General features: G+C 39.1%; 2 protein-coding genes across 4 annotated transcripts; both read right to left on the bottom strand.

Moving 5' to 3' along the window:
- Positions 1 to 1,318: 1,318 nt before the first annotated feature.
- LOC112960530 (mitogen-activated protein kinase kinase kinase 15-like) lies at positions 1,319 to 52,704 on the bottom strand. Its single transcript, XM_026054876.1, is given in 17 exon segments — positions 1,319 to 1,429; positions 2,155 to 2,250; positions 3,919 to 3,968; positions 5,330 to 5,437; positions 5,855 to 6,005; positions 6,619 to 6,742; positions 6,745 to 6,774; positions 7,765 to 7,877; positions 8,857 to 9,027; positions 22,056 to 22,162; positions 23,477 to 23,645; positions 26,210 to 26,403; positions 30,021 to 30,092; positions 35,061 to 35,084; positions 38,503 to 38,642; positions 51,571 to 51,814; positions 52,693 to 52,704. Coding segments are annotated over 17 exon segments (1,875 nt in total). The 3' UTR covers positions 1,319 to 1,359.
- Positions 52,705 to 66,708: 14,004 nt separating this feature from the next.
- LOC112960531 (SH3 domain-containing kinase-binding protein 1-like) lies at positions 66,709 to 222,226 on the bottom strand. Of its 3 annotated transcripts, XM_026054877.1 has the most exons (17): positions 222,107 to 222,226; positions 183,747 to 183,853; positions 173,871 to 173,994; positions 157,491 to 157,687; positions 131,562 to 131,637; positions 121,839 to 121,933; positions 101,447 to 101,548; positions 96,658 to 96,709; positions 92,812 to 92,892; positions 89,825 to 89,987; positions 85,174 to 85,259; positions 74,525 to 74,634; positions 73,093 to 73,218; positions 70,448 to 70,719; positions 69,898 to 69,983; positions 69,310 to 69,373; positions 66,709 to 67,366 (listed from the first exon to the last, which is right to left on the bottom strand). In XM_026054877.1, exons 1-17 carry the CDS (start codon positions 222,213 to 222,215, stop codon positions 67,348 to 67,350), a joined length of 1,869 nt encoding a protein of 622 aa, XP_025910662.1. In that variant the 5' UTR covers positions 222,216 to 222,226; the 3' UTR covers positions 66,709 to 67,347. The 3 variants fall into 3 exon arrangements, with proteins under 3 accessions (XP_025910662.1, XP_025910663.1, XP_025910664.1); XM_026054878.1 differs by lacking the exon at positions 69,898 to 69,983; XM_026054879.1 differs by lacking the exon at positions 66,709 to 67,366 and having other exon boundaries at positions 69,322 to 69,373; positions 69,874 to 69,983.
- Between the last annotated feature and the right edge of the window lie 3,107 nt (positions 222,227 to 225,333).

The following is a 225,333-nucleotide window of genomic DNA, read 5'->3' as shown; positions in this document are numbered from 1 at the left end:
CATACATTCCAGTTGCTCTCGCACATAAAGAGCAACTCCACCACCTCGCTTTCCTGGCCTGTCTTTCCTAAAAAGCACGTAGCCATCCATGACAGCACTCCAGTCATGAGAGCTATCCCACCATGTCTCTGTAATGGCAATGAGATCATGGCCCTGCGACCGCACACACATCTCTAGTTCTTCCTGTTTGTTCCCCATGCTGCATGCATTGGTGTACAGGCATTTCAGAGAGGCGATCGAGCATGCAGGTTTCCCAGGAGGGATGCAAGAGGATCCTCCATAGCCACATCCCATGCGCACTTCCCTGGCTGCATTCACCTGCTGGAGGYATCCCGACTTGAGCTGTCTTTTGCCAACTACCCTGTCACTATAACTCTCCCCTTCCCCCATCCTTCCTAGTTTAAAGCCCTCCTTACCAGGTTGGCCAACCTGTTGGCAAAGATCCGCGTGCCCCGCCTCGTGAGGTGGATCCCATCTCTCCCCATCAGTTGTCGATCTTCAAACAGGGTCCTATGGTCGTAGAAACCAAAACCCTGTTGCCAACACCAGTGGCGCAGCCAGTCGTTAACCTGGAAAGTCCRTCTCCTCCTCCTCTCATCCATCCCCCTCACTGGCAGGATTGAGGAGAAGATGACCTGGGCTCCCAGACCCTTGACCACCATCCCCASARCTCTRAMRYCCTGCTTGATGGTCTCCAGTTTGCCCTTGGTGTCATTGGCGCCCACATGGAAGAGCAGCAGTGGGTAATAGTCTGAAGCATGGACTAGCCTTGGCAGTCTTTGCACGACATCTCTCACACGAGCCCCCGGCAGGCCACAAACCTCTCCAGACATGAGGTCTAGTCGGCAGATAGATGCCTCCGTCCCCTGCAGCAGGGAGTCCCCCACAACAATCACCCGCCACTTCTTCCGGGCGTTCCGGCAGGGCACAGGGTCTGTTGTCCCAGGTACTTCCCTTGCAGCCATGCCCATGTCCTCCTCATCCTGGAGGGCACTAAACCTGTTCTTCAGCTGCAAGTCTTCGGGAGGAGTAGGAGCCTTTCTCCTCCCACGAGCAGTGACCAGTTTCCAGCCTTCTTCTATGATGTTATGATGTACCGTTTCACATGGCACAGAGCCCTCTGGCAACTCCACTGCTGTGGGGGGTTAGGACTCCTGGAGCTGTATGGTCTCTGAGAATACCTTGTCTATCTCTTGCTCATCCTCTCGGATGCTGCGCAGCCTACTAACTTCCTCCTGTAACTCCTTTACCTGACRACACAGCTCGTCAACAGCAGCACACCTCCTGCAGGAGAGCTGGCTGCCAGCCCAGCCTCTCAGGAAGAGATTAAACAGATTTCTCACACAGTGGGCTTTGGTTTCAAACTAACACACTGACTAGCATGTTTAGACACAGGTTTCTTTTATTATTTACTTTCTCCATGCTTATCCTGTTTCATATGACAAAAAACATCAAAAACACATTGAAAAGCCTATGTAATATATGGATAATAAATATTGCAAGAAAAATAAATATACAGTCTATCCCTAAATATTAAGTATATTAACAAATCAATCCTACTTTAACTTTGGAAGTTTTATATGCTAAATACCAATCCCCAAGAAGAATCTGGTCTATAAAGGTTTAGGCCTGAAATTCAGTTAGCATGCCTACTGTTTAGAGACAACACGTTCATCTACAGAGAATATTCAAATACACAATGCTAACCATAACGGGTATCTGTGAAATAATATAAGCTACAATTTGCAGTACATCTAGTTGTTCTTACCCAAGTCCAACTGAAGAGGTACATGAGGGAATCTAAACCAATATAGTACCTTACATACCATGGCCAAGAGACAGAAAAAGAAGATAATAGTTATAAGTTAGAATAAGCTACTTTAACCTAAGCCCTTTTTTCAGATCTAATGACTTGTAAGGTAAACTGATCAGAACCAAAGAACAATTCAAGTGTAATGGGACATTGCTCTCATTGCCTCAGAAACCACTGACTGAATTTAGCTCACTGCTTCTAAATCAAGAAAACAAATGAAGAAAATAAGAGAACAAATACTTTATTTTTCAACCAAAATAGCCAGCTTTTAATCTTTACTAAACCAGTTGTATTTGGGGCAGAGATCTCACATGTAATACCCACACATAAACTGAACTTACCTACTACACTGGTTTTCTGTAGAAAAGTAGATTTGAAAGTCATCAGAGTTGTCATGGACATAAAGAAAACAACATCGCTCATCCAACTTGGATATGCTGTAAAAGTTACATTGAGAAAAGTTTATTTTGGATGCAACTATGAGAAGAAATGGAGCAGGAAGGAGTTTAGGTTTGTTTTTTTTGAATTATGAACACTGAGAGACCAAGACTAAAAATATTTCAAAATACTGCATACTAATGCAATTTGAAAAGTATGACAATTTTAAGTTGTCACACAGAACAAACATGCAACTCCATTAAGTATAAAAAAATTTGCCTCTTTGAGCTTTGTAATTCCCAGCACTGATTAAGAATCAAAGCAAATGAATTACTAATTTCCCTTTAATTAAAAGTTATCTTTCTAAGATGCGATTAATTTCTGTGCAATGTGTTGACTGAAGGTAATTAATTTGTGTTTTAGAAACATTTTGCTGAGTTACGCTCAGCAGCTCCACAGATTTCAACAACAACTTCACATACATTCATATTACACTGGATTAGCAGAATAAAATATCACATTCAATTCATTTAAATGAAAAACTGCTCTTAGAAACAAATAATGAAGGTATGGGACAATCTATGTCCAAATGCACAACTGAAGACCTTCAGAGCAATTACTACTCATTTTATTCAGAGAAGTATTTTTTCCTCTTAGTTTATTTGCTTAAATAAATTATACAAGTTCAGAGAAGACAAACTCGGGACCTAAAACTTAGATGCCTATGGTCAAAACCGTAACCCAAAAATCCTCTGCTTTGACAGCTACAGACCTCATTAGGTACCTAAATTGCTGCTGTGCTTGTATCACAGGTTTCTCAAGCACTTAAGCTTGTTATACACACAGGTGGCCCCCACCAACAGCCATTTAACATCCCTAGGGAGGCCTGATCCACCAGCAAAGTGATTTGCAAACTCAGGGAGACAGCAAAGGCCCAGCTGTGTTCCCTGCGCTTATGGCTCCTCTAGTCTGCAGCGTCTGTCCCTTGCTTTTCTGGCAGCAAGGTGGCCCACATTAGGATGTGAAAGTAAGCTCCTAAACGCAGTCTTGTATTTTGCAGTTGTTTATACCAAATGTGATTCTTTTCTATTAATTCAGTTCCACAGAACACTCCTGTTCTTTCCGTGTAATATTCTGATCTTCCCTTGTACTAATATTTGGGGATCTAGTTTTTTTATCATTAGTGTTTTCATTAATCTAGGTGTAACAAAAAGCAACTACTTTAACTGTTTAAAAGCTAACCCTTGAGACGCTTTGCTAGCCATCTCCTTCCAGCTCAAGGATTCTTTTCTCAGCACAAAATATGTCCATGCCTCATTTAACGGTTCTCTAGTGAACCAGGTTTTAGCTAGAAGATTTTTAAAGAGAGAAGGCAATCAGAGAAAAGAGATTTCAATTTCTTTCTCTGAATTCTAGCTGTCAGTACAATGGACAATGAAGTAGGAGCTCATTAACTGAGAAGCTCAGTAGATATGAAAAAATGCAGATACACAATTGAAAACAGGGAAATCTAGAAGAGACTACATACACACATTTTAGATGAGTATTTCCATTAAAAATATACAGCTCTGATCACGCATGGAAAACTCCTGTGACGTGTTTCAAGCAAAGTTGAACAGAAGCAGCTTTTACAACAGGCCATGTAAAGCAGAGGTTTACAGTAGAATCCAGATTTCCCACTTAAGGCAATCATAAAACCAAGCTTAACTGTTTTCAGACATACCAACCTTATTCCCCTAATGGAGGAGGCTGTAAAATTCCATTCGTGAATCTGCTTCTGTAAAGAACAAAGATCTGTATCAATCAAGATCTATATCAAAGATGTATATCCTGAATTACTATTGAAAAGAAAAATCAAAGCATAATAAACAAAATAAAATTTTTCCAAGTCAAGTGTTATCTTTTTTCAGCCACTTTTTTTTTTTTTTTTGTAATTCAAATAAGCTTGATGTGTAGGTGGGAAAAGGACATACATTGCTGATTTGCTCACTTGAGGAAAAATGAATTTAACCAGAGAAAGGTGGAAGAAAAGACTGCGTTTCCTCATGTAAAATTCAATTTGAAGAATAAAGCTTGAAGTACAATTTACTAAACATTGTTTTGACTCCATATATCAACTTCTTATATTAAACATGGAGCAGACTCTATACTCCAATCTTCTCTAAGCTGCTCAGGCTCGAAGGGAATAGAAACTTCCTACTGCTTCCCAAGAGGCATTTAGCCAACAGCTTTGGCCCAGGGAGGCACACTGGAGGAAGGACAGTCTGTGCCTAGGAACGTAGCCCTTCATAAATCTCCAGCTGCCAGCTGGGTCTCATTTAGCACTGCTAGATCTGCCCAAATAATTTGTTCCATAAAGCAAAATTGTGTCAGACAGACACATTCACTAGAAGTAGTACAGTGTACCGGAAAAGAAGTTTACAGGTCCTGGTAATTATGTGGTCTTCTCTTGTTTTGACTAACATGCCTCTTTTCCACAATTCACCTCTCTACGCTTTTAGTCTATCCTCCACCTATGTCTTTCTGACATTAGGGAGGGTTGGCCAAATACATTCTGGATTTCAACTCTTCCRATATGAAACTGAAATTATTTCTCACTTTTAAACGATTACACAGTCCATAACTGTGCAGACTCCTTTCCTAATCTCCTATACTTTATCCAACAATCCAAGACACCAAAAATCTTATCTCTTGGCATTTCTTTGTCACGGACTTATACATTTTTTTCTAGTTTCTACTTTTATAATTGTAGAAACTTTTACAACTCCTTTAATGTTAAACACAATATTGGTCTCTACTTTCTATATAGCTCTGAGCTGCATCTTAATAAAACACACACAATTCTAATGAGAAATATTAGGAGAAGGGCAAGCAGCCCAGGCACTTCTAAGAAACATGGTCAAGTGAAATAAGCTTGGAATTAGAGGTTAAGAATACCTGAGTTCTAATCTTAGACTCCCCTTTTATTTTCTCTGAAAAAACTATTTTCCATATGCACGTAAAAAAAGATATGGAGGCTTGTGCTTCACAGAAATGTAACAAACTTTAAAGTGCTCCAAAATCTACATGTGAAAAAGGCACTTTGAGCACAATGAATCAAGCACAGAAGATATGAAATGCATCTGCCAGTAGTTCTACCATTTCAGTGGGAGATACATGCCACAAAGACAGAGATCTCTCATCTGCTTCATTGTTGATTGATACATATGCAGGCTGGTAGACTTTAGTAGGCTCTATCACTAAAACCTGAGAAGAGAACATTTTTCATTAGTAAAACAACAGCTTTTCAACAAGAGCATCTTAAGAAAAAAACAATACTCTGATATAGAYAATAAGTAACCTCAGTGTAAGGACCAAATAATTTTGGGGGAGGGCTGTGATTGAAAGTCAGGACAAGGCAGGAAGAGGCTGTGTTCCTATATGCAAGACTGTATCATCATGATTTGTTACAGTAGACTTACAAGTATTTTTTAGGATGCTTTTAGGATGGTGGGTTAAATGTTAAAAAAAAAACAAAAAAACCCCCACACGATTAACAGAATACAGGGTTTTGAGACAAGAGGCAGCTAAGCACATAATTGCTATGTTTAGAGYCCTCCAATTCTTGTTATATCCTATCCAGAAACATAAGACATACAGAACTTGTTTAGCATAACATCTTACTGAAAATCTCAGTCCATTAGTTGTTTCTTTCGTTGCCTCAAAAATTATATCTAGCCAGAATGTCAATCTTTCTTGTCTAGGAGAATGTTCTATGGTGAGTTTCTTGAAATGCTGAATTAACATCACATTCTGAACTAATGATTTCAAGTACCTAGAACGTATTGAATCAGTGAGTTAACAGAGAGAAAACAGAATTTGACCAGATACTAAAAGCACTTTACTGACTTACACATCCAAAGTAACTGCAAATATAATCCAAAGCAAAATTAAATGCATTTTAAAAGCTAATATAAATGAAAATGCTTGTGCTGATTTTTACAGATTTCTAGAAAGAACAGCAAGTTTAGTGAAAACTGTAGGTCATATGTTCACATGGATGTTCATGAACAGCATCTTATTGGAAAAGAGTATAGTTACATGAGTAGTTACACAGTGATTAAAAAAAGATATCAGCCACGAAATAGGGGGGATGGGCAGCAGCTATCTAGACTCTGAAAAGAATTCTGTTTCACAAGGAATCATCACTAATTTCCAAATTCTTTCCAATAAGACATGTGCTTCAATGAGATCTAAAACCAGCAATGAAGGGTAACTTAATTTCCTACCAGCACCTCTTCCTCTTTTCTTCCCAACATATAAGAACAAAGTCAGAGAATTATAAAAATCTGAGATTTAAAGATGCAGTTAAGTCACCAAGTGTCTACAGGTTCGTTTTGTGCATTTCCCAGAGCTGGATACTTAAGGTACAGCCTTGTTCCACATACCATACTGGAGGCTTCAGCTTAAAAAGCTTCTCTGCTGCTTGTACTGCTTTACCAACATCATTAGCCAGCATGCTCACACTGAAGAACTGCCCCACATCCCAGTAATTGTTCATTTTCTCTAGGCTTTTCTTCCCAGTAAACTGTTTAACCGTACACCTGTAAAATGTGAAAATATATATATATATWTTTTTTTCTATCAGTAAAACCATATTCATATTCAAACCAAATTCATACCAAGACTAATAAGACTTGATTCGGCATTAGTGCTTAAAAAAAGAAAAAAAAAAAAATTGTTGCAAGTAACATCCCCAATACATTTCAGACAGCCAGAACTCCTACCACACATGCTCTTGTGCTATCTGCCTGGGCTATCTGCCCCCTGATTTTCAGTGTAAGCTGTGTATCTCTGTGTCCTCAAGATCTGCATCTGCTGCAAGAGATCAGTGGTTAGAGGCTTAGGCAAATCCACACCAGAGTAAGGACACTGGAGTGGTTTAAAGCCGCCTTTGCGTTCTTCATCTTTGAGGTTCAAGTGTGTGTTTCAGACAGGATTGATTCCAAATATAATTATTAACTATTATTTTTCTAAGAAGAACTGAATATCTGTTTCTATCATATGATTTATTTATAGATCTATGTGTAGAGTGGTGGATTTTAGTTAGCACTATATCAAAGACATCTGAATCTAGGTAGACTACTAACCATTCTAGTAGAGCCTTCCATGTGCTGGGGGATCTTTCAGTTCAGGGACAACAGAAACCCCACGGACTCTTTCCCAGCTTCACTGAGGAACGCTGGGCCATGCTGTGTCACCTCCTGCCTTTGTCCCCTGTTGGCTATGCAATGGGATAATGTCAGGGGTGCTGGAGAGGCAGTTTATAGATGGTGCTGGATGCAGTCCTTCCTTGTTCCCTCCCCATTCCTGGGGCCCTTTAGGTGGGCCTACTTGCTAGAGAGCTACCCCAAGGCAAGAATGAACAAATATTCCTTCAAGATCCCTTTGTTTYAGACTGCTATCCAGGATCCACCATTAAAAAGCCCGGACTGCCTTTCTATCCCTACAGCCCATCTCTATAAACATTGTCCTTTTTTTTTCCACTGGGAAAGGGGGCAGGAACTTGTCTGTGGCGCTGTGTGGATACTCACCTATTTTTCTCAGTTCTATTGAGCTTTCAAACTGTTGCCCTGCAACAAGTAGCAGAACTGCAAGGTTAATTCCAGAGTACAGAGTTGACTGGAGTTCAAATCCTTTGCGATACCTGCAGAGAGCAGTCAAGAGCTAACGTGTCACTGTATAATAGAACTAAATACTACAAAGTTTTAGTAGGTGTTTTAAGCTATCAGTTTACTGCAAGGACTATATGGCTAGTTGGTACCAATGGCACTCTTAGCAAAGGCCATTTGAAATAAAGTGTTTTTTTTCCTCTAATGGTGAGGAAGAAAAACTTTTGCTTACGATTTTATGTCCTACCAGCTTGTGCAGTTTTGTGAAAATCAAGTTGGAAACAGTTATTGCAAAACTAACTCTTAAATGCAATAGAATGTAATTTTATTATATTATGGTATGAGAAAAGCCATAAAAACACTAGTCTTCAGGTTGAGTTTTATAAAAAGGCTCCAAATCCTTTGTTTTAAAACTTCATATTCATCAAAAGTAACTGAGACACACTTCACAGAAGCTGAACACATAGCACAAGCTGGTACAGAATCAGAGATCCATCTGAATCCTGAAAGTTCACTACTACCCATCCATGTTGTATTGTTAAGGTGATCTGGGGAAAAATTGAGACAGACAGGGGTATTTTCACAGTTGCCATGCAAACCCAAAACGCTAACTTACATCATTTTAATCAGCAGTAGTTTTTACGATTATACGAACACACATATGTGAACAGGATGTTAGGTGAGTACCTCCTCCAATAAACTACCTGTGTAACATTCTATATTCAAAATAAAGTCTATAGAAAGAAGCAAGAGAAACTTAAAAATAAATAAGCGCTCTCAAAAAAAACACCACGCATACAACACCACACAGTAAATCACTGCCAATCCTTCCCTCAAAAACACATGTCCAAAGACCTGGTTCTCAGTAAACCAATTGCTCAAACAGGACTGTGTTAAGAAGAGAACAAGTAGAACATTTGATCTTTTTTAATTGTCACAGCCCTACTTTTCATAAACAGAAGTACAAGTCTGAAAATTTTTTTAAATAGAGATTTTTTGTTTTTTTGCTGTTACCATTCAATGGCATGATCTTGACTACTGGTATCTTTACAGTCAGAATCAAGAAACACATCCTTGTAGATCCTCCCACATAAGCAAAACATATCTGGAGCAGGGTGATCACACGTCTGCAGGACTTGAAGCACAACTTGCAGTGCCTTCTCCCTGTCACCCGCATTGTTTCTTCTGAAATCAAATAAATACAGAAAATAAAATAAATTAGTTCAGATCTGAAAAAGTGACTGCAAGATGGTAGATTAACATTATCCCCTATCTATCCTAGAATTCATCCATCATTACTATATACAGATTTTGTTTTATTTATACTGAGGCACGATTGTCAGTTGGTTGATATAAAAAACAAACGTATTCAACTATCGGGGGACTCTACTTCTAGCTCATCTAAAAAGAAAATTCTTCTATGAAAAAAATCTGCCATCTCACATGATTCCTTCATGCACATGCAGACAGACTGTGTGTGTACTGTGAAGGGAAACAGATGCTTGCTTAGTGATTATTCCTGAAAATACTTAGAGAAAGCTGGCTGCTTTCAGCAGTCAAGCTGACAACTCATTTAGCTATGCCCAGGATTTGTAATCTTGAACCCAGAGGATACAGGGCCAATACTGAGCAATACTGTCTGAGTGCGGGAGAAGCCATGTCATTTCTACTTCAGCCAAAAGAATGATGGAGCTCAACATGGGGCATTTGAACTACAATGGTGGGGAGGGGGGGAAAAACACACCACTAAGCTATATTCCTTTCTGAATTAAAATTCTTCAGACTGCAGAAAAGGTTTAGAAAACAAACAGTGGTCATAAGCTTATTTCGATGAATATTTATCAATTTTAGTAAGAAAAAAAGATATTTAACCAATAGTTTAAGTGTTGAATTATCAAACACAACATCAGAATTTTTTACTCATATGACCTTGTTGTTTTTAGAGGGTTTAGAATTCACTATTTGCAAAAAAAAAAAAAAAAAAAAATCACTTAGGACAAACAAAAATGTTTATTTGCAAGAGTAATACAAACACAGCTTTAGAGATTAATAGCCTCTTCAAGACGTTTTAATCACTAGAGAGATTTAAAGTATTTACCAACTCCTTTTCAGTACTGTTTTAGTTTGCTGATCCCAACCTAGGTATCCAGGAACAGGTTTACAAGTACTACAATTACTTCGTCAGCAATACCAGTAGCAGATAGCGGTTTCTGGTAAATTAAGCATTTGCATGTCCTAAAGGATTAACATTTGCTGTAAAATGGTTCAGTTCATTACGTAATGAGTTGTTGGACTATGACCAGTAACATCTCATTTGTAGCAAAAAYTCATGCTTCTGTGCATGTTAGGTGACAGAGAACATTACATGAGTAAACAGATTTATAACTAGTTATGTACTGCTTGTGATGGCACAAGCACAGTGTAAATTTTTGCAGCAAATACTTGAATATTTTTGAAAAAGCATTTTTTCTTCAGATTGACTGAATTCAGGTTGTTCTGAAATTCAGACCAGTCATCTCTAATGGGCGTGCAAAGAGAAAGTCAGCATCTTCTTTCTGCTTTACAGGAAATAAAATGAAGAAGAAGCATGCAGATAAATGCATTTTACTGCTCAACATTCTCTAACCTCTATTCTCTAATGAGGAAATACTTCTTCACTGTGAGGGTGACAGAGCACTGGAACAGGTTGCCCCGAGAGGTGGTGGAGTCTCCTTCTCTGGAGATATTCAAAACCCGCCTGGACACGATCCTGTGCAATGTGCTCTAGGTGACCCTGCTTGAGCAGGGGGGTTGGACTAGATGATCTCCAGAGGTCCCTTCCAACCTCAGCGATTCTGTGATTCTGTGTAACCAAACCTGTTTGAAACTAACCAGATTCTCTCAACAATATTACCCAAGTTTCACTGTTGTTCATATGAAAAAAAAGAAAGTCAGGTAAGCATAGCTTAGAACAAAATTAGTCCTGAAAAACAAGTTCAGCAGTCCCCGGTAAGCATATGCCTACCATGACATCACAGAATTTGGCATGCATTCAAGGTTTGCTGAAAAAAGAAAGAAATGCATGAAAAATAAAAATAAAAAAAATAAAAATCACTAGCTGCTTCCAAGACAAGACAAACTTTGACTCAACTCTGCCTTGTGTGAGAACAAGTTAAATATTAATGATAACATTAAGATGTGCTATTTATTGGTTGAAAGAGCACAACTTTAAAGAAAAAGACTACGCTACATAAAGCGAGACTCTGGTTAGAACAGGCCACTGCACAGATCAACACTTTTGGACATCAAAGGATGAACTTGTACCCACCTGAAGCCAATACTAGGAGAATTTCAAAGGACCAAACCCTAAAAAAACCCAGTATACTAAAGACTCAAAATAAAACTAAAAGATTCTATCTCTTATCAGGGAATGCTGTTATTTATTCAGTCCTTATAGAAGGAACAGACCATTATTAAAGTATACTGTTCTGTGCTAAATTTTGTTTATTTTAAATAAGTATACATTAAGCTAACATAAGACATTATCAAATATAAAAATCTGTTTAGATATCTTTTATTAAACTATATTTCTTGCACCAGCATAATTAGATGCACATTGGGCAATACAAACTCAGCATATCATTTATTATAACCCACAAACTTAGGACCAGTTATTGCCTTTTAAAGTAATCCCCAAAAGCAGGTTGACCAAGAAAATATAGAACAGAAGCATCAAAACTTAATTTAGGCTACAATCAACTTCTGTAGGTCAATATGGACATACACTGTTTGATAATATAAAGCATCTATTATGCTGCACCAAGACAAATATTTATCCCTATTTCATCCCTGACACTTCAGGATCTGTATGCCTGACAGCTTACTATTTGTTTCAGGGTCTGTGGTGCTATCAATACAATAAAAGAAATTACATTAAGCTTTTGAGGCAACAACACTGACTTTTATCTTTCTGGCCCAATATCAAATACCTTAGCTTCCCCCACTGCAACTCCCAACAGCAGAGTGAATCACACACAAGGAAGGGACCTCTGGAGGTTGTCTAGTCTAATCTGCTGCTCAGAGGGAGACCATACTCAGCACTAGATCAGGGCAGCCTTGGCTTTGTCTAGCCAAATCTTGAAAACCTCCAAGAAGAGAGGTGCCACTACCTCTCTGAGGTTGTGAGACAAAGCTGAAGTACTGTATGTTATGATGTACCGGCAAGAGAACGAAAGCTGAAAGTGTTCTCTTACTGCTGCAGGTCAGCGCACCAGGTGAGACCAACTCTGCTAAGCAAATCCCCCGAATATGAATTTTTATAAGCTAGAGCAGAATGACACTATGCTACTGCAGTAAGGGCCACACAGTGCATTTTACTGCTCCTTTGTTACAGGCTCGTTTGCTCTAAAACACGTACATTGCTCATGCTAGCACATGCACTAATCACTTTGGGGACTAAATAGACCGCATTAAAAACAGGAATAATTTATTGGCACACTTCAACATATTAATCTGTCAGCCCCTCTATGGCTGGATAAGATGCATCCTACCTTAAACATGCCTGTATGCACATGAAGTAAAAATAAGACTTGCTGTTCATGGTTTGCTTGGGTTTTTTGGGGGTGGGGAGATGGGGAATTGTCAAAACCATTTATGATATGTCAATTTGTGGCAGAGGGGAAGCCTGAGTTAAATGCAAAATCTCACTTCATAGACCTAAATGAAATGATTTCCCATAAGCTTGTTCAGTTGCTAGGGGATCTACAAAAAATTTCAGCATCCAAAACAATTCTGCTGCAACATACAGCTTATAATACGTTGTGTGAAACCAAGAGGGGTTTTTTGCATGTGAATATTGTGTTTATGTTAGCTTTAAAATGGGCATTATCTCCAACCTACATCACCCCCAAAATTCATATAAATTGTAAAAACAACAATATGTCAAATGTCATCCCATGATCTGAAATTATGAAAACATCCCAGTGCTAAACAAAACACTGAAAACCCCACAAACAAAATGCTAGGATTAACAGGAAATGGATAGCAGGTAAAATTAAAAACATCACGATGTCATTACATAAATATCCAACACACTAGTCTTCAGTAATGTATACAAACTGGGGCTGTACCTCAAAAAGAAACTAAACTTATAGGGCTAAAAACAACATGAAGAAGGGAGAGAACAATCAGTGGAATGGCTTCCATATGAAGACAGCTTCGATAGACTTTTCAAACAGAAATGACTAAGTACAGATATGAGAAAGGACTCTAAAATGATCTTCCATTTTTTCCAAAGAAGGCTTCTGCAAGACACCTTCATAGCCTCTTGTCAATTCTTCTAAATCAGTCATGCTGTCTTTTTGCCAGTTTAGTATTGCCAGATAGGTTGCAGTCTCCAGAAACTGCTCACCAATTCGCTTGCCAGTCAGCTAATTTGACCACTGCAATGTTGCCATGTGATTTATCTGTCTGCTTATTCTGCCATGCTTTCTTAATCCCAGAAGCTTTCCTCTCGCTTCCCTGTCTACATAAGCCTCCCATTTACCTGTCTCCCCATCATGCCCCATTATCTGTTCCTCCTTTATTTCTCTGAATCCCTCTGTTGGGTCGCAAACCTGATGAAAATAGTTTAATACATAATAAAACTAAATTTTTAGACTTGTGTGAACAGTGTTCAGAAAAATGAATGAACACAATTAAGGTACGATAAAATTATGCCTACAGTTACAGGGTGACTTCAGTTTTGTATCACGTGTTCTATTTTGCTCTCCATCCCATCCCACTGTTCGTCGTGTTTTGTCTTAACCCAGGGTTGGAGTCCGACATTCTGATTCGTAATGAGATGTATTCAGTTCAAAAAAAAAAAAAAAAACCCACTTTCCTCTGAAGCTATGGGATAAGTTGTAAAATGAATCAATATCACTTCTTTCAGAAAGCAGGACAAATTTGAAAGCCTCCTAATACTAATTTAGAAAAGGGTTTTCTCCCTTCCTCCCCCTTCCCTCCTCTCCCTTTCAAAAACAAGCTCCTGTTCTACAACTTCGCAACTTCAGTAACAAAAAACTTTTGCTTGGATTTAGAAGCCCCAAGGTACGCTGTGCTGCTGAGATCCGTTTCCTTATTTCCACAGGGGAACAAATGCACCACAAAGTGGCAAGTCCTCAAGGTGCACAGGAAGGCGTTCAGTGCTCTCTCCCCATATTGCATGCATGGCATCCTCCTCAGCTATCGATAACTAAGGGATCGGAGACATTAAGTCTCAGATTATGAATTTGTAACTGTTAATGGCCCCAGAGATGCTCCTTCCTCAAGGCAGTTCCTCCCCCACTTCCCTAAGTCCCTGCCCTCCTCCCCCTGCCAAGTCCAAGAATAACTTGTTGGGTTTTGTTTCAGTTTGTTCAAGTTTTCTGAGTTTGCAGCAATGGGGAGAGGCTACAAAACCAACAATCAATCATAATTTGCAGAAAACAATCTCTTCACAAATCTATGCTCCTTTCCCCTTCACAAATTTACTTGATAAATACAAAATTTACTACTGCTGTCTCAGGAAGTCCCTGAGCCACAAGCTGCTGGAAACGGTGGGAGTATTTAGGGAGATGTATCACTATACATTTTCCTGTCTCCATACTTTTTCCTAGGTATCTGCTATAGACCACTGTCAGAAACAAGCATCCATGCTAGACAGAACTTTACTCTGAGCCAAATAGTCATCCTTACACTGTTTTTCTCCCCTAGGTCTCAAAAATTACTCAGACATCATATTCATGGCACTCACTCTCACCTGGAATGACACTGCCTTACAGCAACACGCAAAATCCTTTTTTTTTTTTTTTTTCTTGCTTTTTGGTTTCATGGCTTCACACTTCTTTCCTCTCCCTCAAATCCATTGTCTTCCCTGGATCCTTCTCTCTATACCAGTCATTATGCCACTTCTGCTTTAAATATCCCTATAACAAAAACTCTTTATGTTTCACAGGCTGGTTTTACCGCCTTTAAAATGCTGGCACGATTAGGGAACCAGAACCACACTCAGTGAGCCAATTCTTTGTCCGATGAGGTTAACATCTGAGCATTGCACAGATTTTACTGGGACAAGAATTAGGGCGCTCTGCAAACAACAGCTGACATAATCCTCCCCCCCCCCCTTCCCCTCACCTTCTSTTCACCTCTTCCCCTGTTGCTAGCTGCCTAGCTGGAAAAAAGAGTATATACTGTAAGAAGGTCTTACATGAGTGAAGAGTAATTTGTTCAAGGGAATCCTCCTTTGGTTTCCTCTATATTTCATTTTGACTCACTGATTTGATCTTTTGTTACTATTTTTAAGAATTCTATAAGCGAACAGATATTTCTGGAAGAGGAAAGTACAGGGGAATAAACCAAACAATAACAAACAATTCTGAAAACCTGGTATAGTCAAAGAGAGCAATCTCTTTTTTTCTGCCACTGTATTTATATGAATCTTGTTTACCTCATGATTTCAGCCTTAACAGCTATCAACAGTTTACTGAGCATTACCATTAAAAACATGATCATATTGTCACATTGCAGAGTAATGTGAACATGAGACAACTTAATCTGTAAGTATAAATATACCCAGTATTGTATATGAAGATCAAATATTTTCTGAATGGGTACATTCATTATCTTATGCAATACCTTTACTTACAGCAATGATAAATATTTAGCTGATATTAAAATATTTATTTTGAACTCTCTTGAATAAAAATACGATGGAGAGTTAGTTATGTCTTAATGATGCCATATCAGACTAGTAGTTTATAAAAACTGATGAGCTAGACTGCTATCCACTATACTTAAATCTACAGCAAAAAAAAAAATTCAGACAAATTTGTAATTATTTAGAATTGCAATAACTAATTGGAATTAGAATTGGAATTAGAGTTATTACATAGGCACGTAAAACAAGAAACTAACCCTGTTGCAAGTTAACTGAGTCGCACACATCACTGAGGACACAATTTGGCATATTAATATTCACTGTAGTGAGGTGAGGGAACGAGAGCCCAAACCGGACTTTGAGACTGGAACTAAATTTGCTAGTCTCTAGTCAGATATGACAATGAAAAAAAAAAAAAGCAACATTTTTTTCCTCATATACACTTCAGATGTTACATGCAAACCACTGCTATAAAACGAGGAACCCCATGATGCGATTTTTATCGGATCATTTTTGAGAACAGAATTACATTTTAAATAACCCAGTGTTTTTCAATGGGAATAACTTCCTATGGCTACTGTTATTCATGATGACTAGTAATTTACTACTTGCACCCTGCTACTCCCTTCACTTACTAATTGCCTTTTTTTTTTTTTATTACAGTATGTTGCTTGTTAAAACACAGCATGCCGAATTAAATAACAGCAACTGCAGCTGCCCTCAGCTTTAATATAAATGAAGATGGAACTGCCTTGGAAAGAAACTGAAGTCTTTATAGTTCAGCTATCATCTACTCTGTTTTGTACAAAATTTGGCATAACCCTTGGCCTCTTTGCAAGCTGCCAGAAGTTGAAACTGAGGATTTTCTGGAAACTCCAGGCTTAGTAAAGAAGGCCAATTGAAAAATACTAATTAGAACACAAGTGTACTGCAACTCCGTAAAATCTTTGCTGTGCCACCCTAAGTTACCGAAGTAGATCCTAAGCAAACAGCCAGTGGACAACCACACTTACCATTTGAATTGACAGTAAAAAAACAAACAAACAAACAAACAAACCCTATGCTTTGCTAATATTCACACATACACAGCAACAAGAATTAAAACAGTAAAGACCAAGCTAGCATCCTCTTTCATTATTCTCTTAACCTGATTACAGGTAAGTAAAATTCATGGAAATGGACTGAAACACTTTTCTGTCCCATTGATTTTGATTGTGATTTGTCCTGTTCGTGTCACTTGCTCAATGCTTTTCAATAATTTGAGGCAATACTAAAAAATACTAACCCCGGAACAGGAAAGGGTTCATTTTACTCTAAAGTCATTAAATAAAAGAAAGTAGTCTATGAGCATTTTTCTTAATGTGATATCACAGAGTGGGCACAGAAGTCACAAATGCAGTGACACGCAATTTATGGCACAACACACAAGAGCACTCTTTAAAACTGCACAAAACTCAAAATTAAAAAAAAAAAATCAGAAATTAAGGTTGTTATTACAACTTAAATTCAGGTCTTGTGTGTACTTGCTGATGACATATGATGGCTGCATGATCAAGTACTAAAAAAAAAAAAAAAAAAACAAAAAACCTCCTGCCTCATCTCACACAAGAAATGGTCTCACCATGGGGTTCTGTCATGGACTTGCACCAGCCAAGGGTGGTGAGACACTCACTTGAGGAGTTGGGGTGCCGGTAATGCATAGGGGCTGGGAGCTGCAGGAGGAAGGATGACTGCACACCTGAGGCCACTGGGGGCCATCCTCCATGACTGTCTTCTGTTTCTGACTGAACAAATCCCTTCAGCCAAAGACTCGCCACAAAATGCGTGTCCTCATTTACAGGAACTCTATCTTGAAAACATGAAGACTAGTTAATAAAGGTGCATTCACATTTATTGCTGAAGACAACGGGATTTTTAAACACATTTTAGAATGCTCTATACTTGAAAAGAAAAATCACATTGTAGACACCTTAAACAGAACCTTTAATTAGGGGACTTCCTGTATCTGTGTGGTAGTCCCACATCTGTAAATGGAGGTCAACACAACTGTCCTTTTTCTCTGTGATATGGCAAATTACTCAGGTAGCGCAATGATTAATGTCCAAGGACCCATAAGAAGCTCGTGATACAGTATATGTGGGATGGGGGATTGGGAGGACTGCATGTACAATTAATATGGCACAGGTACACCTTTAACAAACAGAACACCACAAAATACTGAGAAACAGACCAGCTGACCTCCAGTCGATCCTGTGCACCACACCGGGCAAAGCTCTCGTGGGAAAAATCATCAGACAGCCTTCAATTACACACAGAGGACCAGAGAGGAAATAAACAGAGAACGGGAAATAAAATGGAAACCTTAATTCTGAAATTTCTTAGTTTTCAAGTAGGGGACCTGCAATCATAAGAGTATCCTTTCAAGGCAGTTCTCATACCCCATCTATTCCTTACAAAGTGCTTGCCTCCCAGGCCAGGCATGCTGCCCATGACCAAAGCAAACAGCCACCTACATCTGAAACACCTGAAGTCAGCCCTCAGTTACACAGTGCCTTCCTTCATACCAGAGGCATCACAAATTCTGAAAACATTCACACTGCACCTTTGGGCTGAACTTAAACTGAAAGACTCACCCCACCCTCTGCATAAATTACGACACAGCCAGACACAATTTCAACTGGGAGGCAACAAAAAACATTGTTTTAAACCAATCCACATCTGCATAAGAGAGGGCATGCTCTGCTCTGTGTGGGGTCAAATTAATTAGCTTAAAACACTGATAGAGGAATAGCCTTTTGCTCCCAATAAGAAACCAGGAAAGCGACCTATGTAGATAGTCAAGGTTTGGAAAAAAGCACAAGCCTGTCACTGCAAACAGACCCACTATTAGCCTTTATATTATTACACATTAGAAATGACAAACCTAAGATGGACTCAGTGCTCTGCTCCAAAGCGGAAACCAGGCAGAAAGATTTTGATCTACAACAGGGATTAGGTCATGCTTAAGAACTTGCTATGTGAATCACAGTTATCAGAAATTGGCATGAAAATCTCTGCCTTCCCTACACACGTAACACCAAGTGCTTTAGTGTATGTCTGTACAGTACTCTGCAGATAGACCCAGGCTTGCTTTGCTCATGATCCAAGCCAGGTCAGGCAGAAGCTGCGCAGCTAGGCTGGAAGGGCACAGAGCCTGAAATACTACACACTTGCCTCTTTTCTTAGCCCAGCCTGTTAACTTGGACTGAGACCTGGCTGCAGTCATGGTTCAGACTGAGCTTGCATCTGCCTGGACACTGCCAGTCTGATGCACCAGCAGAGACCGAAGGCCCTCAGGAACAACCCCCTACCACATCTCTAGCTCTGCGGAGCACTAGCTTATCGCTGACTTGAAAAGGCTAAGTGAAATTAATTGCTAACAAAACTCAATTACTGCAGTTCAAGAGGAAATAAAGGAAATAAATGATTGACTTCTGTTGATTATGATCATAATTCTGACACGCTTTTTTAATGAAGTTAAACAAAAATTAACTTCAACAGAGTCTGATATTCTCACAGCTACTAATTCTGTTGTTACTTATTATGTATTTTGTTCCTGGTAGACTCGATCACTTGTACTGAATAACATTTACCCCATTCTCTATGCTAAAATTAATAGAATATTACGTGTTTTGTATTTTTCAAACTAAATTCTGAAAAAAAAGAGAAAAAAAATCAATAAAAGAGGGTATTTTTAAAATGGAAAAAAGTGGTTCAAAAATCCCATAGAAGTAAGATGCTAAAAACACCACTTTAAGGACCATTATTTACCTAAGTGAACTTGTTCTGAAAATTTTAGTGTCCCAAACTTTGGACTTTTGCAAAACGCAAAAATATTTGAAGTAGCTAAGTGAAACTTTTCTCTTTTTCTATTTTTTTCAAGTAGAACAGAAATCTTTGAACAGTAGAAGCTAATTTCTGCATTCTTGCTAACGGAAAACTGGTCATTCATTCCTGGAAAACTTTTCCATAACAGCGTTTTAATTGTTCCCAGAAGAACACAAGGAGAATCATCCTGGTTCAGGCTAGTGATTCATTTAATGAAATCTGTTGATGGGGAAAGCAGGTGCAGCAGCAATCCGTTTTGTGTTGTCTTATAAGGGCCCTATCGGCACAGTCAAAACAATTCAGAAAGTTTAACAGCATGAGGGTCACGTGCTGCTCAAAATACAAAGAATTCCAAGACAAACAGAATAAGGGAGTGCGCCAGTTTTACTATGCACATGTAGATGGCAAAGTTTTAAAATAATATAGCCTGATCAAATCAGGATATTCTCCCAGGGAAAGGGACAAGGCACGACCCTAGCATTATTATTCTTGGCAGATTTCAACTTCTTGAATCAGGTCCCTGAAATAATAAAAAGTTGGACAATTTTCTTTCCAAAAATAGGGCCAAATCCTTTCTATTAAAAGCACTTCTCAAGTCACCAGTATGGTATCATAAGGAGACTTGAATTTCAGCACATCAGAAGTTTTATAAGATCAAGCCTGCAATTCTTAAGGGTTGGAGGAAAAAGTGCAGTCCTGAACAATACAGTAATAACTATACAGCCAGGAAGTAAACTACAACACTGTTTAAAATTTAGAACATCAAAAGAAGTGTCAAAACACTAGCTTCTATTTTAAAGTACTATCTTGTGTTGTACGTAAATATTTACTGCCAAAGGGGATTCCCCCCCCTTTTTTTCCCATTAGCTGCTTAAAAAAAAAAAAAACCACACCTCTTTTATTTGGTCTCATAAATACCAGAGCTAAATGCAAAGCATAYAAATGGATTCTCTCTCTCTTTAAATATTCAGATCAGAATTTTCTGAAAGAAAATACTGCAGTTAAACAAGTTTCAGACTCAGGAAATGGTTAATCAGCTAAGATTTAACGGTCTGTGATATCAGGAGCTAAGAATCAAGACATGCAGTGTTCACTTCCAATCTTTAAAAAAAAGAAATTTCAATTAAAGCTGAATTATGTGTAAGTATATTCATATATCTGATATCAAGAACTAAATATTAATCATTCTCATTCTCCCTATTAAAAAGGCTTTGTCATCATCCAAATTTGGGTTAAGGTTCCAAACATAGGTCTAGTTATCTTTCTGCATGAGATATTCAGGCATAATCTGATATCTGATGATTTTATTCTGACAGAGGTACTTCTCCTTGTAATGAATTCACATCTCAGAACTTTTTCTTTTCTTTGTATTTTTTTCTTCTTTTAAATAAAAAAGGCATTTTAAAAGCCATTTTCCAGTCTTCAAGAATCATCTCTATAGCTAGTTTCCATAAAAGCATGGACACTAGAATTACACATAATCTCAGGTACATCTATGGCTGTATACTCTATATTACTCACTACTTTATTCTTCAAAAGATCATTTCAAACTGCTTGACATGGCATCACTCAGATGATCACTCAGCCTATCAACACAACCACCATCCCCTTTTAAAAAAGAAATCACTTTCTACAAACTGTCCTATTGGCACATACTGCATTCTTTCTTCTTATGTGTACAAACTTGCCCTTGAACGAAATGCAACCTTGCATGAAAATGARTTTTCTTGTAGGGATCACATAATGTAAACTGCTCAGTGATAGCTGTTCTTTGACACAGAACTGAAGGAGTAGTATATGATATTTTTCTGAGCAATGATTTTGTATTTACTTCTAAGAAGTCTGATGAAACTGTCAAATAGCATCAGACTTATTACTCCTTTCTATAAAATCCCACTAGAGGGAAAAAAAAAGTTTTTAATGGGGATTCCTCATCAGCAACTACTTTTCTAGACCTATTAGTAAGTTCCTAATCCCTCTGATGTATGCTTTACTGATGCTGCCCAGTGCTAATTTTTTATATGAACTCCAGGTCACAACTTTCAATAGCATGTGGATTGCATCTAAGCAGTTACTTTTATCTTTACATCTGATTTCATTTGTATAAGATCTGTTTTCCATAATGAAATCTTAATATAATTCTTTAGAAATGAAGCAACTATTATATTTAGGCATTACAGAAATCTGTAGCTATCTAGAAGAGTTCAATAATATATTTCTACTTTGCTAATCTAGGAAAGATGATTCAGGAAAGAGCTTGTGGGTTCAAATTGCCTTTCAGCCTTCCAAGGAAGCTGTATTAAGAATTACAATTCATGGATCAAGTACTACTTGTTATTCATTAGTTTAATAACTTACTCATAACTCTATTATGCTAAACTACTCAAGATGCTCAGCATAATCAATGACTCAGAAAAAATCTCAGTCTGATTAAGAACCCATTGATATCAATGGAGTCTTTCAGAATTACTCTGGTGGCCTTTGGAACAAATCATTCATCAGGTTGTTGACAAAACGATGGTTGTTGGAAAACAATGTTTTCTTCTAACGTTAGAAGTTGGTCATGGTGTACAGGAAGCAGCGTGTGCAGAAAGGGAAAAGAATTTGATATTATCTGCACTATAAATTTATACATAAGACCAAACCAAATAGCAATAAAATGAAAACAGCCTCAAGCAATTATCCTTACCGATTCAACGCAAAAGCATAATGAAATTTAATGTTGTGCTCATCAGCCAGATCACAGGTTGGAAGCATTTCTAGTGTTTCTACCAGCTTCACCATAGCATCATAGTCCTGGTAGGAATTAAAAAAAAAGAAACTGAAGACATCTTCTAGCAGAGAAAAGCATCACTAAACTAAACATATTATGAATGCTAGACAGTATCTCAGCTGATTGCTTCTAGAAGGGGCAATGACACAGCCATGAACTCCAGTGAAAGGGATTAAAGAAGACTTTGTCTATCCATGTCAGTACTTGCCTCTTCCTCACCTCATTGCCACTGCCCAAACTATTGAATCCCTCTGGCCAGTTGCAGCAGCAATCACACACCTGACACCATTAAGGAGAGGTGGTTAGTTCAGCTTTTTCAGTCCTAATCAAGGACTGCTGATGAAGAAAGCTTCATCAGGTCACCACAGACTAGAGCCCAGCTCATTCTGCAGTACATCAGCTGTTTGTGAATCCATTTTGGTTTTTCAGGGGTTACCCACATATATGTTGCTGAAAAGGTCGATTCACTGAGATGAAGGATGGCCTCACATTACCTAATTTGTTTGTTCAGACTATGTTTGGAAATGATTACATTTCTCAAGGGAGAAGAGCTTTCAAAAGCACACAAATGTAACCAGCTGGGGCAAAGCTCACCAGAGGTGATCAAAATGAAATTGGATAAACCTGCTGCAGGATAACCTGCAACCCTGAATGGAAAGYTGGGTGATGACACAGGTCATCCACTGCTCTCATGACCCATTTATACTTGCCAAATAAACAACTCAGAGGCTGATGGAAAAAATTTCCATAGAATGGCTGGAAGTATATTTTAAAATGGATGCCACCAACACAGATTAACAGTTCAGAAACACAGTACGTAGGCTGTGCTTTAGCAAAAGTAGAACTTACTTAAAAAATAAATTCAAGGGAAAAACAAGGTGCAGTTGTCTTATTTTAAAAATAAAATTAATGCTTCTTCTTATGGTAGTTCTCAACTTGGGCTCCTGTGGCAAATACTGTGGTCACAACAAATGCCTCTTCTTAGCTTTCAAATATATTGGGGGGTGGGAGGGAAGGGGGAAGGAAAAGCAAAAGCAAAAATCTTGTTTCCATAATTTTTCTGTGTTTCTTTTTATTTTTTAAGGAGGTTAAAAATGACAGAAAACTAAGGAGGAGACCTCAGGAAGTCACCTCATCTAAGTCTCTGGTTCATGGGCAAAATAAATAAGCTTTTAAAGCCTTTTAAATGGCCCAGTACGCAAGTCAAAAAGTTAAACACAATGAAACAATACAGTGTCAGTTTTGAGTCACTGTTTAACAAACAATGAAGTATAGAAGAACAAATGAGAGCCAAAATCCCATGGTAAAATACTCTTTTTTACTCCTTAGGAATATACCTGAATATCTCGATAAGAAAGAAGCAGGTTTATGACAATGTCGGAAGTCAGCACTTCAGTATTGTCCATATGAAGCTTAATTCTGGCCAGCTCCTTAGCCAGTGCGTCTCCTTGATAATTCTCTCTAGCTTTTCTAATATCATTTAGCAGTGTTTCTTTATAATAGACACTAAAGAAATAAAAGATAGATGTATGGGAAGAAGACTGTTAGATTTTTTTTAAATGGTCATATTTCTAATAAAAATAATTTCTAAAAAAAAGTATGATTTACTTATCAGAATGACATGTACATTAAATCTTTCCTTTAAGTCCACTTTTTGTCATTACCTCATTATATGTATTCCACCTTGCCCTGCCCCAGGCTATGGGGCTATGTATCAATACATGTATGACCAGGATTGTGAGATAATTTAATTAACTCAGTAAAACTGGAGCATTTTTTTGGTTATTGACCATGACAGATGTGGTACTTTGTATCTTTATCCTAAAGAAGGAAGCACTTGGGATAATAAACTGGCACACTGAGGAAAGACTAGTGTGACATAAAAAGGAGGTATTCAATTTTACAAACTAAAGGGGTTAAGTGACTTTGAAATAAAGCACCTAAAGCAGAAACAAGCCACCAAAAGCTGCCTTCTTGTAGTTTGTTCGATGAACACAATACATAATGAGGCAGGATCTATGTAAAATCCCACAGAAAGTTTCTTGCACCTTAGTTGCACTAACATCAGTACATAGTACAACACCAGAGCTTTTGAGGAATACAGAAAAACCTCTTTATTATCAGTAATGATAATAAACCATCTGGACAGGTTACTTAGAGCTAACATTATCTGGAGTCTATGGTTTAGAAATTAACKGATGGCGTCTGACAGGTAGTCAAGTACATACAATGACGTTTTTGTTTACAAACTGAGTATTGCAAGTGTTCAACATCGCTTAGCACTAAGCCCTAAACATAGCAAAGAGAACTAAGTGCTCTAATGAATATTCACAGCACATATAACATGTAAGGTATTTTTATAATATGAGGCAGCAAGGTCTCAATAAGCACCACTGGAAAGCTTTTAATATTTGTTTTATTGTCAGTGGAAGTTAGGCCTAATTCAGCATGTACTATCAATCTCATGTTTTTACTCAGCATTTCCTTTTACAGATTTATGATAATTAGTCCTTCTTGTGTTCACCAAACCAAAAGGAGATAGAGGACAATATTTTTCAAAAGTAACCAAGTGACTTGGAAATGCAAAGTCTCACTTTCAAGAATGATTTAACACTTAACCATCCCAAAACTGTTCAAACTTTTGGAGGGAATGCAGTGACATTTAGCTACATCTTCCCTTTTCACAGAGATCTGCCACAACAGTGTCCAACTCTGCAGTTATTCAAAAGCCTTTGTCAGGCACTTGAGCCAGAGTTTACAGGAATCAAACACACCAAAAAACTGTATTCAGTACTTCATAATTACTCCTATCTACCAACTGAACACAGTAATGGGAGACAGAAAGGAGACTTTACTGCAAGACTTCACAACACAATTATCAAACCAAAGTCACCCACAATCCTGATCTTAAATGTATTGTCAGAGAGAAAGCGTAAAGGTAGCTTCAGATAGCTGGTGCCCAGAGCAACATTTTTTGATGATGATACCAAAATTAACTACTACCAGAAGTGATCGTGCTACTCGTTTCATGAGCCTGTCTGCACTGCCTAGCACAGCTCTCCCATATGCTCTGCAACTTTACTGCATCTCTGCCCCCCCTGCTTGTCCCACTCTTCAAAGTGGGCTGGTGTTGCCTGCTGCCTACACGCACTCTCCTCCCTAGCATTGCTTTGGAGGAAGAGCAGGAGGCAGCTTGCCCCTCCTCAGGCCAGCAATTGCCCTGTCACTCCCAACAAGGTGTCAGAAAACAGCAGACCTGCTGCAGATGGAGGCGTAAGGGGTAAGGTGTGCATGGGCAGAAGCATCTGTGGATCCTAACAATGGGACAAGGTGAGAAAAGGGATTTTCTAGGGAACCAAGTCCTTCACTTGGGCGGGATGGCAATGGGGGAAGAGAAAGAAGTCTGAGGGTCCTCAGTGCTACCTCATGCTCCAGACATTGGGGAAAAGAGAACCCAGAAGCTCAGCCTCTCATCCCCTTTCCCAGAAAAATCAGACTAGCTGTAGAGTACAGGGGTAGCAAAGCAAGAAAGAGGGACTTCCATCTCCAGCCCTAATCCTCAAAACTTTAACAATCCCTTGTAGAAGTGGCTGAACAGCATCACATTTATTAGGTGATATCAGAATGCTAATATTAAAAAAAAATTACCGCAGAAGAGTTGCATTTGATTGTTCATTGCTGCTGTATGTATATACTTACTTGGTGATAAAAAGGAGAAAAAAAAAAAAAGCAAGGTCATTAGCTTTGAGCTCTATGAAGAGGCTGTGATCTCATCTTCTATTATAACTTCCTGCACTGTAATTTATACTTAAGAACTTTATCTTACCCATGGACCAACTCTGCTTACTGATATTTCAGAAAGTAACCATAAATCACCTCTAGTATAACTTGGTTAATTAATTGCAACAGCTGCAGGACAGTGATACAGTAAGCAGTAAAGTTAGCAACTCCTTTTAACACCATATTAAGTGCAGGGAAAAATCAATGTTACTAGAGCTTCTGAATCTTTTTCTATAACATTAAGAAGAGAGTATAAATGGTTCTGGATATGTACATGTTGCAAAATTTACCATGACGTAACATGAACGTCTTTGAGAAGGCTGATAAACCTATCCACCAGTGGGACACAAAGTGGCCCCAGGATATTGTCCCAGCTGGGTTGCATATACTCAGAAGCTCTTCGCTGGGCATCACTTTCACAGCAAAAGTAGTCAGCACAAGGTGTGACAATGTATGGAATAAAATAATAATTCCCACTGGAATCCTAAAAGAAAAACAGACATACTTTAGAAAACAAATGAAAATGGAAATCTGCTTGTGCACATACAGAATCTTTTATTGTCAGAAAAAAACAGCTAGATCAGTGCTGGTGCACCACTAGGTTTTAGTGCACTGTTTAATACAAGATTGCCAAGCATTAAATTTAAGTTTTCTTCCGTATGGGAGAATTACACATATTAACAAGGGTGATGAATAAGGGTCTAGATCTGTTAAGAAACAAAACAAGAAAACTGTTTGATTTTTTTGTCATGCACAGACCCTAACTACAAGTCTGACAATACAAGCTAACCTTCTGCTCCCATGTTCTTGCAGTCAGTGAAGATGTACTTGCATCCTCTAGGCTTAGTCTGTGCTAGGAAAGATATGATGCAGAGCACACCGCAAAGTGTCTGAGAAATACAGAAACACAGGCACTGAAAGGACTTCGTGGAGATGTTTAATCCAGAAGAATCCATACAACATCTGCTGCATGCTGCCATCAAACACCAAACCAAAGAAAATACTAAACATCTCAAAATAGATCTAAAACTTCTAACAGAAAATTCCAAAAGTGAAAACCAAAAACCCTTAATAGGCCATAGAAAGAGTGTAAATGTGATCAACGTGATAAAAGGGGAGAGGAGAGGAAATGGGAAACACCTTCCAGACCCTGAATAGTACAAGCTCAGATTCTTTAAAAAAAACAGACACCTGAGAGGTTTTCCACTATTACTAGAAGCACCAATATTGTTTTGACCTATGACAATTCTCTGCTGTTTAAAAGAAAATAAAAGTAAAATCCGGCCAAACTATGCATTGATAGTAACTAGGAAGGAGCCCTGAAGCATGGGCTCAGCATGATACAACTAACACAATCAACTACCACCAATATCCTTCCCCCGTCACCTTGGAGATACCAAGGCAAACACCTACAGCCACATCACACCCCTTATTTTTCATGATACCATCTAAGCCTGCAGTAAAGTAACAGTCATTTAAAATCCCCATGAACAATGGGAGAATGTCAAGATGACTGAAAGAATAGTATATTTTTAATATGTATTAATAAACTAGACAAGAGAAAGAAACTGGTCATGGGAAATAATAATTTAGGGCATGCAGTTACTACAGATATAGACAGAGAAGAAACCTGTACCAGGGACATCCTGCTATAGATCTGAGTCTGTTACAGTTTAGAATTATAAGTGATTTCTAACAGATAAAGACCAAGCCACATTCCTTCTTCATGAACCATACAGTCCAGTATCTCTGTTCTAACAAAATCACGATCTGTTGCAATGCTATCTTTACTTCCTAATAAAAAAATAGGAAACCTTGCAACCCAAACAACCAGAATGTTAGAATTATTTAGTCTGAGGTTTACTTAAACGAACACTAAGTTCAGGGCAATGCAAAAAACACTTGCATATAAATTCTATTCTTAAACCTGAAACGACGCATTAGCTCTTCCTGCAAAGGGAAAAAACAAATCCAATTTGGTAGTATGATGTGTCTTGTGATGCAAACAGAGCTGCAGTGATCTACTGAAAAAGCAAAGCAGTTTTCAGAGTATTTTTCAAGTATTCAGGTATTTTTAAGTGGCATACATGAAATGCTGTATTAATCATATTCAACTAATGTCTCATCTTTTTGACCTAGATTTCTTGCCTCTTTTTGATAGTGGAATCTGTGCAATTAAAAACACATTTTCATCCGTAACACAGATACATTTCTGTACGCAGAAGTCAGGAACCCTGCATGTATTTCAGCACATCACCTTGTCTGAAGAGCAACCAGCAAAGCCATAACTTCAAAAATTATTTTGCTGTGTTTGGGATGAGCAGTCACGCACCCAGTTAAACTAGTTAGTAATGCAAGCCTTCAGTGCCGTACATAAAGAGAAAGACAATCTGCCTCCTGGCAGAGATACCATTGAGTATAGTACCAAAGAAACCAAATGTTGTATCCCACTGTTCCCTGATAGACAATGATCTCCAGTTTTCTAACTTCTTCTGTCCAATATTTATACACAATAAATTATAAAGCCCCTTCATATGTAGTGTGTGGGCTGAGATTTCTAGAAGAGTCTTCCCTCTTCTCACTGTGTAGAAAAACAATTCTGCTGATCAACTTTGCTTACACTGTCAAGGGCTAGCGATGGCTGAAAATATCAATCTTATTTCTTTGGCAGATCACCTGTTCTGGATGCTGATGCTTCATCTCTGACAGCAAAAATCAGTAATTGTGAAAATTACTGTCCTGTCACAAACCAACTATTGCTTCATTAGATAGTGAATAAACGGCACGTGTATGTATTAAGGAACATATATAACAATGTGAGCTCCAAATATGTATAATCTATAAATCATGAATTATTTAACTGCGATGGAATTATAACTTTAACTTATGTAGACTGTATGTTGAGTTGGTTTTTTTCAGGATTATTAGCTCAGCTTAAAAAAAAAACAACCTTTGTCTTATTTTGAAAAAAGTCTCAAGTTTAAAAGTTTAGTTTAAAAATATGCAAAAACAAGCAGACTGAAAAAAACCCTCTCAATAGCTCATCTTCCAGCAAACAATAAATGCACAACGTGCTAGCAATAAAACATTTGCGTTTGATCACAGCACTTTAATTGACCAGAAAAAGGGCCAAAATCTTAGGAACAGAAAAAAGAAAATAACTGCAAGTAAGTTAAAAATGGGATTTTTAAAATGCCCAAAATGGCATTCCTCAGAGGAAAGCGGTTGAAGGAGTTACGCCTGAAAGAGCTGGGCCTGCATAGGCCATTGCTAGGGTCTAGGGAAGATGGGGCAAATGTAGAGTGCTTTTTGTCTTAAAATATTCCTCTGTAAACATTTTGCTAACACTGTTAAAAGCAAACATTTGACTTTAATAAAGTACATAGCCTTTTCAACTGTACTGCTACAGCTATTCTTTCAAACTGTTCCTTTGATATGGAAATACTATACTTGAATTAAAGGCTTTTTTTTGAATAAATAATGTTGAATAAAATCTCTGCATCTTCTGAGAGGGAATCAGGCCCGCATAGCTAATAGCACAATTATTTCACTCTAGCTACGTAGTTAATTTTGCCACTTAGTCAAGCATTAAAAGTGTTAGGATAAACTTAAAAGTGCTCACCCTACCTTACAAAGTAATTAGAAAAAAAGCACATAGATAACAGGAACTGAACTGTGCTGACTCACAGGAGTCAAAGATTTTTGCGTATTCAGAGAGTTTAATACATCACTGTCTCAAGAATCAAGAGAGTTTCTTCCACAGCAGTTTTCTGTGACATCACGTTCCCATCCATCTTGTGACACAAGTTACTCTAACACACTAAAAGCTTTTGAAAATACTTTCTCTTCAAATCTTGAATATACGCAGTAAATATTTTAATGTAAATGCTGTGAGAGAGATTTTTATAAACTAAACACCCAAACTCTCAGGATGCTGAGAGTCAGCTTGCCAGTAACGAGTACTCCCAGATTACAACTACTTTGAAAGAAAGAACCTGCCAAGAGCTATTTTTAAAGCATCCTTATATAAAAATGCCTAGAAACATAGTAATAAGATGGCACATTTATTCAACAGAAAGCAGATTTAAAAGTGATACATACTTTGCCTATCAGATTACCACTGTGGTATTCAGGAGGTACTTGAACCCGAAGAAAAGCTTTGTGGTTGGCAACCTACTCCAAATTGAAATAAAACAAAGAAAAAAAGGAAAACGCCACCACAAAACATGGAAGTATAAGAATCAAAAAGACAGACATGACATACGAATAGAGAAATTATTAAAGAAATAAACAATAGAAAATAAAAATAGATATTTATAGCAAGTCCATATTTACAAGACCAAGAAAATTTAGTGCAAAACTTTGCCACCAAGAAGATAAGGTTTCTATCTATATGGTCTATTTGTCTGCACATCTCCTTATGTCATCATTAACATGTTCTCAGCAGTCTTACTTTCATCAACCTGACAGATTTATTGCCAAATATTTAACTATATCCAATCACTATACATACACTCTAGGAGACAGTGACATTTCCAGGAAAACTAACTTTCCTAAATACATTTTTTAAAACCCTGAGTTTTTGTTATGTCAATAGTAACAGTAGAATATTTAATGCACAGAAACATTAAAAATAGTATTTACTGGGTTACTTGTTCCTTGTACTCTTCTTCCCAGAGAAGGAATAATCACTGTCTGTATTTTAGACGTTCCTGTTCCTAAGAATCTCTTTCATTTTGTGCCCTTTTGCAAATTCTTTTAATATTTCTGGTGCCTCAGAGGCTTTTCTAGAAATATATCATAAAACCTTCTATATATTGTAAAAATGATCAGAAAATAAAATACATAAAGGTACTCTACAGTCCTCTTTCTTCAGATTACTAGGTTCCTATAATGTAATCATACTTCAGTCTTGGCTCCCACTCAATCCACTGGGACTAGTAAATTGTAGAATTTTCAATGTAATGTAAGTCCAAGTGCCAAAATCTTTAAATTTAGTTTTCTTAAATGTTTATTACCTTCAAACAGTGGATACAGTCTAATTTACACCGCTAATGAAACTCTGAAGAGACTTTCTGCCAATCACATTAAAAAGTGATTTTTCAAAATAAAAATTCCTTGCGGCAAGGATAAATTACAATCCTGTTCCCTTTAAATCAAGGGGAATTTTTGCTAATGACTCCTCCATGGCCCAGACATTATTTTCTGCTTATTATAAGAGCTGCTAGAGGGTTTGAGGAAAAATCCATTTAAATTTCTAGAAATACTTCAGCAGGCCCACAGACCTAAGTATAGTATAATAAGCCTTCTGATTTCATAGCCATCTTACTTTTCTTTAAATATTTTCCCCGAAAGCAATTAATAGACTTATCCAAATTTCCTCAGACATACCATCGACGAAAGGAAAATCAACTATTAACTCTTTCTCTTCACATTCTGTATCTGCCCTAATAATTTTCCAGAGTGGAAAGTTCTAGCTTACAGTGCCATGCTCAGATGAACCAAATGGGTCAAAGTATGTATTTCAAACTAGGGGCAACCAATGCTAGAACTATTTCTAGAAGGGCTTTTCATTTTGCCTCCGGATCGCAGCAGTTTTTAAAAAGCCCTTTGTGTACTCTTTCCTTCACTCCATCTTAGATTTGCTTATGCTCCATTCCTTAAAGTTCTGTAGAGGGAAATAAAATTTCCCTATTGAAAAAAAAATCAGGGCTAGCAACAAAATATTGCATCAAAATAAAACAACTTCTCCATGGGTTTTGTTTATTTGTTTGGTTTGGGGAAAGTTGTGGGGGTTTACTGTTTTTGTTTGTTTGTTTATAATTAAAGCAACACTGCTTTTTGAAATCCTTGGAATTTCATTTCTCCTATAAACCAATAGCAATTTGAGGTCCAAAACACATTCTCCCTAGATAAATGCATTTTCCTGTACTCTCCAGCCCAACAATACCCAGTCTGCTCTCATTGATTTCTTCATAATGACACAGAAAACAGACTGTTCTGTAAGGCTGGATATTTGTGATTTATTTTATAGGTGATTTTTCTGACAGAAACTAGGGAGCTGTGCATACACCCTGAGTAAGATTAGCAGAAGACTGTCCTCAAAGCTCACAGGAGTTGCACAAGAAAGAAACCTAGCTGCAGGGACACAGAGATTACTGAACTTTAACTTCATACCAGGGCAAATCTGTCTTGGGAACTCAGCTCTCACATTAAATAATTCTTTCTTCATGTATCTCAGTGTGTAATAAATTATCAATACAGAATTTTAATTGCTTTTTGGGGGAGTCAGGTAGAACTGAATCACATTCCCCACCTTATCTCTGAAAATTTCACTCCTAATGGTGGAAGCTACATTCCCAATTCTCCTGCTCTTACACTCTTTTCAGACAGTAAGCTATTAAAACTCTCACAGACTCACTCCACCTCAGCAAGCTGCTCTCTAATTTTCACCATTAGATCAGCTGTACTCTTGGGCAAAACCCAAATGAACTGCTAACCATTTTTCTATGCATTGCTCTCAGCTTTATGTTCACCTTCCTCGCTCTCGCCTCTTCCCTGACTCCCTGATGCTGAATTAGAGTAACTGGTTAAGCTTTTCTTTAAAAGGAAAACATCGATTTCTTTCAAGGCTTATAATACAGGAAAGAAACAATCACCATAAAGGAAACAGTAACCACTTGTCTTCTCTGCATCTTTAACATGGCTCCACTCCTGTTCTATGCTATGATCTTTTTCGTGCCTTTGTACATGATTTGCAGGATATAAATAGTGAAGGTGAGGGCAAGGAATCTGCAGAGAAGGCTCATAGCTACAGTATCCTGTGTAGGAAGTTTCACTTGTGCTGCTGGAAAAATGGTGCTATATGTGCCTTACAGCAATCTCTGTTGTTCTTCTTCCCTTATACACAGTGCAGATATGTGGACACAAGAAGTCAAAAGATGTGGAGAGGAGTTCTCTTCATGCAAAACCAGCAATGGCAACCGTGTGGCTACCTCTGGGTTGGAGGAAGGCTTAGCAGGTTAAGTATCTATCCTCTTTCCAATAGGTCTACAAACCTAGTGAAGAGTGTATTTAAGTTCTCTCTGCTACTCCATAGCTATAGCAGAGGCATACCCACACAAAGATCAGTTCAACCAGGAAAAGTGAAAGGAAAACACGAAACCCTAGAACAGCAGTATTAACTCTTGTATCTAATATTCAGCATTTAAACTGAAGTGGTTATGCAACTATGCACGTGATCGGACATAGTGAATGCGCACTGATTCTGTAACTGTGTAACTAGTGCAGCAACCCTAATTATCAAGAAGCTTCAAACAAAACATCGCTGATGTGGTTGTGAAATATTTAAGCAAGCAATGAGGCAGTGGCAGTATATTGCAACAGTGACAAACCGCATGCCTCTCAGACTTCATTGGATCTGGAAGGTGGGGAAAGCAATCATCTAGTCATAGTCAATTCCAACTTAGGTAATCAAAGTTTTAACCTATTAATTATCTTGCTAGTATGTTGTCAGTAATTTCTGATTAAAAAACTGGTAACAGAATGAATTATGGGAACACATTAAAATATAAGTTGCTATCTAATAAAAGAGAACATGAAAATTTCAAACAACAAGAAAGGGTCAAAAATCCATGCTTGATATTTAAAGCCAGTTGTTTTTTCCTCACTGCATTTTACTCAATATTGTTTTCTTAATTTAAGCACTTGAAGAAAGTGGGGTAGACAATACAATCTTTTTAAAGGAGGGGTCAGGACCCCAGTTTCAGGATCCCTCCCTCCTCCTTTCACTAGCCACATGGAGAGGGTAAGAGTTTCCAAGTCTGATACCATACCCTGCTGTAGGAAGCATGTCACCAGGTCTCTTTTTTTCTCTTCCATGTCAAGGTGAAAGCAGTCATCCCTCCCTCTGTAGGACAGAGAAACGTCCAAAAGAAAAGGCTGCAGGCTGCTAATCTGACCACACTACACTAAACTGGTCACGGTCCACTTTGCATTTATTCCATCTCTGGAAAACGTCTCAGTCAAAATTCTCCTTCTCACTCTGGAGGAAAAAAATCCCCCGTATTTGTGCACTTGTGACATTTTCATTGTGTTCCTGTGAATGCCTGTGGACAGTAGCATTCACAAGCAAATCTACAATCATTTTCAGGTCCCTGTTCACAGAGCTGCAGAATAGTAAACACCCTGCACACCAAAGGTGAAACTAGTTCAGGGATCACCAAGACAAACAGGAGAATGACCTGGACTTACTCACGTGCTCAAACTGATCTATCTTTAGCCTACGTACAGTGCTGTTGCCAAGGGTAAACAGCAACTCAAAATAAACTGCTGTTAACTAATGCATTGTCTCTTCTCATCCTCTTTTAAATTGCCACTTTAGCAAAATCTAAAAACATTTTGGCTTGCTCTGTATTCTTCAGAAGAGAATAAAAGTTTAAGGTGCGCATGGGGAAGCAAAAGGGAATAAATCAAAGTTTAAGATTTTTGCAAATTCAATATTCCTCAGTATAACAACATGCAGTGTTCAATGAAAATAACCATTGATGTGGTCTGAAATAAAAAATACACAACTGTATAAGATATTGTGCTATATTGCAATAAACATAAAATAACCAGTATATTTTATCTTCCTTCAGGTTTACCTGTTTGGTTTTACTGGCATTAAGAGTAAGAATAATTTTATTTTGGGAAACAAGCTTTTGCATTCCTAAGTAAAATCTCAGTCTGTGAGCAAGAGGCTGGGTACACAGGGGCCAAAAGGGTTTGATATGCATGAGTCCTATTAAGGTCTCAAACACATATATACATTTACACAAGTGGATGAAAGTAGGAGAGGGAGAAAGAGACCTTGAATTTCTGAGTTTACATTTTGATCTATGAACCTACATATATAACATATCTATTGGCACTTTTCTAGAACTTAAAAAGGAACGTCTAAAGAAAAGTACTTTGTTAGCTTGTTCTACTTTTGAAAGGAAGTCAGAAAGATTCCAACTAGTTTGAATTGTATACGGGGCAAACAGACTTCTTTCGATCATATAGACCATATACCATGTCTTGGCAGCTTTGTTATTAGAGTTGCTTCACAGGTAGAATCCTCATTTTGTGTTTTCAAATGAATGTGGATTTAATACTTACTGTGTTTTTCTGGGATACCATATCCTGAAAAAAAGAGAATAAAAATATTTGTCATTTGTACTGAGAATTATTATTTACAATAAAAACAACTGGTATACATATACATATGCACATATGTGTTTTCACAGAGTAATCCATATTTCCTGCTACAGTAAATTACAAGTAAAGGGACTGAAAAATGACAAGAAAAGTCTCAGTAGTTCAGGTTAGAAAAAAAATGATGATTCCAACAAGAGACCTATTTAAAGAAGTGCTCAAAAGAAGAAGAAAGCTGGTACTTACCAGTAACTGGAGTTTCTTAAGCAGGCAATCCTCATACCCAATCATACTATGGGCATTTGCGAGACAGAAGCATTCAAGTCTAGAGACTTTCTTTGAAAGTGTATCCTTAAGATACCGAGGCCCTTCCCTACCTTGATGAGCATAGACCAAGACACTCCTTCAACATCCTAATTCTTCTCACCTTGAAATCCAAAAAGAGATAGTATCAACTATGAAGGAGATGAGAAATTAATGGAGATGTAAACCAGATCTCAAAGATCTCCAGCTACTGGTAAGTAGCMACCTTCTCCTCCTTCCTCTAGTGTTGGCCTACATGTCCCATGAACATTGCTTGGTGAAGCTAAGCAGAACTCCAGATAAGCCATTCTACATACGTTAGATCAGATGAGTTTCTAAGCAAGGTCATTGATGTGATTACGTGCTCCAACAAGCAGAGATGACTCTGCTTGAGCAACTTCCTATCTAAAACAGCCTGAAATCCACTTGGACAACCACTGCACAGAAATGACAGTGCACATGCACTTTTTTCTCAACAACAGGGACCAAAGAGGTTTCGTTCTGCAAATATGACCATCTGAAGTCCAGACTATATATCCTTTTATGTTCTTTGAACTAGGAGGTTTTGGAAAGAACAATGGTGAAAATGAAGACACAGCTCTTGGGAGAATTTCAGGATGGGCCCTATGAAATGAGTCACATAAAGTCAAGTTGCCTGAATTTCACGTATCTTCCCAGTAGGGGTAACAGCGCCAGAAATACCACCTTTAGAACAATTAGACTAGCTACTGAAAAGAGGCATACACAGCAAGTTAGATCCAACTAAAATAAGGAATTCCTAAGGGGAAAGAGGTAAAAAACCTGACCACTCATAAATCTGAGAATAAAGAATGGCCAACAGTTCGTCAAAAATACATAAAATACATATTAAGGTACCAATACCTTAATAAAATTATTGATTAATTAAAACTCTTAAAGCCTGATCAAATGCTTCAGAACAAGAGCTCAGACACATCTGAACTATCACATATCTGAAAATAAATTATGACCATCTAGCTAAACAAGTACCTCTAGCAAGGCTTTGTCTACTGTTGATGAAGACCTTTCTCACTGGGGAGAAATGAACTCTTCTGACTGAAAACTATCCAGTAGCCATGAAATGTGTCAAGAGATCAAGGAAACTTCTTCACTGAAAGACCCCAAGAACGATCCCTATCTACCTTTTGAAGTATTCCTTAGAAGAAAGGTGTATTAGTATATTTGGATGTAGCTGGGGCTCAATTACAGAAGAGGTATCAAGGACATCAGGGTTGGACGGAACCATGCCSCTGTGCATGGCCCCTTAAGCTACACTACCCTCTGATCCAGCGGATCTCTTCAACTTAGTTCCAGCAACTTGAATCAAGCCTTCTGATCCTGAAGAAAGATGTGTAATGGGCTTTTGTCGGCCCAAAAGGTAAACAAACAATGGAGAGACAAGGAAAAGGTCCAGTGGGGCCTCARTGCCACTGACAGAGTTCCCAGCAGAGAGATATCAAGGCAGATAATGGCTTTTCTAGGCCTAAGTGATCCAATCATGCTCCAGTGTTCCCAGGAGCCATGTTCCCCGCACCTTGACCTCTCCACTCTTGCAAAAAACACCCCAGATCTGACACCGCAAAGACTTGCAAGCTCTGGCAATGAACAATCTGCAGATCTGGCCCATGGATGCACCCTGGAGGCCATTCAGCACTCCAGTTTTGGAGCATGTGCTCGAGTATGTGCTTGGCACAAGGTGTAGAAATAAAAGCCATTCACTGAGCTCCTCACTGGGTGGAGGCACTTGGATGACTAACCTGTGCTTCCCAAACTTTAGTATGTGCTGGGGAGAACCAAGCTATTCAGAACATCTGAGAGAGAACACAAAAGAAAGGTAAAAATGTGTTAACAAAAAATGAAAAGGAAAGATCTCTTTGCAGTCAGGTATATTACCACTGCAGAATGAGAAGTTGTATGCCTGCCCACCCAGATTAGCTAGAGGAAAGGAGGGCATGCAAGTATGCCTTGGTGCAATGAGTAATATCTTATAGCAAAGGATGGAAGAAGCTCCATCTCTGAGTTCTTGTGACTCCAGGACACCCAGAATGTGAATGGATGTGTGGACAACCCCCTGAAGAAAGAAAGTATGAGCTACTAGACACATGAGAGGAGACTCAATGACATTGAAAGCGGGAGGAAAGAGGAAGAAAAGCTGTGACAGAACAGAGCTTTTCTGGAAAAAGACAAGGAGACTCATATAAAACTAACACTAAACAATATTCTCATGGCATCAAGAGAGGTTAGAGAATTCTGAAAAGAATTTTTGGACATCTGTGGCATGAAAAATACAGACAGAGTACAGGGCAATAACTCAAAATAAGAAAAAAAAAAGAAGTATGAACAAAGCCGCTCTCATTGAAGGTAGCGAGAAGACAGATGATATTAAAAGAAGCAATAGGTGATGACCTAGAGAAGAAAGAAGTCTAAACATGATCTAAAACAAAGAGAACTTGTACTGAGAAAGGCAGAAACATCCACAATATATGACCTGCACCCAGAACAGCAATTTCAGGACTTAAGTGTAATAGCAAGTACTATCCTACTATAAAAATGAATAGGCCTATAAAGAGACTTGATGAGGATCTTTCTTATCTTCACCAAACAGTAATAAAAAGGAGATCCCTGCAGTCTTTGCTACTCATCATACTCATGATACTAACCTGATCTGAGAGAAGTGCTCCAATAGCAAGAATAGGCTGCAATACATTCCTTGTTCAAGTGAAGTGTCATTATCAAACAAGACTTAATATCTATCTACATGTACCCAAATTAAAAGAGGGAGAGGAAGAAAAACAGACTTTTTGAAAGCCATGAAAATCAGAGCTGCCGTCATACCTCTAAGCTGAACCATGTGAAGCAAAATCAGTACTGTATTATGGATCTGATCTTACAAACAAGCTTTTATGCTATTCTGATCACACTATTTTTGTTAGTAACAAAATAATTCTAAGAAAAATAGCTCCTGCGTTATGTAGCTAACAGGAAATCACATTTAATGGAAGTTTTAGAAAAACACAAATGTCTGCAGGATCAGGTATTCAAAGGTATTTCTGAAATGAAGCAGATTTTCAAGTGAGAATCTTACTTTGAGAGATTGAGCAGTATCAGCATCAGTGTCATAGTAAAGTATAACATTGTTTGCCATTTCAAAGCTTTCACGCACACCAAGGTGGTAGAATAGCGATGGTTGTTTGGAAATATCACTCATATCCACAAATGCAACATCTGAAATGAGAGAGGGAGGGGAGAATAAAAATAATCTTAAAACCACTTTTATTTTCTTACACAGAATATAAGATAAATCCTAAAATTACACATAAATTTGGACAGACAAAATTAATATATTCAAATGAGCACCATTTTCTCTTGGTGCAAGTGAATTTTACCATGCATACTAAAGAACAAGAGTATACTCAGAAAATTATCACAGTGTTAAAATAACTGTGAGGCAGTTTACAAACTATGCTTGAGGTTATGAAATCACTGCATCAGCAATACCTCAGGTGAAGAAGCCATCTACATTTGCTCTCTGAGCTAGACCTGACAGTCTGAAAGCCTAGTAAAATGGAAAGCTCCAGACCTTCATGTGGAACTTCTAAGAACAAAAAGGCAGCAGCAATACACACACAGAATCACACAGAATGGTTGAGGTTGGAAGGAACCTCAAGAGATCATCTAGTCCAACCCCCTTGCTCAAGCAGGGTCACCTACAGCATGTTTCCAAGGATTGTGTCCAGACGGCTTTTGAGGATCTCCAAAGGAGACTCCACAACCTCTCTGGGTAACCCACTCCAGTGCTCAGTCACCCTCACAGTAAAGACGTTTTTCCTTATGTTCAGATGGACCTTCCTGTGTTTCAGTTTGTGCCTGTTGCCTCTTGTCCTGTTGCTGGACACCACTGAAAAGAGTCTGGACCCATCTTTACACCCTCTCTTCAGATACTTAAACACATTGATAAGATCCCCCCCCTCAGTCTTCTCTTCTCCAGGCTGAAGAGTCCCAGCTCTCTCAGCCATTCCTCATATCACAGATGCTCCAGTCCCTTCATCACCTTAGCAGCCCTCCACTGGACTCTCTCCAGTAGCTCCATGTCTCTCTTGTACTAGGGAGCCTGAACTGGACACAACAGTCCAGATGTGGCCTCACCAGGGCTGAGGAGAGGGGGAGGATCACCTCCCTTGACCTGCTGTCAATGCTCTTCCTAATGCAGTCCAGGATATGATTGGTCTTCTTGGCCATAACAGCACATTGCTGGCTCATGGAAATAATAGAAAGCTACCAGACCAAGCTTATCTGAAGAGCCTGAGGCTTGGAGAACAGGAAATTCTAAAGAGTAGAAAAAGAAATGAGCTGTGAAAATTGAGTCTTAAAAGCCACAGGGATTATGGTGTTCAAGGTGGTGGTAGCGGGAAACGGGGGGATTCAATTACAACTAGCCTGAGCAAGACTTCCACTGATCTTGGGTAGTATTGCAATCACAAATAGATGTATAAAATATTGGCGGAAGCTGACCTATACAGAGAGCTAAAGAGAAATAACCAATGCTATGCAGAACAGCTATGAAATACAGGTGAAATAGCCCAAATTCATCATTTGGTTCCGATGTAAGCCTAAAGGCCAGTACAGAAAGAAGAGGTAACTGGAGAAGGGACATTTATGTTGATTTTTTTCCTTGATCCTTGTATCTTCCATGTTATCTAAGAAAAATTTATTTTAAAGCTTTTTAAAYGTCTGTAGCTTTGTGACTGTCTGCTTTCACCATTACAGGAGAGATGGATGAATTTAAATCCAACGTATTCATAGCACTAGACTTTTGGCAGTTAAGCCACAAGGGAATCTGAGGTTCAACCAGATTCCAGAGACTCTGGGCAGCTGAGCAGTAAATCCCACATCTCTGAAAGGGGAACAGGCAGTGTCTGTACCTATGGAGAATGACAGAGAAGGTGGAGTTACTGACGTGCAAGAAACCAAGAAGCAGGCCTGATGTATAAGATCCAAACATAGCAGCTGGTTTACCTGGCCTTCAYCAGCTGCACATCACAAGAATCAATACCCCATACGCAGTACACGAGTTCTTGGTAAAGTCTGTGATGAATATACATTCCTGTACAATTCCATCTGGACATTTTAAAGGCTGTGCTAACACACCACACTGGGGTCACCCAGCTCCTCCAGTCATTAACAGACTCCCTATTAAAACACATGGGACATTTTTTTTTGAGTCCAAAGACAATGACCTGCCTGAAGACCAAAGCATCACCATTCAAGAGCTGAAAAGGGGGAAAAAAAAATAATTGTGGCAATATGACAAAGCACCCTTATCCCTGAGGAACCTCAAATCCTGMAACACTTACCGATCCCCCTTTCAGTCCCTGTTTAGCCAGCTCTCCACAGTATGGGCAAAATTGTTGCCCAATTGCACACTGTAGAGTCACAGAAACTGAGCAGGCCTGAAGCAGTATATCCTCGCTCCACATGTCAATGGTATCCTGGGGTGCATYAGGMAGAGTGTTGCCAGCAGGTCGAGGGAGGTGATTCTCCCCCTCTCCTCAGCCCTGGTGAGGCCGCATCTGGAGTACTGCGTCCAGTTCTGGGCTCCCCAGKACAAGAGGGATGTGGCACTACTGGAGCAAGTCCAGCRAAGGGCYACAAAGATGATTAGGGGACTGGAGCATCTCTCTTATGAGGAAAGGCTGAGAGAGCTGGGCCTGTKTAGCCTGGAGAAGAGAAGGCTGAGAGGAGATCTTATTAATGTGTACAAGTATCTGAAGGGAGGGTGTCGAGAGGATGGGRCCAGACTCTTTTCASYGGTGCCCAGTGACAGGACRCGAGGCAACGGSCACAAACTGAAACACAGRMARTTCCATCTGAATATGAGAAAAGGCTTCTTCACTGTGGGGGTGACAGMGCACTGGAACAGGTTGCCCMGAGAGGTGGTGGAGTCTCCTTCTCTGGAGATATTCAAAACCCTCCTCGATGCAATCCTGTGCAATGTGCTCTAGGTGACCCTGCCTGAGCAGGGGGGTTGGACTAGGTGATCTCCAGAGGTCCCTTCCAACCTCAGYAATTCTGTGATTCTGTGATTCTGTATATCAAAATCTGGATTACGCAACCCTCTTCCCCCAAAATATTACAAAATCATTTTGGAAAATACAAGTGATCTATAAAACAAAGCACAGGTAAACTAACAGGCAGACCTAGAATCAAATTACATCTAGGAAGGAAAAAAAGTCTAAGAACTTGAACTGCATTTTAGCACTTGTATAAACTGCTTTGTGGGAGCAGAATGCTGTGAAATCAAAATCACCTTCCTGGTGAGAGAATTTAGACAATACGTGCATGTTGCACACAGATAATGCATTTTACAATGCCATGTGAGCGTGACAGAGTTCATTGAAACAAGGCTATACACAGCTCACTGCCACACAAATAGCAGTCTACAACTGAAATTTGTTTTCTATTGACTGCTGCCTGGTAACAATGTAGGCAGCATCAGGAGCACATTAAATGGACATAAGAACAGAAGCAAACATCTGCATTAAAAGGGAAATTATTCATCACTTACATATTCATTCACACTGATAAAGGGAGATTCACGAGAACAAGCTTTTCTTGTTTATCTACACTTCATTAACACAGGTGTGAATAAGGTAAAATAAAATAAAGCCAACTGAAGATTAGCAGAGGAGATGGAGATGGTATCACAAAAACATACATGTGAGTGTAAAGAAACCCCAGGAGTACAGTGGAATTGCTCCAGTCTGACAGCAGACTGAAGCAGCGCATCAGAAGCGCTGGTGGATGTGGACTAGACCAGTGATGAGACACTGCATTACCAGGGGACCTCTCCAAGCCCTCCTCCAGCAGGAACAACGGGATGCCTGGAGCAGTGAGGAAAGAGATCTAACCACAAACCAGCTTTATGAATGTAGAAATGAAACGCAGTTCAAGTACAGTGGGCCCAGGAGAGGAATGTAAATTTGAGTGGAGATGTCCAGCAATAAATGCTTATTAAGGAAGAAAATTGCTAAGTCGTGGCCAGTGCACTGCAGTGCTGATGGTATGGAATTAAGTGCCACTCATCACTGAGTTTAAACACGCTCCCCAGTACTACTGCTTTCAGGGTTACATCTCTCTTTCTGGGGTATGCAGCTTTGTGAACTGCTCACTGAACAATGCTGATATGCAATACCACAAATACTTCTGCCTCAGTTGTTCTGCATTTTCCTTATGATTTATGCTAATATCTTTCATCTCCAGTTCTTTAAACACGGGCATGGGGCTCTGTCTTCAATCAGATATTTAGTATGGTTGCCAAGAGGTAAGAATCCTCTCATTTATAAAGTTCCTGAGATCAATAAAAGAAATACACTAGTACCTGCTTGGTTTTATTAATAGAAACAAAAGTTAATCACACTTGATTAAAACACTAAAACACACTTGACAAAAATCCCATCCTCCATGTCAGAAAAGCCTGTTCAACAGAATATACTTCCAGCCTTCCCTTTCCAAATTTATGTTCAACCTCCTCCATCGTAGACATGCATGAAGCAAGAGTTCTTATAAGCTAATGCCAACTTTGATCAAATCTTCTAACGAATGAGGAACTTTATGCAATAATACAATATTTCACATAGGTCTAAAAGATCGATTGACATGGCTCCCTATACAGGTTCTGTCCTATATTAAGATGGACAGAGAGAGCAGAGGATGGTACAACCTTTCTGCAAGGAGGCTTCTGTAAAAGCAGAAGAATTCCAAATATAGTACAAAGATCTTTATGACATATCCACAAGGGGGATGGGGATAGAGAATTTGTTTAAAATTGCACAGAACCAATTGTGGATGCTTCTAGGACAGAACTTTTACAGTATCTTTGCTTTGTTTCTGCAGCGGAAAGCCACATTCAAAGAACACACTCATATGAATGTGCCCTTCCTTATTTCTTCTCAAAATAATCAACTCTTGTTCTCTCATAGTTGTGTATGAAACTATTTTCATCCTGAAAACAGCTCTCTTTTGCTAAAAAAATAATTTTTACTTTATTTACTTTACTAATTTTTTCACTTTATTTTTAAGGAGCTGCTTGGAATTCATTTGTTTAAGCTTTTGTTTTCATTGTGAAACTATTATGCTGTGTGTATAATGTATACTGCATTATGGTAATTCATCAGTGTTATTAATATAATCCTGATTAGGTCTCTGTGTTGTTACAGCAGATGACACATAAATATTTTTTATACTTCATTTTACATAATTTAACACTAGTGTGTCTTGAGACCAGACAGGGCAGAGATAAATAATTATGACAACTGAAGTGAAGATTAGAGATCATTACCTGTGGTAAAACAGAAAAACATGAAACTAATAAATAACTCAATAGGAAAAACATTATTATGCAGGTTAAAACCAGGGGATTTAATGCTCTATTTGGAATGCACTTGAAGGCATCAAATAATTTAATGACCTAAGCAACCCACAAGTCTTCAGGCGACTTTTATATGATTTATGATATTGTTAGCAACATCAAAAAGAAAGCTTTGGCATCACATTTCTGGATTTTTTTTGAAAAGTAGTAAACCAGAGAAAATGCAGAATCAGCCTGAAAACATGCTGGAAGTTAAATGGAGCCTAGGATAGCTAACATAAGAAAAAGTCAGAACAAGTCTGTATTGCTTTTAACATCAAATCTTAGACTCATCACCATGCAGCCTTATCTGTATGGATAGCAAGAATCTTAATTCATTATTATGGAGTCATTATTTTTCATCATTTGGACTTTTAATATAATTGATAACAAACCCTAAACATGGTGACAGAAGCATTGTTGGAGGAAAACAGTGCAGAACTTTGCCCCTTGTTACTAACTAGCATCCTAGGAACGGTTGTGAACCATCAGATTATTATTGCTATTTTTGCTTCAGATTATTGGCTATTTGGATCTATGTCCTTCATAGCTAGGGAAAAAACAAACATGTTATGCATTAAATCCATGGGAGGAAACTATCAAAGGTATTCTTCAGAAGAACAAGAATGCCCCTGAAGAAATAATCATCATACTATCTTCAAGAATCCATAACTCATTGATGAACATTCCTCAATTTTTTTTGCTGCATGACTGCACATTTCTTTAAAAGAAAGAATAGTGAAGTTTTTTTTTTTATAGGGAAACAATTTTAGTAATACTTGACATGTATTTGAAACCTACGAACCTTTTGCAGCCTGCATTTACACTAGAACAAAAGGCTCAACAGACCTCAAACCTCCCACCTTTAGTAAACCCCAGTTCTCAGAAACGGGGAGAGCAAATAGGTCTAGTCAATAAAACACAGTAGTAACTACCAAAAGAACTGTTAATGTAGTGTTTTTCAGTATGCTGTTAAACTTCCTAGATCCTAAACTCAAGCCAACATTGGAATAAACCACTGTCAACACCCATGATGATGTTATGGCTCTCTCAATGCATCGAGTTTTATTAAAATCTCACTTAAGAAAATCATGTTATTCTGTAACAATCTGCTTGCCTTTTTTTTTTTAAAGAGTTTGTTCCCCTCACAATCACATAGAAAATATGAAAACATAACCAGAAGATGCATTAGAGGCTAAATGTCTCATGAGTCATAAACATGCAACATTTTTCTAAATTTAAAAAATTCCTGGTTAAAAACAGGAGTGTTTCAAGTTCAACCTCTAAAATTTTCTGATATTATAGCATTAACTTTGCTAACTTCACTGGTTTGCTCTAGGACCAAAATTCATCACAAAAATAAAAACAAACTAGGCAGTAATGACTTATCTTGTAAAATAGATCTGTATATATTATAATCATATTGAAGAGCATTCTTAAAACCACTTTATATGATTATTTCAGACTAGACTTAACATTTTATAGATTAAAATCAAGTGCCACCTTTTTGTATAAATACTAAAATTAAAATTAATTGAAATAGTTTAGAAACTGCTTACAAAGCACCTTAAGAAGGCAAGCTGCGGTCAAGTTTTGCACAAGAATTCAGTTGAGACTGGAGCCTGACTACAAGATCCAGCCTACTTACTACTTCAGAAAGGGAAAGAGAAGTGTGTGCATTGGAGGTTTGAACCATTTTCCTACAGCAACAGCACCTCCTTTGGAAACAGTGTTTAGTCCAGAGGCTAAAGGAATTGTGAACCTGAAGGGCAGGAAAGGGAATTAGGAATGAACCCTCACACTACTTTGTGAAAAAAGAAGATTTGTTTCTATTGACATATAGTAAGCTCTGACAAAAAGCAGTGATATTTTTGCTTTTATTAATGACACCAATCAAAAATTGACAAAAGACGACAGACTTTAATATTGGTCAAATACTTACAATTAACTTTTCTGAAGATGATTATCTTGGGAAGACAAGAGAGAAAATTATATTCTGATTTAGATAATATTCACACCCACTCTGATTATAAAATGAAACAAAATCTAAACTTAAATACATCTCATTTTTGCCAGCTCTAATGGATTTGTTAAGAGCTTTAGGAATTCTGAAAACCTGTACCTCAAATGGCAAAAATAATGAAACTTGTTCTTAAGTCCTTAATCTACTTGCTCAGGAAAACAAAGCAGTGAGCTCCCACCTTGCAAACTGCAGTGAGGCACCTTTTGCTCCTGGAGTGTCTCTATAGCCACAGCAACCTCCCAGGAAAGGCAGCAACCCTGCGTGAAAGACAGGCTAGCTGGAATCATACTGTGGGGCATGTTTGGCCCATCGGCTGCCAGCTAGGTCCCACTGACTGCAGCAGAGCCTGGAGCTATGCTGTTTTTAGCAGGCTTGCGCCAGGGAGCAGGAAGAGGCAACAACTGCACAAGCTGCTCTTGGCTCAGCCTCAGGCACCCATATGTTGCTGTTCAAAGGCAACCTGAGGCTAAAGCCCTACCCTGTTCACAGAGTCCACCTGTGAGTAGCCACCAGCATTGAGGTCCTCCTAAAAAAACCCTTCAGCTACCTTGTCTGCCTAATTTCAGCCACCTAACACCACTGCAGTGTGAAAGGAGGCAGCAGCAGGTCCATGCAACACATGCTTAGTTAATCCACTGCAAGGGCAGCTCCTCCATGCGCAGCAAGCAGCTGGACGCCCCAAGCACCAACAGAGCACAGGTCTGCAGACAGTGCATACAGCCTGCGAGTTTCAACTTGAACCCGTCTCTGAAGTGTTATGTAGGGGGGCCCAAAAAGTCTGGAGTTCCCATCCCACTTCTGCACCAACTCCTTCTGCAAGCCCTACAATCAGAAGAGCTTTACCTCAAACTTCTACATCTGCAAAACAAGAACATTAGTTACCAATTAACTAGGGAGTACATCAACATTTGTTAACATCCAACCATAATTTGATAAAAAAGCAACATATGATTACACTGATAAAATCAGGACATGACAGCAGAGCATAAATGAGCTACTGGGTTTCTATCATCATTTGTCAATTTTATGGGAGAACAGAAGTTAAAGCAATTTAATTAACCCACATAAAGCTGTCCTTTAAAAATATACACTTTTGAGCTCAGCTCTTACCAAAACAATTCTTAAATCTATGAAGAATATCCTACGCACAGGACAACAACACTGCAAAGTGTGCAGTCAGTGCAATGGAGATGAGTGGCCAGGAACCAGGCTCACAGATGAGCAGCTTCATGTGCCCATCCTGGTTGACTCAAGCCTGTCAGCTCCTGGAGCGTTGCAAGGAGCTCCCTCTGATATTGCCCAGAATCAACCTGAAATGCAACAATGGAGAACCAGAGATCCVCCTGCCAGCTTCTCATGGTCAAATGGTATGTGCACACCACTTCTTCTTTTTTTTTTTTTTTCAAAATAACTTAGCAACTATATTGAAAAAAATGTGCTTGTATAAGCTTAGGATTCTTTTAAAAAAAAAAATCCCCTCCCCCACCCCCCAAATCCTAAAGCCAGGTTAAGGTTAAATACTACATGCAGAGTGAATCAAAACAAAAAAAAAATCTACACAATCTGTATTATACCTGGGGACAAGACTCCTTCTCCACAGATTTAACACCTAGAACACCTGTTCCTACCTGCAAAACCAAGTGACACAGGATTGACAATATGGTCCTGACTGCAGGTAGCCTTCTCAGATTTAAGTTCTAAGTTCAGGAGGAGAGAAAGACAAGCAGAGAAGATGGAATGTCATAGGCTAAACTTGCTTGTCTTTTTTTTCTTTTTTTATAAACCTCCCAGCAAATTTTCATGCAGAGGGAAGAACAGGAAAAAGAAGTGTACTCCTAACTTTGTCCATTTATACACAAGTCACGCTATAATAAAGTCTAGATTTTTGCTAAACATGAATGTGAAGACATAGATCCAATCTTTGAAAAAGGTCTTTAAGAAAAAACATTCTCTCAGCTTTGTGATATTTACTAGTAAATACTCAATTTCGAGTCAGAGTTACCAACCACACAAAATGATGTTATGAAATTAACAGTACACAAAAGTCAATTATACAAACTAAACAGAAAAACACTAGTCTTTAACTATCAAGATATTATGTATTATTCCAATTGTAACAACTCCAAAACATTCAAGCAGAGTATTTGAGATGACTGCATACTTTTAAAATGGTTATCCAAGGGAATAGCAGCGTTCTAACTCAATGCATTGTTAAAACTAAATTGACAAAACTTTCTGATGCATATTAAATAGATGTTCCTGGACCGATCACATTCTGTACACCAAGTTAGACAGCATCCTACGCAACAATTTTGACAGAATTTATTCACTGCCACATTTGATCCCAACTATTTGTGACAAAATAAAACCCAGAACAGGAGTATACAGAAGTCCATCTTCCCCCAAAAGCAGGGAGGGGAGGATAAGTTCCTTCCTATCCCAGATCCTTCCTTCTAAGTAACACCAGTAAGTTTCATGTTATACTCAGTAGAAGTACTGACAGCAATTGCTTAGTTCCAGCTCTTTGCATAGAATTGCTGTTGTTCCATAAACTGCAAGCAGCGGGAACAACACAAAACTATTCAAACTTCAGCTAGGACAGCTTATTTTCTGTTTGCCAGTGAAGCACAGACTGAGCAGAGTTTACTGGTAGTACCTCGAAACATTGATATATTCCATCTTGCAGGACTTCCTGAAAACGATGTAAAAGTTGAATCAGATCTTCCCTCTAATTTACAGTAGTTGAGAAAGAGGTTTTGGTTTGTCTATAACACAAACCCCTTTTCTCATCATAAATTCAACAGCCACATGCTTTGCATTCAATACACTCCAAAAATAGTCACCGTAATGAATTTCACTCACTGCCCTATTACAAAATACAAAAATCTTGAAAATGGACACAGTAAACACTTTCAATTATTTGTAGGAGTGTTTTGTAGGTGCTCATATGTACCTTGCCACATACACAAGCAAGGATAAAAATGCATGCTACTTCAAAATAAGGACTTACTTAGCCATAGTAAAGTAAATAAATAGTGACAGCACTTATCCGTATTTCATGATTCTCATTTATGATAAACTTTAATTTTGGGAATCCATTTTAGAATTTTCTCTCCTAGCATTTCCTTCACATCCGTTTTGGATTACTGTAAGGTGATTCTTCTCACAAGGTTATACAGTAAGCTAAGCTAGTTTGTTTCAATTTAATACACATTAATATTTTCAAAACAAGACAAAGGTTTGCTAAGTTTCTTACCAAGTATGTGCCACAGAATGGCATAAAACTGTCCAAACGCCCAAGACTGGCACAAAAACGAGTCACCACAGATAGACAGTACATGCACACCTACATATGCTCACCTTAGAGCAATGAAAGAAGTGCAAGCTTCCCTCTCATAACATCTGGTGCTAATCATGCAAACAACTTCATTCAAAGCTTTGTTAAATGCTGAGAACTCATACTAGTTTTGGGTTGTCAGTATTTCCTTCTGTCTTACTAATCACAAGTAAAAAGAGATGTTAGTTTCAAAAGGAGAAATAATAAAGCAATGTCTCTCCATTTGGGAATTAAGGCATACTTCTTTCTTTTGTTTGTAATATCTTCATCATTGTCTGAATAGAATTCTGACCTTGCATTTGGCTCTGGGCAATACACCAAAGAAAAGTGAATGAATTCCATATAATCTTTTCATGGTTATTTACTTGGATGTTTCTAAGCTTATTCAACTGACACTGAAGGAGCTATTTCATAGCATACATGCAAGTTGGGTTAAAGCGATGCCAATCAGGTTACACATGGAAAAAATATATTAAAAACAAAAACAAGGTTGATACAAAGCCATTTTTCACAGGTGACAGCAAAATAATGTACTCCACTGTTGAGGGAACGTACGCAAATCTCTGAATGCAAACAAGCATTTTTGTAAGACTTCATGTTGGAAGCGGACCCCAACTAATATCATTAAAGCAAAATACATCTCCTGAATGTAGTGCATGTGTCACAGCACTTGTGACACACCATAAAATCACAACACATACAGTTGATGGGTTGTATCAGGCTTGTTATTACTGTTTAAATCTCACCTCATGCATCTGATTTGAAAGGATTACAGTATTAGTACATTGTCTTGTCATAAGAGTATTTAGGGTTATAACTAAATGGCACAATGCAGAGCTTTCTTGGAGACACCCATGGTTGCTCTAGCTGTGCAGTACCACTCAGCCATAACACGTCAGATCCTGACAGCTCTGCTGTTGTATTAGAGTGGCACAACATCCAACCTAGTTAGCCTTAGCCTCTCGCTGACACTGCTGTCACCTTCCAGTTCTGAAGATGGTTTGTTTGCTTCTTTTCACAGTTCTTTATCACATGGTATATATATCCTCTCAGTTTTAAATAAAGCACACTTTCAAACCATTGAAGCAGTTGGAGGAGAAAAGAAAGGAAAGAAAAAATATTAAGTATTCCTCAGAAAAACAGCAAAACCTGCCTGCTGAGTTAAGTGTCAGGCTGCCCGTAGTTTGATTTTCTTCATGGCATAACTCTAAAACATTTTAAAAATCCTCCATCAGCTCCTAGGCTTGCTCTTCTTGTGTAAAAATAGGTTTTATTTTGTGTAAAAACCTTCACACCAATGGCTGGTATCTGTGGCTCTCAGTCTAAAAATCATGGCACTTTTTCTTCCCAAAGATTCAGTCAATGTATGCAAACATGCTATTCATCCATGTGGCTTCTCTGCTAGCTAGTTATCATCAYCTGCTTCTGCCAAACATAAATTTGTTCACAGCTTGTTTCTAGCAAAGACTGAGCAAAGAGACTTTTGGTTAACATGCCATAATTTGTTGTAAGTTTGCTCTTGCAAGTGCTGCAGAGCTTGCAAGTTCCCCTTTAACAAAACATCTTATAAAATCTAGTGATTTCTGAAGATCAGGGTCTGCATTACCTGTCAGTCTGCAACAGCTTACTTAAAGCATAACATACTCTTACATTCATTGTAAGATTTCAAATGGTGAAAAGTCAGTAATGGGTACACTCAGCAAGAAAAAAGGCATCATACCCTCATTATGGAATATAGATGTTTTTGCAGTGCTCTTTTCAGTGGTGTATTAAAAAATGGTCTACTAGAAGTCTGCCTGCAGACAGCTGGAGACTGGCCAGAGTGGGCAATACCAGCAAACCTCCCTCCTCAGCGCACGCTTCTCCGCTCACTTGTTTAGACCTAATCCTGGGTTTCTCTGTGCCTGGCCATGTGCAAGCCAACCCTTTTCCGGAAACTACAGTCTCAACTGCACTCTCCCTTGTGTTTCCAGGTCTGGACTGAGAGTGGGGAACACACCCCAGCTGAACAAGCCAGCTCAGAGACTTCTGGCTGGGCTTGTGGTACAAATCGCTCTAGTCTCCCGACCAGACTGGGAGCTGGAAAGGGTTTTTTGGAAAAGATGGCACTAGCAAGGATTTGGGGCTTGGTCTGCCCTGTAGCATCCCCTACCCCCGTCCTATGGAGGCCACACTCTGTGGTGACTGCAAGGGCCAGAACCGGTTTATTTCACACCTCCTCTTTCCCCGAGGCCCTCCTGAAGCCCCGACCCCAGGTGCCCACTCCACCACGTTCCCCTCACGGCTGTTCTGCTGCTGGCCCCTCTCCCTCCCAAGTCCCCCCACACACATTGCTCCCCGGCCTCTCCAGCACCACCTCCGCCCTCGCCCAGCGCGGCCCGCTCACCCGCGTCGTAGAAGGCGTCCAGCACCGCCGTCTCGCCGAAGCCCAGCTCCCCGAAGTTGACCGTGCCGAGCTGCGCCCCCTCGGCCTCGCAGGCCCGCTGCAGGCACTGCCGCGCGCCGGCGCCCCCCTTGGGCGCGTCGTTGAGCACGTAGACGGCCCGCAGGCAGCGCGGCGCCCCCGCGGCGCCCTCCGCCGCCTCCGCCTCGGCCGCGCCGGGGGCCGCGGGCTCCAGCTCGGCGCCGCGCTGCCGCCCGCGGGGCTCTCCATAGGGCTGAGGCGCCGGCGGCTGCCAGCAGGTGCTCAGGCGGCGCCGCGCCGCATCGCCGGCAGCCGGGCAAACTCCGGCGGCGCCCGGTGAGGCGGCGGCGGCGGCGGCAGCGGCTCCCGCTCAGCGCGGCCCTTCCGCCCCGCGCTTCCCCCGCGCCGCGGCGCTTGGGCGCCGGGCGAGGTGCGGCGAGGGGAAGGCGGGCTCCGCGCCGCCCTCCCCTCTCCTCCCCTCCCCGGACGGGACGGGACGCGGCGGCGAAGGGGCGTCGCTGAGCGCGGTCCCGCCGCCCGGAGAGGCGCAAGCGGCCCGTTCTCCTCCGCCACCGAAACGTTGCTGAGGCGGGAGGCGACACCGTCGGGGCGACCGCGTCTCCTTTAATGCCCTCCCCCGCCCCTCGCGGAGCGCCAGCACCTCCGGGCACCGCCCCCGACGGCATTTTTTTATTATTATTATTGTTATTGTTATTGTTGTTATTATTATTTAAGCAGCGGCACTCTGCACCCCGTTCGGGTTTCCCTGCTGGGCTGCAAGAGTTTGTTGAAGGCAGGCGGGCTGCAGCAACGTCGTCGGCTTGACGGGATGAGCCCGCGCGGCAGGTTTTATCCCCCCGCTGCGCGCTGCCGTTAGGAGCCGGCCCGTGACCCCGCGGCTGCCGTTAGGAGCCGATCCATGACCCTCACGCGGCTGCCTTCTCCCTCCGCTTTAGGGTCTCGGGGCTGCGCAAACAAGGGCACCGCTCATAACCTAGGGGCTTCTCTGCTAGTCTCGTCTTAGATTCGCCTTTTTTATTCATTAAAAAGCAAAGACAGCCAGCTTTCCCTTTTCTTTTTCTTCCCTAAATGGGCTATATCAACCTTTTGGGGCATATCATACCTTGTTCCCATTAATCTTTTCTTTCTATTATTATTTAAAAGACTTTGGCGATGCATGCACTGTATCAGCAGTCTGAATAATAGCTAATTTTTCAATTCCCTTTGTTTTCTTGAAAATCTCCCCCAAAATTATGTAAAAATGAGCTCCTAGAAACTGTGGTAACTCTCGACTTTCTTATAAGAACTAAAATTAATTTTGAACGTCCCATTTACTTACACGCTCTTSCTACTAAATAACCTGATGACAGCAGCCTCAGCTGTTGGCAATGCTGTTGCATGAGTTGCTGGTCTATGCCGCAAGAGACAGTGAAAGAAAAAGCTGTATGTGCATAATTTTGTATGTGGGCTTTGTATCTCAGCTGTCAAAAGGACACTAATACATGCCAGTGAGGTCATAGCCTGCCAATGATCAAAGGATCAAAGTGAAATAAAACTTCAGTTCTCAAATGAATTTTTATTTAAAGTAGCAAGCTTGACTGGGAAGCTTTTTTATGTGTTTTTTCATCCACTGCCACAGAAGAAGTTTTAAACAAATGGCATCTTCACCTTCTACAGCAGCATGGCTTCTTAGGGCTGYGCTATAGTAATATTTTTACCATGTGCTGTCATAAAATAAGAGTAACCAAAGACTTGCAGCACAGTATTTCCTTCTTTAGGTGTCTGGCACCATAGTTTCATAACAAGAATACAACAGCAAGTCTTTTTGAGGGACACCCCAATGTGAGGACAGTATAGCACTGTACATTTATGTTTGCTTAGTGGCACGTAAGGAATATAAAATCCTTTTCTAATTTTGGAGCATTTGTGGCAAATAAACTTTTAGATTTCAACCACAGGTTGGGGGGAGGAGGGTTTGACAGCAACACTAGTAACTGAGACTTTGAAAGAAGGATATACTTTGGCAACTGGAGATCCCACTCATCCCTGACCGTTTTTCTCTTTACACAACAGTAAGCCTCTTTATATGACAATTCTAACTCTATGAGCCTTGACTACGTAACTTATCAATCAGCTGATGTAATAAGGGAAAATCCTAAATCTGTGTTTAGAAGATATTCTGTGAGCATATGGTAGCTGTTGACCAATAAAAAACACGAGCATGCAAATTTATAATCCTCCCAGAAATAAATCCTAGTTTATATTTTTTATAAGAGAGTTTGGCTGAAGAGCTGCTATTAAAACTTGAAGTGAAAAATACAGTAGTGGAAGTTAAGGGATTATTTACACACAAAATCATTTATCTTACTAAATACACAAAGAATGTTCTTAGGCTTTCAGCATCTAACATGTAAACACAAATTGCAATTTAATGGGTTCAGAACAACGGAGGCATGGTGTGGTGCTTTCTGTCATGTTGAAAATTGCTGAAGTGTTAATTTAGAACAAATATGTACGCTGGAATTGCCTAGAGAGACACCACCAAGACATTATAAATAAGCCCTTTCTGCATCCTAGAGATTATCAAAATCTTGTTTGTTGTGGATATATGTCATATGTCTTTGGGTTCACTTTACAGTCTTTAGCATTTGGTCCCATTTTAAATTGTTTGCTTAGAGGTCTGTTCTCTTGGTCTTGAAATAGAGAGGAAGTCTCTCTTTGTARATATTTTGTGTGCTTGATAAAACAAGTCTTTTTTCTCCCTTTTCTTAGTTGTATTCACTCTTCTTCCAAACAGTGTCCGGGGTATTCTTTGGGCTTTTTCCTATCAACTGTCACGTTTGGAAGATCCATTCTCAGTAGTCTAAATCTGGTACAATTTGTTGAGTTCATGGGTTTCTTTTAAAGCTACAAACAAGAAGTATTTTTAAAGGAAGAAGAATCTCTTTGTATAGTGTGACTCCAGTCTTCAGACACTATAGTTCAATTCTGTAATGCCTTACATTTCCACTGAGCAATGGTATCCTCAGATCTTGCAAGTCACCTCAGCATGGACAAATGGGAGATTCAGAATTTAGGATATTATTTGAAGTGTTTCTGTGCAATTGAAAATGTTAAGTTTAGAAGAAAAGAGGTAAAAGTCTTGCAATACTGGTCTTTTTTTGGAAGCTTAGTCCAACAATAAGGTTATTAAAAAGAGCCATTCTGCCCCTAGAGTTGCCTGTTCCAAGGTGAATGCCAGACCTAAACATTCAGCTGTCATACACCTTTCCAAGACCTTTTGTCTTTGCCCAGAACCCAGCCTCACAAAACCTAGCATAATGCAAGGACTCAGCATTTGCTCACATGCTGTGGCATCGTGCCCAGCGATTCTTTGGATGTTCATTAACATAAGGGGGACCGTGAAGAGCAAGGACTCCAGGTGTAGCATGACCACAAGTAACAAAGATTTTATTACTCACTTTTAGGTTGCAATCTCTCAGCCTAATTTGCTATAGCCAGGCACTGTATATTACGCTACGCGTGCTTTGGGTTCACAACTATGTTGCTCTCTTACAAATTCCCTCCCTTGATGCCCCGTCAGTCACAGAAGAACCGCAGTGCAGGCGTTCCCATCTTACCGGGTGGGGGTCCTGGGCTCAGGCCAGGTGGCTGGAGCAGGGTCCACGCATGCACAAGGTGGCAGTTTAAACCACTCACAAGCCAAATTGTGTTTCATCCAATCATGTTCCATTGTTCCCTTGCGATTTGCTTGTTTTTACTTCTTATCTTTCTATTCCCACATAGCTCTACCAGAGTTAGGAGTTTCTGCAGTGTCATTTCACCCCTTATCACTGTATTCCCACACAGCTCCGCAGTGCGGTACCCCAGGCCGTAGGCACCCCAGCTGGTTGCCGACTGGTGGGACGCACCCACGCCGCCTGCTGCAGTAGGGGCTGTGCTCTCCATGAGGTCCACCCTTGCCTGCAGGCCTGTGGCACATATAGTAATAATATAAGGATGATGCCATAATTTTCTGAAGGAGGTCAAATTTTGTGAAGCATCTATCAAATCCACTTAGTACAGAATATTAATTACCATTTAGAAACCAGAAGCAATACATTGGCTGCAGTTCACAAAGAATGCAAATACTCTAAAGGAAATAGGTATGTCCTTGAAGCCACCTTTTCTTTTTTTTTCTTTTCTTTTTTTTTACCTTAACTTCAACTTAAATTGGACAATAAAGCATTTTTCCTGCTGTGCAAGTTCTGAAACAGCAATTGATTCTGTAGACTTAACTAGGCTAATGAGGAGCCATTCCTTCCTTTCTTCTTTTTCCAGAGCTACAAACTCAAAACAGTGATGGTAAAGTTATATAAAAGTTTGAACCCACAGGAAGATCTGTCACCTTTTTCTCTGATGCATATATGGCTACAGCATGGCTTAGCTTCTTTCTTTTTCTCTAATTCCACAGATGAAAAGAAAACACATACTAGACTGGCAGATTTAATGTCAGGCTGCAATTTTATTGCATCACAAATTTCCATGTATAAACAGGGCTCCTCCCATTTTAACCAGGGTCAGGAAAAAACAAGATCCCTTCACTGAGGTAAATATTAAGTAATCTGGAAGACGCCCAAGTCCATAGGGAATTTGCAGCTCTCAGTTCATCTTCCACAGTGCAAACCCATCTGCCTGCGTGGTGGCAGTAATTCCTAAAAATTGAGCATCAGCACAGCAGCCCGGGTACCAATTACATGGGACATGGAGGTGCCCAGGAGCACACTGCTCCCTGGCCTGCCTCCAGGCCTGTCCATGGGCACATGGCACCAACCACCCTCACATGAGGGCAGATCCTGAGCCATGACCACCTCTCCCTCCTCTTGTGTCATCCTAGCCAGAGCCCACAGCTGGGATGCAGCAGCAGTGTCCTGTACTTCCTCCCTGAAGGAGCACTGTCAGGGTGACGGCTGCCTCACGTGAACGTGCTTCTGGGAAGCCTGGGCACTGTATCCTAGATGTGAGAATTTTCTCTTTAGTGCGCAGGTCAGACACTGGGGAAAATATTTTGATGTCTGAATTCTTTCCTGGCAAGCTACTGTACCAGCTTGCCATGAGATAATGCAGCTTGCCCTGTTTAAACTATTCCTAGCAAACACCTTGTTAATGGACTTTTTGGTAATACTGTTGCTAATGTGTCACTCCATGTATTTTCATGGTGAGCAGGTATCCAAGTAACTGTACAGATACTGCTTTTAAGTGGATGAGGAGGAAAATAGTTAATTTCTTTATTAAACAGGAAAATCAGATTTTACAAAAGAGAGCATGGATTCAGGTAAAAGCTGTTTTCTTTTATAGGGTCACTATGTAGAAGCTTTCTCAGAGTTTAAATAAAATGCTGTGAATTTTCTCTAAGAAGTCTAGCAAAATGCTTGGTTTTGTACAGATTAAAAATACTAAATCTGTGCAATAGAAGCTAAACAACATGGATGAGCCTTGAAGAAAAGATTCATGAAGAGGAGGCCTAAAAATGCTACAGGCTTTAAAACTTGACTCAAAGGAACATCTGGTTTGCAAGGGGAAACTTGGGTGCCTCAAAGTGCTTTGTAAGACCTGAAGTTAAAACACCTCACAGCCACCAAATCAATGTTGGAACTGGGTTCAGAGATCTCAGAGATTCCTTGAATATAACCTCCTTGGTTTTCTTTCACAGGAGAGCATGAGGCCTCACATGCTCACTCAGCCAAGTGATAGAGAACGAAAGCAAGGAAAGTGACTGCTGGTTAGAGGCCATAACCCCAGGGTGGCTTCTATTCAGATCTGCTCTTTTCCACAGGGAAGTGTATTACCACAGAATCTGCCTATGGCTGCCCCTTGCAAATGAAGGACAGCGTGACATCTTGCGTGAAAAAGAAAGTTAGTCAAAGGGTAACCCTTCTATTCCTTTCCTCTCAACCTCTCTTACAGAATGATAATTTTATATATGCACAGTGTGTACACACAAGTACTTTGATGAAAATGTAACCAATTTCAAAGTTTGCTTTGATTCAAAATAGGTTTATAACAAATAAATCTGATCTCCTTTAGTTTTCAGCACATCAGGCACTCTAATCAAGTTTTTGCATATGGATTTTGCCTAGTTATAGGGCAACTCTTTGGGCGCTTGAATGATTAAGGAGTGCAGGCTAGCAATGAAGACTTGACACCTTTTAAATGAAGGTCTTCTCACTGGCCTCCACAGAGCCAAAATTTTCACCTAGAGATGGCTGCTTGCATTTGAAATTAAAATAATAAAAATCCAGGACCAAAAGAGATAAAGCCTTTCATGAATCTCCATCAATACAGACAGCTCACACTTTCTAGTGTAGTTAATATTATTTACACTCTCTTTATCAGATAGCTAGATCAGCTCCATTAGGCAAGACTCAGACATGGACATTTATAAAGTCTGGTTAAAAACTTTGTTCTGATCTAAGTACCTGTGGCTCACCAGCCTTCTCCACCCAGTTCAAAAACTGAGGAGAAAACAGAAAACTTGGAGTCAAAAGTTGACTCAGGTTCTCCAAAAAAGTTCTCTTTGATTGATTAGTAAAACTGTAAAACAATTCGTCTCTGATCTTCAACACATTTCAGACAACTTTTTCTTTATACTTCAGGTGGGAGAAAAACAAACCAGTCCACCAGAAAGAAAGCCCTCCCTTCAGTTTTAGACCCTGAAATTACTGAACTCCCACTATTATGACTAAGATTAAAGAAAACCTCAAGAAAAACTGGGGAAAGAGAACACTTTCAACTTAGTATGGAGGATGGAGTCCTCACCTGACTGTCTATTTCATTCTTATTTTTAATATTCAAGTCATAGATATTCATACTTTAACAATATTAGCCCTAGATTTCAGTCACAAAGCATCTTGACATGATTAATACTTTCTCCTTTGCAATCATAACCTAACGGATTGCTCCTCATATTAGGTCTCTCTCTAACTGAGCAGTTCCTAGGGATGAGAAACATATATTTCCTTGAGGAATAAGAAGCAGCTTCAACAGGTCTGGTTTAAAATGTTTGCACCAGAAGAAGATTAAATATTCTTACTGGGCCTGGTTAATTTTCCTGTCTTCAGCTTGATCAAAGTATCTTTGACATCTTTACGTGTTATGGCTCAATGCTTTTGTTGCAGTTGTTGCTATATGTATTGCTTTAACACAAGATTCTCAGTTTTAGCTTCTCTTAACTTACTTCTCACTGAAGAAATATTCATGATAACTGACACCTAAGCATTCACTTTTACTCCAAAGAGGCTTATTCTGTCTACTGCTCAACGAAAGCCTAGCAAAATTGTGACTATGGCAGAGAGCACAACATGTTTATGCATGCATGTTGTATGTGCAGTAGAGAGGGTAGAATACTTATTTTTAATCACATTTAAGCTATTTTAATACTGCTCTCAGTGCCAGATACATGAGGATACATGGGGTTTAGAAAAGCTTAGCACAAGCAAAACTTTTAATGCTGCTTAAAAACATTTTAAATTATCTGTAATCACAATGGTTTTGGTGTTAATAGTTGGGGCTGTGAAAAGTAAAGGAATCCTGAAGGGCAACAATTGTTTCGAAGTGACAAATGAAAAACTGATCTATTTTATGTTGATGCTCACTTTTATAATAGGTACTTATGAATACTTGATATATTTAGACACGTAAATAAATTTAGTACAGCCTCAGTCCAAATCCTTAGATTGCACTTTCCTCTTGTTAAGGCAGCCAAGAGATTGCAACATTTATTAAACATTAGCTTGATATTTGAAGAAAGAAGTCTACCGATGTCCAAATAGGGACTTTGCATCTATTAGTCATTCACATCCATGAATTAGCAGTGTGAAAATTCATGGGAGGAGCAGGCAATAACTGGTAAGAGCAGAGCTAAGGCGCCTTAGGGAGAGAGAAAGCAACATTAGCCTCTCTCAAAAGCTCTGGCAACTGTTTGCTTTGCTTACATGATGCCTTCAGTTTTTGAGCATGAGTTTATTAGGGTTGGTTTTGTTTTTAACTATTTGAGTTTGGCTACGTACAGTTCTCCCTACTTTTAATGCTGGAACCTGAATATATGTCCTATTTACTGGGCACCAGTCTACAGCTGGTCCTGAAGCTTTCTTGGTTACATCGAGACAAAATGTGATGCTAAACACTTTGCCTTCTCTGCTTTGTCAACCTGTATTACATTTATTCTTTGCTAGAGCAATGTCACATGCTCGAGGCTATTAAAGCCACTGCCAAATAACATGTCAGTCTTGTACAGTTAGAAAAAATTATGGCCAGATACACTGTCACTCATACACAGTTCCTTTTCAGACATCCATCTACCAATATTATAGGAATCACTCCAGAAAAGTTTTATAATGCTGTGAGAGTGAGAACTCCAGCCCATCATTGTGTCAAACCCCATTTCTGTAAAAGTACCGAAGAACTACTTTCCTTACGTTGCAGTGAAAAGGATCACAACACCAAGTTAAATAATAACTCGCTTCCTGTTCTAATCCGAGACACCTATGAAGCACAGAACATTCCTGACCTTTTCACATGGACAAAATAGTACTTTACATGTTTTGCTAATAGCTTTCAAATAAAAACATCTCCCTCTTTTTTGATGTGGGACATCCAAATAATGGCTGATACTTTGAAGAAAAGGATATTTAACTGAAAAAAGGAGTGAGATTTCCATAAGCAGTGGTAGAAGGTAATCCTTTTTCTTGCGTGACATCCCTACTTTTTCTTGAAGTTTAAATCCAGTTGGAAAACTGGGAATGATTTTAATATTGCTCTGTACCACCTTGTGTTTTTCTTAGCTATTCACACAGAGCAAAAAAGAAGTAAAAGACAAGTTTATTACTTTGGGACAAACATGTATGTAGGACAAATCTAAGATACCATTTCTTGGCCCCTCCACATGAAAAGATCAACAAGCCACAGATTTCCAAATGGCGTACGCACACCACCAGCAGCTCAACCACCTCAACTCTTGTTTTCTGTTTAATGGAGCCACAGCAACATCCCAATCCTGCCTGCAAAGAGACACCTGCCAGAGCCTGCAGAAAGCAATTAGCTTACCTCGGCTGCAGCATCAGCACCTTTGTACAGTTAGTTAATCCAAATCAGAGGTGACCTGATGCATCCTCCGGTGGCCAGCCCCCTGGCTCCTCTCCTGTGCTTCACAGGGTACACAGGAAACCCAGCCTGTGCTAGGACATACATACCCAGGGCAGGAAGGAGCCGGATTCAAGAGGAGGTTTGCAGTCTGAGATTGCTGCCACTGATAATTATGTGGGAGAAGGCTGAGGAAGCACGAGACCCGAGTGAGGGGAGCTGGAAAGAGAGTAGTGTGTGTGTGKGGGGGGGAATACGGATTTACCTCAGACTGGCACCCAGCTGAACACAGAGGCACCACTCCAGCTCGTGCACTGGTGGCAGGTACCTGCTGCACTGGTGACATTAGAGAACTCCGACTCAACACTTTAATTGACTGTATCAATCTTGTTGAGTTTAATGTATCTAGATTAGTCCATGTCCCTCATAACACTGAAGCTCCGAGCCATTGCAGTGATGTGACATCTTCCTTGTGCTAGAGCTCTCCGAGAACACGTTACTGAGCTGCGTTTCTGAGATAAACAGGTGCTTCAGGTCAGAGCATGAGAAATTTTCCATTCCCCTGAGACCAGTGACACATGCCAAGCATGAGTGCATAATCACAGTACAAACACCCTGTGCCTCTGGCGAGAGACCTGCCATCCAGTTAGGAACTGGCTTTCCCCAGCCAAAACCATTTTTGCTGGAGTCTCTGAGTTTATGTCATATTTCTTGTGCCTTGTGCTTTTTTTTTTTTTCTTGTGCCTTGTGCTTTTTTTTTTTTTTTTTTTGCAAAATGGCTGCATCTGTATCTCCAGCAGGGCTCAGTAAATTTGGCTGTTTGAATCAGCAGTAGCCAAATATTTACCAGCACCAACTTCCACGCAGGTGCACACACTTGCCTACTATGCTTTCCTAGCTGTTGTTCTGCTCTCTGGCAGGAGAAAGAGCATGGTGCATGGATTGTCTGAACTGTGCCATCTCCTATGCTTTGATTGTATTTGTGCCCTTCATGAAGAAAACTGTCCCCTGGAGGGGTACCACCAAGTGATGGATCATCCTGCAGCAGAGGTAGCTGCCCCGCTTAATTTTTGCTTCCTCTAAGAAGAGCCTGGAAGTGCTCTCACAAAATCTCACACTCTTTGTTCCCATGCTGCGATGTGAGGAGGTGAGGAACAGTCTGCTGGGGCCTTTTGCRTGAGCCGTTCCACTGTTTACCAGTGGGGATGATTCATGCGGAGAAGAGCTCCCTTTTAGGAGGCTGTGACTGAAAGTGCAGAGTTTGGGCATGTTGAAGTGAAATGGTTTTATCAAAATTTTGAAAGCAGATGTTTCTTTAATGTTCTGATATTGGTGAAACTTGGTCATTATCTAATGGCTTTGTTGTCGTTTGAAAGAAACAGCCCATTACAATTTTTAAGATTGTACTGACAGAAGCCAATTATGTTTCCCTCTGCTTAGCAACTACATGCTCCAGTTGCCTTTTTTCCATGAAAAAGGAAGAGAAGAGAGTTCAAAACACACTTACCATAAATCATATCTGAGGGGCTGACAGAGATTAGTCAAGCATTGCCTCCTTATCTTAACCTTTGCAGTGCATTAGAACAATTWCTCTCATGGTGAAAGATTTGGTCCTGGAGATCGGGCTAGAATTAACTAATTGACTTGCTAAAATACACTAAGATAGCACTTTAAGGTAACAATTTCGACAAAATAAACTTACATCTTATAAATAAATGATTCATCTTACAGTAGTGTATAACACATTTAAAAATACTATTACATTTGTAATACTTAAAAAAAAAAATGCACAAGAGCATTAAGCCATTTCGTTAGTTTAGCTATTTGCACTCCAAAAACCACGTTGGCTGATAACTGGCTTGGAGGGAAGGGAGGTTGGGAGCTCTGGTCTGCCCGGCTGGGCTCAGCTGGCCGGCGTCAGGCTGGGGGGGTGCTGAGGCCTGGCCGTCACCCAGGCAGCAGGCACATGGCGCTACAGRTGCCTGTCAAAATTAAAAAAGAAAAAGCCTTCTGCTTCTTTAGCTGCTCTATTCCCAGCTGGGAAGTGCCAGTAGCCCCTCACCTTCAGGGCTCACTATCTAAGGAAGTTGGTTATTTTCCAAAAGCAGAGAACTGTGAGAGTGGAGGGGGAAAGAGCTGGAGGGCAGAAAGAGGGAAGCTGCTGCAGGAAGCCTGGGAATGACTAGGCAGAGGCAAATATAATTAGCTGCTAATTCCTAGGCCAGTTCAAGAGGCAGCTGAATGGCCAAAGGTGCCAAGCAAAACACAGTTTCTGGCTGAAGGGTGTTAATAACCATGGGTAACCTGTTGTTTTGTATAGTGATTTCTGCTCCACCCCTTCTTGCTCTTKTTAACATAAGGATTACTCTGAATGAACACCCTCACCTTTGCCGTCAAACACCAGCGTCTACAGGAACCACAGTTGCCAGCAGCACTACTACCCTACATGACCAAAATGTCTCCTCAGCACTCAAGTTGCAGAGTGGTTGGTTGTTTCTACTTTTAAACTGTATCCCTGTCTGCCTTTTGAACCACAGCCCGCATGTGTGAAAGGCGGCTTTACCATAGCCAGCTCCTGCAATTCCCTCCTCAATGTGCTTCTGTCCCTCTCAGCCTCAGGCTTCTCTCTCCACAAGAGCTGCAGACACCTCACACCTCTGCGCATGGCGGCACAGATGCTGTCCAGCCGTTTACCACAGGCAGGAGAGCTGCGCCTTGCTCCTACCTCCCTACGTTCCCTCCTGGCTCCTGTGCTGGACTATTTGTAGGCCTGCCGTGCTGCTGCACCTCCGGCAGCAGCCCCCGGCTCCCAGTACGGGCCGGCAGGGCCACTTCCACCAAGGGCATCGGAGCACACCACCAAGGCTAAAAGCGAGAATGTTGCCAGCCCCGTTACAACTGCCACGTGACGCAGCCAAGGACTTTCCAGGAATACTAGACATTTTCACACCACACAAGCCCTGCCGATGTGTTCCTGTGCCCGAGTGGGCTCTGCGCGCCGGGGCGCCGCACAGGAGGCTGCTAAGACCACAGCCTTCAGGCAGCCTGGTGCCCAGGGGGCTCAGGGGGACAGAGGGGACTGTCTCACATGTGGGCTCAACTCCACGAGGAGACAAACAAAACAACTCAAATTTCTGCACTGAGTTCTGCCTCTGAGGGTTTCTTATGGATCTCTCTCACCTCTTAGGCGTGTGCAAATTTTAATCCCGCTGTCACAGAGTATGCCACACCTTACATGAAGATTTCAAACATAAAGCAGCTCATGAGATTTACTGGGCACTTAGGTATCATATGCCTAGAAATGAGAATATACTGCATATAGCTGTATTCAATCCGTTGACCTGTTAGCATAACAACACATTCCTCTAACCCTTTTGCTCATTTATGAATGGAGCATAAATAAAAAAAATGCAAACTAAAGATAAAACTTGACTAACAGAACTTAATTCACATTTTGAATAGTTATCATCTTATTTCCATTTAAAACTTATTTTTGAAGTGATAAGTGCTATGACCCCACATTAAGGAAGACTAGATCCTTTCACTGCTCAAGATTATTAAGTAACAACCTGAGGGYTTTTTGATTACTTCTCACCAGCAGCAAAAAAACAAAATGAATGTAACAGATTTAACTAGATTTAATGGTCAGAATTTACTCAAGCTTTGCTAAGCGGAAGAGTATTAGCTTAGAATAAATTCACCATTTGAGGTATACAGATTTTCTTTCACTGGGTAATATAAAACCTTATTATTGTAAGCAAAATATACAAAATATTACGGAATGAAATTATATATGAATTAAATTATAACATACAGATGCAGCTATAAGTCCTATAAAAAGTGCATAAGACTTTTCTTAATTATCCAAACTAAAAATTTTTCAAATGATCCAAATTAGGAATTTGAATAATATTATCATCCAAAGGCATGAGGAGCCTGATGTTTCATACCCAATTTCTACAGGAAAACTTAAGTCATAATATTACATAAATCCATTACAAGACCAGCTTGTGCATATTAATGAAAAGTCATTTTACACAACTCTTCAAACAACAATATTTAATCATTTTCATGTCAAAATCACTGTTGCTCACCACCATTTTTTTCTTTAAGTATAAAACCAAACATTTTAAAAAGCAGCAGTTTATATCCACAAGTTTAATGAATAACTGATCTTCTTTAAAAAGGGAAAACCATGTGCTATGTAAAATACTTTCTATTATTATAATGAAATGCAGCAAGAAGAAAAACTTGTATTTCCAAGAAATCTCTTCTCTCAGAATAATTAACTTTCAAAACAAAGCATTTTCACAAAATCTCATTTAATCTTCTTTTACAAAGCATGATATGTTGCACTTCTAAATACGGATTTATAAAATGACAAGTTATCATCTCAACAGGAGGAAAAAATAGATGTAATCTGCTATCAGGAAACTCTATGCCAAATTCACACTTTTATTTGCAAAAATGGAACATTTCCGAGATGCCCATTATATTTCTGAGGTACAACTCAGGAATAAATACTTTATTTACCACAGATGAAGTAATTTATTTTCTTCCAAGGGTGCTGTTAGGAAGCCAGAGCTGTTTATTTCTGGAAACTTGTAAATAGATCACTAAAAACTCAAACAGAATTCTTATTGATTATCTCCTATTTCCTCCTGCTCTCCTAACTCTGCCAGCAGCCTCACGAAAGACATGGAAGTAATCTAGAAATCTTTATTGCTGGAAAACTATGATGGGACTATCATTCTTGGTATAAAAAATATTTTAATGCAGTTATTTAGAAACCTTAAATAAAAGCATTTCAGTGACAAAATATTTTATTAGTGCTTCTGTTTGAGTAAACTGAGCAATGTTTTGGGACTTAAAATTCTTAAGTTTCACTACAGAATCTTTCAGTGTCAGATACCTTTGTTACAATAGAAGCACATGCCAAGGTAGAGGAAATTATCCCAACAGTAAGGTCCTGCATTGCCAGTTGAGACCCATAAAGCAGTATGCGAGTACAGTGTAGTAGGTATTTTATATATCTATCCACATCAAGAAGATTATGGGAACTCTGCCAACCATTTGCGAATGTGACCAGTCAACTGAAAACTAAGACTCATCCAATTCCTGGCAGGCGGGATGCTTAGCTGTGACACAGGATCTTCGGGATGGAGGCAATTCTAACACTTCATGTGATGATAAACAGATCCTTTGTGTGTGTGATTTTTTTTTTTAATCACTCTGAAGTATCACCAGTATCACTCACTCATTCCACAAATTGTGCAAAAATATCCACATTTAAATGCTTTGTATAAACTCCACAGACATTCCTGACAAGGTTAGAGTTACTCTGCTGCCAGTAAAGAACTTATGAAACCACTAACAGACAAAAGGGAGAAGTTATTTTGAAAGGATGAAAGCAAACAGATAAACTTCAAGAGAACAGATAAAGTAAGCAGCAAGTTCAATGAAATTAGGAAAAGTCCTGCTGCAAAAGCAGGACTATAAAATGTGTCATTCTCTTTCTCAATGGCAGACAGCTTACAACAGAATGTAGCAAATGATACCACATAAACAGCAAATGAAACAGTGTCACACAATAAAGAGAACATTGTGCATGAAATAATACAACTTTTTATTCATGTTTTATATTTACTTTTATTTATTTTTGCTTTAATAATGCATATTCTGTTCACTCTGTGCAAAATTGGGGATGGAGGCGGGCATTTAATTTTTCTAAAGAAAATCAAGCGGAGATGAACATTCAAATTGGAGAGGCCTATTAAAAACAGGAAAGCTAAAAAGCCACAGCTGATAAGGACAAAGCTGCTCTCAACTGCGCCATTTGTTATGCCACCTGAACACAAATCTGGCTATACTGCCTGAGCAGCTGTACATTAAAAGAGTGACCTCTACCGGTATAAGTGACAGGAGTCATTATGATAGCTACATTACTGAAATCTGGTTTGCAACCAGCTCCAGTCAGTGCGTGGCAAAGAAAGGCACAAATCATTGCAAAGACCAGATATTTTGTTTGTTTGTTTTCCTCTTGTAAATACATTATCGTACACAACTTATTCGTAGGGGATTTGGGGACATAAAATTGCATATTTAACAGAACTTAAAACCATAACAAAAAGTAGGCTGTTCTATCTTGAAGCAAAAATAATCCCTCCAGCCCCAACGTTAACATTCATTCCTGGCTATACGCAGTACAAACATTTTAAAATCTGTGACAAAAGACAATTAAAAACCAAAAATCAAAATCATAAAGCTTGTAAACAGATAATCTGAAATACACTTTATTTATGGAAAAATATCATCAAAATAGTACCACTATGGACTAAACTGCCTGAGTTTTCATTTCACCTACGATCTTGAAGTAGAGAGCCTTTAGCACAGTAAGAACAATCTCAGTCACAACTAGTGCCACACAGCACTGCTTCATGTGGAAATTTTTTCCTCGTTGGTATTTTTGTTGTGCTATCAAAACTCTTGTGCTAATCCTTCAAATAAAGGGATGTTGAGGCAATTCTTAAATCATTTGGCACAAAGTTATTTTGGCTGGGGCATAAATTTGAGTCTCAGTCATGATGAATAATGCAACATTCCATCTATCAAGTATTCACTTTGATTGAAGAGCTTTCTTTATGTCATTAACTTCCATCTGAAAAGAAAAAGATTATTTTTGATGCAATTAGATGTTTTAACTAACTGAGGCACAGTTGGTACCGCTTGAAAAGCAAATCTTATCCACAGGCGTCAAGCATAGGTTTTATACTACTCTTACTTCCACAGACTTCACAAATTGAAGGGACCTTCTCAGCTGCATAAGATGACCAGTCATGGCTTTCTCCCTTCAAAGCTAGACAAGTATCAATATTGGGATGTGCCTTAAGACCTTTCAAACTCTTTAAATTACAACTTTTACAACATACACAGCTTGTTGCCAGGAATTAGAGGCAGAATGAGCACTGTGTCCCTGCACCGGCTGCTGCAGTTACACGTGGTACAACTAAACAAAGCCACTGAAAATGAACATCAGTAGTTGAGGAGCAAAACCTAGTGACCCTCTTGCTATAGGGATGGCTCTTGCTATAGGGATGGTACCTTTACACCATTCAAGCCAGCATCTGGGCATCCTAAGGGCCCTGATGGATGTACAGTGGTGTGGTAAAAGCAGCTGGATGCAGTTATCATCATCTCCAACTGTACACTTGGCCCCTCTGATGGAGGCTGGAAACCCTGAGGCAGCGATATTAGATACAATCACAAACACCCTCAATGTTTAACTGCACCATTTCTAGCCAGTTTTCTTAAATACAGGAACCAAGAGCTGCACTGAGCTGAGTTTATGGCTATCAGCACTGTTAAACTAATGCAACTTCTGGCTGTTTAATTCTCATATTCATTTAAAGCTGATTATGCCATCTTAGCTAGCAGCTGAAACTTAGTGGTATAAGCAAGACCTGAACCAGAGTAACAGCATTCAGCTATAACATCATAGCCTTAAAACTATCAGTGCAGTTCTCAGTATAAAGATTTAAAACCATCCTTGGAGGTAGAATCCAGAGCTCTGAATAGTTTGGCCTGTTAGACTAAAGCAAAAACTGCTATTTAAAATGTTGATCCATTTTATCTAAATATGTTTCAATTTTAGCTGAACATGAATTGTGTGTTACTAGAAGCCATACTCCTGTGCAGATGCATACACAAAGTCCTTTCTGCAGGACTGCAGCGTGCACACTCAACAGCCAAGCAAACATTTATTGAAGGTCCCCAGTTCTGCCAAAGCACTTTACTCAGCAAGAACAGCCCAGAGAAATTACAATTCAATTTTCCATCCCTAGTACAAAAAAAGCACATTTGACCTGTACCATAAGACTATAAAACATAATCAATACTAAAAAACTTAAGAAGTACATCACTTTTCAAAATCCTGAAAAGCAGTTTCAAAGTAATTCCATACTGAAGCAGCACTGTTAAGGACCSCACTAGAGGCCCGGTTCCACTAATCTCACACAGAGAGGGCGGTATGCTCCCTGGCCAAATACTAATTCAATATGACAACTTCTAAAGCTAAGGTACTATACAACATTATGGTAGCAGTAACTGGGCTCTTAATTAGAATTCCAGCTTTTATATTGTTCCTAATGCTTCATTAAAGACAACCTGAGTACAGTCTATAAAACAGACATCATAAATCTTATTATCTGAAATCATATTCCAAGTATGTTAAGACTAACTTAACACAAAGTAAAGAACTAGGAGAGAGCAAATCATTTAAAAAGGCAAGATTTCACTTGTGACAAAATTAGACAATTAAACTGAGACTAAAAATATACTTTGAAACCTATATTGTGTTCACTTTTTTTGAATCTGCCTATTTGTGTTGACACATTTTTATACAATTAACAGGCTTTTCAGTAAGAACTCAGTGCTGCAATATATGACAGACTGGCAATGCTACAAAGGGTGTTGTACTTTGGGTGTTTTGTACTCACTTCTAGAAATGTTAAGTTTTTGATTCACAGGAATCTAAGTATCTTATCAGAGTTGTATGTCCTACAGCTGAGGCTAAATATTTCCGTAACATTATAATTTAAGTACCTGCAATCGTAGACGGATCTTCTTTTCTTCATCCAATTCAGACAGCAACTGTTTAATTTCTTTTCTGTCAAAAGAATGCAAAAAAGTTTGGAATGCAAATGTTTAAACTAGTAAACAATGAAAGATCATCTCTTGGGGACATGTTTTCCACACCTGACTAGCTATCTTTTTTCCCCGAACTAGTCATCAAAGTAAGTATGCTCTGGAATACTATAGAATATACAGAGAAGTAATACTATCTATAAAGGAACAAAACCCCCCCAACACTGCTAACAAATAATCGGTTTCCTCCTAAGAACCCTGCATCCACAGGCTCTGTTCTTGGCTAGCAGTATCAACGTTATATCAGTACCCAGGTACCTTTTCCCATATAAAAYGTAAATGGTGGGTTTGGTGGGTTATAGGAACTGGTAGCACACATCCTSTCCACACTATCATGTATTTAAGCCATTTTACAGCTGCATATCCCTACAACTTCGTTTATTAGACTTAATGACTCGTAAGTATGAATTTGCTGTCATCTCTTTTGCAAGGAAGAGGAGCACAGTTATCAGGAGCGGACACCTTCTCACGTTCCCACTGACTGACCGGACCCTCGAGACAGCGCCCAGCAGGTGGAAGCAGACCGTGCCAGAAGTGCCGCAGGACGTCGGCCGCGGCCACCAACACAGGACCTGAGGAAGAGTCAGTCGAGGAGACGAAGCCGCAGTGCTTTCTGGATACTTCCAGCTTGAACCAGGCCCTCCCACGTTGTCTTCCCCCAAACTCTGTTTATCTCCCCCTACACCCCTGTTCCACTACAATCTCTGCATCTTGCTTTCCCCTTTCTTTTTCCTGCCTGGGCTACACACAATAGACAGTGTAAGTGAAGGTTTAATTTCCAAGACATTAAATATTCTCAGAAATAGCAAAAGACCTCTTACAGATTAATAATGCCAGACTTTTTTCCAGAGGTTTTCACCTCTGAATGTGTTCTTTTTGTCAGAACAGTAGAAGAAAATCATTCACAAACACAAATGCAAAATCCTTGCAGCATTAACATATATGAAGATTCAAGAAGAAAGAGACCTGGGATACACTCTGACACTGCAAATTTAACAAATACATCCCACCTGAAGTTGTGATTTATAGCACTTACTTTTGCTGGTCTTTCATTGTTTCAACAATGGTTCTTAGCTCCTTAATTTGTGTTCTCAGCTCCTCCAGGACGGTCTGACCTTGGCTCAAGGGCTCAGTCTTTGGCTTTCCTTCAGTACCAAACAGGGATGGGGAATTTGACCTGTGGCCTGTTGTTCCCATAGCAATTGAATGAAATCCAGGTGATGGTGAAGGGGAGAGTGATGCTTGTACATTACTGCCACTAGCCAAACCTCCTGGTTTTGGAGGCAAGGAAGTTTTATTTTCAGATACCTAAAACAAACAGAATCACTTTTAATATGTGGAGAAAACTTTATGAAAAGCAGATCTCTAACAAACACTAAGCATTTTACTGCTCTGTAGTAATGTTGAAAGTACAAAATGAAATATCAACAGTAYTGGCCAAAGCACGATAGATGCAACAGTCAGTCAAATTATCTTTGTACATACGTATCAGAGGGGGTCCAATTTGGACCCATAAGATCAGACAGTTTCAGTAGGAGTTTCCACAATTGTTAAAACCAACCAGTGAAATGAACAACTGTGAAATGAACTCTGAATAACAGATACTTGGTGTTTCTCTCAGAAGTTTGTGAGAATATGCCAACGCCCATGAATGTGTCTTTCAGAGCACAAAATTGTAGTGCCCAGATTTCGAGCTGCATTTTTTGCAAATTACATGTATGACCTCCAACTAACCATTGAAGGGTTCTTCTACAACACCCAACACTGTTTTAAAAGTAAGAAATGTGTTACACTTTCCCCTTAGTATTACAAGAAGAGGTAAACATTCCTTAAGTCCGCTTGTTGGTATGACATATAAAGACAAATAAACTCCATGACTTCAGAGTGATAATATATTAATAAGAAATGTAAGAATTACATAACTTCACTGTACTGTCTGATGTTAACTGAAGCATGTGAGAATCCTTGCAACTATCAAAGGCAGTATTAACCTAGTCACTCCGAAAATCTGTGGCTTAGCTCAGAAGGACCCCATGCTTCTTGAATTGCAATCCAATGCCCTCTACATTAGACAAGGTATAGAAGATCTGAAGTCCACCTACCACATATGGCTAGTCGCTTTATTGCATACACAGAAGAGTGTACAAGTACAGTTATCACAGCAGCAAGTAAGGTGAGTCTTAATTATTTGTCATACTGTTATTTGGTAATGCTAAAATGTGCATTTTATGGTATTGACCTGCAGTATCTGAAAATCTGATTTGGCCCAGGGTAAGACAAAAACACCAGACAACATTCCAACTTCTCTTGGGGAAAGAGATACTGAAATTGAACAGCAAACAGGGCAAGATATTGAGGCAAAAAAAGGTATGGAAACTGAAGGAGATATATCGTAAGAGAAGACTTGGGGACTGTGGCAGTAGCATTAGCTAGACAAAGAAACTGAGAGAAAGTTAGTAGTCAGATGAAAATCAGGGGAAATTGTGTTGGGAAGACTGGGACCCACTGAGTTCTGCAGAAAAGTCTTCCCCACCGCATGAATGGGACCGAGTACAGAACCCGTCCCAGACAAGCACTGCATAAACAAGGGTTCTGTGGAAAAACAGTGTGAGCATAAAACCAAAAATGGCMTTAAATCACTCCAGTGGCTTCAATGCTTGACTTTGTGACATTAATAATTTAATTCTTTTAAAATTTTGTATGTGTGTGCATACATGAGTAACGTGTACCTATCATCGGACCTTTCACAGATAATAATCCTTACATCRTTATTTAATCTTTACAGAACGTAAGTTTCTTTTGGACTGAACAGAGATGTTAGGCCAATTTCAAACCTGAAGCAAGTAAATAAAGCACAACTAGAGTCAACCACACTGAATACCTTATTTCAGAGCTTAAATGGCCATTTGCAGCTACTTTCTGACAGCAGTATACTCATTTTACAGGCATATCTACACACAGTTGTCATGCCAGCACATCATTTACAACTGTTGGCCCAAGAGTATTGGTTAATTCAAGTGCTCCCAGAAGAGGGAGCTATATAGCAAAACATTATCTTTGTAACTTGATCACAGACATGCATGCCTTCATCTTTCAAAAAATTGTTATACTATTAGCATGTAATGCCTGTATTACGAAAAGTATCAACATGTACTAAAAAGAGCTCCAACCTCTAGAGCCTGATCTACAAACTTTCTGTAATATTTGATTGTTTTACAGTTTTATTAATTTACAATAAGAATGGCACAAGCCTGTAAGATGGACAGAGTTGTACTGGTATAAAAGGTGCTTATACTTGCAAATTTAAATTCACATATACTTAGAATGGGTCAAAGAGACGCATTTTGTCTACTCGCAGACTCTCCTAATGTATACTCAATTTACAGCTGCAAAAAAGGGTTGCTGCTTCTGAAACTTGCTTCCCTACCTTCTCTGATTCTGTAAAACGTACTTACACTAGAAGGATTTTTTCCACAGTATAGTAACAGAGATATTTTAACTGTGCCATTCACTTTAATTTTGCATTTCAAACATGGAACAATCTTAATATTTTTTAAACTTCTTTAAAGGGCTAGTTACCAAGGTGACTATTGGATTAAATTTAAAAAATAAGTATTTGAATAATATTTTAAAAATTAATGCATGCAATAAGGTTAAGCAGACACATTCCAATCAACTTACTTGTGATATTGTAACCGTTCTTGATTTCCTTGACACTTCAATAGTTTTCTGTGTAATGGAAACATGTTCCTCCTTCTCATCTTCAGGACTTGGTGAGTCAAAGAAATCTGGGCTTGAAAGGGAGGACTACGTAGACAAAACACAAATACAAACACCCCAAGAGGGGGAAGAAATGCAGATATTTTCATTGAATAAGAATTTAACATAGGTAGCAGAAAAGCATTTATGTGATAACATTTTTTTCTAAGCTACCATTTTCAAGGGTAACAAAGCTTACAGTCAGGACACTACCCCACTTTGGTTTTTTAAGTCATGTTTTCAAGGCTAGAATGCTTTCAAAGCAGTCACAGAACAGGAAATACTTAGAGCCGGATTCAACGTAAAGTTACACTTTTGCATTGATTATATTGTAACACGAAAGCACATTCCTGTCCACAAGAAGAGCTCTACCTATTTGGCTAGGACACTGTGCACTGCACTGCGGGGATGTCAGGCCCACCACCCGGGCGGTTCTGTGCACAGCTCCTTCAGAGGGCTCACGCTGCCACCTGTGCCTGCTGCCAGCACTGCAGGGCTGCCTTACACACTGCCACTTTGTAAGGCGGCAAATGAGGGGCAAGTTCTTTCCACCCTTTGTCTCTTTCCCCATAGATTTTACAGGGGAAGAGAAACCTTTCAGCTTGTCTTTTAGGTTACTGTATTTATGTACATAGCCAATTCTGAAAGCTTTTCACAACAATGCTTTTAGCCTCCCTCCACTCTGTTTTTCTCAGCAATAAGAATATGGGTAACCTTGAGTAGTTGCTCTCATTCCGATACGCCAGAATGCAAAAAGCATGAAAGCAAACCCCAAAACCAAAAGAAAAAGGCACTGAAAAACTGAGCATTGGTTTCCAAAGAACGGATTATGAGGCCAGCTTGTCTTAAGATGCACATTAGAGAGTGAAATTTAAATCACTCTTACATTTACAATAGTGAGCTTAATGAGAAGAAATGCATGATGGCCCATGAGAGGTGCTGAAGGCTGACAGTGGTCTATTTGTCCTAAAAAGTCTGTTACGTGTCCTAGAGAAAACAAGAGATTTCCTTTGGGAACTGCTTTCAAAATCCTTGATACTTAGCACAAACTGGTCTATTCCAAAGATTTTTATGAAGGATTTTTCTGGCCTTGGTCATGGTTGGCAAGAAATACCTGGCAGCACCCAAACRAGGGGTACAACTCCTATAAGGAAAGGACTGTTTTAAACATTAGTATTCAAAACACTGGCAGACTTTTGACACTGATTTTCCTAAGCTGCATTTCCCTGCCYCCCTGTACATGTGAAGAAATGGCTGTGAAAACGTAGGTGAAAGTACCAAGGAACACAGACAGTAGAAGAAAAAAAAAATCAGAAAATAAAATCTTTCTAAAAGAAAAGGAAAATTAACTTACAGATGTGAGAGACTGGGAGGGTGGTCTCCTGCCAGTAGCTTTTGGTCTGGTTGTAGTTGGATGATTAAGCTTCTCAGCAATTGGTATTACAGAGTCAAAACCTTCCAAGTCTTAAAAATATAAAATAGAATTGATTTGATTTTCTGATGGATGTTCTCAAAGGGAAAAAATCAGAACTTTTTTAAATTTCAARGAAATCAAATCCCATTTTCTCCATTGTGTCACAGTATTTTACACGTTCAGACACCATCCTGTCACTAACAAAAAATTGGAAGCCAAAGACAGCTGTAATCCAGTCACCCTTGCCAAGCACACTTACCCTTCCATCTCAAGCACAATAAAGCAGAGGGGAATGCTCGAGCAGCCTTTGGTTTTGTTTACACCCAGTACAGTGAAAGCTAAATGACAACATGGGTCCTGTGGCATGAAATCGAAAACACAGTTTCAAAAGTTCCTTCTCGCTATTAGAGAGAGTAGTAAAATTTTCTTCTGAACATTTGGAGACTGAAGACAGCGTACACATTGCCTCAAGAGCTGTCACATCAGCGCTACATCTGCCACAGCCCACCCCATTGCTTATGGGATCACAGAAAGAGAATGACTGGGCTGGGAGGGACCATGAAACTGTAGATGAGAGGAGTATCTTCGATAGCCCAGAGCTTAAGACAAGTAAAACACCAAGAGACTCCTGAAACTGAAGGAGAGCCCAGGAAAGCCAGGTCTACCGGAATAAAGTCTTGACTGTCTTTATGGCTAATGGAATACACTGGGGGAGTGTTGGTTTACTGAATCCAGCCACGTGGTAGCATGTTTACGTGAAAGACTGATGTGATGGGTGAAGGAATAATGCAGCTTGTGAATACATGGCTGAATCAAATGGCTTAACACCATTCATCTATTTTTACGGGTTGTATCAATCAATTTCAGCTACCTCCATTTCAAAATACTCCACTGCATATGTTAAGCAGAAATTATACAGAAAACGTACAAGAGACACTAAAGACTTGATAAATCCAAAGTTCTATAAAACTGCTTTCAGATATGAATCAAATGCTGAAAGTCTATTCATTATTCAGAAGCTATTTTTTATTGCACAACACGTAGGAAAAACCAGCCGTTAATAGTTATATATACTGGGCACCTAATTTTCAGAACTGTTAAAAAACAATGAATCTCTGAAGATTTGTTGCCTTATTACAACCCCCATACAACATTACAGAATGGAAAAACAAGCCTATTACTGGGTCAATAAACTATGCACACTGAAGGACACTCCAGCTGATTCCAAGTACTCATGATTTGGCTGCTAGGAGTTAAAAGGGATCAGACATTCTTTATTTAGCAATATTCTTTCATCTCCAGGAAAAAAAAAGAGAGACTTCTTTCAATAACCCTAAAATAGTCTAGGGTTATTCACCTCCAAACACCACTCTATCTTTGGAGCAACTCTTCCTATATATAACCAGTGACCCCACAGTCCTCTACCAGGTATTTCTCTCTTTGCTTTTTTATTGACTGTTGCAGCCTGCATCCTAAGGTAAAGTCTGTCACTGAGGATTTGACAATTCAAAACTTCAAATATATCCACAGATCAGGTGAGGCTACAGTGCTTTTAAAGTAAGAATGAACTAACATCAATGGATTATACAAAACCTCTCTAGAGTCCTACAGAACTTCAGGATTTGGGGAGAAGAGATACGGAAGGAAAAATTTATCTTCTGGAAAAAATTTAGCCCACATGGGAGATCTGCTTTCCAGTAATACCCAGTTTGAAGTTGAGGCATGAGATAGCTAAATGACTTGCTTAAGATCACACAGCAAATCAATGCACATATTTTAATAAATTATCTTTGTTTTCATCACTCTGTGTTACAGTACTTTGTTAAGTTGCACAGCAAGAAAATATTGCCATCAAAAAATATACACTCRGTTGTATAAACACGTGAAACTTGTGTACATCGGTAAAAATGCTAGCTGAAGCAATCCTTCCCTCTGTCCCCAGCCACTCTTTCCAACCTAATTGGGTTTTATTTTTGAATTAGTTTAAATCCAGCTTATTTTCACTAATTTTCACTATTTGTTTTCTCCGAATTAATTTAAATCCAACTTATTTTCCACCACTGTGTGCCCGGCCACACCAACACTTGCACTGAAAGAAGGAAGTCTCAGAGAACTGATATAAGCAACTAAAAGTGAGGCAAAGAGGAGACTACCTCTTTAGGGGACAGTAAACTGGCTGAAGTTGTCTTCAAGCCTAAGAATGGTCCCGTACATGCCTGCTCTCTCTCGCTTTTGCCACTGCCATGGTAAGCTCCACTGCTCCTTCCTCTGTTCTTGCAAAAGACAAGTAACTGCACTAAAATGGAGAACAACCAATGAAAAGAATAGCGCAGTCATTAATTCTGGGTGCTCCTTAGGCTTAAATAAACTAATTGTTACCTAGAGTTCTATGTTTGATCAGAATAATAAAATATTTGTGTTACAATTKTAAAAATGTATTGATCAACAGCAAAAGAGGGTATGAATTTGTGTCCATGAGACCCATGAGCATTTGCAAATAAAATCTGCTTCACACATTTTATGAATACCTTGAAACATGAACATTTCTGCACAAAGCTTCCTTATCAAGAAATAACAGGAAGAAATTTAGCAATAGTCCCATTTTTCCACTTCTGAATGCATTTCTGATAGCCAAAAAAATAAACTAAGGCAAGCTATACCTGCATTGAATTTAAAAAAGAGCAGAGCAAAGGTTGGAAAAGTTCCACAGGTGAAACCTGCTGCCAAACTAGTGAAATCACAGCCACTCAGCTGATACTGTACATGAAATTCTATTTCAGTGTAAGGGATGAAACTTGGTACTGTAAAATGCTAAAATAGAAAATCCATTTCCAGTACTTCCATATGCTCTTTATTCCCCTCTTTTTGTTCTCTTTATTTAGATGTGTGTTTCTCTCCCAATGCTCTCTGCATTCCAGATTATCACCACCTTCCACAGTCATGACCTATGAAGTATTCATTCAAGAAAATTCCCATCTAGTAAACTGGTAAAGAAAAATGAGGAACACAATCATACAAGAGACATCTGCCTTACTATCATCTATGCTGTAGATTCAGTAATGAATTCACTTACACTGATTATTTTACTGACTATTTTTTGCTAATGGAAAGTAAGGCTATATGGGTGTGACCATATTATATTCACTGAGGTCATTAAATGCAGACATTTGACTTTGATGTGTACTTCTAGCTATCAGAAATTGGGAGCTTAAATCTAGGTACTAGGCAAAATGTACAGCCTTCCTGGGCTGGACCCCAGGAGAGGCCATTAAAAATAAAGTCCCATCTACCGTGTTCAGAGWCATATTAATTGCCAGTCAGGCAGCATGAGCATCCAGTGGACCAGCTTTCTCTACTGTTAATAAAAATCAGTAAAGGACATTCTATTGMACATAGAGAAGTCACCCTCCAAATAACAGTGACATCTCCTAATTAAAAATCAGGTGATATTTATTCTACAAATATACAGATGCATTCATCATTATTACTGTCTTGTTGATCAAGCTGGTAATTCTTGAGCTAATTCATGAGATGGGGAGAAAGACATCAGCGCAATTCTAATATACGAGTAAATATATGGCTTACTGAGCAAATATATTTAATGAAAACGAAAAATGTTAGCTGTGCAAGAATTATTCCCTGGTATCTTTCCATGACAGTTAAGAATAGGATATTATTCTCCATTGCTATGTTCATTTGGAGACATGAGTATTTAAAACAGGAYGATGGTGTTTTTAGAAAATATCCAGATTTAGAAAAATAAACAATTATCTGGGGAAAAAGTTCTGAGTTCTGAGCTCATAAGAGTTATACCTACTTGTAAAACAACCTTCAATCCCTCCAAAAAAACACCCCAAACCAAAAAGTTAAATAGTTCTGCTTCTTCCTCCTCCCTTCGCTTGCCTTTACTTTTTTGGCAAAAAACATGGCTAGGCTTTAATTTTATCTTAAAGTTAGGGTTTTTAGTCTTTGGACAAAGTCATTTATACATGATGAAGATGGAAAGCTTTTTGCATTAGCAGAGAGATTTCACCTTGAGTAAACTGAAATGGAAAGTGATTGATAATACCAGAACCAATATATTCAGAATGTTAATGGCCAGATTTCATAGAACAGAAATACAGCAGAGCTGGAATAAATGAGGCAAAGGCGGCACTCAATTCATTTGAAGAAAATAATGTCATAAAAGCCACAAAGGTAGATTTCATTTCATCATCATACTCAATACATTTAAAAGATTGACAATAGGCTAGTGAAATGGCATACTGTCTTTACATTCTGCCTGAAAGCTTTGCATACAACAGGTGAGACCGAGATACTGCAAATGAAATCATCTGCACTAATTAATGTCCATCCAATACACAGCACTAATTAAGAAACACTAACTCAATCAAGAATCTGCGTGCTGTTGGGAACTTTCAGAAGACCACAATTATTTTAAGCACTTTCAGTGTCCAGACTGTGCCACCTTCCCCACGCTGAGGAGCCCTTTACCCTTCAAGGAATACAGCTATACTCTTAGCAGAATCTCATCCATTATTAACTGCAGACTCTATTTTAAGATTTGGGTTTTAGCAGGAGAGTTTTTAGAGTTTAACTGCAATGTACCTGGAAGGGCTGCCCACCTGCTTCCTTGCTTTGGCAGAAGGAAGCTTGCCCATCTGGCTGTCTGCGGCAGCTATTGCACCTTTCCTAATGTATACAATTATCTTTCCACATTTTAACCCTGAGTTTTGTCAGCTGAAGAGCTGAATGTAGAAAGTTGCCATAACCAGCTTTGCTAACCACTTGCTAGTGTCCTCATAAGGATTTTATTTTTAATGATTCAGAAGATGCCAAGGAAGAACTGAAAGGTCAAGAAAACTGAGCTATAAGAAATGGATATGCTGTTTTTAGGCACCTCAATTTGACACACATGGAGAACAGTTTAAATTTCTGTTTTTCTGCCTTTTTCAGGACCCCCCAGGGCAAGAAACCCAATTAGACCCCTTAACGGACCATTACCATATCCATGATTACAATATGTACAATTCACATCTATGTTTATGGGCAATTTTAATTCATTGACAGAAATATTACAACTTGACACAATCGTGTAATTCTACTCCTTTGCTTTGCTATATTAAAATGAATGTGAACAGTAGCATAGAAGGAAATAACAGTTTTAGGCAGATTTCTGTCTTCATTATATAATTCACACTTTGTCCTCAACCCCTTATATTCACCGGTATTTTGCCTTCTCCAAGTTTTACTTTGTGTCTTCAGGCAAAATAATTATAATGTCTTACAGTATAATGGCTTGTGATTTAAACACAAAAATGCTCCATTCTACAACTTTTTACCGGAAAGAGTCTCAGACTTTTTCCCTAGCGTGGGCCAAATCTTATTAGATCACTTTTTCTTCCATTCAGAGCCACAATGATCACCTCTGCTAACAAATATGAGCAAGTAGCTCTGGAACAACTATAGATACAGCTCAAGGAAACACAATATACAGATTATTTTGTTTTTTTGTTAGATTTTTTTAAAGTAGTAGTAATTTTTAATTACTCTTCCAGGCACTTAGCACCAGGGTTGGGGGGGGAGAGAAAGAAGATGAGTATGGCTAACAGCATGGGTCCAGCCAGTACTCCGTGAGCCATCAAGAAGGGCTCTGAAGATTAAAGTCTGAGGAAACTCTGAAAAATGTGCTCACATTAACTAGTTTTCAGGGAATCTCTTAAAAAAATTCTTGCCAACACTATGTTTCAGCAGGAATCAACAAATGCGTATGTGCCTTTTGTTAGCACTGTTGAAGATTATTAACTGCTTTCATAACTAATATGCAAAATGTGTAAAGAGCCAGGAAAAATAATGGAAAGCTGTGTCCACTTGGCTCTGCATGGGAAGTGCCTGTGCAGCTCAGTCTTGTTGCAAAGCACAAAGAGACTGTTTCTTGTGTGCATTAACTGAGCATTTCCACAGAACATAAATTATTTTTATTTGTTCCTGGCTTATTCTTTAAATTACTTAGCTTAAATCCATATGATTTTAAATGCTCTTTCAAAGCAATCCTATTTTGGATATGGGGACTGCAGTATTCCACAGTGTGTGTATAGTTAAAGAATTAGGATTAATCTTCACTTACATTGCAGAAAGAACTCAATACCCCTAATTAATTGGAATAATTCAGTAATTTTCTGGAAGCATTAGTGTTTGATCCAAGAAGCTATTAAATGCACTAGGGTTTTTTTTTGTCATATCACTAACTCTCAGAAATATTTTTTGTGTGTGAAATTAAAAACAAATACGTAATCTAAAAGTCAAGTTATGTGAATTTAAACTGTTTACACCAATATGCTTCTCCATATGGACTACTTTTCTGCGGGTAGAACAGGACTTAGAGTGTAGCTTATGTTGCTTTGGAAGCATTTTAAACAAGCCCCAAAAGCCATTGTCATTCCAGAACAGGAGTCTGTACGTGAGACTTTAAAACAGATAAAACTATTGTGATTTAACCACAGCAATACGGGAGGCAAATGCTGGGTGACATGGCAGTGCAAGTCTGAGAACCAATGAGTGCTTTGCAAATTTCTATGGTTTTTTTCTACTTCAGACTAGAAAACTAGCCTAGAATGTTGCTGAATATCTTCTGCTTTGTAACATGTACAGACATCACAACAAAATATACATATTAAACTTTGTGATGGCATCATCTGACTGTAAGAACACATTAATGAACACAGCATTGACAAACAGCACATACAGATTGTATACTTCACATACATCACTAAAATTTTTTATGGTAAAATAATAGAAACTATAATGCTTATATTCCATGTCAGTGCTATAGTGCAAGATTGTCTGTTACAGTACACTAAGCTGCAACTTTTAACTTAAAAAGTCTGTAATAGCCAGTACACATTAGGTTGTCTATAAAATATTTAGGTACTCATTGTCAACGAAAGTAAAGACAGGACAGAAAAGAAACAGAGAAAGAAGCCTTACCCTCATGAAATGAAGAAGAGTTACCCATGGCAAAGAGATGTAAATAGGAAAAGCTGGATGAAATATGCGTGGAAAGTAAAGTAAAGGCATCACTAAAAATAGGGAAAAAGAAAACAAAAGAAGTGAGGAGGAAAAGGGAATGGTTCATCTTAGTAATATATTCTGAAGGCTAGTTTGCCAGCATTTTTTGTAAGGCTTGTGGAAGGAAGCAAAAGCAAGAACAACAGTGGTAATAGCTGCCACTAGAACTACAATCAGCAGTCATGTTGCTGAACAGGACTTGCCCTTGTCAATACAAATTGCAAAATTGTCATCAGTGCTGTATTATCATCAAGAGTTTTAAATGTCAAGTCACAACTCAGCATAACATGCTAGTGAAATCAAGCCATGCACTAACATTTACATAAAAATAACTTTTTATATATGAAACTGAAAGAGTGTTACGCACAGTGTTACCCATCACCTCTGCCTTGCTCAAGCAATTGCGACTTTCTTGGTTGGTAAAGTTAAGTAAAATTTTTTATAGATGTTTTTAAAGGTGTGGGGGTTTGCGGTTAAAGACACCATTGACACCAAAATTTTTTGGTGTCCACTGATGCCAGAACTTTCTGAAGTGGAAAATTTCATGGAGGATTAATAGAAAAATACCTTTTCCAAAACAAGCAGTGTTTAACACACTGATCTGGAATGAGGGACCTAAACTGCACACAAGTTTTGAACCTGGATCCCTCAATTCCCTGCTGCAAATTGTTTCGCATTTGTTGACTGAATTGGTGATTTTTTTGTTGTTGTTTACTTGTGGTTTGTTTTTTGGGGGCGAATGTACATGTAAGGACCTTGTTCTCTGCCTTCTTCCTAAAGGTTTTTTCTTCCAAGAAAGGAACCAATATAGAAAGCCTTAAAAAAGGCATTGCAAAATGGAAAGCTACTTGCCACCCAGCTTTAATATGCTTTGCTTTTATAACCAATGCATTCTCTCCAGTGTTTTTGCACATACTGAAAGACTGAGATTTATAACTGGCTATAGGACAGCAAGCGCTGAGAAAGAGACAGCCATTATCCAGTTTGCTGTCACTAGTGCAAAAAAGCCAGGAGAGTGCTGTAGCACCCATCCCGTGATTTGCTATCAGGGCTTAGCAAAAGCATGAAACTGGGTTAGGCAACTTGCAGCTGACTGCTGCTTCTTCCCCTTTCCTCTACAGGAGCTCTAAGCATCCTGGAGTCACATTAGGGTAATGAAGGAATAAAGAGTGACCCAGTAACCTGACTGGTCATATACCGGAGCTATTACAGAAGCCATTTAACTTCCATACTCTCCAAAGGCTCCTAAGCCCTGGTGTATCTGTCACATAACTCCACAGTAATTAGCTCAACTGTGAATTTGGATTACTGAAAAGAAAACAAACGGCTAGATTTAATCATATCAATTTTGAATGGAAGGATGAACCTTCCAGTCAAAGCTGAGGAAGCTGAGGCTGTCCTCGCCACAGAGTATGTGATGCTGGGGCAACATGCGTAACACATACACAGTTAAATATTATATGGACTCACACTGCCCAATCCATCAGTGGTCTGAATACACTGGACTCCACTCAGTCATCCATCCTTTTTACAAATAACTCATTTACCCACCAGATTTCACCAATCCACTATTCTCTTCATTAATAAATCAGAAATCTAACACACTTATCATAAATCTTTCCAATAACACTACCCCATAAATTGTCCTCAACTGCAAACCTCTCTGCATAGTAAAAGACATTAATCCACTGTGAATTGTTTTGGCTCATGAAGCTCTAATTTATCACTCTACCCTCCTCTTGAAGGGCTGTTTATTTATCTAACAATATTTTACAGGAGCCATCACAAGCCTTCTAAAAATTCTTATCAGTTATGAAATTTAGGTCAACTTTCACTCCAAAATCTTTTTCTTTTCTTTTTTTTTTTCTTTTAACAAGTTGTCTAACAGGGTAGAATAACATGATTTGCCCTTGTAAATGCCATCCTGGTTTGACCCTATCATGTTATACTCATCTAAGTATTCACACTATTCTATCCTTGGACTCAATTTACTGTCTGTGTTAGTGGTAACATTAGGTCATCAGCTAAACCCTTTGCAACATGCTGTAAATGTGGTTTGGTTTATGGACTCTTGCTGGCTTTCTATTCTCCATTAAAGAACTGAGTTCTGGAAAAGAATAAAAACTAGTCTACATCACATATCCTACCTATCCTTCCAGAGGCTTTGTAAAACAAAAACAAAAACAAAACAAACAAAAACAAATACAAAACAAAACAAAAAAAACCTTCTATGCTTTTATCCTGATAGCAATCCCAAACAAATTAGCACTGGGATTAAAAAAGTTTTCTTTCATCACACTGTTATATGCCATTTGCATTGATAGCTTTCTCTTTTAAGTAAACAAAGGCTTGCAAGCTTTGAAGCAAATTTATAAAAATGGGCAATAAACATTAAATGGTAGAATTTGACTATATTTCCATACCATTCTCTAAGATTAATTTCTACAACAAAAACATTCATGGAATTTATTTCCAGCTTCTAGTTTTTCATGTTTACCCCAAATAAAAATCTAGAAAAAACATATTACTTGGTTCTCCAGAACAATGTTATCATCACAAACCACCGCAACAGCAGAAGACTAAAAAAAAGCAGCCATAGGGATGCCAAAAAGCTCATAACCCCATGTGAAATCAACACAGTGCTTTAATTTTTACGTTTTCATTAAAAATCGATCGATAAATGAAAGACCGGGCATTTCAAGTGTGAAGACAAGGCAGGTCTGGCTGCTGAAAGCCCAGTATTTTACGGAAGCGGCTGACCAGGAGAGCGGCGGCGGCAGGCGGCCGGCACCGAAATAGCCGTTGGGGCGGGGCGCAGCTGTTGCGGCCGGGGCAGACGGGCAGCAGCAGGTGTCGGGGCGGGGCGCGCCGGAGATGGCTGCCGCGGACCAGCGCCTCCCGGCACAGCGTCACTCACCCWCCCCAGAAACACCTCCCGCCCACGGCAAACGCCAAAGGGCCGGAGGGCGAGAGCGGAGAGGAAAATCACCCACCTTTGCTCCTCTCAAGGTGGTGTCCTGATTAAGCTGTTCGTGTTTCAGGAACACGAATTACTGTTTTAAAAAGAAATGTATAGTTTTTCCCTCAATGCTCTAAGTCAAATGGATTTTTCTTTAGTTTAGTCTCTATGCCTTTGTATTAGGAAATGCACGGGTTATTTTTTAACTGCACCAAACGTAGAAGCTTTTTACAGCATTAAAAATATGGCAGCATTAATATTACATCTGTTAAACACGTATGACTTACTATCATTGGCCTTCTGACTTGTCTCTGACTTTGAAACAAAAATAACAAAAAGCCCTTCCAGTCAAAATATCTCACCATTTCATATTGGTTTGTTTTTTTAAACAGAAAAAAGCAACAAAACAGGTCAAGCAGAAATGTTCCTTTAATTCTACAGTTAAAATTTGATATAAATTCATTCACATTCGTTGCCAAATCCTCAATCTGCCTTTTGGATCATAACGGAGACATTTATGCTATAAATTTCTTAGGCAAACTAAAAAAGCACTATAACTTACCAATGTCGTTGCTTCTTTCAGAGGAGTCTTTCTCTAGAGTGCCAGGCACTGCACTGCCCACTAATTCCACTTTCGGACTATCACTCCTGCATTTGGAAAAATGAGAGCAGACATTTTATTGGAGTTTGGGGGGGGGGGTTACAGCAAATTGATAGCTAACGTGCAGTTAATGAAGAGAGAGGGAAATATTCTTCCTTTGTAGCCCTGGAGTTACAGCACCCTGTCAGGGAGAGCAATCTCCGGTAGGCAGGCATGCTCTGCAGATTAACCTTATCTCATTTCTCTTTAACACCTGTCAAWAAAGCCTATTTTAGACCCTGAAGCGTCCTGAGCAATTCTTCAGATGTTCACAGCATTTCAATGCAAAGGAAATCTAAGGGCACAGGGACATCCTTCAACATCTTATGTGTACTTGTTTCTAATTAATTGGCTTGCATAAACTATAGTGATGGGTGACCTAGAATGCTGTAGACAGGGAGAGAAACTTCAGGCTAGGGTAATGTGTTTCAGCACTTCCTAGTGTTTACTCATAAATGCAGCTCCTTCACCAATAAAAGATTCTTTCTTGTTTTTGCACATTGCTTACGAGATCAGACTATGAAATCTGTTTCCACAGGTCCAAAGAAACAAGATCATCTAGTCTGTCTGAAAAAAGGCTTTGGAATACCCGAGTGTCAAAAAAGCTGTGATACTTTATAGAGAGGAACTATTTTTTTAATCTAACAGGAATTCATACATAAGCAACATTATTTTTCATTCTTCATAGAACTTTGGATCCCACAGCTATTTAAGTCTACAGAAATCATCTAGCTATTGAAACTTTTTTTTTTTTTTAATAAGAGGGCCAGTAGTACATAAGTAGCTCTGCATTGCACAGGTCACACAAACAAATCTCTGGGACATTTACTGTGATATTTCAAGACAGCAACAGTTCAATTAATGCAATAAATTGTATTTATCATCATGAAACATTACCAGGTTGCTTAGCAAAATCACAGTTTTTTCCACAATAACTATCTCCAGCATAGTGCTGCAAGAATTATGATGTACACAAAACAATGGACTTCGGGTAAAAATACAGCTCATCCCTGAAACAACCCAGGTAGATGATGTATTCCTAAAAACAGCAATAATTAGCCATTGACAAGAAAACATTACGTGTGCTTCCAAGCCTTGTTGATTTTTCATTTTTCTCTGCTTTTGACACCATACTCTGGTGAGGAAGCACCTGAACTTAGGACAGCAGTTTACGAGCCAAACACAAAGTCACTGCAAATCCTGTTTCAGACTTTAAGATGGCTGTGATAGATTAAAAAAAAAATTGGAAAATTTTTTATAAAACTAGAGGTGCCATGGTAGCCATGGTAGGGTGACACATTCTAAGAGCCCCAAAAGATGGACAGCCAGTTCATGACCTAAAAAACAAACTAGTTTTGCACAATTATCAATATGGCAGACAGTTTGCACCAAGAAAGAAACAGAAGAATTTTAACATATTTCTGGAACAACAGATTGATGTGTAAGAAATGAYGGTATTCCAAGTGATCTACCCGATCGATTAATTTCCCTATGTCTTTGTCTTTTACTTTTTTTTAGTTGCTTATATATTTGTAAATATTTAAGAAGCAACATAGTTTCTTGCCTGACATGGCCAATGAGCATCTGACTGCATGCTCTGTTTTGCACTTTCATATTTCCTAGCAAATTGAGAGCATCACATGAGTCAGCAGTGCAGTATCCTGCAGATGTGCGGATACTGTTTTGGAGGAAATTCTTAGGTTGGTGTGATTTAGGGCTGAAAGTCACAACATTTACAGTTTGAATACAAAAGAACCAAGACATCTGACATCACCAAAAAAAAAAAAAACGAAAAAAACCAACCCTCTGGTGTCAAAAGAATCAACAGGCTTATGCCAATCTACACCTCTACTGCTACAAAAGGCGTAGAGCCAGCCCTCCTTGGTCATATCATCTCCTTCCCTTCCCCGCGTTGCCACCACAGCCCATGCAGATAGGCTGTGAGATGATCATCCTGAAAGAAAACCCACACCAACAGAAATCCCCTTGCAAACTGATTAATTGCCACCTAGACCAACTCCCTGACCCATATGGCTGAAGGGCCGCAGGAATGCTGGTGCTAACAAAAGGGAGGCCATGGGAACAAGCTGCCAGGAAAGGGAGCCTGCCTGCTTCAACGGCAGCATAGCCTCACATTGGTCTAGACTGACTGTGAAAATGCACTTTCAGTAGGTCTTTATGACTTGCTTACCCCAGAGAATTGCCTCATTGGTAAACTGTATAACCACTTGTATGTCTGAATAAGCTGTGAAACCCCTGGAGCAAATTCACAGTTATTCTCTATCCTGCACGGTTTTCGCCTCTCCCATTGCCCTTCAAGTTCTAACCTGCCTCCAAGGAAGCAGTATTATATTTGGAAAAACAATCATTACCACAAAAAGACAGTGAGATGCATGAGATATAAAGCACTTAGAAGAGAAATTCTTCTGCTAACCAGCAGCAATGGAAATCTCATGGGAGTCGCTTTATAAATCTACAGCAATTTTTCCCCCTAGAATCAGCAAAAAATTCTGCTGGTTCTATTTTTATTCTAATTGCCTTAGGTCTCACAGATTCTGGAAATGGACACCCCAAAGTCTTAAAATATCTATCTTATTAAATTGAACTGGCTTTAAAAAAAATGTACAAAACACCTTATAGAAATGACCACTTTCACATGAAGTTGCACGGTTCTTAATTATTCAAATAATTCCAAGTCTATTCCAAGGATTATATAATTATGTGAACTTTCTGCCCTTTTCCTATAAGACACCCTCACAGGTTAGAGCTTACCAGGACAGAACAGCTATATGAGATAAATCCATTAATTTGAATTAGCTGATAAAGTAATTCAGAGTGAAACTGCTAGCACTTGTGACCTTCAGAAGAGCATCATCATCACCTTAAAAGTCAGCTTTCCTTCTAAGTTTTAATCTAATCACTGTCACAAGTAAAGCTCTTTCAAATATAATGGTATTAGGCACAAAGAATGAAGTGTTTTTTCTATGCTAGCCACAGCAGAATTTGGATAATTAACAAAACAGTTACTATTTAGATATGCTTTTTCACACAGTTAACATGAAAATTGAAACATCTGAGAAAAAATAAAACAAGGTTTATTTAATTACAAATTTCTGTAGTTAGAAAAAAGGAAAGCAGAAGAGAAATAAAACAGCTAACCACAGCTATAGTTCAAACAATATTTACAATAGCAATCCGGGCAAAGCATAGAACAAAGGAATAGCTACACCATTACATGACTCGCCAGCAAACCGAACACTAGGATATGTACTGGTCTTGCCAAGAAAATATCACTTGGCTAAATCTAAAGGCCATAGCAAATACTTGCTTTCTCAAGCATGTCCAAGTGATCAGCAGGTGTGGGCTATACTTTTGAAAAATTGGACAAGCATATTCAAAGCCAAGGTGTCCAAAAGAAGCTGTGGCCCTAGCCCATGGACAGAGGGGCAAGCTCTCAGGGTTGCACAGTCAAAGCACTTCAGTAAAATGAAACTGGCAGCACACGGCAAGCACCAGTTCTTTATGTGCCTCAGACCATGCTGAGAGTGTCTGTTTAACAAATCATATGTGGAAGAATGAGGGGAATCAATATCTAGGATTTCTATTTTATCCCACTCTATCCTATACTCCATTCTGGTACTTAATCCACCATTATTAATATAGTACATCTGAACTCCATTAGTTCAATGGCAGCTAACAGTTCTAATAGTTCAATAGTAACATTATTTCTGTATGTCTTCTTTCTACTATTTCTGCAAGATATGCTGCTCCCTATTCTAGGAATCTACCTTTATTTTTTTTGCCTATTTCCCTCCATCGCATATGAGAGTCTACAGTGCCCAGCCCAGAAGCTGATCACTATAATGTAGCCATCTAGACTTGATTAGGACTTTAGGTGAGGCATTTAATTTCTACAACCTTTTCCCAGCTCTAGTAGAGAGTAAATGGATCTAACAGTTGTGTTGGAAAGTAAGTTCCTCAGTGCTTGTCAAAGGCTGTCATCACCTCTGATATACAGCATCATACAAACTGCAGAATAACAACAGAACAACACTAGAGCATAAGTCACTTGATAAGCAGTGTTCTGCAGCAGCACCAGCTTAAAGGACATGCTGTGAAGAAGCATATATTTTGCTAAAAATTAATCTATAACAATCAAAGAAAACAGACTGAAACCAAGCTGACAGTATTTGAAATGGCTATTGTCTAACACTGCTCCTCAGTACAAGAAACCAAGCTCTTGCACTGAATTAGTGCCCCAGTTAAGCTGGAATAATTTGAGGTAAGTCAACAGTGGCACAACATACCGATGTAGCTATTTCACAAACATTCTGCAACGGAAACTATGACATTTTAGTGGGAATGAACTAGCAATGAATGGTCCAAAACCACTAGTCTTGAAAAGATAGTTATGATACAGCCGGATTACTAGAAGGGTGAGTTTTTTTTCCTCTAGGTTCTTTAAATATGTTTTACCAGGAAACAAACAGTGACATTAGCTGCAAAATCTAAATTCTATAAATATGTTTTCTTCCATTAATCCAGAAAGCACTGGACAGAGGAAAAACAATACCTTGTGTGAGTCACAGGCACAACTGGTCTTTCTGGTCGTCTCGGGGGCAAGGTACCAGGTCTATTCACAGAGTTTGCTTTGGGTGGCCGAGGTTTCTTCGGAGGTATAGCAGGAACTGAAGGCTTCTGCAAGTCTAACTGTTTTTGCTCTCTCTCTGATCTTTCTTTAAATCAATTAGTTCCAGAAAAAAAGAACACAGATATTATTAATTGAAATTCATTTGCACAAGTCTACAATTAAACAAGAATTCCTCAACTGTAGATATACTGGACAAAAAGAATAAGCTTATGCTCTTCCCACTTTTGTCTTAAATCATTCTTTATGTAAACCAAAATGTTTACCACAAATCAGATGTCTGCACCATCTGAATATTATGCATATAATTCCTCATGGCTGAAGTGTGTGCGCAGTGTCTGAATGTGAATGGCATTTTTGATGCTAGCAACTCACTGGTTTCTGAGCATATGTAAAAAATAAAAAGAATGGCAAGAAATTACATACCATATGGAATAATATCCCATGAGCACAACTTATATCAAATTATATTATGAGACAATACTGAGTTAAAAGGGCACAAACACAAAGATAATAACGGTGGATATTATTACCGGTCTATCGAACAATCAAAGCAATATCATTTTTGAAAAAAATTTTGAGCGTTTCAGGTAAAATACAGTTAAATGAAAATGCGAGCATTAAAATTCAGCAATGCCAGGCCAAAATCTGAACATGCAGTTAGAGCAACAAAATCCATCACAGATATGCTCAAGTGCAGGTGCAGGATGTAAACCCCTCTGAAAAACCAGACCTTTTATTTAGGTGTTTAAGCACAGATATATGCTTAATTTTTCAGCTTCCCAATGAAAAAATTGGATCATTTGGAGAACAGATTATGTCAAGCACAAAACACATGAATAACTCATGTACATAATATGCTCTAAATTCGCAGCATAGAACAAACAAGCACAGAAGAAACTAAGCACATCTGCCACACCATAGAAAACTAGATTCTTCTTAAGGAAAGCACAAAACTCAGTGGGACCTGAGTTTCACTTTCCTTATCTTGCTCTGTCAACACTCCATTTCTTTTGACAATACTGTCCACGATATGTTGTGAATATTACATCTTTGTATATACATAACAGGTGTTTGGAATATTAAAGGGTATTACTTTATGGGTTCTGGGTTTCTGTCTGAGAGAATCATAGGTCACGGAATTAATCAACAGAAATTTCTTTTCCCTGAAAATACTAGCAGAAAAACTTAAATGAAATGGCGGCATAATGCATTTCAATGTTTACCTTTCTCAGTAAAGAAACAGCAATCAAACATCTAGGGACCAATTTATTACTGTGTTTTTAAGTGATCCAAACACTCTAAATGGTTTGAGTTACACTGGCTAGGAACACACCAGTGGGCTACTAGGTAGTCTAGTAAAGACGGTGAAAACTCACACTTCCATTTTCTGTTTAAATAAAGAACATAAGCTGAATGCTATGAGAAGTTATAGCATATGAACATCTCAGGCACAGAATAAATCAGTATAGGAATCAAAGTTGACAGCAGTACACAATACACATTAGAGTTGTAATAGTCCAGTAAGTGATTATTGTTCACTGCCTAATAGTTTTTATTCAGTACACTTTTACTTGACCTAATCACTTGGTCCTCTGTAACGTACCTTGAAGTTATTCCAAAGTATTGTATAATTTTCACACCCTTATTCCTATGACTATTTATACTGCGTCAGTGTCCAAGAATCTCAACTATGTATTAAGGACTGGCTAAGCTTTGTCCTGTACCAACCCACAGTATAAAGAAAGTTCCTGTGCCCACCCATACTGCCATACCACACTGAACAGTTCCTCTCATCCCCTGGTATTCTACAAATGTAGACGTGATTCCTGTGCCTGTTTTTCAAAATCTAAAAAAGTTACAGATATTTATAGCCTGGCACAATAATATATTTAAACTTCTACCATTTCAACAGTTGGCTTTCCAAATTCAAAAACAGAAAGCACAGGTTTTTATTGCGAAGACAGCCACATCATGTACTGCACATTACCAAAACGAAATATATGTAGATAAAGTGCTAAAACAACACCTGCCAGATTGCTAAGACATTTATCTGGAAACAGATCGATCTTGGTGCAGAACCTGAATGTTCTGGCACTAAATTATACCTGTGTATTATACACTTACTCACGTGCATACATGTGCCTTTTATCAGGCTGCAAATTCAAGCACTTAAAAGGTAAGAAATCCTATAATTAAGCTTGTCTATACAATYGAATAGTCCACTTAGGTGTATGTAACTTGACACCATCTTCAATTAGACAATCAATACAACGGTTTTCCCAGTGCTATTCARCACACTACTGAAGGGTTCATTTTCTCAGCAGTGCTCTCGATGGTACCATGCCTCATTTTCTGCACAGTGTTCAAACCTGGCTTCGAAGACAGAATCTTTTTATTTCTTCACAGGCTTGCCTGAGAGCATTTGTCACTATTATAATGGAGTGATTCATAAGCATTAATGACTATATCTTCACAAAACCCCTCTACGATGCAGGAGAAATGTCAACCCTCTTTTAACTAGAGAATCAAGGCATATAGATGTTAAGATAAAAATATGCACTAAACTGGGGTACCTTACTTCATTGAGGACCTGCATTTTACTGAGCACTGAGCTTTTGATAGCATTTTATGTATTGAGAGCATATCTCCCCTTGAGGCTGCCAGGACAAGTAACACCTCTGGACTGTTACAATACCCACTACAATTGAATTCTCTGAATTTAGCCTCAAAGCAACCGTGGGATCCTTTCCAAAATGCATATAATCAGAGATCTATTAGAGTGGAAAATAAACATCCAAATAATACCCTTAATGAAATCTACCTACTGAGGAACTAGGAAACGAGGATGCCTCTCAATTCCATTCACCCCTTCTTTCTGCAAAAATCAAGCAGGAAAGCACATTTCATACCTTTTTCTTCTGTTCGATTAGGAAGGCATTCTGGCCTTTCAGGAGGTACCTTTTTGATTTCATGCTTTCGATCGGTGGTGCCTGTCAAAGAACAGAAAATTTGGAGTTCTGACAAGCCAACAAGCCCTGATACAAGGCTATACGAGATTTAATTTTGCAATTTCTTACACTTTTTAGATTTTCCTACTTTGAAAATTTCTTGCTAAAATTGAATCTAAATCTATTTTCAAATATAACTGCTTACATCATAAAGGACAAAAAAGAAATTGCATGTTTATGGTTTCACCATCAAGTTCACGCTTTGCAAAGAGGGAACCTGAAAAAAACATGCCCATTCATCATTTTCAACATTCTCTGAAAAATTTCAATAATTACAGATTTTCACATGAGGACAGAAATTTAAATTTTGTAATCCTTTAACTCTGTAGACGTACTAAACTGGARAGCAATTCAATAGTGAGGAAAATCATTTGTAACAGATCAATTAGTGTGGCATTTCTGCCAAGAAAATATTTGAGAAAGATGAATATACAGCTTTTATTTCCCATTAAATTAAAAAAAAAAAAAACAACAGTCTTTTTACTTCTAATACTAGCTGTTCACTTCCACACATTAAAAGGATGAGAATATTAGTAACGACAGCATTCGGAGTGACTACAGGCATTTTAAATGAAAGCTTTTGGCCTAGAGGTGTTCAGGTAAGCATCTGCTTACCTTGGAAGGTTACCAYAGTCTTGGAAGTACTAGGGACCCTAACATAGCAGCTTCTGTTACTCTGAGGAGTATAAGAGAAGTAGTAGCAGCAACAACTGGAAGATTTTGCACAAATTCCCTGGCACATGCAAGATGCAATCTTCTAGCCCACATTTTTTAAGAAGCACTATTCTTGATTTTGGCTTCACTGCATTGGCTAGCTACTAGGTGCTAATACCATTTCAACTTAGCAGTGTTGAAAACTTCTTTAGGTAATACTATTAGTATTTCAATAAAAATTACAGTAGATGACATCCAAGAAAAACAGAGGAGGTAGGGCAGGGAGTACGAGGTAATTTTTTGCTTCAGTCTATTCTATTGTATGCAGTTCTCAAATACATTTACATTTTCTGAATGTGCAGTTACAACTCTCTTCTGCAGCTGGTTCCTAGAAATCAGTAATCATTAGTGCAAATTGCTCATCAGTGGTGATTATCAGCTATTGTTTCTATATATAACTGTGCTATTGAATAGGCAACATTTGTATAACCTATCATGCCAATAAATACTTCTGAATTGCCATAAAAATATTTTACTTCTGAAAGAAAAAACTGCTGCTAGTATCCAGTTAAAGCCATTCTAAACATATGGGTTGKGTCAAGCACATCTTGACAATCTTGCACATATTAGTGTGTTCAAGGAGAAATGGCACCTATACCTAGGTAGCCACCCATATATAATTACCGTATGATTAATGGACATCATCAACACACCGATGGACATTCCTGCGCCATGTCTACGGCAACAGACCTACAAACACTTACGAGCTCCCAGGCTCAGGTGTACTCCCTACCTGAGCCCTGACCCCACATTAATGCAGGTACCAGGCACGTACCATGCTGCCCCTGGCGTAGCTGCCCGGAGAGGGCCACTGGAGCATGCTGGCTGTAAGGAAGCTCAGGTAAGCTTCAGGCAAGTTCCCAAGGGCATTCAACAGGGTACTGCCACCCTTCAGTGGGTGCTCACCCTAGAGATCGAGTTAAATGTCTGTTTCTTTTCAATGACTATGTAAGGAACTTCCACTTTTAAAATTTTCTAAGGTTTTCAACTTAATTTTTAAAGTAGCCTAACACAGACAGCCCTGATGGTCTGCTTACAGCTTAAACTAGAAGCATAAACTTCCAGCTTCACTATAATACAAACTAGCCCCCTCCTTTACATGGGTAGCAGTTGTACTATAGACAAAGACCAATTGTACTTTTCTGCTTTGATTTTATACCCTGCATCAGAACATACTGATATTTAATTATTTAGCCTGCAACTGACAGTTCTCAGTTTATTCATCCTGCTACGACAGGCTAAATATGCAGAAACATTACTGGAAATTGTTACCTACCATTAACAGCAAAGCCTGACAGGTGCAGATGTGGTAAAACACAGTGTCATCCTGGTAAAGTGATAATTTGGTACAGTAGAGGATGGCAGGATGGTAATAAGAACAGAATGATTTTCACCTCTAAATGCATTTCAGAAGAAACTCTTGTGCATACTCAACAAGGACTAGTCAAAGACGGACTATGAAAACAAAGAACAGTAGCCTTGGCTTTGCCACAGGCTCAGGTGGCCTTAACCAAACTGCATCCCTTATACATCTGTTTTTCCTTCTGCAAATGGGCACATTACCCTGCTATGGTGACACAGTAAACGTGTTGGATGCAAACAGGAAGAAACAAGTTAAAAGTATTATTTTCCCATTTTACATTAGAGAAATATGAGAGGAGTATAAATTGAGAGAAATGTAACCTTTTATAGAAGTTTTCCAAAATGTATAGGAGGCTATAATTTTAGTTGTCACTAAGACATCTTTAATATGCAAGCACCACTAGATGGCAAAGTTATACTGCTCTCTTCAGACAATCATCCCGTTAGATCAAGGGTCTTAAAATTAAATCTTCTTTATGTTTTCAGGAGTCTCAAGAAGAAACGGAGAATAAACCATGGATGTCAATAAGCAAACAACATATTTATAGTCATGATTCCATAGTCAAAGAACTGCTTGGTAGAATTAAACTATCTGAATTACAAACTATTGATTCACAGTAAATTGTACTGGTGTAACTACTACTTCTATTAGTAGGTCAAGACTGCAATGGAGGGAAATTTACTTTTTAAAGCACTGAAAGTTGGAACAGACCACAGTGAAAAGAAAAATAAAAATCTGACTAGATTGGCTATGTTAGTTTTCTTCTTTCTAACATGTCCCAACAGTGGGGGAAGTGGGAAAGCTGCTGTAGAATTTACTAATCTAAATTACCCATGCACTTTTGAAAATTTTTATTGAAAGGTCTCATTTGAACTACAAATAGAAATACAAATAGCTTTGCCTCTCAGTATTTAGACACAACTCAGTTTAACATATTGCAAAAATAGCCTTGATAACACTCATCCATTTGGAGAACATGGTCAGCCCCTTAATATATTTGCAAAACAATTGTCTACATAACCAGAGTCAAGATAACTCCTTTAAGCTTTATACTTATGATTACAAAGTGTACTGAAAAGCACAAATTCTTAATTATAGCATAGAACCTGGAGACAGACCGCTGGGCTCCAGCATTCATGCAGATCTGTAAGGTCTGAGCTATAACTCAGATGGGGCCACTGAATTACAGCCAAGTTGCCTAACATGATGGGAAAAAAGCTCTTTATCTCTAGAATAGATCAGATCTATAGGCATAAAGTGGATGTGGTTCCCTACAACAGATATTAGATTCCAGCATTTAGGGCCTAATACTACAGACATGAACACAATCAACTTAAGTCAAGAAATACAGTCTCTGGAACTGGAGAGCTTACTTTAAAAAATTAAACTCTAGAATATCATGCTTGCTCCAAATTAGCAGGTTTAAGAGGGCAAAATATATTGTTTAAAATGGTGCAGATGGTTGGTTTGCCTGTAATAGATTCAAAAAGCAGATCACAGTCTTTCAGGGTTATTTCATCTTTTCACATTTTGATTCTGATTTACTAGTTGGTTATACATTTCCTGCATATCAGTTTTGATGTAGATGAGCTCTATATACATTTGAATACACATATTTAGACTGAGATGTGTTCACTGACACATGCTGTACAAAATCAGCTACACCTTACCTGATCCTTGCTTGATGACAGGAGCTGATGGAGGTGGTGGTTTCTTAGGTCTCTAAAATTTAATAACAGAAGAAAACAGATTGCTTAAAAATTCCCATAAATCTTATTCACACAAAGGTTGAGTGTAATCAGACCTTGCTTAACATTAAGAATTACACGACTTGAGACCACAGATCTGTCCTATATTTCACCACAATTAACTTCATTAAAATAAAGTTTAAGAGAGAAAATAGAATTGACATATACCATGACATTTTTCTGCTTTTATAATTTAAATTTCCTGCTTGGAGGAAAAAAAAAAGTCCTGTTTATGTGGCTTAAGATTAGTGAAACACATGATCTTTGGTATAGTGAAGAAACCTATTTAATTAAAATTTAATCTTGTAAATATTCCAACCCATTTTGAAAAAAAACAGGTAGATGTGGTAGGAGCTGAAGTGTGTTCTTCTGACTCATAAATAGGGCATGAATGCAGAACACATGAAATGCTGCAAAGGTTACATTTTATTCACTTGCTATGATACCAATTATCAAAGTTTTAGATGTTTTGCTGAAATGAAATAAATTATTCCAATCAATCTGTATAATTTATTTTTACCTTCTCTGTTATCACCATTTGCCTATAGATCTGTAACAGTATGGATGATAAATATGATCACCAAATTAGTTGCAGAACCATTTCTCTTCACCTGCAGGTTAAATGCGGAGTGGCTTTCCTTCTGTGCTGTCATGTGTGTACACATGCACACCACACAGACATTTACTGTATATATCTTGGAATGAATACAAAAGCAAATGGAGCACTATGCCAGACCAAATGACATTACTTTAATACCTGCCCTTAAAAAAAACCACCAATGTTATTGAGAAAAAAACTAATTAAAAATTAGTAATTGTTTTCTTTGTATAATAAAAAAGTAAAGGATAGTTTTGCACAGACTGAGTAAGCTTAACGTGTAAATCTCTGAAGATGCCATCCTCCAAGCCTCAGGTTTCTCCTAGCCCCTTGTCCTAGCCAGATGTGAATGGACCATCTCCTGTGATCAACCTGAGAAAGTTCTGGCTAAGGATACAGGAAATTAAAATGATCTTCTCTGTCCTGGCTGCAATGGGCCAAGGTTGAGAACAGCGAGTCCCTCATACTCTCAGAGACACTTCTGCAGGAATTTATGCAACATGGTTGAAGGTTCAATTGAAGACAGATGCAGGAAAAAAGGTGGAAAAGGGGAAAGGAGACATGGACAATGAATGTCTTGTGGAGGCAGCTGAGTGTAGGCTGATAATGACTGAGGAGTGAAGCAGCTGGTGCTGAGGATGCAACAGCACAATGTACAAATTCTGGGCTTTATTCTGGACTAGTTTGACTGACCAGCCACCAGCAGTTGGAATAATGAGGTGCACTCCTTCATCACTGCTTGTAGTTTAGTTCTCAACTGAAAGGAGTCTAGTTCATGTCCTCCAAGACCTGACTGTGAGGCAAAGCAAAGCACAGTAACTGGAGATGGACAAGTGAGAGATGCACTACAAACCTCGCTCCTGATTGTAACCAAAATGGTAATGTGGACACACCACAGAGAAACAATCCTAGGGTTTGTTAGACAAATTGGCTTTAACTGGAAGCTGGTGAGGGCAATACAGTATTTTGAAAAGGCAGAGAAACATCAGAAAAGGAGCTAGCGTGAAGGAGCATTAAGACTGCAGAGGGAAACATGCAGAACCAAGGAGGAATTGCGAGGGTCTGCGGCTGGATGAGATAACCAAGAGAGTGATGAAGCCAGATGGGATGTGAAGCCAACAGACAGGAAACTGGGACTGGTTGGACAGGAAGAAAATAGAACTACAGAGCAGGGACAAGGAGCACATGGGGAGAGAAAAACTGGCTGGATGAAGAGACTGGGTGTAGAGAGAATGTCTATCCGGATAGTCATTTAGATCAGGTAGTGAGCTCAGGGGAAAATACTGCCACTGAGACACCTGAGAGGTGGAGACTGGGACAGGACAGTGCATAGAAGAGACCTGAGACAGGTAGCCATGTGTGGAAAAGAAACAGTACTGGAAAACAGCAGTCTGAACAAGGAGATGGGAAAAGGCCCTGAGCTTTTGCTCAACAAGCAGAAGAACCACTGCAACAAATACTCTTTCAGACCATGGGACAGAATCCAAGGTTTCTGGATCATATCAGAAAATACCTGACAAAACCACTGGAAAAGTATCCATTTCTTTCCCTTTTAGCACCGATTCATGCAAAGAAAATCTATGGTTCTACAAGTTACTTTCTAATGTGGCCAGATCTGTGCCATTCCTAACTTAAAAAATTTTGATTCTCTATGTTTACAGCAAACCTACCTGGGTTTGTTCCTGACTCCATCTCTATCCTCTCTTCCAGATCTAAAGACAGGTAATTTTGTGCTTTTTTCTATCAAGAAATCTAACCAATTTCCTTTCCTCTTTGGGCCTGTGGCTATCATAAGCAACTGTGATTATTATTTCTTATTGGTTCCTCAATGAACCTAATGAGAATGATTATTATTAGTCATTAATACTGTCATTTTTTATTCACAGATTCAAATGAGAAACTGGCATTTCTAGTATTAAAAATCTGAAATACATGCTACATTAATGTAAATACTTCAAAGTGACTGAAATTCAGATACAAAACTAAACCACAATTCTCTGACTGCTTTACAATGTGGAATCAGAGAAAACCAGGATGGTTTTTCAGAATGCATCTTCTTATCCAGTTCAACAACACACAAAAAAAATCCAGTAAAAGAGAACATCTGAGTTTTTCTTATATCACTCGGCCACTGAAACAATTCAGAAGGCTGAAAGTTTTTGAAAAGACATTTTAAGAAGATAGCGTACACAGTTTGCAGAATATGAAAGAAGAGAAGATTTTGATGTGATAGTGTAAGTTGAGATAGCACATGAAGTCTACATGGTTTTTTTTCCTTTATTCCTCTTTTCATATCAGCTTATTAATGAAATGGACTATTTAATAAAAGATTTTTCAGTTTAGCTTGATTCCACATAGGCGATTATATTCAGTCACAGAGCACTTGTTTGCAGAGAGATGACATAATGGTGAAAACAGGTACAACAAGCTTTACTGCAAAATTCATTCATTTATACTCTTTTACTTGCTGTAGATGGAACATACAAGAATACAAAGAAATTCAGAATACTTCTGAATTTTCCTAAATGAAGCAAATCTCTATTACTAAAAAGCAAGGATGGTCTGGTCATTTTACCACAGGATTTTTGGGGCTATTCACAGGTCTCTTACAGACTGTTTGCAACAAGTAGTTAAGTTATGAAAGTTTTTTGCCTTTCGCCCCAAAAAGCTTGAGTGTTGAAAGGCAGGACACTAATTCTCTCTGTAGGCTTTAAAATGCTCACAGATTTTCAGAAACAGTGAACATGTATAGATTCAGCTGAGGACATGCTTTCTGTATGTAATAAGAAGGAAAATGATAGGCTGAAGCAAAGACAATAGAAAAAAATTACTTCTAATTCTTCAGAATATTACTTTATCACATAGAAGCCTGTGTTTGGGCTAAGAGAAGTTATATTCATCATACTCTGAAGGGTATTAAAAAAACCAAAAAACTTAAAGACATAACATTTATTAGTTCAGAAAGACTGAATAAATTTTACCACTGAAACACTGGATAAGAGTAAGATTTTTTTTCTTCTGTAATATTATTTGAAGACTCATAATGTCTTAAGGTTTATGATTTCTGCCTCTTCTGAAAATCACCTTCTTTTATTACTAGGCCTAAAGCCAGAATATCCACTGTGATATGGAATTGCATTTTAATCTCCAGCAGTTTTTGCTGCTCTTCTACCTTCATTTTCAATAATTATCATGTTAACTTTTGTAAGTTGTTTCATAATTCCTTTGTTAAGCTTTCCAAGTTATTTAATTTTTGCCTCTGGCATCCAGTTTTATTGCCAAAGATTGAGGCAGAGCGTAAGTCTCTATTTTATCACAGAAGGCTTACATAGTCACTGTGAAATACTCATCAAAAGCCTGATTACAAGCTCATAATACCGCACTGATGACTGAAAATGGATTCCTGAAAATAGAACGGACTTTTTAGGGGAAGTAATCCATTACTCTCTTCCAGGAAGCTGCAGTATTTCTAAATGTTGTTTGGGAAATAACTCTGCCTTCAACTTTCAAATCAGTATAAGCTGAAAAGCTTTTTTCATAGATTTTGTACTTTCTTTTTAAAAATATTTCTGAGAGGGTAAAGAAACATGTCTTTGAAATTCCAAATGTTTATCACTCTCCTTCAAATCTCACAGTTAAAATTTCACCCTTTTCATTTTGGAAGAGTGCTTGCAACTACGACAGCTGGCAAGACAGGATGACATCCGTCTACAGCGGGTGGTACACTAATATTTCGCACTCTACCACAAAAATAATGGAGACAAGTTAACAATTCTGATCACCTTTGTGCCACCTGCTCCAGCAAATGCCACTGTGATCTCCAGTTTCTGTGTCTCTCAAACTTGGAACAGGGGCCGGAGGGCTTTAAGAATGATGTAGTGGAGGCTGACAGACTGGATAGGCCACGTGAAACCCTCCAAAGAAACTGCCTAGTATGACTTTGAGTGCCACACTGTTCACAGAWGCTTTGTAACCCAGAAATTTGTTGCTCTCAACATTTTTTTGTTATTAAGTTAGAAGTAAAACTTTGTCTAAATCACGTATTCCAAACAGAATTTCAACTCCAGTTTCAGTCTGTATTTTAAAGCAAAGCTGAAGGAATACATTACTTACCTCTTTTTCAAAATCGGAGGGAAGAAGCTTGACAAAGTTATCTGGAAACACTCCCCGTCTGCCATTGAGCTCTCCTTCCCACCAGCCTACATCAATGCAGTCCTACAAAACAGTAAAATAAAAGGAAAAATGTAACTGTATGCTGAACAGATTTAGGTGTTGAAGTGCTCTTCCGCATAATGTCCTGCTTTTTTGCTAGAACATGACAATTTACTGGAGTGCCAGGTTAACAGGGTAACCTACCAGATAAAAACTTCAGCAATCACCCTGCATTACATTATCATAGGGAACAACTAGGAAAGAACAATAAAGCTAAACACTATTTCACCATTTGATCTATTAAACCAGTAAGCATTTCGAGCACATATGATATTACTTCTCTCTGATTTCATTTTAGAGAAATTCAGTAACTTAATTAAACCTCATATATCCCAAGAGGTACTAAAGCTCCTTTATTTCCCATACTCTCAAGAAAACCTTGGCACATTAGAATTATGTACGAAATTATTAAATTTCATCACAGTCCAATTGAGAAGGCATTATACACCTGATCACTATCGAGCATCTTCTTCTGAAGCATTTTTTGAACAGCTCATTGCAGTGTGCATAACAAACCAATGTACAGCTAAGTTGCTCACAATAAGAATAAGTGAACTACTATACCAGTGATTCTAAGTGATGAAAAAATAGTACAGCTGTCTTGGTAATGAACAATAATAGTAACACAAACCACACCAATTTTAGAGATGGTTAAAATTGTTCCTCGAGTCTTGGATGGTAAGCTCCATGTTCATTTGCTTTTACCTTTGCTAAAGAGAATGCTTCCAGCTGAAATTTTCTGCATTTTTCTCCTTTGAAAGCTGTAGCTGAACCAATTCAGTCATTTTCCAAAACACAATTACAGGAAAGTCATCCATCTTCTGCTGAATCTTAAAACCATTTCAGTCAGTTTTAGTAGAGGCTCAGCACCAGGCTGGCCAACCTTTCTATCCTCTTGAGCAGTAAACCTAAATCTTGATGTGGCTCAGAGCCATGTAGTAAATACTGTACACCTGAAACACAGGAGAAAGGGAAGCTCCAGGAGGAGGGTCAACCATGGGTTGGACACAACAAGAACTCACTGGGGATCACCACAATCTACGGGGAGACAAGGCTAAACGGGGCTGGATTTGCAGCTGAGGTCCTACACCATCTGGCAACATCAGGCTTGAGCAATCACTGCAGGCTCACTTCCTTCCACGGCCACAGATCTGGGTTGGCCAAACCATCTGTGCACTAACTGGTTATATCTAACAGTTCTGGTAGCACTGGAACTGCTCAGTGGTTCAGCAGGTCGATGTTCCTATGCTAACATTTCTAATATAACCCTGAGAAAATTCTCCCAGATTTGATAAGTATTTTTGTTTTTCAAAAATCACATTTCACAGCCTTTCAGAAGAGACTGGTTTGAATTTAGCAGCTACGTTCTCTGAATAATCAGAGGTATGGATGTCATGATCATTGTTCTGGGTCAGCCTGTGATGAGGCTTTTCCATCATTACTTCAGAAATGGAGAGGTTCTTTCCCTGCAAAGTCTTTATCCGGGCTGTGGAAGAAAGTGTGCTAGTGTACAAAGCAGATGCCTTATAAAACAATTACTCATCTCTTGTTGCTCTTCAGTAAAGTGAGAGAGAGAGAGAGAGAGAGAGAGAAGGCTGTGCATCTGGAACACTAGCATATAGGGGCAAAAGCAGGAACAGAGGGGTAGGGATAGAAGAAAAACAGGCAAGGACAGGCAGGTAGTTTAGGAAAAAGGGGGAGACCACAACATGCAATAAATAGTTATATGGGTTTTCACAGAGTAGGAAGCCAAAAACTAGACCAAAGCAAAAGGAATGGGCCAAGTTCTATGAGCCTCATGTATGCTATCAGGCAACATCCCTCCAGGAACACCACTGGATCAAGGAGTCCAGAATCTTCACATTCTCGTTGTGTAAGAAAATAGCTTTAAAATCACCAAGCAAAAGTTAATGTCTTAACACTGTTTGTCTATGCAATTTGGTCATAAAGCCATACTTGTTAACTACATGCAAAAATTAAAAAAGGCTAAAAATGTCACATTCACATCACTCACTGTTGTAGCCTGATATGTAAAGGGGAATGGAATACTAAATACTCATTAAAAAGACAGATTTTAACTTTTTTCCCCCCCCAAGATAAGTATCCAAAATGAGCAAATACTTTTAACTACAACCACCCTGATCTTCATTTCATCATATGCCTAAGAAAAATCATAGTATTCCCTCACAACACAGGAAAGTTTCAAAGATAAATACTTACAAAGTCTGCACACACTACAAAAGTGCAGAGGGAAATAAACTAAAAGGAAATGAACAATTCTGTATCTAGAGCAAGTAAACAGTAGTTTAAATAGGGGAGAGGAGCCAGTGAAAAAAATCAGAATGTGAATGCACAATAAAATACTGCATGATAATACATGCATGCAAGATGGCCTTATCTTCATTATATTTCCATGGAATTATTTGTTTCAGCTGTTACAGAAATGCCAGGAGAGTGCAAGATAACTTAATGAGGTATATTTAATACCATGAGGAGTTTGAAAAATATTGTTCACAATGATTGGGCTAGTTGGTATTTATCTGTAAGTTATAATGAATAAACTTTTGATTATATTTGGGAGAAAATAGAACAGCATTAAAGTAATCCATTGCTTTTATGGGATGATTTTCTTATCCAAATTAATTGTTTTTCTGTTCTAGGCTTTTTATTTAGCATATTCAGTTCACCTCATCTCCCGAGATAGTGTATGTCCTAACACAACTAAATAGCACGATTTCGTGCATAATGTCTGTTTTAGGTATGCATTTTTTCTTCCTTCATATCTCAGTATTAGCCACTGATTTAATGTGCTCCTGATCTACACATGCAGAYGCTGAACAATCCTTTCGTTCTCTTTTTGCTCCTTTTCTCTCCTGCTTAATCTGTTGTTTCCCTGCCTTCTTCCCTCTTTTTAGCAGGGTGGCCTTCACCAAGGACAGTTTCCTTTTCTAGACCTTCCTGTGAGTTTTTTAGGAGATACTTGTCAGTTCTGTTTGACCATCAAGCCTTTGTTAGTGAACAGGGCTGATCCTTGACCAGCTGACATTTTTAAAATACCCTCTGAGTGAATTACAGCACTCCGTGAAGGACTGAGATTATCAGCCAGTCATGCATAGCACAGGCAGGCACTGTGCAGGATTTTACTCTTACCTCCGCCAAAACCTCTCATTCCTGACGGGAAGGAGCCCTCCCACTTGGCACTATCTCCTTGTGCAAAGTCGAGTATTCAGTGCACTGAATTTTTCTGTCACACAGGGTGTTTTATAGTGCCCTCCAGCCTCTATTCTGCTAACCTGGAAGTGCCAAAACATTTAAGACCCAATTTAGATTTAGAAAGATATTAATAATAACCCAGGCCTCCAGAGATTAAAGGGTGATGGTATAGCTTAGTGCTACCTAATAATGGTACTGATGGTGCAGCTTAGTGCTGCCTAATAATCCTCGGGACTAAACAACATACTCCAGCATATACATTCTTTTTAGGTTGGATGTTTTGCTGTGCTCTTCGGAATCAGAAATCATGCTCTTATTTTTTCATTTTATTAATACAGACAAATTTTGTACTCAGTGCTTCCCCCCCCCTCCCCCTCCCAGGCTGGTTCATTTTCATGAAGACACTATTTCTGTTACATGTTCCTTAATCCAGAACCGTACGTTTGCTTTTTCCTCCTCTGCAAATTGTCATTCTGGCTTATTCAGCCAATTGCCACAYGGGATTTTTATACATTAAGTAAACCTTCAGACAGTTTCTCTTTAATTTTCTCATTTACTTTATTTGCCAGAGGAGTCCTCTGTGTCACCGAGCAAGAGGATAGAAGGAGATCTCAAAAATTAAAAGCTACAGGCGAGACCTGGGGAATGACCTCAGTGGTGGTCGCCTCCTGCTAGCCACAGCTGCTGGTTTGCTGTGCCTCCGCGGGCTCTGCAAGCCCACAGCTGATGCCGCCAGCAGGAACGTCTTCACCACAAGGCAGAACACCTCCCAAGGATCCGTGCGTTAGTGCTGCGCAAACTGCCTCGCGTACTAAGAAACGACCTAGCTATGAAGCGCAATCAAGGCAATACGATTAGGACTGTGTGGCTGCCTGGGAACGCTGAGTACAAGCTACTCCAATACTTCTAAATCCCCAGCAGCCACACATGATCCTTATCATATTGCCTTTATTTTTAAAATATAGCTTCATGTGTTCAAGGTTGGCAAAATGGCTACAGTTTCAAAATTCACAGAAGGACAATCAAGCTTTTACAATCTAGTACCAATATTCCAATTTCATTAACAAAGCAAGTGGACTTGTGCTTTATCTCCTTGTTATCCTACCAGACTCATAACAATTATATAGACAGCCAAAAATGAGATGGTGCAATCTCTCTGTAAAGCCAACAGTTCTATTAAAAAATTTATTCCAATTGTTAAAAATACATTTCAGTTTAATCTAAAAAAAGAGCTGCAAAACTGAGAACTGAGAAACAAGAAAAAAAACTTGAAATTGTGTTTGATAAATAGTAGAGTACACACACAAGTTAGGTGATAGCTGGGACAACATTTAGCTACTGCGAAAATCAGCTCTTACAAAAGCTTGACTCAGAGGCTGTACTCATGTACAAAACACTGACAGAGAAATCAAATACCTCCCACAAATCAACTGTAGGATAAAACTGACTGGTCTGTTTTCATTGTCAAGGCTGAGGAGGATGTAGGACATGGAGAAAACAAAAATCTAGAGGGAAATTTTAGCATTTTATCACTGAAACACAGATCTTGGTTTTATCTTCCTTACAAGTGAAGTATTTTTGTTCCAAAGTCTTTTAATCTGACAGATTTAACAGAAGTTATTTTTTAGAGAATTAAATAAAGTGAGGGAATGGAGGCAAAATGAAAGAAGGATGAAAAGCTGGTCTACGGCAGAATCAAAATTCATTCTAATTCCAAATTCAGTGGATCAGAAGTAAATGATATTAAGCTAAATATGTTGGATTTATTAGCAAAATTTATTTTGTGATAAATATTAAAGTAAAAAATTGGACAAAACATAGCGATGAGAATGAGAGAAATATTGAGGAATTTTTGAACTCTGTAAGAAATAAATATTACACAAAATACAAGGTAATAAAATGTCAACATGAACAGAAATTCTTAATGAAGTCAGAAAAAACTTGTAAGAGAAAAGGATAAGCATGGGAGAAACAGCAACCACTAGAACAACAGCGTTCAACTAGCATTTCTCCGCACGCTGCCAACAATTTTAAGGGTATATGCAGACAATCTAAAAAAAAATCAGTCCTTTTCTTGACATGAAGAATAAGAGGAGAAAATATCCTTCATATAATTAGAAGTGAGACATGCAAGCTGTGAAGGAAATTGTAAGAAGGAATCATCTGGAGAAAACAAGCATTTTTCCAGAAGGGCATATTAAAAGAAAAAAAAAAAAAACAAACCACCAAGAAAATGACAAGAACACAGCTCCACTCTGAAACTAAAGTCTGTAGTGACTAAAAGAGTAACGGAAAAAAACCAACAACTGAGATATGTATGACTAGAGAGATCAGACAAAAGCAGTGCAAAGGTCTGCTAATACACAGGCAAAGAAAACTTCCATTTTGGAGCACCAGCTTTTTGATACCACTAGTGAATATAATGAAAAACATAAGTAGGGCTAACAGAATAAGATTGCAGCTTAGTATCACTTAGAAAATCCTATGACCCTGTAGCAACTCTCATAAAACCTATAAACCACCAGAGTCATGCTTTTGCCTTTCCTGCGCRAAAGCAGCATGACACTGCTTGGTATCTTACACGTAAAGCATCCTGCATTAACAATTTTCTTTAGCAGCAAAACCAGTGCTATTACCTTAGAACAAACACTGTGTTGTTCAATCCCTCAATGTTCTCATTTAAGCCGTAAAAAAAAACRGGAGCTGGTGGAGATAGAACACAAAACCCCAGCATAAGGCTCCTTAATACTGTAAGTCTTACAAATACTCCACTTATTACAGAGAAGCAGCTGTATCCAGACACATGCTACCGACAAGATGCTAGCTCTAATCCTCTTCCCAGTCTGGGCGCACTGTTGATAACAAGACAGGAATACAAACTTTCCTTCAGCCAATTACCATCACCATTTTTCTTTGGTGTTAAAAAAAGATGACAACAGAGCTTGAGAAGACAGAGCTGTCGGTTCCCTGCTAACTTCATCTTAAATCTACTAGTTGATGCCACATTCAAGACTATGACATTAAAAGAGGTAGATTCCTACCCACCAGGTTACAAGTCTTCCCCATGCAGAATTGTTTTTCAGATACTAGCTTGACAATGACAGATTGACTATGTAATTCAAACATGACTGAAATCTCCCTCTTTGAAGTGGTCACAGCTTCGCAGTCTCCAAGTGGCCAGCAGTTTCATAAGTTCCAAAAACAAATTTTATTTTAAATAAAGCTACAGCTCTTAATATCAGGCTTAGATATGACAAATGCATTTATTTCTAGCCCACGCAGCTACTTTACTTGTACTCTAGGCCCTGATCCAATTGAAAAGATCACAAAGGCAATCAACATTTTCTCTGAAAATGGAAAGCAGCAATTCTGGCTGTGATCACCTTAGTATAAACTCATACCATGGGATTTTTTCATTATTTTGCTAGAAGTCAACAAAGTGTACAAGCTTACCATAACTTAAGTATCAGATATATGTTTTCTTCCAGGTACTATGCTTTATTCCACTTTTTTTTTTTTTTTTTTAACTTAAAAGCCATTTCAAGAAATATTTRTTGTTCTTAATCACTTCAACAAAAAAACAGTAGTTACTTGGCTGTCTGTGCAGCTATATTTTTAAGTCTTCTCTTGCCCTGTGTCCAGAATCCCCCTGGACTTGTGTTTAGATCATTGCTGAAGCTGGCAGCAAATGCTTGGAGATGGTAAATTATTGTTCTTTCCAACATCATCAGCTGCCTGATGCTCACTGGGAACGTATCAAAAGCTGACCCATCTCTGCAGCTTTACAAGATACATGGAAATCTAAGAGTGTCGGGGCAGGGCTGGAAGGGGCTGCCTAAATAACCTGTTCAGCCAGCAAGTCCGTGGAGCACAGCACAGCTGCAGACAGCAGCGCTGAGGTTCCCTCTGGGAGCGTATTGAAGGGTGCAAGAGATGCAGAAACAGTTTTATTGTCAGACAGGTAGAAGTTGCTTCAGCCACATTTTCCATTTATTTTAGAGATGTTTCCTGCCTCTTCCCCCATAGCAACCTCACCTTCAAGGGGGCACCGACTCCCTCGTCCCTCACTGCCTTTGGACCTAACCGAACATCGCAAGGAGAGCCAGAGCCCCAAGTTCATCCAGCCCCTTCCCAGCTTATTTTCTGAGCTGCCCCTAGCAAAAGGGGCAATGCAAAAATGCAAATGAAGGATCTTTTCCTTGCCCAGGGTTCCCAAACAAAGTAACAGTCTGTATTTATTTTATCTCCTATGCATGCCTATTGTTGCAGCTGCATAGACCCATGAAGAAATAAATCTTTAAAAGGCTGATCTTTTCATCTGTAAATAGGACTTTTAGTTTTTCTGAAGGAGCAGATCCTTGTGCAGGCTGGCCCTCTGAATGTATGTACTAGTACTTTGCCATACTACTAAAATATGAAGCTAAGATTCAGACATCCATCACTAAATGATCAATATTTAGCTTTTCTGATTAAAACAGGAATATAGAAACTCGTGATTTCATCATTACAGCTAGGATAGAAAGCAATGCCAAAAACAAGAACAGGAGGTCCTCAGAAAATATAGCTGGAAAGCATGTATTGTGGGATGTGTACTCTTTGAATGCTCATGCAAGTGGATGTACTTATATATAGAGTCATCATTTATGGAAATCTTTTCAAAATGGGGCCTATGAGAGTTACCTTTTCTAACTTAAGATTATATATTACTAGCTTAAAATATCCAATTAGCTAGCTAAAATTACACAGTAAAAATCACAGACTGTCCAGAATATTGAGTGAGAGACAACACAACAATGCAAGCTTTGGATAAGTGAAATTTTTGCATGGTAGCATAACATAGCTTCACAGAAATCTCCACTAGAATACATAGCTCCTTGCAGAAGGGTTCTCATTAAAAAACAAAACAAAACAAAACAAAACAAAACAAAAAAACAAAAACAAACAAACAAAAAAAAACAAAACCCCCCCCAGCAGTTGGCAGTTGTATGCGTCAAATGTCTGTTTTTCTTCTGCCTTTCTCAAGTTGGTTCTCATCAGGAAGAATGTTGAGCTTGTAAAAATCACATTATTCAGAAAAGCCATGAATATCTCTTATACTTCCAGTACTGAGAGCTTTCATGTGTCAGCTCTGCTCTGCTGGCAGCTGCATATTACATTATTACTACCGACATTGTAAACGTCTCCCTTGCATTCCTTCCCACCATTGAGAGGCAACCTCACAATTTAAGAAAAATAAAACACCTCTGAGTTTAAGGTGACCAAATGTGTCTACGGAACTTTGCAGACATTATCCGCAAACATACAGAATACACAAAGACTTCTTAATTTGAGAATTGAAGGCCTTGTAGGAAGTCAAACCTAGAAGAGAAGGGCTCTGCTGTTCCCTCCCGCCACGCAGAGCGCTGGTGGCACAGCGCTGCTGCACGCCTCTGTGTTCAGCTGGGGCCTACAGGGCCCAACTCTCACCAAAGCTGGAGAAGGGCCACAGAACGGGCTCCGCAATTTTTCAAGCTGGTGTGTGACACTATGGGGCAAAACAATGATGGGCAGGGAAATTTCTACCTTTTTTTCCCCTGTTAATAAATAACTGCCTGGATTTTAACAGACGTGGAAAATTTTTGGTGAAAACGGGTATCAAAAATCAGCATTATTTTGATAACTTTGAAATGAACTAAAGAAAATCAACCTCACACAGCATCAGATCTTCATTAATAAAACTTTGTGGGAGACAACAAAATTATGTTAAAGCTGGGTGAAAAAAGTAGTTTAATAATACTTAAGAATTAAAAAAAAAAWTTTTTTACTACATTTCATTGAACAATGATGATGCAGAATGGAAGATATATTGCTCTCAAAATCCAATTTTATTTTGAAAAATCAGAGAATATTTGATTTTAGAGTCTTCATAATGCTTGCACAGCTTGGTAAAATATATGTGAATGAAGGAAAGCATCCTTCCAGAGTCTTATATTCCACCCACCTTATGCTACCTAAGACTGTATTTGAAGTAATGAAGCTTTGTTACTTACTAAGCTTAGTTACCAAGAATGAGAYCTTATAGTATAGTACAACAGTGTTAAACATTTTTGAAGAAAATGGCTATGATTGAAAGCTAGTAAAATCCAATACTCCTAAACAGATACATTCTTTTAAAAATGGGCAGTGTTCAGAATGAATGAATGAACAAATACCTAATTCAAGATCATTTAGATAAAAGATACAGTCCAATGGACAATACATTAGTCTTCTGAGGCTGTGCTGCAGAGCAGCCCTTTCCCTTTTACATAAACTTTCTTGCAAATACTCACAATTATGAAACACTGGAAGAAACATATGAGGAGAAATCTCCCTCTCTGGCCCTCTTTGGCCCATAACCCAGAGTGATTTATTCTTGTAAGTCCCAAAAGACCCAAACCCTGCATGGATCGTCCCTGTCACCTCCCATGCCTAAGCAGTAGGGCACCTGGTATGTGATAACTACAGTTACATCTTTTAAAACTCAAGGATTCAAACAGGCAAATTTTTCTGTATCCATAAACTCTATGGCTCTGCTAAGACTTCACCATGTCAACATTAAATGGAAAGAAACAGGAGAGATTGWCAGAAATTAGACACCATTGCAGGTGCGGTTACATTACTCTTTCCAGAGACTGGTTTTCACTGAAAGGCCCAGCAAGATATCTCTCTAGAGGACATGTTCTGGCCAAACTCAGGTTTTTGGGCCCCACACAAGAGTACCAGGCTGAGAATAACCCCCTGCAGTACTCAGGAGCTTAGCAGAGGATTTAACAGACCAGACCTATTGGACTGTTTCAGGCTAGCTCTAACCTTCCGACTTTGAACTCTGTAAGTAGCTAATTTCAGCTAAAGTAGCTGAAATGCCTTGATGAAATATTTGTACAAACAGAAAAAATTATACTGTTCATTGACCAAAACAATTTCTCCCAGGATTCACTTCACTTGCAATGTTCAGTCAGCAAAATATCACAGGGAAATAAATGTGGTCCAGGTCATAAAACCCTAGCACTCAAGCACTCAAAATAAAAGTAAATTAGCCAAAACAAATATGAAAGGTAGTGCTAGTAACAGCTATAATTTATCCCTGTGATGAGCCAATAATCTCCCTTTAAATGAGAGCCAATATACACAGACCACCACAACTTAAGGACTACTTAATTCCAGTATTACTTCTATCACAGAAGTCTTTGCACCAGGGCTCTAATGACAATTACTAATTACTTGGCACTATATGTGCATTTTTGCTTCCCCTTTAAAATGGCTCTCCCTACCCTGCAAAGATTGGACTTATAGTAATACTATCAAACCAGCAGGTGAACCCATCAGCCAGGATAAAAGAAAGGATGAAGCTAAGCAGTGAATCTAAGGCCTGCACTGTGAGCAATAATCACAGGTTTCCAGATTCCTCAGCATTTCTGTGATATCTCTTATAAGCACAGGGTAGAAAACCTTCTCTCTCCTTTAATCTTAAAATATGTCACCTTTTTAGATTAGCCTGGCTGTATTAAAAATACTTACAAATAAACCAAATAATTCTTTTCAAACGATGCAAATCTTCAAACCTTACATGCATGGGGGATGCTGCCACTTTACCCTCATAGCTTGGCCTGAGCTTCCATTTGTCAAAATTCAAATTTGGGACTTCCCAGGAACAATATAATCCCTTCCTTTGAAGGCACTGCTGTAGCACTGGAATCAATGATAAGGAGAATAGGAAAGAAGTACTTCATCTCACTGCATATTTTAATAAATAACTTCTATGAATATACTAACGAGAGAAACATTTAAGTGCTGGATGCTCCCGTCCCCTGTAATAATCTCAGCCTTCATTGTTTATTTAAGCATTCAGCTCAGAGAATTTATGTTTCAGTAAAGTTTCTAAGATACCAGTGAAATTTAAGCTGCACCTGGTACCTTATTTTCAGCCTTTATCCACACACAGACCCACTTAATGCTCCATTTTTAATCATGCTGGCCAAGAAATGCTGCAAGATATGAATAAGCGTTAAAAAATTATTTATAAACATTTAAAAGTCTTGGACAAGGACAAGAAGTTTCAGGCAAGAAGAAAAACACCAGGAAAATGACAGAACAATTACTCACAGCCTGTTTTCCCTGTAACTTTCTCAGTATATCCAATCATTTTAGAAAATGAACATACTCATYTGATCATCAACATCCCCACAAGCTTTATGTAACTGTTTTATGTAACTCATACAAGGAAACACTCGTGCTTCATCTCTGCAATGACAGAAGCTGTGCCCCAAACACCTGCCAGGCGCAAGCAGCACGTCGAGGGCCCGATTTCCAGGCCCAACTCCAACTACCATCGCACCCAGCACTGCGGCTTCAAATCTGGCAAAAACCCAGACCGCCTTATTCCCATTAGGTCAAAACCTTCAGGGAAAAGTTCCTGCTACTGCAAAAGCAACCTCTGGGCAAGCTGCTGGCTCAGGCGGCAACGGCGCTCCTCCCATGGCCCCTTCCCAGTCACACGCTCCGCGGTGGCCTGTGAGCAGGGCTGCCGCATCCGAGACCACGGCGAGCGGCTAAAGGGAAGGAGCAGAAGCAGCCCTTTCAGCAGCCACCTACCAGCAGTCATGGAAAACCGCACCCTTGGCCCGCAGGCTGAGCAAAGTCATTTCGTGTAGGAAATCAGCAGCTTCAGTGAAAGCAGGCTTCTCAAGCAGCTCAGCAGCCTGGAAGCGTGAAAAATTGGTGCCCGGCATAGCATAGGGGGACAGGCAACACAGAGGATGCACTAGGAATAGCTTGTTTTGCTCTCAAAAATACTTAATGTCAGAGCAACCCTTCTCCTGCCGCAGTGTGGCCTCTAGGACCCGCCCCCTACATCAGAAGTTTTAATTCAAAATATTATTCTGACCTATGCAGAATTACAGGGTTTGACCAAAGATGTGCTGAATAATTTGATGGCTATCTCAGGAGAGGAAAAAAAAAAGAAAAAAAGGGCATGCCTTTTAAGCTATTGTTTTTCTTTGATAGAAATACCTATTTATTTATTTCCAAAGGCAAGCAGTAAGTGCCTTTATTGCTCACAAAGAGAACATAATTCTTTGAAGACAGAGCATCTTAGAAGCTTTCATGAAGCCAGATGTTATTTGATGTCTACTTAGGTTATTCCTTTCTGTGTCTATATGCAAGACTGCAGCAAAAGTCACAAATGCTGAAACTATCCTGTACCAAAATCCCAAGTGAAGGCACCTGTGTGACCAAATATTTAGTGCCAAGAAAAATCTCCAGTGTTGCTAACAGACTACTTTGAAAGCCATTTTTATTAATTTTGTTCAGTCAGGTAATGTATTTTCCCCTGCGTAATCTGTTTTGGTTTTTTTTAATTGCTGTATTAGTAAAATCATTTTTAAAAATGAGATAAAAACTTGTATCTGTCAATAAAGGAAAAATAAAATTACCTGAGTGACTATCCTGAAACAGGACTAACTTTTTCCCTCTTTTCGAAAGAGATGCCCTTAAGCTACCATATTTTTTCTGCTTTGAAAATTCTGTCTTCTTGGACAATTAGCTTTATTTCAATGACTTCAAATATTATCACTCTGATGTTTCTACCCATAAAGTGGAAAATACCAGAAATTCCATCTTAATATGGGAGAATGAGTGTTATTATCCATCTATTTGCTCATGACAAAAGAAAAACTAAAAGCCTTCCAATTTCTACATGCATTTCACTGGTATGACAAAGATTGTCAAATATATGCACTCTGCTTGCAACTAAAAGTGTGGAGAAAAATTCAGCAATGCAAGAACAACCATGCAACCAAACCTAGAAAACAGACAGGTTTCTACCCTAGTGAGGCCGCAATCCAGCAAAATGTTTAACGTAGTATCAGCAGTCGCTCTCCTCTATTGAAGTGTCCTATTGCTGTTCCTTCCCCTGCTCACAGCCTCAATAATTGGCAGGATTCTGGTAAATAGCACTTACTAATTTCATCCCTTTAGGAGCCTCCTGCATCCGTTGGAGCAGCTGTTTTCCTTCACAACCCTACCCAGCCTAGTTATCCTTGGCAACCTTGCAGCTAAAGAAAGTGCTCTGGACAATTACCTACTGCACCAGGATGAGCGTTTAAAGATGCCGTAAGAGAGAAAACTGGGGGAATTGTTTTGGCAAAAGTGCCGCATTTCAATAATTGTCTATAAATACAGCAAGGGTGACACTAAATGCCTAAAGACTACATGAAAATTTGGAAAATATTAAGCTCTTTGCATAAGAATAGATTCCATACTCTAACATGGACAAATGCACAGAGTAGCTGCTGTATAGTGACAACCTGACATTATGACAGAGATTAGTAAGACTGAATATCATTTCATGTTTCCTTACACCCTCCTACTGGCCTGTACTTATTTGATTTGTTCTACCACTTAATTGTATGCACTTTGGGGCAGGGACTCACTTAAAGTACAGCATCTTATAGCATGAAACTCACAAATCTTACAGTAAAGCAAATTAGAAACAACTCCAAATGCAAATATTATCTTTGCAAAAACTGATTGCCATTATGCTTATTTTTAGAACCTAGGTTTATGCCTCTTCTTTCCCCAACACAAAATTAAGCACTACCAATTGGACTGTCATTAAATACTGAGACCAGGAAATTTGTCATGTCAGTCTCACTAGTGATGGGCATTACCCTACTGGGTCTTTCATGATACTGATAAACCAAGTTTCACAGTACTATTTGCATAGAGTCATTAGGATTATGGGAGGCTGGGCAGGTCTGGGCAGGTCTGTCGCTCTCTCTTTCACCTCATTAATCCTTCAGACAGTTTTGGTGAATCCGTAAGGGAGGCTGGACCCCTCTCTGTGAAACTCGCCTCCTCCTGCAAGCTCCTTTGCAAAATCAGAAAGGACCCCCCTCTATGTTCATCCATCACTTCAGTGCAGCACACTCCCTGAATCATGCCCCTCCTAGGGACCACAGATCTCACATACTCAGCTTTTAACCTGCGGCCACAGTCTGCTCTGGGAGAAGAAAGGCTCTGAAATCCAGGTGGTGGAAGCTGAGGGACAACCACGTCGGGTATGTACAGCAAGGCACATTATTATTATTCCAGATGAAATACTGACACCTTTGGATACCTTTCCATCATGGTCAGCTTTTCAAATTTTAGAAGTAGTTTATTTTATTTATCCAGACCTCTTTCATTCCTGGGAACAAAGTACCTTTATGTCTTCCATATTTCAAGATAATGATGGAGAATACCTGACCATGTGGTCTTTAGTGCCTAGACATCAGGTAGATTGATGCAGTGGAATGAAATGCTTCACACCCTTGCAAGTGAAATTGCTTTCAAATGGGTGCACAGCTGCCAGTGTATTCTTGATGCATTAATTTTGATATTTAGTTATTACTATTGATTTTTCACACAGGTCCTTTTCTATATGCCAGTGAAGTCTTCAGAATCTTATGCATTTTGTCAGAATTTACTAGACTATGAGGAAATCTGTAGCGTATGCATAAAAAAAAAAGCCGTTTATTAACTCTGGAAAGTAGCCTACAGTATTTATGTCTAAAAGAGCTGGAATGAAAAATACTAAAAGACTTTCAAGACGACAGTTGAAAATGTCACATGTATCTTCTGTCGATTAAAAGTGATTCTATTTATTACAAATATGATCCCCAAAAATCAATATTTGAGTAGGATAAAACATCAGTTTGCTATTCTTGTCCAGTAGCACAGCACAATTACTACCAATGTTCTTAGACTTGCCCAAATGCGGTCAAGAATGTTTTGAAGACTCTATAAAAATTACTAAAAGAATAGTAAAATTTCAAGCTGTAAAGAAGAACTTTCAGTGTGAATCTCAATGGATGTGTGAATCTCTTGCCATTCATATCTTTTCAGCTAATGAAATTATTTTATCACCTACTTTCAAAACAATCACCTTAAACTGTAAAATGACTATGTTTTGCTTTTTGTTCTCTTTCTTCAAAAAGCATATTTTTCTTTAACTCCTGCTGAGAAGTAAATATAACAAGTCTACTGTTTTATTGCCTTCAGGATGAAGGCACTAAAAATTCCCTTTAGAATTTTGAACAATATGTTCTGATCTCTTATATTTAAATATCTTGCGTGAAGGAATTGAAGAAATACCATTTGCTCCCCTTAATTTCCAGCAATTAATAAATAAAAACTTTTCTATGCATCTACTCAGGGATTCACTTCAGAGGGGAAAAGGAGGAGAGAAAAACCTTTTCCAGATATTTTTGGAATACATGTATGTGAAGTCATTAATTTTTCCTTTTGGTGTAGACTTCCAGGTGAAATTTCACCTATGAGAAAACAACTGTTACTACTATATGCTTCTGATCAGGTATTTTGTGCCTGATTTAGGCCTACACAATTCACTGAGAAATGACTCAACGTGTTGTTTAATCAGCTATTATTTCTGGCTATCAGTCTTGCATAATGGCATTCTTCCCCTTACATCTCCCAAAATACCCAACCTTTTCACCAGTTAATGATCAGCCTCTTCTGACTCACTGAAGTCTTTAAATGAAACTTAACATGACACAATGTTAAGTTCACAAATGAAACTTAACAGCACATTCGTCAGCCCTTTATTGACTGGGGAAGTCATTTGGGAGTCAACAAATCTGTTCACAGCATTCTTGGGCTATTTCATAAAACCTTTCAGACATTCAAATTCCCTTATCACAGAGGCCTATAGGGAAGATCTAATCAACTTTTGATTCAAGATCCCGACATCCATCAAAACAGAGTTAGGATTTGAAATAAGACTATGCAAAGGCCTACTGAAAGTCTAGAGAAAAGAATTATTAATATTTTCTTTATATTATATAGCTATTTGGTGATCTTGACAAAAGGACTTTGTCTGTATTGGGATTATAGGGAATAACTAATTTAAATGAAAAAGAAGAGAGAAATCTGATATAATCTTACCCCTTCCATCTACAGGGGCACCATTAAAATAGTGATTTTGAACTCACCATTGACTGATACCATTTATCTTTCTACAAAATAAAGTTTTAGCGTTTTTAAATGAACATCAGACTAGGAACTTCCTTATACATGTATTCTCACATGTGCATGTGCACACACAGAGGCTCTCTTAGTGATTTACCATTTAGCTCATTTAAGATCTCCTCCTCTTACATAGTAAAATCAAGTGTATTTTCATGAGATTTCTCTCCAATTCTTTTGTCACTCACTCCTTCCTTACTACTTTAGCCACTTCTGCACATTCTCACCAACATTCTCCTTCTCAGTTAAATGCAAATTCAGTAACCAAGCCAAAATTGTGAGCCCTCAACATTCCCACAGATTTGACGGTGCGAAAATAGATTGGCCTAACGAGTTACTCTTCATACTAAGAATACTTCTCAGCTATTACTGATCTCAATAAAATGCATTATTTTATGATAATGCCTCTATGGTTTTAGGAAGTACTCCACTCACCTGTTAATTCTTTCATTAAAAGTAATGATCTTCTCTCCTTGCCTCTAGGTAATTGGGAAGAGTCAGTTTTGTCTCATGTACTCTAGCACAGAAGGCCAAGCCTGCAAATCACTTTCTTACAAACAGACTAATAGCAACTGTAATCTGATGGCAAAGCAAAACCACGGTACTAGTTTCTGAAGGACTCCATACATTTCTATTTAATTCCACTTAGCATGGGTCACTAACTCTGGTTAGGAAGAGGACTCTCTAAGCACCGTGATTTGAATTCTGGCTAAAAGACAGCTCTCTAGCAAAAGCCATTACTGGGCAGAACAGCGAGGCTGACTTTGCTGTTGCTGATTAAAAATAAATGGTGACAGACACCTTCTTTGGAAGATCTGGAGTAAAATGAAATTACTATATTCTATAGTAAAAGCATGGAGAAGACCCCCTAGTTTGCAGAACTCTATGGCAAAGAACCTGACTCCACATCACTTGAATTCTATCTTTTAAACTATATATCAAAAACAAATGGAAAAAAAAAMCCCACAAACTTGTCTGCAAAGAGGTCTGCAAACCACAAAAAGATCTGCTAAGTGACTGCTTGCTAAGCACTGTTTCTTCAGTATCTCAGATTAGTTCAGACAAAGCATACAAAAGCATCTATGGAGAAGTGCTAAGCCCTTTGGCATTGAGATTCCCCACTCTCTAGAGGCATGGTTTTATCTAATTGTTCATGGACATGTGATAAGCCACAGGAAAAAGAAAACAATTAAATAAAATGTCTGCAGTGGCTTGATACCATGAGATTAGAGAATAGGAGAATAGCGGGATATACTAGAAAATGTATCGATAAACTGCTCACTGCAGGTTGGGAAAATTGATCAGTTAAGTCAAAGCATCAGTTTAGCTGCTATAAAAGACAAATGTATTTCCACTGTGAGGACAGGGGAAGCAGGGAGAGGAAAATGGGGAAATGAAAGCAAATGAAATCTCATACTGAAACTTCAACAGAACAGCTGTCTCTTTATCTATATATAGTAGAGAACACAGCTCCACTTGGAGACCAGCCATCTCAGAAAGTTAAATCAACCTGGTCAATAAAGTGTGAAGAGGACAGGAACAACTTTTTAAAAGCCTTTTCCATGATCAGAGACACTATTAAATAATTACATAAGAACATTTTAAATCAGGCAAACAATTTTCAAGACAAGCTAAACAAAAAGGTCATTAAGGACAAGTGCTAAATTAATGGAAAGGCCACAAAAAGTATAAAGAAAATGGAATAATGAAGTACCAGACACTAGAAACAGCAGTAATTTACACACAGCAATGATTCATTTTAATTACCTTTAATCTATGTGAAACAAGAGAAATGACATGTTCTGTAACTGAAAATAGCAATTCAATTTGCACTAAGATGAATTCTAGTATGCGAGGTTCACCTCTAGCATAGCAATTCTAGTAGCTACATCACTAACGAAGAAAATGTCAGTAGAGTAGTGGAACAGAAGCAGGGCAGCTTGGCTGCTCTGTGGATTTTCCTAATTCTAAGAGATACTAGAGTGAAAAAACAGAGATGTGAAAAAGAATGGTAGATGAAAAAAATGCAATCATATACTCCCATGCTTTAGACATGTATGAGTTTTTCAGCATAAATGTCTGTGCCAAGGTGGAAGTCTGCAGTGTGGTAGAACACCCTCTCCCTGTATTTGTATGCTTTTACCTGGGATGCGGGCTACAAGGTGCCCACCCTTTCTATCCAAATTAAGGTCACTGCAATGAGCCTTGTAAGAAATATGTTTACACTGCCAGGCTTCAGGAGTCATTAAAGCATCTTTTATATACACAATTTATCTTTTCAATTCACAGTTTCTTTTCCTGCCAAAGGCATCATTATTTTTCCTCGATTACATGTTATGCATTCTTTAGGACAAAGACAACATCCTCTCAGTTTGCAAACAGCTTAATATATAGCAAACATTGCCACAGAAGTATTACCCAGGGTCTCTGTTCTTTTTACCCAAGTGCCAAATTGCTAAGTAATTTCACATGACACTTATCAATTATAGAGTTTGTGCTTTTATCTTCATATAAGCACAAACCCCACTATTATGCACACTGTTAGAATTCATCTTCACCACACAAAATCCACAGCCTTTCCTAGTTTGTACCTTTTTTCCAAATACTTATTTCCAGGAGTCAAACAAATTTCAACAAACTCTGAAGTCTTTAAATAAGACCAAGAAATTAAGTGAACCTAAAATAAAATTAGTCCTTTGATAAGTTCAGTCTTAAATATTCTAAAATAAAAGACCAAGATTAATAGCATATTAATTTTGCGGAGTTTAAATTAAAACTGTCAGGAAAATATAGAAGTTCATTTTCCTGTGGAATACTAAAGAGATGTTATTATCTCAAAAGCTTAATTTTGTTCTCACTCTTGTGTCATTGTGATTTTACAAAACCTTATTGTTTTCTGTGCCAGTGGCTAGGAATCTGTGAAATACTTCATGTCATATATTTTAAAAGAGATGGACATAAAAGACAATACTGTCTTGCATTATTGTCCAAACTGCATTGTGTTTGTAAACTAGGATGTGAAAAATTATAGAACAGCATACTAAATAAAAACTCTGAATGCAAATAGATAAATACAACCAAAAGCAATAACAAAATTTAGATAAAGGGAAAATCTGATGGATTTACCAGCGATTTTTTTATAACATTATTAAAAGCTACCACAAACTTGCTTAGTTTCACCTACTACCCTAGTTCCAAAATCGCTTGAATATTTTAAAGCTTTTTACTTATTTGAGATCTCAGGCGAGCCTATATGCATTTATAGAAGATGTCTGGCTCCATTTCTCCAAAAATCCATTTCTCAAAAGTTGCTTGAAGTGAGGATTTAGGATTAACCATGGAAATGAGTCTGACATTTCCTTAACTGGTCCAATAAGCAAGGCTGTCAGAAATGTCTCCATCTCTACAAAATTAAACTGTTTTATAGAATTATACAGCAAATAAAAAAGGAAAGGGGAATGACACCAAACTGTTTCAGCTCTAAGTGATCCTAATTTCAACAGCAAATAGTTAGTTTCCATATACCTTACATTTATTGTCCTAAAGATATTATAAATTAGTGTCTAACTCATTAAAATAATTAAAGCCCATTATCCCCATTCACAATTCCCACAAGAAAGATAATTCACACACTTCACATAGAGATCTGCAAAGTTGCTGCTCTCTTAAGTCTTCCAGTTTCTTCTTGAGGCTGTTACCTTTGTTAAAGGGATCAATTCACAATTTTTGTAGATCTGTCAGTAGATTCAAATTAAAATTGATCGTATAAGCACTTGTAAACTCATGAGTTTACACACATGCTGTTCTTTGCTTAACCTTATCCAGGTGAGGCTCTAAAACACAAGAGGAAGGAAGACATAGGTCTCTGAAATCTATAAATGCTTCATTGCCAAAATACCATTGTTTTAAGACGGACACTGTCAAAGCACAAATAGGGATTTGATTGTTTACACAGCAATTGAATGATACCTAATTTAAAAACTGCATCCCTGCTTATGGGGGAAAATGTTGGCTTATAGGAGGAAAATGTTGCTTTTACCTTACTGATAAGTGTGACGACATCGCCTTCTCGGATTGTGAGTTCATCATCGTTCTGCGCTTCGTACGGAAATATCACTTTGCAATACTCCTTGGCTGAAAAGAAGAAAATACAACCTGATAAAATATAACTTTAAAACAACTGCTTATCCAAAGGTGAAAATCTTTATAAATGTTTCACAAGTGTCTCTACATGCTATATTTTCTTGCCATCTTTCTCTTTGTATTATAGACCTTCATAAACTGCATGAAATATTAAAAAAGCTGCACACTGATGAGAATTCCTCCATGTGTCATTGAGGAAGACAGCTCTGTAAACTCCCAGAACAGTTATCTCAAACAGAATTGGTCCAGCCAGCAACATGCCACCAAGCCACTTCTCTTAGAGTAAACCTGTGTTTATCACTGGCATCAATACTTCCACCGGTATAGCCTTCCGCCAGATCACATAAATTGGAAGCATAAAGGACCTAGTAGGTTGATATAGCTTATCTATTGCCTGGTGCCACAAGATAACAGATATTTCTGAATCTATTAAGATGGTAAAATAATAAAYAGTACATTAATAAAAGTAAATAACTAAACCTTCTGGACATTCAGCATAAAAAAGTTTTGAATATTAGTCTAAAGTTGCTTCTTCCCTTCTCCCTTCACTGTCTATAAATAAGACATCATCTCAATTTTCAGCTGGAAATTACAGGAGCCAAACACTCCTACTCAGAAATCATAAAAAGCAGTTGTCATAAAAAGTTAGTTACATGTTGCTGTGCAACAGACAAGTATGCCACTGTGCCTTACAAACAAAAGGGGAATACATATTCCAGCTGTTAAATAATGTGATATTCAAAGACAGTAGTTTTATCAAGACCAAAAAAATGCTCATGGAAATTACTAGAAATATCCCTTTGTAGAAGGGATGGTGCTTAGCTCACTTAACTGTTAAGGTTTTAACTTTGATGACCTCTACCTGTGATTCAGTCATCTGTCATACTCAGTGCAGAAACAGGTACTTGCGAGGCACAGAAGTCTAAATTAATTCAAAACAACAGGGCCTATCTCTTTATACATGCTCTAAAGAGAATTTGCATTATCTCACTCAGATGCATCTGGAGCTCCACCTGGGTGTCAGTTCAGCTGCTCAGAGGCCAAGGGCCATTCCAGACACTGGTGGGTATTTGAGACACCTATGTGGTTGGCAGGTCTGATGCACAGCCTATGGGAGAGCCAGAGCCTTTGGAACTGGCAGCCAAAATACCCCGCAGTACCTCAAATGGCACCAGATGCAGCCTACTGCCTCCGGCCCCGAGGGTGGGACTGGGATCTGGATTCAGATTCAGTTACATAAAATTAGAAACCTATGATCTAAGCGCTTGTGCTCACACTATAGTTAGTGGAGATCAAGTCCCTACAGTCAGTGGAGCCACTCTTCACTGTCGAAGCAGCTGCCTACATGTGATCAGCTGAATCACACTCTAAGCTCCATGGACAGTACAGACAGACCTCCACTGAATCTAATGGGAGCCCAGACACCAAGCTCACGTGCATATACCTAACCCTAATGCTCTGACTCAGAGCCTGCAACCCCACTGCTAACATTCAATGATATGAACATCACCTTAAAAAAGCAGCTAATACACATACATGTGAAGAGATGCTCTTTGGGAGCACAGTCAGCATGAGAAACAAATTAGTATTAATGGGGAAGAGGAAAGCTCTTCTCTGGTTCACACACTGCTGCTCAGAAGGGGAATGTATTTTATATGGCTTCAGTTCAAGGAAACAAGAATTTCTTTGTCTCCACAGATTTCTTGTCATCAAACACAAAAATTGATCCATTATCACTAGCAGGTAGTTTTTTTTCCCTTTGATGTCTTTGAGGAAAGCAGAGTCAGATGATGATAGTCAACATGATCTCTGACAAAATAAGAGCAATGAAAAAAAGATCCTTTTTGGTGGTTCTAAGAGCAGGGAACAGTGTCCAATAAACATTTGTTAACATTACCAAATGACCAGCTGTGAGAGAGCCACCATGCCTCAGTTCAGATTTCAGCTCAGATTTATTGCTATTTTATTGCAGTCTGTAGGAAGTGTCTTAGATATCTCTGCATGGACACAGCTAGGATGTTTCACCTGCTATCTTGCCTTCAGGATAGTATAACAACATTTGCTGTACAAGCTGACATAGACTGACCTAAGTTAGGTAGACGCAGAGCAGCATACAAGAGAGACCGATGAGATTCAGAATATTTTTACCGTTCAGTGAGTTAGCTACTTTAAACAATCTTTTTGTTGTTGTTGTTTCTATTCAGAGAGTACCCTCATCCTGAAGAACAGCTTTCCTAAATAACAGATTTGGTGAATTAATGCAAAGATGAGGTAGATTTAAGAAGAATTTAGTTCTTTAAGAACTAAGGAAGTTGAGAGCTGCGTGCTCATTGAAGCTCCCGGTTACTGGCGACAGCCTTAGCACCTCTTTTCCATAATGCAGAACAGAAAATGATAGGCTGGGTTCTCAGAGACAAACGTTACCTGGCCAAAGGTGAATCCTTCCTGAACAGCTGTTCTGCACTGTTCTTTCGTTGACTAATAGCATAATCTGTATATTAGGTGGGAAGCCAAGCACAGCAATTCACAGCTAATCAGTGGGAAAAAGCAGTCACTACACTACTACATACACACTCAAGGTGTGAATGAATCCCACGCATTTGAGATTAAAGAATGCTTTGAACAGCAGGTGTCCACAGGGCTCATGTCTCATCTCCTAATTATCCTGGGCAATCCTCTCTCAGCTCTCCCTTGCCATTTGAAGATTGCAACTGACTTTCTCAGATGTTGAAACCACAGATCCCACAGCCTTCTGCCCACTCTCTTTTTCATGGTCTTCATCCTGAAGGATGGTGCAAATTTACAGCCAGGAAAGTAAGTGCTCTCTTTCTCTTTCTTCTTCTTCTTTTTTTTTTTTAACATTTCCTTTAAAAGCATGTGTCAGTATGCATCCCACAGTAAGTGGCTGTCAAAAGCAGCAAGACTTTAACCCAAGAACTTGTAGTCCTTAGTGCATAGCAAATGGCCATGCATCTTTGCCTTGTGGTTTTGATGCCAAGAACTCTTTCTTCCTTGCTTTGTGCAGCCTCTCCACCAAGCTCTTCTCTTTGTTTTTTGAAATATCCAGACAGCAGAGAAACAAGGAAGCAAACCAGAGAAAACTGTCTTGACAAAAGCCAGCTCTTAAGCTCAGGCAAATGCTGATGCAGTTCAGGAGTCAGGCGATGCTGCTGCGAGAGGCTGCAGGAGCGAGCTGCGGGAGGCTCGGGGCTCCCCCATGCTCTGAAGACACAGCTATGGAAAAGGTCCCTGTTTTAGGTGCAGCAGGACGCTGGACTCCTCCAGTGTGATTCACACTGACATACACTAAATCAATATGCTCCTCTGAGTAAGGAGAAGCCTGTGGCTCACATATTGCAATAGAGCAAGGTCTCAACAACCTGAACGTATCTGGGACAATGTAAGGGGCTGGACAAAATCAACTTTCAAATTTTTGGGAAGGCAATGGTAGTGCAATATGATTTAAGGAAGCAAAACCAAAGCCAACAGGACTCAAAATAATGCAAATCTTTAAAATCAGACTAATAAAAGCAGAGAAGAGTCTAATAGGCTATGACGTTTAAGTACTAAAATTTTCCTTACTCAGCAGAGCACAGTATAGCAAGATAATATAGAAGTACTTAATTTCAGCAATTATATTCAGATAGGAAGGAAAAAGAGAAAAAAAGGCAAGACTGATTCAGAAACACAGCACAGTAGAGACCACATTGAAACTTGCTGGATTTTTGTTCAAGTGAGAAAAATAATAAACCAAAGGTCAGAATAATATACTCTATTACAAGCATGGTAAATAGATTTAAGCCAAATTAAACCTTCACGCTAAGATACAAATATTAACTATTCCCAACCATAGATGACAAATCCCATCTTTACCATTTTTTAAATTAGATATCCAAGGTTAGGTTCATAAATCACAGATGGCTCTTCCAGAAGCCTCTCTAGTTTTCTCTGACCTGAAGACACATTTTAAAAATATACCTCCCTTCAAACCCCCAAGAGGAGACATCGTGGAAACGTAAGGCCAAGGGAGGGGAAAAGATGATACTCATGAAATTTTCAGTCCACATTTATTAATTCAAAAGCAATTTACTCTTTCAGACCACAGATGATCTCTCCCTGCAAACGCACAGCTCCTCCCAAGCAAAGGCAGACAACTGGCCGTACACCAGGGCATTCGTCAGGGAACCGAATGAGCAGATAAGCCTCACTGCAGATCTTACAGCTCAAACAGGTTGGATCTCATGCAAGCCTTTCTTTGCAAGTTGTGGCCTGACATATTCTAAACTGAGGGGGTTCGGGCTAGGTATGGTCACATTTGAAAATATGTGCCCTTGGCTACATCCTGTGACTTCTGAACTGTACTGTTTTCACTAGGCTAGGTACAACGATGAAGCAGGTATAAGCACTGTCTCTGCCCATTTGTCTTCTAGCCCTGCCCTTTGGGAGGAAGGCGGAAGGGAGCCAGGGCCTCTCTGACGGATGCCCAGGGAGGCCTGGGCTGACCAGGCTGCAACACGACTCTCCTTCCCCAGGCCAAGCATCAGCAAAGAACAAAATAGTGATGACTAGCTGCCTGTCATAGCCCACCCTTCAGTGAGGGAAAAGTGTCTCAGGACCATCCTAAATAGCGGAAAGGGGCTATCCTCTATAAAGAACTGCATGAACTGCACATTGAAAGAAGATACATATGTAGAGACAGTTAAAATACTTCTTGCAATGCTCAAAGTTCAAAATGTGGCCTTTTTGATATAGCTTTAAGCCAAAAAAATCAGTGCCTTAAAGAGGAAAACAACAGCAAGAGATAGATAGCCTTGCAACCTAAAATACTACAGAACACAGCTACTTCATTACTTAGGCTGCTGTAAATACTGCATTTCACCTATAGAATTCAGTGGCTTAATATGTGTTTACGATTTCAGTGGAAAGTATTGCTCTCAATGTATAAAATTTCTGTATGACTTGGGGCCCTGCAATATTGTATCAGGTAAATTCATTTGTTGGTATTTTGGGAGACTGGTTAAATATTATACTGTCCAAACTAGAACTGAGCAAACTCCATTTACTATACCAGTAGGTCCTGTTCATTTTAAAAGGACACCCCTTCTATTTGTTCTCCTGCCAGACTCTTAAAATTAGCTATGACATTCAAGACAGCAGTCCACAGACATACACACCTTCAGGCTTAAATTTTGCGGGGGACAGTGACTAGAATTTGCTTTTCCTCTTAGGCCAAGATAACACAGGTTCTTCCTCTCACATCTGCTGCTGCTTCCTTGTGTTAAGCAACTTGTGTTCCACTCCACGGCAAGACTTCCTCAGGCTCAGATAATACAATCACTGTGCTAGATTCACCCTTCTAACTTTATTTATATATATATATATATATTTATATTATATTTATATATTTTTTTAAGTAGAACAGTGACCCCATATACTTGATTTTTGAAGCTTAATTATTTCTCCCTTGATGAAGCCTAAATCATACACTAACCAATATGTACACAAACAGTAATGATAAGTAAGAAAACAAACAGCATAGAATTAGTACCCCTTGAGCTTAAGCTTCCTCTTTTTAATTATTACTCATATAAAATGTTTCCAAAATGGAACAAAATCTACCAAGTCTAAGCAGTGAAAGATTGCATCATTGTTACCAAAAAGATAAAACTGAGAAAAAAATAACCCAAAACCCACACTCAGCAGAATTTGGTTTTATTATTAACTGTTAGACTCAAGATGCATAAAAGGTTTGCGCAAATATAATACCTTCACAGAACATCACCAGGCTCAGACTATCAAAACCCCACTTCATCAAATAAAGAATTAGAAATAGAACTAATTAGGGCCTCATTAATCCAAATTCGGCTAATCTTTATACCTTCCACTACCATGCAAAAAGATTAGTTGCTTGCTAGGATTTTGGTATTCCTGTTGTGTAATAGGTTAATACAAATTGCAGATATTCAGCAAATAGAGTAATTGAAATTAACTATCATGGTCACTGCACTTTGGGGCTTATTGCTTTTGCTTTTCTGTTGTCTGCTTATTTATACTCCATTTTTGCAATCTCAGTAATCTGCAATAGTTCTCTCAGTCATGGTGGATGTTTTTGCTTTGCTGAATTTCAGAATCCAACACAGCTACTTAAAAAATGACACACATTTTCTAGAATACCCTTTTTACTGCAAGCCATGTAAACTAAAAATATGCTACCGCAGAGCAAAACCAGTTCTTAGACTGTGCATATCATCACCCCAGAGATATAGGTATAGAAATACACGCATGCATGTGCCAGCCCAGAAACATAAGACTGATGGAAACTCAACAGCAGCATAATTCCCCTAGAAGTCTACCACTCCCCCACCACAGCAGGGAAGCTACAGGAAAAAAGCAGGCTCATAAATCAAGATGTGGGAAGAGTCAGCAACCAGCACTCCTTGCTGAAGCCCCCCATGCAGAGAGGGAAGAGGCCGCGGCTGCCCATTCCTGGCTTGGCAGGCTCTTGCATGGCACCATGGCTTTTATCCAGCTGCGAAGAGGGGACACCGGCATCAAGCATGGAAAGAACCAGGTGGGAGATGAAGAACTGTTCCTCCGCTGCCAGTGCGCTCTCCCTTGCTCCTGGCACACACCTCTGGCCCAAGGGAATCCAAATCACCTGCCCAAGAGCCCCCTCCCCATTTTGAGCTCAATCTGTGAGTTTTTTTCTTCCTGCTGCTCCTTTAGAGAATGGCGCAGGGTTCATTTTGCTCAGCAGCTGGAGACCCCAAGAACAACTGGACCCCACCACCTCAGGGACACAGTTCGAGCTAAAGTGACAGCAGCTGAGGTCTGAGGTGGAATGATGCTTTAATGCTAAATGCCACAATTTGGACATTCATCAGTTTCATGAGACTGGAAACTTCCTAGATTCAGACTTTTTCAGGCTTGTTTGTGGTAGGTTTTTAGGAGATAACAAAAATGAAACTTTGAAGAAATTTCTTCTGCCTTAGACTAGTTTGGAAGCCCTTAAGGGCTCATGAGAGCTGCTCAGCTATTGCTATTTTTACTTACACAAAGTGGTTTGAAAGGAAAAAAAATACGTGCGAGACTCATGTAAGAGAACAAAGAGCAAATATTCAGAATGAACCGCAGACCCATTAGGGTTATATAATTACTTTACACAAGATGTTAAATAGCGATTTATTCAGTTACGCTGTCTAAGGATTGTGGAAAATTCTGTTACATTGTTGCACTGCTACATTTTAGAGGAGATAAAAATGATACAACTTTAGAAAATACCCATTTTCCAATGGAGCATTTTAAAAGTTTTCCTATAATGACAAATATTAGATCATACTTTTACGGACAGACTATCAGACAGTAACTGTATTGTTACAAAATTATTCCTCTCACTCACAGTGGATACCAAAAACGAAGGCACACTGAAGTACATTTCATTTTCACTGAGAGGTTTTTAAATTTAAATGCAGGACAACTTCAACTGATTGAAAAGTACCTCCTGTTGATGCCATTTAAGGCTAAGACAACTACATGTATTTACATTATATCAGACCTTGCTATATTTGTGGTTCTCTTTCCAAAGCAAGAACAGAGGTGCCAAAAATCCTGCTGAGGCCCCAGAAATAAAATGTTCTAAGTAACAAAGTTTAGGGAAAATTCAGAGACTCTGAAGAGGTGCATGTGGAGATATTGTACAAATCAGTAGCCCACCCTTCTCCTCAGATCTGGCAACTGGGATGTTGAATCATGTTTGCACACACAGGTGGGGAAAATGGAAGGCAACAGAAGAGGGTTTTGCTGATCCAAAGGCATGTCCCAGGGAAATAACTAAAAGAGGTGAAAGCAGAAGCAACCAGAACCCAAAGGTGTCAGTGGAGAAGGCACAGTTCTCCTGTCACTGTTCAGAAAATTTTCACATTTTTTTATATGTGGAACAAACACGAACGCCCTGTATCTTGGGATGTGGTGCAGTGAGCAGCTTTGGCAGCCAGAAGTACAAGCTGATGTGGAAAGAGGCAGCTGTTTCCCACCGCGGCTTTACTGCCCCGAGGGCTAGTGCTGCGGGTGGGAGAGCCCATGGGATCACCCCTTCTGATGCCACYGGCACTTAGGTCAGCTTAACCTGCTTAAGCTGCAGGCGGGCAAAGATTACGCCAAAACACACCAAGTCAGGAGCCTGGCTCCACGTTACCAGTGTACACATTTTTCAGTATTTCAAGTTCTCACTTGCTCAGGGCAATAGAGCGCTTCCCATCAACAGCCTTGCGTCACAAGGGGAGCAAGATAAGAGGATGCGGCAAGTCAATTACTGCGGTGCAGCTAATGGACAGGAACTCGTGAAGCTGTTTTAAGCTGCTTTTGCCACTCTGAGCTGAAAACATGCAGTAAACTGTCTTCACCAGACACTCTCCTCAGACAGCTCCTTTTCTCCTACGCCAGATCATTCCCTTCCTCTGTCTGTCTGCATTTCAGTCCTGGGGAAAACGTTATGCGGACTGTTAACTCTCTGAAAGGATAAACACATCAAGGGAGGAGAAGAATTGTGCAAGTTTATAAAAAGAGGCATCAACACACAGGAAAACATGATTTACAGATAAGGACAAAATCTCATAAGTTTTCGTACAGGCTCCTACAGGGAAACAGAAACTTGGTTTCCTGACCATTTTAAAGCTACATAAATGGTTGAGTAACTAAGCTGAACTGAACATATCTTGAAAGAAACAACTGTGGAGTGGCAAAGTGATGGATGAGACTCCTTTTTTGTGAGCAAAGTTATGCAACAGAATAAATCGGAGATTTATTTCTATCAGCTTTATATAAAGATGTTGAGCAATTTTTACCTGTGAAATCAAAACATCCTTAAACATGGATAAGACAAGAATTTAATTCAGAAACTCAAAATTTTATATTGTCATCAATTTCTTTGCTAAGATACAGCTATGTTATCTTCCCTCCTATTGCTTTCTACCAAAATCCAAAACCATTCAGTTGTAATAAATAGAAATAAAAACAAAGGATAGGGAATATATACATAAGTTATTTGGCAAGCTAGTTACATAGATCTCCACAGAACAGAATTGAGACCTTCCTAAGAGATTTAATTATTGCTTTTTGTTCTTCTAAGCATGAAGGTAAACAAAAAAAATCCTGAAGTTCTTGGCCACTATTTAATTTTTAGTTCCTACACAAACTATACCGCCCACACAAATTGTTTCTGCTAAGTAAAGAGAGAAAAAAGAGGAAAAAAGGCACTCAAAACCAGGGATATTTTTCTATGATGCACCTACAAGCTACAGCATGAAGTTGTATCTTACTCAACTGATTAATTCTAAAGTACCCTAAAGGCTGAAAGCTGATGATGTAATGTAATTTGACTTTCGGTGGCAGAACACTCAAGGTAGGATTATCAGAGCAAAAAAAAAGTCTGAGGATCCTGTGAAACAAAGCATTCTGTCTACATCTGCCTACTCAAAGTTTATCCTAAATATATCTAACTGCCTCCTGCTTTTCAGATATACAGAACACTCTTTTAGTCAAAACCAAAGAAAAAATGCTCAGCTTGCTTTAAGACGCTTAATAGCACAAAGTGCAAAGAAAAAGAAACAGTGAAACCTACTTTTTGTTCTGCTGTCCACTTCTATTTTTGTTGGCTCCTGAGTTGCTGTGGCTGGAGGTAATTTCTTCCCAACACTCTGAAAAAAATAATTATTCTCCTTTAAAATTTGTATGTTCAGTTAAAAGTTGGATAACATAAAAAATTGTAATGGAAATATAAAATATAGGAGTAGAAAAAGGACAGTAAAAAAACAGAAGCAACTTAAACTATACTCAGCTTTATTTGTGGGGGGGTTGGTGTTTTTTTTTAATGATAAAGGATTCAAAATAATGTGATCCTCAATTTCTCTTTTTTTAAAAATGTTACTAAAACAGTTTTAAACATTTATCCCTTAGCACGTTTTCAGGAAAGACTCACAAAAGTTTCATTGTGGATTGAGTATGTGATGAAACTTCTTATAAAAAGGTACTATTTGGTGCCAAAAGTAAACCTGAAAGAAGAGGGGGAAAAGTTCCTTGATTTCTTTCCATACCAGCAGTATTCATTTTAGTCTCTCTAGACAGAGTGTGATTTTTATGAGACAGCATCTCTTTAAGTCAGTTTCCCATTTCTGTTCATTCTGAGCAAAAATAAATAATTTAAAGAGAAGTATTACAAATAAACCATCATCAGCCTCAGATAGCTAAGCTGAAAGAACAGTAAATGAATATTCATCTGCCCACAATAAAATAAATAAATAAAACAAAACAAAATAAAATAGAATATATGATAGTCATCTTTATGTACCTTCAGTAATAACTACAGGCATGCTAGCCCCTCTCTCCCTCACTTTTCTCCCTACCAAGAAAGCTGTCTCTCAAGAATCACAACCACTTGCAGCTGAGGACACAAGTAATTATTACTTGATTATACATATACAAGTACTTAAGAGCTGTAGCTATAGATCAACATCCTTTTCTGGTTAAACTATGTATAAACACCACAAAAAGTTGGTTCATACTCCAGTGACCTTTTAAGTAAAAGCTAAGAGGCAAGAAAGCTAAGATTAGTGCTGAAGGCAATAAGGACCTCTTGGAGACTATGAGGAAAACACTGGTCAATATGACAAGCGATACCAGTACAGGAGTTTAAGGAGCTGAAAAATTTGAGGGTCTGCGAAGAATACAAAGAGCCCCACATTAGCCATTCTGTACACTAACTGTGCCTGAATGCATCTAGGGAAAGGAGTAATAAATAAATAAATAATAATAAAAAAAAATCACATGCTGGAATTTGAGGCTGGCAACAGGAGGCACATCCGGAACAGAGGTAGTTTTGCAAGTTGTGCATAAGGCAACCATCAAATTTGTGCTGATGAGTACAACAAACTAAAAACTGCAAAACCCAAATGTGTCCTGCTGCAACTGAACTCCTAGAGCGCAGCAGAAACAACTGAACCTCTGCTGAGCTTGTAAATCCACTTAAAACGCTGAGCTTGTGAACTGCTGGGGAAGAGAGATCAAGAGCAAAACTCTACACAGAAACCTCCCATCTTTTTTTTTTTTTTTTTTTTTTTTTTGAGATGGGAGTGAGAGGAGACAAGAAGCATTATCTGAACCGGCAATTATGGAGATAACAGGACAACAGGAGATGACAGACTCCTGCAAATCAGGAGACGACAAGACTGAAGAGAAGAGCATGATGTGGCTGTACTGAAGCCAGCTTAAAGTCAAGAAGGATGAGGATGATACGCTGACTCTGAGATCTAGCTGGAAAGCAGTGAAAACTGCACTGGAAGAGATGTATGAGGAATCTGAAGGAGCTGGACAGTCACACAGATAAATGAGTCTAGGATGAAAGCAAGGATGGAAAGGCGACTTTTGGTTCAGCAGCAACGAGCACAGTTCAGGATGGCTGCACGTCTCAGTATATGCTTGTTCACACCATTATTCAAAGCTTGGTTCCATAAAATGGTTTGGAAAATGATGAGAGCACATATTCTAAACTTCATTGGAATTAACTCAGAAAGAAATTCATACTAAAGGAACACCCAAATGTTTCCATTTGATGAAATGTTTGCTAATGATGAAATTGTTATTCTAGAACAATTAATGAAAGGAAGAGGAAAGGAAAGCATCTGGTAACTGTTTTATCACAGGTGAATCATTGTTCTTATGTCATAAAACTAAAACCCAGGTAAAACTGCAACAAACTAAAATTTAACAAGCAAAAATCACAGTAAAAGAATCATGGACAAAGAGAAAGAAACTACTGCATTCTAGTGGGAAGGGCATGCTGCAACGTGAAAGAAAACTTGGGACTTCTTAATTTAGAGATGTAGATGTGAGTGCAATGCTTGAAAACATTCATTCACCTGCCTGTTCAGACAAAATGCCTATGCAGGTGATAAGTCGGAACGAAGAACCAACTGACTCCTTTGGACCAAAAAAGAGACTACCATGCAAACAACACCGTTCTTCTGTCAGGAGCTAGGAGACAGGCAGGAAAGCAGTCTTTGCATGAGTTGCGGTTTGCTCAGGAGAGGAGGTAAAAAGGGAGTGCACTGGCTGAAGACATGACTTCTTTGGCACAAGGGACAGACAGAAACAGCCTGAGCAAAGAAGAGAGGAACTGGATTCCCGATGGGTCTAATGACAGAAGAGCAACACTGAACTGTGGAACATGTGGAGAAAAGATTCTGAAAGATCACAGTGACCTATAAGTTCTGGACCCAAAAATCATTCAAGAAAAGCAAAGTTGTCCCAGAATTCAGGAAAGGGAGAGGAAGGAATGTTTATACCCATTAGGAGGACATGAAAGTCACAGCTTATTTTCAGGAGGGTTGTGCAGTCTCTTCTCCAGTGAGGAGGGAGACCTGGGTTCAGTGTTAGGTGCTTCAGAAGGGAGGAGGGCAGCAGAGGGAGGAGAAGACAAGTGGAATTAGTATACTTTAATCACAAGGGGATTGCACCCAAGGATTCACAGGGGTGACAGAAGCACTACTGACAAGGAAAAAAAAAGCAAAAATAGATAAACCATGCAAATCTGGCTTTGGGTGGACTCTCCTTGTCAAGATTTTAGTCTTCCAGTGAACTAGGAGATTTTTTTTCTAAAATATGTTCTATACTAATCCATACATTTGTGTGGAAAACATTTGTTTCCACTTCCCTTTTGAAAACATCTTCATGAAACGTAATCTACTACTGATCTGTTCATTAAGAAACAAATAAGATAAACCTTTCTTCACCCTAAGGCACACTGAATCCTCTGTGTTCTGACGAAGTCTGACAGTTTGGCTTTAACGGAATAAAACCTCAAATATACCAAAGACCTGTGTCCTGCGAGTCCCAAGTCAAATACTATTTTCACAGCTACCAACTTATCTAACAAGAAAAAGGACACAGGAGACAGACATCCCATATGAGCCAGAAGTTTTGCTTCTGGCTCTCCAACTGCTCTGCATCACTCATATTCCCATACAGTTCAAATATACACCAAATTTACCAGTGCATAGGAAAACCAAGCAAACCCAACTTTAATTCTTGCTGATCCTACACACATCTCTATGATAGAGACTTTTCTTTTTGGGGACTAGTTCACTATAGGGCATTTTGGTTCCTTCTCCAGTTGAATGCCTTCTCCAGCATAATTTATCAAAATCTCCTTCACTTCTAAATAAGAGAGTTGGGTATGCAGGTGAACATGGGAGCAAGGAACACTTCAAGAAGGTTGAGCTGAAGATCTTAATATAGTATATTAATAATATTAAAATATATGAATATAATGTTAATAAAATATTTATTGTATAAATATGCTTAAATATTAATCTTTTCTCCTCCATTTTTCCTTTACATTAGAAGGTGGTCAATTCTATTTCAATTCTGTTTCAGAAAAACGTCCTCTAAGTCCTTCTAGACACATTGATCTATGCTGCAAAATAATGATACACAATGTCAGCTTTCACATTGTTTAGTCCTTTCCCCAGATTCATTCCTACCTACCAGGCTGGTAGAGGAAGGATTTCTGAGTATAAGGCAAACATTAATTAACATTCCCAAGAAGCAAGCAGCTCTTATCCCTTTGGGATATAGATAGAAGATAAAATTTAGAACTTGAAGAACTTTGGGGGAGTTTAGGCACCCAAAAATCTAAGAGCAGACTCCTCAATAACACCAACATCGTCTGCCACCTCCCAGCCTGAACTCTCTTCCTATTTATCTAATTCCCTTTAAAAGCTATCACTTTATCAATAATGTTTGCAATAAAAAGTCAAAAGCAACATGAACCAGAAGGCCCATATTGAACCTCTCCTAGCAGTGTCCTAGTCACCAGGTTGCAGAGTCAGGCTAACTTCTCCGTTTTATCTTTGGCCCTGTATATCTTGAATTCTTGGCTACAGAGTGGTCCAGCACCAACAAGAAGTATAGCTTATTCCACTCAGCCCTGGTATCTCTAGCCTAGTGGTTCAGACACACTCCTGAAGGGTACAGTTTCAGTTCCCTCCACCCCCACCTGAGTGCGTGGTGACTGTAACTCTCATGGGAGCACTCAGCACCGTTCTACCTACATTACTCTACAGGTATCAAGCTAAGGGACTTGTTCATCTCCTGTCACACAGGAGACGTGGTGGAAAGAGAGTCCAGATTTCCCGACTGCAAGCCCCAGGTGACTCCCAACACACACCAGGACACATCAACGAAACAAAAAGAATCTTGATCTCACTGTTGGTGCAAGACAAGTATCATTAGATTGTATAGCTGTCAGACACAAATCCCCCTAATCGCCTGACAAGTAAATCTAAAGATGAAAGGAGAAAGAGCGCCTTCTTGCAGCAAAACCAGCTGATCAAAGTATGAATAATGACCATGATTTGGCATACAGATATTCAGAGGAATGAGAAGGATTCAGCAGCAACCTGCCAGTCTTAATGACTGGTTTTAYGAAGCCAATGAAAAGACAGTCTAGCATTAAATAACAAGTTCTGTTAACAGAAGAGGTCTTGATGGCACTTTGGTACACTGGAAATCCCTATCTCTGCAGACCAGCTTCCTGTGATACTGAATTAACAGTGATTACAAAAACAGTAGAGGTGGCACACAGAGTCTCTTGGATGAGGTCATAGTATAATCAAAACAGTCTCATTTCCCTTCAATTATGTATTTTGGCTCAACTGCAATCCCTGTGACAACACAGAATTAACACAAGAGAAGCAGAGCATGTAATGGGCAATCTACAAATGAGTTCTTCTCACTTGAGGGCACTACTGACCTCCCCTACAACAATTCAACCTTGATCAGAGGAGAAAAAGTACACCTGTGCTCAAGTTTGCTTCTTCAGGATATTGTTTAATTATATTTAAGGGTTTGTTGTTGTGGTTGAACACTGACTTGCCTGTTTACTTTTGTCATTCGGTTCCTGCATCTCTAGAACATCTGATTTGGAAATTCAAATTAAATTGTCACTTGTGAACTAACTAGGTCAAGAAAGAAGATTGTTATACTTCTTTGCACTAAAGGAACAAATTTTTCCTTTCACTTTCCTTTAATAAATATAAGCTTCTCCAAGCATCAGTTTGTTTACTCAGGAATAAGGAAAAAAGGATTTACTCAGCATCAGGATTTACTTTGGAAAGTGTATTGAAGTATTTATTCTAGATGAAATATTTTGTAATTGCTATTTGAGAATATAACTCCATAAAGATATTCTTAAGGAAGACACCAGACATCGAAGGATTCATAAAAAAAGGCTGTGTGAGCTGGAAACGCTAACCTTTTTATTCTTCTAGGCATATCATTATTTGTCAACTTGAACAGTGAAAATATAATTAAATGCACTGATGACATAGAGGAAGAGAAGATAGTGATGCATCTTGAGAACTTTTAGAATTTCAAAATACCTTCGTGACTAGGTAAGGGGAAAAAAATACAGCGTTTCTTTGACCACGACACTTCCTTTCAACATTCAACTACTATTTTTGAACTTTGTTTACATGCACAGAATTTCTTTTAAATACAGCTTTAAGTACAATCCAAGGCTACTATTGGTAAGAGAACACAAAAGCTTTATTCTTTAATACATTTCTGATACTCAATTTTTGTAACCGAGAGCATTTTTTCATAAAGAAGCAGAAATCGTCGCTAGCTTCTTCCAGCTACAGATGAACAGAAGCATAAACAAGCCTCTCCCTGGCTATGTCTAATGCTGATATTTTGAAGGGGGAGCCAAATTAATTTACTTTTGCTAACATGCTTCAAGTACTTAAGGGACATTATCAAGTCTTTTATCTATGCTACCTGGACTACCTTAAGTTCAAAAAAATTGAAAGAACCTATTTACAAAAACCCCAAAGGCTTTCAGATGTCAAAATGTTCTTACTCTGACAGAGACGTGTGAAATAAGAAAAATGTCCAGGATCTCAGTTTTTCCCACGATACCAACACTGTGCTCCACATGAAGTACCTTCTGTGACAGTCTGACCAAGTGTTACTCTCCTGGGGTTTCCTAAAAGGACAGAGTTAACAGTTTTCCCAGAGGGTCACCACACAGCACTTCAAAGAGGGGGATGGGAATTTTAAGAACATTGTAGAGAGTAAATAAAAATTCTTTAAAGAAAGTGGGATTAAGCACCTGCCTGCATGTTTGACTGCCCATTCACCTAAATAGCTTCTTCTGTACCTCTGTCCAGGCTACTGCTCAGCTCTGCTTTGGTAGAAATACCATTGTAGATGCTCCTGACCTGTGATTATTATTCTTTTTTAAATACCAACTAGATAGGCATAATCCACCCAATGTACGCACGGCTAGCACAGAGATCCCTAGTTGCCCAACCTGCACGCATTTCTATTGACATCGTGTATGAGGAAATTCCAGTCATGACGCAGGGTAATTTCCTTAAAATTAGCTTAGGTGAATGAATGGGACAGGAAGCAAGTGCTCATCAAGTCCTCAATTACAACCAGACTGTCACAAGCACAGGCAAGCAAAATCCTTTTTACTCTCCTCTTCCTAGTTTACTCTGACTACGAACGGCGAGACAGGATGCAACGTAGCTCATAATACCCGTGAGCAAGAGGGAGAGAACAACCCAGGAGAAGGCAGTCTAGCCCCAGGGACCACCCCGGGCTGCCGATTCCTCCCTCCGCCCTGGCGTTAGCACGTCTGCAGGGCAAGCAGGGAACTGGTCCAAGGTAAAACTAATGCAGAGTGGGGAAAAAAGAACAAGAGTTTTAATGCTGACCTGCTTCACTAAACAGTTGCACAAACACCGGGGTCAGAACAGAGGCGGGAAAATTTATGGTCGGAGGGGTAAGGTGCAACTTTTAGTTGCCAGGCTCATTTATGCCAGCTTAAGCTCATCGTGAAAGCATGGTGAGCATCTCAGGGTGCATTTTAATACAGCCGTGGGGCCAGCAAACTACATGTTGCCCATGGTCAGGACAATCTAAAGAAAGGATGCAATGGTGCTGACCTTTATATCATTCAGAAGGTGAAGTGTAAATGACACTCAGGTACACAGCTATACATACCAGATGATACTTTCATAAAGAATGGGCGCCCTGACCACAGGATACAACATGGCATACATCTGAAGAAGTTTATTAGCAGGAGGCTTGGCAAATATTTCACAGAATGCAGAAAGCAAACCGAGCAAAATATTTTTAAATTTTATATTATAGTTTCTTCCAGTCAAGCTATATTACCTTCTACTGGACAATCTAAAAATAGTTTATTTTCACATTCTGCACATACTCCAGCAGACTTAACTACATTTTTTCCAAATCAGGTCCATACTACATCAGTTCAGGAGATGGACAAAAACACGGCTCTACTTACCTATCTCAAGTGTATCTGTGTTATGAAATAAAAAAAAGAAAAAGATTTATTTCCAAAAAGGTTTTACTTGTGAAAGGTTTTACCCTTCTACAGCAAGGTTGTAAAACCCTGTATTTAGGTACTGTGACAGGCATATGAACCACTGGCTCCTTAGTTCTTCTTTGCCTGGAGAAAGTCAATACACCTCTAAATAAAAGATGTCCCTCCAAATAAAATCCAGGCCTTACCGAAGCAAAAAGCAAAGCCTTCATCCCATCAAATCTCCTTGGAAACTTATGTAATTTCAGCGGGCAGCATGCCTCTTGCCACAATTAATAGTTTTGGACAAAGCAGACAAGTTAGCTGAAGTCAATAGTCAACAGCGAGGAGGTAGAGGCCCCATAACTGTGCATGAATGTCAACCCCTTCTGGGGACTGCCTACTTCCAGCACTATTTTAGAGGAAAGCAACATTCAAGAAGTCAGTCAGTATATATATATTTATCCTGCTCTATTATTAAAGGTTTTTGGAATTAGGATACAGATGCAAAAAACTAAAGGTATCTGGGGGAAAAAAGTGTCCTCTGGTGTTCACAGAGAAATGAATACATTTTTCTCAAATACGGAGTTCATTTCTTGAATGCAAAAGAAAGAAATGCACACAAAAATAGCAGCTTAGTCTACCTCCTACTACAACACTCTAATTTTCATTTCAGAGAGTGGTAAACAGGTTGTGATTATATTACACTGCATTCAATTCACTTGGTGCCCTAGAAAGAGAGTACTGAACGTCAGAGCCTCTTAAAATTGCCATGTGTGTGATACGCTGACATCATGACACCGCAGTTCAAGCAGATAAGCAAGCAGGAAAGCAAGCAAACCAAAGAAACAGCACAGAGGTCCCCAAATAAGGGATATTTTAGAACAAAGCATGATTTTTCTTTGTTTTCTGATTCATCTCAGACGCTCATTCTTCTGGTATACTTCTTTTTTTCACCTGAAAAGAGAAAAGCAAAACTGCCTCTTCTCACCAGTTAAACTGCTTAAACCGAATCAAGCCGAAGAACCAATGCTCTGAACACTTAAGGAATAGTCACATTTGCTTTGATTGAAAACAATATTATTTTTCAAAATAACTTTAACTCCTGAAATATTTAAGGAGAAGAGTTACTGGTGTTTTACTTAATTATGTCAAAAAGTATTTGGAAATCAAGTACAAAGAAGACTTAAAATCTCTTATCAGGATAGACAAGGAATGATTTATGTGGTCCTGAATGTTCATGGCAAAATAAAGACAAAATGACAAGTCTGTACTCCTTTGACGTATCACTGTAAAGGATTATATTCAGCAGAAAGGAAAGGGAGAAAAAAGGGCCAGGATGACTGAATTGATCTATGTCCATGTTCCTTAATGGTTCTGAGTTTACTTCTTCATATTTTATTTGACAACAGTAATTAAATGCCTATTTTTTTCAGTAAAGAGTCATTAAAAAAAAAAAAAGAGAGAATGACAGAGAAACAAAGATCAGAGCAAGCAGTTCTCTGGTAGATATTCTGGGGAGGTTTTTGTTTTGTTTTGTTTTAAGGAGAAAGCCCTACATGCTGTAATTAAATTGATCTTGTATTACTGTGTTAATCTTGTATTAAATTGTATCTACTTAATATGTTATTCACAGTTATATCTTATTTTAATGATCATTTAATATGATTTCTAACAGGCATTCAAAAGCTAGGAAGTCTCAAAAGTCAGGGTTTCACACAGATCTCTGCTCCTGTTGCGTTATAAATACATGTGATCCGGTTATTCTGAGATGTTAAGTTATTGTACGTTGTTTATTCACAACTAGTTATCCACAGTGGGGCTCATCTCACTTAAACATCATCTACGAAACAGATGTGTACACACAGGCCAGGTACAGCAGGCTTCCCTTTTATCCCTGGAGGTAAACGGCCCTATAGGATGCAAGTCACCTGGATTTCTTCTTAGGACATGATCCTCTTAGCCCAAATAGCACCTATTTCTTTATATACTGCAAAGGGAGCCTTAAGGACTATCAACACAGTAGACCTCTAAATTCTGTCAACAGAATCCCATGATAAACACTATTTTTAAATACATTAAGCATGTAGTCCATACATATTAACAACCAGGACAGCACACAGCTCTTATCTGATCAATAAACACTGGTGCTACAGCAATACAATGCTGTCCACAGGGAAGCCCAACAAGACCTTTTCTACTTTGCGTGCCCAATTTACACTACATTTCATTAAAACAATTTTCATAAAAACAAATAAAGTTGTTGGTCCTCCTGGCTCCTGAAAATGATTGAAATTGTGACTTGAATGTACACCAAAAACTAAGACTGAGAGGTAGATAAAAAGAGTCTACTCTTTGTCCTTTTTAAGATTGTTTAACTTGGATAAGTAACTGATTAAAAGACAGGAAACAAAAGGCAGAATTTTGTTACTAGGTTTTTGAATTGAGAAGTCCCTCAGGGATCTGGAATGAGGCTTTTGTTTTCCGCATATTCACAGATGAACCAGAAAAGACAAAGAACAGAAATATAATTCAGGTAAGCATAAAGTCAGACATTTGGAGGAACCTCCCCTAACTTTAGACAGAAATGATGGGCTTTGAACAAATAGCTGTTAACACTTTGGAAAAGAACAAAGAACATCAGAAAGTGCTATCAAAGCACTGTATTAATCCATCCGTAAGTCCAAAACCTAGAACACTGCGTGCAACTCATCTCCTTTCCCCACCTCACACATAACCTACCCAGTTTCTACAGGAACTGGAAAAGAGAGAAAGTCACTGAGGATGATCAAACATATGGGACAGATTCCTCATCCTGGAAAAAAGGTGGAAGTGCAGATTTAGCAGAGGTCTGTAAAAAACAGGAGGGGCATTGAGAAGGTGGTTAGGGAGGACTCGCTAATTATCTCCGCCAGTAATAAAAATTAAGGGTTATCAATGAAATTAGCAGGCGTCACATTCAAAATAAACAAAGGGAGGCACTCCTTCACGCAAACCTGTGATTAAGCCGAGTGAAATGCTCTTTCACAGGAACTTACAGATGGAAAAATTTTATGGGCAATCAACAAGTGACTACCTGAACTGCCGAGAAAAAAAATCCATTAGGGTTATTAAACACCAAGCAACCACTTAGCTCATAAAGTCCCCACGTTAAAAATCACCAGAGGTTGTTAGCACTCACTGCAGAAGTTTCTCTGCATGTTTACCCTGTCCCCATACTCTTCCCTAGGTGTCCAGTACTGAGCATGGTTGGAGGCAGAATACCAGCCCAGGCACACTGCTGATCCGAGCTACAGATGTCTCCGGATCTTCTCATTTCCTGGAAGACTTGTCTTTGAACATATGAAATGGAAATATTAAATATAGTACCCTTAAGAAGGTAAATCTAAATAAAGCAAGGTGACATAAAAGCAAAGTGACAGCACAGAGGAAACTACAAAGGATTACTCCAACTCCTCTCTCTCCCCAAAAGTTATCAAATAAACTTTAAGTTTTTCAGTTAAAGACAAAATGAAACAAATATAAATGGAGAAAATAATTAGAAAATTTTTCAAAATTATAAAGCAACAAACTCTTCCAGGTTAGCTTACTAATTTTTCAGTCTCCTCTGATTTGTGGACCACTAAGAAAATTTGCACTGGAGAAACTTCAGAGCTAAGGACCGCTTTATGGCATTATCTAAATTTGCTTTCCCTGGCCACCTTTGGTGGTTCCCTCAGAAGTAGTCCAAAAGCCCACTATAAATCTAAAAGATTTTTAAAAAGCAAATACTGTATTAAAAATTAGCTACTGTAATGAAAAAGACAAATCCACATGACAGTAATATACAATCATGTTTCCTTTTTAGACATCTTGAATTTCTTCTAACCTGAAGGGTGGACTATGTATAAAACAACATTGTAAATGAAGTGCTCATAACAAGCCACCAATCCTCTGAACTAATGAGACTTTGTCGAGTACTCTGAAAAAGAATCTCTTTAACTGCCTCCGAGTTTCTCTGAGAAAGTGCTGTAGATTTGAGATATCAAACTTGGACCAATATTGTGCATATGAAGACTTTAGTTTAATTCCTCCACAGAGTTAAACCAGTAATGAATAACTAACTCTATTCGGTGTTTCAGTGTGTGAATACACTCTGCTCTACCAGTGATGATACTCATGCTTATGCTGAGGTGTAACCGTTTATATCCTCCACATTCATGTAACTTATACTTTTGCATTAAAAGAAGAGTCTCAAACCTTCATAGTGTGGAAGCCATATAATAACAGAGATTGTTTCACAGACTCCTAATCTCCCATTTGCAATTACAAAACATCCCTTCAGCGACTTCAGAACTGCTTAAACGGAAAATTACTTTAGTTCTTGTTTCCAGCTGTTGAGCTGCATCAGAAATGACCTGAGCCAGCACCAAATGTCCCATCCAGCTCTCCATGCACTAAAACAACCAGGTGTTCAGCAGACCACCAGCAGTCTACAAACCACAGATGAGAAGTATCTTCATTAGCATTGTGCAAGTCTCCAGAGAAACGTGTGTTATTTCAACTATGTTCAAAAAAAATAAGTAGTTAAAATATGTGATGCAAAATTTCTGCTTTAACTTCTTAGACAGAAATGTGGGCAGGAACAAAAGCTTGAATGAACAACGAACAATGAAATGTGATTTTCATTAAAACTCTGGGTAGCTTGGAGAGCAGGACAGGACACATCTTGCTGTTACATCATTATTCTCTACAGTATACCTCTTCTACCAGCAGATGACTTCAGAGTCTAAAGCTGTTATAATTTGCTATTTTGACAATTTCTTAATATTTCAAATTATTGGGAGAGGGGGTCAGGAGTGAGAAAGGTTTTTTTCTACTGACATACTTGATGTGTTGAACAGGAGAAAAACCTATACATCTTACCTCCTACACTTTCTAATATTCATATTTCTGTAAAATTTGGAATCCTGACATTTGATGCCATTAGGTTGTCAGTTATAAACTGCTAATGAACTAAGAATCTGTCTTCCCAAATGTTAATGGTTTATTGTATCCAAGTGAGAATGTGGTCATAAGAGTTTGGATTAGGCAGATTTTGCTGAAACAAATGGAGCAAGACATATTAGAATCCCTGATGAGTAAAAATGCTTAGCAAATGGAAAAAGAAAAAAAAAAAAAGCAAACAAGGAATGAAACACACATTATGCTCCCAATTGCCTCATCTCAAAGCATGGAAAGCATGCATATTGAAATGAGATATAGGAACAAGTTTGCTTTTATTGCTAGGCTGCAGATTTGCTATGGTAGAGGATGTTTCTTTAAAGAAAGTAAATATTTTTGCAGCACACAAATCTCCTCTCTTCCCTGCTTTATTTATTTTTCATTTTCCCCTTTTACTGACTGTGGTTCACACAGATGAAAAGGACCATGTCCTTCTGTACCCCTTGCCAAGATTTTTACTATTTGCAGGTTGCAATTCACAATTAATTTGTCTCCTCTGGGAAGAATCCTTTAGTGAGTCTGCACTTAGTGAATGCAATTCGTTTCTGCTCTCCCAGGAGAACCATGCCTGTCTAGATTGTAGTTGATAACTAGGAAGATCCAGTTTGTACCATCTGGCATAGAAAATGCTTTTACATAACCTGCTCTTTTCCAAAATTTATGAACCTTACAACTGCTACAGGGATCTACACTTACTTTTGCAATGGTAAAGACAGCTGTTCAGCTGCTTTTACATGTCTCAAAATCTGGAAGAGCAAAAACCAGGGAACGTTTCTTCTTCTTCTTAAATACAGCAAGTTTTTCATGGCCTACTTATATCTGCTAAAAGATGCTTTTTAGTACAAAGATAATATCTTCCTAGCTATATTACTTGCACTTCAGAAATCTTCACATAGCCTTAAAGGGGAAGGCAGTCCTTCCAAGAGAGATTTCTCTTCTGGAGACTGTCCCCGTGCCCGAGCTCACTGTGGAGTCAGTGATGAAAATGAACTTTTTGAAAGAGCTGATGAAAGCTGCTTTCCAGCCAAATCATATGCTCCAGGGTCTGAGAATGACCCCAAAGACTTAACCAGCAGGTAAACTTGAAATCTGGCTTAGGAGTTCGTCTAGCAAAGACACAGAGACAAACACATTTCCTAGGAACACAGGCACCCTGCTAGCAGTAATCCTATGCAGGAGGAAGCTACGATGAAGGGGAAGAAAATGAGACAGGCCTGGAAGTAGAAGAAAAAGTAGTTTTTCAAATTGGGGGTAGGCTTAGAAGAGTCCAGAAGAAACTGCAGAGGATTCATCTCAAGGTAGGGCAGTTCCTGTTGAGAGCATACAGATGAGCAGGCGAATTTGTACTGCAGAGCCACTTCTACTATTTACAACAAAAAAAACCAATCAAACAAACAAAACCCCCAACAACTATACATTTATATGTACTCATACCCAACAAAGGAACAAGCGTATCAACAACTGTTTGTAGGAATGCAAAACCTTACTGCTTTTAACAGCTTTTGTAGTCCAAAACTTTGCAGCGGTTAGCTCTGGGAAGCCACCACAGTGGTGAAGCCAGATAAGCTAGGTTTACTGGTAAATTACTAAACACCCCCAAAATAGTAATAGATTAGATTATTGACACCGATTATACCATATCACATATATTGTAACAAGGAAAGATTAGACAACATTATTGTTATGCACATAAAGAGACTAAGCACAAATYAGAGGCAGACTGTACTGGGTATCTGGAGGCTTTAACGCTTTAGCTATAAGATCCAAATAAAAGAGTGACGGAAAGGGAAGTAAGGAATTGCCACTGAAACTAATACTTCATTGCAACAGAATAAAAATAGCATTGCTTTGTATATGCATCATAGTTTTCAAATACAAGCTGCAAATAGAATTACAAAATAAATTAAGTTGCTGTAAGTATTTGGTTACTCCCATTTGAAATATGACGAAAGTGAGGTTCAAAAAATATTTTTCCGAGTTCACACAGGAATGAAGCAGGAATAAATTCAGGTTTCCTCTTTACAAAATGCCACATTGTTAACCAATACTATGTCTGGTAGGCATTCACTATGCTTATCTCTTTTTTTTATTGCGTTCCTTACTTTTTATGCTTATGGAAGAGTTACAGTTAGTGAAAAAAGGAAGATAGAAACCTCAAAAAATCTTCCTTTTTAAAGCAGCAACAACAATACTTTGTTCTTTTGTGAAGGTTATAATGCTGACAACAAACTCCCAAGCAGCTGTTCAATTATATTTTTCAAGTTAAATGATTAAACAAACAAAAAAATCCCCACAAGTCTATACTGCCATGCAGATAGTCCTGGACTTAATGGCGACAGCAAGCATTTCTCCCTTTTTTGGCATTACAGTTCCTCTTTTCTCCTCAAAATATCTTTTATTTCCATTTTTAGGGGTTTTTTTCCACCTTGCGTCACTGAAATCAGGACAGAAGTTACTGGGGCTAAACAGGGAGCTATTTTTATTTCAAACTCTCACAGAGAAAATTACAGTGCAACAATTGACAAAGCAGAATGTATTAGCATCGGCATACTTTCAGCTCTTTCAGCTGACGGGAATTCAATCTATTTTCCTTTGAAAGAAACATAGAAACTGGAAACACAAATGGAAAATGACTAATATCATGGGTTTTCAGCTTTGCTCTTCAGCAAGTGCTTTAGGTACGGAGACTGCTGCAGAAGACACTGCCGGCTGCACACGCGGAGCTCTGCAGCTAGCTGGGTGGCCAGTGCACATCAAATAGCCCAGCACCCAGCACAAACCAGGCTACGGCAGCCTGCGCTTGGCCACAAGCCACTGCTGGACCAGGACCTCCTCCCCAGGAGGAGAGTCCTCTTTCTCCCCCTTGATTTTTATTGGCAGGTTTTTATGAAGCACTTGGTCAACTAACTTTAATAATGCAAGCTTGTATTCATAGCATTTAAGAACTGTTTTTATAAATGTAAAATACAATTGGCTTAATATACAAAGTCTAGCAACAGGGAGTTAAAAAAGGCATTTTAGAAATTGGCCTACAGACTTCTTATCCCACAGCATGTCTGGCTATTCTATGATCCTTTCGCACTCTTTTGCTCCTCCTTCCTTTTCTTTTTTTAAGGCAGAAAAAAGACACATGGCACAATACAAGAGAAACGACATCTCGAAAACAAAAACTTGTAGCTTCATTTCATATTTTGCACGCAGTTTACTGACTTCAGCTTTTAAAAGCAGATGTTTAGAGAAATTTACTTTTTACTACCAATAGTCCCCAAAGTATCTGCAAATAATTAAACAGTTTACTTGGCATCTCTCCATTCAGCTTTCTATAAAAATTCGTAAGAATCAGTTTACTCCTGTTTTCCTTGCTGTTTTCTGAAGGAAAGGACAATTGCCATCTAGATTTTATTATCCAAGTGAGTAAGATTTTCTACAAAGCTATTCATATCGGTTTTCCTTATTCATACAAAAAACTCCAGATGTCACCTCACACAGAACAGGAATTAGTAAAGCTCTTTTTTTTTTTTTTTTCCTGACAAAAGAAGAACTGTAGTTCTATTAGATCATTTTGGAAAAAAAAAAAAACAACCAAAAAACAGGGGGTGACTTGTTTGGTAAGCAAAAATTTGAAAGAGCAACACATCCTAGAGACTGTGTAACTATTCCTGCTTAACTGCAAAGTTACATTATTCTTTATAGTAAGAGAATTGAAACAAAATCATATAGAAATTAAACACATCTGTGCAAGTTTAATGGCCAAACAGTCCGAAGGGAAAAAGAAACTTAAGCTAAACAGTTCCAGGATAGAATGTGTCTTCACACAAAGTAATCTCCTATTTTAGTATGTTCCTCTATAGCAGAAATGGACTTCAGCATCCCAGGGCTCTTTTTCTTTTCTTTTTATGTACACAGCATTGACAAACTGTAGAGCAGAACCCTGCAATCAAACCCTGCGCTCCGCAGAATATCTATTATAACACAATTTTACACAGTCACAAGGAAAAAAAAATATAATTTTAAAAGAAATACCTCCTCTCCCATTGTGAAGCCAATATGCCTTGCAGCAGCTGAGAAGGTCCAAGAGTGGCAGGGGAGCCCTGCCCCTTCCTTGCCGGAGCTCAGCTCAGCGAGGCCGCGAGCCCAGCCCTAACACTGAGTCACGCTTTGGGCCAGCCCAGGCAAACAAAGGGGCCGGTTGTTTATTTTGCAGGAAGCCTGGAGCTCTGCCGAGCCCTGCTCAGGGCAGGTTCGCCGCTTCCCCTCTGTCGCCGAGCAGACCGGGTCCCCCCGGCTTCGGGAAAATGACAGCTAGGAAAGGCAGGCTAAGGCTAAGCAAGGAGGGGCAGCCTTCTATAAAGGGCCTGGGCCAAAAGTCGCGCAAAGAACACCGCCGGAAAATGAGCTTTGGGCAAACGGTGAGCGCGCTGGTCTTGTCAGTCAAAAAAAAAGTTGAAATTTCATGTCATTTAGGCTTCTGTTTGGCCTTTTGTTTTTTAAAGGAAGATGATTAAGAAACTGGTAAAACTGAAACATCATTATGATGATGATGTGTTCCATGAAAATTTCATAAATTCCTAACACTTCCTCTTCACAAACAGCCATTTAAATTTAAAAAGACTCAAAAAAGGCAGCGGGGTAGCAGGTGGTAACATACCATGGGCTTCTCTGATAATTTGGGGAAATTAAATATTTATATTTAAGCAAACCGCAACATATTATACACTCTAACTTCTATTTGACCTTAAATAGTATTCAGTAAGCTTTAAAAAAAAGTATTGAAGCATTTACACCCAAACATGTCCGCCATGTACATACATACGCACACGCAACACATTCCTTCTACACACATAATCCATTTTCTAAGGAGACATTCTCACAGGGGTGGCAACACAATTTTGAGACAAGAAGAAAGACATTTAACTCATACATTAAAAAGATAAAAGCAAAAATGGTTCTCTAGTTTTGAGAAACCAATAGTAAGGAAAGACATGATAAACTTTACTGTAGAAGGTTTTAAAAGGGAGGGCAATTAATTGTTCAATCTGCTTCCTACAAAGAAAAGAACAAGAAAAAGCCTAATTTGCTGAGCTGGGACATTAGACTATCCTTTCTGTTATGGTAGTGAAAGACTAGAAGATAGGGAGGGTACACAGTCTTCTTTACTGAATGCTTTTTAAAAACAAGCCAATAGACATCTCTTGGGGATTGCTTATACCTACTTGGTCCTAAACTGATTGAATGGCTTGGATTAGAGGATCTCCGAGATCCCCTTGGGCCCTGTATCAAAAGCAAATCAAAGCTGATCTGAGTAGGACTATCAAAGCAAGTATGAACTTCCAGAAAAAATATCAGGATATTTTAAAGACAGGAAATGAGCCAGCTGATGGATCACAGTGAAGGTACCATCTCCTGCAGCACACTCCCTGGGCTTGCAGCCTGCTGCAGAACAGGCTCAGGAATGATTCAGAGGTAAAGCCTGAAGGCCGACGCAAACCTACTTCCTGCAGATTTGTAGTTTCCAATCACAAATTATTTTAAATATACTCATCTTTTTCTGTCTATAAATTCTACTCAAGGTAACTTGCACGTCTTACACAATTTGGTTTACATTCACAAATCTCTTTAATACCTCAGCAAGTATGAAAGTTATTTACGTAATTTGAAAACTCAGACTGGTTATTTATTTTTTTGCATAGTGGTATTTGCACTTCTAACTTTCAAAGACCATTTGTGCAAAGAATATTAAGTATTTTCTCATTAAAATTTTTATAAGCTTTTCAAAGTTTAAAAAGGTTAACAACTAAGCAATTCAAAATCATAGTCTGACAAAATCAATGTGGAGCAAGAAAAAAAAATCATTTTAGCTAGAAACACTAAGATATTGTTTATAAAATTGTTCATTCCAAAGGCCCTGATTACACTAATTTAAACTTGTTTATACTAGTTTGTCAGTTAGATTTTATCTAGGTAGATTTTATTGTTATTATTATACACATTATTTTGTATTAATTTGTGAGCCAGTTCTCTTGAAGCTCATTAGACAGCAAAAAAAGTCATCTTGCATGTCAAGTACTATTTCTTTCTAAAGTATTTTCTCTACTGCAGTTGAAACATGTAAGAAATCTTTTTCTGGAAACTCAGTTTATGTTCCATCAAATGTCCCTGGAACTCAGAAATGAGCTCCATTTTAACCTATTAAAGCATGGTGTTTTGTGTTATTAAACCTACACATCCTGTTTTTCATACTGAAGCATACTAACATTTCGTAATCAAAACCATTACTGAAAACTAGGGAGAATTCCCTCCCAGCACTCCTCCGAGAGACCTTGTCCTGGCAGAAGCCCAGGGCTCTCCCCCAGGACAACAGATCAGATTCTCCACGTTACTTTTAGGAGTAACTTCTAGTACTAGGAGTACTTCTTACACTACTCTGTTTCTATTTTCACATGGTTTTGAAGTAGTTCAGGAACATAAGTGGGAAATGGTCTTCAAGCATATGTGTTTTGTGTTTCTTTCACATAGACAAAACTTTTCTGTGTAACAGCCAATGATGTACATGCAAAGTGTTGTGGCACAGACAACAACTATCTTACATTTATTCAGAGTCCAATAGCTGCTTTATTAAAAACAAAAGCCTAAAAAAGTCATAAGCAGCATAAAATAGTGTGGTTAACTTTTTTTCCACCAAAAAAAATTGCTGTTGCAGACTGCTGCAAAAGCTAAACCAAGTCACCAATACCTAGACAAGTCTGCTCAGGCAGCTTGAACATATTACAACCCAAAGGGATAAAATGTGAGAACAGAGATACCTAATGGGAAAGCATGGAAAAGCAGGAAGTATCCAGGAGATCAGGAGACACTATTTACTCAAGTATCGCAGTTCAGTGACTCAGTAGGGACTCATAGCCAGTTGGAATTATCAAATTTGTTCCCCTCTATTAAACTTAATTTTCCATTTCCTGCTCTACCTTCTTTGTACCAAGCCTTGTTCTGATTAAGCCTCCCCAAAAGAGACATGCTGCTTTTCAACTGTCCCTCATTTTAAGAGCTTGCCGTATTTCACCTGCCCTGCGTAAACCGGGTTACTTCTTATTGTTGTGAATTATTTACTCCAGAAAGGGCAACGATGTTTTAAAGAATTTATTTACAACACCCACAGCGCTCTGCGAGCATCTGTCACCATTTGCAGATGTGTGCTACTTTTGCGTAAAGGAAGAAAACCTGTTTTTTGCTCACCGAACCCTAGAAATGAAAAGTGACATCAGCAGGGGACCAGCCACCCCCCAGAAGGCAGCTTTGCCCTCTTGACAACTACAGCAGGGGACCAGGGACCGTCTTCCCCAGGAGCTCGACTCACATGGAGGCACTAGAAGAAATGGCTATAGGGCAGTGATGCCCAACTGCAGCACATGTCAATGTCAAAGCCCAACACAAACGGTGCTTGCACGCTCGCACGCTCCCTCCTGTTCCTAATGTGCAGTCTGGCATGCTGCCGATGCTCACCACGACGGCTGCCATCGCTCGTGGCTGTCACTGAAGAGATGACCATCAGAAGCCTCTGCGTTCATGTACAAAGTGCTACACACATTATCTATTCGCACACACACTATTTATTCATGCTGCACGCTCTCTGTCCCAGCAGGCCTTTTTAACAGTGCTTATACTCAATGCCAGGTGTTTTTTGCTCACATTCATTTTTTAATTCTCTTTGTATTTTGAGCACCAGCTTCAGCATTTTTTGTGGTAGGGGAGCAAGCACCTACAATGATATCTGAAGGGAAAAATAAGTCGGACAGCACTGTACAAGAGGGAGGCAAGTGCAGACTGCCTTGCGCTGCCTGTGCGGCTAGCTCTGGCCACGCACCGTTGGCGGACAGTGTTGGCAGAGCTCAGATGCAACACCAGCCACTTCAGAGATGCCCAGGAAGACCTCAAAATTGCATCTCTCAACGATTTTTTTTTTTGAACGACAGTTGAAAATTAAAGGAAAAAATATTTCCTGCAAGCAACAAGGCAGGAATTAACAGATCAGGCAAGGCAAAGATGTGAACGGTAACAAAATACAGTCATCGCAGGTTTGGTGTCCCTAGCTCACAGGCTCAAAATACATGGGCCTTATAAGTGCTCAGTCTCCGCATTTACAAATTTCTATCTTACTGCAGAGGGCAGGCAGATTTAATAACTGACATGAGCTTCTAGCCCTTATAACTGTTGTGTCTACTTCCATTATTTCTTCTCCACTTTCCTCTCTCAAATATGTTTAATATATAAATAAAATATAATTAAAATTTATTTCAGCCTGAATTTAGTATCTTGCAGTGGGAAGAATCCCTAAACACCAGTTAGCTAGATCTTACAAGTTTGTGGATCTAGAGCCATGACAGCCTTCCCCTGTATATTAAATCATTATGGTGGCTGCAATATTCCCCAAATTGACAGCTGAAAATAATTTGTTAAGCTCTGGCAAGCACTAATGGGACCTCAGTAAAGTCCGTTAATGAAATCTAGCTCTTTCTGTGAATTCACCAACACTAGCTAGTCATGAAAAAGTCTTAAGAAACCTCTTGCCTGAAGAAAAATAGAAATATAATATTCTCAAATAGAAAACGTGAAAAATATTCTCCATAGTCTCTTCTGAAGAAAGCAGTTTTCAAAGAAAGATATAAAAGGACTTTTTATTTTATATTCAGCTATAATGGCATTTAGCATTCTTAGCTGAAACATCAACTCACTAATCAATCCCATACAGGTAAATCAGACTAAGGAATGTATTGGTCAAAATTAATTATCTTATACATTCAGAGGTTTATTTTTAGGTATGGGAAAGGAAAAAGTGCTGGTTTGTTGGAACAATGGAAGTATATATAGATAATATTGGAAGGAAGCCAAACCTCAGAACAGAAGTTTCAGATAAGCTACTACAAAATGAAAGAAGAAATAAGCATAAACACCTGTTTAAGTATCTTGAAGTGGCACAAGAAGAAGGTGGAAACGTGAAACAGGCGTTTCTTTTTGACCACAAAATCTGTGCTATTCCAACAGGGTTTCACTAAATATTCTAAGGAGATGCAATATGAATACATGCATACCTATCAGCAAACTAGGGCTTCAGCTACACGTAGTATAGTCAGTTAGCTTGCTTACACCTATCATAAATGGGAATTTAACTCTGACAGAGCCAAGCCTTAGGAATTTGATTCTTGGTTCACCAGGAAACAAATACAGCTAGTGGCTGACTGATCAACACAAACAGCCAAAGAAAACCAGAAGCACTGCAAAGCAAAAGTATTCAACTCCTTTATTTTAAAACACAAAAGGACAGTTCTGATGGCACTGTTCTTATTAAGCGACCACAACCACATCATTAATTTCCCTAGGATAATCTTCCTTTGTGATTCTTAAAACAAAGAACAGCAAAGCAATGGATTCTGCCCACCAATGAAGCCAATGGGGTTTCACGCAATTCTTCGGTTTTGCTTTTAGTTAGGGAGTTTATTGATCATCTTCAAAGAGAAGAATCACAGTATTTGGCATAGTTATTAGTAGACTATCACCCAGAGCACAGCAAACAGAGCGGTGATTTACAGGAGGGCCTACGGGAATCTATTCCTGCCCAGCTGCCAGCAATCCTCTCTGCCCTCCAACTCCTGCCGATCCTTGTGTGAAAGCCTTCTTAACTCACCGTGATGCTCAGGTCATTTAACCTTGCAAAATACCTTTGCATGAAACATGCTGTAAAATTATGATTCATAAAATAGAAAACACATTAAACCACAAAGTAGTAATGCCAACAAAATGAGACCAAGCTGATTCTTCTGTAAACAGGACTGACATTTTCCATGGGAATTATCTTGTGATAAATAATCCCACATTATACAATCTTGATGATAATTTATTCATACCTAGAACATTCAGTAGTTGTTAGGAAATTTGTAAAATCAAAAAGATAACTGTATCATTACAGAAGTATATAAAATGTTTCATCTATAACAGAATCAAGAAGAGCCAACAGAAAAGAGTTTTAGGGTCTCCAAACTTCAGAAAGAAAATAAAATGTGAAGAAATTGCGTGAAACATCATTTTGGCATCTTCAAAAAATTGTGAGTTACTGAAAAACTAAGGCTACTTCTTGTAAAAGAACAGGATACTTACGAGGGCAAAGATCCCTTTAAAAACTAAATTGACAGAGAAAAATTGTACTGATTTGGCACTCTGCATCATAAGGTTACAACATTTTTGATCCAGTAAGCAGAGCCCTCAAGCCAAGTATGACCTTTCTTGGAACTACAAATAAAACAGAATTCTCTATCAGCCAGCACTAAATGGCAAAGAGCACTGCAGTGATGAGGGAGGAATTTCTTCCAGCCAGGAGGAATGTATTTGGGGAGGCTGATGTTTTGTAATCATAACCTAATGTTGTGTCAGTGAATCATGTATCTGTGCTATGAGTAGCCAAAGACTGCATTGAAGAAGCCTTTGAGTGTCAGTGTTAAAAGATTAACCATCCTGACTCGCTCAGGAAATTAAGCAGTGACAGCACAGACATTGGTTTAACTTATCTACATGCTTGAAACACAAATAATACATTCTGCTTGCAAAGATGAAGCTGTTATGTTCCGTTACACATGCCAACTTTAAGAGAAATCTGAAGACGTAGGAAAGAAGGTCTGTGGGTAGGTTGTGAACTCTGGAAATCCTGAATTCAGTTTTTGGCTGAGAAACAAACCTACCAACTTATGCTGCACAAATATCATCTGCCCTTTGGGGAAAAAGGAAGGTAACATTTCTCATTATTATAAAGTGGAGTGAGATTTCCCTTCACTGAATGAAGGCCACTTAATAAGCTCTTTGTGACCACTCCACTTTAAAACAAGGGACTTCAGAGTTCAAGGGATAGGTAATTTATTTTAATCAGTTCCCATTTACAATCTCTACCATACAGATGGCTACACTTACAGTAAACTGCAGACAAAAGAAATCCTTCATGTGGCATTACAAGAGCCTTATCGTTTGTAAATTCTGATCTACCTATATGAGACCGAAGAGAACTGAATTTTGTGCAACACTGGAATTCTGGTCAATGCCCTATAAATGAATGCTTATGTTACACAGCAATCATAAATACTGCTAGCATGTAACTATAAGGACGTTTATCTTAGGTGATCCTCTTCATGTACAGCATATAAAATATATTCCCCTTACCTAGCTAGTAGCAGGAAATTAGTAATTAAAAATTTATCTCTTGTTTTGCAGGATTTTGTATGGTCTGACTCAAGAAAAAGGTTTAAGTAAAGCCATGCACAAACTTAAATCTTACTGCTATCAGTCCTGTACAGACATTTCCCTTACCTGGGACTTGTTTGAAAAAGATCCCAGGCAGCCATCAAATTATAAAAACAAACACCACCAAAAAAGTTAAAAAAAACCCAACCTTTCATTAACCAATTTCATGTGCTGGTACTCACAAAACCCTCATAAAGCCCAGTCTCACCTTAGCCACCTTAACCACTGGTAGACCATCAGGGTCACAAATAAACCACGCTGCAGAAAGATGCTGCAACAGCTCCCCACAGAGCTGCCTTCATTGCCTCCCTACCACATTCCCTGAGTCTGATTTGAGAGCAGTTCATCAGCAAGCACTGCCAGAGCCAGCTGTTGCTCTCTTGGCTCCCAGATGGGCTGCTTTGATGAGGTGCCATTTGAACACAGCTCAGCTGCTTCTGCTTCTATACATTACCCAAGCACTGCGCATGAGTTAGTAATCAGGCCACCCAGAAAGAGAAGGTGAGCAGAGCACTATGCAGGCTTTAAAGAAGCCAGCAATAGTCCAGGTGTAAAATAATCTAGGTTTTTCCTTTACTCAGATTATCCCAGCTCTCCACTACCCTATTTATACAGAATCCAAATTGCAGTCACCTGTAAAATATTAACCATTTCTCCTGCAGTGTAACTAGGTTAAGAAGTTTCCACCATATCTCAGCAGCATCTCCCTTTCTGCTGTACCATTATAACTTGTGGTAGGGCAGGAGGCTGTGCTACAAATCAGGTCAGTGAAATGATCTAGCTTAAAACCCAAAAGTTTTGAGGGCCTCTCCCAGAAGATCTAACCACAGAAGCGCCTGGTTCTAAAGACAACTGCACAGCACAACTCAAAATGTGAGAAGCTGCAGCACCAGGGAACAACCACAGCTGCCCAGGAACTTCTTAAAATCACCTTGGAGCCAAATGTATCATGTGACTGTGTCTGCAGCAGGATCCTGGGCTGTGCAGTCTGCCAGCACAGTTCCCCACATCTCAGAATATCAGTAACCCTATAGATATCTCATTCTTTGCTTAAGGAAAGGAGAAGGATTTGACAAGGTTCTTCTTTGGTTGTTAACTGCATTAGGAAACACTGCATTTTTTTGGTTCATTTCCCTAATGAACATACCCTAGAATGATCAATTTATTTTTTTTTAAAAAGTTCCCCTCCTCCAGTTCATTAGAAATATCACATTTTGCTTTCTAGTCTCTTTATTTCTAATTTATGTAAAGATTGTTTTGGAGGCTGGAAGACAAAGAGTGCTCTCTAAAAAGATGATTTATTTGAATCTGTCAGAAAACAAAATTTTTTTTCCCTGAGTGTTAATCTCAGAACTTTCTTTTTAGGTCACATAGAATAAAATTACATAAAATATGCTTTCCCTTTTACAGAGCCCTTTAAACAAAGCTGGGTAATTTTTCAAAGCATCTTTTTAAATCAACAAACCTGCTACTGAATTGAGGTGTTTAGGTATTTTCTGAAGCTTCCTTTTCAGCAGGCTGACGGCGCAGTGACTGTAATCCCCTCTTAGTTTACATAACTATTATTTTTTACAGTAATGTGAGTAACTGCAAAACTGAAAAAGCCTCTCAAGCCTTTTTCTCCAAACTAATATTTACTTAGAAAAAAGCCCAACCAATAGATGGAGGTATGAACATAGGAAGAAATCTTTAAGCAAAGTCACAGTTCTTGCAGGCAGCTAACCTCACTGGAATTCACTTTCTGGTGTGTGGCAAAAGAAAAAACAAAGTCTTGTCCACAGAAAGAGTAGGAAACAATGACCATAAATCTCCAAGTTCTTGCCAATGATCAAATTTAGAACTTTAGGGAGAAAATTTATTTAAACCAACACCAAGAGAGAATTAAGAAATGATACATACCTTATCTACTGGGAGAAAATCATTGTCAACTTCTATTGACCTTGGTCGTAGCTTTATAGGTTTGTCCTTGAAGATATCTCCAAAGCCAACACCCTTGATCTTTTTGGGTTGGATTGTTGTGCCTCCATTGGCTCCTTCAGATTTTGTGCTGCAAGAGTCACCTCCGTCACTCTCAGAGCCTGTAGCATCTTTTAGGCCTGTGAAATGGAGGGACGAAAGAAAGAATCTTAAATTAAACCCAATAATCTCAGACCAGATTGTGAAGGGAAGATGATCCCTCCCACCATCCCGTAAAGGAAAACAAAACCATGAAAAACAGGTAAAGAAGATGCTCTCTGTGCCATGCACTCATTCTAGAGTTTTTAAGATCACTTTATTTTATCACATTGGTGTACTAGCCAGAACTTACACCAATCCACAAAACATGCACACTCCAGCATCAAAACTTTATTCATGAACGCAGCCATTACTTAAGTACCAAGAAAATCCTCTATCCCTAGAAAAAGATTATTCAGAAGAGAATCCAAGAAATGAAAGAGTTAAGTTCAGTTCTAGGGCAGCTAATGTATAATGCCACTTAAAGCTAACAAGCAGTCAGACCAGGCATACTGTACCTTAAATCTGTATGACTCACATCAAGCCAATTATGCAATTAGTATCTAAAGCTACATTACCTAACTGAGAAATATAAAGCTGAAAGCTGTTTAAACAAATTTGCAATCAAATAAGCTGCATAATATGTTCCCTGCTGAAAATTAAATCTCTCTGCAGCACAGACAGCCTCATAAGAAAAGCACCCATGCACACCATCCTCTAGGAATATAATAAATCAAAACTGACATTCTGATTTGCATTACTTCTTTCAGTGAATAGGAAAATTTATCTACACTTATCTGAAAATTTCTGCTCTTTGAATAATAGAGGCCACAAATCCAATATGGTGATGTTTTAGCCACTTTACAGAATGGTGCAGAATCAGGCCCGATACTCGCTGGCAGCAAAAGTCCCACTGAAGTTTCCTCCAATTGAGACAGCCTCCAGAATCATTCAAATCTTCCTTCTTACATTACAGATTGAGCTAACTTTGATTCCAGGAAAAAAACACAGCAATTGCTGCTACTACAGAGCATGGTTAAATCCACCTAATGACAACGAACCCAGATTCTCACATTCTACTCAGAAGCATTCATGGTGCCACAGACGTGGATCTTATGAGTCAAAGGAAAGAAAAAGATCTAGTTTTCTTATTTTCTTAATCTTTCTTATATGGAGATCCACATATCAACTGCAATGGATTTTCATAGTACAGAAGAAAGAATCATCCTTAAAATCAGGGCACCCAAAATCAAGTAAATATTATATATGACTGTTTCCTTCTTCCCTTGGATACTCCAGCATGTAACCTCTTTCTGCCAAAAGGAAAGAAATAGCACTAAGTGTGGATAAAAATGATGCAGTCTAGTAGATCCCCATAAAAGGTCTGCAAGTTGTGGAGCATGTGGGAAGCTTTATAACAACTTTATAATGCCTCAGTTTCTACAATTCTCTGCCACTTATAAGCAGCAGGAATAGGATAAAACAGTACCCTAAGCTGAGAGCATCTGAATACCGTTTCCAGCCTAAAATAGAACAGACTCACAAAACTGAACAGGGCAATATCTAAAGAAATAATATTTCACTGAAGTTGATGAAAACACCTATAAATAAAATTTTTAGTATTAACAATATATCCTTTCCTTTCCCCTCCCCAACTCAAATGATGGTTTTGGTTTTAACAAACCAAAAATCCACAGGATGAGAAACTTCTTAAGGAGAGCAGAAAAAGGAAGAAGAGATTCAAGGTAGAGTTCCACATACGTTTTCTTGATGTTCAGTCCATGATGGCTCATTAAAAGCAAAGGCAGAAAACAATGATTTTCTGGGATTTGGGACACAGTTTTTGATTTTGTTGGGTTTTTTGGTCTGTTTTTTAAAGTGGGATCATTTCAGTGATCAGGCATACAACACAGCCCTGCAAATGGTTGCAACAGCCCATCTGAGAAACTGCAACATAAGGGTAGGAACCTATGAAGGTGAATTATCTGGTAAAGAAATATATATGTCATGACAGTGCTCAAGAGGGCAGAATATGCAAGAAGTCCTATTGATAAAGATTTGTCTACGGTCTGATAAATTCCGATTAGATATTCTCCATCCAACAACTTTCTGTGATTTAGGTGAACGCTAACTTGTTTAAGGAGAGACCTCCTGTCTTACTGGCAATTCACTATGAAGAAACATGATCATCCAGTAAAATGTAGAATCTTCATCAAGGGCTCCTTTAAGCTTTTCTAGTTAACCACAGAAATGGTCCATGTCCTGAGGCCTATAGACACAGCTTCACAATCAAGAAAGCCAGGGGCTCACCTGTTAAAATCACTTTTAACATCAAAGAGATGCAAGAAAAGGAATTCAGGAACTGTGTGTCAGGCCAGGACTTTTAACAAGAATGTTAACCAGAAAAATCATCATACACTGCTCTGTCCTGAGATTCTCTGTACCCAAAACAGGAAAGGAGTAGGGATGCAGAATAAGAGAAAGCTCCCAATTAGAAGCAGACAAAAAGTTCTGCAAAATGCTTCGGCTCTCCGGCCTCCTGAGTGGCTGCTATATCTGCCTCTTGAATAGGAATAACATTTCTCACCCTGTGAGTGTTCAATTTAGGTGGCACTGCACAATTTAATTGTTCCATAAACTGTGCAAGATTGGAATAAAAAATAATTGAAAAGAATTCTAAAAAAAAGTACTATGACTCTTTTTTTTCCTAAATAGGCTGGGACCTTTATCTTTTTGCTTGGGCCTTTTTACCTTCCCCAAAAGAGCCTGGGGGAAAAAACTTAAAGCTGGTTTCACTGGTTTATTGCAGTAGTTAGAATGGTGGTCTTCATGCCAGCAGGAAAGCAAATTGTGTGCACTTCTTCCCTTCCAGAGCTCATGGAGGCAATAATCAGTGACTTCAAGCATTCACTGTCACCCTGCTCTGCACTGTGGCGGGAAGGAACATATCCGTAGCGGAGCCATTCCATGACACAGAGGCATTCGCAGATATGGGGCTAGGTCAATTAAACCTGGGAGGTAGAAATCTCTTCAGCCAGTAAGGCAACGTTACTGCCTTTCTCTCATTCCTATACCTTGCTATGTCTTGGGGAGCAACAGAAAAGATGTGAGTTCTACCAGCCGGACTGTTCTAGCTTCGCCAAATGTCAATTACTAGGCCCTGGCTAGGAGAGAGGCTAGAGAAACTTTATTTACTACTTCTGTCTTCAAAGAGAACTTACAATCAATAGTATTTGAGTATAAAGCCTCCACAACTCTATACAAATCACAGTGACTGTCCTCTCTTTGCTAAACAAAAGATCCTCTTCAAGCCAGGATAAGAAAATTATACTCTGGCAAAGGTTCCCCCTTTCATCCTTGCCAGAATCTCCTAGAATTACTCTGTAATGGAGGGTAGAAGCAGTGCTGAGATGTCCCTCAACAAGTAACTGAATTTCATCTGATAGGAGGCATCATCTCTCTTAGCCACCCTCTGAAATGAATAGGAAAGCTATCCTTAAAATAATTATTAAAATAGGTTTTCTCCATCACTAATCGTGGGAGAAGACGACATAAATCTAGAGCTGGATCTTTCCCAATGGCTGCAAATAAAATATGGAAGTAATTATGGGAATTATGCAACAGGTCTTGCATGGACTTCCAGATCTTTGAAGCCTGCATGAAAGAGAGTTCAGAAACCTCAAAGGACTCCAGTAAGAACTAGGCTTTTGTTTCTGGGTCATCACTTGTTTTTCATTATGGAGTCTTCATCTTTTATTAGCATTCTTCTATGATGAAACATCACACCTTGTATCAGAAGCCTTACCTCAGGCTTACAGCAGATTGCCCTTGCATCACACATCTGTGCTTGATGACAATCCAAGAGCCATTTCATTCTCAATGCTGCTGCACAACTTTGTCTCAGTATACAGTCCTGATGAGAAGTTTATCCTACAAAGTGGCAATGGTGGAGACTAAATGGGGTGCTATTCTACATTTTGACTAAAACCAAGTAATATAGCTTTCCTTATCGTATCCCAAGTTCCGTGTGAGACATGTAAGCCTCTCTGATTTTATTATCTATGTTCTCTCTAATAGGTTGCCCCCCTTCTTCCAATTCAGAGAGATGAGCAAACCTGAGCTCAGAGAGTGATCCAAGAGCACTGTCTTCTAAAAGGGTGAAGTTATTTGCTTTTCCTCCACAATTCAGGCCCCATCCAAGTCCCTTAAAAAATATCTGGAACCCAAGAATGACTCTTCACTCTACGATCCTATCCCATCTGACTTCTCTCCCCTCAAGAGATGGGCAAAAGAAGCTACTTAAACCAGTTCTTTTATAATCCTACCTGCCTCTTCTCCTCTATGAGAGGAGCAATCCTGCCAAGTGCAGCTGCAGTTGGCCTGGCTACACGTGCCTCCCTAGCTGTGCCTACATAGGGAAGGGATGGCTGAGGTAATCCCTCCTCCCAAAATGGAAAATGTCCATCTCCCCACTGACTCAAACACCCTCCTTTTATTCTTCAGCTTTTCAAGGCCTTTTTCACCACTACTGCAAACAGCTTAGTAGGAGAACAGAGCTGGGTGGGCAGTCTCCCTGAAAGAGAAATGCAGCCCATGGATATGGCAGGGAACTAAGCAAGAACCTGAGCAACCTGGACTGACAGACTATGAATTTTAAATAAGGAATTTTCTGCAAGAAGAGCTAGAGTTAGCAGGGAGGTCTGGCTGCTGAACAGGCATGAAGAACTGGAGATTGTTTCAGCTGGCACAGTGATCTGCTCCTGATGACCAATACACCCACGCAGACTGAAATAGCTGTAGTGAGGCAATGAACCGAAGCACGAAGAAGGTAAGGTTAGCAGCTCAGCAATCTACTGTCTTCAGAAACATCTTTCTCTTTTCTTCTAAGGTTAGTTGCTAAATACCTCAAACATATCTAGGACAGCATAACAGCCATATTAGGCAGGCCTCTCTGTTTATTCAAGTTTTCTAGAAGCTCTGAAAAGTAAAATGCATTTGGATAGCTAACTAGCCAAGAATATAACATCAACTCAGTGTTTACTAACATGTCTACTATCATGCAAGTCCTAAGAGTGTGAAACCTTTCCAGACCTTTATAATTTCTCAGAGAGAAGTATTTTTGGGGTCTCACTTCACAAGCAAAGTAATTTTAATATTTTGCCTAAATTTATTGTTGCCAAATCATCTGTAGCACCATAAGGCAGAATCAAATCTGAGTGTTAGGTGGCTCTTACAGTAAGCTGCTTAAAGCCAGAGCAATGACAGCATCAGTAGCAAGAAGTTAAAATTTCCAGGAGTCAATTGTTCCTAACTTTTGCCTGTGACAAGATATGGAACTACTGAAATAAAGCTCCCTAAAAACATTCAAAGCTCCAAGATTCGCTGTTGCTTCATGCTCGTTATAAACACAAGATAATTTAGGATTCATGAAGATTAAATTCTCACAACCAAGTCTGGGGGAATTTTGCACTTTTCTTCCTCTGTGGATATATAGGCTATATTAGTTTTCTTAAGACATTTCAAACACACCACACTCCTGCTATGGCTATTACTGGTCTTTTGAGAGCAACATTCTGAAATGCACCAAAACAGATTAGCTCAAACAGGGATTAAAAAGAGACCACAACATCATATTTAATTCATCAATATACAACATCCCCAGAGCTGTGCTGGCATCAGACCAGGATTCTAAAACAGAAAGATATTTAGGGATGATAAAGGGCTGTGTAAATTAAAGCAAAAATAAACAGCTGTGATAAAATTAACTTCATTCAAAGCAGGAAAAGAGGTTAAATAGGCTAAATAGGTTAAAACATGGCAGTAAAAAAAAAGGAACACATTGTAAGTTTTACAGAGCTTTCTATTTTAAGGTATTATTTACCATCTTAATTTTTGTTGTTTATTCAGGATTGTTTCTCTCTAAAGAGGCTTTATGGCACTGGGCAAAAGAGAGACCCTGCTGATGCTGTGTGAGCCAGCACTGGCCCGGACACACTCTCAGCATCAATGAGGCTGGCTCTGCTAAGCGATGGAAAGGTCAGCTATTCAGCGGCACACACCTGGGACAGTGCAAAGTATTGCCTGATTTGGCCTGGCAGCCAGAGAGAAATGCTGTCAACTGTGTTTAACAGAATAAAGCACTGTGTAAATGGAGCTTATTGGGATTTTTGCTTTTTATGGAAGGGAAGGGGAAATGTGGTCTTTCCTTCTATTTCAAGAAGGATGGTGTGGAGCACCTGAGTGACCAATATGAATGACAGAGAAGGTGAAGCTGCGCATGGTAACTGCCGGAGAAGTTGGGAGAGGAAGTGCCTGCCTTCCTTTTCCTTGCAAAGCGGCAGAGAAACAACACAGCCTAGCAGGGGTGATCTCGAGCTTGCTCTCTGTAAAAATCCTGTGCTTTGTTGATGCCATCCCCAACAATATTCTGTAGTGTCATTAAAAAGAAAAGAAAAGGCAGTTTGATTTTAAATATTAGTTTAGAACAAAGCTGTGTTGAACTTTCAGAAATTCAAGGTTAATAAATTCATACATTCAAAAAACAAATTCTTAACCAAGAATTATATACACAAATTGCTAATGTAGACTATCTCAATATTAGTCAGTATTTATTATTCTCGGTTATATTCCTTGAAGAAATGTAACCTTGTAATCTAAACACTTTGTCATTTCCTTTTAGCACATTAGTTTTCCTTAGCACAGTGGTTTTTGCCATATAACAAACAGCCCCAAGATTTTTATGCTTTCACAAGAAATCATGCAGGGAAGAGGGCAGCAGTGGCCTGCCCCACAAAGCAGCATGCATTAAGGGCAGTGCAGTGCAAGCATCCTCTGCAGCATGAGCATGGAGCCATCAATATGGAAGCTGGTGGCTTCACCTCAGCCCCAGCCATTTCTCCAAGCACTGTAAGAGCGAACAAAAACAATCATTCATTCAGAAGTTCTGCAACCATGCTATGCCTCATCGTCGTCTTGATTTCTGAGTTATTTTTTCATCTCCCTTCTTCCGACCAAGTACAGGAATACGTTGCATATTGCATGGGAAAGACCCTATAAGCAACCACAAGCAAAAGGATTCTTTCCCTGCCAGTCACAGAAAAATGGTCTTTTGTGTGATTAATGGAAACCCACTTGCTAGTGGGAGCCCAAATCTTTGAAACGATTTCATGTGTTTCTCCCCAATCAACACAATTCTTCCCCACCCCATCCCTTGCCATCTGTACGTTTGTCTTCTAGACAACAGTATGCTTATTCTTAATGAGAAAATTTTCCCTCACCCATTTTTTAGCATCGTTCTTTCTCAGATATCATTTCTCATTGTAGCAGCTGTGTATTTATTATATGTTCTTCTCAGTAAGCAAGTTAGAAGTTGAAGAGAAATAGAAAATCTTAACTGTCCTCTCTTCAGAATTGTTAAGATTGACATTTGGGTTTCTTGTTAACTTTGCTCACATTCAGACACCGTTAACTGGAGTTAATAATGTCATAAATATATTAATCATATTGATTTCTTTGAACTCTGACCAGCCATTGTTGCTCAAGGATTAAGAAAAAAAACCACGTGCTGGAGCAATAGAAAACACAAAATTAAAATTACTCACGAATACTTCTGTTTCAACGATCCTGTCTCATCTTCTTCCATTATATCTAATATCTATTACTGACAGCATTGTGGATCCAGATATAAAGAAAGAGAGGCAAATATTTGTCATTTGCAGGCATTGTATATGCCCCATTCTTCAGCTGTAGCATTTTCAAAGAGAAAAAAGCAAAGGAAGAAAGAGAAACTAAAACAGTAAAAAAAAAAAAAAAAAAAATCCAAGAAGCATTTTCTGTGGAGGAACAGGAAGGTTGTAGGATGGCAGAAAAGAGGGCAGTGATCAACAAAATTACATGTGAGTAATTTTTTGTTGTTGTGTGTCCCTCTTCACCCAGCATATGCAGCAGCAGGAATTTACTGACAGCAGGTTAATGAGCAGAAGGCCAAAGGAGTTAGAATTACTGCTGAGTGGAGTCCAGCATATCTAATGACCAAAAAAGCCATGTCAGCATATGAAGACAATGTTGGGTGTTTATGCAGGAGAAATCTTGCATATTCCAGTGAAAGGTATCTCTAGAAGCAGCTGCATCCTAATTCAACAACATTTAGCAATTCTGGGCCTTGGTTACATGAGAAAATTCCTTTCAAACACAGCCATTGTGAAATTGCTTTCAAAATAAAATTATCATTTTAACACTCCACATATGTTTGAAAAGTAAAACTTCTGAGCTTGCTTCAAAAGTTGAGCAACACTTCATGTAATGTGATACAGGTGAAAAAAGCGCACCTTTGGGGCATAATTAATCTAAAGCTATGAACTGACCTTTGAGCTTAACTTATGAAGAAATCAGAAACTTGAAATTAGGATAGCTCTGGGTTGCTTTAAACAGACATCCCTAAGTGAAAACAATTCTGCAGATTGTCTCCAAATGATTTTCACTGGAGACATAAGCACATGGATATTTGCCTAAAAATAAGGACCATAAATAGGATATGAAATGGAACAAGTTGGCCAGACGTTCAGTAGGCCTGCTTGGAAAGAAAATTAGCCTGCAAGAAGTGAGCTACCAATAGATGCAACAGGAAGAATGAAATCTCCTTTCTGTGTGTTAGTTTAGGAGATAGCATCTCGGAAAGCAGTAAGAATGCTGGTTCTCATTTGTTTAACCTGCCCCCCAAGATGATCTTGTTTTGTGTATCACCCATTCCTTTCTCAGCATTTCAGTTCCCAGTTCAAACCCAATAAGCAACAAACAGGCCAGAAATGTAGCTGGACATCTGGCCTTCCTATATGCAGTTTTACAGAGAAGCGAAGATGCATTTGTAGCATCAAAAAACACGCAGGTCTCAACCAAATGCCATGGGAGGTAGTATTAAACAAGACAAGACATCTTTGGCCAACTTTGAAAACAAAGGTTAGATGGGCGTTTACCCAGAGCGATGTGAGACAGAATCCAATGTGGGTTAAGTTGTCTTCTTGCAGCTGGTCTATTAGGAATACTGTTGCACCAGTAGATAGCCCTGCAACCATGCACTCAGTGAAATCAGTCTTGATGACAGTTACTTGGTGCGACATGGCATAACCACAGGCCAGTATTGATCATCAAGGAAAACTAAATGCAGAACTCCAGCACCACTGGAAAGGTGACTGAATTCTTCCTGACTTCTCTTAGGCTCACCCTCTATAACTGGAGAGAAGAGGAAAGGCTGCTTGACTCTCAATGGAGAATGGGCAGAGTATGGAGAGCAGGTCTCCCAAAAGCTTTGAAAGGTAACGTTAGGGCAACACTGCTCAGAAAGATTAAGGCTGTTAAATCAAAGGCTTCAAAGGCAGACCTTGCATCTGATTTGAAGCTAGATCTTGAAGGCAGAAGTCAAACACCCGAGAGATTTATTTTGTAAATCCTTATTATCCACATCAGATAGGTAGATGCATCCTTAAAAACAGAGGTGATCCAAGGAGATGATGGTCTAAAAACTCTGCAAGAAGCATGCACTTTAAGTGCATTCACTTGAAGTGGTGCATAAGCAGTCCTGAAGGCTATAAGGTGAGAAGCAGGGGGGAAAATGTGAAGACGACTAGCCACATGGTCTAACCCAGCCAGACCAAGAGCTTGGCTGGAAGCTGGAGAGAGAACAGCTGCAGAAAGGAGAGGCATCCCTGTGGGCAGGGAGACCATGGAGCGGTGGCTGAGAAGTAGGGGAGAGAAACACTCAGAGCTGCATGGATCCACAAAGAAGAAACTTCAGCTTTTGTAAAAATACAAACAAACCAGTAAACCCCACAAAACAAAGCAACTCCTTCACCCAAACCTGGGTAAGTGCAAGTTAGCATAATATAAGACTACCACTTCAACACCTCATCCTGTGCTGTGAACATTCAGGACCCAAAAGTCCTCAGAGGCTGGAGAGCAAACCCCCCCCCCACGTAGAAGGGAGGCAGAAGGGCAGCACAGCTTGGACATCCCAAGAAGAAAGCTGGCTGGGAGGAAAGTAGATGCCAAGATTAGCATAGCATCCTGCTCACTGCAGGGCAGGGCTGAACTTAGCCATCTGAAGTTAGAATGCAACTCAGTAGGATCTCTTTCTGCTAGATTTCTGGACGAAGAAGCAGGTGGAAAGACAGATTTCTGTCTATCTTGCTTCCTCTGTCTTGCATCTGATATCACCATCCTCTCTTCTTCTGCATTAACATGGTAGAAGAARCATATGAAAAGCAGCATATGTTCCACGTTTCCAGAATGCAGAAGGCAAAAACCTTAATGTGAAATGAAAGTAGCTTTGTATCTTTTACCTACTTCCCTTGCAGAAAAGCATATGAACCAAAATTCTGTGAGTAATTGCTGTCAAAGACAAAACGCCAAAAGAAGAACATGCAGCAAATAAAAAACCAAACACACACTTTGTTCTTTAAGAAAAGCAAAGCATATTTTACAGATTTAGCAATCACAAAATAGAAATTTTATTTTTAAGCAGAACAACTCTAATTCAAAGCACTGTGGTTATCAACAGTCTTCATGTTTCAGGTGGCAGAAATGATGGGACCAAATGGTCTTGATTTCCATACCTGAGCCCTAAGCGTCTGATGTAATTCACAGTTTATTGTGGCTCACAAACATACATTATATGGACATATAACATATACATGCACAGAAGGAATGAGTGCATTCTCATTGCATCAAGGATAGACAGTTCATCAGCAGCAAACTGACTTTAGCTTACAGACAGATATATGCATGTAGGGTAGCCATAAGTGAGTAGCAGTGGCACACTTTTACAAGTGTAGATAAGTCAAACAAGCACTGAGGACTAAAACTATCTTTAACATGGCTTGTTGATTTTGAAACACACTCACTGTTATAGCGTCTGTAGCTGTCAATCTTTGCTGGTGCCACTCTGTACAGAAATGTCCCTTGAAAGGCAGATTTTCCTGACAGCAGGCAAGAGAAGGAAAGAGGAGAAAAAAAGAAGGGGCAGGGTGGAGAAGAAATCGAACGACGGTAAAAAGAAGGGAGAAGAAGAGGTTTTAATCTGTACTTTCAGTGACTAATTTTTTTTAAGCCTTATTAGTAAACAACGAGAATATTAACCAAAGTATCTGATTGTACATGAAGTTAAAATATTCTTACTGCATGTATGTCAGATAAAAGAATCTCATGATTTTGCTAAAGCTGTTCTTTATTATGTCCAACAGAATGCATTGCTTCTTAGGTTTTGTCTCTTTAATTTAATTAAATGCCTCTTACATTCAGTCTCCTCATAAAGCTCAGGAAAAACCTGAAAAAATTAGTACTGCAGTGATGTACTCACACTGGCTCACACTCCCAAGATTGATGTAGTGCACCCAAACCAACACAGCTGACATCCAAAAATAGCACTGAAATGCTCAAATTTCTTCAAAATACCAGAATCCTGTGAGTATCTGAAATACTTCATCTTTCCAAGAGGACTTACAAGAAATATTTTGGAAATGGGACCTGGTCTTTAACAATGTTTAGCTGAAGGGACAGGATATCAAATTTTGAATAAACCATTTTTTCAGCCAATAGCTTAAATCAGGTGTTTTGACTCAGCACACATTAACAAAAAAACTCAAAATACTAAAACTTAAAAAAAATCCAAATAAAACCCACTTCCTATCTTAGATATTTTAGATAACATTTTCACCATCAAAAATACGGATTTCTTGCTTTTAAAAAAAATGTAAAATTCAAGTGAAGGCAAGGGACATGACCAGTTGATTTTTTTGTTTGTTTGTTTAACCTGAGCAGCATAGGCAAGACCAAGAATATACAAATGTCAGCTTGTTGCCAACCTCACCTAGACACACTATGGTAAAAATGACTGTCTCCAGTAGAATTTTACAGGAAAATAGCTAGCACATATGAATTGTCTCAACACAGCACCACATCCATTTTGGTACCAAAAATGTAGATTAGGTTTTCCTGAATATCATTCTGTTGGACTTTCAGAAAACAAAAAGTGATGCTCATTTATATATTATAAAAAGCAGTTTGTTTGTTTTATTCTTGCTTTTTAATTAACCCCCCCCCCAAATTACCCTTGCCTTGCTTTTACATAATGAGGAAGCAAAAAAATGGTCACAAATCCATTTTTCCACCTTGCTTTTACAAGTCACCTTTAAAAGAACACTATTAAAACATTCAAGCAGCAGTTAAGAAATTAAGAAAGGTATGTTAAGCTTCATGCCAGTGAAGAGAGCCAGAAAGGTGGGAATGCATATCTAAAGTTTAAAGAAAGAAAATACAGTAGGTTGCCTGACTAAATCATCAGTCTATCATCAGTGCTAACTCTAGGAACCATGACTTCTTATTGGCCATCACTAAAAGGTTCTAAATATATATTAAATGAGGCCTAGCAATTTCTGAACGGACATACACAAGAGACAGCAAGATATAAGAGGTCACCTTTAAATGTGACATTGCCACAAACATATCAAAATGCCTTTGAAATCTTCTTCCTAATACTAAGTTCTGATTCTTTCAGATACATTTCACTTGATTACATGTCAAGTTCTTTGCTTCTTGAAAGGCTGTAATGACAAGATGTGGTATTCAAAATACTTTTAAGATTAATGCACCGTATCTGAAAAATCTAGAAAATAATTAAGCTTATAATTCACGTCTCCATTTAACATAGTAATAAAATCATAATGTATACTTCTTGTTCATGCTGTGCAACATTCCTTCAAAGGAAAACAATGCTTTAATTCAAGGGAATGCTTTAAAGAACAAGGAACTGTCAGTCACTGTAAGGGTACCTGAACCTGTCCCTGTGTCTTTGAAGACAGAAAATTTGGCAGTTGCCCTACAGCTGGAACAAGCAATTTTTTAAAAAATGTTTTGATACTGTAACAATCTCACTTTCCAATCTGCTGAGCACTCACCATCTGAGGGGAAGCATCGGTTCCAAACCCTTTCAATTAAGGGGCAAATAAGTCCCACTATCAGTAATCAGCAATATTTGGGCACTTCCAAAAAGACAAGGCATTTTCAAAAAAGTGGCTTTGTTGAGAAGAAACTTTCCAAGGTTACTTTATCACAGAGTAAGAAAAGAAATGAGGATAATTCCTTCAAGCCATTTGCTCTGATCTGCCATAAAATTACTGTTGTCCTAGATAAAAATATGGACATAACAAAATAATAAGAACAGACAGAACATTTCTCTGCATTGGACCTACATACCTAAATTCCCATCAACTGTATTTTATATTCCACACAGATGATGGAAGCTCCTGTGTAGGTCATAATAGGAGGACAGAGAAATACACATTTTTATTAACCTTATTCCTAAAAAGCAAAGTTAGACCATTTTTATCTTCCATATTTCAAAAATTATATTTGTTCGTCCAAAAAAGACTCTCTCTAGAGAGGCTCAGTAAAATGTAACTAAAACCAAATGTAGGTAATACTCTTGTGTTTGTACAGTGCACTTTCTCCAAAGCTCCCATGCTGCTTTCCTAAATCTTGCAGTAAACCTGCCAAGTATTGCCCTATCCACTTTGTAGGCTGGGTTAAAAAGTGGAAGGTTGCTGCTCAAGATTTCAGTGCCGTACCCCAATCTGCTACAGGTCCCTCCAGCAGCTGTGCAGAGCCTCGATGCCCACACAACGTTCTGCCTCAGTGCACAGGTCCAGCCACTCAGAGCTGATTGTTCACTCAGGAAATAACTTAATAATCTAGAATTCACATTCAAGATTTGTCTTACAAGTCCGGTGATACAGACTGTACACATATTCAAACACTGTTTCCAGAGAAATATAAAGGAGCTATTACAGATTCAAGGTACTGTCACATCTTGTCATCCACAGAGGAAGGAGTTGATTTAGAGGCATCAATGTACACCCTTATGAGATGTTACCTAGAGCATTTCAATAGATAGATTGGAATAACGCGCACATCTTCCAGGATTTGCTGGTTTGTTTTCTATTTTGCTGTATTTTAAGAATAAACATGGTTACATGAAATTTATCATGGCCAGTCACTTTTTTTAATGCAGGATATACAAGCTTACCGAAATTTCTGCAATCTTATTATGGAGATTTTCAGATACAGATAATCAGGGTACCTGAATATAGCTCATAAATACCTCATAAATCACCATGCGTTAGAGAGCAGTATCTGCAACAACTCCAGAAAACCATCTAGAAAGAACTTAGTTGATTCATAATTCTGCTAGGGGAATGCGGCTCTTAATCTGATGATGTTGGTTTAAAAAGAAAAAACAAAACCACTAAAACCCTGCAAGAATCTCAGTACTCACTGAGACTCTTTCTCTTGCTTAGGATGTTTACAGTATTATTCTGTTTTACAAGTATTTTGCTAAACTAGCTCCTGAATAACACATGATCTTAGCTAGCCACAAAGCTCCTCCACAGAGTTAAATGATGCACAATAAAAGGTGAAAACCCATCTCTCAGCTATAGTTATCTTCAATTTAGTTAAAGAGGTAAAACCAAGATTTACATTGACAGTATCTTCTCAATACAAGCCTTACAAGTTACAGTTTTCATCGACAGTCAGAACCAGCAGGCAAAACTGATTGTTTGAACTAATGGATAAGCATATGCCATTAGGGATGTTGGTGAAACAATCTAATGTTCTGTGGCTGCTTTCACACTGTCAAGGGCATGTTTTTATTAAAAGGCATTTCTAGGATGTGCATTATAAACTAGATTTTACCAAATTACCTGGGGAAGGAATATCCTTTCGTTTGGACAGATGAAATCGAGGACTCCATCCTGAACATTAGCACTTACCTTTATCATTTATAGAGTACTAAGCACTATAAAATGCATGGCTGAAACTGCATCTACACAATTAGCTCTTCCAAGACTCACTGCATTTATAATGAAAGAAATACTTGATAGCATATACAGGTTACAGAGAGCAGTTTGCCATCTCACTGAAGTGTGCAACTTCACTTAATGCCCTTTTGCCCTTTCCATCACACTAAAATTGTTAACTCCTTTAAAAATATTTTCATTCCAGCTTAAAGCAACGTTACCCATAAATATCATTAGCAGCACTGACCACATGACTATGTGACCAGTGCCGCTACACATGAATGCTACTCCATTATAAAAACAGTAAGAAAAAATTTAATCATCACAAAAGTCAGGCTTTTTAGAACCTTATTTCTGTGGGATGGAATAAAGCTGATAAATTTGCCTTAAATGGAAAAATGAAATAAAGGAACTATAATGACTTTCTACATCTCACTGATACGATGAACTATAAATTAGGCTTTGGTAAGTTTACATTGAAATAAGCTAACAAAAATCTTGGAAGCCCTTTCACTTTTGCCCATTGCAGAGATCTCAGAAGAATACTACATACCAATGAACATTTTCACTGCTGAAAACAGTATACCAACCGTAAAGAAAGAACTTGGCAGGTAAATGGAGAATTATCCTGAAATATGTAAATAAAGGGGTTTTTCTTCTTTTAATGAAAGATTCTTGACCACTGACTTAGAAGATAACATCAAGAATATTTGTTTGAAAAACAGAAAAACAGCATGACCAATAAGTGTCTATTTCTTATACAAGCATATTTTCAGTTCAGGTTATTCTTCAAGGGAAGTTATAAATAAGACAACCCATTACTATGCTTAACTATTGCAAACTTAGTTATCAAACATGCTTTTCACCTGCAGCAGTACTGGCCCACTGTAAGTGGGAGAACAAAGTCCATGTCCCAGTTCTGGCCTTTTTCCCTTTGGCTGCAGGGGCAGTGGGTGACGGAGGTGATTGATAGTAACATGCTCAGCACCTGGAGGGAAAAAGTGCCGCATGTCCCACACCAATAATTATGAATCTTAAATCTACTGGAGTCATTAAAGAAGGCATGGCACTTTAATCCCTTGTTTAAATAAGCAGAGACACTTTGTAGACCTTTGGTTATTTTGCTCAGCTTCCACCTCTAAAGACAAAAAAAAAAAAAAAAAAAAAAATCATTTTGAAATACAAAGCCAATAATCATCATTGTCTTCTGTGTTCTTGGTCTGCCACAGCTGGGCAGGTTTTAACACAAAGTATTACAACTCAGACAGCACTGCCAATATTCACTTAGCACCATCATCTGACCTTTCACAGCATGAACTAAGAACAAGGCATTTGAAAACACTTCCAAGCAAGAGATAAGAACAGAATACCCTACCAGTACGTTAGGGGGTGCACACAGAGACGTACGTACAGAACGTTAGTAACGGTTTTTCCTTACTTGGCTTTATTTGCTCTTCCAGTGCTAGTCCAACATCATCAGAATCCGACAGTTCCTTTATGAAGTTGGAAGGAAACATGCCAGTCTTTCCGTTAAGTATGCCTTCCCACCAGCCCTCCTCCACCTGCACCGACACAGAAACAGAACAAAACAGGCATTCTAACATATGCATCGCTTTATGGCATTACATTAAATACAAGCTTTTCAACAAAAATGAAAGTTGTGATTTTGAGCCGTTATGACCATCTTCTTTGTGTGTGATTTACACATTATAAAAGCTTAAATTTCCTAAGTAGTCAGTGGAGAAGGAGAAATGCCTGCAAAGGGCTATCCAGAGAACTTAAACTAGATATCTGAAATTAAGTCATGTGAATATTCCTGCTTTCCCCATCCTAATCAGAAATACGTTATTTTAGAAATTATGAATTTTGCCACTTCATTAATATGTAAAAGTAAGAAATCTACAGAGAATAGAAAGACCAGTACTAAAGCATATTCTCCAGCAGAGTTACAAGGAGCTACTGAAATAAATAATGAAATGGTCAGAAGGAGGAGAGACATTTCCCAGCCCAATCCCAGGAGAAAATATCACCTCAAAATGACTAATTGCCCCCTGTATAACCCACTCAGGATGGAATGGCAGTGTCATACTATGAAATGACAGCCCTTAAAAACCAGATGCCTTGAGGTTATAATGGGACAGCAAGAAATTACCTATTCTCTGCATCAGCTAAGCACATCCTCGACGAATAAATATATATCGTCTATCAGACACTGTCCGTTCACCAAAAAATGACAGCAGTCTGTGAAATATGAATCTTCAACACTGTTTGACCCATCTTTCCTGTTCCTCCCCCAAGCAAGTTACTTTACAAATTGAGTGTTCACATTTACTGTTAAAAAACAACCACCCCCACATTTTAAATGGTACTAGTTAGTTACTATAGAAAAAAGTCTGTTTTGTATCACCTGTCTGTTAAAATCTCAAGCTCTTACAAAACAAATCTGCTATTTAACATGTTCTCATTATATATATTACAAGCAAATATTTCCTCGAAGTACAGAGGAAGGGCTAGATTTTTTTTCACCTTAGCTACATGCCACGACGTACAATTCTACTAATAAGCAAATTGATATTACTTCAGGAGTGTTTTGTGTTTTCTCTGCAACTTCCCTTTTTAGTACATTCCTTGTCTTTTGTTTTTTTGGTGGTTTTTTTTTGCTTTAATTTGAAGCAGTTCATACAAGCACAGCTACTTTCATTTAATCTCAGTACCTGTTCATGAGAAAAAAACTTACTTATTTATTTATTTTTAATGCATCAGTGGTATCAGGGAGGTCAAGCACAACTTTGGGAATAATGGCTATAATCGTGCTGCTACTACCGAGAGTAGAATACATACAAATCACTCAATGGCTTCAAGTGAAAGTTTTCACATTATAATCTTAAAGGCTCTAAAAGGTAATATTTGTTTTTGTTCTCTCCAGAAACTATAAGCCATATGGAAAATTGAAACTGTATGATCCACCACAGCTAGTGGACTCTACAAATTATAATTCTAAACATCTATATATTTAGATATGGTTATGTAGAAAATACACCAAACAGCGAAAGCTCATTGAACTATAAAATATTTCAATTTTTCTAATGCACTGTTCCCAGATGGCACTATTGATTAGAGCTAACCATTATACCATAACTGCATTAGCCGATTGACCAGAAGATTAATCACAATGGAATTACACAGTCAAGGTCCCCACTTTGCAAGATGCTGAAATTACTTAGCGAAAATACAGTGACCCATACCACTCAGTTCCATCTTTCCCTCAAGTAATTTTCTCCTGCATACTTCTAGCATAACACTTCAAAATTTTCTTATAAGTTAACGTTAGCAGTCTTAATGTGGCGTGTTTTTGTGTGAATCTCCACATATGTATATAGAAATACACATACGCAAAGGTTTACAGATAACTAAATCTAAATTGGACATGAATATACTGGAGCATTTATTAGCTTATTGTAAGTTTTATAGCTGATACAAAGATGAATTATCTGAAAATACCATGCCATATTCCATAAATTTACCAATTAAAGAAAAATTTGAAGCCAAAAATAAATTATTCCCAAAAGAAAATGCAGAATGATGTTAGCAAGACAGCATAGGTCCAGGTCTGGACTTCCCAAGGATTTATTACAAAGTCTTCATCAAAAGCATCAAAAACCGTAGTATTTTTAAACATTGTAGCTACGTGCTTTTACCAACCTCAAAACACCTCAGCTAGAGATTAGTCCATAAAACAAAAAAGACACTAAAATGCCCCAAGGATTTAGTTATTCCAAATTGAAGCAATTCATTGCCATACCGTTTGAAATGTCACAATAAGTCTTAGCCAATAAACCCTTACAAATGAGAATGCATTATTCATGCGGGTGGTCTATCTGGAGGGACGAGCACTCAATAAAATTTGACACTGTACTAATATAAAAAAGTGCGTTTGGGGATTTATACATATAGGTCCTAATTCATGCGCAGCATTCACGTGCTAAACCAAACGAACCACAAAGAGGAGGACTTCTTTCAGCACTCAGTGTCCCTCCACCGGAAGAAACACTCTGTTATTGCTAGTATCACGCACACCAGACCTAAGTTCAGTCTGAATATGAAGCTTTTGTTTTTAAGTCAGAAAAAAAGTCTTTTCAGTCTGCCAAATGCAAGTGGCTACAACTAGAGGTATTTTTAAGATGTGTTTTCAATGTGTTGTATCTGTTCGCTGCTTTTTGGAAAGGCATGACCTGTCCTCATCTCGCCAAACCTTTAGACTGCCAGTACTGCTGTCACACCACATTTTAAGAGCAGCAGAATACATGAGGCTGACCGGGGATACTTCATCAGCCCACTTCATATTTTTATGGAGGTAACACATTCAGCCAACTGCAACTCAGTCAGTGTCAAATGTGTGGCAGGGACACATCCGACAGCAGCCGGCCAGCCATACTCAGTCCCGTGACTGCGTGCGATTGAATGAGATAGGAACTACAATGTAACCAGAGAAATGGTGCACCACTTCTACAGAAACACGTTCCATGAAGAAGCCTTGCCTTTGGGATTTAAAGGGGAAATTAATCTGCATAATTAAGCAACATTCAAATGTTCTTTTAACATCACTGTTTTTTTGGGGTTTTTTACATTTTCAGTGGAAGAAAGTATACTTGTACTACGTTTTTAATTGGATTACTCATTCAGTAGAGCTTTGCTTGATGTAAATGAGGGCTTTTTCTAAACTATAGACCAGATAGAGAAGAAGAGCATTCAAAACATACTGTTGACTTTGTTAGAAGGTGAGTGTTTAATCAAATTACGAGATCCTACTACACAATAACAACCCAGACTGGAAAGACAATAAGAGAGTCTAATAGTTACTTTTAGTTATAAATAATAATACAAATAATAAAGAAATGCTCAAAGTAGATACCATGCAAGCAGACAGATAGGGAAAAAACACAGAGCGCTAGACTAATGAGCCACTCGGGCAACAAGCAGTACTCAAAGGGGCGCACAGGTGCTAGGACATTTAGCTTCTTAGCTAATCGAGAAAGATGTCTTGAAATCAACCTATTTCCATGTTTAAAGTATAGAAAAAGAAAATAATATGATGACAGCAATTCAACCCTTCAGGCAAATGTAATAGCTCTATTTCAGACTGTGAATGCAGTTTGGTCTGCAACTGTACTGCAGTCAATGAAAGCAAAACCACTGCAGGTCAGTAGCACTACAATACTAAGCTATTCCAAAAGTGAGAAACTGTTACTTTCCATGCTCTTTAGGATTTCTCTTCATGACCAATGCAGTCTCAAACAAGCAGCTCTGCTTTACAGCACATCCCCCTTTAAAGAAAGACGTTTCAGAAGTTTCAGTTCAGCCTGACAGCACAATATGTCTGTTTTTGTTGCATGCCTAGAAGCATCTTCCCTTCAGGGGAACTGTAACTCCTGTAACTCCAAGATGGGACATGTTGAAAGAGCGGGACATGTTGCGGCCAACTGTCAGCATTTTCTTAGCAGGGTATCTGAGACTGGAACAACTACTCGCTTACACCTTTCTCTAAAATCAATAGTCTAAAGTTGTTAAATGATTAAAATATTCAGCTCTTTGGAATCGCTGCCTGAAACGTATTTCTGATAAACTTCTGCATCTGCCTGTTCCACAAGCTTTTCTACAACCTTGGATTTTGTCCGTTAGGTTTTAGCACTGCCAACAGACTGCTTCTGGCTCAGCCAGGGCCAGCGAGGAGTGAGGTGCCAAATCAGGAAGGTTTCAGGCAGAGAGAGGCTCCCTGGATCAGAAGAGAGTCTCTGTGACTCTACATTTTATAAATATTCTTCTAAAATAGGATTCTTCTAACAGAATTTTCTCTTTATTTTAGAAATAAAACACAATCCCAGGAGTAACAGCGATGTCAGACGGAGGCAACAGGAAGAAGCAAAGCCCAAGGTCAGACTGAAGGGCTGAAACATGGACAGCAAAATTTCCTTTGCTGAGAGAGAACTAGAGCACAAGATAAAAGCTAACAAAAACCTCCCTTATTTTATAAGTCCTGAAGGACCAAAAGGTGAACTAAACAAAACAAACCAAATTCACTGCCAATGGAAGAGAACTGTTGGTAACAGATGTTTCCTGAATATGGTACCTAGAGTGCCACTTCCTGGCTTATTTTGGGACTGCATTTGCGGGAGTCGCCCATGAGATGCCTGCCAGTCCCTGGGGTTCTGCTACAACACGCCTAAAAGCTGTTTGATGCTGTTTGATAACTCAGGTGCAGAAGGGAAGCAAGAAAAGCTGCACAAGCACCTTGAACTATGTGCTTGCTCCAGCTTCTCCATTCCTGATTTTAGCATGTCAAAAAAAAATTTTTTTTTTCCTTAAACACCATCATCTATGTCAGAAACTGAGGGACAGAGAAAGCAGTCACACAGAACTGGAATGACCCTAAAATTTGCACCTTTAGGTCCATGGGAGAGCTGTCTACCACATGAACTAACCGAATAAGCAGTAGTCATAGCAGTCTTGTGAACTACTTTTTAGAAGGGGGTAGGAAAACACCTTGCCACAAGATTTCACAGAAAAGTAACCAAGAGACTTGGAGCCTCAGCATTAATTCCCAGCTGTTTGCTTGCAGTATTACACAGTTCTGTACTTATGGCACAGACTGCTCCTTGCCACTATTAAAAATCCTCCTTTCAACACCATAGCCATCAAAGTGAATTATTATAGGGAGAGTCCAGCTCAGTCCCCAGTGTTTAATCTTGTTCTTGAAAATGGGTTGAACCACCTCATCTCATTTCCTCAGAAAAACCATCAACCTTGCCCAAAACAAGCACTAGACTTGTAAAAATTCAGTTTGCATTTTCATAATGGCAAATGAGTTTATTACAGGATTTTACAATGTAATATACGGCGATGTTAACTAAAAGCGGGAGAAAAAATTCTGCAATGTTACAGTACGTCTCAGCCAAGACTTACTGGTGAGTGTCCCTTCATGTACCACGCATTGCCAGACAGCTCACTTCTCAGCAGGATGAGGCCGCAAGGTATATTGAGGTACAAGGGCAGAATAGCCCCAATGCAAGCCAGTTCAGTACCACTGAATGACGACGTGCCAAGTGATCTCATTCTGAAGCTGCAGGTTAATTGCCTGGCATTCCACGAATGCACAGGGGTGAAATGTAATTGGAATTCAGATATTTGCATTTAATAAGACAATTAGTTACAGTTGTATTTTGGGACAACTGTAATTAAGAGTTATAGCTAATGAGCTAGGAAAATTAATGACAACCAAAAAGCTATCAATCACACACTAAACATGAACATAAACAAGGATGAGAATGCTTCTCTTGTTATTTTCAAATATATTCTTAATTTAGGTTCGTTAATTAATTTCTCATGGGTATCAGTCTCTGTGCAGTTATGGAAACCTCTAGCTTCACAATAAGCATTTTTATCTATTATTATAAATGTTTGATCTTATTATAATTAATTTCCACTTTATTTAGAAGAAAGAGGAAGGGACTGTGAATCTTAATCATCTACCGTCTTCAAGGATATCTATCTGGTGACATTATAAACCCCAAAAGCAAAGTTCACACAGTTTGTTCAGCAGTTCAAATACTCTCAAAGAATTAGAATTTTACAATTCAAAAGTAATTGTTTCATTTACACAAAACACAAACCTAGCATCTCGGGCTCTCACTTGCTGTTGTCTCAGCCCACTGTTCAGCCCCAAAACACTTCTACCATAACAGCAATTTCCAATAGTGTCTACCCACCACTACCATAAAAAACCTCCTCGAAAAATATCTTGTCCGGCCTATTGGCACCACGAGCAAGAATCAGGGGCAGCTTAGACACTGCTGCCCCTCAGGTGTTTGTTAGCACCCTGAAGCAGAGCTGGGAGAAGGGAAGATGCCCTCAGCGACTGCACTAATACCCACCTGGGGATTAGTGTATAATCCTCACTGGGGGTCCTGGGAGACTCACTTGGGCGCCAAAAGCAGAAGCTGAGGGGAAAAGTTGTGTCGCCTTCTGCCAATCCTCTTCTGGAAGCAGCAACTTTCAAGGGGAGAAGGGGGTCAGGCCCCACAGCTAGATCTTAAGACTTTGGCTAAAGAATCTCAGTTCTAAAAATTGCACAAGTTAACCACTAAAACACCTCTCATCCCATTTGTAACAACCCATTCTTTTAAAGATTAAGCCGAAATAGCCCAGCAAAACCAAAACCAGCTTTTATTTGCAACAGGGAAAATCTAATGGGTTGTCAACCATAAGTGCAATTTTAAACACTTTTTAAGCTAAATAACTGCATAAAGACTACACAGACACTATTTTCATCTAAAGAATATTTGTTTTTGTTAACCTTAAGTCAGTTAGGAATCCATTTATTTTATACTACAACAAACAACTAAATCAAAATCCACAGAGATTTGAAAAGATTAATCTAAATCAACTTAAAACTAATTGATTCAACTGATGCAACTTTCTTAGAAAAATACAATAAAATACTACCTCTGGGAATTTGAGACCTTTTACTCATGAATAAAAAGGTCTGGCAGGAGAAAGGAGCGACTCAAAATGGAAAGTGAATGACCATTAACTCAGCCATAAGAAATTCCAATTACCCACTGAGCCACTGTAAATAATGCCAAAGATGCTATCGCTCAGTTTTTCATCTTGAATAATGATAAACCAAATTGATTGGGGATTATTTTTTGATGACTATGTCAGCAAATTTTCATGAATATTGTACAAAAATTGCATGTGTATACATTATTTACAATAACACAGCATGACTGGGCCCTTCCTAAAAATCTTCAGATATTTTCACAACTGAGAAAGCTATATTCTTTTTAAAAAATAAGGCATTCATATCAAACATGTATCTTTTGAATTAGGGACAGTGGTATAATGCCAGAAACACTGCGAACCATATTCCGATGCAATGACTCTTTAAGCAGTTTCCCTTACAAGCAGAAGGGCAAATACTGAAATAAGTAAACTGCTTGGTGCAGCTTTCTACACTAAATAAAGTTCCTGTTTCAAGAGAAATTCTGCCCTACTTTTTCTAGGAATTAACACCAACACGACAAGGGCAGAAGAGGAAGTAATAATAGCAACTATTCAACATCAACTGCTCCATATCAACCGTGATGAAAACAAAGTTCACATAATAACACTTCCTGAGGTATGGAGAATTACTCCTTTATTTCCCTTGTTCCACCAATTGATCTAGTTCCACCCGGAAGAGTTGGATAATGTCCTGGACTGCATGATTGCACCAGATGATGTCTAAGGCAAACAGTGTTTCAGTAACTGTTCAGACAGGGTATCGATCCCCTTAGGACAAAATGGGCACAGCCTCGCCTAGGCCAAGGACTCTGCATCTGCCTCTACTTATGGTCAACAGCTCAAGCTAGCCGTGAACAGTACTCTTCCATGCTACAGTTAAACTAATGCCAGGATCACAGGTCCTAATCCTGTCAAACAAAAAAGCAGACAATAAACTTTCTTAAAGCTGAGAATCAGCAAGTTTGCAAAACTTTCTCCAATTGTAGCAATTCAAGGCACAATCATGAGTTTAAGACTACAAGTCTGTAGCTAGCAATCCAAGCAGGTTTCCAAATTATTTAAAAGTTCTACTTGCAAAAAACATGCCCTTTACTGGAAGCATAAACATGCAAGTACGGGGATGTTTCACTTTCATAATGCTACATCTTTCAATTTTGATGCAAACATTTTCAGCTCATCTGAATTTAAATAAATCTGTTATTTATAATTAAGGTTAAAACCTGTAAGATGACACGATGCATTTCATGAGAGAACTCTAGACGTCTCAACTAAATTATTTAATCATACAATTCATTAGGTAGAGATAATCCTGTGGTTGGGCCTACTAGGAAGGGGGGTTTATGCCACCACTTTGCTCTTCAGAAACACAGAATTAAAAGTCTTAAGTAGAGCAACTGATGGAAGACATACTTGTGGTCATGTGAGGTCAAATATGCTTCAGAGTGCACAATAAACAGCTCAAGTGCTACCACAAAACTTATTATAATATTGGGTTTACACTGTCTAAAATATGCTCTTAAATATCTCATAATCTTGACATCTACATTGCAACTCTGCTCACAGACAGAATAAGGTTAGTGAAGTGACATATCATGTCTGGTTCCAGGAAGCACAACGTACAGAGCTGGTGTGCGCAGCTAGGTTAAAGGAAAAACAGTGATCACTAAGCTTCTTGAATTTCGATGTGATAATTTAATCTCTCATAAGAAAAATACTGAATGTCAAGTAGATTGCAGTATAACTTATATTCTTTTAGAATGATTTTTTAAGTGTCAGATACAGAAAAAAGAAAACAAATCATTTACTCTTGACAGGAAAGTAAATGTTGACTTATTAGCTGCTGAGTCACAAGAAAAAAATCCTATGAATAAATGATAAAAGCTGAAACCTACCTCTTATTTGATTCTTCATAGGACTAAGATCTTTTTAAATACCTTTTTAAAGCTAAGCTAAATAAAGACTAAATGATTTTGAATGCATTCTACTTAAAGGCTTCATGTTAGCATTTCAAATTTTGGTCCTCATGTTATTTAGCTCAACAGTATGACCTCTAAAAACTCTGATGGAACAATCATTGAAGGTATAAGGAATGAACAGCATTCATTGCTCCTGCAACCAGGTTCACCCACACAGAACAAGTTTCATTATCTTTGTCTGAATTACCACAGCTTGTTCCCAGTCTAAGACATCTGCATCCAGTTTCTAGGTCCACTGCCACCCAGAATCTTCAGTCTGTAATATATATTTTTTAATCTGATTATATAAAAATGAAATTGTCAAAATTCGAATACAAAGATGACAAAAGGTGAATGTCATGGTTGAATTCTCGAGGCTCCAAGTAAATTTCTCAGATCTGTTTTACTTGGTAAAGGCAATTCATCTCTGTGGCTGGCTTACTACAATTGGGCAGAGTTTCTCCTGCTATCATCATCATCTTCAAAGATATAAACTCAACAGCACTGTAGCACAAAGTCTGAGCTTTTTCCCTGCACAGAATTCAGAAACAACATCTGATGAAGTAAAAGCTGCAGAATCACTATTGGGGGAAAAAAAAACCCTAAAAACACTCACAAAAAACAAAAGCAAACCACCTCCCCTCACCTCCAAAACTAGCCTGACAAAGATGCATAAGGATACTGGAAAAGAAAAATGTCTGGTCTAAATTATGTCTTAAAATACATTATATCTAAGAGCTTAGCATGCACAAGACATGCCAGAATCATGTGCGTGTATATTCCATTAAGAATCTACTTACCTCTCCCACAACTTCAATGATGTCACCAACTTTTAATTCCAGTTCATCTTCATTCTGAGGCATATAACTGAAAGCCACCTGACATCTTCTTCGCCTGTTTCTCTCTCCTGGTGAATATGAAGGAGACAGGGAGAATGCGAAATTAAAGTAATGCTCCATGCCAAACACAAGCCATAGGATAGGATTAAAGATGAAGTATAATTCTTTGAGCACTATTAAAACAATCTGAACACCCGCAACGCTTACCACACATGCCTAGAGCTAATTAACAAGAAAAGAGTGGAGCAGAGCATTATGGGGCTTATTATTTATTTCAACTACTTTTCTAATTTGATGCAATAAATACCACATAGCACTTGGGTGAAAATAAATTGTATGTTTTTTTTTCTTTCTGTGATATTACTCAACATCCAAAATTTAACAAATAGATATTGCCTCCAAGCCACAGGATGGAAGAACTTTATCCAAGAGGATTGTTCCAGGCATTATTTGCCACAATTTCTCTTCTAGGTAATGGTCTATGCAAATGGTGCAGGCAAATCCAGAAATGGGAGGAAAAAATTCCAAAAACTTGCGTGTTTTTTGCGCATATGGAAACAAGCTCTCAGTTGATCATTCTGTCCTATATCTTTATTCTTCATAATTCTTTCACACATCTATATGCCCCTCACTAACCTTATACATAATATATATACAAAAAATATATATGTGTGTGTGTGTGTGTATACACACACACACGTTTATAAACTGTGTATTCATACACTAGTATAAGACTAAAGAAAACAGAAGGAAAAACCCTTCCAAACGCTAGGAGCGTCCTTGCGTTAGCGTGCTTAAGGCATGCTAATCTTGATAATCAACCAGGCCTCGAGAATGATGTCAGCTGTCTTTGATTCTCCAGCTTGGACACCCAGGCTCCCATGAAAAGCTGGTGTAAGGATGCAGCTTTGAACACACAACTGGACAGAGGCTTGAATTCATAGCTCCGAGTAACAGTAAGACCCTTTACTTGACCCTTCTGCCGTCACATTTTTCAGCGAGACAGACAAATGAAAAGATCCACTTTCAGAACTTTGCTTGCCAAATCCGCGACACACGTATGATTTATAGTTGTATGATTTGCAGCAGAGTGGAGGAGAGAACTTCCCAAAATTAAGTTGCTGAAGCAAGCGGCTCAGCCTCTGTTAGCTGAAGGACAACTCATCAGAGTGAAAGAATGATAACCATGCTGAGATACGGAGGAGGAGGAGGAGGTAGACAGAGAAACCACTCAGAACTCAGAATTCATGGATTCACCTCTTCTCTAGAAGCTTTGCAATGCAGAAACCATACTATGTCATATTATTTTTACATATGGATGCGCACATGCACACATATACACACACTCTACACAAATAAAAAACAGTGTACAAGAAAGTACATTTAACTGTTAAGCTCCTCCAATGCCTGTCAAAATCAGCTGTACAAACACTGTCTAAGAATGGCCTTAAACTGACATTAAATTACAAAAATGGATCTCATGGTCAGTTTGTTATTTCCCCTGCAACAACATTCCTTGATAATACTACCCTAGGATGAACAGGTAATAAAAAGTCATAGAACAGTTTGGTTTTTAAAGAAAATCTGTTAACTAAAAGTAGAGGGGAAGGTATTGAATTTGGCTTACTAGTGCATTATGACAACATTTTTCACCACCACTCTAATACCACATGAATGACAGCTCTTTCAATGTTAAAATTGATGCCTTAATGCTATGTAACAAAACTTGCTCAAATTGGCTTTTTTCCCCACCTACAGATGACTATTCATTCTTCACCATTTAAACTAAACTGAACCTAAACTGGCAATTTTACACAACTGCATCCAAAATAACTTAAATATAAAATAAATATCTTCTGTATCAAGTGCTTCTTCAGTTGTGCAAAAGAAAGAGGATGGTTATTTTTCCTAAAGATAACATTCCCGCTGTATGATTTCTAACATCAAGTAGTGACTGTTGACTGAGGTGACAAATGTCCATTGCCACAGTACTTCATAATCCATATTGTGTGACTCTATTTTTGAGATTGCTGGGGGAGTAAGAAATAAAAACAACTCTGGACGTTAATGTTAAAACTATGAATCATTTCTCCTCCCTGTATGGGTTTTATGACTGCCACAGAAAATCTAGAGAAAGGCTGCATTTATCGCTGTTGCTGAAACAACAGCATTAGATGCTCGAAGGCAGCAAGGCTGGCAGAGCGACTCATTTAGAGCCTGCACAGCTTCACGAAAGCCGCAGCTCCCGGGGCTGGAGTGCTGGCCCCGCGCACTGGCACACATCCTTTTTCTCACCTCATGCTGCCCCCAAACACTGAAGCGGAGAGAAGGGCAGGCTAGCCCTGCAGCACACCTGTGCTTGGTGGGTACATGCGACAACGTGGATGAGATACACCATGCAGGAAGAGAATTGGGGCTCTCCTTCCCCCAGCTTCTGATGTGCCTTGTGTCACACTCAAAAGACCCTAACAGAGTCCACTGCCATCCAAGGCATGCTTACTATAAAGAACAGCAGCATAATGCCAGTAAGCAGTTCAATCACTCTTTCTACAAAATAACAAAAGCAGGGTCAAATCAGGAAAGCGCTTGAGTATATACAAAAAATGTTGTCCATCCATGTGTTTCTCCTTCCCATTCCCTTTTGCCACATGATTAAAAAACACAAAGTTTTTGCAGCACTCTGTAAAGGAACCAACTAAGCATATATTCCACACACTAAGAAACAAAAACCTTAAAAACAGCAACCAAAACAAAAAAACCTCTCAGATTTGAGGCTGGGTTTCATTTAGATTCACTACCAAAATGATACATTCAGAATCCAAGGAAAAACAAAGACACTTAAGTGGAAGAGCTATACAGCAAGTGAAATCCAGCAGAAAGAATAACAGAGGCAAGTGTTCCCCCTTGCTTTACTGCTCAGACCTACTAGGGCCTTAGGCAAGCTCTGTAAACGCTTTCGGTCTCAGCTCGTGATTTATTACAGACTGGGAGAATAACATTTTTTTCCTTTCCTTCTCCTCTTAGCTGTTCTGCAGTTAAATATACATTAGTAAAGCTACAAGCTCCCAAAACCTGAAAGAACTCTGGAGATCACAAATTTACAGTCCCATTGGCTTGGGCATTAATATTCACAGCAGCCGTATGATACTTCTAAGAGTCAGCACAATACCCAAGAAGAAAGACCTACCCACCGTGCTTGATCTGTACTACCATTAAGCCTTCCTCAAAACCTATCACACAGACTCGTAAAATTAGCTCTTGGTCATCTCACTGCTCACCCTCTCTTCCCAAATCTTTCCCTAAAGAAATACCGAAACAGAGACTAGCAAGTCAGAAAGGCAAAAAGTCTAAGTACCAACCAGTTCCTCCCTGTGGTCTATATCCAGCAGCAAATCCCTTTGGCTTTAAGGAGAAGGTGCTGCTGGGCCCCAGGTGCTGTGTGAAGAGCTATACACAGCAGAAGGGGTATCTACTTTTTGTGTGCTAAAGCAACAGGTAACACAGTGGTCTGAGATTTCTGCAAAAACAGCCTATCTGAAAAGAGGTCAGAGTCAACAAGCAAAACCTATACAAAACCTATTAGCAAAGAAAAACTTATTTTTTGCAAAAAGAATATTCCCACGCCAGCACCGCAGACTTTTTGTCTGTTTCTTAACTGGCAGAAAGTCTCCAGAGGTAACCAACCGCCTTCGGAATCACACACACCAACTGGGACAACTCACAAGCAGTCTGGAGAGAAACACGGAAGTCTTGGTCTTCTCTTGGCCTTGCTCTCTTTCACTAACATCGCCGCTTACTGCAGAGTACTAGCACAGTCTGTGCGTTAACTGTTAGTCATCCGAGACCCACAAATGATGCACTATGACATTAAAATGTAATGAATTTGATCCATTGGTGTAAAGCTAATTTTAAAGCATTTGGGCAGCAATTTTGCAATGAAGACAGCAGATACTTTCCAAACTAATCCAATTTTTTCTAACTTATAAATTAAATAAATTAACAAAGAAAACATTTGGTAGGAGATTTTTCACATTTTTATTGACACTTGAGCATAAACAACTGCGTTACTTGCAAGTGAAAAGTTACTGAGGGGTGAGAAGGGAGTTAATAAATTCAGTACTTTAAAATTGGGAAGGGTGCATTCCAAAGTCCTTGCTGGGCTTTGAAATGCTTAAAAAGACAAAGAAAAAAAAAGATCAGTGAACTTGTACTCACTGATGGGTAACAATCTGTAGCAAATAACCTGCTGCAGGCAACACCATACTGCGCTGTTCCTGCTGGTTGCAGTTTTAGACTTTTTAATTTCCCAACATCAAAAGGGTTTTGAAGACAAAACACCTATGAGCTGCAGGTTGGGAACCAGCCATGCTACATTTTACTCAGAATAAGCTGTCATGCAGAGATAATGTCACTCACCCTCGTGAAAAACACTGGCTCCCATTTGACGTAGTTTTAATAAACCTTGGGGAAAAAAAAAATCACACGCCTAGTTTGTGCACTCTGTTCTTAAAATAAGTCACACCACTGCAAAAGAATTTGCTGCACACGTACAGGAGGGTTAAAAAAGTGGTAGCTGCAGAGTCTGCTGCACCTGAAGCAATGGCACCAAGGGTTCGACACTGGCGCTGCAAAGCATGCCAGACGTCACTCCTTATAAGGGCGGTGTCAAAACCACTGAACCCTTACAAAATTTCTGCAGACCTAGCAAGGGAGGCAAGAAAATGGCCTTGCCTGCGTTGCAAATGTGCAAGGCTGTGGACGCACCTGAAGAGCAATGGCAGACACCTGCCTTGGCTGCAGCTGTTGACTGCTGATGCCAGCATAGCCCACGTGGGGCTACGTCCCCCTGCCCTGCTGCTGAGCCCCTTCTCTGAGCGCTCAGCGACCACTGGCAGCTGGAGCAGGGCTTGGTAGCTGTGTAAGCAAGAGGCTTTGCTCACCCCACACCTCTTCATCTGTATCCTGAGATTCACCTGTCTCGGTGTAGGTGTCCCTGAGCAGGATGTCTAAATCTGAGCCTATCACTCAGGAGCAGATTAAAATGGAGAGAAACTAAACTCCTCCAGAGGGCATTTAGCTTCCTGATAAAAAGACAACTAAAATAAGCAGATGAATGACTCTCTGGAGGTGCCTTTTTCTACTGGTGTGGCTAGATCCGACTTTGACATCTCACTTTAAAATGTCTCGAGTTAGATGAGATGGCAAAAAGGAATGAGCCTGTACTTAGACTTGAAAAAGATCTTCCAAGGAACAAATCTAATTTGTTTTAAAGTAGTGTTTGATCAGTTTTTAAAAACTACATGGCTGCCTGTGACAGCAGACTAGCACCAGACTCAAAGGGTTTCCTCCACCAGCTTTATACATGCAACAGGCAGAATGACTTACAGACACTTGGACAACACACTGGCATCAACAATGAATACAAAAAGATGATGGGGCTATGGCATTGTCCCCAACGCCCACCTTGGTAAGGGTCACCAAAGCTGAGCCAATGCTACACAAGAGGTCAAACTGGTACTTGCCTATTGCTATCATACACGCGGAAGAGCTACACAGTGACAATTTGGGATTTCATGAAATGCACAACAGCAGTTGAGTAAATAATTAAACTACTTAAAAATAACCTGGAGTTTTCAAATCCAAACTGCTTTTTTAAGCATAACACTTATATAATGAAACCGATGTTGATATAAACACGTATCAACAGGTTATGCAATAGTTTCTGTAGGGCTTAATTTTCATCGATCGCCAACGTCTTTGTATCCTGTTCTGCTAGTGTTGGTGAAAACCGTGTGGTTACTTTAACTAACTCAAGGTAATAACAGTAGGCTTTCTGAAATATATGGTCTTGTTTCCATCATCTGTACATACAAATCTGTATTTTTTTTTAAGCATAGGAGTACAACAATCTGTTTCATAACACAGGACAACTATTCAATAAAGAACAGAAAAATTAGATTCAGTAAAGAACCTTCAGAGAACAGAACCACGGAGCAAGTGTCTACACCTCCCCTTGCTGACAACGCACACCTAAATGTTTTACAATCTCTTCAAAACTAGGCCGCACAGTTTTGCAATTGGATCCATTTTAAAAAGGCCCGTATAGATACCTTTACAGTTCAGACAAAAACTCAACCCAATTGTTCTTGCTTTTCTTTTTTTCCGCAGGAGCGTTGCTATGGAGATTGCATGCACCAGGTCTGGGACCAGGAGAGGCTGGAGTCAAGATCTGCAGTGTGAGGAGCCTCAAGATTTTTCCCCTGCACCTAAACAATTTCAAACATGCTGAGCACAGAGCAGCTCCCTGCAGACAACGGCTGTCCCTCCCTCCTGGGTTTGCTGGGCAGGCTTGGGGGAACCACTGAGGAAAACCAAGATCCTGCGTTGTCCTTAAAGTAACTGAACTCAGTAAAATTGCTTGACAAAGCAGCCCCTTCCTGGCAGGTCTATTATGAGGAAAATGACAAGTTGGGGGAAAAGTTTCTGGTTTTCTACTTCAGTTTTCCCTGTGAGCAGCATAAGCTGCCCATCAACCCCAGTTGCACTTCCCATCTCCTGCTTTCAGAGCTAAATCCGTAGCTCAGGGGAACTGGTTCAGTCTACTGTGTCTTCTGGTGAGACAAGCTGGGCTGCGATATGACTCAACTCGAAACAAGTTCTAAAGTTAATGTTGCGCAAAAAGACAAAAGGCTACTACTGTACTATTAAGGGAAGGCTGTTTGTTAGTTTATTTTGATGGTACTGATGGAGTTTTGGTTATAGTTACAGTTTGGTGTAGTATAGTTTGGTTTGGTTATAGTTGTTTTGGGCTGCCAGCCTCAACAGTTACAGCACCATCTATTTTTCGTTAGAAATCACTGAACTGCATATATTAAAATGCAAATTTTAAGAAAAAAATTGAGCTACTACCCTACCTCTGGGTAAAATTCTTTTTAAAAACACTACCCTCAGTAGGTGCTTTTGTGAAATAGAGTTACCTAATTAAAAGCAAATAGTTAGCTAGCATAAACACATTAACTTTTTTTTTTTTTTTTAAGTATAAAAAAGACAGTGTTAAGAGACTCCAGATAAAAACCCAGCCGCACTCAATGCCAATATGGATATTGTCATTATGTTCCACAACACAAGGACTTCATCCCATCTTATACTCACCCACTATTAGAAATACAACTATCATGTAAAAAGGCCCCAGAACTGTCAGGTCCCAGTTTCAATTTCTTTTCTTTTTTTTTTTCCTGGAGGAATTTGGCAGTGTTTTTGTGACCTGGGATATGCCAGGTCAATTCCAATTCTCTTATCACCCACACGCTGTCGGGTGAATGCTTTTGGATGGACACCAAAAAATCCCAGCTGAGGTCTGCTCCCTATCTAGCTGAAAACAGAAGCAAGCTGTAACTATTTTAATGCAAAAAAAAAAAAAGAGAGAGAGAGAAAAATTATTTTAAATTTGTGAAATTATTACACTAGATTACGATAAACTGCAGGGAAGGGAGGGAAGTCTTATGTGCTTCTAGTACTCCTAGCAATCATGTTACGTAAAACTGCTGTGTTTTTCTACAAGCAGATGAACTGGAAAGTGCTTTGCTTTGATGTGTGCAGCTGAATCATGGAGATTGCAAGACTCCACTAAACATGATTAAGCCACGATGCAATATGCCATCATTGTTAGTAACAGATTATGGTGAGTGTGCTAATGTTCTACTATTACTGCAGAGTCTGCTTGCTCTTGCTAGACTCCACAGCAAGACTTCCAGGTTGCAGCCATCTGGTTGCTGCTGTGAATTTTATGACCAAGATCGGTCTAAGAGGAACCTGGAAGCCCAGCAGACACATTTTTGTCACCACCACATTCTAAAACATTTCCACAGTCAGAAAAATGGTTAATTTTAGACCATTCAATAAATTCAGTCTTTTGTTAGAAATGTGCAACAATATGACTCAGGTCTTGATTATCATGTGCAAATGTTTCACATTACAGAAATAAATACTGGAAGCAACTTACAGCAACAACGGAGTACTAGTGGTCAAATGCTTTTAGGAAAAAAAAGAAAAAAAGCATTAATTAGCTGCGAAGTGGAGCAGCACTTCTGTATGCCACAGTAGGAGCCAGGCTTGTGCACTCAACAGACTGAACTGAAACATTAGTGAAGGAAATATCATTATTAAAGCCTAACCTGAAGCAGAAGCAAACGTTACAAAATTAACTGTAAACAAACTCAAAGGACACACGCACCCTTCAACCATAAAAAATTCTAAACAACAACAACAACAACAACAACAAAGTTGAGTCTGAAGTTTAAAAAATGTATATAAAAGGTACAGAAACTTCTCCGCTATTACTAGCAAATTGGAAAAAGCAAGTCCAAATTCCCACAGGAACAATTGGCCTCGCCATACAGCCTGCGTATTTTATGCTCTATCTTCTAGAGAGCAAGTGTAAAATACTGTATTACCACACATTAACTTAACCACACGCAGAACTGAAAATGTGCATGTTCATTAAAACTACTACTTCTGGAGCTTTATCTTTTTGGGCTTCAAGCTGTAAATGGCCATTTTGGATCGGTATTAAGGGTAAAACATTCCCTCGCAAGGCAAAAATTGGAACTCAGTGACAAGGTTTCAAATAGGCCTTTTAAATTGTAATTTAAAAGGAGCTACTCAGGCCTGAGGAAGACTGGACAAGTTTGCGCAGCTTCTCACTTGCTTCCAAAACAAACTATCTGCTACAGTTGGAAGAGATTCAAAAATATTCCTTGAAAGCAAGTGGTGCCTTTAAACACCTCTTTTTCAAACACCGCATTCTCTTGCCCATTCTCAATAATAAAAGCTTGTCGCTCTCATTTAGTGTCTGTCATAAGCAACGTATTACAAGAAACAGCAGATATTGCTGTCCTTGTTTAATTGCTGGGCAAATCAAGGCTCCTACTCAACAGGGTGACTTTGTGACTTAGTTCACGTCCCATGCACTCGGTCTCACTGCCTGGCACTGTGATTCCCATCATGTCTTACACAGTTAGTGCCCATCATACAGGGGGGCTATTACACCGACACAGGTTCTTGCACTTTTCTCATACTCAGACTGCCGCAGAAAAATCACAAAAAGAGATTTTTGTATTGGCTACTCTACAATTCATACAAACTGACTGTATAAGGAGTTTCAAGAAAAATTGGAGGCAGTAGAGATCAGCAGCAATAAATTAGCTTTTCCAAAGAGCAACAAGAGGTACACAAATTTGAAAGAGTATTGTTTCCTGGATGGGAGAGAAAGTTTCAAAATGCAAGAGTAGAGACCCAACAAGACTTGCAATTGGCCCATAGAAGCCCTCTTCTCTTTCTATTCTCCTTGCATAGATCTTATGCTGTCATGGGATAATCCCAGCATCTTATCTCATCAGGCAGGTTTTGAGATCCAGCTGGCTATTTTGCTCTTTACTGCCTCTTTGTATTGCTTCCTGGAGAAAATGTTTGACTAACCGAAAAATAAATGCAAATTGCTATTGCGTCTTGTCCACTTCTTTTATGTTCCATCACACCATTCACACCACTTGAAATGCCTGTGAATGGCAGCACTTTGCAAAATACAGTGAATGAGAGCAAACAGCTAATTGTGGTACCATTTTGCACATTCAGCTTAATTTGTGTTCTCCTCTCTTTCATAATAAACTGATTTAAATCAAATCACATGGTTGCCTACATAGTAAACTGCAGAAATACTTTCTTTTTTTTTTACTATTCTATGTTTGTTGCCTTGAAGACTGACTTCTGCCCAACTTGCCTAAAAATAATCCAGAACAACTTTAAAAAGTAAGCCTTTTTTTTTTTTAAAGATGTCAACAGCTGTACCGCTTCATTTTTAGCTATCAGAGTATCAGTGTTTTGTGACAGGTTCTCAGATTCTGTAATGACATTACGATGTAGGTCTTGCTCCGACCTTTGCTACACCCATTTCAAGTAAGCCTCTTATCAAGGATTAAAAACCCATCATAAGGATTTTATTTTCACTCCACTAGTAACAACATGAATCAAACAAATGCCTCGAGAAATGAAGGAAAGATGCAAAGATTACAATGACTAATTTTCTGGGTGCTGCACTCACAAGAGCTATTACAAAATGAACACATGCAATAAAACAACAACACTTAAAAAACAAACATCTCTCTCATATTTGCCACTTAGAACGTCACTCAGATTTTTAACCTAAAATATCATTTTCCTCTAGAATATGATTTATTACACACACAATTTATATTACATGAACATTTACAATTACATATACAATTTAAATATTCCTTTTGAAGGCATTAAGAGCAACAAAGTTAAACTGAAAAAATCAACACATCCACAGACAAAGCAGACATATCACTTTCCTATCCAGCAGTATTCCTAAAATCTAGGAAATTACATCACATTTGCTTTGGATCATAATTTGAGACAAATCCTAAATTCTAGGATGCTTATGGGTGAAACTAGACCCTACCCTTGTAAACTGGGAGAATCATTTGCCCAGTCCAATGTAATGGGTCTGCTTCTGCAACTCTTCTATGGAGACAGGTCATCACTTGATTGGCAACTGGCGGGCCACACTCATGCATATGCCTTCAGAGGCAAGTAAGCCGTGACATTTTCAAGCCCTTGCAGAGGAGAGAGCTGTGCCGGTGCTGCTCACCAAGCTGGTGACAGGCACCAGCTCAGCATGCCATCACACAAGTGCCCAGCCTCCAGCTCTGCTAAAGGAAAAGCATGCCAGGAGGAACCCCCAATTGCACTGCTTGTGTTAAGATTAGTTATTATTTCTTACCTACCGTTGTGAAAATGTTATAACCTAAAATAACCTGCCTTTCTAAAAGGGCATGTTATGATATCCTGTGTTATTTGAGGGCTGCCCAAGTGCCTGGGAATGTTCAAGAGAGCAATAAATAAACGCAGTAAGTCAAAACAAAGCAATTACTCTTGCTGTTGCTGGCCCACCGAAGTCCCAGCTACCATTAGCTATACGCTAGCTGAGCTCAAGCAAGGTTTCGCATGAAGGTATCTCAGCATAACGAAAGTGAAAACTGACTTTCACTGCTCCACAGTATCTTCTAAAAGGAACAGTCTCACAGTAGCCACACCAGATAGCTCATTCCACAAACCCAGGACAAGTATTTCTAGATCAGCCAGATCAGGTGGGTATCACCATTCTCCAATGTAGATCAACAGAAATGGGAAAAAGAAAAGAACCAAAGGGCTATGTGTTTTGGGAAGTCACCACCCAGCACATATAATGCAGGAGCAGAACAAGTCGCTCCAGGCAACGCCAAAGATAACGGGGAGAAAAGTGTTTCCCAGTATCCATTTCTAGCCTGCTCGGCAGCATCATTAGCTTTTTAGTAGTGAGAAACTCCAAATGTCACAGGAATTTTCCCATATAATTTTGGTTGTTCTCATCATTCAAACAAGCCTCTGTGTTATTTATAAGCATTCATTTTCAGCAAACTAAACTGCCAAACGAACTATTACAAGCAATGGCTCACGATAAGAAGGCAACTAGTAATTCAGTTCATTAATGCAGTGTCATTTTCAAAAGTTGCCACACAAATATCATGGTTTTTCAGTCATGTTCTTCTGACCTTTTTCACAAGATTCTAACACATTCAAACAAGCTCTACTTTATCAAGAGGGTGTCTAATCAAAAGAGGCCAAAGCATTCAATCCCTTCCTTACTGCCTTGTACCTTTAGTTCTCACAGAAAGCAGACCTTGTACCTCAAAATCCTCTGCTACCGAGCACATCCAGAGCTTTATATCCCTCTCTGAGTGTAAGGGGTTTGCTTGATTGCTATCATTAATACTACCACAACGACACACACGTACATGTACAAATCGAGTTGCCAGTGCAATACATTTTCTTCAGGGCTGAAGGAAGAAAAGCTAGGCAAGCCACAGAACAAGATGCCACTTCTAAAAGTTACTTTAAATGTTGAACCTCATATTGCTGTTAGCATACTGTATCCCAGCTACTTCATGTCAAACTCCCGTAAGATTTTCTTTCAGGCTTCCAGGCACACTCAACTTAATGACTTTCAGAGGTTATTTTTGGTACATCACCTCTTACAAGAAAAGGTTCTTCTGGACAGTTTAGCCCCTTTGTTACACCTCTATAGCTCCATTAACTTTCAGTTACATTTTCAAGTGACTCTGAAATGAGTTCCTGCATGTCTATAGAGAGCTCCCAGGTAGAAACTGAAAAGCCATTTTGAGAAGTCCTACTATGTCTCAATCTCTATTGTCTACTCTAGTGCCAGTTCATCTGTTAACTACTTTTTGCCTCACTTTAGAGCATTTATCCGGACACAAAAACATTCCTAAAGGTCTGGAAGACTCTCCAAGTAAGACTTGCATCAAACAAAATTAACTATCAACAGAATAATTTCTATRTCACTCTGCACTACTGCAGTGCCAATAAAGCAAGTGATGTAAAAGCTCAAAAAGAAAACTTTCTCATTAATCTATTTGATTGCACCATTTACCCGTCAGGCAATCTCAGGCATCTGGCATGTACTTCAGTGCACAGTCCAGACAGACACAAGCCAGGCATATTGCCATTTCTTTTAAAGTATGAGTTTTATTACAGAAAACTTACTGTGTACTGAGGCAAACATTTAAATTAGACCACGTCCATTGACTTATGTTCTGGGTCCTAGTATGTAGTCAGCATGCCTGTGCTTTTATTTCATTTCATACAACTTTCACACACATTTGCATATCACTTCACTGCCAAAGAACATCTAGCATTGGGCAGGGTCGTTAGGAGAATAACTAGGATGATAAAAATGCTTGCTGCCAAAACACAAATGTATTTTTACATAGAAAACACCACCAGCACTTAAATAGTAGCTATGATTATCTTCCAGCAGCTTGTTAGCCACTGCTTGGTCGTCTTTGCTGTATTTATCACAAATGAGTATCCCCTGGGCCCATTACTGAGATTCCCATTTATCTACTCCTAGAGGCCTAATTTGGCCATAATGACCAACATACTTAAAGGTTAATAACATGGGGAAGATTTGCAAGCATATGTAGAGATTTAGGTACATAAAAGTTTAAGTTGACTGTAAAAGGATCCTTTTTCTAAAGTCTCTCAAGCACTTCGGAAAATCTCTTCCATAGTTGTTAACTTTTTTAACACAGCACAGGTTGTTATTGCAAGATAAATAACCAAGGTAGACAGACACAAACCACATGACAATACATTATAATCCCGAGCTGCATGAAAAAGAAAGAGAAAAGAAGAATTACTCGGCATTAAGAGATGAAAAGGGTCTCCAGTTACTTTCATTTTAAGAAGCAAAAAGGGAAAGTCACTCTGAAAGTTAAGGCAGATTCAGTCAGTAGAGCAGGGAACAGAAGCTATTCCAGCATATATGGAAAATGGAGAGCAAGGAGCACTTTACAACTTCAAGAAAAGACACCAGTTCACATGATACAGCAGTTGGCAACTACACATGTAACCGAAATGCTGTTGCTCACAACTATGCAATACCCTACTCCTCCAGCTTTTTCTGACTGTTTCCCTATTATTCTGTTTTCTTGCATGACCAATAAAAATTGAAATCCTGCAGGGATGCAYCTGTGCCTTTACAATTACAAAATCTAAAAAAAATTTAAAAAGCAAGGACATGTGGATGTGTTTTGCAGATACTCTCTATGTTTAAGGGCAGAAAAATATGCTCCTCCAAATGTCAATACAATAAAACATTTGTTTATAACTTCCTCCCCATAACAAATGCCAACCACTGTTAAAGCATAAGAACAAAAATACACACAGCTTTTAGACATATACTGCTGGCACTCTGAACAGGCCACAAGATTTACAATTACTAAATAATTCGCCACCAATAAACTCACTGTTCTGTATGCCTTAATGTTATTCACTATAGAGGTCAAGACAACAGGATAACATGATCATGAGTTTAACCTTATATTCCAACTCTGTATGGTGACAGGCACGAACAGTCAGTCCACAACCCTCTTCCACCTGTTTGGAAGAACGTGTACATTTTCCATCAGTTTGGAAGAATGGATACAAAAATGTTTCTTGTTCAAACAGCTCATTTAAGTACTATCTACACATAAGCAGCTGAAAATCTTGCTGTCATCTCAGCCCACTGATCATTTGTGACTCCACCTTTGCTTTCATATCTATTATGCAAAAGGCAAATGCTTTAATTGCTTCATCAGTCACTAGAACCATCACTATGGGTCCATCTGGTATTTTCATTTGCTTAGAGAGTCCCAAATACATACTACAGTGCCATCACACACCTCTTCAAATATCGAATCTCTGCTTCTAGCAGTTGGTGTTATCCAAGAAAGTATTTTTAGGTAATGTAGAAAGGGACACACAAAAACACATGACGACAAAAGCAATGGAAACAATACACGTTCACAGGGAAGAAAGCTGTTAACACCTCCCTCAGTACTCTTAGAGTCCAACATTTTTGAAAGCTCTTGTATCATGTGCTTTACTTGACCATTTTATCGTCAAATACCCACTAAAATCTGGAGTCACGGAACAGCTTTTTCAGTTAATCTCTGAGGCTGCCTGGAGAAGGAGAGCAGAAGGACTAAGCAGCTTCCATCGGCAGCCCATGCCTGATGGATGGACGATAACTTTAACTCACACCTGGCAGGCTGGCCTCGACTGCAGCCCTCTGTGTCGTGCCTCGTGGCGACGTGTAATCCCATAGCACAGCTGCAGCCACTGAGAACTTCCAATTCCAGACTAATACTCATTTTTGTCCTCAGGGCTAAAATTATTTTGTATGTTATGGACAGCAGTAGCATGCTTGCTTACAGAGCTACTATAAGCCATACCATATGCTGATACAGTCATCTATTAATATTAAATTGCCTACTAACATTGGTCTATATATCTTCACAAAAAGCTGCACTCAAGAACTAATAAGAACCCTGTCTGAATTATAAAGTGTGTGCTGCTTGCATTATTGAAAACCAGAGAGTAAGGAAATTCAGTAATAAAGAAAGTTTTATTTAAGCTTAGAAGAAACCTCTATCAATACCCAAGATGAAAAAATAAAAAAAGCAAATCTAGGACTCCATATCTCACATGGAATTTTAAATCAAGCACCACACAATAGATATGAAATATCTGTCTGCAGCAAGGAAAGATTAATATAAATATAGGTAAAGCTTTGCGTAATTCACTCTCTTTTGCCTTTGAAGATAGATGCTGAGGCATGCAAAACATCTGATAATTTATTTGCTCCTGAGGCAATGCATATTATCTTATTTACAGAAATATTCTTGTAAATAACTTAGGGCTTAAATCAGTCTTTTTTGATTAAATTACATTTCCTTGTCGGCTCTTAGGTCATCTGTCTTCTTGGTTTTTTTATTTTGCACTGTTCACAGATGCTCAAAATCTGAAAACCCACCAAGAGAGCTGAAGCTTGCACTGAAACTCCAACTGAAACAACCTTTGTAAAGACAAAGAATCACAGAGTATTTATACATGGGAAAGAGTGGGCTGAGGTGGGATCTGACTCAGTAGCAATAGGCAAAAGCAAACACAGAGCTCTCCATTTCCTTTTCAACAGGTCAAGCTTAACCTGCAGCTGGGATGACAACAAAGATGACCACCGTTCGGCTGTTGCCATGGGAATAATGAACGGTCTTCCAAATCAATTTGAAGTGGATACCTATGCATGTAAAAGACCTCTGAAATCCAAGCAGTTTAGTGAACAAGGCCAAATTTGCATGTGGAAACAGAGTAAGACAGAACCAAAGCGGCTGTTGAAAAAGAGACCATCTTGCCAGTACAGCACTTAATGGCAACACGTTTGCTTACAGACAGATCCAGAGTAACTGTGCAAACATCGTCCCTTCTACAGCACATAGAATTGGTAGCCTGCGGAACTGTCAGTCTTTCACTTTTCCCTTCAGTTACCACACAGATCCACATGAATGATGAAATATTCACCAAAGTAACTAGGCCTTTTTCTTAAGCGTATTCATAAAAAGATTCCCTCTCTGAATCAGAATAATTACTTTGTATCTTATTCCATTTCCAACATTTTAAATGCAGTGTGTTCTTAATGCAACAACCTACACGGACTACGCTCTCATGTTTGTTTTGGGCTGCAGAAGTTTTATTGTAACAAGTCTCTGTGTAAAATATTTCTTGGCATCTTCAGCACAGGCCTACTGAGCGGTTTGTGTAAGCAGTCCCTGGTGAGCTTCACATACTAGGGCAAGGACCTCACCTACTGAACAGCGTCTGCAGAGAAACAGCCCTCATCTAACCGCAGCTGAAGATGCACACTGTTCTGAATTAACTCTGCAAGGTTTCGTAGTTAAAAGACAAGTGTCCTTTGAATCTTTACTCACACCAATGATCAAAAAGTTCTGCAAAAAGAACTACATTTGATGTATAGCACAACAGAAAATCCGTCTTCGCATATGTTTCGCCATGCACAGCTGACTTGCCTGTAATCAAAGACTGAGTCACAGGGAACGAAACCAGATTACAGGCCAAATACAGAACTGGTTTTCCTCATTAAAGCAAAAGCAAGGAACTTAGAAGTTTGCTCATACAGGAAACGTCATTCATTGATGTAAGAGCTTTTCTAGATTTTGAGATCCAATTAGCTATAGAATACAAGAAAAGAAATAAAATATTTAACCTATCAGAATACTGTCTCAGCTATCTGCATTATATTTTTTCTGTGAATTCAGAATTTTTAAGACATCTGTTATCTCATGCTGGCAAAGAAAAGAACCTCGAGAACAAAGCAAGCAAATGAATCGTTTCTCATCTGGCCTCTCTCCCCCTGACTGCTGCTCTGCCGATTTCAAGTGATACAGGAACCGTTTACTTATAAAGGGCACCATTGATATCTTCTAATTTTGCACACACATTAACTGTGTTCTACTCACGCCACCTGCTCCATTTTGTGCGCCTATTTTTATTTCTTCTTGGTTCCCTTGTACATATTCAGGTTTCTCATTATTTTAAACTGTAGTCTACATATATACATCCTTTGTTTTAAATGACTACTGTAAAAAGAAAGTGAGAAATAAAGGAGCGCGTGTAGACATAACTCCCTGCGAGCAACATCACCCAAAGAAAGTTTTCAAGACAGGCAATTGAAATGAAATTGCTCCAGAGCTGTCCAGTGCAGCAGCTATGTGGAACTGAAACAAAAATGAAAATCCTCCGAACGCTTCTCTGTTTGCAGGGGCCAGTTAAAGGACACCATGCATGACGGGGACCAAGTTACCACACAGCAGTTGCCTGAACTATCTATGCTAGACGTACTGCTCTAATAGGAGAGCGCCAGCAAGGGGAAGGCACCTTTCAGCAATTCCTGACACTGCAGCATAATAGCTCTTCTTTGGCCTTTTCACTCTTTCTGCATCTGCTAATGGACTCTACAGCCAACATGTACTGATGTTTGCTTTTTTTGCAGCACTCTCCTGTTGACACTGTGTTCCCCTCAGCCTTTCCTTACACCCTCCTCTCTTCTTTCTGTTGTTACCTTTTTCTTCCATGTATCCCAGCACTTCCTAGAGCTCTCCTCTCCAAAAAAGTCTTTGTAAATAGAGAGTGGCACGTTTACATTTTAAGAAATTGGCTTGAGAAACGCTGCGGCTCCATTTCTACAAGGCCTTACAACTTGTGCCTTGAATAGGCAAGACTGCCAGCTCCTGTCTGTACCACATCTTGTTATTTGTCCAGCAATCAGAAAAGTAGAAAAGTGGGGGTCCCATTTGACTAGGGCCTCTAGTTGTTAATGGAAAACAGCTAGGTTTTTTTTCTTAAAAAAAAAAAAATCCTGTGAGGGTAATCAAACACTGGCACAGGTTGCTGAGAGAGACTGTGGAGTCTCCATCCTTGGAGATACTCAAAAACTATCCAAACATAGTTCTGAGTAACCTGCTCTAGTTGACCCTGCTTTGAGCAGGGGCAGTGGATTAGATGATCTCTAGAGGTCCCTCCCAGCCTCAGCTATTTTGTGATTCTATTTTAAGGCCATGCTTTTTTTGAAAAAACAAAAAAACCCGCAACCCCCATGATTCTGATTGATTCTCAGTTAATAATCTTCTCTACAGCTAGATTGCTAAAATCCAACCAAGCTATATTGAGGCACTCTCCTTCCTGTGAGTCAGCCTCTGACAGACAAAGATGCTGACAGCAAACTATATTATTGCAACTGAGTGTGAAGTATCAGCAAATCCAGCAGAAACTTGATTTAATGTATTTGTTAACTTTCCTTGTTTACAGACTTCATGGTAGTATAGTCCATCCTCCCGCTCACCATGTCGAACCAAACTCACTTCGGATCTTACTTGTGGTAAATGCCACTTGTGGTCAGACAGCAAATACTAGAATTACAAAATACGAGAATCAGCATTTCTCTAGGGAGCTGGAGACAGCTCCTCCTTAGCACTCCTCATCCTTTCTTGCTTGCTATCTCTTAAGACTTTCATTTAAGGTAAGTGAACCACAAGAGACAATGGAGAGTCTTCATTATCATTCCCCTGCCACCAGCTACTATTTATTTATTTTTATTCTTAACGTAAAAGAGAAATCAAGAAGATTAACTTCGGCATTTTTGCTCATCTTTGTATTTTGACAAAGGTGGCATAAGAAGAGGAGTGAAAGAGGAACCACTTCATGTGCTTAGAAGTATGTGAAACTTTTGTGTGTGTCAGCATACTACTAAACCATTTATTTCCTGTCTGAAGAAAAGGGCAGCAAGGAGCCTCCAAAAGCTCCTCCCTAAGCAGCAGAACTAATGAAGCTCAGCGAACCATGGATGTGCATCCAGCGCCTTCTAACCACCATGGCCTCCTGTAAAACCATCTCCCCTCCCCTTGCCCCAGCATCCACTCCTATTCTGTACCTGCATGGCTGGGAAAGCGACAGCACATGCTGGGACTGCTACAGAGCAACCCATGTGCTGACTGGCCACCCAGCACACCTATGCTAATTGGCGTGCTAGCTGTTGCCTCTGAAAATGGAATTTTCATTCAATTAGGAGCATTAATTTGTGTCTTGTTCCTCAATTCAGCTTTCAATTTTGAACAACTGTCATGTTCCTATAAACGCCCTGAAGACCTCTACCTTCTTCTGTTAAATCTAGCTGATAGTGGCCAATGGGTTAAAATAAATAAATAAAATAAGAAATTAAAAAAAAAAAAATCACGGGAAGGAGGGAAAATGAACAGAGGTGTACAATGTTCTCAAATAAGATTATGAAACTGGACCAAAAAACTCACAGTAGCAAAGGCTTCTAGATGTAGTCACAGGGCTACACTCTCTGATACATGACTAGAATACAGCCTTCTTCTCACATATGTAAATCAATATTGAGCCTAGTTCACTTGTACTAAACTGGGAAAGGGTGAGGAAAGGGTCTGAACACCTGACAGCCATTAGTTGCAGATTAATCCCCTGGAATAGCAAAGTGGGGGCAATTTTCCCCATCTTTCTGAACTTTAGCTGCCCGCTGGAAGCCGCGGTTTTGCCCTTTCATCCATGTGGATAGCTTGCACGGGGATGTAGACTTCTTACCTCCTTCTTGTGGGCCTGCAGGGCAAATAGCAATCTTCTCAGAATATAGAGATGTTAGCAGAACCAATTTTACACTTTAAATAAATTTGATTCAGAAAATGACACCAGAGCCTTGACATTGTGAAATGAGTTTTATAATAGGTTTCTTAGAGGATGTGAAAAAAAATAAAAATAAAAGTTCTTCCTGGACAACTACCAACTCATGAAGATGGCATACATGAAGTATCTCTTTTGGACAAATTTGTCGTCTGCTCTCCAAAGACCCATTTAAATTTCAATTTTAAGAGCAGCTCTATCTACCACACTACATTTTGTGTTTTAAGAACTAGACAAGAAAAGAAAGGAAGAGAGTAAAATCCTCATAACTTTGTATTGTGAGCAAAACAGTTATCTGCTTTCCTGAATTTATTCAGAAAAAATATTCTTCAGAGCAGTAGTAGTTTCTCTACATGGGGCCCAGTATTTATACTGAAAAGTTTAGGTGAAAATCTAACCTAATCCCTAACAGCTCATATAAAGAGATGGCTATTAGAGAGCTGCAGAAGGGACTTCAAAGGAAAGAAGTGTCCACTCTCACATTAGATATCCTGAGGCCTCAAAGATGCTGTAGCATGCATTATGTTTCCAAATAAACTTCAAATGCTCACTTGAGGGCAGTGCCACTCTTGCATGTGATCAATGAATTCCACTACGCAAATGGTGGGGAAGCCCCAGAGCACAGAGCCACATGTTTCACACAAACTTATGTGCCCGTTYCTAATCACTCTGCCTCGCTCCAGGCATGGTCAGTTCATGCCTATAGCCCCAGTTTTATGGTGCAGTACCTCTTACAACCTAACTTCAGAACATAAGATATATCGAGCTGTTTGTTGTTTTTTTATGTCTTTAGATGAAAAATTGTCAGCCTTTTAATTTCCGTAAATCTATTTTCTATGTTTGTCACAGTAACTTGCCATGTAAAATTCAGAACAGTAGGTGAATAAGAGATTAAAACATTGTCTCCTATTCAAGGGATCTGTTGCCAACATTCTTTCTAATGATTTTAACCTACCCTGTACTTTCAGGTTTTTTGCTGGTTTTCAGTGGGCTTTGAATTAGACACTAGAAGATTACTATACAGAAATCAGACAATCTTACTACACTGAACCAAATGCCAACTTCTGAGCAGCACAGATAGCCACCAATTGTGGGGAGCCCTCTGTACATAACTCCCCACCAAAAGCCCTGTTGCTTGTCATGTGTCTTTCCCTCATCCAGTAGATAACCCAGATTTCCCTCCTCTTTGCTACTTCTGGGCATGTCATATTTGTGCGACTCTTCACACATGCTTCCTAATACCTTTTGGCTCTGCCTGTAGTGCCACAACCATTTCTGTTTCTGCCAATTTGTTGTGATTGGCGATGACTTCATGTGCCTCAGATCACTTTTGCTCTGCATGAAGTCTGTTGTCAAATTAATTCATACCAAAATCCAGCTGCACAGCTATCTTAACGTTATCCAAGGCTGCATCTGCAGCCAAGATCCCCTATTGAACCCACCATCAAATCCTTCCTTAATACTTCTCTTTTTCCTAGTGCAGCGTTTACACACACTACTTCTATCCCAGCCTTAGCTGACTGGCACCGGGCTGCTTCACAAGCTTTCACCAGGACCCTGTCTAAAACTCCTTAACAACATGCTAGAGTGCTCCATGGGGAAGTAAACAACTTCATTTAGTTGACTGGACCTCTCTTTTTCTGTTTTTTTTTTTTTTGTCTGTTTTCCTGAAACTGGATCTTCCCCAGGGCAATGTTGGGCAAGGCAATGTCCTGAAACAAAGCTACCTGTGCACACCAAAGACTTTCACTTGCCCAGCTTTCTGCCCTGACAGGTGCAAAATATTTTTATTGTTTCAAAAACAAAGGTTTTGCGAGCACTGCTCTACAAAACTTCCAGACCAGCCTTGTGATTCCAGGCAAGGCAGGCAAGACTGGTTGCAATATCTAGTTTCATACCTTGCCTTCTTGGTAGCACTTTTGAAGACATGTTGGTTAATGGACCATACACCCAGCACTTCTTATCTGCTCACCCTCTCCTTCCGAATTGTACACAGTCTTCCAGGACAACTATGGTCTCAGCTGTTACGATGATGCATTAACATGCATATGAATATTTTTGCTATATATAATAGATCCAGTATTTTGTGGTTTATTCTATAAACAAACATAGAATTCTTTAAATAATAAAAGCTTAAAATAAGAATGCTTATCTACTTCTGTTACAATTATCATAAGGTAAAGAAATGAGAAAAAAAATCACGCTTTTCTATTTTTTTGCCTTTTGGCTTACTTTGTGCATTTTAAAGCACTTTGTCTGTCTTGCTGTTTTCTCAGCACTATCAGTTTCCTTTTGTGTGTGTGTTTTTTTTTTTTAATACAATGGCATAGAAGAATATTAATTTGCAAAATTATGAAAATGTAACTGGACAACTACTCAGACTGACAGGGCAGTTCAGGTACACGTGAAAAGAAACTACTTCCCCTTAAAATTAAAAAAACAACAACAACTGTCTAGATTTAAGTTTGTAATATCCCTATAATTTTTCTAGTTTTGCTGGGATAAACACTATCTTTTCCTAAAAATAGTTGTCAAGTTCCTCTCATCTTTTCCAGTACACTTGCTACATGAATTAGAAGTCACTTCCTCAAAGTCAAAAGCGGTGAATAAATAGTCATCTGGCTCAAGTCAGCTGTATCTGTAAAGAAATCCTTTCCCCAAAAGTTTCTGTTGTTACAGCAAAAAGAGAGAGGGAGGGAACATACAGTGTTATGACACTAGGTTTTTTGGGACCCTAACCAAGTCCTACACTTACCCCGCACAATGGGAAAGTGAAGAGCAACAGATGGTTCAAATTAACAAGACAGCATCTGTTTTCTTTAGCATTTGTTGTTTTAACTGAATGACCACCAATACCTCTGAAAAAGTTTGACAAACCACCATTCACACACAGCACTTCTAGAATGATTTTCATTTACAACCAAATAAAAGTGAGCCAGCACTACTGCTCTGCTTGTTCCAGCCCCTGCAACACCTCTTTCCATCATGTCAAAACAAGTGTTTGTGCAGCAGCGTGGAGAGCTAGGTAGTGACCTGACCCCCTATGAAAAACAACCTCTATTTTTCTTGCTAGTTTAAAGTCAACCCTGACCATTTTCCTAACTCTGTTCACAGTGCAGCCAGATACATGGCTGTACCAGTACAAAGGAAGAGGCAGAACACAGTAAAGACAGTGTTTTGGTGGCAGTGACGACTTAACATGTTCCTAAAACTATGGCCTCAGGCTAACCTCTGGATGTATATTTGTGTACTTTTATTTTCCCCACTCTGCTTGCTCAATCACTGCCAGGCATTTGAGTGAACATTAATATTTTCATTTTTCTTCGGTCACTGGTGCTTTTTTATTTAAATCATTTCCTGGACATATCTTGATCTGCTATGAAATACCAGAAGTAACTATGGCCTATGTAATTTAGGCTAACAATATGCTGACTCAATAGCCTAGTAAAGAAATGCTAGACCTGAAAAAATATCAAGTCTGACTACTGTAAGCTGACATTTCAGTTTACAGCTTATACCAGACTACTGATCAGGACATCCATAATCTCTCAAAAGTCCAACAAAAGTCTACACAAGGTACATGTGACACTGAATAAAGTAGGGAAATTCCCAAACACAGTGTATAAAGTTACTTAAAATAAATGAAAAAGCTGGTATTAATAACTGAAGCTTGCACGTGGGTATTTTAATCGGTTATTTCACCACAGATAAAGTGCACGATGAATGCATGACAGAAGATTACAGCCAACAGGAAAATGCATGACCCAACATAAAAAAAACTGCTTAAATGCATATGATGGCTTAGATAGTGACTACTGGACAGCTGGGACTCGGCTCTGTCCTGTTTGATCACTAAGCACAGCATTATCCTTGTCATCTACTATATCGCACTACTCACAAAAACTGAGCAATGACTACAGTGCCGAGCTGAGCACTGTAGCTGGGCAAAGCTGAGGAAATCTAGTCCCCGGAGGAAACAGTATCAGAATCAGGCTCTGGAGCAGCCAAGTATTGCTGGGGGCAAGTTGCTGGGGTGTTCTGGGCTGTCAGGAGCGGCTCGGGCTCCTCGTAGTGCTACTGCTCTCTGGAACGACTGTGGAGGACAGTGGCAAATTGGTGACAATGCAGCTGACAATGCTAGCACGGATGTTATGGTACAACAGCTACAATCACGGGGCACTTCACCGCAGCTGTGCAGCCCGTGCAGAAGACCATGCTAACAGCACTGTGCTGCTGCTGACTTCAAAACTCATTCTGAAGTGCTTCAGGTATCTGCAGTGAGTTACCTCTCACCATGAGGACCTCTGCCTTGCCTCTATCCCAGTTTCTAAATAAAGTAGTCACGGAAGTTGGGAAATAATGGTTCTTGCTGTGTGACTGAATAATAATCTTTCATAATGCAATCACGTGCTTGGAGTCAAAAAGCAACTATCAGCCACTTGTCAGCACCTCCGTGTTTCACCCCTTTGTCAAACGCAGCCACCCTAACCAAGGAGCTTGGAAACTAACCATCATCAGCAACATGCTTCAAGTAGGAGAATAATATTAAAAATTAACACAACAAGCAACGAACAGGCACACACAAGCATACATATTTAAAACTGAAAAGAAAATGCAGAAAGATATAGAACGGAAACTACTGCACATTACAGGTGGATTATAACTGTGACAAAGTATTAGAAAGCAGTGAGATAACAAAAAAAAAAAACTATGCTAAAAAGTATAATACATAACAATACACCACTAACAGCAGCACAACTTGCCATGCTGTAAGGATCTTGACAATGGGGCACAGCCTGTAAGGGAGGAAATCCTGAAATAAGATAAAACATGAATGAAATACTGAATGATAAAAATTTAGGAAACTTTCATGCCAATGGAAACAAGGAATATACTTTTGTACTCATAATACCTTGTTACTCAAGTAACTGCACCTACATAATACGGCAATCTGAAAACTGAAAGCCTACATACCTAATAATGCCATCCTACTCAGAATAATCCAGGCCACACATTATCAACACTGCCTGCTACCTTTGTGTGTTTTTCAAATCTAGCTATAGTAGAGCAAACTTCCCTAACTTCAGTGGCTTTTAACCAGAGAACCAAAGTATTTTACACTGCTTATGAAAAATAATTATAATGAATGCGGTGACAAGTTCATTCCAGGCACGTCACTTAATCAGGAAAAGTTTTTAAAGCCTATATCTATTCCTGGAAATAAAACATTTCAGAGAGTCTATGACAGGTTATAAAACAGCACAAATGTGTCTTAAGGACAAGTATATTGGACAATGCTTTCAAATACTTTCATCATTTGCAGTTAACAGCTACATTTTGTTTAAAGCACTCTAGACATTATGCACATGGGAAAGGGAGTAGGGGAAGAGAAACGGCAAATGCAAAGCAGTTCAGAGCTAAATTCCCTCCCCTACCCCCAACCAAAGCCCCAAGTGGCACTCAGTTCCCAGAGGCCCAGGAGCACACTTCTAAGTACAGGTCTCTATTCAGCGCTCTTAAGTCACCAAGAGAGCGACAGCCTTTTCAAACAGCACCTATGGTGCCTTTCTACTGTGTACATTCCCTTCACTGTCTCCAGAAGTTTTTTCCAGTTTGGGTTTATAAATATCACTCCATCAGAAGGGGAAGTTATTGAATACTGGCTGTAGTTTCTTTCTGGTCCAAGCAGGCAGAAGTCTAAAAGCTCCCTGCACCAAAGAGATCAAGACAAGCTGAATACTGAAGGTGCCAACAGCAGCAAAACTCTTTCAACACAGAGAGCACACGTACAGAGGGTACAAACGGAAAAACACAGTCATAGAAACAAGTACAAAGGCATATGTTTATAGTAATTTTTCATACAAATTCAAAAATCATCTTGACAGAGGGGTGCTTCCTAGGTTAAAAGCACATTCTCAGACCACTCATTTATACAAATTACCTATGTCTTCAAGTCATATCTACGAGTCACGCCACGCTGCAATTTAAAGGAGACCCAAGGGAGCTGTTGACAGGCATTGCTTTCCACCTACATCTCCAGAAATCATTCCAAGGTTTTATGGTTGCCATAGGGGCCAGCAGCTTCAAACTTCCCTGCTGTGCTGATTAGAGCCGTAACTCACTGTAATATGACTGGCTCTTAACACTACCTACAGGCTATGGGGAAGAGGATGCTAACAGCTGCACGACCCTCATTCCAGCACAGCGAGAAAGACTACCACTGGCTCCCTGTCCCCATACAAGTGATACAGGCACCACCCCAGCTACGTTCTGAGCAAGCAAAGGTAAGCAGCACTGAGCTAGGGACCTGACTGTCAGTCTGAGGGGATGCTTGGATGGGCATATTTAACCTAGCACTTACACATTCATCAATTTTAACTCCAGGAAAGACACGCGTTCTTCATCCAGCTTACAGCACATCAGCAACGTTTCAGAGCTCATAAAAAGATACTAGCTGGCACAGTGGAAGTATCCTCTCTTGACCCCAATTTTCATTCCAGATAGCGTCATGTTTTATAGTCAGTGGGAGCATTCCCTGCATTGCTCTCTTTCTCCGTCATCTCTACCACGGAATAAATAGGAAGCCTGACCCTTTTCTATCCCAACTGCCAGATATGAGGCTGAGATGCTCTTAGTCACTGGGAAATTTACAGCGACTCCCAATGATTCATTCCAAGCTTCAGTTTCCTGTGAGCCATGCTGCTTGTCTTCTGCCATTTCTTAATCACAGAAAGCTGGCAGAGAGGGCAGGGAAGAAAGGTTGGTCTGTAAATTTTCAAATCAAGGTAGCCATGCTGTTCTTGTAAAATCCCTCTATATTTGGGTGAAAGACTAAGGTAGAAAGGCACAGACTGCCAGAGTCAGGAGGCAGAAGGTAATGGACTGAACCCAGAGACAGCTGGGCCTTGTGAGGTGCCAAGTAACTTACCCTAGAGCAGACATAAGGAGAGAACTGCTGGCAGCAGGGAGACACTTCTCTAAGCAAGTTTGTGACAAAATAAACACAGTCTCTTTTGTGATGGGGAAACTTAGTTTTAAGACAAGAGGAAGCTTCAGACATCTCTGATTTTGCAGTTTACTCCAATAAGAACAGCTCTAGTATGCGAGCATGTGTACACACTCCTAAAGAGTTTCTGGTCCATCCTCAAGAGGTTCCAACTTTTGCCATCCCCTTCAAAAAGTCTAACACAGTTTACAATGACCAGCAAAAAGGAAAAAGTCCAGATGTCTGACTCTTAGAGCAAAAAGTAGCCATGTCAAGGAAGCAAAAGTGTTAAAAGTACAGGTCAGTCAAATGATGTATTTCAAAGACTGAGCCTAGAGTCTCCCTCTTTCTCTACTATATCTGCAAACTAGACTCCAACAAGCATTCACTACTACTATGTAGGTTCTTACAGCAGGTTACGCAGACCTATAGTTTGCATACCTTATGTGTCTCCATATACCAGAAGTCCTCAACCAGTACCTACCAAAGACACTCCAGAAAAAACATTACTTTTATCTTCTCTACCTTAGTGAATAGACTGTGGGTCTTGCACACACAAAAAGTGTCTATTCCTTTCCAAGGAAAAAGTCCCTATATTGAGTAAACTATGAATTTTACCCGGGCTGACCAAGACAAGTTTTTCACATCCATAAATTTTAGGTTTCTTCTGGGTGTCACTGCTGTAGGGAAGGCTGGGCAAGCAAAGCCTGTCCTGCGGGTTACCTGCAAGAAAACTTCAAATGCAGAAGTCTTGGAAAACTAAAACACACCTAAAGTCATCAGTGCTCCAAAAAGGAGAGCATGAAGCTCAAAGTAAAACAAATTTGGTCACCATGCCAAATGGCAATGGCAATTAAACCTCAAAAGATTCACCAAGAACTCAACTTAGACAATTCATTCACCTACCAAAGATAGCTGTTCTGGTATTAATATTAATGTAGAATGAATGGAGTTAAATGAAGGAGAAGCTAGTCAGTAGTATTGCCATACCCATGAAACATTCAGTAGTTTTGGTTTTGATCTATTTAATTGGCCACTGTGTATGAAATGGTTTTAATAAAAATTGAAGTATTCTTAAAAGAAGGTTGCTGGTGATCAACTACACCAAATCCCCCGTCATACAGAGTGGTTAATCACTGTCCTGCCTGACCTCATTCAAGAGCTATCAATGAGCTACATCCACTTATACTATTAAGCTGCTTGTATTAAATGTACTTGCTAATGTACASATTGTTTAAAAAAAAAGGAAAAAAACAAAAAAAAAACAAAAAACAAAACAAAACAGGCTTCAGTGGAAGAGATACTGCATATTGAAATATACGAAATCAATCATTGGACACTGCAAGGGGAAGAATTTTGCCCCAGTTGTGGGGAGAGGTTATTAAGCTCTCAATCGCTAATAGCACATGAGATGACATTTCTCAGCAAGAGGAACAATATGTATTTTAAGTAAGAAGAACGACCATATTCTCTTCTGGATATGAAATAAATAAACTAGCTTCAGGGATAGATATTAATCTCTTCTAAAATCTTTTTGATTTTTTTTGGCTTATATTAAAGGAGATTTCAAGATAACTGCTAAAAGCAAATCATTTTGCACCTGAATTTGAAACCAGGATAACATATTCGCTCTTGACTAGTACCTTTTGGACAATTATCATATTTTGTGATAAAAGTGGATTATCAAATTCTAATACAACTGTTAGAAGATATATCTGATTTCATTTCATATATGAGATGTAAAACATCCACAAAGCTTTTAGAAAGGCAAAAAATCCTCTAACTGATCAAACAAAAATCATAACTGTTTGCTAAAAAGAAACTCTGTTGACTATTCTTTCCAGAGCAGCATTTTTCAGCTATTTGCATAAATTACTTGTTAAAAAAAAAAAAAAAAAAAAACACCTTTAAGAGAAGTCTGTGGACCCTCTGTTTCTGTTTTTCAGTCTGTGGAGACGACTTCTTACTCTTTAGTATAAAGGCCCAAACCAGTTTGCCTGGCTACAAAGGTACTTGCCATACACATTTCTTAAAAGCATACAGTCACCGAGGCCTGTGATCTGATATTTCTGTCCAAGTGTGAAAGTTTGAGAGGAAGTTAGTATTTTGGATAGAAGAGGTTTAACCTTAAGAGAGGTTTAATACCCTACTCCATGATAGATATTTCATGCAATCCTCTACAAGTCACCTTGTCTCTCTGGCTCAGACTCACCTCATTAAATTTCAGACATCTTAAATTAATAGTCGTCACTTCCTCTGCTGTCAACCAAGAAAAACGTCTCCAGAGTGGCAATGCAGATCTTTGACTGTAAGCACCTATGATCAACAGCTACAAAAACCTGGTAAATCCATGTGATATATTGCAAGAGGAGGCATTTTTTCCAGGATAAGTAACTCCCCACTGATTGTTTAAAAGTTCATTAAAGATTGTATCATGCATCAAATCTAGCAGTGTGTGTACTAAAACATATTTTACACATACCCCAGCAATCGCTTTTCCAGTATTCTTTCGCAGCCACTGAAATGAAGTCTTCCCTGTTGCTTATGCTCCTGTACCTAGCAAAGCCTGATTCTTACTGTCCTAAGATCTACTCAGCCAGCTCATTGCCTTCTCAACTTCTACTCATGTATTTATTGCAGAACCTCTCCGAGAAATCCTACTATTAGGCTCTCTTCCACTATCGATTTGTTTATCTTCCTTCTGGTGTGCCATACTCCAAGCTATATACTACTACTCTTCCCCAGCTACCTGTATCTCACTCCTACAATCCAGCTCATTCCCCAGAGTTCATTTTCCTCACTTCTCTCTGTCTCTTTGAAGAGAAAACTGCTGAACAGCTTCAAGATTTTTCTCATGCCCACAGTCCATAGTCCTCTCTGAGCTCTCCTCTTGTCACAGACACAGATTTAGGGGCGGCACTCACCCTATGCAACTTCAGTGCTTCCATACAAGCAAGCTATGCTGCGTTCTCTTCATGGCCAAAGGATGAGGACCATCACTTTTAGCCTATGACTCATTTCACTCAGTTTAGGTGAAGGATAAGATTGGAGCCTGTTATCCTCTACTGGCCATACACTGGGAGCCTAATGTGAGTAGCTGGGTGTATTGGGCATAAACGGCAGAGTTTTGGTAGCACAGGGCTGCTGTTTGAGAGGAGGTTGTGAACTGCCCTGTGCTGGTAACAGCCACTTCCAGCCAGATCTGAAACAGACGAAAGCAGCCCAATGTGCACCAAAACTTCAGCCACTCAGAAGAGCACGTGGCACCTCTGCTCAGACATACTTGGGGAAAGACGTGAGGAGACACAAAAAACAGACAAAGGAGGTACATCTCTGAGGAGACTGTGGCCATGCGGGAACCCATGCTGGGGCAGGGACACCCCTGAAGGGACTGTGGCCATGGGGCACCCATGCCAGAGCAGCAGCGAAGAGTGTGAGGCAGAGAGCAGCAAAGGCCGTTGTGCGCCTATCCCAACCTCCTGTGCCGCCTGCCACCTTGCCAAAGGGAGGGAGTGTAACACACGTGCAGCGAAATCAGGGGGAGTGGAGACTCAGAAGGAGGGAGTAGTGTTACTGGGTGGAAGTCAAGCCTGGGGAAGGGAGGAGGAAAGGCGTTTCCCTGTTTRTTTAATGGTTTATATCTTCCTTGTCTCTGAATACCCGAATCAGTAATTAAAAGTTTATGTTAATTGGCAATAAATTAAATTAAGTGAAATTCCCTGAGTCAAGACTGTTCTGCTGACAACACTCAGACAGGCATCTGCACTGTTTCTGTTTATCAGAGGAATCCCAGCCCTTCAATAGCTGCTTTCTTCTGCTTGTTCTTTCACCTGTCCCTGTAGCCCTACCCCATGACTTCACCTGTTCCCTCTCGCTCTCTTCCTTAGAAAGTCATTTATCTCTGGCTCTCCCACTAGTACAAATATGCCTTGTGGATCTATTTTAAAAAACAACAAACTTAACTCGTTGCCTCATTTGCCTCCATAACCACCTCCCTCCCTCCAAGCTGTTCACAATCCCTGTCTGCAGTCCCTCTCCTGCAACTTTGTCCCCAAAACCTCTGCAGATTCTGCATTAAAAGGTCATCTTCTGCCTCTTCTCAGCCCACAGTACCAGCACAGAGCAGTGCCTGTTAAATTTTAAACCGAACACCATCATGATTTTCTCCGTGACGCCCTCCCAGTTTCCAAAACCAGATGCACTTTTAAATCTCTCATTAAAAAAAAACCAAAAACCAGTGTCCTCTACGTGTAAGAAACTTGAAAATAGACTCTTGGCAGTCAAGCCAAATAATGCATTTCTCCTTGTATTCTCCCCTCCTCCTCCTTTTTTAAGTCATCTGTTACCTTGTTTCTCATATATTTATCTATATCTATCTGTATGCATTTGGTAAGCACTTTGGTGCACTGACTGTATTTTTGTTTGGTGTTTTTACAGCACTTGCAACTATGACCCATACATGGGATTCCCAGAGCTCTAGAGCTAAATTCTTACACAAATAGCACTAACGGTCCTCCCACCCAAAAGACTAGCACCCTAAGCATACAAGAAACGTCCAGAGGATAGTGCTATCTTGGAATGAGAATTCAAGGCAAGAGGAATTTCTACAGCCCTGTTCCTGCACAGAGCCTTCCGGTGCTCTCTAGGGTCCCACATTGGTGCTTGGGTCTAACAATGCCACACTGCAAAACCTATGGCAGGGCTCAGCATCTGTGCATTCGGCAGAGGACTACGAAGGAGTAACTGAAAAGAAGAAAGGGTAGCCACTTAGGATAAAAAGAGGATGGGGTCAGGGCTTGGGGAAAAATGGGACAGATCCTGCATCATACATAAGACATTAGAAAACTTTATTTATTTATTTATTTACAGTGAGGGTTGTCAAGCACTCAAGCAGGTTGACAAGAGAGGTTGTGGAGTCTCTGTCTTTGGAGATATTCAAAACCTGACTGGACACGACCCTGAGCAACCTGCTCTAGGTGACGCTGCTTGAGCTGGGTGTTGGACTAGACTGTCTCTAGAGCTGCCTTCCAGCCTCAGCCATTCTGTGGGGCACAGCATGTTAAATAACAGGAAAAGAAATGGTTTCACTGGAATAAGATGCTGGAATACAGATTGATAATTGAGACTATGACTGAAAACCAGGATGGCAAACGATCACGACAGAAAAATTCAGATTTTAAATAGGTAAAGGCACTATTTAAACACTTGGCAACAAAACCAGCTTGAAAAGGAGCAAACATCCTTTTTCACTGTTGCCAAGAGGACAGTGTTGAGATCTCCGTTCCAGACAAATCAAACAAAAGAATCCAGCAAGTCAATGGTCAACAGACTAATCTAAAAAATCAGAACAATGATAACACCTATCTCCATATCGCTGTTCTACAGAATAAACCTATTTTAGGCAGATTTTACAGTATAGTTACAGATACAAAAAAAGAAAAAGAAAAAAAGAAAACCACACGCACACAACCCACTAAACTCATTTTATAGCACAAGACAGGCAGTGCAACCATTTTCCCTTACTATAAAATAAGTATATCAAATCCAGAAGCATAGCCTTATGATAAAAGGAGGGTTGTTCACACATCAGACAAGTATCCCTCCTTTGAAAGCATCTTACTTATCAGCTTTGAAATTAGCTATATTCCACGCACATTAAGCATGCCCACCTCGCACTTTTACTATGGAGAATTACTTACACCAGAAGTAAAGAAGCAGGAAAGCAAAACGCTAGAGAACCATCGTTTTTACATGCATGATCTACAGATTGTGTTTTATGAAACAATACAAACTAAACACCTGGAGACTCATTGTACCCCTGAAGGTAATACTGTTCTGGATCATCACAAGGGAACTTTACCAAATAGAGATCTTGCACCTAGTAGAGAATGGAGCCCTTCTCGCCTGTCTCCAGAACAAACCCAAAGCCATCCCTAACCTGCTGCAGATCACACATGCACATGCACGCACTCTTTCTAGCTACCACCCACAGGTCCAGCACACATTGGTGGCTTTTCCTCCGTCTCTGAATTGAAAATAGTGCCTTTCTGTGCAGTGTCACTTACCTGAGGGTAAAGATTACACAAGTATTTATTTTCAAGAAACAGTACTTTTAAAGGAAACTTGTATTATCTGAGACTGCTTATGCATATGCAGATATGATATTTCAACTCGAAGAATAAATATTTTGCTGAATATGAGTTGCCTGTGTGATAAATTTCTTATGCCTCATTTGGGTTTGTCATATGTTGTATGTGCATTTTAACCTTAATAGGCTGAGAAGTATGTTCTTATGCGTATTTGTGTAAACTGTATACTGATTATACACCAATTAGCTGAACTTAAAAACCAAAAGGATTTTTTTTTTCATGCTTGTTATGATTTCTCTGAAGTTGGCAGCATTTGCAAGGGAACACTAAAGCCTGTCTGTGGAGAAGGCCTGAATGTATAAACAGCAGGAAGACAATCCAACCAAAAGACAGATTAATGCCTTCTAGCTTCCTGTGTCTAAAAGGAAAAACAAAGCCGACCACCCTGGAGGGTCAGACACTTCATCAGACACATGACTGGCACATGACAAAGGCAGTCGTTTGCCCTAAGTTTAGTACTGCACCATTTTATGAAAGAAATCTTGAGGTTTGCCTTTGTGTTGAAAAAGGCAACCAGAATCCTAGATTATAGGCAACACTTAAAAACGTCCAAATCTCCATCAGCTTGTTTTTCTAATAAATGGAGTGTCTTTTTGTATCCAAATAATTTAAAAACATACAACTATTGAACCAGATGATGAAGTATTTTACTTGCAAAATGCTTTTCCCATTTCTCTAACTTACAAAAATAGATTTAAATCTCAGTTTTGCATACAACAGACTCTTGTTATTTTATCCACAACGAAAACCTATTATACTGTCAATCTACATTTACAAAATTCCATCTTTTAGGAAAGAACGCAAATTTTCTTTATTATTTAAATGTAGGGTGGACAGTAAAATAAATAATTCTCAGGAGAACTCGAAAAAGCATTTCCTTGCTTTCAATGTTTGGCTCTGATTAAGAGCATGTAAAAAGTGATGAGCTGTTCCAGATTCTCTGGCTTGAATAGCCTCAGTGCAGACTGCATTTACAGTTTATATAAAATGAATATATCTGGCAAGGAAATATATTTTTTTCCTTAAATATTTTCACTTATATAACAATTGTTGTTAGCTTACTTACAACATGTAGCTTATTAACTCCAGTCCTGCAATTTAGCCTACGCAAGTGGGCTCCTGTTCCCCGATACACAAGCTAGCATAATGAAGACATACAGAATACTTAAAAACTCTCAGAAAATAAGCCACAGCTATTAAACAGTTAAGTTCAATACATACAAGTTTCCATCATGTATCTTTATACCTGGATAAAGATTGTATGTTTAATTTAATCTGTTTTTCCAGACAGATCTGGAATAGTTACACAAGTTTGGATCTGTTTTTAGATTTCGAAAGTTAACTTGGAAAAGATGGAATTTCACCATGTTGGAAAAGCACTTAAAAAAAACCCCAAAACGATACCTTTCAATGTTTTCCTGTTCCAAGACCAGACTACAATTTTCTTACTATGTTAAATAATAATAGCAACAACAATTTGACTTTTTAACCCATCTTAAAATGCTCTCAGGGAAAATAAAGGTTTTCCCAACCTGCTACTAATGGGGTTCAACAAGGCCAATTCTAATGAGAACCCCTTTTTTGTTTTGTTTTGTTTGGGGTTTTTTTTGAAAACAGTTTGCACAAAATTAAGAACAATAGTTCTATATGCCAAGTACAAATTCTGGAGTAGGGATAAGATGTACTAAACGGCCCATATTTGGTCAGGAAAAATTTTCTTGACATATGAACTGTAGGAGGTAACAAAAGAATGATTTCTCTCAAGTTCTGGCACAGCCCATACAAGACAACCATGGCCGACATTCATATAGTTTCAGAGATTTCATTCAGCGCCTTGGCCGCTTTGCTTAGACAGCGGTTGACAATGCTATACCTGAAGCACCTGTCAAATTTAGCCTGGAGCTGCTGCTGCCCTGGAAATGTCAAGGAAAGCACAAGGAAGACAATGTTTTACTAACCTCATCTCTACACTGAAGGAAATAGTTCTTTCTTGAGCTTCTCAGAGGTGTAGTATGAACTCACTGGAACACTATATTAAAATGTTCCAATTTCTAGATGTTAATTGCCATCGCTACCACATATGATTACAACAGATCTCAACATCTTTGAGGCAGGTTTAACTCAGGTTTTGACCTGGCAGCCTGAGTCAGAAATACCTGAAATTTTTGGAAGTTATGAATAATTTTGGATATGCGACTGCAGAAAATTAGAAAAAAAATCTGCACATCTGAAAAATAAATATGCATTAAGATACCTGAACTTGCAAACTAATATGTGCTAATTTGGCCAGAGTTCAAGTAATTTAACCAAAGTTACACAGCAATTCTGTGGCAGACCTAGAAAACAGCCCATTTTTTCTTCTGTGCAGCTCTAACTTCTAGATCATGTTTGCAAAGCTGTAAAAGAGAAGAAATTCCTCAAAATATTAACTCTCACAAATATGTCAAGGCCAAGCATAACACAATTTTCTGAATTTGGTTCACTACAGCAATCACTTCTATTATGTGCTTCTCTTGGGTTACTAGTATATGTAATGGTCAGCAAGAAACATTAAAGGATCAGAGATACTCTTGTTTTACTGTCCTCAGTGAAAAGCAGACAAAACCCTACCCCCTTCTGTTTTTCCTGGTCTCTATGGCAGAAAACTGAGTGATTCATGGATGATAACCTGCCACTAATACTACTGAAATCAACAGTCACCCTCAGTAAGTGCACAGGGGAAATACTAATAGTGGTAGGCTACTACTGTGGCACTGAGCCGACCTTAAATTGTTCCTAGATTACATCTGTAACCCCCAGAAGTAGTGCCCACAACTTATTTGATGAAACAAGCCTTTACAAGATGTATTTCAATTTTACACTGGTTTTATAACAAGATCCCTTAATTGTAACACATTGTTCAGAAATAATTAGGATGAAGAAACAAGATATAAAGTTGGATCCACAATATCCTTTTTATTCAGAAATTTATTCCTTTCCTCTTAGCTATTGAGATGTTTCTTACAAATAATTTAGCTATTTTCCTTGAATACCACTGTTGGACACTCACTGATATTCCTCAAGAAAAAAGAGGTATCAAATATAACTCTTCAAAAGCCAAAAGCCCAAGAGCCTAAGATTCTTCTACTCAAAATTTAAATGCCTGCAGGCTGCTGCCACTCGTATTATGCCAACTAAGGTAGAGTAGCACACTATGCAACGTATACCATAGTAGTAAAAAAGTACTTGATGTCATCTTGGTAGAAGAAACAAGGTATCAGCACAGAATACTGACTCCCAGGTCACTATATCTGCTCTGAAGTTCCAAACAGTAACATTACACTGCCCAAGCAAATAAACCACTTTGTTTTTAAAAAAAAGGCTTTACTAACACTGACTACTGTTTTCATTGCTGAACAGCACCTGAAGACCTTTAGAATGTAGCCCTCTCAACTTCATTTCCTAACATGAAGGAAAACAGTACTGTCTTTCCGGTCAGATCGCATTCGCCAATCACTAAACAGCTAAAACAAGTTTTAACAACAAATTCCAGCACAAGGACATTTGAGGAAAAGAATCCCTGTGGCATTTAGGGCTCACTCTTCAGCACAAAACTGCAATTCTCTCTCCACAAGGTGATTTGCCCTCTCCCTTCCCATGTAGCTATTAGCAGACTCTTCATTCCTGAGCACAACAGTAGTTACGGGCTTCACCATCCTCACTTAAACAAAGCCACTCTGGCACTGTGCTCAAACTGACCCCAGAGAAAAAGAGGGGAAGGTTCCCAGCACCACAGTTCTGGTGGCCTTGCTACACTCTGTGCATCCCCGGCTACTGCTGCAGAGCAGAGCAAGGCAGGCAGGGTGCAACTGCTTGCTCTGCAGCGACGGACATAGCCATGAAGCAGCAGCCAAACTGAAAGATTTACCAAGCCTGACACTGCAGAGGTAGCCATGAGAAGTGCAATCCCCACCAATGAAATCCAATGCAGCAACATACTAATATGAGATCTGCTATCTCCAAGCCTGATCCCTCGCTCAAGCTACAAATCTTCATGTCGGTCTTTGCTTGCTCTTTCAATAAATATGGAGGTTCATCTTCTCAAGCTACAGAGAGAAAAAGACAATTTCCTTTTTCTTCTCAATTCTTCAAAGCCTCTGAGATATGGGGAAGAAAGAGGAGGAGAGAGCCTCTGCTGCAAGTATCATTTCTGGAGTGTTATTCCCTTGTGAATGAACCAAATCTCTGCATCTGCCACAGCTATTAGCCTTCTCCGCATAGCAGCTGAAGCAATATGGAACACACTCAGTCCCTAGATAATTTCACAACTACTCATACGGTTCTGTGTAGCAGCCATGAAAAAGAATCATTCTTGGTAATTTAATTCTGCTGTTGCTTGAAAAACCTATGACCCAAAGCAGAAATGTTGGACACGTCTCCAGATTCAGGATGACACCGCAGGCTCAAAAGACAAGGCTGTCTGGGATTTATTTCCAATTTTTGTTTTAGAGAATTCCTAGCAAGAGAGATGGAGATTACACCCTCTGCATTTTAAAGGAAGTCTTACATTTTTCAGAAATTATTAAATCTTCCTAACCTGCAATTGCAAACCTTAGGTTTAAGGCCGCTAGTCAAACTGCCAGCTCAAATGCAACATTCACCCATAATATTTAAGAGGAAATTTCCATATGCATAGACTTAACAGTATAGAAGATGCACCAAAATGGAAATTACATTACAGTATTGATTAATGACAGCAGATTATTCTGTAAAAAGACAGCAAGCAAGAAATTGTCCTTTGAATTCTCCAGGAAAAATAAAGCTAATCTCTCACACACAGAGTCATATAAACATACCCTAAAGACAAATCTGGCTCATTATCTGTTACAGGGAGATCTTTTTGTTTTGTCTGATATTTCTGAGAGTGAGATTGGAAGGTAGGAAAGGAGTCAGAAGATTTGGAGGCTTCCATTTTAGCAACTCAAAGCCATATATAGGAATCTGCCTTGGGAGTCAAGCCAGACACAAAGAGTACACAGTCCAATCTGAAATATGATACAGCGCTACACATTTCCGAAGAAACTAATACTAGAAGCATTATGTTTTCCACCTTTTTTTGTTGTTGTTCATTGCCAGTAAACAGCTTCTGTCTGGGATAAAACATGAATACATGAATGTGGAATGAATGTGTACTGACATCACTGCACAGAAAGCTCCATATACGCAAAGCTGTCAGTTCTTTACTTTGATAAGCTTTAGTAATCTGCATATATATCTCTCCTTAATTAAATGTATCTAGCAAGGATCGCTTTAACAAGAAAGAGATGCTTGTGCAAATTAAAGTGGAGATATTAGACATAATACAGGCATCTGTATGCTGGTCTAAGAAGAGAGCAAGATTTTTTTTATATTCCTGCTATGTCTTTACAGTTAAATAAATTCTAGCTTTATTTCCAGAAACAATGAAAGTTCACATTTCATTCTTTTAAAGGTCTGAATTTCATCTGTGTTTAAGCGTCTATATACTATACCTTTTTTGTTGGTTCTAATAATTGTCTCAGACAACAGTAAAGGGCTTCCATTGGAAACTTCATTTATAGGCTTCTCTGGTGGTTTGTTGGCAATATTTTCTTTCTTCATGTCCTTCTTTATTTCCTGCATAAGAAAAGGCAGATAGAGAGGGAGAAGAAAAAGAAGAAATTGTAAATAAAAGGTATCACAAAATATTCTAAATCTCAAGCTCCCATGGCTTCTTAAAACTTCTTTCTTAAAACTACTTAAAACAGTGGTATACACCACTGCCTATGCTAATGCTACCCCAAAGACATCTTTATAACTGGAAATGCCACAAAACAAAAATCATTTTCAGTAACTCTTCTAACCAATACTTTCTTTTCTTTTTAGAAGAGGTTAATACCTCATTTATGCCTGAAAACTGTAAGACAGGTTTGCAAAAATCTGACTAGAGATCATCAAGCCTGAATGGTGAAAAGAAAAAAAAATTCTCAGTTTATCCATCAATTAGTCGTACATTTGACACACAAGGGAGAATCAGGTTCGGTGTTCCCTTTATAAAGGCAGCTAAATCTGCTTCCCCTCTGCTGAGAAGCCCACAGAAACAACAGCCATAGCAGGCAAAAAAAAAAATTAAATAGGAAAATATGACAAATGTCACCATAATTGGCAGAAGCATATAGAGCCTGCTGTCATAGCCGTTGTTAGCACTAACACATTTTGCAACTGACTGCCTTTTAAGGTGATCGCCTTTTTGGCAGCACACAGAGAAAAGTATACGGTGGAGTGAAGTTTCATGAAAGTAAACCGACAGAAAACAGCTTCCCAAGACTTCACAGTCAGCGCAAGTGAACAAGCACAATACCTCTCTACCACCCTCTTAGGCAGACTTTAAAGATCTACCTCTTCATTGTCCGTATCTACCTTGCCAAAACATCTAACATATAACAGCCTTTCTTGTCTTATCCTGAAACACCACTGAGACGGTCAGGAAGCACTGCCTCCACTTTATAGACAGGGAACTGCTGCAGCATGAAAGAGGCTAGGCCACTTGCCCATAGTCTTCCACAAAATACATGGCAAAGAAAAAAGTTAACTTTTGTCTCCAAGCTGTATCCTAGGTGAGGACCACAGAATCATTCAGACCGGGAGGAACCTCAGAAGGTCTCTCCTTCACCTCCTGCCCAAAGCAGGGCCAGCTCTGAGGTCAGACCCAGCTGCTCAGGGCTGTGTCCAGTTGGGTCTTGAAAACCCCCAAGGACAGAGATGACACAACCTTGCAGGGCAGCCTGCTCCACCGCTTGATTGCCTTTAAGGTGAAAAAGTTTTACCTTATACTCAAGCCTGAATCTCTCATTTCACTTCACGTCTTCTCTCTCCTGTCCTCCTGCCATGCACCACTGTGAAGACCTGGTTCTGTCTTCTTGATAACCTCCTTGTCAGTACTGGAAGGACCCCCTGAAGCTGCCTCTTTCCCAGGCTGAACAAGCCCAGCTCCCTCAGCATCTCCTCACAGGGCAAGTGCTCCAGCCCCCAACTTGCATTGCTACCTGGGGTTCATTCCTCCTTCCCAGGGGCAGGAACTGGCATTTGTCCTTGCTGAATTTCACAAGGTTCCTGTGTGGGTCCCTCTGAATGGCAGCCCTGCCTTCAAGCATGACAACTGGGCTTCCCAATTCGGTGTCTTCTGCAAACTGGATGAGATGCTAATCCTAAATTTCGCAGGCATCAGGGACAGGTGAAAACTTTGAATAATCTCTTCCCCTGGCAAAAAACAACCTTTACACCTCTTGCCCCATCCACCCACCCACCCACTTTCCAACTTATACATGGCCACTGCCCTCATCTATATCCCAGTGCAGTACCCACCTTCAGCCTCCCACCAGCACACAGCACTGCATTGTACATGGGAAATACCACAGAACTTATTTAGGTTCCCAGCATATTAGCCACAAACACTGTGACCCATAGAAAGCAAATTTCTGTTGAGAGTTCCTAAACAATGTCATGCAAAACAAGATTTTCAAATGACATTTTAATCTACAGGCTCCATTTTAAAACTGAATTTCATAATGTTTTCTAACCTTTTATATCCCCTCTTCAATTGGTATTTTAAAGCTGAACTATTATTTACACAATATTAATACAGTCTTCTATATTAATACAGTCTTCAGAGCGCAGCTAACAGAGGCAGCGAACAGACGCAGCAGTTTGCGCAGCAGTGTTTGGGCTCTGACTAGAACTYGAGGATMYYGTTGGAWGYTGTGGGCTTTCTGAGGACCCCCGAGGAACTAGCAGGTGATTGCTGTGAACAGGAAAGGGGAAGCTAGGCAAGGACAACTGCAGGAGGCCTTGACTTCTCCTGGGAAAAGCCCGTGGGAGAAGCTCTAGCTAGGAGTGGCTGCTGCTAACGAGCTCTCTCCGTTGCCCCTGACCAGAGGGAGTTGGGGCCTTTGATCCCGGGGGCCCTTGATTAGGGCAAGTCAAGCACCCTGTGAGTCAGTGCTAGGGAGAGGCCTATATAAGAGCCAGGCCTGGAGTGTAGCTCCCAGAGTGCAGCGAACAGAGGCAGCAGTTTGCGTGAAGGAACCTTTGTTTCTGTTCCCTGTGGTGTACGTTTCCTCAAGTATGGTTGTGACACGTCGCACAGTGCGTTCCCCAGTGGCTGTTGGAGTTGCTGTGTCAGAGGCTGGGACCCAGACCGACCCTCTGACAGTAGATGCGGCTCTACAGGTCTCAGGCTGCAGGGAGTGCTTGGGGCCTCTCCAGGAGGCCTGGGCTGGCAGCCAGCTCTCCTGCAGGAGGTGTCCTGCTGTTGATGAGCTGTGTCGTCAGGTAAGGGAGTTACAGGAGGAGGTCAGTAGGCTGTGCAGCATCCRAGAAGCGGAGCAAGAGATAGACAGGGTGTTCTCGGAGACTGTGCAGCTTCGGGAGTCCCAACCCCCCACAGCAGTGGAGTTGCCAGAGGGCTCTGTGCCGTGTGAAACGGTACATTGTGACACCATAGAAGAAGGCTGGAAACTGGTCACTGCTCGYGGGAGGAGAAAGGCTCCTACTCCTCCCGAAGACTTGCAGCTGAAGAACAGGTTTAGTGCCCTCCAGGATGAGGAGGACATGGGCATGGCTGCAAGGGAAGTACCTGGGACAACAGACCCTGTGCCCTGCCGGAACGCCCGGAAGAAGTGGCGGGTGATTGTTGTGGGGGACTCCCTGCTGCAGGGGACGGAGGCATCTATCTGCCGAC

This window comes from Apteryx rowi, unplaced genomic scaffold, assembly GCF_003343035.1.
Source record: "Apteryx rowi isolate R43461 unplaced genomic scaffold, aptRow1 scaffold_972, whole genome shotgun sequence".
Classification (NCBI taxonomy): domain Eukaryota; kingdom Metazoa; phylum Chordata; class Aves; order Apterygiformes; family Apterygidae; genus Apteryx; species Apteryx rowi.
The sequence above is the reverse complement of the archived record's forward strand: the minus strand, read 5'-3'. Positions and strand labels throughout refer to the sequence as shown.

Bases quoted from the DNA above. Each gene is read 5' to 3' on its own strand.
- LOC112960531 (XM_026054877.1), bottom strand. From the start codon at position 222,215: ATGAAGAAAGAAAATATTGCCAACAAACCACCAGAGAAGCCTATAAAT. The intron at 101,549-121,838 runs GTAAAAGCAACA...ACTGTTTTGTAG, and splicing joins TCGTCACACTTATCAGTAAG to GACTGCATTGATGTAGGCTG. The intron at 89,988-92,811 runs GTATGAAATGTG...ATTGATTTAAAG, and splicing joins TAATCGAACAGAAGAAAAAG to AAAGATCAGAGAGAGAGCAA.